This window comes from Nyctereutes procyonoides, unplaced genomic scaffold (genome assembly GCF_905146905.1).
Source record: "Nyctereutes procyonoides isolate TBG_1078 unplaced genomic scaffold, NYPRO_anot_genome, whole genome shotgun sequence".
NCBI lineage: Eukaryota > Metazoa > Chordata > Mammalia > Carnivora > Canidae > Nyctereutes > Nyctereutes procyonoides.
In genome coordinates this window covers 8,404,912-8,689,637 of record NW_026575121.1, presented here as the reverse complement: position 1 = coordinate 8,689,637, position 284,726 = coordinate 8,404,912, and the positions used below count along the sequence as shown (strand labels likewise).

The window sequence follows — 284,726 nt, the reverse complement described above, 5'->3', positions numbered from 1 at the left end:
TTGTCAAGTGTGGGAAGCTCAATTCTTGCAACACCGTAATTTTCATTACATTCAAGGCCTATTCAGGAAAAACGTAATCAACCTATGTACTTCTAGGTAAGGAAATATATATGTGAGGTTCCTTTGATCCCTGATTTCATCCTGCATCTCAAAGGCCAGCAAGGGATAACAGAGTGAGCCTAGGCATCTCCGCTCCACATTTTCCAGCATTCTGGAAACCCATTTCCCCAGCACCATCCTTTGACTCTGAGTTAATACATTATGCCAATTGTTCTTCTACTGAATTTGGTCTGAAAACCACAATCACAAAGCCATTTCACCATGTATGAGCTTATCAAGAAACTAAATCAGAGACCAATCTTCACTGTTTGAAAGGATTATCTATAAGATTCCTTTAAAATTGTCAATCCAGGGATGCCTGGGTGGCTTGGTGGTTTAGCACCTGCCTTCAGCCCAGGGCGTGATCTTGGAGTCCTGGGATTGAGTCCCATTTTGGGCTCCCTGCATGGAGCCTGCTTCTCCCTCTGCCTGTGTCTCTGCCCCCCTCTCTCTCTGTCTCTCTCATGAATAAATAAATAAAATCTTTTTAAAAAATAAAATAAAATTGTCAATCTATAGTGTATACAATTAATTGATAAAAAGCAACATGTACCCATTTTTTCAAGACAATTCTATTTATTTAAGATATATTTTCCTTTGTAAATGATTTATCCTTAAGGTATTTCTTCAAAAGAATCTAGTTATCGCAGAATATTAGCCTCTTATTTTATAGCTGAAAACATTCCATTACTCTGTAACCTTATGGAAGTCCCCTTCATTCAGCACCATTCAAGGTATACAAACATGTATAAGTACCATTTTCATCAGTAGTTCAGGAATTATTGAGCTTTTACTCTTGGTATTCCCTCCATCCAGAATTCTCTTCCACAGCTAGTTCTTTCTCAGTTTCAGGTCTCAACTTAAAATGCTCCTTCTCAGAGAAGCTTCCAGATTCCCTATCAAAGTAGGCCTCCTTCCCTATTTTCAGTCTCATTGCCCTTATCACATGCTGTATGTGCTATCCATGTTTCATTGTCTCTCTCATTCACTGGGCCCTAAGCTACAGGGCAGGGTGGTGGGGGGGGGGGGGGCTGTCTGTTGAGCATTTTCTCCCAAGTGCCTAGCACTCAACCTGGCAAAGTGCTCATTAAGTATTTCTTGAATAAATAGAAATGTTTTTCTACGTTCTTAACAAGTCTCAAAAAATTAGCAAAGACTGGTAATAGCTGCCATTACTCCCACCAATACCAGACTTCATACATAACACAAGCCATGGATAATGAGGTTGGTAAATAACACAGTCACCATTGCTAACTTTGCTGACGTCACGGTTTATATGTATGTTTAATAGTTAAGACTATTAGTTTAAAAAAAAAAACATTTTTCAATTTTTAAAAATCATGGCAAGATGCACATAACATAAAATTTACCACCTTAACCATGTTTAAATAGACAGTTCAGGGGGGTTAAGTACATTCACATCGTTGTGCGACCATTACCACCATCCATCCCCAGAAGTCTTTTCATCTTCCACAATCAAGTCTATACCCATTGAACAAATGACTCCCCATTCATCCCACTCCCAGCCTCTCCCCACCATGGTTCTACCTTCTGTCCCTATGAGTATGACTACACTAAGCACCTTATACGTAGTACCGGGTTCTCCAGAGAAACAGAACTACCAGGTTGCATAGATACATACTTAGACATAGATTTAGATACAAAGAGATTTATTATAAGGAATGAACCCACGCAATTATGGAGGCCAAGAAGTCCCAAGATTTGCAGTCAGCAAGCTGAAGACCCAGGAGAGCTGATGATGTAGTACCAATCTAAGAGCTGGCAGGCTTGCAACCCCAGAAGAGCTGATATTTCCATTGGAGTCCAAAAGCAGAACACTGATGTCTCAGCTCAAAGAATCAGGCAGTTGGAGTTCCCTCTTCTCTTTTATTCTATTTAGACCTTCAACAGAGTGGATGAAGGCTGTTCATACCAAGGAGGACAATTTGCTTTATTCAATCTGCCAACTCAAAGGTTAATCTCATTTGAAAAACATCATCACAGACACACCTACCATCACAAAATGTTTAAGCAAATAACTGGGCATCTCATGACACAGCTATCTGGCTTATTTCTTATTACATAGCATAATGTCCTCAAGATTCATCCATCTTATAGCATATGTCAGAATTTCCTTCTTTAATTTTTTTTGGAAAAAAAAAAACAGTTCTACAGTTTCTTTCTTTCTTTTTTTTTTTTTTTTAACTTTCTAAAATTGAAGTAGAGTTGACACACAATGTTCCATTAGTTTTAGGAGTACAACATAAGGGTTGGACATCTCCATGTGTTACTCTCTGGTATTCGTCTGATTTATTTCAATTATCCTCTAGGTCCATCCATATTGTTGCAAATGGCAAGATCTCATTTTTTTTATCTGAGTAATATTCCATTGAATATATATATATATATATATATATATCACTTTTTCCTTATCCATTCATCTATTGATAGACACTTGTGTTGCAGAACTTCTTTCCTTTTTATTTTTTTAAAAGATTTTATTTATGTATTTATGAGAGAGAGAGAGAGAGAGAGAGAGAGACAGGCAGAGGGAGAAGCAGGCTCCGTGCAGGGATCCTGACATGGGACTCGATCCCGGGTCTCCAGGATCATACCCTGGGCTGAAGGCAGCGCTAAACCGCTGGGCCACTGGGGCTGTCCTTTCTTTCCTTTTTCAGTTTGAAAAAATCCCTTTGTGTGTATATACAGGTCTCCTGAGGGACTCTTTGAACTCCTTCCACCTTTTGGCTATTGTGAGTAATGCTGCTATGAACATGTGTATACAAGTATCTCTTTCAGTCCCTGCTTTCAATTCTTTTGAGATACACTTAGAAGTGGAATTTCTAAATCGCATGGTAATTGTATTTTTTTTTTATTTTGGGGGGATCCACCATACTGTTTTCCACAGTGGCTGCACCATGTTACATTCCCATCAACAGTGTACATCAGTATACACAAGTTTACTAAGTGTTCCAGTTTCTCCACATCCTCCCAACACTTGTTATTTGTTTTTGTTTTTGTTTTTAATATTTTATTTATGTATTTATTTGAGAGAGAAAGAGCGGGGGAGGAGCAGAGGGAGAGAGAGGAAGAGAATCCATGCTGAGCACCAAGCCTAACATGGGCTTCTATCCCACAACTCTGAAATCTTGACCTGAGCCCAAATCAAGAGTCAGATGCTTACCCAGCTGAGCCACCAAGGTACCCCTCTTTATTTTGTTTTTGATAGCAGCCTTCTTAATGGACGTGATTATTAGCTTTTCTATACTTAATTTTAGTCACTTTGTGTCTGTTCCTACCACTTTTACTAGATTCTTTGGCATTACCTTTTGAAGACTGTCAGAGATGATGCCTGATAGAGTAGATGACTAATGACTACTATTTAGTGGTGATTTTAAAAAATAATATGGTAAATGGAGGCTAGAGAAGAAATAGAAATAGTTAGGCTTGGGCAAAACAGTCCCGTATAGGTAGCAAAGAGGAAATAGGCGTGCCTACGGGCAGTATGTTATAGAAAAATTACATTTTTGGAACCAAATGGATATCATAAATATAATAAACATTTATATTTATAGTTGGAGAGGGAGGCAAGAATGGAAGAGAGAGCACTGTTCCTCATTTAGAATGACTCCATGCCAAATACACTGACCATCCTGAAATGATAGAAATATTAACAAGTACATCTACTAATACAATGTAAATTTTATAATAGCTTCATTTGTACACTTAAATATCATACAATATTATTTGTCAGTTATACCTCCCTAATGCTGAAAACAAAAAAGAAAAAAATGTCTCCTAGAACAAGGTGAACCTTGACTTTTTTTAAACTATTAATCTCCACACAACCTAATCCTTTATTTTTATTTTTTTTAAAGATTTTATTTATTTATTCATGAGAAACACAGAGAGAAAGAGGCAGAGACATAAGCAGAGGGAGAAGCAGGCTCCCTGCGAGGAGACTGATGTGGGACTCAATCCCAGGACCCTGGGATCTTTGCCCTTAGCTGAAGACAGATGCTCAACTGCTGAGCCACCCAGGCATCCCAACCTAACCCTTTATATTCTCATTTAAAGAGCCCCAAATTTAATTATGATTATCTGAAATTACCATTGTGCTTTATTTGTGTTATGACCAAATCATGTGTGATATCTATTTTCTTTTATTTTTTTTCTATTTTCTATTAAATGACAATGCCATTTGAAGTAAATAATTCTTTCAGCATCGTGCATTATAATTATTCATAAAGAAAGATTCATTTGTTTAAGTAGCATTTATCACACCCTTAGAATATACAAATGCATCTAGCCTCTAGGAACTTAGACACTAGATATGGAGAAGGGAAAACACATATCAGAGCTTGAAGTAACGAGGCAAAAACGTCAGAGGCAACATATGAATGAGTTTAAGGAAAGTGCCGTGCAACATTACGAAATGTTCACTGTATGCTACTCACCATGTAACTCACTAGAGGAATAGTAGTGAATAAGCCACCTCCCTGCCCTCATGGAATTTATCAACTATTTAGGCTATGTTATATTTAAAAGCTTATAGTTTGCTCTGTTGGTCAGTGGTTTTCAAATTTTGCTTTGAAGCCTGCCCTACACTAAAGAATTTGGTCTTTTTTCAGGTTCCTGGTAGGGATAGAAGTGTCTTTGTTAATTGTGAACCTTTTGGATCACATTTGAGTTATGCTAATGAGGAGACTCATGGTGGGCCCCTACATAGCTTGATGGGGGCTGGTCATGCTTGAAAGACCAATGACATGATTAGAAGGTCAGTGCTTTGAACCACAGGATGTCGGTCCAACTTCCTGACATCTGGGTAGGGGAGAGAGGATAGAGATGGAATTCAGTTATGGAATCAAAAGTCCTCTAAAAACTCTGGGCATCAAATCACATGGCCAAACTTCTAGACAGGGAGCTTCCTGGTTGATGACTACATTGATGTGCTGGGAGGTTGATACATCTTGGTACCATAGTGAGAGAGCATGAAATCTGCTTGGGACCCCCCCAGACCTTGTCCTATGTGTCTCTTCATTTGGCTATTCCTGATTTGTATCCCTTATTTAAAAAAACCTGTAATCTTGGGACACCTGGGTGGGTCAGTGGTTGAGCATCTGCCTTGGGCTCAGGTCCTGGAGTCCCGGGATTGAGTCCCCCACCGGGCTCCCTGCAGGGAGCCTGCTTCTCCCTTTGCCTATGTCTCTGCCTCTCTTTGTGTATCTTGTGAATAAATAAATAAAATCTTTGAGAGAAAAAAATAAGCAAAAATAAGGAACCTGTAATCTTAAATTTAGTGCTTTCCTGAGATCTGTGAGTCATTCTAGCAAATTATCAGACCTCAGAGGAGTCATGCAAACCCTCCAGATTTGTAGGCAGTTGGTCTGAAGTGAGGATAGTCAGGTTGAGGACTGTGTCCTTCAACTTGTGGGGTCTGGGCTAACTCCTGATTGTTGGTGCCAGAGTTGGATTGCAGGACCAGTTAATGTCCAAAGAGAGCGCCTTTGGGGGACTGCAAAGGAAGGGGAGGAGAAGGAGGCACCATCCTAGTTGTAAATCCTGTTTTCCTTATTGGCTTCCTGAGTAAGCTTTATTGAGTGCTGATTTCATTTCAACCCCTGTCATTTTTGTTTCACGAGTGGGAAAACCTAGACTGAGTGGGGATAAATCACTTACCCATATATAAACGTGAAGTGTCCAAGGACTTGACTGTTCCGAAAAACACAGTAAATCCAAGAACAACCGTGGAAGAAAAATTACCAGGTGGCTAATTATCTGTGAAAATCAAAAGAGAAAGAGCCAAAGCTAACTTAAGGTTGTTACCCAAAGGAAACCACTGTTTGGGCATCTCGGCAACCACAAAGGAAGAAGGATGTCACTTTGAGCCGCAGTGATTACTTTGCATAACAGAGAAACAAAAACATCTAAAGTTCAAAGGTGAGTGAAAAGAGGGAGTAAACAGAGAAGGATCACGAGGTCTGGCTGCCTTACTCTTCGTTAAAGCCTTGGGTTCCTCACGGATAAAATGGAGAGCTAGTGATCTGGGGATTCCAGGTTAGTTACCCAGCAGCACCTTGACATGGTTCGGGTTCTCAACAGACAATAATCCCCTTTCCTTCTCCTTAGTGTGCACAGTTAGAGCAGGATTGAAAAACGATCAGGGACCCAAAGCAGAAACTTAACCACCTCAACATGTTCAATGTCTACCCTATTTACTCAGACCCTTTTACAAATCCAGTGAGATGCTGTGATTATAGCAGAAGTACCACAGTTGCTTTCTGTTCCCTAGCTAGAAGTTAGGATTGTTGGAAAAGGGTCATGCTAAATCACAGCCCATAATCATGCATAATAAAATTCGGTGTGTTTTAAAACATTTGAATCTTGGGTTTCGTATTTAATAATTTTACGGTTATATAAACAGTAAAATGAAATTATAAAAATACTTGTATTTAAAACATAGTTGGGTCCTAGGCTCAGATAGTTCTGTATAGGTTTCTGACATGAATGAGCAGAAGAACACTGGATAATTGCATGGGACAGGTTTGTAGCAAGAGAGCATTTGTGCCCCGTAAATCATCTACCATCCCTAGTCCCTGACAATGGTGCCAGGAATGGTTTCTTGTCATTGTGACAACTCCAAAAACCACCTCCACAAATTTCTAAACTGTACCTTGTGAGGTGCTGCTACACCAGGTGAGAACTATTGCCCAGAGCTTCCCAGACAGGAAAGACATTTAGGGCAAAGAACAAAGGTCTCTTTATTTACCCGGTACAATTATAATCCTCTCCTTGTTGCTTATCAACGGTTCTACTAAATTGTGTCATCACTGCCTTGTGCGGCCATTGCTCAAATGTGAGCACTTCAAGGGCTGTCGGCCCAACTTCTTCAGAGGCCCCCCTCTGAAGCACAGTGTCCTGAGGAGACCATCCAGCTCTTGCCAGCTCAGCTCTTGCCACTGTGGCAACTTCCACAGCCTTTGCAGCTGGGATTCCCCTCAGGGGTGGGGAAGCCACATGGCTCTCATTCAGAGGCATGCAATGGTGTCCCTGACTCACAGGAAGCTCCAACACCCTTGCCAAGTAAAGTCATGAGGAAATGGCTGTGCCACGGCCAACTCCTTCCCTTGGACCCTTCTGCTTCACCTGGCTTTGGGGGTGGAAGGGGTAGGATATACAAGCACACTGCCTTGCTCTCCCCGGGATAATAGCAAGGCTTTCATTTCTTCTCCCCATCCCTGTCCTCCCCTTACGTGCTAGGGAGTCAGGCCCAGTGCTTGCTGATAGTGCTAACGCAACTTCTGCTTGCTCTGGGGACGGTGCCCAGCTCCAAATGTTCGTAGGACTCTTGAGAGCGTGGAGTCATTTTGCTTCTGCCCTTAGCTCTGGGCCCTACTTGCCACTTCCAGGGAGAAAGGAAAAATTCTTCTTAATATCCTGTTATTATATACAATTGTCACCTCTGAGGAAGAGGACTGAGTGTCTGGGGTGAGAGGCACACAAATACTTCATTGTATACATTTGTACTGATAGAACTTTGTACAGGTGCATCTATTACTTTATTCAGTTAAAAGTTATCTATTTTTAGGACCCAGAAATAGACTCACGCTGTATGGTCAACTAATCTTCAACAAAGCAGGAAGGAATATCCAATGGAAAAAAGGACAGTCTCTCCAACAAATGGTGTTGGGAAAATTGGACTGCCACACGCAGAGGAGTGAACCTGGACCACTTTCTTACACCCTACACAAAAATAAATTCAAAGTGGATGAAAGACCTAAATGTGAGATAGGAAACCACCAGAATACTGGAGGAGAACACAGGCAGCAACCTGTATGACTTGGGCCATAGCAGCTTCTTACTGAACACACTGCCGGAGGCAAGGAAAACAAAAACAAAAATGAACTATTGGGACTTCATCAAGATAAAAAGCTTCTGCACAGGGAAGGAAAGAGTCGACAAAACTAAAAGGCAGCCTATGGATTAGGAAAGGATATTTGCAAATGATGTCTCTAATAAAGGTTTAATACCCAAAATCTAAAAAGAACTTATCAAACTCAACACCCAAAAAATAGCCCAGTTAAGACATGGGCAGAAGACATGAATAGACATTTCTCCAAAGAAGACACCCAGATGGCTAAGAAACACATGAAGAGATGCTCAACATCACCCCTCATCAGGGAAATACAAATCAAAATCGCAATGAGATACCACCTCACACCTGTCAGAATCGTTAAAATTAACAACACAAGAAACAAAAAATATTGTCGAGGATATGGAGAAAGGGGAACCCTCTTGCACTGTTGGTGGGAGTGCAAACTGGTACAGCCACTCTGGGAAACAATTTGGAGTTTCCTCAAAAAGTTAAAAATAGAACCCCACTATGATCCAGCAATTGCACTACTAGGTATCTACCCAAAGGATACAAAAATACTGAATCGGAGAGGTACATGCACCCTGATGTTTATGGCAGCATTATCAACAATAGCCAGATGATGGAATGAGCCCAAATGTCCATTGACTGATGAATGGATAAAGAAGATATGGTGCATATACACAATGGAATAGTACTCAGCCATCAAAAAATGAAATCTTGCCATTTGCAACAACATGGATGGAGCTGGAGTGTATGATGCTAAGCAAAATAAGTCAGTCAGAGAAAGACAAATACCATATGATCTCACTCATCTGTAGAATTTAAGGAAGAAACAGATGAACATATGGGAATGGGGAGAAGAAAAAAAAAAAGGAGTGTAGGAAATGCCATAAGAGACTCTAAATGATAGAAAACTAACTGAGGGTTGATGGAGGGAGATGGGTGGGGGATATTAAGGATATTAAGGTATTAAGGGTATCACCACTGGGTGATGGGTATTAAGGAGGACATTTGCTGTGATGAGCACTGGGTGTCATAAGCAAGTGATGAACCACTAAATTCTACTCCAGAAACCAATATTGATTGCAGTGTATGTTAACTAACTAAAATTTAAATTTAAAAAAGTAAAAGCTCCCTATTTTTAAAAGGGAGGAGGAGGGCAGCCGGGGTGGCTCAGTGGTTTAGCACCACCTTCAGCCTGGGGCGTGATCCTGGAGACCCAGGGTCAAGTCCCGCCATGGGCTCCCTGCATGGAGCCTGCTTCTCCTTCTGTCTCTCTCTCTCTCTCTCTCTCTCTCTCTCTCTCTCCTCTCTGTGTATTCTCATGAAGAAATAAATAAAATCTTTAAAAATAATAATAAAAAAAATAAAAGGGAGGAGGAGTAAATTAGCCTATATGCCTTGACTTGAAACGATATACATGATGTATTGTTCAGTTAACAGAACAAGCTGCAGAGCAATGGGCATAATAGTAATAATAGCAACAGGCATAATAATAAGAGGCATATTAGTAAAAGGAAAAGAAATGAACAGTCCCCCCACACTCATGTTGGTACGTGTTTTGTATGTGCAGGTAGAGGTGTGGAGGCTTGCATACCAGTCTGTTAACATAATTACCTCAGAGGCATGGCTGAAGGGATAAGAAAAAACTTCTATTTCCTTTGAAATTATTTTAAATTACAAAAATGACACATGCTTGTTGTGACAAATGCAGGTTCAAACAAGTGCATGTTGCTTTGTAATTTGCAAAAGGAAGGAAGGAAGGGAAGAGGGAGTAGGTGAAAGAGAAGAAGGACTATCTCACACCACCATGCCCACAATCCCAAACCCAAAGAGCAAGTCAACAAAACAAGGGAGAGCTCTCTTCTACACGTGACCCTTGGTCAGATCAGTCTCAGGAATCACTACTCAATACCGGCATTGATCTCACTCTCTCAGGACCAGCTCAGTCTTTCAGGAACAGGGATCTTCTCTTAAACCCTCCAAGACTTGTAGATGATATCGACCATCCTTCTCCAGGGTAGAAGAAACATTTCGCTGTGCTTGTAAGTAAAAGAAATAAAATCAAAATTTAAATACCCATCAGTGATTAAGAAATTTAGCCTTCCCCAACCTCAAGTAATTCCTTTTAAGAACAAAATTTGAAAGAGTTAAAAAAGTGTAAAGATGCTGGATGCTCCTAAGACAAGAGAGGTTTTGTGATTTTGTTTTTAGTTTTTGTTAGAAATTTTTATTTTATTTCATTGTTTTATTTTTAAGTATTTTTATTGGAGTTCGATTTGCCAACATATAGCATAACACCCAGTGCTCATCCCATCAAGTGCCCCCCTCATTGCCCAAAACCCAGTCACCCCAACCCACCGCCCACTTCCCCTTCTACCACCCCTTGTTCGTTTCTCAGAGTTAGGAGTCTTTCATGTTTTGTCTCCCTCTCTGATATTTCCCACTCATTTTCTCTCCTTTCCCCTATAATCCCTTTCACTATTTTTTATATTCTCTATATGAATGAAACCATATGATGTTTGTCCTTCTCTGATTGACTTACTTCACTCAGCATAATACCCTCCAGTTCTATCCACGTGGAAGTACATGGTGGGTATTTGTCGTATCTAATGGCTGAGGAATATTCCATCGTATACATGGACCACAGCTTCTTTATCCATCAACTTTCGATGGACACCGAGGCTCCTTCCACAGTTTGGCTATCGTGGACATTGCTGCTGTGAACATTGGGGTGCAGGTGCCCTGCCGTTTCACTGCAACTGTATCTTTGGGGTAAATCCCCAGCAGTGCAATTGCTGGGTCGTAGGAAAGCTCTATTTCTCACTCTTTGAGGACCCTCCACACAGTTTTCCAGAGTGGCTGCACCAAGTCACATTCCCACCAACAGTGCAAGAGGGTTCCCCTTTCTCCACATCCTCTCCAACATTTGTTCGACAAGGGAGGTTATAGGAGGAAACTGTGCATAAGGGGGTTTGGGTGTGCAGATTCACTTCACTTCCCTCCTCACGGTGACCTGGCCTAGCCCAGGCCTCCAAGCAGCAGCTGAGCCTGAATGCTTTTCCTTTCCCACTTGAACAATGAGTGTTGTACCCTTTAGGAAACAACTAGTAACACAAATCTTATAGCCTAATTTAAGGTGGGAAAAAAATGATCATGCACATCAGATAGGCAAAGTTGTTATTGTTTTTAAAGTTTTGGTGATGAAGAAGAGAATGGGGTAAGAGACTCACCTTACACATCACTGGTGGGTGTGTACATAGTACAGTTATTCTGGGATATGACATGACAACATGGATCAGGGACCTAGAAACATTTTATACCCCTCTAAGACTCTACCTTGAGGAGACACACAGGGATGTTATCAGAGATTTGGTCTAAGAATGTTCTGTGGGGGGATCCCTGGGTGGCTCAGTGGTTTAGTGCACCTGCTTTTGGCCCAGGGCGTGATCCTGGAGTCCCGGGATCGGGTCCCACATCACGCTCCTTGCATGTGGCCTACTTCTCCTTCTGCCTGTGTTGTGTCTCTGCCTCTCTCTCTGTGTCTCTCATGAATAAATAAATAAAATCTTTTTTTTTTTTAAAAAGAATGTTCTGTGGGGCATTATTTAAAAGCCTGAAATATGGAAAGTTAATCTCTCAATAAGAATGACTAACTATAGTATAGTCATCAGACCTCCACATTATAATGTTTAAAAAGCTGGGAGATAAAAGCATCTATCCAACTGGATTCCAATTTTTAAAAAATGTATGACAAGGATATAAAATCTAGAATATGTCTGAGTGGTCAGTTCATGAACAATTATACATTTTTTATCCTTTTTCTGTTTTAAACATTTCTATAATAAATATATATTTGTCGTATTATTAGAGAAGATAATAAAATGAAGGGAAAGAATCAGCTTTATTCTCACATAGAATGAATTCTCCTTGACACATTTAAACCCATGAATTTAGGACAACCCTGTTATCTGACAGTGTTAAGTGATTGAACAGTCTGTTTCTGGATTCATAGATTTCCCTAAGGTCCTGAAACATCCACCTATTTAGCTATTAAGGAGCCATTACTCCCAGGCTCCAAAATAAAATTTTTTTTCCTTTCTCATTTTTCTCTTTTTCTAGAGAGGAATTTCTCTATATAGGCGAGAATTTGACAGCAGTGTGTGCCCCCTTAGGCATTTTAAAGAAATGACACCTTGAATGGGATTCTGAACAGAATTTGTGCAGATGGGATTAAATATCATCCTGAATTGAATTGGGCCCTCATCCCGTCCAGCCACTCTGGAAATGTCTAGTAAGCTGTTTATTGTGTGAGTCTAGAACTCAGGAGAAGGTGTGGGCTGAGATGCAAATACGGGTCCATTAGGATATGCAAGGCAATGGAACCCCTGGGAACAGCCTCTATCTAAATCCACGATGCTAGAGCTGAGGGGACCTGGGCCGCTGCCCCGCCATGCCTCCTACCCACCACCGACTCCCTGTCCTAGGACTCACTCTAACAGCCTATTAAAACATGGTGGATTACTATGACGTTCTAGGCGTGCAGAGACATGCCTCAGCTGAGGATATTAAAAAGGCGTACCAGGGGGATCAGTGGGTAGCTCAGCAGTTTAGCACCTACCTTCGGCCCAGGGCATGGTTCTGGAGTCCCGGGATCAAGTCCTGCATCGGGCTCCCTGCATGGAGCCTGCTTCTCCCTCTCTCCCTGCCTGTGTCTTTGCCTTTCTCTCTGTGTCTCTCATGAATAAATAAATAAAACCTTTAAAAAAAATAAAAAGGCATAGTGGAAACTGGCCCTAAAGTGGCATCCAGATAAAAACCCTGAAAATAAAGAAGAAGCAGAGAAGAAAGTAAGTAGCAAGTAGCTGAGGCATATGAAGTGTTATCAGATGCAAAAAAAGGGACATCTATGACAGACACGGCAAAGAAAGGCTAGATGGTGGAGGTGGGGTTCATTTTGACACTCTGTTGGAGTTTGGCTTCACATTCTGTAACCCAGATGACTTCTTCAGGGAATTTTTTGGTGCAAGGGATCCATTTTCCTTTGACTTCTTCAAAGACCCATTTGAGGACTTCTTTGGGAGCAGAAGAGGCCCCCCTGGGAGCAGGAACCAAGGCACGGGGTTGTTTTTCTCTGCCTTCAGTGGATTTCCATCTTTCCAAGGAGGGTTTTCTTCTTTTAATACAGGATTTACTTCCTTCGCATCTCCAGGTCCCGGGGGCCTCACTTCATTCTCTTCCATGACATTTGGTGGTAGTGAGATGGGCAACTTCAAATCTACATCCCCTTCTACTAAAACGGTTAATGGCAGAAAAATCACTACAAAGAGAATTGTGGAGAATGGTGAAGAAAGAGTAGAAGTTGAAGACAACGGCCAGTTAAAGTCCTTGACGATAAATGGTAAGGAGCAGCTGCTACGCTTGGGCCACAAGTAACAATGCATGCGTGTAGCAGACATGTTAGCTGTAACGGGCACCACTGAGGACTGACAGGAACACACTTTTTTGAAGATTTCAAAAAAACTCAACTGTTTTTGGTATATATTTGTATATTTTGTATATATTTTTTTATTGGAGTTCGATTAGTCAACATATAGCATAACACCCCCCACCCACCTCCCCTTCCACTACCCCTTGTTCGTTTCCCAGAGTTAGGAGTCTCTCATGTTCTGTCTCCCTCACTGATATTTCCCACTCATTTTCTCTCCTTTCCCCTATAATCCCTTTCACTATTTCTTATATTCCCTGTATGAATGAGACCGTATAATGTTTGTCCTTCTCCGATTGACTTATTTCACTCAGCATAATACCCTCCAGGTCCATCCACGTCGAAGCAAATGGTGGGTATTTGTCATATCTAATGGCTGAGGAATATTCCATCGTATACATAGACCACAGCCTCTTTATCCATTCATCTTTTGGTGGACACCGAGGCTCCTTCCACAGTGTGGCTATTGTGGACATTGCTGCTAGAAACATCGGGGTACAGGTGTCCCGGCGTTTGACTGTATCTTTGGGGTAAATCCCCAGCAGTGCTGGGTCATAAGGCAGATCTATTTTTAACTCTTTGAGGAACCTCCACACAGTTTTCCAGAGCGGCTGCACCAGGTCACATTCCAACCAACAGCGCAAGAGGGTGCCCCTTTCTCCACATCCTCTCCAACATGTGTTGTTTCCTGTCTTGTTAGTTTTCCCCATTCTCACTGGTGTGAGGTGGGATCTCATTGTGGTTTTGACTTGTATTTCCCTAATGGCCAGTGATGCGGAGCATTTTCTCATGTGCTTGTTGGCCATGTCTACGTCTTCCTCTGTGAAATTTCTTGAACTCAACTTGCAGTACAACTGTACCTAATCTAAAGTATTTATACACAGCTCATCAGAGCCCTATTTGTCAACTCAAACTTTTGAGTTTATTGTTGGGACCGTTGTTTTAGGTTTTTTTTTTTTGTTTGGTTTGGTTTTGGTTTTGTTCTGTTTCGTCTTTTAAAATTGTTGTAAATATTTGTATGCACTTTGCTTTTTTATTAAACATAATCCAAGGTGGCCGTGACTCTTTTGTACACTAACACCAGAATGGACCTGCTTTTCCATTTGAAACGTGAGCCAAGTAGAGTCAGCCTGCTGTGAAGTTCACATTGCCAGGATGAATCTTCCACAAAAATAATCTCAATTTTAATACGTTTCTCGTTTAATATAAATTGTGGATGTGTTTCTAGTTGTGCATGAACACTGGCAACTTAGTAAGATTTGACAGTTGTTTAAATATGTAATGTTAAGCTTAGGTTTAAAAAAAAGTAAAGCCGATAAACTGGGTCTTTGTTATTTGCTTAAAAAAATGTGAATGTGTTTGGTGCATTCAAAAAAAAAGATAAATAAATAAATAAATAAATACCCCACAATTCTCAACAGAGAGAGGTTTTGTACCCCAGAGAACACGTGGCCATGTCTGGAGACATCTCTGATTTTCAGGACTGGGAATAGGGTGGTCCCAGCACCCAGTGGGTCTCAGGCTAGGGATGCTGCTAACCATCCTACAGTAGACAGGACAATGGCTTCCAACGAAGAATTATCTGGCCTACAAATATCTGTGGTGCCCAAATTGAATAATCTTACTCTAAAGAACTCAGGGGTATTTCAGATTCATTTTAGACTTAGATGAACTCATCCCAACTCTCTCAAAACTTGATTCTCCTCTTAGGTCCCTCTCCTAGTCAATAGTAATCTATTTTAATCTTTTAACCAAATTAGAAGCCTTAGGTACCCCTTAAACCTTTTCATACCTTTACTTCTTACATCCAAGCAAATCCTGTCGAATTTACCTCTCTCATAGCCATCTATTCTTCCCTCTTCTCGATCCCCTAAGGTTTAGGCCTTAATGTTAACTTTTCTGTGTGCTTCAGGAACCTCCTGAAGTTTTTCTCTTTTCAATCTTGTCACTCTCTCATCTCTTCCCCACATCCTTTCCAGTATGATCTTTCTAAAATGCAAATCGAATCATGTCACTTTGTTGTATGATATTTTTGACTGATTTCCTTACCCTCTGTGTGTGTGTGTCTGTGTGTATCTCTTATTCATTATTCCCAGACCAACCCCAGACCAACTTCCAATTTCTTAGAGAAGTTTTTCACAACTTTTCAGACAAAGTTAATTTCCTGATCATATTCTTTTATACTGCCATGTATCTCTCTGTCTTTTTAAAAAGATTTTATCTGTTTATTTTAGAGAGAGAGAGAGAGCACAAGAAGGAGGGAGGTCAGAGGGAGAAGCAGACTCGGTACTGAGTGGGACCCTGATGCGGGCTTGATCCAAGGACCCCAGGATCATGACCTGAACTGAAGACAGACGTTTAACTGACTAAGCTACCCAGGTGCCCTATGTATCCCTCTTTTATAGCAATAAGCACCACTGCAACTTTACATTTATTAGTGATTCTTTGATTAATACCTGTCTTTCCACTAAAGTGTGGGCCCCGTGGGAGTAGGAACCATGTCTTTTGTGGTTGTTGTAATTTATTATATTCCCAGCACCTATTATGGTGACTGACACATGGTAGGAACTCAATACATATTTGTTGAATGAGTGAATGCCTGAATAAAATAAATGAGCTAATACTTTGAAAGCTTTTAGCATAGTGCCTGCTTTGTAGTAAACCATCAGCAAATCTTAGCTATTAGTGATAATTAATTAAAATTTCCAAATGCATTTACCCTGAAATTGCTTTGTAATACCATGGACCCAGTATTCCTTGGATGCTTTGGAAAATGCTGGCAGAGACTGTCTTTTGAAGAGTTTGGCTATGAATGAAAGGAAAGAGGTGGGAAGTTGCTAAATGAGGATTCAAGATCAATGAAGAGTTTTGGTTTCTTAATGAGAAAGGCTTGGAGTGTCAGGACAGAGCAGCTCAGAAATATTTTGCCAAATGGTTTCCTTTCTACAGAGATGGTTCTAATGAACATCTTAAAGTCAAATCACAGTCTCTTAAGGCTCCATTGACTTCAGGAGTATTACAATAGTTTCTGTCAAAATCCCCTCCCCTTTGGAGCAAGGTGGGTGCTGTTTGACAGTGAGCTGTAGGCGCAGCTCAGAGTTGCTGCTACATAATGCGGGGGCAGCGTAGAATATATTTGGTGCTCAGGTAATCCACATGAGCATCTCTTGGTTTTCAGTGGCCCCATTTTGATAGTAAATGAACAAATACAGAAACTGCAAGGTCATAGTAACAGGGGCTCGACCCCTCAGGAATAAGAGTCTGGGTGACTGTACTAGGCAAGCCACCGAGGCCAGCATAGCTTCTGACTGAGGTTAAGGGGAAACCAGAGTCGGCAAAGGAAGAGGTTGGCATCAAGTTATCAGTATATTCTCCAGATCAGCTGCAGAAGTGGGGGCTTTCGCTCTTCCCACTGACTTTTTTTTTTTTTTTGTAAATTCTGCAGGAAATGAGACCAACCAGAATCCTGGGTAAGCTGTTTCCAAACAAAGGAACTTACTATGAAAATGCATAGGGGTATGAATGGCATAAAAAAGTGGACTGTAGTGGATACTGTAGTGTTCTGCTTAGAAACCTCTTTGGGGCCCTGAATACCCCTACCTCACAGGCTGGACTATCATCTGCTGATGTTCCACAACTTCTACAACTTACAAGCAATGGCATGACTGATTCAGAAAACTTCCAGAAGAGATTTAAGTTGTTTAGAAAATATCTTTGCTCACCCCAAAACGTGTCAAATAGATTCAGCTCACCATTAAACATAGATCGTTTATGAAGAAGGTTTGTAAGTGTGTTTGACAAGAGCTTCATCTAGAAGGATCTGAATTATAAGGATAAGCATGATCTCCTCAACTCAACAGTTTTGGGGAAAAAAATTACAAGGTCTAAATAGGAGCTCTTAGTTATATTGCAGTATTTCAAAAGAACCATTTAAACTCTTAAACATTCATGTACATAAAAAGCATGTTGTGAAAATGTTCTTTGTTACAATAGCTTAATTTTTTTTTAAATTTTTATTTATTTATGATAGTCACACACACAGAGAGGCAGAGACACAGGCAAAGGGAGAAGCAGGCTCCATGCACCAGGAGCCTGACGTGGGATTTGATCCCGGGTCTCCAGGATCGCACCCTGGGCCAAAGGCAGGCGCCAAACCGCTGCACCACCCAGGGATCCCCTACAATAGCTTAATTTTAAAACTACCTGATTTCCTGGAAAATTTTATTACTTAAAATTATAGTTGCGAAACAGAAATAGTGATGTAAGTAAATATGTCCTCTTTAAAAAAAAAAAAATGCTCTCCACCACAGGAAATTTTTCTTTCTCCTGGAGAGCAGCCTATGGCCAGTGCCTGGCTTCTGCGGATATACAAAAGCCCAACTGGGCTTGCTTCGGTATGGAACAACACTGAAAGGCCAACCCCCCTTCAGGTTTGGCCATAAGATGAGCTAAATTCTTAGCCTTTCCACCTGCTCCATCTGCTTTTCTTACTTCTTTACCAGTATGTCATCTTAGAGCACTCCCCAAAATATCTTAGATCACTCCCCAAATTGTGCTGTGCACAATTCTCCATCTCAACTCTGTTTCCAGGAAACCCACCCTAAGGTAGGGAGGCTTAGAAGACAGCACTTCGTGCCATGGACTTTGACATTCTTGGTATGGCCAGAATAAATTGTGATACAAGGAGTCTCCAGGTGGCTAGAGGAAGCAAAAAGACGTGAAACATCCCTTGTAGATGCTCAGAAATATCTGGAAAATCTCTATCGAGGAAAATGAATGGTAGGGTTAAGGAAAGAAAAATTTTAATGAGACCTCATTTGCTGGAAGACAATGGTGAAGTACCAGGGAGCTTTAGATAATACTTCTAAGGAAACAGTCCAATTACTACATGCGCGTCTCTTCTAAAATTAGATTGTATCGTGCTATATTATAATCACTTTATCTTTAGAAGAGAGATGCTCAAAATGTGGTTTGTGAACCAACTGCATCAAACCACCTGGGGGCTTATTAAAGATGCAGATTCTAGAGTCTCACCGCCCCCCCCCCCCGCCCCACACACCAGGTCAGAGTCTTGGGAACTTGTGAATCTGCATGTTGAACAAGCTTTTTATAAGAAATATTTGCAGACTATTTAATGGGTATGGGGTTTCTTTTGTGAGTAATGAAAATTTCCTGGAATTAGGCAGGGGTGATGGTTGCACAACATTGTGAATATACTACAACCCACTGAGTCATGCACTTTAAAATGGTTTCAAAGGTCAATTTTAAGTTATATGAATTTTATCTCAATTACGGACAGAAATCCACATGAGCTTGCCAGGGGCTGCAACTAGGGGGAAATGATGGACTACAGAGGGTCATGAGATTTGGGGAGGAGTGAGAGAAATTTTCCATATCCTGCCTGTGATGATGTTACATACCACCTAGAACTATCTGCCTAGGGCAGCCGGGTGGCTTAGTGGTTGAGCATCTGCCTTTGGCTCAGGGCATGATCTCGGGGTCCTGGGATCGAGCCCACATCAGGCTCCCCATAGGGAGCCTGCTTCTCCCTCTGCCTATGTCTCTGCCTCTGTCTGCGTCTCTCATGAATAAATAAATAAAATCTTTAAAAAATAAGAACTAACTGCCTAAATTGGTAAATTTTATTATATGTAAACTATTTCTCAATAAATGCACCAAATAAACAAATAAATCACCTCCAAAAGATTCATAGACATGCTAAAGTGTGAGCTCTCCTTCTCTGAAGCAGTGGTCTCCAAAGTGGAGACACTCCCCTTTCCTTGGTTTTGGAAGACAAACCACTGGGGCCTGGGAAGAAAATAACAGTAATCCTATCTACATATTTTTAAATCTACAGACAAGAAGGAAATTATGCTTTCCTCACATTCTGAGATCCACTTTAGAGGCTTTACTAATGTTTATTTACAAAATGACGTGGTTGCCCCCACTCGATCTGTGTCATGTCAGGTACACAAAATGTTCCAGGGAAAAGTAGAACATCTTGCATAAGAGGAAGTTGACCTTTGTGATCTCATTCATTCACTTGCTTTCTCATTCATTCATTACTGCCACAAACTGCTGTTTACGTGGGTTTATGGATTATAATATCTACCTTTTTTTAAATCTACCTTTAAACAAATCCTCAAAATATGGACAAATGGTTTGAAAAAAATCACAGCAAAGTTGCTGCTGATTGAAGGTGGTACTAATATTGTGAGTCAAGGGGACATGAAATGACAGAGCTGACTTTTTTGGGAACTGCTCTTTCATCAGTCACATTGGGAGGGGAAGCAATCATGGTCTCAACAGATCTGAAAGAGTGAGCTAAAGAGTAAGAAATTAATTACTTTTAGAAAGAAACTCGTATTGAGGAGAGACCATTTTGAAGATGGAAGTTTGGCAACGTCTCCACCATTAAATGAATCTGTTGCCTCATCAACGTAAACATAACACCTACTGAAACTGTCATATCTGCACACCTAAAATATTTGGGAAAAAACTTGGAAATAGAATTTTATTTAAATTTAATTTTAAAAAAGTAACTTATTAAAGTTATTTAATAAATTAATATTAAATATTAATAAATATTTAACATTATAAATTTAATAATATTAAATATCAAATATTTATATAGATATAAATTTAATATTTTATATTTATAAATTAAATATTAAATTTATTTATGAATTTATAAAATTTAATTTTATTAAATTTTTAACCAATTTAAGCATCTATCCAATGGAGAATTTCAGTAGGCTTTCAGCCCACTTGTTAAAAATTTTAAAACACACTTCCCAATTACTTTGCAAGAACAACCAATTGGTACCAGGGAAGACGGAAATCGACCATCTGGATTTCAACAAAGGCTGCTGCATAATTAATGTATAGGAGAGAAAAATGAGTATCATTATTTAGTAAGAGCTGCCAATGATGCACTTCTCCCTTTGAGTCTGTGTATCTTTGTGAGATACTTTACCATTAAAACGAGAGTAGCTATCAATCAAATTAGAAATAGGCATTGAGATCAATGAATCACAAAATGTCAAACCCCAATGTTGAAAAATGTTGCAGCATATTCAACCACATGGCTTTCACTGGAAAAAGCTAATATGAGAGTTTGATGAAGTCATTCTGTGGTGTCCACCGTGGACCCCTTCTTCACTCTCTCCCTAGCACTTTCTTCCTTTTGCTTTCACACCATTAGTTGCCGTCTCTAAGGGGACGAACTCCAAATTTAAGTCTGAATTCAAGCTCTGAGTTGTGTCATTCCAACTCTTGAGATATAACCACCTTCTGGTTCTGCGGTAGGTCCTTCAAGCACAGTATGTCTGGGACAGAGCTCAGTATTTGTCCCCACCCCTACCTGGTTCTGCTCTTGGTCTTCCTCAGCTGGGTTAGTGGTACCACCTTCTACCGACATTTGAAACCTCCGTGTCTTCCTCTTTTTACACCCCACATTCCATCGACCACCAAAACTTAATTCGTCTACCTATCTGGCTTTGCTTTTGTCTTTATCTTTCCTTTTGTAGCTTGAGTTCTCTATGCCTATCTGTCTCTCATCTTTTCCTCTCATTCTATTTCTAATTCTACTGCCTTCCTCAGCCTTCCTTCTCCTCTGCCTGTCCTGTCACCCAAAGAGAATACCGAAGCATTTTTTTTGTTTGCTGTATTTATTATTTATTGTACTCAAGCATGAAATGGAACACTTTCTATTTCTCTTTTTAAAACCTACATTTATGTCTGCCTTGACGGATTTTTGTTGTGGTTGCTGTGGGTCAGCAGGTTTGGATAGAGAAGGAAAAAATTTCCACTCCAGAATTAGTAAATTAGTGTTTTCCTTGTAGCCTGACATAGTTAATACAAGGCCACTTGCAACTCCTAAGGAAGAAAAAATTGTTAGGCAAATGTTCGTGTTACCAGGAATCTGGGGCTACTTATGTAGCTCCGGTCAAAAGCGCTATTTTTAAAGACAAGATTTGCCTGGGAGGGAGAAGCTTTGTAGGTTGAAGGAGGGCCTTCTAATGCAAAAAGGGGCCTTAATATTCCTTATTAATAATGTTCATTAAGCACTATTTAGCAGAATTTGTTTCCGAATGCACATTATTAATGTATATGTTATTGGGGACATTATTCAGAATATGTATGATTTAGGAAAGTATCCTAGGAAATGTGTTTCTCGCAAAAATGACTGTGGTTCAAAGAATCTTTAAAACAAGACATATATTTAGCATTCGTTTTCAATGGGGGCATTTGAGCTGTGACACTGATTTTTGACATTTGCTTTTGCTGAGGGCATTTGAGCTGTGACACTGATTTTTGACATTTGCTTTTGCTGATGGCAAGTCAAGGGAGAGTACAGGAATTTCCTGACTTACTTGTGTCCAATTTAGCCCAAGTTCCTTGCCTGTTGTAAAAGTGTCTCTCCCTTACATCAGGTGCTGAGAATCTCCCTCCTTCACTGGGATCCCTTTCTCTCCAGCTAAAGTAGATCCTCCACAGCCCATAATGAAATCAGACTCTCACGTGGACTGCTGTTCCTTAAACCTCACCGCTCCTCATCTTGTCCAGAGCCTCAGTCCACTCGTCACTATGCCTCAAACTGGTAGTAGAATGGATTCAATTCTGTAACAACTGCACTACGGATAGGAGGCTTAGTGTCCACCCTCAAAGTGCTCACCATCTTGTAGGAGAAACAGAAGCAAGCAACTAAAAATGCTAAGTTAAGAGGGGGACCCTAAGGAAGGTTCAAGGGGGTCTGGCCAACCCAGTCTGAGGAGGTGGGAAGGACTCAGTCAAAAGAAATGAGTGGAGGCATGATAAGATGAGGCCCAAAGGGTGGCAGCAGCCAGGTACGAGGAGTTTAGATTTGATCCCCAGAGAATTGGAGCCCTTGAGGAGGAGAGCAGCATGATGAAATTTGTCTTATGTCCAGGATGGAGAACAGACGGGATACATGAGAGTAGAGACAGGGAGAGTCATGCGAGTTGCCAGGGAGAAATGGTGAGAGCTAGATCCAGGCAATGGCCATGGAGGCAAAACAGAGATAAACTAGAGAGGAATTTAAAGGTGGAAATAAGAAAACATAAGGTACGATGGGGCAAGTGGCTCAACCGCGAAGAATTAAAGAAAAGTCTTTTGAGAAAAGGGGAGAGATTGAGGGGGAAATGGAGATGAGAGGTGGAATCTGGAGAAAGAGGGGAGAGGGAAGAGTGAAAGGGGAAGGAATTCCCATCACTGCCCTCACAGCACTCCTCGAAACACAGGTTTGTGTTTGCAAGGTGATGGAGGGACTGACAGACATAGGAGATGGCAAAAGTCAAGACAAATTGAGATTGGCATGGCGGAGGGGGAAAATCCGCCTATCCTTCCTCCTCACATCCACCCTCCAAAGCTTTGACCCTTCCTCCTTTTTGAGTTTCTGTTTCCATTTTTTGAGTTTTCTTTATACTCTAAGTTGCCATGTTGAATTGTATTGCGAAGGAGGTGAATGATCTTTTTAAAGATATCTTGATATGCATAATATCCCTAAGAATATATTGTAGCCTGGGTGCCTGGATGGCTCAGTTGGTTGAGCATTAGGTCTTCATTTTGGCTCAGGTTATGATCTCAGGGTCCTGAGTTCAAGCTTCGTGGTGGGCTCAGCCCTGGGTGTGGAGCCTGCTTAAGACTATCTCCCTCTCCCTCTGCTCTTCCCTCCCTGTTCAAGAAAAAAAAATATATATATATATATATAAAACTGAAGAAGAGGTAAGTTCTTACAGTTCTAGGTACGTTAGCCTTTTGTGGGTTCACCCAGGAAAGTAAATGCAATTTAGGGCATTATTTCAATGGGAAATATGTTCCAAATTCCAAACACATGTCTTACAACTAACTTTTGGGAAAAAAAAAAAAACCTCTATTTGAGCTTGAGACTAACCATATTAAGTATATGCTATGAAGAGGAAAATCAGAAAATGCTTTAAACACTCTCTTCTTAAACTTTGGCATGTTCCTGCTTATTACTCACTATTTGAAAGTGCATGATAGCTATATTTAGAAGGAAAGTGAGAAATTCAGTCAAGAATGTTTTCATACATCCATAAATATTTGGCACTATATGGATAATTTCTTGCGTTTACACAGAAAATGATCCTCAAAGCACTTTTTACATATCTTGTTTTTTTAAAAATAAGGTGTCCCTGGGTACAACTGGATTCCAAGAGTATGGTACCATTGACGAGAAAAGGCTGGTAGGGATCTTTACTGAGGTTGGCAGAGTGCCATTTGGATTAGCTGCTGAAATGCCACATGTGGTGCTTTTCAAGATGGAATAACCCATATTTGGGGAATATACCACTATTAGACATTTGTGTGGTTGTCTATAAACCAGCCACACTCTCGTGGATAGCAGTGGGGTTTCTATGAGGGGAAAGGACTTTCCCTTTGTCAGTCATGTAGGGGAGAAGTCTGTAGGACACGAAGCAGGACATGAGGCTACAGGAGTCGACCTCAGACTTTGTCTCATTTCTGGAGTCAGGGGTCAGTTGGTGAGCATGGGAGGCCAAGTGATGCAAAGGCATTTCTGATGATTTGGAGTGGATACCTAGAGGTGTTGAACTGTGCGCAGACCCAGGAATGTGCAGTGCTCAGAGACCAGAGACCCCTTCAAGGAAGACTCACTGCCCAGCTAGAAGTAGCAAGGCCAGCTGCCAGCCTCCAGCTGTTGACTGCCTCAAGTCCACCTCCGCAAAGACAGTCCTCGCTCTGGTGCTTCCATTGGACAAGATCTGCATCTCGGTCTGATGGCTCTCCTACTCAATCCCAGTCCCTCCTTTTTCTTCCAGTAGGTTTTCTTCCCCAGTAAACCTTTTGCACTGCCAACTCCAAGCCCACATGTGCTTTCCAAAGGCTCTAACTGACACACGCCACAGTGAGGAAGCAGCCAGCAGATGGTTGGGAGTGGTCACTCTAAGCAGCCCAGGAATGGCTCTGGGCCTGCGCAATAGTTATTCTCTGTGTCATACTTTCTTTCTAATAGCCTCTAAATGTCAGAAAATCTCATTAAAAGTCCCACGCTGATGTCCACCATGTGAGGAAGGGAAAACCCTCCACGCCTGCAGAGAGAGAACATCTCAGGAGAGGCTTGATCCCTGCAGCAGCAGCAGCAGCATAGCACCTTGACAAAGAGGATGGAACGGAGGACCCCAGGGCTCAGATTCAGGGCTCCCACCTCGGCAAGCCCCTTGGGGCACCGCAGAGGCAGCTAGGATCACTCTGAGGGTCCTTGTTCCTGGTAATAAGTCCAGGACTGACTTATGCCATTAATCCTGGGTTGCAGTCCACTAGATTCGTACCACGACAATCCAAAAAATAGACCTTATGGTCCCCGTTTTACAGATGAAAAAATTGAGACACCGCTTAGAAGTTTTGTAGGTATTTTCACTATCTCATGACTGCTGGCCACCCCCCCCCCACCCCATCTTCTCAACAGAGTGTAGCTCTTGGTCACCATTTCCTATTACATTATTGAGTCTAATGTCAAAGGCATCATAGTGGTCTGAAACAATTCAGGGCTTTAGGTGTGGGGGGTCAGTCCTCTAAAGAGCGGTACCATAGTACTCTCTCACCTCTAGATGCCTTTAGTGTTACCAGGAAGCTCATTTATTTGTTTAAACAAGAGGGCAGTAAGTTTGATGGAGGTGGGGATGGGGCATATGGAAAGTTTGTGATAGTAAAGTGAAAAACAAAACAAAACAAACTACACATTTCCCCCCCGATTATATTTCTGACTCTCCCCCATCTTATGAACAGGACTTTCTGTTAAAAGTCTTCAATGAGGAGGTATTTTCTAATCTCTTAATTATTTAAAAGAACCGTAAGGTTAGAATCCTTTTTCCTACTCATTCTGAACTTTCTGAGCCCAGAAAGTTCCTTGATCCCCTTTGATCCCCGTGACTCCTCCTGCTGTCTGGGCTTCCCCTGAGAATCTGTTACTTCCTACAACAAACATTTCCTTCTAGGTAAGGAATGCTTGATCCTTTTCCCTTTCTGGTGAATGTGCTGGGAGTAATGCTGCCCTTGTCTCTTATTTTTCATTGCTTTTGCATCACGCTGCTAGCTTTTCTTTACTCTGCTGTCCCTGTTTTGGGGGCTGTTGCTGCATTTTAGTATTTGTGGCAAAGCTCCTTTGTTTAAACCCTGGAATTGGGCTGCGCTCCACTAGTTCCCACTCTGTTCTCTGGTTTTGTATAAAGTTGTAGCTTCTTTTCTTTCTTCGGGTCCTCTGGGAATTTTATTTTTCCTGCCCTCACATCTTTCCTAAGAAAAAATGGAAATAAACGTAAAATATTTACCAATTTCTGATTTTGTTTCGGCTACTCGAGACTTCCCATAAGAGTAAAGTAGTCAGAATTCTTTATTATGTCTTCATCTGGTATAAATTCTCAGCCGCCCTGGGCAAACAACTGAGTGGTTATTGCTAAGCCTGCTTTGTAGGAGTAAAAATAATTATCCTTGGATTTCTTTTTCATGCTCAATTTTCTCCTGGACTTTATTTCTGAGCTTTGTATCTTTTCCAAGGAAAATGAACAATGATTTTACTGACCTTTATTATGCTTCAAGCTCTTAATACTACTCTGCATCTAAAGGAATTTTTCTTTTATTCTCTGGACCATGAGCCAGAAAATATTTTAACCAATATTTTCTGGAAACTTTATTCTCTGGTTGTCATGCTCTGTGGGACAGTTTAGCAATTTCCTTCTACCTGTCATGACTGCAGAAGAAGAATGGAGTAGTTTTGCTCCATAAAGATACTTTGACCTGACCTCTGCAACTGAGAGGTAAAAAAAAAAAAAAAAAAAAAAAAGAAGTTAAATGGGAAAGATTCATGTTTAACTTTGAGTGATTTAACACATGAGAGGCACTATGATACTATGAAATAATTCTTTAATAATTATACAACACTGTTTTTACTGGGATGTTGAAACCCACAAACTTTTTAAGTTTTGTGCCCTGTTTCTGGAATGGTTTCTACTGGATGACTTTTGAAGGGGGAATGGATACTTTTTAATATAACTTTAACATGACCATTCAAGATTCTCACACAGCTTGATCAAGTGAGAAAAACTTTCATGTTGACCAGTTTTATCTCTTGTAATTTGAAAATGTGTACTTTAAAGGAATCATAGAATTGAGACAGGAAGAAAATCAAGAGATCATCTAGTTTAACTTCCCATAGAATGTTTAATTCTCCAATATATCATTGAGGTGTGACCATTAAGCTCTTTCTTGGATGCCTCCATTGTAGAGAACTCCTCCAAAAGCCCATTTTTGTTAAACAAGTCTAAGAGTTAAAATCTTTGAACCTGAATCTGCTCTAGTACTTCCATCTTTGAAACTAGCTTTTCCTGTAGGAATGACTCATATCACTTCTGCTCTTTTTATGGCAGCTCTTTATCTATCTTAAAAATTGAGGTACATATCTCCTTACTTTCCTTCTTTCCATGTTCAGCACCAACACCTCCTTCAGTCATTCTTTATGGTTTACAATTCCTTCTCCACCTTCTTTAATTCGCAAATGATACTCTCAAATGTGATGTGCAAAGTTATGCTCAGTTCTTTTTTGTTTCTGTTTTTTTTTAAAGATTTTATTTATTTATTCATGAGAGACACAGAGAGAGAGAGAGAGAGAGAGAGAGGCAGAGACACAGGTTCCGTGCAAGGAACCTGATGTGGGACTCGATCCTGGGACCCCAGGATCACGCCCTAGGCCGAAGGCAGGCGCCAAACCACTGAGCCACCCAGGGATCCCCCGTTGTTTCTGGTTTTTAAAATTTTTTTATTACTTAAATTTTTAACTGTTTTTTATTATTTAATTTTTTTTAGTAGGTTTTTTTTTTTTTTTTTTTTTTTTTTTTTTTTTTTTTTTTTTATGATAGTCACAGAGAGAGAGAGAGAGGCAGAGACACAGGCAGAGGGAGAAGCAGGCTCCATGCACCGGGAGCCTGACGTGGGATTCGATCCCAGGTCTCCAGGATCGCGCCCTGGGCCAAAGGCAGGCGCCAAACCGCTGCGCCACCCAGGGATCCCTTATTTAATTTTTAAATTATTTTATTTATTTAATTTTAACCTTACAAAAAATAATAATTTTAACCTTACAACATTATATTAGTTTCAGGTGTATAACATAATGACTTCACATATGTATATATTGCAAAGTGATCACTGCAATGTGTCTAGTTAACACCCATCATCACCAACAGTTCTGATTTTTTCTTGTGATGAAAACTTTTAAGGTCTGTTCTCTTAGCAGTTTCCAGGTACACAATACAGTATTATTAACTACAGTCACCACACTGTACATTATTCCCTCATGACTTACTTATTTTATAAATGGAAGTTTGTATCTTTTGACCACATTTACCCATTTGCCCCCCACACCCTACCTACCTCCCTCGCCCCCAGCTGCTACCTATCTGTTCTCTGTGTCTTTGAGTTTTGTTTTGTTTTTTTCATTCCACATGTAAATGGAGTAATATGATATTTGTACTTCTCTGGCTTATTTCACTTATTATGCCTTCAAAGTTCACCCATATTGTCAGAAATGGTAAATTTTTTTTCTTTTTATGGCTGAATAATATTCCATTATATATGTATATATTATGTCTTCTTAATCCATTCATCTAAATGGACACTTAGGTTGTTTCCATGTCTTAGCTATTTTAAATAATGCTGCAATGACCCTTGGGGTGCATTTCATTTCCTTTGGATAAATACTCAGAAATGGAATTGTTGGATTATATGGTAGTTTTATTTTTATCTATTAAGGGAACCTACATATTATTTTTCCACAGTGGCTACACCAATCTACATTTCCACCAATGGAGCACAAGATTTCCCCTTTCTCATGGGGTACTTGGGTGGCTCCGTCAGTTAACTGTCTGATTCTTAATCTCATTCAAGCCCCACATTGGGCTCCATACTAGGTGTGGAACCTACTTAAAAAAAAAAGGGGGGAGTTCCTTTTTCTCCACATTCTTGCCAACATTTGTTTATCTCTTATCTTTTTTATAATAGCCATTCTATCAGGTACAAAGCGATATCTCATTGGGGTTTTGATTTGCATTTTCCATTTTCCTAATGATTAGTGATGTTGAGCACCTTTTCGTGTAGTGAGTGGCCATTTCTATGTCTTCTTTGGAAGAATGTCTATTTGCTTTTTCTGCCCATTTTTAAAAAAGATTTTATGTATTTATTCATGAGATACACAGAGAGAGAGAGCAGCAGAGACAGAGGGAGAAGCAGGCTCCCCGCAGGGAGCCTGATGTGGGACTCCATCCCAGGATCCTGGGATCACAACCTGAGCCAAAGGCAAACACTCAACCACTGAGCCACCCAGGTGTCCTTTCTGTCCATTTTTAAATCAAATTTTTTTTTCCTATTGAGCTGTATGAGTTCTTTATATATTTTGGTGATTCATCCCTTGTCAGATATATGATTTGCAAATATTTTCTTCCATTGAGTTGGTTGCCTTTAATTTTATTGATGGTTACTATCAATTTTAACATTTGACTTTGCTATTATACTCAATTTTTGCTTCAAAAGACATCATCCAGGGATCCCTGGGTGGCGCAGCGGTTTGGCGCCTGCCTTTGGCCCAGGGCACGATCTTGGAGACCCGGGATCGAATCCCATGTCGGGCTCCCGATGCATGGAGCCTGCTTCTCCCTCTGCCTATGTCTCTGCCTCTCTCTCTCTCTCTCTCTGTGTGTGTGTGACTATCATAATTAAATAAAAATTAAAAAAAAAAGACATCATCCAGAAAGTGAAAACAGCCCACAAAGAAGGGAGAACATATTTGCAAAGCATATAACTGATAAAATACTTGTAGCCAGATATTTGAAGAACTCGTATAACTTATAGATAAAAACCACAAAATAATCCAATTTCAAAATATTGGATTTGAATAGGCAAAAGATTTGAATATGTATTTCTCCAAGAGAGATTTTTTTTTAAGTTTTTTATTTACTTATGTTAGTCACACAGACAGAGAGAGAGAGAGAGAGAGAGAGGCAGAGACAGGCAGAGGGAGAAACAGGCTCCATGCACCGGGAGCCCGACGTGGGATTCGATCCCGGGTCCCCAGGATCGGGCCCTGGGCCAAAGGCAGGCGCCAAACCGCTGCGCCACCCAGGGATCCCTCCAAGAGAGATTTTAAAAGTCCATTAAAGCCACAAAAATTTAGTCAACACAACATGCATAGACAATGTGCAACCACAACTTCTCATCTCCAGCTAACGTGGGTGACTACTGCTTCTCCAATGACAACTCTAGCCCTACTCCATTCCTCCTGATTTCTAGATAAAACTATTAAGCTAATCCCTGAATTGCCCCTGCTCTCTGACAGCACTAGAACAGACTCCTGTTTCCTTGGATCCTCCCCCAAATCACATAACAGAAGCCTGAATACTATAATAAGCCCTTTTAACACCCCCATCCTGAGACTCTCTGTGGTTCCCCATGGTGTGAGGTCTCCTTCACCATGGCAGCTAATAACCCTTCATTTGCTTGACTGTAACTATGTAAATACTACTTTCTTACCAGAGTCTTTGCTGGGCATCACCAGTATAAATAAACTTACATTTCAGAGGAAAAAAAGAATTGGGAGGATTTGAATATACATCTCTCCAAAAATGATCTTCAAAGTCCAATAGAGCTTGGAAAATGTACTCAAAATCGTTAGTCATTTAGGGAAATGCAAATCAAACCAAGACATATCACCTCACACTACTAGGATGGTTGTAATAAAAAGAACAACCACAAAAACTCTTGGCAAGGATGTGGAGAAATTAAGACTTTCTAATACTGCAGATGGGAGTGTAAAAAACCTTGGAAAACAGGTTGGCCATTCTTCAGAGATTAAACAGAGCCACCTCCATTGACTGAGCGACTCCTAGGACAATTTTGGGAGAAATACGACTCTTCCCAGTCTTCCAGTTTGGCAAGGCAAGTGTGTCTTCCAAAAGTGGGGGTCATATGTGAGTTCTAGAGAGATGGCAATCAGTCAAAGAAAAATGGAAGGCTATGGACCAGAGAGAAACCAAAAGCCCAGATTCCATTTTATTTCTGAGGAGGAAAAAGGGAACAATACAAATAGACTACTAAATTCATTTCCATTTCCCCACTTGAGTTCTCATCGGCTCCACTTGTCTTCCCATGGCAGAAAAAGGTTTTCTTGACCTACAAGTGTTTTCTGAGTAGAAAAAAAAAAAAAAATCAAGCAGAATGGAAAAAAAAAAATCAAGCAGCCCCATCTGGCAGGGCTGCTGTCATAGCAGAGGTGGGGAACTGTCAAATGTGTGAGCATCCTGTGGTTCAACAAATAGAATCCAAGGCAGGAGATGCACACACACGGGAGGAGGGAGGAATGAAACAATTTCAACGTTGCCTCCCCATTCAGTTTCTGAGTATGTGTTGAGTTTCCCCACTTTAGATGAACCTCAATCCTGCCCATTGTCTATCGCCCTGCTATGATTTACAAGAAATGGAATACAGGAAATTATTCCAGCCCAGGCACATTCTCCTCGAGTTTCTTCCCTGCATCTCTGCCCTTCCTATCCTGGGTTGAACTAGCTGGAGAATACACACACCTCGCACAGTGCATCCTCTTCCTAAACCTGTGGCCAGCTCTACGCAGCCAACTTGTACATTCTACTCTGTGTGGCCTTACCTTGTTTCCTCTTAAAATTCCAGGATCAAAGATACTGCCTCAGATGGCACATTACAGCCCATGCCTTATCCTGCAAGAGAGAAAGGAGAGAGAGAGATGACCTTTGGAATCACTTCTTCTATGTCCAAGTGCTATAGCCTTCTACCCTGAGGACACCCTCCCTGAGGGGGCTGTAATGAAGGGGTAAAGCTGTGCGTGGCTAACACTTCCGCACATTCTGTAACATAAATTGTTTTCGGAGTCACCAGGCTATAGGTATAGATAAGGTTATGTTAATAGCATTTATCAAATTTGTTCGGGTAAATGGACTTTTGCCCATTCAGCTTACCTGTAAGTCCTTCTGCAAAGACTCCTCCAAATACTTCTGGGAGTCCCCAGACAATATCTTATATGCCTTTGCAAACAACTTTCCTCTCACACCTGCCATCTGCCAGCTTACTGGGGCATTAGCACCTCCCGAAACAGCTGAGGACACAGCGGAGCTTTTGAGATGTTAAAGCATCGCAATGTTCTGTTCCAAAGTGGGAGAGTGCCTCTTAGGTGTTACACTCTCAAAGGGGGCGGAAAGCTAAGCTTGTGCTGTGGGGTTATCTCCTTTAGCTTTTCTTTTACAGATCCCCTCCTAATAATCCAATAGAACTCCCAGTGAGCTCCGGGTCAGGAAACAAATTGCATTATCAGTATTGAATATTGGAGATTGATATTTGAGATTCAATGCTATTTCCGTAACATCCCATCCTCCCCCAATAATCGAAGCTTTCTTACCAGAGTCAAGCTCTTACAATGTCTAGCATCTGCTTTCTGCAGGATGCGTTTTCCTCAAGAAGCTTTTCGGAGCTCAGGATGTGCTTCTGGAAGACTCATCCCACTGTTGTGTCGGATATGTTCAGACACATCTGATTTTCAGCTTCCTGTGATGCAGATGTATTATTTCTACAGTAGCCCTTTCTCAGCCAAGACAGAGCATTGGTTTGGTTAAGATGTTCCCAGCGCAGATAACACAAGGCCTGACTAATGATAGCTTAAACAAATAGAATTTCATCTGTGTCTCATAACAAAACATTCAAACGTAGCAGCCCAGGGGCCAGGGCAGTGGCTCAAAGAGAGTGTCAGGGACCCATGCTCGCTCATTCTCTCCTTGCCTTTGCCATCCTTAGCTCATGAGCTGTTATTCTTACATCCCTCATGACCACTGTATGGCTGCTGCATCTCCAGGCCTCAGGTCAGCCCTGCGTGCAGAGGGAGAAGGAGAAAAGGCACACCTACAGACTTACCTCTACCTGCAGCCAGCCTCTGGTGTGGAGTGGAGAGGGCGCTCTCCATTTAGTCCAAGCTGTCCCAGCTGAAAACAGATTCTCCGTTAGATATCACAAGGACATCTACTATGTGGAATCCTTAGACATTCTCCTGGCAGCACTGGACTCTTGTCCACTCACTTTGCGTCCCACCTTCAAAGTGGGCCACACATCTCCATGTCTTGCCTGTCTTGGTGAATGATAACATGAAACTAACTCACTAAATAGACGATTTAGAACCTTAAGATTTTTAATGAAGTTCCTTTAGTGGCTTCTAGAAAGCCATTGAATGTTTTAGGACATTCCTTCAACTAACCATGTACCATGCCAGACTATTTTCTAGGTCAAGAATTCATCTGATATTCCAGAACTTCTCAAAGTATGTTTTATAGAACACCAGTCTTATCAGATGAAACAGGTGCAGAAACAGAAATGCTGCATATTTATATCTGGCTCTTAGAGCTATACAATGCACGTTGGCATTTTAGATGTTCCTTAAAGGTACCATGTAGATAAGCTTGTTTAACTGTTTACCCTACTGCTTCTCAAATTTTCTATATAAAAGAACCCTTTGAGACATAATGGCTATGAACATGTAAAGGAACTAAGGTTCTTTGGAATTCACTTTGGAAAAACCAATGTCCTCTTTTCTAATGTTAAATCCTAGCTATGTTGTCCAACCAAGCTTATCAGTTTGAGTTGTCAAGTGTGAAGTATAAATAATATGATACCTATAAGGCCATTTTCACAGTTTAACATGCTTCCAAGTGGTCACTTTTACCTTATCCCATTTGAAATTTATTAATACAAATCCTCTTTTTAACAGGAAATCCATAATGTAGTTTATTCATATAGATTAATTAAGAAAAAATGTTGGGTGGCTCAGTTGGTTAAGTGTCTGCTTTGAGCTCAGGTCATGATCTCGGGGTCCTGGGAGGGAGGCCCTCATCGGGCTCTGTGCTCAGTGGGGAGTCTGCTTCTCCCTTTCCCTCTATGCTCTCGCTCTCTTTTGCTCTTGCTCTCAAATAAATAAAATCTTTTTAAAAAAGTTTTAGTTTTGGGGATCCCTGGGTGGCGCAGCGGTTTGGTGCCTGCCTTTGGCCCAGGGCGCGATCCTGGAGGCCCGGGATCGAATCCCACGTCGGGCTCCCGGTGCATGGAGCCTGCTTCTCCCTCTGCCTGTGTCTCTGCCTCTCTCTCTCTCTCTCTCTGTGTGTGTGTGTGTGACTATCATAAATAAATAAAAAATTTTAAAAAAGTTTTAGTTTTAATTTGCAGCAAAACTTTTATTTATTTATTTTTAAAGATGTATTTATTTATTCATGAAAGACACAGAGAGAGAGGCAGAGACACAGGCAGAGGGAGAAGCAGGCTCCATGCAGGGAGCCCAATGCAGGACTAGATCCCAGGACCCCAAGATCACAACCTGAGCCAAAGGCCCAAAGGCAGACGCTGAACCACTGAGCCACCCAGATGCCCCTGTAGCAAGGCTTTTTTTTTTTTAATTTTTTTTTATTTATTTATGATAGTCACACAGAGAGAGAGAGGCAGAGACATAGGCAGAGGGAGAAGCAGGCTCCGTGCACTGGGACCCGGACGTGGGATTCGATCCCGGGTCTCCAGGATCGCGCCCTGGGCTAAAGTCAGGTGCTAAACCGCTGCGCCACCCAGGGATCCCTGTAGCAAGGCTTTTAAAATAAAAACTAGACTGATTTCTTTAAAAAGGGAAAGATAACTGCACATACTTCAAGAAAGGAAATAATATAACAAAAATAAGTTAAACCTAGGAACATATAGAGATACTAAAGAGAAGAAAAAAAATTTTTAAGTATGCCACAACTAGGCAGGAAATAAGGAGCCTATGATAGTGTAAGCTACCCAAATGAACTCAAAAGAAATCAGGAGCGTAGGCATAAAGCCGAAGGGGAGAACATAAGGACAAAACTATTGGATCGTAGCTGCTGATGGGTTTCCACAAAGGTAAATAATTTTGAGGAATCAAATAATTGAACAGAACCCAAGTTCAGATTATATGCTTCATTAAAACCTTTGGTCAGTGAGCAGAACACTCTCAAAGTACCTTAAGCCTGTAGTAATTTTATATCATGGACACACAGTCACGAGCAGAGTCATGGTGATGAAACACCAACAAGAGCCAGAGCCAAATACTGCCAGCCTCATGATGATGTTGGAGAAGCAGTGGAGGCCGTGGCCCCGAAGGTCGCAGTGCGGTTTTTGTGGCCGCCAACAGATAGGGCCTTCTGTGAATGCTGTGAGCACATTGCAATTAACCACAATATCATATTTAACTCCTCGAAGGCAATCTCTCTGACTTAAGGGCGAAGAATTGGTACTTCTACAGCACAGCCAAGCATGAGCCAAAATGATTAATCAGAAAATACATAACTCTAAATCCCTGCCGCAGAAACAAACACATGGATGCCATCCTTTACGTAAGTGAGTTTATGTGAATCTTATATTGACTTTTAGTAGCTATTTTACATCTCGTTTCCCTAGGGAAGACTAAAATTTTACTTGTTCTCATGATCAGATTAGTTGCAACAAAATACTGCCCTGTTTTGTTACTCTTATAAAATAACAGAGGCTGTTGTAGAAAACATGCAACCCAATAAGATGAGATTCTTTGTGGAAAAATCTCTTTCTGAGGGTTGGGATGATGAGCAGGGGAAGCAGGTGAAGGGGAATTTCAGGACGTCTCATTATGTATTTGATGGTTTCTGAAAAAATGCAGCCTCAAATACTATGCCAATGTCAAATTTAGCGATCGCTTCAGGGTAGAAAATTTAAAATCTAATATTGTATATGAGAATTCAAGGAAGAAAGGATTTTTTTAGAAGGGGGAGAGGCAGGGGGAGAGTAAGAGAGAGAATCTTAAGCAGACTCCACGCCCAGCGCAGAGCCCAACGCGGGGCTCCATCTCACAACCCTGTAATCATGACCTGAGCCAAAACTAAGGGTTGATGCTTAACCAACTGTGCCACACAGATGCCCTGGGATTTTAAAAAAAAAGAGATTAATGTATAGTTAGGAAATCGACTATAAAATAGGAGTTCTCTTGAAAAAATACTGATTAGCGTTGCAGGTACAACAGCATTTGTTTCAAGGTAGGTCTTGATCATAGTGGACATTTAGCTCCCTGGCTGCAATTATTATTATTATTTTTTTTACTTATTCATGAGAGACACAGAGAGAGAGGCAAAGACATAGGCAGAGGGAGAGGCAGGCTCCCCGTCGGGAGCCCAATGCGAGACTCGATCCCAGGACCCTGAGATCACGACCTGAGCCAAAGGCAGATGCTCAACCACTGAGCCACCCAGGCGCCCCTCTGGCTGTAATTAGAACAAGACAAATTCAGTACCTCAACGTGAATATGGAGGTAGGTGGGATTTGGAACTCTAATATTTATTTAGTTGTACATTTATTTCAGAGGAAGAAGAGGTCCTATTCTATATGACCTCTGCTCACTCTGGGAAGACTTGCCTGTTAAAAATAAGTCCTAAAGGGATCCCTGGGTGGCGCAGCGGTTTGGCGCCTGCCTTTGGCCCAGGGCGCGATCCTGGAGACCCGGGATCGAATCCCACGTCGGGCTCCTGGTGCATGGAGCCTGCTTCTCCCTGTGCCTGTGTCTCTGCCTCTCTCTCTAGCTCTGTCTCTGTGTGACTATCGTAAATAAATAAAAATTTAAAAAAATTTTAAATAAAAAAAAAAATAAGTCCTAAAAAAAAAAGAAAGAAAAAGAAAAAGAAAATAAGTCCTGACATTTGTGTTTCCTTTCTGGACCACACTCAAATTGGGTGCCTATTTGGCAAACTGTCCCACATAAATAAGATGGAATAAACAAATGTATTAACATTTGCTATGTTCAAAGAGCTATGCTCCCTCCAACACATGGCCAACCTGTGACGGAAGTTCTGGATTCTTAAAATCATGAAATAGAGTGGGGAAGTTTTTCCTGTCCAAGTGTTTTAGTTCGATGAGGATACAATAGGAAATCCCAGGGAAAGAAGCTTCTTTTCATTCATTTATTTATTTTTTATTTATTTTTATTCTTTTTTTGGGGGGGGCAGAAAGAAGCTTTTAAGGAACTCTGGCTAGTCTTAATACAGTCTTCCTTAAAGCATTTTTTTTTAATTGTGGTAAAATATACATAACATGCAACGTGTTTAAGTGCACAGCTTAGGGGCAGTTGGTACACTCACGCTCTTGTGCAACCATCACCAGTGTCCATCCCCCAGAAGTCTTCATCTTGCAAGGCTGAAACCCTGCACCCATTACAGCTGAAACTCTGTTTCCCTTTCCCCCAGTCCCTGTCCCTCACCCCTCTGCTTTCTAACTCTATGAATTTAACTCCCCCAGGTACTTCATATAAGTGGAATCAGATAGTATCTGTCCTTTCACGTCAGGCTTATCTCACTTAGGATGATGTCCTCAAGGTTCACCTACGTGGTAGGATGTGTCTATAATCTCCCATTGCAGTGGCTGAGCAGAAAAGAGGCAGCCCCAGGCTCTTGGTCTTTTTATATCCATATAATATTTCATACCAGTTTTCTTCAAAGGGACTTTAGTTAAAGTTTGCCTGGGATGTGATTTGAGTCCCCATTAAGAAGAAACCCAATAATAGTGTGGTGTTGGTGGTGGTGATGGGCGAAGCACAGGGAGAGGCATGAAAGAAGAGGCAATTTCGACCTGAGGTTCAAGTCATCTGCTCCGTTCTCAGAGGTTCTGGAATCCACAGATGTGGGTGAGTTCTCACATCAACATATTTTGAGAGACTTAAAAAAAAAAAGCAAAGAAAAAAATTAAATAAAAATAAAAAAAAAATTAAAAAATGCAAAGAATGCAGAGAATACTGCTGTTTCTTTGTATTGCCCAGTCCCAGGGCTACCTGTGACTTCCACCCACTGCCCGGGGCTGCCAAAGCCGATCCATCCTCTGTGACAGCCTTTTAAAATTTGACGTCTCCTCTTCTTGAGCCAGAACACCTGAGTTTTGCTGAATTAACGGACTTTTTTTTTAATGTGGTTTTCTGCTCTTGTAGAATCCAATCTGCTTCCCTTGAGATGTCTCTTAGGTAGTCACTGTCCATTCGAAATGGGGCGCCCCAACTGCTGCGTTCCCTAAGAGTCTACCCATGGTTGGCACACCTTGAGGACAGCGCATGGGTGAAGGCTAGTAATCCCTTGATGGTAAGAGAGGAAGATGGTCCAGGCTAGTCTAAACTAATTGCACGAGCCCATTGGGGGCAGAGAGATTGCTCCTCCTCGTGGCAGAGGGAGAAGTGGGAGATTCGAGGTGAGAAGGATGCCCCGGGAGGCAGGATTTCCATCGCTGAGATGGAGGGTGCCCGTGGACCTGAGAGTGGCCTCTGGGTGCTGACACTGGTCCTCAGCCAAGAGACAGCCAGAGAACCGGGCCCTCGGTCCTGAGACTGCCAACAACTTGAGAGAGCATGGAGACAGATCTTTCCCCTCGTTGAGCCTCCAGGTGATGCTTCAGCCTCCAAACCCTTGATTGTAGCCTCAGGAAACCCTAAGAGGAGGGTTGTGCCTAAAAGGTGCCCCACTCCTGAATAACAGAAACTGAGCTAATGGGCCAGAGTGGTTTTGAGCCACAGAGTTTGGAGTAGTGTGTAAGGCAGCAACAGGCAACAAACACACTGGCCTTCTCCATCCCGACAATCCTCTGCTTGCAGCTCCTGAACATAGGTTGCTCTCAGGCTTGCATACTTCTGTTCGGGAAATTTCCTGGCCCAGGATATCCTCTCTTCCTTGTTCAGATGGACACAGTTTACTCTTTATGTGCAAGATATGTCTCAGGCATTATTGCCATTAGAAAGTGCCACTCTCTTCCCTTACTGTGCATTAGTCCCTTTGGACTGTAGGAATTTGTGCCTTGAAATCTCCTCTCCCCTCCACCCGGAAGAATTTTCAGTTAGCAATTTTTAAGACTTTATGGAAAAAAAAAATAAGATGGTGAAGGCTGAAATTGTGAGACTAAATGTACAAACGTTCTCATAGGTGTTTTATATTCCTTAAAATAATACAAGTAGTTTACCAGCTAGAGACCGTTAACCATCAGGTTCTACATTTGATATGGTTAGTGACTGGCAGTCTGCTTTCTGTATTTACCACCCTTTGCTAGATAGAAACTTCTATGGGCTTCCTTCCTCTGCAGTTTTAGTGAGGTGCTGGTAAATTTCTCCTATTTTTGTTTCAAGAGGTTGTGTGTGTGTGTGTGTGTGTGTGTGTGTGTGCGCGCGTGCGCATACGTGTGTGTCTATGTGTATGTGTGTGATCGCACCTAAATAATCCTTTTTTTTTTTTTTTTATGACTTTTAACTCTGGGATTTTGACTCTTCCTCCTGCCTCCTATTCTGGAGAATGTGTCACTTGGGTTTCTGGCCCGGGAAATGGTAGGAACAGAGTAAGTGATTCTCAATCCACTGCCCAGTACCATGAGGTTATATAACTTTCCTGATCACTTCACATCAAACCACAGGCCCTCTTATGCTCCCTCCCCACAACCAGCTGAACCCCTCTTTTCCTTTAACTGTGGTACTAAAACCTAAGAGAGGAACACCATCAGTTTCATTTCTCTGGCCCCCAGGATTGCAAAAAATTCTATTTCTGCCCCCCTCTCTACTTCCACTGTGTATCTTAATCCTAAACTCATTTTTTCTAATTGCAGCATATCTTTTATAGTCAGAAGCAGGGGATCCTCTAATCTTTGATACCTCAGATTCACAAGTACATCATAGCATGTAATTGGCCCCTATGATGAGACAGGCCCCAAAGCTACAAAGGGATAATTATGTAATTTTATGCTTTCAAGAAGTTCATTTGCAGGTACAAACAATCCAGTTTAGCAGATAAAGCAGTATCCAGAAATTAAAGCAAAAAAACGGTGGTCACTGTAAATGTCATCAATGGGATACAATATTTAAGAGATATCCCAATAGGCAGACAAAGCAGGGAGAAAAAATTGGGGCATGGAAAATATTTCAAGATTCAAGTAGACATCAGAGAAGTCTGTTAGGAAGTGGCAAGACAGCAAGATGCCTAGAGGTTCCGATGTAGGATTTTAGTTCCCGGTAGGGAACTGACAAAAAACAGAGCAGGGTCTTGGTTCTTTAGGATTGAAGAGCTAGTTAAAAAAAAAAAAAGGCAAGACTCCCAAGTGGAAAATCAAATCTGTGACCCAATTACTGGAAGTAGGCCACAAGGCAGGGGTTGGGTCTGGAATACAGTTTTAAAAACTGGAGCAAACCCCAAATTCTGTCTCATTCTACAAATCTACTTGCATAAGTATGCAAATATATACATGCAAGGCTGTTAGTTGCAGCCACTGGTAATGGTGGAAAACTTAGAAACAGCTAAATGAGGGCACCTGGGTGACCTAGTCAGTTGGGTGTCAGACTCTTCATTTTGGCTCAGATCATGATCTCAGGGTCCTGAGATCCAGCCCTGCATCAGGTTCTGTGCACAGCAGGGAGTCTGCTTGAGATTCTCTCTCTCCCTCTCCTTCTGTTCCTGCTCCCTGTGCTTGCTCACTCGCTCTCTTTCTCCAAAATAAATAAATAAACCCTAAAAAAAAAAAAAAAAAAGAAACAACTAAATGCTCACCAGCAGGGTCCTCCTTATATAAATGACGGTTTATCCAACCAAAGGAATACTTTACAGCTTTTAAATTCAAGGAGGTGTCTAGGTCATATGAGCTGATGTGGAAAAATTTCCAAATGTATTATTAATTGAAAACATTGAAATACAGAGCAACACGAACAGTGTGATATTACCAGTACACAAAAAAGGATATATCATAACCATGCACACACATACACACCCACAGGCACACACACTTACATCTGCGTATGTATATAATTCAGTGTCCTTTTGGGGGTTAAAAAAAAGAACATTTGAGGTATCAAACTGAGGACATTTAATAATACAGTGGGGTGTTAAAAATTGTTGCATAGCCCAACGGAGAAGGTTGGTTTATCCAACTGTGATAACTTTAGGAAACCACTAACACCTGATGGAATAAAAGAAAAAGTTATTTAACCAAAAGTCCATAGTTGCTGTGGTATTGAGGCTGCTAGGATAAATCCTAAACACTACGCATTCTAACCATGATATCTCTTTCACGTGCTTTCTTCGGTTCCCGTTAGGCTGAGGGATGGTCTTAAAATAGCAGTCTACCAGTATTCTTATTATACGTTTAGTGGAATTAATAAATTGTGTCCAGAGGAGGGATCTTAATTTTTGGTTGGATGGTTGGTTTTTAGACACACTCTTCCTGTTTGGTAAATGTTGAATGAGAGCAGGAAAAGCACCTAACTTTCGCGTAACTAGTTAGGACAGTGGGGGTAACGAGAAAGGGGGAAGAGCCTGGTATGTTATTAAAGATAAGATAATTTACAGTGATAATCTACCAATGGTTTTATTTTAATCTATCAAAAAAGAAGATCTATTTACAACTGCATGAGGAATGTATTGGGGTTTCTTGGAGATGTGTCCAAATAGAGATGTGTCATACATCTTTAAGGGACAAGTATGTTACTTCTTTATAATAATTGAGTCTATTTCATCATGAAGATGGAAGGTCTTTGTATCCGATGCTTCTTGGGCATACTTCGGTTCTCCCCGCCACACCCATCTCTTATTCCAGCCCCCACTGTGTTGCACGACCAGTTCTGGGCACATTCCTTTTTCCTGCAAACACAACCAGACAGAGACACAGGCTTCCCACCCTAGGCTTCGCTGTTGATGCTCAGGCAGGGACGTAGTGGGAACCCACAGCACGCAAAAGCCTGCAAAGGCAGGGGCAAACCTTTGATGGATTGGAGCCTATGGAGCAATGATTTTTTTCCCCTGGTTGGGCAACCCTGAGTTCCACAAGGCAAATGACCAGTAAGGGTGAGCGAGCAGCCAGGAGGGCATCTTTCTATTGGGCCTCCCCGCTTCCCTGCTTTGCCTCCCTGTCCTTCATCTCTGCTTTCTAAGTCACATGCCTCAGTAACTTACTTGAACTTCAGTACTCGCTTGAGGTTTTGCTCTACGGGGAGCCCAGGCTAAGAGATCCTTCAACATGCAACACTGTGGTTCTGAGGATGGTCCAATTCAGCGACTGCTGGGAGAAAAATGCATGGGGGATACAGTTAGAGCCAAATGAATAAGGCCATGACCTGACTTGGGGGACTTTGTCAGGATTTTTGTGGAATAGAGCAAAATGGAAAACTCCAGAAGTAGGAGGAATAACTGAACCAGATGCTCTCAGGACTCTCTCTGCAGACTCATCTGCTTTGTTTCTGTCTCTGTGTCTCTCAGTCTCCCTGCTTCTCTGGCTCACCGGGAAAGAAAGGGCCCCATGTAGGTGCCCAGGCTAGTGGCAGGAGGGGTGGGGTACTCTCACTCCTTTTCCGGCTTCCCTGTGGAGGCTCTGCTATTAACTAACACTCCCAGGCTTTTCTGCAGCCTGACTCCCCAGTTTCTCCCCAGAAAATGTGGGATTTATCTGATTTGTGAGTTTGGGGAAAGGGATTGAATTTGGTGACTCAGCTGCATCCTTCCTCCGTTCTTTTTGTGGTCAGCCTGTAGGGAGCAACACAGTTTCTGCTCCTCCAAGCAATAAGTTTTAAAGGATTAGACGCCCATGGAGGGAGCCGACTTGTGTGCAGCTGTGCCTGTGACTGGGTGGGTAATTCTCTTTAATTTAGGGATGGGACATGAGCAGACCTGGGTATTACATACTCTGCTGAGCTCTCCAGGCTGGCTTTGATCAGTAATACATGTATCTTGATCTCCTAGTGTCTGAGTCCTCCGTCTAGCTCCCAAAGGGTTCTGAGCTTGGCTGGATATGTTTTCTATACTGATTCTCTTGGAACCCCACGGTCACCAACATCCCTCGGGCTTTGATATCTTATATCTTCATACTCACAGAAGGTTTCAGAAGGTTAAGTCACATTGTAACATGGCATCTCCATCCCGCCACAGCCGTGCCTCCACCGTGGACACAGCCATGTAGGATCAAGTGTCACCAAGGCTCTGGGCAGGACTGGCTCACAGCCACAGTGTATAAGGTGTGCATGGAATTGGTTGCAGACACGACTGCTCCTTCATCAGAAACATGCATCACCCCGTGTGCGAGGGCAAGAGCTTACCTCATTGGAGTCAGCACTGATCCTGATGCTGGATCCTAACCCATTGGCCTAAGAGGATGACCTGTGACTATTAAGGCATGTGTTTGTGTGGGGTAAAAATCCTAAGATGCTTGATCTAATCGCAGCTGGAAAGATGTTCTCAAAAGCTGAAGGGCTTTGCGCTTCCAGATTTAGCGATGTCTGCTCCTTCCTCAACCAGTTGTCCCAAGGTTTTGTCTCTGTCTGGTCTCCCCACTATTTTCAAGTTGTTCTTCTTTGCTTCAGGACATCTGCATAGAAAGAACAGAGGCTGATGTGAATTACGAAAGCTTACTCCGCTTCCCCATGACAGATCTCTGCCTCTACCCATCCCTTACCTTCTTCCCTCCTGTCTTCACTGGCAAGGGGTCCTTCCTCCAGCTCATGCCATCCATCTACAGGGTGCTGTAACGTTGGGCTTAGGAATCGAATGCCCTAGATGTCCGTCTTGGCTCCACCATCTCCTACCCTTACAACATCATCCTCCTGTGCCCATCTCCCCACAGTTCACCTGCCAAATGCAGCCAAAAATAGTACTAATTTGAAGATTAACTGAAAGAATGGACACGGAGCACCTTCCCCTGGGCCTGGTGTGAAAAAGGAATAGCAGTTTCTCACCACGTTATAACCACACCGACTACCTTGTCATTTCTAGCCCTTACCTCTCCCCTAAGCCCGGAGACAGTTAATGTGTGGCCAGATGTGCCCAGAACTTAGAGACCCGGGAGTGCTTTCATAAATGCAATGAAGGCAAGTATCTAATGGATTCGTATCTTTCAATACCCAGTTATCGGCCTGTATGGTCTACATGCACCTTAGACATTTTATGTGCAAAGCATATTTATCATATTCCTCACCATGCAAAGTGGGTTCCCTGTCCTTCCCCCTGTACCACCTACTTTGTCACCCTAACCAGAAACTTCTTTCTCCCTTTATTTCTACTAAAACACTCATTGTCCTTAACAAGTCTTGTCAGTCCATTGCCTGAAACTCATTGGATTTATCTCTATTCGTTCGCATTATCCCAGCCAAGGGTGCTATCTCCCTCTGTTGTTCCAGCTCCTCTTGTATGTTAGGATGCCCTTTTCTCCTTTGCTTACTTCTACTCTTTCTTTGAGATTTAGCTGAGACCTTGTTTCCACTAGGAAGCCTCCTATTCCTCCCCCAAGATCAAATTAGGAGCCCCTCGATGCTCTCTGCAGCAAATGACCTGTGGCGCACTATGCCATAGCCCGCTGGCCTCCCGGGGGACAGCTCCTGTGCCGGGCCCACTCCTCTCTGAGGTGTCTCTGTGCTTCGCTGCCTTGAGCTTTCATTGAATAGACAGGAAACTGCTCAGCCTGGTGGCAGGAGCATCGTGGAAGCGTGGAAGCGTGGAAGTGTAGCAGAAGCAAATATCTGCTGAGTCAGCTCCCAGTTAATAGCCAATGGGAATCAGTAGATCCTCCAAGGGGTGGCCTGAGGTCCTCCCGACACAGTTCTTCGGAGAGCCTCCAGTGGGAGGGTGGCTCCAGTCATCATAGCCCACTGCTGTTTTTTATTAGCTTTTCTCCTTCTTGCTCACTTTGCACACGTCCTCAGCCCTGCTTCCTGGTGTGACCACCGAATAAACCACCTGTCCCAAATATTTCTCTTAGGGTCTGATTTTAGGAGGGTGGGGGTAGCCAAACTAAGACGTGCTCTAATATTATCCAGTCCATACCTCTGCCATCACATTTATTATATTGAATTATCACTGCTGCTTTACCTTAATCAACCTTTGTATCTTTAATGCCCAGTGCCCTGATATAGGGCCTGGATTAAAATAGACATTCTATAGAATATGTAAATGGATGGGGTGGAGGGCGGAGGAGAGAGTGGGGAGAGAGACAGAGGAGAAAGAAATATGGAAGAAAGGGAGGGAAGCCAGACCTTTGGCCAACCCTGCTTTTCTTAGGGCTGACTTTTCCTACTGTCACACATTTCACTTTGTGAAAGTCCAAAATTTGAATGCACATTGCAGATGTAGGATGTTATTGAAAAATCATCTGAAAAGTAAGATGCAGACACAGGGTAGGCTCTTGGCTTGTTTTTTTTTTTTAATTTTTTTCATTTATGTTAATGTGATTACATGACTAAGCCCCTTCTTGACACCATGATACACTGTCTCAGACTTGCTGTGAACAAAACAGAACAATGGTTCTTTGGGGGCTGCAATTAGAATAAAGTGCCTGTGAGACGGTGATAAAGTTGGAATCAACAGAGGCCCCACCACTGAAGGGTGAACGGTTTTCAACTTCTTGGGGACCTTTGTAAGCAGGATGGAATATGGGAGATGGGAGCCAAAGTAGGCTAGGTTCAGGGGGTATTTAAAATACCCCGATGAATCCTTTACTGGAATTTCACAGATGATTTCTTCAAAACCACTTTAAAGAGAGCAAGCTTCGCCAGTGAATAATGTGATATCCTAGCATATAATTATTTATGAAGCCCTCACAGTGGCACCTAGATGCTTCAGAGATATTGATGCATGGCCTGGATGCATCCAGAGCTTTATGGGACTCAGGGTGCATTTACAGCTGTAATAAAGGCAGATGTTTAATGGAGTCACATTTTTAAAAGAATAACTCACTGCCAAGGCACTCGCAAATGTTCAATAGTTTCTTACTACCCAAATACCAATCTCAGGGGAAATAAGAGTAATAAAGCATAAATAAGTGGGCTTGGGTTTTAAGTTCTTGATCTCTGGAGGGCATTAGGGCCAGGAAACAAAGTGGTCATTTAGGAGAAGTAAGAGTTAGTCATAGCACATGCCTATACTTCTTTTCTGATTTATTTCTTTTTGCCTTTTAATTTTTAATATTTTATAACTTAATTTTCCTTTCTTCCGTTTTAATGTTCATTCCGCTATTCTTTCTCCAGAAATTCTTTCTTTTCTATTCAGAAGATCTAGATAGCGAGGGCTCTTTGGCCCAAATCATTTCCTTTTTGAACAGATCTATGAGGTCAACAGATACCCCTTTTGTAGCTGATTTCACCGAAGCTGATTCTTGTAGAGAGGGATTTTCACACAAAACGAATGTTTTAAAAACTTAAAATACATCTATATTTGGATCTGTGATCTATAAACAGCAGGAAACCTGCAAAGCTCTAAAACCTGCCATTCCCCCCCCCCAAGCCCCCCCCAACATTATCTCCCCTTTACAAAGCTTTGTGTAGCCCATCTTCGGAAGCTATCTCAATTCTCCGTCAAGAAAATTTACCTCCACACAGTGTGCAGCCTTTGGATTTTTCTGACTTTACCCACAGCTGTCACCCCAGAAATGATGCATACCACTCAGCTCAATTTGCATCATTACACAAAAGGGACTCTCCTTGGAAACCTCTTATGTGCTTCTAAAACATAAGAGCATTTCAAAAGAATGTGTTCTTTTTAAGATAATAACGGCTGTTAACTCCCCCACTAGATCTTGCTGAAGTATTTGACAATTAACCCAGCTTACCACTGGCTTGAAATGATTTGACAGTGATTTAACTCTTTGGGGAGATGGCTTTCTTTAACTTACTACTAAGCTTTTTTTTTTTTTTTTTTGCTTCACTTTGCTTTTCAATGCATTTTAGCACATTTAAATTTCATCTCTGTTCGTCTACACTTTGGAGTATAAATCCATTTTTAGTTGTGTGTGTTTGTGGTTCTTGTGTGTGTGTGTGTGTGTGTGTGTGTGGTTCTTAAATTCATAGAAAATTGTTTTGTTATGGGCTGAATTGTGTGACAATCCCCTGCCCCCCCCCCCGCCCCGGAAATTCGTATGTCAACCCTCTAGGACCTCAGAATGTGACTGTATTGAGGGATAAAGTAGGGTGATTCAGTTTAAAGGGGTGATTAGGGGACACTTGGATGGTCAGTTGGTTAAATATCTGCCTTGGGCTCAGGTCACGACCTCAGGGCCTTGAGATCAAGCCCCGAGTCAGGCTCCCCACTCGGTGGTGGGGAGTCTACTTCTCCTTCTGCCCCTCCTCTCTGCTCATACTCTCTCTCTCTCTCTCTCTCTCTTTTAAAAGGTGATTAAGGTTATATGAGGTCATATGGGTGGGTTCTAATCCAATCTGACTGGTGCCCTCACAAGAAAAGGAAATGTGGACACATACCCAGACCTGAGGGGTGCGCACACGGGGAGCAGACTGTGTGAGGACACAGTGGGGAGGCAGCCATCTCTCTTCAACCCAAGTAGAGAGGCCTCAGAGGAAACCAAACCTACCAATACTTGGATTATGGACTTTCAACCTCCAGAACTGTGAGAAAATACATTTCCATTGTTCAAGCTGTCCAGGCTGTGGTATTTTGTCATGGCGGCCCGAGCAGAGCCACACACGTGGATTCCAAGTGGTCACTGTAGCTTTGGCTTGATGCTCTTCAGTATCAGGGAACATATCTCTCCTCACTACCTATTCTATTTAGGGCAACCCTTGGGGAAAGTATTTCCTCCTCTTCTGAGTAACTGTGACTTCCTGCAGTAATTCTACTGCCTGAAACAATATCGTGATGCACAAAGGGCTATCTCTGAATCTCCACAGAAGCCCGGGGCTTTCAAAATACAATTATAATAAATTGATTTAAAATGACCCAAGTGCTTGAATTGTCAGGCCGGGCTTCTGAACTCCTCTAACTGTCTACACAGACTTAGTTGGTGAACTCAGACTCCTCTGTCTCCACTGCATTCCTTAAGGCTATCTGGTCCCTTCCCAGTCCTCTCATTCTGTGCTGCCTTGACCCCCATCTTGCTGGGCTTCCTGCCCGTAGCTTTCCGTCATGACTGCTAGAGGTTATTTCATGAGCACTAGAAGGGTGAAACTCTGTGGGCTAATCATCAACTCCTAGCCCCCTTGACCATTTTTATTTGGTGAAATTAAATTATGATGAATAATGAAGCCTGCCTTGAAGAGACAAATAAGACACCTACCTGAAGGCAGCTTAGGAGCACCAGATGGGAAAGACAAATTCTTTGCCTTGCCTAGAATTTGTGTGTTCCACTAACATCCGAAAGACTGTTTCTACCCCTGCCACTGACAGTCCACTTGGATCATAGCGGCCTGGTGATGATCTTACATTCTAAATTGTATTTGCACAACCATCTCTCCCCTCAGCTTCCCATCTCACTCAGGGTAAAACCTGACTCCCCGTGAGCTCTGTGACCAGAGTAGCCTCCTGCTTTCTTCAGACACCTCAGGCTCCCACATTGTGGCTTTTTGCTCTTGTCATTCCCTCAGCTTAGAATTCATTTCTCCCAGGTATCAGTTTGAATTTTGCTCAGATGACACTTTTCATTTTTTTCACCCTCCCGAGTCCCACCAGTAAGAAGAAGAATATTGACGATAATAGCAATAGCAACAAAACCACAGTCTTTCCCGCCATTGCTTAAAGTTTTACAAATGGTACTTCCACTCAGCACTCTGGGGAGAGGCACGATTTAAACTGTGTAAGTGCAGGGTGATTGGGTGGCTCAGTTGGTTGAGTATGTGACTCTTGATTTGGGCTCAGGTCATGATCTCAGGGTCTTGAGATTGTGCAATGCCTCAGGCTCCGTGCTCGATGGGGAGTCTGCTTGAGATTCTTTCTCCCTCTCCCTCTGCCCCTACCCCCCTGTTGTCTTCCTTTGTGTCTCAAATAAATAAATGAAATCTTTAAACTATGTAAGAGCTGTAGTTAAGGACATGTATTCTCTACTCTCACATGTACCACAACTCATATGATGAAAACTATTTCAAGGATACAGATTAATATTGGGGGCACTTATTTGCAAACCTGGTTCCAATTATATATATATATATATATATATAAAGTATATTTTTATATATATAAAAATATTATATATATATATATAAAATATTATTATATATATATATAAAGTTCCATTTGGTGAAAATACTCTGCATGGTACTGTAACGATGGATACATGTTATTATACAGTTGTCCAAACTCATAGGAAGTACAACAGCAAAAGTAAAACCTAAGCAAACCATGGACTTTGGGTGATGATGATGTGTCCGTGTAAGTTCATCAGTTGTAACCAATGTACCACCCATGGGGGAGGTCAATCATGGGGGTCAATCATGGGGGAGACTATGCATGCATGGGGGCAGTGGGTATATGGGAAATCTTTCTACCTTCTCCTCAAGTATTTTTCCCCTAGAATTAAGTCTAAAAAAATTCTTAAAAAAGAGTTACATTTGAAGGCTTTGCATAGATCAATATAAAGGAATGAATGAAGTGATACAATGGGAGCACTCAAATATCCTTTTCTTTTCTGCCTAGACTTAGGTCAAAAATGTAATTCTTAGTTTACCCTCTTCTCACAGACCAGGTCCTCGGGGAACATCTGAACTAGTCCTAATGGAGGTTGTTCTCAGGGGATGATGTACTTACTACATGTCTTGGGGTCCTCAAAGATTCATCTGAACCTTGCATCGTTACCTTCAAGGAGTCTTTGTCCTGTCTCATTTGTGTTTCTGTGGCTGTTGGAATGGAGCAAGTATCATGCTCTACTGCATGCATGTCTTCATCTGCTTGACTTCGTATACTCCGAGCACTTTAAGGATGAGGTCTTTTTTTTTTTTTTAATTTTTTTGTTTTTATTTATTTATTTATTTATGATAGGCACACAGTGAGAGAGAGAGAGGCAGAGACACAGGCAGAGGGAGAAGCAGGCCCCATGCACCGGGAGCCCGACGTGGGATTCGATCCCGGGTCTCCAGGATCGCGCCCTGGGCCAAAGGCAGGCGCCAAACCGCTGCGCCACCCAGGGATCCCCAAGGATGAGGTCTTTAAGATTTATTATTAAATGAATACATGCTCAAAAACTCAAATAGAAAAAAAAAAAAACAAAAAAAACTCAAATAGTGCAGAATTGAAAATTCCATGATATCCCCATCTTTTCACGTCTTCCCCAAAGGTGTCCCCTGTTAAATTTCTGAAATACCTTCCTGAATTTATAAAAAGCAGATATTTATTCATAGCAGGCAGGATCATTATCAGGACACCACATTTAGGAGTGCAAAAATATAACTTAAAAAAAAAAACTTAAACAACCACAACACAACAACAAAAATATAACATCTTAATCTTTATTTGGAGTACCAGTTCTGTCAAGTGGCAGAAAATATTGTCAATGCAAGGGAAATGCAGGCATTTCAAGGTCTTCTCAGTCAAGTGAGGAGCTTCCTCTCTGCTCGTCTGGACTGTATTGGTGTGCTAGGGTCCAGGCGGGTGGAAGAGAAGCTTGGCAGGGGAGATGGCCAGCCATCAGTCAGCCCTGAACATGAGGCATCTACCATGGAGCCCACCACCACACCTGGCCCTGGGCCGTTGCCATCTGTCAGTCTGCCATATTGTCAATTGGCACCAGACCAGGCCATGTAGTTGAAGCTGCATCTGCTGAGTGGTTGTCTCTTCCTGGCCCAGGGGTCTCAAGCAGCTATTGATTTTTTATGAGAAACCAGAGGCTGCTCCCTGGGCCCAGCCAGTGAGTGAAGCTGTCCCAGGCCCATCTGCCTGCTACCCCTTATACCTGTCTCTACCCTGTGCTGTGACAGCAAAGAAAATTCTGTGGGAGCCCTGGGGCAGGAAACTGGACCCCCCCACACAACGCTCTGGAGCTCAGCCCAAGGTGGGCAACGTGCTGACCTTCATCGCTCTGTGGTTCCCACCAACTCTCCTCTCTGCTTCTCCTTTCTCTCTTGGAATATTTTATCCAATTTCAAGCAGGAAGATTGGCTCTTATATCAATATTCATTTTTTCAAAGCTATTGTTTAACCTATTGTTTCTGCCAAGAGTTTCAGAAGGTCTATTTTGAAACTAAAAAGCTGAGAATTGATTCTTTTGTTTTCTGTTCCATGTAGCCTTGCTCCCCTGAGGCCCGGGCTGCCCCGGTGCTGCCTGACTTGGGTGGAGGGGAATGGCCCTGTGATGATGGTGGGACAGGAGATGAATCACAAACGCTTTAGAGTTATCTCACCACATCTATAGATATCCTTTTTATTCCCCACAAGCGCAGTCCTTCCATTCTTGCTGTCCTATAACTTGCTTTTTCCACTCAATGAAATCTCAGGGATATTTTTCCAAATCAGGATATGTCCGTTTACCTCAAACCTTTCCACATTTGCATAATATGTCATTGTCTCAGTATATGTATTGTCTATTTCACTAGTCCACTCTTGATGGGTATTTAAGTTGTTTCAGGTTTCTGCTTTTCAAACAAAGCAACAATGAGAATACTTATAAGTACATAGTTGATTATTTATATGAGATACCCATAGTGTACTTTGCTAGAAATAGAATTGCTGTAGCACAGAGAATATCCATTTTACAGTTTGGTTCTTATTGCCACACTGTCTCTAAAAATGTGTGCCAATTTACACTCCCACCAAAAGCATTTAAGAACATCAATTTCCTACAACATTCATCAGCACTAGGCATTTGTCAAGCTAGAAATTGGTTTCTTTTTGGATTCTTTTTTTGTGTGTGTAGATTGCTCATTAATTTCCCGAGACTATCTTATCTCTATTGAACATCTTTTTTTTCTTATTCATTTGTACAAGATCTTTATATGTGAAAGAAATTAGGTCTTTGAATAGTTTTCTTGATTTGCTTTGTTTTTAACTCAGTTTATGTCTCTTTTTTTCTGTAAATAGGTTTACATTTGTTAGAGTAACATCTACGAAATCTCTCAAATCTGTACTTTTCTACCTTTCATGACATCAAAGAAGACTCCAATAATAAGTGAATATTCATTTGTATGTCATTATATTCTTTTGTGTTTCTCTATTTTAGACTTTATCGGAATTCATTCAGGCATAAGGTCTAAGGTCTAAGGTGGGGGATATAATGTTATATTTTGCCAGATTTTCAGTACTACTCATTGAGTATCACATGTCTTCTATTGTGTACTTTTCCGGAAGAAGTACTAAATTTGGTTATATAATCTAGTCTCAATAATTTTTGGATTATCTAAAATAATCAGGGTCACGGTGTTCACTTCTTCCTCTTTCCCAATATTTCTGATTATAATTTCTTTCAGCTGGTAGGCAGAAGTAGTGTTTGCTTTTATGTGTGTCTGGCGATGAGAGGCGACCAAAGCCAATGACCCCACCTGCCTCTCCTTCCTCCCAAAAGACCGGCGCTCCTGTGAGTGGATACAGACAGGTGCTCCCCAGAGAGGCCCCGCTAGCTAAAGGCTCACAGTTTCTGTGAGCAGTGTCAGGCTTGTTAAAGCTGTTCCTAGTACCTTAGCAGACTGTTGGAAGGTTGTGAGGCTTCCACACCGTCACAACCTTGAGCAAGTTATAGCCAAAATGCTTGCTCTGAAAATGCAGAAAATTCACCCCTATGGAAGATTGGAGTCTTGAGCCTCACCTATCTTCCCTCCTCGGTGGCTGACACTTTCTGAGCAGAGCAAGCAGGTGATTATGCCTTCTCACCTTTCTCAAGAGTGGGAGTGAGCCTCGAGCTCAGCTCCAAATGCCTGCACAGTGACCGTGAAACCCAGGAAGTGAACATGAAGGTAAATGTTACATGGAATGTATGAAGATGACAAGTGCTATGGAAAAAAGCAAAGCAGAAGAGGGTATGTGGGAGATCCCACGTGCCCAGGGAGGGAGGAGCAGGTTGCAATTCTTAATAGGGCAGTCAGAGTAGGCTTCCTTGAAAAGTGACATTTGAGCAAAGGTGTATAAGAAGCAAGGCTGTGAGTCATAAAGGCTTTGGAGTAAAGAACATTCCAGATAGAGGGAGCAGCCCTTATGAAGGTCCTCAGGGGACATGCCTGAGCAGTTAAGGTATGGCAACGAAGAAGGCACAAGGAGAGAAGGCCAGAGAGGTAAGGAGTGGGGGCGGGTGCAGATCATGTGGGCCTTGAAGGTTCTATCAAGTTATGGTGCCGTCACACCTCATTTTTATTATTTCTTTCATAGTCCAAAAGCCTATTAAAAACCCAACTAGCACTAAAATAATTCAGGTGACATATGGAGAGTCAATTAAATTGGGAATTCACGTTTTTCTCAATACAAAATAGGATGGGTATTTAATGTGAAATAACCCAATGTTATACTATAAGATAAGATAAGTAAGTGTGCTATTGAATAAGCTGAACACATTTAGATGAATACGTTTGGTATATTATAACCTCACTACATTAAACCCATTTAGATGAAAACTACTGTTTCAGAACTAACAATATTAGAGGTGAAGGAGAAAAAGAAATGGGCAAGACAGAAACATGCATGTTGTATATGCCTTTTTCTTAACTCCTTTCTCACAGGGCAAACAAACAAATAAGTAAATTAAAACAGAAACAAGGAAATGACAAGAAAAAAATGCCTGATGGCAGTCTGTCACTTCCTTGGGAACATTTATTTGCTTATTATTTGAAGAGGCACCATTGTCTTGGACTAGAGCTCAGAACCAGGGTTCAGGCTTGTTTAAGTGCTGCTGGATCTTTGATTTTCACTTAATTCGGTAGATGTAAGTGCATGACTTCCCTTCCAGGCCTGGGTTTCCTCTTCAGCAAAGTAAAAATAACTAACTAACCAACTACATAAATAAATGGCCTAATTTTTTTTTTTTTGGTGAAAGATTTGAAAAAATAAAGAAAAACATTTGTTTATATCAAATTATAAATCTTCCTGAAGATCAATGCTGATTTAATCTATTCAGCAAATAGTTATCAAGTTAAAAGGGAGGTGGAAGTAGAAGACCCGGTGAAGAGCCTGAGAGAGTAAGGTTGGACAGGTAAGGGAAGAAAGTATCAGAGAAATAAAGCAAGGGGAGAGTTTTGGGAGGAAGCAGAAGGCCAACGGCTATTGCAAAGAGATCAAGTATGTCAATGCTATAACCTTCTGATAGATTGGCATTTTAAGAGTTCATTCGTGACTTCATTAAGAATGGGGATCCCTGGGTGGTGCAACGGTTTAGCGCCTGCCTTTGGCCCAGGGCGCGATCCTGGAGACCTGGGATCGAACCCCACATCGGGCTCCCAGTGCATGGAGCCTGCTTCTCCCTCTGCCTGTGTCTCTGCCTCTCTCTCTCTCTGTGTGTGTGTGACTATCATAAATAAATAAAAATTAAAAAAAAAAGGAACGGTTCTGCTGCACATGGTGTTTATAAACACCCTGACATGTATTTTATCATTGCCCTATGCTTTGCCTGTTGAAACACCTAGAGTGGTTTCTGTGTTCCTGATTGGCTCCTCATTAGTACCCAAGGCACAGCAGCTAGGTCATGGTTGAGGTTGGCATTCTCGGGCTGGGTGGGGAGAGGTGGTACTTACTATCCCTGCTCACTTCTATGTGCATCACTGACTTGTACGGAAGCCAGCAGACTCCTGGGGAGAAATGAAATCTTGCTGAGTTGTAAACACAGATGTCGACACATGGAGAACTGACGTGTGGGTGAGTCACGAGGGTAGCGGTTGTGATGAGAGGTGATAAATTACTAGAAGAACATGGACCCTGGGGCAGAGAGTCCACCTTGAAAGGAGTCAGGTGCCATGAGGGAGAGAGCTCCAGAGTCAAATGAGTAGAGACCACAACATGAACAAGTCTCAACTAAGCCAGAGAGTTCATGCCCTGAAGGAAAAAAGCTGCATGTAAACCAAAAAAGGGACTGTAACAAACTCTGGAATACTTCTATTCCCAGATAGTTTTCTGTGGGATCCCTTTAACAGACCTCACCCAGGTGGAGGAGAGCTGCCATTTACTCAGATGTGCCGATTTCTCATAACACCATGAGCTTTGAGAAGATAAGCATCTTGGAAGGTCAAGGGCAATGACATCAGCAGAGCCTGACGATAAGCAAAGGTGACAGTTCGGCTTCATCACACCTGCCTAAAAGTACCTCCTGGGGACCCCCAAAACTTTGGGAGAGTCAAGCAGGATTTTATGAGTCCAGAATCAATGTAATTTTTTAAAATATATTTTTTTAAGATTTTATTTATTTATTCATGAGACAGAGAGAGAGAGAGAGAGGCAGAGACACAGGCAGAGGGAGAAGCAGGCTCCATGCAGGGAGCCCAACGTGGGACTAGATCCCGGGTCTTCAGGATCAGGTCCTGGGCTGAAGGCAGTGCTAAACCACTGAGATACCTGGGCTGCCTTTTATAATTTTTTTTAAACAAAGATTTTATTTATTTCAGAGAGAGAGAGAGAGAGAGTGAGAGAGAGCGCGCGAGAGCAAACATGAATGGGAGGAGGGCCAGAAGGAGAAGCAGATTCTCCACTGAGCAGAGAGCCCAATGCGGTACTCGATCCCAGGACCCTGAGATCATGACCTGATCCAAAAGCAGACGACGCTTCACCGACTGAGCCACCCAGGCACCCCCTAGAATCAACGTAATTTAGATTACAAAGAGAAGACAATGTAATCAACTATCTCTCAAACTTCTAGGGAGGTTAAGATTTTTGAAACCTGAAGCAATAGAAGAATTCTCTATTTTATATCATGGAGGTTTTGTATTTGGAATTTTCACCTGTATTTAAAAATTCATGTATGAATTGCAGATGATAGCCTCTAATCACTTTTTACATTAGTTATTATTGATCTTTCCTTCTTTTAGGTCTTTAAATCTGGCTTCTCTCTCATTTGGCCAAATTATGCCAGTGGTTGAATAATTTGGGTAAAGCAAAAAAAAAAAAAAAAAAAAAAAACAAACCAAAAAACAACTCTTGCTTCACTTTATCAATAAAATTGCTTTCCAAATTTCCCAATATGTTTTGTCTTTATTTTTTATAAAAATCAAGCTTTTTTCCCCCACCTCTCCTTTGTTTCTCTGTTTTCCCAAATTCTTTCACTATAAGAAAAGAAGGAAATTAATATTTATTGAGCTCCCTACTATGTGTGAAGTTTTAGTATAGATCAAGATTGTGTTTATCTTTTAGTATTATATTATTTATTTATCTATCTATTTATTTATTTTTAAAGATTTTATCTATTTATTCATGAGACACACACACACACACACACACACACACACAGAGAAGTAAAGACACAGGCAGAGGGAGAAGCAGGCCCCATGCAGGCAGCCCGACGTGGGACTCGATCCCCGGGCCCCAGGATCACACCCTGGGCCAAAGGCAGGCGCCAAACTACTGAGCCACCCAGGGATCCCTTATATTCACATTTTAAATTTGGTTCAGGAACATTGTTCTCTTTTTGTAGATTTTGTAACAATCATACTTTACTTAAGATACTTAATTACTGTTGCTGTGATAGTATCTAAATCACTCATGTTTATTGTCCCTTCCTATAGCCCCAATCTTTTGTGGTTTATTTTGTAGACGCGGATTGTGCTAAAATAGTCATTCAGGCTCTACATTTGCAAAAAATTTCTCCTGCCTTAAACAAAACAAATGACAATCAAAAGCCCAAACAAATTAACTAATATAAAAAAACAATAGCAGCATGATGGCATTATGATGGGTTTGTAGGGAGAATCAAGTGTTTTTAAGAGCTCTATGCTCATTTTATTCTCATGACTTGCTTATGTTCTATTATATATATTTAAAAATCTTTTACTCTGAATCTTTGATTGATAGCTCTCGCTTCCTTTAGCTATTTCCATTAAATATCACATGTCTCTATAGCTTAAGAATTTCACAGGTGGATATCCAGGAATAATTCTCTAGATACTTAAGAGAGATTTCTTGTTCTTCCATAAGAGGACAAGTTAGTTTCAGTAATTTCTCTCAGTATGATCTCTGTGATAATGTTCTTCTCTTTTTCTTTGCAATACTACTCACAGATTGAATTGGAGAGATGTTTCTTTAGGTCAATAGATTTCTTTTGAATTGCTTTAAATTTTAAATCAGCTCTCTTAGGATTTGGTTTTCTATTTCTGCTGAACTTTTAAAGATACCTACTGCTCTCCTAGTGGGCTTAGGATGGAGGAAACCCTGGTGTTCATTTCTTCCTTACAGATTAATTCAGTTCAAGTCCCAATGGCCAGGTGACAGTCTCAACTTCCAGTTCAATAAAAGAAACATTGTTGTAGATTTTAAAGCAAATATTATTTCCTTGAGAACTGTGGCCTTAAGCCAGCAGAACCTAAATTTCAGGGATGGAAAGCAAACATTTATGGGTTCCCCCATGTGCTGGTAAGAGGATAGATCCCTATCACCATGCTTTGGTTCCTGGGCATTCTGGTTATAGGAGAAACACCACTGCATATTGGTCCCTTCGATCAGGTTCAAAACGTGTACTCCATCCTATGAGGCAGTACTCTACCCTGTACCTTGTCAGCATTCCCTAAAGGCCTCTAGATGATGGGAATTTGGGAAGATCAGTGAATTCTGTGGACATGAGGCCATTGAACCACTCTTCTTGCTATAAAATTAGTTCTTCAGTCAGAAGCAAATGCTAAATTGATTATTTTCATTCAACTCCCTAATCAATCCAAGTTCTTTTTGGCATATGTCATAAAGTATAATTGCTTATTTATAGTTTATTGGAGAAAATGACCTCATTTATAGTCAGTCTTTGTTTCCTTTCATCATCATGTCAAAAAACCAAAACAAAAAGATAAAGGGATGACAAAGAAGTGTGAAATGCTGTGATTGATTTCATTATTATGAGAGTATTAGTCCTTGTTTCAATTAGTAATTCAAAATCTACTTATTTGTCTAAAATATATTATTAGCTAAGTAATCCTCAAAGTATTCGAAAGTAAAAACCTTAAAACAAAAAATTCTTTAAAGGAGCTTCAGGGATCCCTGGGTGGCGCAGCAGTTTAGCGCCTGCCTTTGGCCCAGGGCGCGATCCTGGAGACCCGGGATCAAATCCCACGTCGGGCTTCCGGTGCATGGAGCCTGTTTCTCCCTCTGCCTGTGTCTCTGCCTCTCTCTCTCTCTGTGTGTGACTATCATAAATAAATAAAAATTAAAAAAAAAAATAAAGGAGCTTCAACATTTTGGTATATTATGAAATGGATATTTGACTTATTGGGTAAATTGATATTGGTTATATTGATTGATTACATGTGATATATTGATTGATTACATGTGATATAACATATATAAGTTTATAGATTACATATATATAAAAATAGATTTGGTTATATTAATTGGTTGTATTGATGTTGATATTTAGAATTTTTTCTTCAACTAATAAAACCTTGTTAATAGTTTACTGTGCAACTTTCCAAGCTTTTTTATATGCATGTATATATGGATACACACAGTTTTTTTGTTGTTTGTTTTAAATGTGGCATCATACTGTATATATTGTGCTAAAAGATGCTTTGAAATGAATTAGAGACAAAAAAAAAAAAGAAATGAATTAGAGACATCTTTGCATGTTAATGTCTATGGATGGATGGATGTGACCAAATGGTTTTAGGAATTGGTTTTTATAAATCAACTTAAGGAGAATTAACATTATATTTTCTTCATACAAATCCTATATATTTCTATATATCCTAGGTATTTTATATCTTTTGCTACCGTTATAAATAGGATTTTTTAAGAGAACAACTGATTATTGCTATTGATTTTTGTAAAAAAAAAAAAAGTCTGTAGCCATAATAGTGAACATTTCTGTCTTACTCTCTTGGTTTTAAGGGATAAATGTTAAGGGTGATGTTTGCCATTGTTTCTGATTGATGCCATTTTACAAGTTGCAGTTTCCCTCTTTTCGTAGTTTATACAGAGTGTTGCTGGGAATGGGTGTTAAATTTATCAATGGTTTTTAAAGGCATGGACTTTGGTATGATATTTTGAATATTTCAAGAAATTTGATTGTGAAAATCTAACACCCAATTCAATCATTATCTTCTGGATCTTCATATTGGTGTGAAATTGCCAATTGTAAAATTGTTATATTTATTGAAGAAGACCATTAAAATCATTTTGATAAATCTTAAGATTAGAACTAGTTACGTACTAGTAACATCTGACTTGTAAACTGTGTTTACTATTTGAATTGATTCTATTGAATTGATGTATAGAAGCCAATTGAGTCTTATGGAAGTCAAGCTTAGAATAGAAACCATAGTAATATGAGATTAAGAGAGATTGTTTTTTTTTTTAAATTTTTTTATTTATTTACGATAGTCATATATATATATATAGAGAGAGAGGCAGAGACACAGGCAGAGAGAGAAGCAGGCTCCATGCACCGGGAGCCCGACGTGGGACTCGATCCCGGGTCTCCAGGATCGCGCCCCGGGTCAAAGGCAGGCGCCAAACCGCTGCGCCACCCAGGGATCCCAAGAGAGATTGTTTTTATGTTTTTTCAACAAATGGTAAAGCCATTTATAAATTCATGCGCAAACTAAGAACAGCCTTATGATCTTTACGGAGCATCTGTCAAAGTAAATTATAAATACCTCAGTTAAACTTTGAAATTATATTGGAAAATATAGTTATGCACTATGGTGGACAAAGATGAAAAAATCACTAAATATGTTTAAAAACTTCTAAACTAGATATGAATAAAATACAGGCTCCTAACTCAACACCCAGGGAGAATGGAGTGAAAGGAGCATACATAGAGAATAATTAGGGGAACGGACCGAACAAGGCGGTCTGTAAAAGCTTGTCCCCTACTCATGCCAATTCATCCCTTTGTCTTCTGGCCTACCGTATCCCTTGAGATGGATTCCTGACTATTTAGGGCCTTGGGAAGCTTGAGCTGGGCAGCCTCAGGCAGAGAGTCTTCTGCGGTATTTTTCTTGCTGCCCTGGCCAGCCAGGCACCTGGCTTGAGGCTCTGAGGACAAGACAGGCACAGCAGGGAAACTGTGGGGATGATTGTTCCATAGCCTTTCTCAATTCAACCAGAGTATTTTTGGATCATGTGAGACATCCGTTGATCGAAATCCTTTGGTGAGCCTGTTAAAAACCACACTACTGAAACAAGGTGGACATTGAGCTCTTCTTATGGCAATGTCCAATGATATGCCAAAGTCAGCAAACTTGTATCAAAACACAAGCACATAAAATGTGTATTTTAAATGAAGGTATGACTTTTCTACATTTGAAAACATTTTTCTCTTCTCAAAATAAAGGTTGTCTCTTTCTAAATATTTTTATATTAAAGACCTTTCTGTTACGAACTGATGGCAATAGTAGACAGTGCCTTTCTGCATAATTAGTTATTTATTTAAAGTAATGATCAGTGCTAAAATGAAGACATATAAGGTGCCATGTGAGCTTGTAAAGAGGATCAACCGGAGTTCAGGGGTCAGGGAAGGCAGTCTCAAGCAAATGGCACATGTACTAGCTTCATTCAGGTGGGATCTGTGAAATCAGCCTATTTACCACCAAAGTGGTGGGAAGTATTTCAACATGGTACCCTGTGAGCAGTATTTTTGATAGTTTCTTTTCCCAGGTAGTGAACAGAGAGTTCTATCTCCCAGAAGCTGGGGGCAAACATGACATTATGTTAGTTCTGCAAAAAGAAAGGAGAAATTGGTCTGAGATGCTCCCTAGACTTATGTTCTTTCCTTCTTTTTCTTGGTGTTTTTCTCTCCTTACCCCCCTAGTTCTATCTTCTTATGATCTCTCTGCTTCTTTCTTCTTTTTTCCTGTCCTACCTATGACAAGGTCTTAGAGAAAAAGGCATTAATGGGAAACAAATTTCCAAGCCATCAAAGGTAATGAATTCAGACTATTGTAATGATAAACTCCTGTAGCATTTGAACCGATTATGTAGACACTTGGTGGTGACAACTTGTCTTCATCGTGGAGATCTTTGGGAGCTCAGTTACAAAAGTCAGGCTGGGTACTAGTCAGAAGACAGCAGTAAGGGAAAGATAGAGGAAGTGAAATGTCTGTGCTGTTTGCCTTTTCTGAACCTGCCTAGAGGAACCTAATATTGTTCTCTGGTGCCGTGTTCATTAACTCTCCCTGGACTGATAGAGGATGGCATCTCACTTCACTGCATCCACCAACCTACCTATTTCTGAAAAATAATTGCCTTTTGGCCTTTTTATCCCCAGAGAACAAAAGTCGTAAGCAGGCATGAATCTATGATGTCATCAGAATGGTAGGGAAATCGGTTTGTTCTTAAAATACTTTCATTTGTCAAACTGAAATAATAAGAAACTCTTTGAACAGGTTCTGGGTTACAAACAAAAAAATCCACTCTAGCTAATCTAAGTATAAAGGGATTTATTAAGTTATGTAGATAGCTTGTCCTAAAGGCTAACATGATGAACTCTAGGTAGAGCTTCCCAGAACCACATTGCAGAACTGGCCTCCCAAGTGAGCTGCTGCTTCTCTCAGGATCAGAAATCCAGTTAGAAGCCACTGCCATCTCACGCTGCTAACATGGACCACACTGCCTATGGCTAGACCCATCCCTTCCAACGAGGCTGGATCAAAGTCTCTTGTGGTTACATCTTGCTGGCACATCCTCAGTCCCAGGTCTGAATCCTAGAGACCAGAGAGGCTGGGAAATAGAGCTTTATGGACTTTGGGAAGGAAGGTATACAATATGGAGAATTATCACACTGTGGAAAGATCATTCAAAAGATTTGGGGCAGCTATGAATGAGTGCTCTTCTCTTTAACGTCCTCCGATTGGTCTCTCAACCAAAAATTTCCCTTTTTTAGGAGATTCCAGAGTCTGGGAACTCTAGTGAGCCAATAATAACCTAAGAAGAGAGCATGGGTGAAGCTTAATTACTGAAGATCTTGGACACCATGTGAAAGAGCTTGACCTTGATTCGGTAGGCAATAGGGTGTCACTGAAGGAGCAGAGGCATGTTACTAGAATATATATATATATATATATATATATATATATATATGCCTAAAGCTCTTCCCTTTTGAGGGTGTTATGTATTTCCACGGTCAAAATTAAATTAAAATTCTGTCCTCTAGTCAGGTTTTTATCTAATTTTGTCTGTCTTGCTTGCATGTTACCTACTGCTAGTCATCTGCAACAGTAGTAAAATTCCATATGGTCACTGTTGGTCCCTCTCAGATACATGGAGTCTTGGTGTGTGAGAATTTTGACCTTTTAATTGTTAATTCCAAATGCTTCTGGATTGGTTGCTCTGGGTCATGCTCCTTGTTATAAATACTTCCTAATGTTTTTCCTATCTTTGCCAACACCTTAGAGCCGATCGAGGAAGGAGCCAGGGTTGTATTCGACTGTGGGAATACCTGGGGCTTATCACTGGTCTCTCTGAACCTATGAGCTCTCAGGGTGGTTCTAGTTACAGACCTCTGCTCTCTATAATCCCGCAGAGAGGTAGGCAGAGAAGTAAGCAACAAGGCCAGTCTTGGTTGTCCATGTGATTTGATATCAGGACTCATGATGTCCCCATGGATGTTAGATAAACCTAGATTGTAGGAATGAATTTCAGGGTCCCAGTGTGATAAAAATTCATCATTAATTGAATAAAAAAGAATAGGTACATTTGCCACATAGCAAAAGTAATTTCTTCTTGGGTGGAGGCGAGACTAAAAGTAGACCAGGAAAAGACTAACCATCAACAGTATTACTTAAAAAAAAAAACTAACAACCTTGTATTTGAACGTCTTGGCTATGGGGAGCCAGGTTGGTAAAGAAACAGTGGGGTGTCTTTGGCAGAGTGGCACCGGGTGTTACAAATGCCCAGAGGAAACAGTCTTAGCTTCAGACATGACCACAGGAGTCGAAGGAGACAAGGATCTGGAGAGGTGATGGCTCCAGATTTTGGGGTCAGGCTGTTCCCTGTGAAAGGGAGAAAAGAGCACATATGTAGTTCTAACTGCTTTTCAAGATGAGACCTGGAAGAAGCGGGGACATCTAACTTTTCTACAGACAGCGCTGGTGACTGGACTCCATGGAATTTTTAAAGGCAGAGGGAAGATCTCAGAGGGGAAACAGGAATCCCTGCCCAGGAGGCATCTCAGGTCATTTGAAGGATGAAAGGTGCCCTCTGAGCACTGTGGCTAGAGAGTTATAGAATGATCACGTAGGGACCTCAAGGAACTGAGTCCCCTCATCTGTGGGTTCTGGGTGGATAACTGATGGGCAGCAGCTTCTTGAAGTTATAGGTAGACTTCTGCTCTTGTACTGGTCTCCTCCCCTCTGACTTACCATTGCTGTGCCTTAACAAAAGTCAAAGGCATGCTGGCCTGTGTTCTCCTTCTCCCCCATCTCTGCCCTGAGAGTGGGGTGTGGTGGGGGTGAATATTCATACCCATGTACACTCTGCACATTGTATCAAGGCACAGAGTGTTTGGAGCATTCCGCTCTAACAAGAAAAGCCATCAATTCCCAGCCTGGGGTGGCATGTTCTTTCTTTTACTCAGTGTTCAGCAATTACTGCTTTCCCTTAGGATTCTCTCCCCAACACATGTTAGTGTTGACAGGCTGGAGGGTCGTTTCCTGACCTGGGAAGGCTGCAGGTGGACAACCTAAGCCAATCAATGTCATATATAGTATTGATGAGCATGGACTGTCGAGTGAGGCTGCTTGCAGGAAATCCCAGCTCTGCTCCTTACTAGGTATCGTGACCTCCTGGTGCTGCATGTTCCTTAACTGTGAAGTACAGAAATAGTAGTACCTAGCTCTAGGGTTGCTTTGGGTTGAAATGAGAGCATTTGTGTAATTACAGTCTCTGGCTCATAGCAGCTGTTACACAAGTGTTGGCTTGTAGGCATTGGGATAAAGTTTTCACTCAATAATAATTTACTGATGGGCACCTGGTGGCTCAGTGGTTGAGCCTCTGCCTTCGGCTCAGGTCGTGATTCCAGGTTCCTGGGATCGAGTCCCACATCAGCCTCCCTGCAGGAAGCCTGCTTCTTCTTCTGCCTGTGTCTCTGCCTCTCTGTGTCTCTCATGAATAAATAAATAAAATCTTTTAAAAAATAATGTATTGAGCATATACTATGTATCAGGTACTTAAATACTGGGAATAAAGCAGTGAACAAGACCAAGTATGTGCTTTTATGATGCTTACATTCTGGAAGGGAGGCAGTTAGTAAACACATAAATAACATATTTGGCAGTGATAAGTGCTATGAAGAATATAAAACAGGGTGGATGATTGAGAGAGACTGAGACACTACTTTAGTTTGAATGGGAGGGATAGCCTCTTAGGGTAGATGACACTGAATGAAAAGAAGCCAACCATGTGAAAATTGGGGATGGAGCATCACAAAAAGAACAGCATATGCAAAATCTCCAATACATCCAAGAGGGGCTAATATCCAAAATGTATAAAGAATTTATGTTACTTAATATTTTAAAAAAGCAATCCTGTCACAAATGGGCAGAGGACTTGAATAGACATTTTTTCCCAAAGAAGACATACAAATATCCACCAGGCATGTGAAAAGATGTTCAACATCATGAATTATCAGGGAAATATGAATCAAAAATCACGATGACATAAGCACCTCATATCTGTCAGATTGCCTATTATCAAAAAGACAAAAAAACATTCACTGTTGGTAGGAATGTAAGTTGATGCAGCTCCTGTAGATATGGAACTTCCTTAAAAAATTAAAAATAGAACCACCATATGACCTGGCAATTCCACTTCTGGGTATTTATCCAAAGAAAATAAAAACATTAATTCAAAGAGATATATATATACACCCTATGTTCATTGTAGAATTATTTACAATAGCCAAGATATGAAAATATCCTGTGTCCATTGATGGATGCACAGATAAAGATGTGTTATATTATATATATATATATGATATGCGATATGATATATGGTGTGATATGGTGTCACATATATATATATACATATATAATGGAATATTACTCGATCTTAAAAGGAATGAAATCTTGCCATTTGGATCAACATGGATGGACCTAGAGCATATTACGCTAAGTGAAATAAATCAAACAGAGAAAAATAAATACCATATGATTTCATCGAAATGTGAAATTTAAAAAGACAAAACAAATGAACAAACAAAACACAAGCAGACTCGTAGATACGGGAAACAAACTATCAGTTACCAGATATGAGAGACCTTGGGGGGATGGGTGAAATAGGTGAAGGGGATTGAGAGGTACAAACTGCCAGTTATAAAATAAGTGAATCATCAGGATGTAATGTACAGCAGAGGGAATATAGTCAATAATATTGTAATAACTTTGTGTGGTGACAGATGGTAACTAGCCTTATGGTGGGGACTGTTGCATAATGTATAAAAATATCAAGTTCCTATGACATAAACTTGAAACAAAAAGGATATTGTATGTCAATTATACCTCAATTTAAAAAATGACAAGGAGGTGCATGACATGTTTGGGGAATAAAAAAGGACAGTGCAGCTGGAGTACAGAGAATGAACGGAGGGTGGTGTGACATGAGATCAGAGATGTAGGCAGGAGACAGTGAAAATACCTTGAGAATTTTAGAATTTCAAATATCTTCAGAGTAGTGTTCATAATCATCATTAAGGCTAAGCAGATAACTGACATGATTTGATTATGCGTTTAAAAAAAGAGATTTATTTATTTATTTTTGGATGGACAGGGGCAGGGCAGGAAGAGAGAGAGAACCTCAAGCAGATTCCACATGGCGTGCTGAGCCCAGCATGGGGCTTGATCTCATGACCCTGAGATTACGACTTGAGCTGAACAGAGTCAGGAGCCTAAAATGACTTTTCCACCCAGGCACTCTGATTTATACTTTAACAAAACCATTCTGTCTGCCCCATCAAACATGGATTGTGCAGGAGGAGCAATAGTGCAAGCAGGGAGACTTGTAAGGGGACCAGCGTGATAACCAGCAGGAGATCCTGGTGGCTCACACAAGCAGAAAGTAGGAAGAGCTAGAAATGGATAGAGTAATTTTGGAAGAAAAGTTAACAGAACTTGCTGATAGATTGGATATAGGAGTTGAGGGTGGGGGGGGAAGAACTCATTTTTTAGGTCTTTCCCTTGAGCTTCTGTGTGACTATTGATATTTTTTTACCTGTATGGGGGAACTGAGAGGGAAGCAGGTTATAGGTGAAAGCTATTTTGGATATGTTCAGTTTAATATGCTTATAAGATATCTAATTGGAGATGTCAAGTGTGCAGGTGGGTGTATGAGAATGGAACTTGGGGAAGAAGAGTCAGAGTTGGAAATATAAATATAGATGTTCTCTGCATATAATTGAAATGTAAAGGCATGGGACCCAACAAGAGCACCTGGGAAGAAGGTGTAGACAGAGAAGAGAAAGGGCCCTAAAACTGAGCCTTGGGACTCATCAACATTCAGAGTTTGAGCCAAAAAGGAGGAGCCAGCAAAGGTGATTGAGGAGTGCCCACTGAGGTGGGAAGAAAACCAAATGAGTGTAATACCATGGTTCTTCATAAGCATAGAAATGAAGAGAAGGAAGTATTTTAAATAGTTGGTAGTAATCGGGTGTGTTGAAAGGTCAAGTATTGTTGAAAAGCTAAGTGAGGTGAGGACTGAAAAGTTCCAGTTGGATTTGGCAACATGGAGGATGCTGGTGAGCTTGCCGAGACTGGCTTCTGTGGTGGCGGAGGGACAGAGCTGGATTATAAATGAGTGAAGGAGAGGTTGGGAAATGGGGACTATTCTCCATGGACCCCTCTTTCCTCACTATGAGAGTAGTAAGGAAAGAAGGCTTTTGATTCTACGCCTGCCTTAGCCCACCTCGGCTCAGTGAAGGACTGCCTCATGGTTTGGGACAAAGCTTCATAGTAATTCGGAGGCACACTGTCCCTTTCCACGCTTTATCTCTGAAGAAACTTTGAGGGGGCCGGCCACGGAGGGGCAGGATATTTGGTCTGTTTTCCTTTCCGTTCACTGAGAAGCCCAACCTACAGTTATCTCAAACACTGAGAGGAAGACATTAGAATATTAATATTAATTTCATTCAATATGAAATAATGAATGAATATCACCACTTCATTTTTTGGAGGATAAGTGTCTAATGCCAATGACCCTTTGCCTTCATTTCCAGCTTTTGGAAAGCTTTTAATCTCGTTAATGATATGCTTACACAAATTAAACAACGTGACTAATTCTGTGGCCTAGTCACTGACTGATTCCAACTGGAAATTTCTCTTTAGGAAAGTTCATTCTGAGGTACATTCAATTTTTTTTTTTTTTTTTTAGGTACACTCATTTGATGTCTAGTCATAGATAGGGTGTTTTTCAGACTGTGAGGCAAGAATATCATTTTCTAATAATAGGCCGGTCGAACTTGCGATCATTTATTCACTTTCATTTCTTTATTCAAAGCGGTGCTTTAAAATACGAAATTATAAGAATCTTCTGTTTGAAATCGGTTTCCAACCTCATCCTCCATCCACTCTCCAAAGGGTAAGGCCTGTCCCAGCTTGAATTTCTTACTCCACCCTGGAGGTAACTGTTAATTTCTAGATCTTTCAAGATGCCAGACTGGTTAGTCAGATGATTTCTAAGCCTGTTCAAAATGGCTCCCTCCCCTTTCAATCATCATTCCTGTGATTCTCTACTCCTTCAGCCTCTCAAAAAAAAAAAAAAAATTAGAAAAGAGAAGTAGATGTTTTAAAATGGTACCTGTGCTCTCTAGCTTTGAAGACATAATATCAGGGTATTCAAGATGGAAGATAGTAAGTTGTTAAAAATCAAAATTCAGTTGCCTTCTAGGAATTATAAGGATTAATTAATCAATCAGATGATGTGCTCGCTGCTCACTATTATTATGTTAAAGATGTGAACGCAGAAAGTCTTTGCTGCTGTGTTAAGCCCTTCAAAATCCACCATCTGTTCGCTTCTTCAGTCTCATCTCGTGTTCACCACCTCATTCTCTAGTTAACACTAATATCACCATTCTTTTCAGAACTTGAAAGAACCAGCAGAGCTCCCATATGCCTCTTGGCTTTTATAAAGAATCCCTCTTTTCCCCCCTAGGACTGCTTTCTTTCCTCCCAGTCCCTCCCCACCCACCGTGGTCTAGCTAATTCATGAAAGTGAAGTCTCACTGTAGATGTCACCTCCTCCTGGAAGCCTCCCTTAATGACCCAAGATTGTCTGAGGCCTCACTTCTCTGCGCTCTGGCAATCCCTACCTCGTGGCACCTACCAATGCCTTTTTATAAAGGTACAGATGTCTCCCTGGTGCCAAGCCTCAAGTGTAGTAAGTGCCCAACATATATCTGGTGAACAAATGAATGAATGAAGAACTATGATTTCGTAAGTCATACGTCTTAAAAATATTTTCCTTTAACACATTCAAAGACATTAAAATGGTGAATATGACATTAAATGAACTACTCCTTTGACTTCAGTCTGTTTGTAAAGTTCTACAAGTCCCACACCTTGTGACCAGAGATATTTAGCTAAGGACAACTGTGTAACACGATTCCTAAACAAGCCAACGTTAATGATTTGCACGAGGTAGGTGTCCAATAAACTCTTATCGGCAGAGAAATTAAAACGTAAGGTATTGACACACTTTCCTGGTGACACGGAAAGCAGAGGTATCATTCAACGCTTTTCACATGAAAGTTGGCAGCCCTGTGATATCCTCTCTGACTTGCTGCAGGGCCCCCACCCCCGCCCCGTGAAGATGAAATGCAAACAGCCCACACCCCAAGTGATCCCCCTATCCTCTTTGGCCACCGTCCTTGTGATCCCCAGACTGCCACCAGCTGGAGCAGGTGCACTTCTGTGAGTGTCCGCAGGAGTGGGGCTGTGCACGTGTGGAGAAACAGGACTGGACAGACAGGATGGCATGCACTTTGCTCTGGGCTGGGACCCACTTGTGACAGGCGTAAGGCAGTGCCAGCTGGCTCAGGAAGGGTTCCTGAGGTCCTGTCCCATTATTGATCCTCTAGGTCCCTATCGGGGCTAGCAAAGCTAGAGTGGGAAAGGTGGAGGAGAGGAGGGGGACCCTAGGTAGACCGGCCAGGCCCCTAGCTAGGTAGGAAGGTGGTAGAGCTGGAAGCAGAGTCAAAGGAAAGCAAACAAAGGAAAGTATCTAGGAAAGTGGGCATCGTGTGCAAGAGTCTGGGCAAAGGGGGCGCCTGGGGTGGCTCAGCGGTTGAGCTTTTAGGTCAGCTCATGATCCTGGGGGTCCTGGGATCGAGACCTGTGTTGGGCTGTCTGCTCAGCAAGGGAGTCTGCTTCTCCCTCTGCTTGTGCTCCCTCTCTCCCCCTCTCTCTGTCAAAAAAAAAAAAAAAAAAAAAAAACAAAAACAAAACAAAACAAAAAAAAACTCTGGGCAAAGGGAGGCCCAAGAATGGACCAGTCAGTCTAAGACCTTCTGATTGAGGGTAGTTACCATATCCTGGGGTAACAAGAAGGAAAACACACCTTAGACCTAGATGCCAGTCGGGTCATAATGACAGTTAACATTTATGGTGTGTTTTTCTTCCTTGACTCCTTTATTCTTGGCTCTGAAGAAACAAAGTTGTGTGAGCCTTCTTCAACGTGTACATCAGAACTTTCCCCACGAATTAGCCTCTCTCTCTTTGGCCTTCTATAATTTCCCCCTCCACTGGTTTCTTCCCACTCGTCTAAACACATGTTTGCTTCCCTATGCTGTGAAACGACTCTAACTTCCCCCCAACAAAAGTCTGGACGTGTATGTAGTCCATTTTCCTGATTTTTCTTCCACCTGTTGGATGGGACTCTCATGGGGTGAGAACGCCACATGCTGGCTCTCTCTCCATCCCCGACAAGTTCTGTGACTCCAGGCAAATTGTTTAATCCCCGAACCTCAGTCTCCTCATCTGTAAAATGGGGATAATAATAATTTTCTCATATGGCTGTTGTGATGACTAAGACCAAAGTGTTTCAGATCTAAAAGGGAGTTTTAAAAACCTGTTGTGTTAAAGGTTTTGAAAAATGGATGGTATGTATGTATGTATGTATGTATGTATTTATTTATTTAAATGCGTGGCTTTCTAAGTCCAGCAGCTGCTAGTTTCAAAGACAATATGACAGGGGAAAAAAAAAAAACAAAGACTATATGACAGGGAATGAGGGGTGATGTGCCTCATCTAATTTGTGGGACATAAAAGTAATAGTCCCTTCATTTCTTTTCCTTTTCAGAACTTTTATGTTTGTAGAAAACACCTATATGAACAACAACAAAAATGCCTATATGATGCCAGATATGTTTAGTACAGTATTTCACTTGCCCGTCACACAGTACTGAGAAACTGGTATTGTTATGCTCATTTTACAGGGAAGGAAACAACTTGCCCAAGGTCTCCAGGTTAATACGTAGAAGAGCAGGAGTTTGAATACAGTTCTCTTTAATAGCAAATCCGATGTGCTTTCCACTCAATGTTAGCATTCCTCAATGACTAGGTGCCAAACTCCACTCTTCTTGCCTTCATCTCTTCCTTGCATAGTTTTCCAAAAGAAAATACTCTAAACTCACTCTGAGAAAACCACTGTAAAAACATCTGTCCCTTAATCTGGGGTAGTTCTGTCAAATTCACTGGCCCTACTCCCCAGTATTGAAGGCCACCAGTGGCCACTGGCTCCCGTTGCCCCCTCTAGCCTGTTGGCCCCTGATCCATCTTCCTGAGGACCACTGCACTGGGTGCTGGGCTACCTGGTTGGGGCTTTCTTCATGTCCCTTGTCCCAGTTCCCAGCATTTTGCTTTGTCTTGATTCCTGCCACTTGGTTCTTTTGACAGCTTTCTTCCTGGAATCTAGAACTCTGACTTTGAATCCAAAGTGGCTGGGCACCTGCCATCACCCAGATGAAGTCCATTGCATGTATTCTCAGGGATCAGAAAAGCCCCATCCTCAGGTCTGCTCACTTAGTGGGAACCCCACAGTTTGTGAGTTTAGATCACAATGAAATCTGTCACGTTTTATTTGAACTCTAGACCCAATTCTTCACCCTATCTGGTCTAGAAGACATAGCCCTGGGCCCTGGTTATTTTCATTCTTCTCTGCCTTATTCCTCAGTCCGTATATATCTCGATACACTTAAGGATTTCTATTTCCCTAAATATGTTGGTTTTTGTTAATTTAATTATGATCAATCATTAAAATTTTCTCTCAAAAGCAATAAATACTTACTGTGGGAAAACAAGAAAATCAAAGAATATGCATAATCCTACCAGACGTCTAACAAAATAAAGGATAAATACATGAGATTATGGAATCCAACTGCCCACCAATAATCACTAACCACTTCAAGGTATATCCTGCCAAACTTCTTGTTACATAGTTACATAATATTTACATTTTTTCATATGTTGTGTTTTAAAACCTGCCTTTTCACTTAATGGTATTTTTGGCATCCTTATATTCACGGTCAACAAATGATTAATTGTTTTTTAAGTGTTTTTCTCTTGAAATTATGAGGGATGAGGGCAGAAGAGGGAGACAAAATCATCTGTAGAATTCGTATACCTAAGCTGTTGTCTGTAATAACTAGAAAACACCCCCAGCACCCTGCTACATGGAAAACCATGAAGGGTCTCTTTATGGAAGCAGCAGGGATAGCAGCCAACGTGATCTACACAGAGTTGGGTTTGCTATAGCGCTTCTTTTTGTGTGCCCCACATTACTTTTATAAAGTGGGACAAGGTGATTTCTATTTTCTGCTTCAGGTAGGTACATCGTTACTAGGATGCAATCTGTTTGTAAACTTGCTTCAAGTACAAACCTCACGTAGGGAGTGTTTCTCAGATGGTTTCTATGGGAGGTTTTGTCAGACTCCAATATGCTCCGTAAAAGATGTGGCTGGGGCAGTGGGATGCTGCAGCTCTGTGCTTCTTCAGTGTGAAGAAGACTCTAGGCCTGCATTTTAATTGGCTGGATTCTTCATAGATGATAACTCACGGTCTCCAGGTGCTGAGTCAGAGAGAAGGAATAGCCCTCTAAGAATATCATCTAATTTAAGAATGAACCTCTGATGGCTCAGAAACACGACACTGAGATACACCACTGTGGTAGATTGCATGTTCCAAAGAGGACTGCACAAGTATATATATCTCATTCCTAAACGTTCCTCTTAAAATGTTTCTGATACTCCTCCCACTGACAACTCTGAGGTCCATATGTTCCATACCCTTGAAACTGGGCAGGGTTTCGTGATAACTCCATTCAATTCATGTGGTGAAAGTGATGCTATGATGCTATATGATTTCTGAACTGCGTTCATAAAAGAATACAGCATCCATCTGGCTTGCTTTTTCTTGACATACACCTTAGGAGCCCTGAGCCTACATATATAAGGAGTCAATCCAGGTATCTGGAAGCTGTCATACTGAGAAGAGTCTCGGAGAAGCCTCTCAGAAACAGAGAGAGACCTAGGGAGCACTGAACTGTGCCAGCCTTCACGTGTTTGAGTCTTCCAGCACCCACTCCCAGACATGTGAGTGAGCCAGGAAAACCTGGAAGTCCCTGAGTCAAATGTAATATTAACAGACTATGCATAACCATCATGGAAAACAAGTCCCATGAAGAGAAGCTCACAGTAAAACATTATAAAGCACCCAAGGAAGCAAGGTAGCACAATTGTGATTCAGCAAGTGCAACAAATGGGAGAATTTACACTCTGTTAACTATAGATATTAGAACAATTTTTAACTTAAGTTTTCAATTTTAATTCCAGCATGGTTAACGTACAGTGTTATATTGGTTTCGAGTGTACAATATAGCGACTCAATAATTCTACACGTTACTCAGTGCTCGTCATGGTAAGTGTGCTACATTAGAGCAACTTGAAGGATTTTTATTTATTTTATTTTATTTTTTTTTAATTTTTATTTATTTATGATAGTCACACACACACACAGAGAGAGGCAGAGACATAGGCAGAGGGAGAAGCAGGCTCCATGCACACAGGGAGCCTGACGTGGGATTCGATCCCGGGTCTCCAGGATCGCGCCCTGGGCCAAAGGCAGGCGCCAAACCGCTGCGCCACCCAGGGATCCCAACTTGAAGGATTTTTAAATAAATGTGTTTAAAATGTTTAATGGGATAAGGGAAAGAAGAGACTCTAGGACAAAAGTAAGATCCTATAAAAAAAAAAGGACAGGCAAATTTGAAAAGAAAAGAAACGAACATTTTAGAAATGTAAATAAATGTAAAATTCAATGTCCATATTAAAGAGTATATCATATAGTGGCAGAGAGAATCTGTTAGAGACCATCAAAAGGATCTGAGAAAATTAACCATGAGCTGCATGAGAAAAAGAGCAGAAATATGGAAGAAAAATTAAGACATGAGAAAAAGAGAAACTCAAACTCTTATCTAACTGGAGTTCCAAAAAAGATAATATAGAGAAAAAGTGGGAAAAATGCCTGGGGTCAGAATGGGGGGAAGGAATATTTGAAATACTGAAGGGCTGAAATTCTTCAAAACCGAAGAAGGACCTGAGTCTTCAGGCTAAAGATGCATATCGAGTCCAGAACAAGGGATCTAAGCAATAACACCCACCTGGACACACATCACTAATGTAAACATCAACTGGGGGGAAAAAAAAGAAAATATTAAGTTACTACAATGAAACAAAATCTATAAAGGATAACAATGAGACTGGCCAGACTTCTACCACTAAACAGCAGATGCCAGAAGGTAATGAAACATTAACATCGAGGTGTTGGCCTCAGTAGTTGTCAGCTTAAAGAGTTCCTTAGCTGATGAAATTATGAATCAAGAATGTGAGAGAAAATAAAATAAGAGTGACAGACAAAACAGAGAATTTTACTCACAGATACAGTGAAGAAAAATATTGAAGAACATACTTCACCAAGACATAAATTGAGCCCCAGAAGGAAAGAATGGGATACAAAAAGCAAATGCTGATAGAATATGTTAGGAAAAAATAATTAAATAATTAAATAATTATAAAAGTAGTCACGGTGATGACTAATTTAGTGAAGAACCAAAAAATAAATGGGGAATTAAAAAAATACTAGGTAGCAGTACATAGTTTATAGGAAAGGAATCGTGAGCTAAAGTGTTTTATTTATTTTTGTTTATTTAGGATTATCTTTAAAAGAAGGGGTTGAAGATATTGATGGAATCTTGGATGTTCAGTATAAATTTAAATATCTTAAGAGGTAACCGCTGAGAATTGAAATAAAAGGCTTAAATTCCAAAAGAGTAGGAGGGTTTAGGAAGAGGGAGTAAATGAAAGAAAAAATCAGTTAATGGAATAGAAGGCAAGAAAGGAATGAAAAAGAAAGTTAGGTAAATGTGAAATGAGAAGGTGGTAATAAATCCAAAGATGGTATTCCTGGTGTGACAAAAAATGCTAGTTTTCACCAAAATCTGTTTTCTCTCCTCCATAATAATAGAGTTGGGGGTGGATCATGGCTGCCCAGCTAAAGGCTTGATTTTCCTGCCTCTTTGCTGCTGGCTATGACCATGCAACTAAGTTCTGGCCAATGTGATATGAGCAGATGCGAAGTGTGTCACTTCTGGATCTAGGCCTTAAGGAGTTTGGCTTGTGCTCCCTTACACTCTCTTCTTCCTTTCTTGAGCTAGAACTCCCCTAACCAGCTCCCCCCCCCAAACCCCCAGATAAAGGCAATGCCCTAGGGGATGGAATAGCAATATGGAGCAAAGGAGCCACCCTAACAACCCTAACATCCAGGACCACTTATCCTGAGACTGTTTCAGGAGAGAGAAATACACATTGTGTTTGGGAGAGGCCAGAGAAGAAGAATCTCTTTCTTACAATAACTTTTTACCCTAATTAATATACAAGATAAATGAAAACTGATTAAAATAAGACTACTAAGAGGCAGACTCTCAGAATGAGTTAACACTACCGAACTTCAGCTGTTGTTTACAAGACACACTTAACACATAATGACTCAGAATGGTTGGAAATAAGGAGATGAAAAGATATATACCAGGCAACCACTAACAAAAAAGAAAGCTATGGCAGCATGCAAAACAGAATTTAAAGTGAAAAAACAAAAACAAAAACAAAAAAAAAACAAAAAAAACCCCAAAAAAACAAAAAAAAAATAAAGTGAAAAAACAATGTACGGATAAACATGTAGTGAATTTACCTAGGCGACTGGATTATAGTCCTGGCTTTAGGCACCTTGGGCCGATGGCTTTATTCTTTTCTGTTTTCAACTTCCATCAGTGTAAAAGATGATAATATTTTATTTGCAGAGTTGTGAGAATTAAATGAGATAATACCTGGGAAACTGGTTTTCTCCAGCCATAAAAATATGGTCACTCAAATTCTATCACAAAATTTGTTCATTCAACCTTCACTGAGCACCTATGATACACCAGAAACTGTACCGAGAACTAGGAAAATGGGGATAAGTCAGTCATGATACTTGCCAGCAGGGATATTACTAAAAAATGAGTTTAATATAGTCTTCCAAGGCGTTGTGACCGTGTGTGTGTGTGTGTGTGTGTGTGTGTGTGCATTTCCTCTAGAGTGAGTGGCCAGTTGGAACCTGCAGGAGGGTCAAAAGATTTCATAACGAAGGAACTCTTAGGTTCAATCCTGAAAGATGAGATGTTTGGACAGACTGAGTAAGAGGAAGGGCATCCCATGAGAGAGCACAGCATAAAATTAAGTGGCCTTACAGGGAACTGCAGGGGAGGAACTCAAGAGCTGGTTGATGAGCCTGGGGAAACAGATACTGGCTAAGATACTGGGACTTCATCCTACAGGCAATGGGGAGCTGTTGGGAGGGCTTATTCCGGGATTGACTTACTCGATGTTGTATTTTAGAAGGCTGACTTTGGCCACAACGTGAGAGATGGAGGTCCCACCGGCTCTGAGGCGGTGGTGACACCACCAAGGAAAGAAATGCAATGCTTCTGGGATTTGAAACCAGGGACCTGAAATCAGGCAAGAACAGTGAAACGGAGAGAAGGTGATAGACAGGAATGTCTCAGGTGTGGAGAGGGCAAAGGGGAGACAGAAGGAACCAGGGACAATTTTCGGATTTCTCCTTTGAGTGACTAGATGGATTCACGAAGACTTTTCCTGAGAGCATGAGACAAGAGAGAAAAGCCAGCTGGCAGGAAAATTAACTTCTGTTTCAGTCCAGCTGAATTTAAGGCCCATGGGACATCTGGGTAGAAATTTCTGGGAACAAGTTGGCTCTACAGAACTGGGGATCTGGGGTTTACCAGTTATCAGCAGGTGGTTGGTAGCTGAAGTGGTGGGTGGGTGTGGGCAGACCAGGCAGCATTAGAAACAGAGCCAGGGCAGGTTATTTAGGATCTCCCACATGTAAGAGGGCTGACCAGGAAAAGGTTGGAGAACTTGGGAGACTTGGGAGGTGTCAAAGGGGCCCATGGAAGGGATAGTTTCAAGGACAAAAGTCTAGTCCCCAATGCCAAACGCTGCAGGTAGATTAAGTAAGAAGAGGACTGAAAAACAACAATAACAACAACAATCTAATTGTTCAGGGCATTTTTAGAGCCACCAATGGCCTTGGTTAGGGTCGCCTCGGTTGGATGTCCGCCTGCGGGCAAGAAGGGGTAGTGGATGAAGAAATACAAGTGGGAATAATGGGAACGGGCGTTCTGGATCAAGTCAACGTTTTTGATTTTTCAGTTTTTTTTTTTTTTTTTTTTTAAACGTGTGCATGTGCTTGACGTGGTGAAGAGCCGCGGGAAGACGCGGGGAGAAGGGGCCTCGGAGTCCAGGGGAGGGACTAAGCCGTGAAAAGCCCTTCTTGGCTTGGAGCTGGATGGAAGCCGCGTTCCACGCCGGAGAGACGCTCGGCAAGGCCGTCTGTAGCGCTGTTCTCCGCGGGCCGCCGGCGACCTGCCCTGCGCCGAGCGCCCCGCGAGCGCGGCTGCAAGTGGAGGGCGGGTCGGATCCGTTAGTGGCAGCCCCCGGGGCTGGAGGAAGCCCGGGCCGCGGCTGGAGGCCTCCCGCCAGCTGAGCCGCCGGCACTGCCCCGACATCGCAAAGACGCGGCCGCGGCGCGACGGGCTCCCGAGGGGCGCCAGGGCGCAGCGCCCCCCCCCCCGCCCGCCCGCTCCACCCCTGCGCCCTCCAAGCCGGGGACCGTCCAGGGCGCCCGGCGGGCGGAGGGGGGGGCAGCCGAGGAGAGGGGCGCCCGCAGGCGTCTCCTGGTGCCCCCTCCTGGCCCCACCCCTGCGACGCCCAAGTCGGGGACTGTCCAGGGCGCCCGGCGGAGGGGAGCAGGGGAGGGGGGCAGCCGGGGAGAGGGGCGTCCGGAGGCGTCTCCCGGGACCCCCTCCCCGCCTCCCCCCTGCGGCCCCAAGTCTGGGACCGTCCAGGGCGTCCCGCAGAGGGGACGCGCCCGCAGGGTACGGGGCGGCCAGCCGGGGTGAGGGGTGCCCGGAGGCGCCTCCTGGGACCCCCTCACCCCCCTCTGCGCCCTCCAAGTCGGGGACCGTCCAGGGCGCCCGGCGGAGGGGAGCAGGGAAGGGGGGCAGCCGGGGAGAGGGGCGTCTGGAGGCGTCTCCCGGGTCCCCCCAGCCCCCCTGCGCCCCCCAAGTCGGGGGCCGACCAGGGCGCCCGCAGGGGGGGCATCCGGGGAGACGGGCGCCCCGAGGCGCCTCCCGGGACCCCCGCCCCCCTGCGCCGCCGCTCCCCGGGGCGCCCCAGCCCGCCCGGTGCCCGTGACCGCCCGGCGGCCGCTTTCGGTTCCGCGCCTTATAAGGCCTGACGGGGGGGTCACGTGCGTCCCGGGCCGCCCGCGGGGAGGAGGGGGCGGCGGGGGCGGGGGCGGGGGCGGGGAGGGGGAGGGGCGGGCGCGGGGAGGAAAAGGGGAGGGAGCCGGGGGCGGAGGAAGGAGCGAGGGGCGGATTCTGCGGCCGTGGGAGGCGGCGGCAGCGGCGGCGGGGAGCGGAGCGCTCGGAGCTGGACCGGGAGGAGGGGGGGGAGGAGGGGGAGGAGGAGGAGGAGGAGGAAGGGCCCGGCGCGGGGGCGGGAGAGCGCGGCGCGGCGGAAGCCGGAGACGGCGGGAGGGCCGGTCGGTGGCCCCGGGCAGGAGCCGGGCGGCGGCGGCGCCGAGAGCTCCGCGGCGAGGGACGCGCATCCAGCGGCGGCGGCGGCGGCGGCGGCGGCGGCTCCGGGTCCCCGCACACGGGCGGGCGCGGGCGGCGCGATGGAGCCGCAGCACGTGCGCCCCGCGCCCCGCGCCCGCAGCCCGGCCTGGGAGGAACCGGTGGGTACCGCGCCCGCGCCCGCCCCCTCCCAGCTCTCCTCGCCCCCCCCCCTGCCCGGGCCGGGTTCCGTTCAGGAAATGGCCCGGGATGAGGTCCCCAGCTGCTTCCCAGCCGGGGCAGCGCTTCCTCCGCCGCCCGGGCTCCTCCTCGCGCGCCCCCGGAGCGCCTTTGTCCGGCGGCCGGGCCGCCCCCCGGGGCGCCGGCGGACCGCACACCGCGGCCCTCGGGGCGCCGTCCCCCTGCGCTTCGTGGACTCGCCAACTTTGGGATTGGTTTTGGGGGTGGGGGGTGGGGGGGCTGGAGGGAGAGGGGAGCCCCAGCCCGCGGGGTCGGCGTGCGGGCTCGGAGGGGACCGCCCCCCCCCCCCCGGGCCCTCACCTGGGCGCGCAGGTTCGCGGGGAGCAGTGGGGCCACGCCTCCCGCCGGCCGGGGCGGCCCTGCGCGGCCCGGGGTCCAGGCTTTGGCCCGGGGAGAAGCGGGAGGGGCTCACCGCGGCTTCCCCGCACGGGCCACCGGAGCTGGGGCGATTTGCGCGCGCGCGCGTGTGTGTGCGCGTGTGTGTGCGCGAGGATGAAGGAGGAGGAGACCGGGGGGCTTTGGATCCGTTCCCTCCAACTCCTCCAACTTCCTTCTTTCTTCCAACTCAGACAGTCAGAACCGTCTCACATCCCTCCAGGGATTCCACCCCGGAATCCCCGTCTCGCTCAGAGCTCTGTAATCCTGTGTGGGCTGCCTTCTTCCCTGGCATCGAATTTTGGCTTCTGCACGCCCTGCCTCGATGTCTGCTACTCCGTCTTGCTTGAAATTCTTGAACCTGTCTGGAAACCCTCGTCTGCAGTGTCTGGCCTCGCCCCGGCTTCTGTGCAACGTGTTGGGATGCTCTTTTTCCCAGGGACTCGGCGTGGCTGCTCAGGCTGGCCCCCTGCCTGTTGGGAGCTTCTAGGTCAGGTGGCAGGCTCGCTTCTCCTTTTTCTTTTCTAGTACGTCCCTTCTCCGCTCCTTTGCCCAAAAACACTTCTCTGCCTCCCGTTTCCCGACCTTTCAGAAGCGTCCTTGGACTCTGATCCATCTGTATCTGCAGCTGTCTTTGCTTTTGTCGATTTGAACATGTTGTTAGGTTGCCCATCTGCTCACATTTCTTCTATTGTGGTTATCACTGGGGAGTAAATTATTCTTGAAACCAAAACTACAGTCGGTTTTGAAGTTTAAATCAAAGATCATTGGGAACTACATTCAGTGACCTGCTTTTGCTGCTTTTTTACTTTTAAACTTTTCCTGTATGAGATCCCTTTTGAACCTGGATGCTTTAAGCCAACACCGATCACGGTGAGAAATCCCCTGTGAGATGTATTTCACCTTTAGGGTGCCGATGGCAGAGCTACCGCGTGCCTAGGAAAATAGAGGAAAACTTTAATGTTGCTTTACTTCAAGTGACAAAACCGAAAATGGTCATTTATTTACCTTCAAACCTGGCGTCCTAATAGGAATGTGTGAATGAACTGTGACACTTTATCCACACTGCAGAACTCTCCCTAGAATATTGGATTTATTTTCTTTAAACACTGAAGGCCTGTTTACTTACCCAACGGATATTTTATCCGGCACCTACTGTGTTCCAGAACTAATGGATATAGCAGTTAATACAGACACAAATCCTTAAATCCTCATGGAGCCTACATTCATAACAGAATGTCTTGTTTCATACATGTTAGGAGTTGACATTCAGATAGTAAAAAAAAAAACCCCACATAACTTCAGGGATCTCACATATGCGGCACAAAGTGATACTTTGGCAAAGTGATTTTATTTGAAAACCTGTGGTCATACATGTATGACCACAAAGTCTGAGAGTTCTCATTTAAGTTCCTTAAGAAAATGTTTTCCAAATGACTGAGAAGTGGCGTATACAAGAGACAGGGAGGATAAATTAGGGGAAAAAAAAAGAATACTTGAATGTTAATTATTTCAGACCTTTGGCTCTAATGGAGGAAATATCAGCTTAGTCTAAATATGCTTTGAAAGGACACAAAATTCATCGAAATCTTGGCTTCTTGAACTTCTCTTAGGTCAATGATCTCTTTAAGGATCTAACCAAAGCTATAGAGTCTCTCTCCACAATATATCTATGCAACATGCATATAAAAATAATACTAAAATTTCAAGTGAATCAGAATTTCTGAAGCCCTGTGTACCCTCAAAGACTTTGGGCTAAGGAAAGGATGGGCAACATCTGCTTTGATGAGGAGTCCATTTTGCAGTTCTTGAAAAATCTGTTTGATTTCAAATATTGGCAGCTTTAATACTTTACCATAAGAGTATACTCATTTATATTTATAATAAGAATATTCAATATTGAATAGGAAGTATTCACATTACACAGACCCTGGATTATTCCCGGTGTATAACAGCATACCTGTAAGGATTTACTCTCCTTGTTCTTTTTTGATGAAACCTAAAAACATGATGATATGATTCTACATGGAACTCTTGAGACCAAAGAGTTAACGTAATCTCAGGAATTGATGCTGAATAATAGTAAGGAGAGCAGAGCTTCTGGCTCTCAATGTACCCGTGTCTGCAGCTGAGAGTCAGCTACTGGACTTCATGACATTCTTTGTATTTGGAGATAAAATGAAGTTATTTAGTTAAGCGAGGGCATTTAAATAAACAGCCTTATCATTACTCCAGCTAGAGCATTAGGCCTAAAAGAAGATAAATGTTAGCATTCAGGTTTCTGTGTATTTTCTTTAATGCTAGCTTTGGAATGTAACCAAATCAGTGGAAATAGAGGCATTCCCTACATTTCTAATCAATATGAAAATATTTTGGTGGTGGGAATAGGCGGGTGGGAAGACATTTAGCCAAACAATCCTTACTCATAGATGATATCCTGGGGTGGGGGTGGGGAGATGGGTAGCTTGAATTCCCGCCAAAACTCAAAAATTGTGGTAGTATTTACAGAGTAGACCTTAGGCAGTGATACTAGGATACATTTTATTTACTAAAATTTGTGGGTTTTTTTTTTTATTCCCAGGCTCTGATGAAATTAGGAAAACTAATGAAAAACTAGAAAGGGAAGAGTTTCAAAGGAAAAAGGGCCAAAATATAAATGAGGAGTTATAAGCATATTTATGCCTTAGGTCTAGATGATTAAAGGTCTTTGCCTTAGGTGTAGGGATGACCATATGTCCATGCAGTTGCTATCATGATGAATCTAAAATCTTTTTTCATTCAGGTAACAACCAAGGAGATTTTTAATGAAGTTTTGAACGTTGAATTCCAAATATACAACATAGTATATTACGACTATGAGTCCTAGAATGTTACCGTTTGAAAGTCCAACATGGGTTCTTCAGTATGAAAGTGTAGAGTTCTACATGTCTGTGACTTAGTGTTTAACATAATAGCGTAGAACCCCTGGGACTTAAAAGTTGCAAATGGATATTAAACCTCTTTCGTTGTAAGTAATGATCAATAAGAGTATAAAGTATCTATTAGTAAGAATATGCCTAATATTCAAAGTTGGTATCAGAATGAGAATAGGCTCTGATTTATTATCATCTTCAGTGTAATAATTTTTCTTTCTTTAAATGGGGCAGGAAACCCTATCAAGTAGAGACCTAATTTAGTGGTAGGTTCTATTTCCATTTCATCCCGAATGCAATGTCTACATGGCTTATGTCCAAGTTTTTAATAGTGTGTTTGTGATATGTTATGTTCCAAACAAAGATTTCAAAGTAACAATAATAAAAGAAATATGTAAGACACATCTAAGAAATTATTTGAAAATCTAAAGACACCAAGTAAGGAAAAAGTCAAGGGGATCTTATAAATCAAAGAACTAATGTAATATGCCACATACTTGAAATCTGTTTCAGTTGCCATTCTGAGCTACATTAAAATGATTGAAAATATGGAGCTCTTGACATTGCTATTCTATTTTTTTTAAGGGAAATGAAGTGCATTGCAGATATGCGATACACAGATTGGCTATTCATTCTGGAAACTTCTAATTTATGGGTAAGACCCGAGAAGAATCTAATGGACCAAGTACCTTACGTTAGGGATTACTTGGAACAGTCTCCTCAGGAAGAGGTGATTGAAGAAAAGCGGGTTTTCATGAGCTGCCTTTTGTGGGAAATGAAGTGACATCCCTTCATTTGCCTACACAGTATTTTCACTCTGAGCATTCTATGTGCTAGGGAAACTGTAGAGCAGGGATAATTTATTTAGCATGAGTAGGCTAAGACTGGCTATGCTTTCAACGTCACAACCAAGTTTTAGAACTTGTTACAGGAGTGTTTGAAGAGCAAGTACAACTGAGGTCACATTTTTATGGAGTAATAAATAACTTCACCCTGAGGTATTAATTGGCCAGCTCTTGCACATGAAGGTCTCTTAAGGTATCTTTAAGCAATCTGTCTCAATCAGAATGGGAAATGTGCTCAGGCCTCTTCTTCAGATCACAGAATGGGCATGGGTGTTCAACAGTGCGTTTCAGTTTAATCACTCTGCCTAGATTCTGGAACACGTTACTATATAAAACCTGAAAGCCTGAAGTGTGAATACAAACGTGATAACTGACAAACTAACTTTTTGTTAACCTGGCGTGGTAAAGTTAGAATAGAACATTAGAATAGTAACCACATGATCTTGACTTTGGCCCTAGCGCATGATCTGGGGGCCTCAGGAGTTTCATTGCAGGAGGGGTCCGAACGAGGTTTATTCGTTCAAAAGGCCCTTTGCTAGGTGTTCCTGTCTGCCTTGACAAACCACTGGACTCGCCAGTGGCCAAACAGCTAGCTGGGGCTAAAGGCCATTATTTTGATCATTTTTTCTCTTAAAGAATTCCCTTCACAACAGTACGTTCTGTGTAGATCTAGAGTCACTTACGGATAAAACCACAATGCCTCTAGAAGTTTATTTTGCCTGGCTCTGTCTCTTTTCCCTTCCCTAAAGAAGACAGCTGAAGCTGGAGAAGTAGCTTCCATCACTTAGCATTTCAGGGCAGCAGTCTCTGAAGATTCAAACCGGCCCATTTTACGTTTTAATCAGCAATGGGAATAGACAGCGTTGGGCTGGAATCCGGTTTCCTACAACCTCCCAGGACTCTTAGTTGAGACCTAGCGATCCTAATTATTGTTGACCATAAATAAGATGGCAACTGGGGGGGGGAAAAAAAAGAAAAAAAAGAAAAGAAAGCAAAACTCCACTAGAATGCCGGTTTGGAGGACCCTGAAAGGTCATGTCAACTGACAAAACAGGAGCGGATACTTGAGGGACGTGAACACGTTGAAGGGATGATGTGCTTTGCTGGATTGTCAAGAGTCTCTGCAGAGTCTGGCGGGGACTTTTTGCCCTACTTAAAAAATACAGCTAAGTTTAGAGTCGTCTGCGGATGACAAGAGGGATCTGTCATCTCGCATCTTCTCCCCCAGGGCCTCCCACACCCACGCGAAGGGTTCTCGGGCGCCGAGCGCGCACCCCCTGCCGCGAGGCTGCAGGTCCCCGGCGCCCGCTCCTGCGGCCCGCGGGGGACGGACGAGCCGCGAGCGGCGGCTGCAGCCTGTTGATCCCATTTCCTCCCGCCCGGCTCCGGCTTAGGGAGTGGCTCTCCCAGGACCTCCCGTGTTTTCGTGCTCGGGCCCTGGTGCTCACACGGCTTCGGTGCACTGTCTGCCTCCAGGCAGCCTGGCTCGGCGCTTCGGTGCTGAAGACCTTTACTCGGCATCCTGCGGGCTCGGGCTGCGCTGCGCGCTCTTGCTTCTGCGCTCCCTCCACACCCTGCCCAGCTTCCCGCGAGCCGGGGGGATCGCTCTTTCTGAACGAAAAGTTCTCGGAGCCGAGTGGAGCCTCCCGGAAAATGCTCTGCTCTTCCGTGTGCGCCGGATGGAGGTGGGGGTGGGCCGGCAGCTAAGCCCCGCGGTCGGGAGGGCGCCGAGGGCCCGAGCCCGGAGCCCCGAGGCGGGGGCGCGAGAGGTACGGTCCGCCCGGGCTGCGCGGCGGGGTCGCGGGACGGGCGGGGCGGGGGGCCGGGGTCGTCTGGGGCGCGAGGGGCTCGTCCTGTGCGGCCAGGCCCGAGGCTCCGGAGGAATCGTAGGTGTCGGGGGCGGGGGGGGGGGGGAGGCAGGCTGCACCACGGAGGTCGGCGGGAAGCTCGGGGTCCCCGTTCGACTCCGGGGGCCGCTGTCGCTGCAGCTGCGCGGGAGCCGCCCGGCCTGCGGGGCTTGGCTGCGGGGCTTGGCTGCGGAGGCTCGTGGCCTCCCCGCATCCTGCCCCCGCCCCCGCCCCGGGCCCGCCCGTCCGGCCTCAGGACCCTGCCCCTCCGCCGCTCGCACCCCCCGCCCGCGCAGGCCGTGTTCTGGGTCCGGAGCCCGCAGACGGCCCGGCCCGAGGCTGCGCGCGCAGGGGGCCCGAGCGCCCGCTGCGCCCCCCTGCGCCCGCCGCCGGGGCCCGAGCCGCGCCGAGGGGCTGCGCGGCCGCAGCCGGAGCGCGTCTGGCGCCCCCGCGACCCCCTCCCCGGCGGGGGCGGCCGGCGGAGCGGAACATGGCGGCGGCGTCCGGGCGCGGGGCTCCGGGCCCGGCTCCGACCGAGCGCGCCCCCTGACCGCCGCCGCCGCCGCCCCCCCGGGCGGTGCTGTGTCCCCGCAGGAGCCGGAGCGGATGGCCGGGGCCGGCGGCCAGCACCACCCTCCGGGCGCCGCGGGAGGAGCGGGCGCCGCGGTCACCCCCGCCGCTGCGTCGGCGGGGCCCGCAGACGATTCGTCCGACAGCGAAGCGGAGCAGGAGGGACCCCAGAAGCTGATCCGCAAAGTGTCCACCTCCGGGCAGATCCGGACCAAGGTGAGGCGGGCGGACCCGGGAGCGCGCGGGGCGGGGGCGAGGGGCCGGGGCGCGCGGGGAGCGCCGGCGATCCCGGGAGCTCGGGGCGCGGGGCGCGGGGCGCGGGGCGGGGGCGGGGCCTGGCTGGGGGCGGGGCCTGGCCTGTGGGCGGGGCCTGGCCTGTGGGCGGGGCCGCCGTGCGGCTGCAAGGGCTCCCCGGGCCCCGCGCGGGAGGCCGCCGGGGTGGGCTGCGGGGCGGTGGGGAGGCTCGGCGGGAGCGTGGGAAAATGCCGGAGCGCTCTTGAGAGGCCCCACTCCGGGAACTCAGAAGCTCTGTGTTACGTCCTCGGCCTCCCTGCGTGCCCCGGTTGGGCGGAGGACGCGCCTTGCGCGGAGAGCCCAGTGCAGGCCGCCCCGCCGCCGCAGGGGCGAGAAGCCCTGCACCTTCCTGCCCTTGCGCGGGCCGCACCTGCCTCCTCCCCAGGTCCGCTCTGAGAGGGTGGGTGGTGGGTGCGGGTGGGGGAAGCGACCGCGGGCAGCCCCGTAGCCCCCCGCTGCCGTTTGGCCAGGCCAGGCGCTGTGCCTGGGTCAGTGATGCTCCCAGTGACGCTCCCCCCGCCCTCCGCGCGACCCATCAGCAAGCCAGGCTTCTGAGTCGTGGGTTCCCGCCCAGTGCAGGGTTCAGATCTTACCAGCCAAGGTTGTCCTAGTCAAGATGAACTTCTCGGGGCTACGTGGCCACGAGCGTGCTGTGTTACCCTTGTTTATGGAGCAGGTGCTTTTGACCCCCGAGGGCTCAAAGTTGAGCGTTTTTAATTAGACCTTGAGCTTATACATAGCAAGCAGATGCTTCACCACTGGAGGATTCCTCATATTTCAAGATTTTCATCGTACTTTAAGAATCATCCTACTTTAGAAGTCGGTTATCCCTGGGGGCCTTTCCTGAGGTATTTGAAGAGAACCAGGGAAGTCACTGGATTTGTGCGCTCTCTTTAAAAATAAATTTGCAAAAGTTAATTCTGTGGTTGTTTTTAATGAGAATTTGTTTTTTTTTTTTTTTTAAGGTCGGTGGACTCCTAGAGGAGAGTAGAGCTTTTATTTTATGTTTATGAAATCATGCTTTTATTGGCCTGCCTCCTTATTTTCTAAAGTAAATACATGAAAGCACACACAGTGTTAGAAAGATGCACTTAGAGTCATCTAAGAGTCAAAGATTGTTTCGGTTATTTTTTTTTTTAACTGCGCATCTCGTGACTCATTTTAATAGTGATATTTCTTCATCTAATAGAATCTGTGATAACTTAAGGATATGAGGTTTAATGTATTAAGGCTAAATAAGATAGGGGCTTTCTGTGCCTTTAACATTTGATATCTTAATTTTTAAAAAGTTCACAAGGGATCCCTGGGTGGCGCAGCGGTTTGGCCCTGCCTTTGGCCCAGGGCGCGATCCTGGAGACCCGGGATCGAATCCCACGTCGGGCTCCCGGTGCATGGAGCCTGCTTCTCCCTCTGCCTGTGTCTCTGCCTCTCTCTCTCTCTCTCTCTCTCTATCATAAATAAATAAAAATTTAAAAAATAAAAAGTTCACAAAACTGTGTTACTAATGGCAAGTTTAAAAGATGGCATATTTTATAGATACGTATGAAATGGCTAAAATTCCATGCAAACTTACATCAAAATTAACTAGTAAACTTATACTGCTTGAGAGAAAATTTAGAGATGACTTTAATTTGAGTTTAAGTTAAACAATAAATCTGGTCCGGGGGGAGGTACGATTAAAATTTGTAGGTCTCCTGAATTCATGGTGATAGCTAAGCTTAAATTCTTTAAATTTTATTTTATCTATGGTTTGGGGTAAAGCATGTTTTTGCGACTAAGAATAAATTTAAAAAGCACATTTATTATTGGTTTTCCATTTAACTTTGTAATAAAAATATTTAGTGCATTTTCCCCCATGAATAGAATTAGTGATCATTAAATGAAATATTTTTTAAATTTCCCAAGATGTATTGAACTTCAGAAATTCTGCATTTTATGCCAGCTCATACAAATGTGTATAAGTTCATCAGTATTTTCATGTAGAACACCTGAGATCCAGGCCTAGAACTCCTGAGACCAGTGGGCCTCAACCTCTCTGCCTGCCCCTCCCCACCTCAATCCAGACTGTTCATACATGCTGCAAATTTTAGCAGTTACATCTCTTTATCACGCATACTGATTCTCAGGGAAGAGAGCTAGTGCAGTAATGAGATTCATAAAATAAGAACTGCTAAATTTAATACTGGTTCCCAGCCTTCAATTACGATCCAGGTATGAGTTGAGCGAAAAGATCTTTTAGAAAAAGACTGTACTTGCTTGATCATCTCTACAGATATGCAAGATGGTAGAGGCCAGGACTAGCCCAAGGCCTAGTGGTTTTTTAGACAGAAAGCAGTTCTGGGCCACCCGGGTGGCTGGTCTTTTAAGCCTCAGGCTCTTGGTTTCAGCTCAGGTTGTGATCTCAGGGTTGTGAGATTAAGCCCTGCATTGTCCAGCACCTAGTCTGCTTGTCCCTCTCCCTCTGCTCTTCCCCTTCCCCTCACCTCAGATGAATGAATGAATGAATGAATGAATGAGTAAGTAAATAAAATCTTAAAAAAGAAAGAAAGCAGTTCTTGCTTGTACATACTGTAGCTATACCAAGGGACCATTAGATCTGACAGGGTTATGGTTGCTAGTGCCATCTTTGGTCTTGGTTGACTAGCAGCCTGGGATGTTATGTGTGCTATATGTATACGTACGCACACACATATACACATGTATTCACAGGTATGCATTTGTATACTGTGTCATGTCTTTAGAAAGCATTTATATGTAGATATACAGAAGGCCTACTGCGGAGTGAGTTGTGCATAGAAATAAAATATATGGGACACATGGGAGGCTCAGTTGGTTAACAGTAGACTCTTAGTTTTGGCTCAGGTCATAACCATGTCAGGCTCTGCACACAGCATGGAGTCTGCTTGAGATCCTCTCTCTCTCCCTCTCCTGCTACTCCTCCCCCTGGCCCCCCTCCCCCTGCTTCCACACTCTCTCTCAAATTAGATAAATGAATCTTAAGAAATCAAAAATATTTCTTAAATGAATACCTTTTATTCATTATACATTATATACTTATATAGAATGTTTCATGTATATGGATATTATTATTAAAGCATAATACTTATTTTAGTTTCCTTGAAGAGCCTTATGATCATAAAGTTGTTTGGTTAGTTTAGGTTTGGGTTAAAAAAAGGCCACTCAAGTAATTACCTTATTAAAAATGTTCTTTTTTGTAAATACTGGTTAATGTTTTAAATAATTGAATAATCTTAAATTAATTGTGGCATTTGGAAAATATCCAGGTTTTTCTTAATTGAAATAAGTAATGCATGCATATAATATGATATTCAATAGTGTGAGAGGATATTCTGTGACAGGAGAGTATTCTGTGACCAGTGGCAAGTAATCTCCCTCTCACTCCAGACCTTCTAGTCTCCATCCCAGAGGCAATTGTTGACATTTTTCTTGGTACACTTCCAGAAAATGTCTATGAAATTACATATGTTTCTTTAAAAAAGTACAAATGAGAACATTCTGTACACATGCTGTGTCTTGTTTGGAGCTCTAAAATGATCATTTCCCTAATGGCGTGTGCACGTCTACCCCCTTCTTTTTAATGGTGGGAAAGTATTCTGTTATGTTAGGTTGAACTAAATGAATTTGCTAGATCAGTAGGTCAAAAATGGCCAAGAGTAGAATGGTGGTGGCCAGGGGCTGGGAGGTGGGGGGAAATGGGGAGGTGTTGGTGAAAGGGTACAAACTTACAGTTACAGGATGAGTAAGCTCTGGGGATCTAAGGTGCAGCATAGTGACTATAGTTAATACTGTATTGTATCCTTGAAATTTGCTGAGAATAGATCTTAAGAATGCTTAAGATTGCATTCTTAAGATCTATTCTCTTTATTTATTTGAGAGAGAGAGAGAGAGAGAGAGAGAGAGAGAGCCAGGGAAGGGGCCAAGGGAGAGAGAGAGAGAGAGAGAATCTCAAGCAGACTCCCCTCTGAGCACAGAGTCCAACAGGAGGCTGGATCCTACAACCCTGAGATCGTGACCTGAGCTGAAATCAACAGTCAGACACTCAACTGACTGAGCCAACTAGGTGCCCTAGATTTTAAGCATTCTTAATACACACATTTAACTATGTGAGGTGCTGGATATGTTAATTACCTAATTGTTTCACAATATGTATGTCTATCAAATTATCGCATTATATACTTTAAGTATATATAATTTAGTTTGTCAATTATGTCTCAATAAAGCTGGAAAAAAATGGTCAAATTTGGGAAATTTCATATGGTTCAACCTAACATGATGTATCATCATTTAAATACCCAGCTCTCAATGGAAAGGGAAAATGGATTATTTTAGGACAACACTAATCTCAGTTTTTTGCAGTGGATATGATGACTTTTAAAGTCATATATTTTTTTAAGATTTTATTCATTTATTTGACAGAGAGAGAGAGAGAGAGAGAGAGAGAGAGAGAGAGAGAGAGAGAAGCAGGCTCCCCGCTAAGCAGGGACCCTGATGTGGGGTCGATCCCGGGACCCTGGGATCATGACCTGAGCTGAAGGTGGACGCTTAACTGACTAACCCACCCAGGTGCCCCTAAAGTCATCTTTTAAAACAGACTTTTAAAAAATAAGACTGGCAGGTTTTTAAAATTAGTGTGACTTAATAATAAAATTCTCATGTACATTTTAGCACCCTCCTCCTATCCTCATTTTGTATACTCTTTGTTCTCTTTTGCATTTTTTCCCCTTTTTCTTTGTCCTTTCAGTGTATTATTTTTCTCTGTTTTTCACTTTTTTTCCTTTCTCTAGATCAGCTAAGTAGAATTGCAGGTAGTCTCATCTAGCTATCCACAGTAGATAATTTTGCATCTGCCTCTGTTTCCCCAAGGGAAAAAAAAAATCTCTTACTTACAAAAGTGGAAATGTTGCTGATGTGGGAAAGCCGATGGGAGCTGTGATTCATCCTACCTCTTCCTCTCTACTTACCCTTGGCTCTTATTCCTAATTCTTAGTTCTGTCTTAAGGGGGAGGTTGATTTTACATTCACATTTACTGTTGCAGAGAATTTCACAGCTATTTATTGAGAACGAGACATTCTGAAACAGCACTGATATAAACTCAGACCAACTTGGTTTTGAGCATAAATGTCAAAGCTTTGTTTTTTGTTTTTTTTTTTTTTTTTTTTTTTTGTTGGCCAGTGAAGACTGTGGCCAATGAATATAGGGAATGTCTGGAGGAATCTTGCTCAGATTTGTAGACTAAGATTGTTCAACCATCATAAGCCATATGGTATCAACAAATGAGCCATCTAAGCGACTTTTTCTGACAATGACTTATCTCAGCCAAGGTCTTGAAGCTTCATGTGTCAAAAATATCTCCTAATTAGGTTTCTTGTACTCTCATTGATCTGGCATTTCTATGTCTTCTTACAGTTAATTTGGAATATTTATGGGTCTTATTTTTTTTATGGGTCTTTAAATTTAGGTAAAACATACCTAACCCCTGGAAAGATATTCAGAACTTTGTAACGTTATATCTGGATTAAGACGTCTCTTTAAGCACATTAACAAAATAGTCACCACAGTCTTTAATTAGTACTTTGGCTATACTTTCACCTGAAAGATGTGTAAATAAGTTCTTGTACCTTCACAGTGAGACAGTGTTTGAAAATACTGATTTGCATTTTTCACTGTGCATTTAAAACATTATCTTTCACCATAACTGTAGTTGGAGTAGCCTAGGGAAGACGTGCTCAGCATTTTTCAAATTGTAGGTGGCAGCCCATTGGAAACAGAGAATAGATTAGAAAATTTTATTTTAAAATTTAAAGATTATTTAAAACTTTTACCTACAGTTCTGAGTGGAATCAGGAGCTTTTTAAAAATTTTTATATATTTATTCATCAGAGCCACTCAGAGAGAGGCAGAGACACACACAGGCAGAGGGAGAAGCAGGCTTCTTGCAGGAAGCCCGATGCGGGACTCGATCCCAGGACCCCAGGATCACGACCTCAGCCGAAGACAGAGGCTCAACCACTGAGCCACTCAGGCATCCCTGAGTGAAATCAGGAACTTTAGCATTTTGCTAGATGATGAGAAGGAAGATATTTTGAATAATAAGAGTAATTAACTTTCATCTAGGGCAGAACTTGGGGACCTTTCTCTGTAGAGGTTTAGGTAATAAAGTTTTAAACTTTGTGAGCCATAGAGTCTGGGTCAAAATCACTCTACTCTACTGTCATAGTGTAAAAGCAGCCACGGACAATACTTAAATAAGTGGGGTGATGAAACTTTAAAGACACTGAAATGCGAATTTCATAGAATTTTCAGGTATTAAGAAATAGTCTTCATCTTCTTTTTTAAAAAACCATCTAAACATCTAAAAACCTTCTTAGCTGATGAGCTGTGCAAAATCAGGTGGCCGGGACGAAATGGCCCATAGACTTGGCTGGTGGGCCATACTCTTTTCCGACCCCTGTTCTAGGTGATGGAAAATGGTACAGTTAGGTTTGCAGAGCACTCCAGAGTTAAGGTGCTGCTCGATGCGATCAGCATTTAAGGGGACCAAATAAAGCTAGATTTCAATCCATTTAAAAAATCTCATCTTTGTAGAACATTTTATTTTTAGCTTGGTTTGCGTCTTTGCTTCCATTTTAATGTGAACTAAATATAGACTGGAAACTCTGAGTCTTGGTACAGTAATATATGGCATAACAGCTTTCTTTCCATTTTGATCACAAATTAAACATGATATTCCATTATTGAAGATAAGAGACATAATAAATAATTTACCAAACCTTTACATATAACTTAAGATGCCTTATTTGAAAGTATCTAAATTTAGAAAGCTTTCGCTTAGTTTAAGGTTGCATGTTTGCTGTTGTGGTGGGAGTGACAAAAGGTTATATGACACGACCATTGTCAGCCACCCAGGGCTCCTTTCTGTTTCCAGGGCACAGCATTTCACTCATATTGGATTCGTTAGGCTTTACTTATTCAGGAAATGTGTTTATAAGCAAAGGTTTTAATTAAAGAGAGTTTGTTTTAGATCTAAGAATAGACCTTCGAAAAAGGCCCTAACGTGTTAGTGCACTATTTTCCCTTGGCAAATTCGTGTGGTTTTGCTGGCTATGGAGTATATTCCTCTGAAAACAGTTGGTCACTTGAAGCACGTTTGTATTTTTGATTTTGTTAAGTGGCTTAAAATGGTCAATAACCATTATTGATAATAGCCTTAATATAGGATTCAGTGCACGTTGTTTCTACTGCAAGTAGTTGTTTATTTTTCCCAATTGAACATATATGGCAATAATTCCCTCCCCCTTGCTCTTTGTTATGAGAGTATTTGGAAGACTATTAGGCTCTTGTTTTCTACCAAAGAAATATGATTCACTTTATTATGTGTGGAGCTGGAATTTCTAACCTTCTCACTGTGCCATTTAAGTACCACGACTTTTTCAAACCACCAGCATGTGATGGACTATAATAAACCTTTTTGTATAGGCTTGGGGCATCTATGTCAGGAATTTTCAAATACCTTTCTACTTAGCATTTTATTGTTTACAGAGTGGTTTTATTCACGGAATAAACCGAATAAACATGCTCTTGGTTAACGGTTGTGTGAAATTACCTAAATTTTACAAATGAGAAAACTGAGACTCAGTTTAATATCTGCTGAGTAAATGGGAGGCTAGAACTCAAAAGCAAGACTTCTAACTACCGTACATTATTCCCTGGCACAGTGGACCCAGTGGTAGGTTCCAAATTCCTTTATTTTAGGAGTTCCATAAGCTTCTTGGGTTTTGAAGCCTTACCCCTCCGCAGGGTGCAGGCACAGATGGTTGCAGGCAGTCCCCACTTCTCTTACCCCCTTGCCCTTCCCCCCTACATCTCTGCTCTTCCTCCCCTTCCTCCTCCTTCCTGCCTTGCCCTTTATCAATTTTAGTCTGTAAGTATATCTCTAACCTATGTTATAGATTTTACGTCTTTTTGCATTTGAAACCTTTTTTTTAGTGACACGTTTGAGTCTGTGTTTGCAGAGCAAATTTCTGAATAAAAATTTCAGCTGATAGTTCTACTCATTTTAATTACTGTTAGCTAAATCACGGAATCACTTCGAGAACATCTTTAGAAGGACTAATTTAGAAGACATGCTTTTAGGTAGCTAACTCTTCAAATAGGTTTTCAAAGAAAACTGTTACTTTCACTTCCATAAGGTAAGGTGCTATTTTTAAAAGGTCATGATACAGCGTTAAAAAGAGTTATATAAGGTAATTTTCCATGTGGCCCATTAAAATATAGTTGAAGAAAAAATATGAGTAAAATTTATTTTTAGCTTGCTAAGGAATGAAAAGGACATTTAGGGGGCCATTTTCTCTATCTACCTATTTTATTTAGGTGAGAAAGGGTGCTAGGGCATATACCTGAGCAGACATACTATTTTGAGCTGGATTATTTGTACGAACTCATAAAGCATTTTAAGAATTACAACGGGGGTGCCTGGGAGACTCAGTTAAGTGTCCAACTCTTGATTTCGACTCAGATCATAATCTCAGGATCATGAGATGGAGCCCCACTTTGGGCTCAATGCTGAGTGTGGAATCTGCTTAAGCTCCCCCCCCCCTTTGCTCTCTCTCTTTCTCAAAAAAAATTATAACTTTAAAATAATGTAATGTTAGATATCATTAGTATGTAACAAATGCAAATTTTCATTAAGTATGCTAACATATAAACATATATAATGTGTGTTGTATATGTTATATGAACATAATATATAATTATAACATAATGTAGAACATATCTCTGTAGTTTGTCAAGCAGAATAGTAAAATGAGCACCCAAGAATCCAGTGGAGGAACTAGAACGCTTCTAGTACTATGCATCTACCTGTGTGCTTCTCTTTTTCATTCCTTTGTTGCTTCTCAATTCATTCAAAAAGATATTTATGGTGTTCCAAGCACCCTTATAGGTGCCAGGGATTGAACAATAAACCAAATAGACAAAAACCTCTGCTTTCATGGAGTTCACATTTTAATGCAGGGAGCAGTTACGAACTCATAAATATGTAAAATGTGTAGCATGTTAGAAGGTGGAGGTGCTGTAGAGAAAAAGCAAATATCTTGAAGGAATGTTCCATGGATCTCTGAAGGAAAAGCAATGTAGGCAGCAGGAACAGCAGGTGCGAAGACCAAGAGATGAAAGCTGTGATAAGGAGGGGGACCAGTGGGACTGAAGTTGGGGGTGGTGGGAGTCAGGGGGAAGCAGGTAGGAAGTTGGAAGTAGGTTAACAGTGTCAATAGTAAAGGTAATACTATAAAAGAAGGGTTCGTAGCCTGAGGTTCTTGCATTCCATAGCGGGGGGATAGGCTTCAGAGGCCTCCCCCAATTTTATATCTGTGCATACTCCTCAAAAGACTAAAAACCATTGATTTGTAGAGGGGAATTGCAGGATAGACAATAAATGGTAGATGAAAAAAATACACATGCACTATAACCAGCTGTTGTCATGGTCATTTGGAGAAATGCTAAAGTTGGGGGTGGGTTCAAAGAAATGAATCTTACTCAGCAACATAGAATAACAGGGTTCCTTTCAGGAGTTAGTCGTGTTGGGTTTGCATCTCATCTCTTTAGGGTACTATTGGGTGACTTTAGTCATGTTACTTAATGTGACAGAGAGTGCTGTGCTCATCAATTTCTGTTTCTCCTGTTCTTCCTGGATCACCGTTGGGCTTCATTTCCCCCTTGCAGATAGGTGAGGTTATGAATTCAGGCCAGGGGAATATGGATGGGAGTGATGTTTACCATTTGGCTTCTAAAGCCTTTTATGGGACTTTCTGTTTTGTCTCTTCTCTAACCTGCCAGCTAGATGTACATTATCTAGTGGGAGGAGCTCAGATCCCTGAATGACTTCATGGAGCTTCTGCCCCTAAACCTCACTGGTCACATTGGATTGTGACACAAGAAGGAAATAGACCTTTATTGTGTTAACCTCTGAGATTTGGGCATTGTTTGCTATATCAGTTAGCATATTCTGACGAATACACTTCATTTCTGTGAACTCCAGCTTTCTCATTTGCAAAATGGACTTAGTGATTTCTGCCTTATAGGGTGGGTAAGTAATGAAGGATAAAGAAATATGCCATATGCTTCTGTGTCCTTGATTTTTATAATTATTTTTAAAAATTGGTATAAACTCTGGGTAACTCAATTATTCATGATGCATGTATCTCCTACATAACTTAATCAGTAGCGTGTATAGATTATAGTTCTTTGTTGACTTTTCTAAAAAGACTTGATAAAACTCTTATGGTTTTATAGACCATTATTTTGTCATTAAAAATAAAATTTCTGGGACACCTGGGTGGCTCAGCCGTTGAGCATCTGCCTTCAACTCAGGGCATGATCCTGGAGACCCGGGGTCAAGTCCCACGTCAGGCTCCCTGCATGGAGCCTGCGTCTCCCTCTGCCTCTCTCTCTCTCTCTCTGTGTCTCTCATGAATAAATACATTTTTAAAAATCTTAAAAAAAATTTCTTTGCTACCATGAAGGGCCCTTTGGACATGTGAAAACTCATACTGCAAGAGCAATGAAGATAGGTTTACTTGACTTGATGATTTTAGCCAGGGTCAGCCTTGTTCCTAGGTTAATGTATGTTACAAGTGCCTTAAGAAAAAATACTTTACTAGGAAACGGGTGACCACTTAGAGATGGTGGTGGGAATCATTGACCAGGTAGGCTTTTAAGTGCTTTTGTGGCCAAATCTAGTTTATCCTGGAATGATTTTCCTTACATCTGTCAAAATACAGATGTCTGTCTCCTCAAGTCCTATTTACTCCCCAGTCCATGCAATATGGATTTTACCCCAACTGCTTCATGAAAATGTCTTTTGCAAAGGTCACTACAATCTAATTGCTAAAATCCGGTGGTCTCTTTTGTTTTCACTCATTTGTATTTTGTGCCAATTTTGACGCTCTTGACCTTTTTCTTACATCTTTCCCTACTGTTTTCAAGGCTTGAATTTCTCTTATCTTTCTTATTAGCTTTTTACTGCCTGTCTGTCTCCAGCCCTGACTCCTTTGGCTAATGCTAAATGTTTTTGTCTCCTAGGATTCTTATTCTAAGTCTGTTTGCCTCTGTCTTAGTTAATGTGATCGATTAGATTAGATTTCCCCTACCAGCTGTACCAGTCTTCCTCTAGCTCATGCTCTTTCCTGAGACCTGGACCTATATTTTCTTTGCCTACACTGCTGACTCTAGTGGGTCCCCTGGCCATCTCAGCCTTGACATTCTCAAACTGAACAGTTGGGTTCACAGTCTCCCCACCCACTGGGCACATTTTGCTTCACTACTTTTATATCATACAGGATTCGACTTGTAGTTAACTTTGACTTTTTATCTTGCTAATAATCTTCATTAACTCATTCGGAGCCTCTTCCGGCTGGGCAGGGTGCTAGGTCCTGCAGATGATGCAGTGTACAAAGCAGACACAGTCCTGCTCATGGAGTTCAGTCAATAGTCTCACAAAATATGCTCCGTTCTATTTTGCTATACATTGTCTCATTTAATCTTCATAGCAACACTGGTCAGTACGTAGGTGCAACTATTATATTCATTTTAGAAATGGGGAAACCAATAATTAGATGAGTAACTTGCCCAGGGTTACACAGCTTTACAGTGACCAGTTTGATGCCTGGTTTAAAACTATGAAGATATACTGTCCCTTTTTCGACCACTGTATGTGTCTGTTGTGAATTCATCCCTTTCCTTTTATTTCTATTGCTACTTACTCAAACTTCATTTAACCTGCAGAACTTATCATTTCGATGTTTGCAATGGATTTCCTTTCTGGTACACTGCCAGAGTTATCTTTTTATGAGAGGGAAGTATGATCATAACACATTTTGCATCAACTCTTAGACTTTGCCCATTACTGATGGAATAAAGTCTAAATTTCCTAGCATGGCTTAGTGGGTCTTTCTCAGTTTGATAGTAAAACTACCTTTTTATTCCTTTAGCCAGTATTTACTGAGTATTGTTGTAGGTGCTGGAATAGTAAGTTAACATAAAAAATCCTGTGTACTAGATCTTACATCCTATTGAAGGAGAAGTTAATACACATACATACAAATATGTATCAGATGTTCATGAGCATAATGAAGGATATAAGATGAGAAAGGGGAAGGGAATGATGGGGCAGTATGTGTGTGTGTGTGGAAAATATTTTGGTTGACCAGGTCCGGGAAGGACTCTCTTTGGTGAAGTGATTTTGAACAGAGATCTGAATGAAGTGACGTGAGCCATGCAGATATCTGGTGTTGGAACATACCAGGCAGAGTCAGTGCCGTGGTATTCCGGGCGTGTTTTCTGTCACTGTCATCCTGTGGCTGGTCATGCCAGACTCTTGTCCATTCCCAAAGTCAGGCAGGGACCTCCACGTGTTTTCACATGATATTCCATCTACCTGAAATTCTCCTTTTTCCCCCCCTGTTTCTCTGCCTGCTGTATTTTTAGGTACTATTATTTCCCAACATTTCTGAAAATATTTGAAGTAGTTTATATTCAATATGGTGTATCAAGCTTAGGTAAAATATAGATAGGACTATGAGACCAAGAATGTTAGTAGGTTAGTCTCTAAAACCGGGTGTCTGTGTTCTATCTATCTATCTATCTATCTATCTATCTATCTGTCTATCTATCACCATCTATCTATTGTTAAAGATCAGTTGTGAATTTGGCCCCAAGCTTCCTGGCAGCCAAAGCAACAAGATCGTTTACAAAATTTTATTGTCAGGAGAAAAGATTTTTTTTCCTAGGTCCCAAGGGAATGTGTCTGTTAGTCTTTGGTGTGTATGGGTCACTGAGGGATGAGTAGAGGATCCCCTCACCAATATGTGGGGCAGGCTGGGATCTTGTGCAGGCCTGGTCTTTCCTGGGACCAGGATTGTTTATCCAGAGTATGCAGTAGATGCTTTTGGAAGTTCTTTTCTGATTGTTTCAGTTTTCTTCCTGGAATAGGAAGCTAGACCATCAGCTGAGAATAAGATGGGGGAGAGAATCTTCGGGATCTATCTGGGAGAGAGGAAAGGGTGTGAAGTACTTGAATTGGAGTGTAGAAAAGGGAATGGAGTAGAGAAATGCAGTGTGAATATCAGGGGGCATTTCAGGCATGCCTGTAAGTGACCATGCATTTAAGGTAAGCATCATCAGCCTGCCTGTGGGACCACGTTTGGCTGCATGGCTAAAGGCACAGAGTAGATAGAGAGAACTGGGTTAAGCCAGAGTTGTGGTTTGGTTAAGTAAGTGTGGCAGAGCAAGAGGGGGTGGGGAGATTGAGGGTGGGCACAGGGGAGAATTTATGTTGGGTAAAGAATTTATGTTGGGTAAAGAATGAGACATCTTAGAAAGGGACTGTGGGACCGAGTAGCTAAGGAAGGGTAGAAGAGAAAATCATTGCAAAGAATTAAATTTTAGTCACTCAAAGAAGAAGAAGAAAGGAAAAAAAAAAAGAAAGTTAAAAAAGCTATACAGTTCTAATTATTTTATTTAAATTTTTGTAAGAGTGGGAGGGGGATGGGCAGAAGTGGAGGGAGAGAGAGAACCTTAGGCAGGCTCCCACCCAGCATAGAGCATGACTAGGGGCTCTATCTCAAAACTCTGAGATCATGACCTCAGCCAAAATCAAGAGTCAGACACTTACTTGAGTTGCCCAGGCGCCCCCAGTTTTAACCAGTTTAAATATGCTTTACAGATACATTAATAATAGGTTTTGCTGGGAAAAATCTCTGAATCATGTATGCATAGCTGGGATATCATCATTAGTAAAATACAAAGAATATTTTACCTAGAACATGAAAATAGTTCCTCAAAAAAATAAATGGATCTGGGTTAGAATTAAAAACAGCAACAGCAACAACAAAAACAGACAAACAAAACCTTAACTATGCATTAAGTAACTCATGAGCCCTGGCTCTAGCTCTTATTGGTTAGGTCAAGAACCTCTCCAAGTTTTAGTTTCTTCATGTTTAAATTCTCTTAAGGTTCTTTTTTTCTTTTTTTAAATTTTTATTTATTTATGATAGTCACAGAGAGAGAGAGAGAGAGAGAGGCAGAGACACAGGCAGAGGGAGAAGCAGACTCCATGCACCGGGAGCCCGATGTGGGACTCGATCCCGGGTCTCCAGGATCGCGCCCTGGGCCAAAGGCAGGCGCCAAACTGCTGCGCCACCCAGGAAGCCCCTCTCTTAAGGTTCTTGTGAAGATTGAAGAGATAAAGTCCTTAGCTCAGTGCTTGGCACACAGTAAGTGCTAGGAAATGTTAGCTACGTGTTCAAGAATCTTGAGGTGAAGGGTACTCTTTCCAAAGGGTGCCTTTGCTCTTAGAAGGGTGCAAGGGAGTGACATGCTAGTGAAGTCTTCAGGCATAGTGAAAATCCCTGTGTGGATCCAGCCTTTCGCAGGCCAGAGTCAAAGCTGTGTAATTGTAAACCTTTTTGTAGGTTGGTAAGGAACCGGAGATGTTCTCATAGATCTAGCTAAGATTTCACAATAGGAAGGAAAGAATGTTGAAGGAGATTCAACTTTCCCAGGGTAACATGGCTACCTTATCATCGTCATCCATACATATCACGACAATTTTAAATTATTACCGTTCAAGCATTCATGGTCTTTCCCCTCATCATCATCATCATCATCTTTTTTTTTTAATATTTTATTTTTAAGTAATCTCTATACCCTCAATGAGGCTTGAACTCAAAACCCCAAGATCAAGAGTTACATGTTCTACCAACTGAGCCAACCAGGATTCCCTTCCCTCTTCTCAAAGAGGGAGTATTCTAACATATAGGTTCAGCTCCTTCATTCTCCTTGGTTACAGAACAAACACGATAGTGGATATGACAAGGGGACAGGAAAATACTCGTTCTATGGCATTCTTACCTTCAGGGCCCCAGTGTGTGGGGTGTAGTTGAGAAGCTGGGATGAACAAGGGAAGTCATATGTGCTGACTTTCCTGTCAAAGCAAACTGTGAACATACACGAGACATTTCCCGGGAAATATTTAGATGAAGGAGGAGGACTTAAATATGGATTGTTGTCATCACTGTGACCCCATGTATGCCTTTAGGCTGATAAGGCCTAGGAACTTGATGTACACTTTAATAAACCACCTATACAATATAGCACATTTTATAGATGTGCCCCCAAACATTTCATTATAAAGCAGTTGTACACTCATGTCCATAGCAGCATTATTCACAAGAGCTAGAAAGTAGAAGCAACTCAAATGTCTATTGACAAATGAATAAAAAACCAGAACATGGTATACACATACACATGCAATAGGATGTTATTCAAGGCATAAAAGGAAAAGAACTCTGACGCATGCTACGGCATGGTGGAACTTTGAGGACATTTTGCTAAGTGAAATAAACCAACTACAGAAGGACATAGGAGCCTCCTAGAGCAGTAAATTTCAGAAAAACAGTAGGATGGTGTTGCCAGAGGCTGGGGGAAGTTGGGGAGTGGGGAGTTAGTATTTGATGGGTACAGAGCTTTAGTTTTGCAAGATGAAAGAGTTCTGTGGTTGGATGGTGGTGATGGTCATACAACCATGGGAATGCACTTCATGCTACTGAACTGTACACTCAAACATGGTTAAGATAGTTAAGTTTTATGTGAAGTGTATTTTACCATAATTAAAACCAATTATAAAGTAAGATTCATAGGGATGGCTCACTATAAACTCAAATAGGATTACATGATTTTTTTTTAGTGAGATAAAAATGAAAAAAGTTTAAGAAATATGCAAAATATGAGGAAAGCTATGAAAACATCAAGAAAACTATGAAACTTTGCTGAGGTACAAAAAGAATCTGAATGAATGCCATATGTTTTACACATTTTACCTCTAAGTTTTACACAATTACAAATACATTGGCTAAAAGAAACAACAAACAAACAAACAAACAAACAAAAAAACCAAATACATTTGCTATTTGAATTTTGGCTGAGTTACTAAAATGACCTGGAAGGTCATAAAATAATACATATTGAAAAGGAAGAATAACAAGAGGACCTTAGCCAGTCAGATGTAATTAAACACATATATAAGAATATACTTTACAATAACTATAATATTTCAAGTGAGGAAAAATGGGTTACTCAATAATTCCTTCTGAGGCAACTGGCTCAACATTTAGTTAAGAAATTTGGAAGCCCAATCCTTACCTCACACTATGGACTGCATATTTTCCAGATAGGTTAAAGATCAAATTTATAATAAACAAATCATAAAACTACTAGAATAAATATAGATAAGTAATTGCATAGTTTCAGGCTTGGAAAGAATTTTAAAATGTGACTCTAAGGAAGAAAATAGAAAGTAAAAGCTTGTTGAATCCTGACATATTGAAACTCACCATAAACTAAATGACCAGGCAAATAATTTCTCAGACCTCTTCGGTGTTTAGCCAGAAGATTATTTCTCATTCTTTGTATATGATACAAATGTCCAATTATAAAAAATTGGTTAAATTAATTATGCTATATCTATATCAAAAAATCCATCAAGTACATGGTTCCTGGAAGGCAGTAGATGCTCAGGAGATACTAAGAGAGAGTAGATAGATGAACAAATTAACTATTTGCATCATCTTGACATGGAATGTACTTGTGATATATAGGGCACAGAAAGGAGATTTTTTTTTTTTGAAAGGAGATTTTAATACCATGTAGACTCTGAGCCCCAGGAAAGGACATAACAGAGACATAGTGGTTTCTCAGTGTATTATGGAATTATGGATATTTGCTCTTCTTTCTTTCTTTTTTCTTTTTTTTTTAAATTCCAGTTAATTAACATACAGTGTTTTTTTTATTTTTTATTTATTTATTTATTTATTTTTATTTATGATAGAGAGAGAGAGAGAGGCAGAGACACAGGCAGAGGGAGAAGCAGGCTCCATGCACCGGGAGCCTGACGTGGGATTCGATCCCGGGTCTCCAGGATCACGCCCTGGGCCAAAGGCAGGTGCCAAACCACTGCGCCACCCAGGGATCCCAACATACAGTGTTATATTAGTTTCAGGTGTACAGTATAGTAATTCAGCACTTCCTATACAATACCCTGTGCTCATCTTAACAAGTGCACTCCATAATCCCCATCACCAATTTAACCCATCAATTTTTTCTCTGTAATTAAGTCTGTTTCTTGATTTGTCTCTGTCTCTCTTATTTTTTTCCCTTCGCTTGTCTGTTTTGTTTCTTCCACATGAGTGAAATCATATGGTATTTGTCTTTCTCTGATTTATTTTGCTTAGCATAATAATGTCTAGCTCCATCCACATCACTGAAAATGGCAAAATTTTATTCTTTTTTATGGCTGAATGATATTCTATCATATATATCTCACATCTTTTTTTTATCCATTCATCAATCGATGGGCACTTGGACTACTTTTGTATCTTGGCTATTGTAAATAATACCACTATAAACATAGGGGCACATATATCCTTTGAATTAGTATTCTTTGGGTAAATAGTAGTGTGATTGCTGAATCATAAGGCACTTCTATTTTTAACTTTTTGAGGAACCTCCATGCTGTTTTCCACAGTAGCCACAGCAGTGTGCATTCCTATCAACAGTGCACGAGGGTTCCTTTTTTTCCACTTCCTTGCCAACACTTGTTGCTTCTTGTGTTGTTGATTGTAACTGTTCTGACAGGTATGCGGTGTTATCTCATTGTAGTTTTGACTTGTATTTCCCTGATGATGGGTGATGATGAGCATCTTTTCATGTGTCTATTGGCCATTTGGATGTCTTCTTTGCAGAAATGTCTGTTCATGTCTTCTGCCCATTTTTAAATTGAATTATTTGTTTTTTTGGTGTTGAGCTGTATAAGTTCTTTTTTTTTTTTTTAAAGATTTTATTTATTTATTCATGAGAGACACAGAGAGGGAGAGAGAGGCAGAGACACACACAGGCAGAGGGAGAAGCAGGCTCCATGCAGGGAACCCAATGCGGGACTCGATCCCGGGTCTCCAGGATCGTGCCCTGGGCTGAAGGTGGTGCTAAACCACTGAGCCACCCGGGCTGCCCAAGTTCTTTATATATCTTGGATACTAATCTTTTATTGGATATGTCATTTGCCATTCCATAGGTTCTTCTCTTATTCCGTAGGTTGCCTTTTAGTTTTGTTGATTGTTTCCTTTGCTGTACGAAAGCTTTTTATTTTGATGCAGTCCCAATTTATTTTTGCTTTTGTTTCCCTTACCTCAGGAGACATATCTAGAAGTTTCTATGGTCAGTTACTTCCTATGTTCTCTTCTACGATTTTTAAGGTTTCATGTGTCACATTTAGGTCTTTTTTTTTTAAGATTTTATTTATTAATGATAGACATAGAAAGAGAGAGAGGCAGAGACACAGGCAGAGGGAGAAGCAGGATCCATGCAGGGAGCCCGACATGGGACTCGATCCCGGGTGTCCAGGATCAGGCCCTGGGCTGAAGGCAGCACTAAATCGCTGAGGCACTCTGGCCGTCCACATTTATGTCTTTAAAACATTTTGAATTTATTTATGTGTGTGGTCTAAGAAGGTGGTCCAGTTTTATTCTTTCGCATAATCTTATCCAGTTTTCCCAACACCATTTGTTGAAGAGACTGTCTTTTTCTCATTGGTTATGCTTTCCTGCTTTGTCAAAGATTAATTGACCATATAATTGTGGGTTCATTTCTAGGTTTTCTATTCTGTTGTATTGATCTAGTTGTCTATTTTAGTGCCAGTACCCTACTGTTTTGATGACTACAGCTTTGTAATATAACTTTAAGTCCAGCATTACGATGCCTCCAGCTTTGCTTTTCTTTTTCAAGATTGATTTAGCTATTTGGGGTCTTTTGTGGTTCCATACAAATTTTAGGATTGTTTGTTCTAGTTCTGTGAAAAATGCTGTTGGTAATTTGATAGGGATTACATTACATGTGTAGATTGCTTTGGGTAGTGTAGACATTTTATCAATATTTGTTCTTCCAGTCCATGAGCATGGAATGTCTTTCCATTATTTCATGTCATCTTCAATTTCTTTCATCAGTATTTTATAGTTTTCAGAGTATAGATTTTTAACCTCATTGGTTAGGTTTATTACCTAGGTGTCTTATTATTTTTGGTGGTATTGTAAATGGGATTGGTTTCTTAATTTCTCTTTCTGTTGCTTCATTATTGGTGTATAGAAATGCAACAGATTGCTGTATGTTGATTTTGTATCCTGCAACTTTACCGAATTCATTTATTAGTTCTAGCAGGGTTTGTGTGTGTGTGTGTGTGTGTGTGTGTGTGTGTGTGTGTGCATGCACGTGTATAGTCTTATAGGTTTCCTATATAGACTATCAGTCATCTGCAAATAGTGAAAGTTTTACTCCTTTCTTGCCAATTTGGATGCCTTTGATTTCTTTTTGTTGACTGATTGCAGTGGCTAGGATTTCTAGTGCTATGATGAATAAAAGTGGCAAGAGTGGACATCTTGTCTTATTCCTCAATATAGGGGAAAAGCTCTCAGTTTTTCCTCATTAAGGATGCAAACTGTGGATTTTTCATAGATAACCTTTATTATGTTGAGGCATGTTCCTTCTAAATCTACTTTGTTGAGGGTTTTTATTGTTTATTTCTATTTTCAATTCTATTTTACATGTTACACATTTGCTTTTGTTTTTTTTTTTTTTAATTTTTTTATTTATTTATTTATGATAGTCACAGAGGGAGAGAGAGAGAGGCAGAGACACAGGCAGAGGGAGAAGCAGGCTCCATGCACCGGGAGCCCGGCGTGGGATTCGATCCCGGGTCTCCAGGATCGCGCCCTGGGCCAAAGGCAGGCGCCAAACCGCTGCGCCACCCAGGGATCCCGCACATTTGCTTTTGTAATAAGAAAAATCCATTTGTTTTTAAATTTGGATGTATCTCATTACAGAAAAATGTAAAGAGAAATTTTTAATTTTTATACACTGAAGGAATTCAAATACCACTCAGTTTGTATAAATAAAACACTTGAAAATTAGGTGGTATAATACTTCATATTTATAGGGGTGGATTAAACATTTCCATAGGAATAATCAAAGATAGATGGTATAGCCTACCTAGGAGTATGCATTAATTTTTCTGACTTTATATAAAAGAATAATTAAGGGATCCCTGGGTGGCGCAGTGGTTTAGCGCCTGCCTTTGGCCCAGGGCGTGATCCTGGAGATCCGGGATCGAATCCCACGTCGGGCTCCCGGTGCATGGAGCCTGCTTCTCCCTCTGCCTGTGTCTCTGCCTCTCTCTCTCTCTGTGTGACTATCATAAATAAATAAATAAAAATTAAAAAAAAGAATAATTAAGAAATAGTTCAATAATTTATCATTTCTGTAAAAGCAAAAACAAAAAATCCCTACTAGTATGTTCTGTAATTATTGATATGATTCTTATAACCATGTTACTGAGATATTAGAAGCTGAAAGTCTGCATAAGCTAATTTTTATAATAAACAAAAGGTTAAATATTGATAATAAAACCAGTAGCCCCCAAAACAGATGGTTAAAATTTGCCAGGTTTGTAAATAGAGTAATATGGCTTGTAAGCTGAACTTACCTTCAGATTGACTTTGGATTTTAATTTGATTCTGTAGTAAATTAAATATTAACTTAAAAATATTTCATAATAAAAAGCCATGATTATTGGTAGCATTTCTAAAACTTAGTTGAGGGATTCCTGGGTGGCTCAGTGCCTTCGGCCCCTTTGGTGTGATCCTGTAGTCCCAGGATCGAGTCCCAACATCAGGCTCCCTGCATGGAGCCTGCTTCTCCCTCTGCCTGTGTCTCTGCCTCTCTCTCTCTGTATCTCTTATGAATAAATAAAAATCTTTAAAAAAATACTTAGTTGAACAAAAAGTTTTTAGTAAATTGTAATATCCTGATAGAATATTAATAGTAACTTGTTTGATAAAATGTACCAGTTCTGTGAAAGATTCTGTTCTTTCAATCCTGAAACAGTATTAAGCACATCTACCAGAAATTTTTTGCATGTAGAAACCATTGAAATGTATTTTGACATTGTAAGACAAAATATGTGGCCAAGGCCGGTGATGACATACATCCAATGACAGATAATGAAATGCAGCTTTTGCTTAACTGTGAGGGTAGAAGTCATACCCTCACATGTTCAGCAATCTTTAGTGCAACTTGCTGATGCTACTGTGTAACACAGCACAACTTGACTTAGTAGTTTTTCACACAATAAACACCACTGCATGCTTGTATTGAATATTCTATATAGTGGTTCCTCATTATTCATGGGTTCATATTTCCTAATTCACCTACTCGCTAAAACTTATTTGTAACTTTCCAAAATCAATATTTGAAATGCTTCTGTAGTCATTTGTGGTCATGCATAGAGTGGGGGAAAATTTGAGTTGCTGCACGGGCATGTCACCAGCTGGGGTTGATCCAGGGGACAATCTGCCTTCCCATATAGTAAATAAGGGACCTTTTTGTGATCTGTTTAGTGAGGTGTCTTTCACATCTTTGTGCTTTCTGTTGGTGATCTTGCTATTTAAACCTGGCCCCAAGCTTATTGCTGAAATGCTGTCTAGAGTTCCTAAAATCAGGAAGGTTGCACGTGCTTTAAGGAAAAAAAATAGGTGTGTTAGCTAAACTTCCTTAAAGTGTGAGTTAAAGTGCTATTTGCCGTGGGTTCAGTATGAATGGATCAACAGTAAATATTAAACAGGGCATAAAACAGGGCTAACTATTGATCAGTTGATGGAAAGGCTCACAGGAACTTAGCCCTGCATTTCCCCTAGGAGCTATGGCTCAGTATTCACTAATTCAGTGTTCACAGAGACTTTTTAGCTTCCTGAATTTTGAGGTGTCTTTTTGTTGTTCTATTCAAATTTTTTTATTTAAAAAATATTATTGAGGTATAGTGGCATAAAAATGTTAATTTTAAATATACAACATAATGGTTCAGTATTTGTATGTATTGCAGAGTGATCACAATAAGTCTGTTTGGCATCCATCACCTGACATAGTTACATATATTTTATTCTTGTGATGACTTTTGAGATTTACTCTTAGCAACTTTCAAATATGCAATATAGTATTATTATTATTATTTTTAAGATTTTATTTATTTATTCATGACAGACAGAGAGAGAGAGAGAGAGAGGCAGAGACACAGGCAGAGGGAGAAGCAGGCTCCATGCAGGGAGCCTGACGTGGGACTCGATCCCGGGTCTCCAGGATCACACCCCAGGCCAAAGGTGGCACCAAACCGCTGGGCCACCAGGGCTGCCCGCAATGTAGTATTATTAACTACAGTCACCATGCTGTACATTATATCCCCGTGACTTTATTTATTTTATAACTGGAAGTTTATACCTTTTGACCCCTTTTACCCATTTTATAATCCACCCCCTCACCCCAGCCTCTAGCACCCATCTGTCTCTTCTCTGTATCTATGAGCTTGGGATTTTGTTGTTGTTTTTTTAGATTCCACTTATATGGTATTTGTGTTTCTCTGTCTGACATTTCATTTAGCACAGGCCTTCAAGTTCCATCCAGGTTATCGCAAATGGCAAGATGTCTTTCTTTTTTTCTAGCTGAAAAATATTACATGTGGTACATACACCACATCTTCTTTATCTGTTCATCCATGATGGACACTTAGGTTGTGTTCATGTTTTGGCTATTGATAGTAATGCTGACATGGACATAGGTGTGTGTGTATCTTTTTGAGTTAGTGTTTTCATTTTCTTCAGATTAAATACTAAGAAGTGAAATTGCTGGATCATATGGTAGTTCAATTTTTATTTTTTTGAGGAACCTCCATACGGTTTTACATAGTGACTGCATCATGTTTCATTCCCATCACAACTTTGCCAAAAAAATGTTATTTATTTCTGGCCTTTTTGGTGATAGCTGCTCCAAGAGATATGAGATAATATCTCATTGTGGTTTTGATTTTCCCTGATGATTTGTGATGTTGAGTACCTTCTCAGGTACCTGTTGGCCATGTGTATGTCTTATTTGGAAAAATGTGTCTTTTGTTTGTTTTGCTATTGAGTTGTATGAGTTCTTTATATATTTTGGATATGAACCCCTTATCAGATGTATGATTTGCAAATATTTTCCCCTTTTCATTTTTCCTTTCATTTTCATTGTTCCGCCTTTTTATTTTGTTGATGATTTCCTTTGCTGTGTAGAAGTTTTTAGTTTGATGGAGTCCCATTTGGTTATTTTTGCTTCTGTTGCCTTTGTTTTTGGTGTCAGACCCCCAAAAATCATCACCAAGACTGACGTCAAGGATTTTATTGTCAAGGAGTTTTCTTCTAGGAGTTTTATGGCTTAAGGTCTTACATTCAAGTCCTTAATCCATTTTGAGTTGATTTTTATGTACAAGGTAAGAAAATGCTCTGGTTTCATTTTTTCACATGTTTTTCCATCATCATTTATTGAAGAGATTGTCCTTTCCTCATTGGGTTTTCTAACTCCTTTGTTGTAAATTAATTGACCATAGATGTGTGGGTTTATTTCTGGGCTTTCTATTCTGTTCTGTTGATCTGTGTGTCTGTTTTTATTTCAGTACCATACTGTTTTGCTTGCTGTTGCTTTGTAATATATTTTGGAATCAGGGAGCATGATGCCTCCAGCTTTGTTACTCTTTCTCAAGATTGCTTTGGCTTATTGGTTTCATTTGTTGTTCCCATAGAGACTTTACAGGGCATAACTACTGCAAATAACAATAATCAACTGTATTTTAAACCATTTCAAAGGAAAAATAACATTAATTTCTAAGTTTTTCTTTTCAGAGAAGACTAAAATGGTCTATGAATCCAGTATACGAAATGATTCTATAAGAAAACATCTATTTAAAAAGCTTAATTTTGTTGAGTTCTTATTTTTATTCCTCAGGAGAAAAGAGTTATCAGAGACCTTTAAATACTTTTTATTATTCATGAAAGCAGAGTCAATATTTGAGTTGAAACCAATCACTTCGGAACCCATCAAAATCAGAATGGTACACATCAAACTTTGTTCTGTCAGAAGAGAAACTAGTTTATGTTTTGGTTTTCAAATCACTTTAAAAACTAGTTTTGATGGTAGAACACAGAATTACTCATTTCATTAAGATGATCCATTTTTTCTCTACACCAAATGCATATTTGACTTTGAGATAATCTATTCATGTGATAGAAAAATGGCTCTTATCCCAGAAAGATCATAAAAGCTTGAAACGACAAATAGATATCATTGTGTGTGCGAACACTAACGCTTTACATTAGTTCTTAATCTTTGAGTTTAATTATTAATTATTGCTGCAATTGATCCAACAATTAATAATACATTTCTTGCTTCTGTGTTGATTTAATTTAAAAGGAACAACTCTGAGACTGGAGATATTCTTAGAGACAGAAGGATGTGGTTTACTTTTGTTTTTATCAGTTACATTTATTTCCTTTTCCCCGTCGTAATGACTCTTTTGGGATCACCACTCACTGAGTTTATGAAATAGATTCCCAAGTGGTCTTTAAAAATAGGGGCTGTACTTTGCTTCTAGGAGTTCATATTGCTTAATGTCTGACTTATAAGAAAAACTTTTGTTATGAGATTTCTTTCCATATGAAGTTTATATTTGAAGGATTAATAAATTAGCAGATATCTTGAAATGCTCATAGAACACAATTGGTCTTACCTTTGAGGCAGTAGAGCATTGTGGTTAAGAACATGGATTCTTTTTTGAGAAAGGCCTGGTCTTAAATCCCATTTGTCTGACTTAACTGTCTAAGTGATGTTGGGAAAGGTACTTAATATCTCAAAACAGACTTACCTGGACAATTGGGACTATAGGAGTATCTACCTCATAGAGTTGTGGTGAGGATTTAAATGAGATAATACGAATATTTAGAACTGGTTGAAACAGAACTGCTTCTCATAGAGGTCAGTTATTATACTAATATCAAAGCAAATAGATAATGTATCATAGGCCCTCTCATTATCATCAGACAATGGCAACTCATTAATTCTGTTTTAAAATAATTTCTAAATTTACTGGATTGTGAAATCTCAATGTTGGAGTTTTGTTTATTTTAACATCGTATAGAACAGTGCTTTTTAAATTTAAATTCAATTAGCCAACGGGGTACATCATTAGTTTCAGATGTAGAGTTCAGTAATTCATCAGTTGCATATAGCATCCAGTGTTCATGACATCACATGCCCTCCTTAATGCCCAATTACCCTATCCCCATCCACCTTCCCTCCAGCAACCCTTAGTTTGTTTCCTATAGTTAAGACTCTCTCATGGTTTGTCTCCCTCTCTTATTGTGTTTTAAACCAATGACTTTTTAAACAAAGGAAAAGGTATCTTTAATAAGATTCCCTCCCTCCTCTCAGGTGTCCTTTCCAGGAGACTTGCCCTGACAGTGCTTTCCAAAACTGCACTCCCCACCCCCAGCCTGGCTTGTTTCAATTTCTTTCCTTCTTTCCTTTTCCCCTCATCACTGATCACCATCCAATACCTGTATAGTGTATTTATTTCTTTATTGTCCAACTTCTAACAGTAGAATAAAAACCCCAGGGGAGGGATATTTGTTTTTCCCCCTGCTATCTCTCTGGCACGTAGGACACTGCCTGTTGCAAAGCTGTTACCTAAAAAGTCTTTGTTGAATGAATAAGGGAATAGTTCTAATTTGGAGAATTTTTTAAAAATATATTTCAGTTTTATGGTAGCATTCAGCTTTCTCTTTGATATCTGAGTAGCAGGAGTAACTCAATTTTAGACCAATATCCTGCCCCATAGACACTTGGTATTTTATATAGCAAGATATGCAGCAAATTAATACCTTTTTCCTTTGCTATTTATTAAGGGTTCATTCTGTGCTGAGAATATAAAATAGAACATAACAGGGGATGGAAGGGGATGGAAAGGCAAACAGCCTTTTATACAAATATATGGTAATGGATGCATGGTATAGTAGAGGCAGGCCTAGAGGGTTCTCATGGGCAGATGGGAAGACTTCTGGAGAAGGCCATATAGAACTGAGTCTTGAAGATTAAGTAATGGAAATCAGGCCCCAGGGAAGAAGTGCACCCTAGCAAGCTTGAACTGCACAAGGGTTTTTTCTCCTGGCCCTCTGTTATTTTTTTATTTTTTGGCCCTCTGTTATTAAGCATAGTTTGCTACCCTCGCTTTAAAGCACATTTTTGTAAAAAAAAAATAAATAAATAAAGCACATTTTTGCGTGTGTGTCCACTGAATTCATTGAGTTTTTTTTTTCATGCGTTCTCACAGAAATTACCACAATGTTTTTGTTAGACTGTCTACACCAGCAAGGACTAATCAGAAAATTTACAAAGTTCTGTTTATACTCTTACTAGGATCTGATACATGTTTTGGAAGTAACGATCTTTCTTTTCATTATGGTCATCATGGTGTTAAGGTACACAGAAAACAAGCACAGTTGGAGGGTGCTGATTCATTGGCTTTTTTCTGTTTTGGACCTAGGAAAGTATTCCCGAGTTAAGCGTGTTTTTTAGAGTAACGTAGGCATATTAAGTGATTCTTCAGAATCTGATGTTTGTTGTGATTAAACCCTATTATTCTTTTTGTTGTTGTTGTTAAACCCTATTATTCTTACAGGCCTTTGATAAGGTCACCACATTTATCAAAACTGTATCCTGAGGATGGTTAAAGTTCAGGTATCTCACTCAAAAATCAGTTGTGAAAAGCACTAGACTTTATCTTCTCTTTCTTGTTTGAGGAAACTAAACAAAGGAGATATTTGTTAACTCTTTCTTTATCGTGACATATTAAAATAACTATTAAGATGACACTTGAAAACAATCCACATTATGGAAAGGGGGGGGGGACGTCCTTGCCCTACCTGGGTGTATGGACACCGTTGTGTATCTCCTAACTCAGATAACATTTCACAATAAGCTGCTGCCCAGTACCCATCTGTCCACTCTTCCCCTAACACCTTGAATATGGATACTATTTATGTACCAGAATTACAAAGATGAATAAAACACACGTACATTTTAACTATTCACTATTTGGTGTAGCTTTCTAATGTTGAATAATACCTCAAAACTTCCTTCTACTAAATGCATGGTTTGATTTAACAGAACAAGTTTTGGAAAAATAAAATCGAATATTGAAAAGTCTGTGCCACACTGGAAAGGAGTAGTACCTGGTGCTCCGTTTCCCACCGAACAGTAGAGCAGCAATGCGTGGTAATGGATGTGGCCTGAGTTTTTTTTTTTTTTTTTTTTTTTTAAGATTTTATTTATTTATTCATGAAAGACAGAGAGAGAGGCAGAGGGAGAAGCAGGCTCCATGCAGGGAGCCCAACGTGGGACTCGATCCCCGGTCTCCAGGATCACGGCCTGAGCCAAAGGCAGGTGCCAAACTGCTGAGCCACCCATGGATCCCCGTGGCCTGAGTTTTTAAGGCACGTGGACCCTGGCATCACACCCTGAATGGAAGGCAGATGCTCAACCACTGAGCCACCCAGGTGTCTGTCCCAGGTTTTCTAATTTTAAAATTGAGAGCAGTGGATTGCTCTGTTAGGTTGTTACGAGGATTACATGAGATAAGACATAAAAGTGAGCTTCAGGGGACGCCTGGGTGGCTCAGCGGTTGAGCACCTGCCCCTGGCTCAGGGCGTGATCTGTGGTCTCAGGATCGAGTCCCACATTGGGCTCCCTGCCTGGAGCCTGCTTCTCCCTCTGCCTTTGTCTCGGCCCCTCTCTCTTTCTCTCTGTGTCTTTCACGAATAAATAAATAAAATCTTAAAAAAAAAAAAAAGGTGAGCGTCAAGTCGTGGTCTGTCTCTTCTGAACTTTTTCCTGCATTAGGTTGTACATCTGCAATTTGTTAAGCTGACATTAAATTTATTAGCGGTATTTGTGTAACAATCCCTCCAATTTGGCAATACATTTAGAATATTCACTTTCAGGCTGGCAGGTTTGTGTGGTTTTGCTGCTGCATTGTTTCTCACTGTTCTAAAGCGAAAGAACTTTATAACTAAAATATTTACTTGATCATGAAAGTGCATCTCTTGGGCCTAAGGACATCAATGAACATGAGATCTGAGTGTAAAAGCGCAGTAAGTACTTGGCCGAACTTCCACTCTCGCTCTTTCTACACCATTGTTGATCTAGAAATAAAATCCTGCCCATTCTCTTCCCTTAATTTGCAAATCTTTCAAAAGTCCCTTTGAAATTTTGCCCTTAACACATTTGTCAGCTGGTTCACATTGCTTCTGCCTGTTGTGTAGACGACTTACATGTTATTTACGGAGATCTATGGGCTGCTAGAGCCATTAACTGAAATTTAGGGAGGAGGGAAAGTGGGGACTCTCTTAGGCTTCTTGCGGTGCTGGCTCTTCATTTGATTATTGTGGTTGCCACATGGGACTCGTCTCTGCAGCTTCTTTCTACTCTTTTCTATTTTCGGGCTGCAATCCACATTTTACTCATTGTCACCTCAGATCCACTGACGTTAGCTATTTCCATCCTTGGATTTCTATGCTCCTAATTGAAACTCCCTATTTTTCTTTTTGAAGGCTCTAAATCTCTTGAACAATTTTAAACAACGTATAAAATAGTCAGCTTTGAATCTCACACAATAATAGCTTTTTCCTTTTAATACGAGCCCGCGTTTGGTGTGATTCCACTTTCCATTTTGGATCATTGCACATAATCCTCTTATAACCTTTCCCTGGAAATTGCAGATGGTGTTTGTAAATATTGTACAAATGGTTTTTTTTTTTTTATAAATAAACTTTTCAAAATTTAGTCTGTGATTAAAAAGAAGAAGAAAAAGTCTCTAGCCTCCAAGACATAACTTAAAAAAATTGGCTTGGCTAGTAAAATTCATGCCATTGAATAGCCTGTGTAACAGACTGCTGTGTTGGAGAGAAAAGAGGTCAATTCTTTTTTGGGCTGTAGAATAAAAGAATTACTGCTATAGACTGAAAATGTCTCCCTCAAATTCATATATTAAAACTTAATTCCCATCACATTGATGGTATTTGGAGATTGGGTCTTTGAGAAGTGCTTAGGTAGGGAGGGTGGAGCCTTCATGAATGGGATTAGTGCCTTTATAAAAGGGACTCCAAAAAAAAAAAGGGGGGGGGGACTCCAGAGAGCTCCTTGTCCCTGTCCTGTGAGGACACTGTGAAAAGATAGCAATTTATGAACCAGGAAGCTGGCCCTCACCAGGCACAGAATCTACCAATGTTTTGATTTTAGACTTCCCAGCCTCTGGAACTGTGCGAAGTAAATTTCTGTTGCTTATAAGCCACTCAGTTTATGGTGTTTTGTTATAGTAGTACGAACAGACAATTACTATATCGTAAAAAGAATTCAATGTGTAGATTTGGTTGTATATTCTGTGCTAATGTAGTACTTTATTTTCTATTCTGTGTCATGGAAACTTTCTGCACTGGCCTTTTGGACAATGGCCAGTTGTAGGAAGAAGAGAAAAATCAATCTCCAACATAAGGCTGGAAGGGGAAAGACATAATATTTATATCAGTAAAGTGTTTTGTAAGAAAACACTATAACATTTTTTACTGCTCATTTTCTGGAAATCTTACTACTATTCATGTTTAGGGTAACCATGCTTTCTCTGACAGTGACTCTGTTTCTATTTTCTGCGACCATAACATTTTAACATATAATATTAAGAATTTGATTAGTTTTTCCTGAGTTATGACCCTTTTCCAAGAACATGTAAGCAATAGAATATTGGTTTAAAGGATATGCCATTTGGGGGCGCCTGGGTGGCTCCGTCAGTTAAGCATTTGCCTTGGGCTCAGGGCATGATCTCAGGGTCCTGGGATCGAGTCCCACGTCAGGCTGCTGAGCAAGGAGTCAGCTTCTCCCTCTCCTTCTGCCTGCTGCTCCGCCTGCTTGTGATCAATCTCTGTCAAATAAATAAATTAATTAAACCTTAAAAAAAAAAGAATGTGCTATTTGGATGTGACTGTATAATTCATCCAAGGGAAACAGCTAAAGCCTGCTAATTAAAATAAGTTGATAGAATTCCAGTTTCTATAGTATTGACAAAGAAATTGTTGGTTATCAGATTTTTTTTTTTTTTGTATATGTGTCTATGTATGCGTAGGTTTTTCTTTTGGGTGGTTTGTAACTTAAGACTTTTATTCTGTTAAAAGTCCTCAAAAAAAAGAAAAAACAACAAAAACAAAAAAACAAAAAACAAAAACAAAACCAAAAAAAGTCCTCAAAGTTTTTTCTTCCCTAACTTTATACAATGTAGAAATATGCACCACTTTCTCTTTCTCCACAATGTTTATTCACTCCCTGGGGACATTCTTCCTGGTGCTTCTAAATTGCTTATATTTGTAATAATCCCTCCACTTGACCATTTAATAAATTCAGTAACATAGCCCTTGAGAAACTGGATAGTGTGTAGAGAGACGAGATGCTTCAGTATTCTGTGCATATTATGGATTTAACACTTCTAAAAATAACAGACTATTTTTTTCTGGTGTAGTTTAGATCACAACTTTATTAATACTTAAAAAGAGGATGTTACAGACTTCATCTTAGAAATACATCATTAGGGAACACCTATGATTAAGGCCTTAGAAGCTTGCGTGGAACTTTACTACTGATTATTCCTGGTGGCACTTGGCTTAATGTTGCAGTACTAAAAGAGTAGTCATTTACTCAAGAAATAAAAAGGTATTTTAGCATTCATACAAGGAATGACAAATACAAGTTTTTGAAGATTGTTTATTTGAAACAGAATTGAAATTGGAAAGCAACTTTTCACTATCCTTGGCTCTGTCCTTGAACTTTTATCTGACTAATGGAAATGTTATGGTGGTTTAGGTCATCCTTTTTATAAATATCTTGGGGTAGTTGGACTTTTGGTTCAAGACACTCATCTGCTGTTATGGCTAAAGGAAATAGAAAGGCCTCCTGACCATCCAGATTTAAATGTTATTGACTCCCGTTTCAACCAGATACAATTAGGATAAAAATATCTAGCTATAGTGTGGGTTGCAAGGGTAGTTTGGGATTATTGCATCAACATCCTAAGTGGTTTTCCTGATTCCAGCCTTGCTTCCCTATAATCCTATTTCTACTCTACAGCTAAAATGAGCTATTTATTTCTTTAAAAGAGAAGTATTTTTGGAAAAAGGAATTTAAAAAGTAAAAGGGAGTAGTCTTTCATGTGCTACCATCCAGAATTCAACACCATGAACATGTCATGTTTGTTTCCATATTTTTTTTTATTTGCCTGAACTGAAATCGCTGGATTATTTCTGCAAAAATAAATATGATACATGCAATTGTAAAGAATCAAAATGAATGCAGTAAAGTGCTGTATCAGCAAGGTTTCAGTGGAATCAACAAAACATTCTAGGTATTTTAAAGGGAAAGGGATTTAATTCAGGGACTTGGGTGTTTACAAAGTCCTTGAGAGGTTGGGCGAGTACAAATCAGAGGCCACACCAGTGGACTGTCTCCAGGTGTCATCCAGGGGTCGGGAGGCCGATGCTGCACCTGGAAACACCTCCGTTGCTGTCACAACTGTCTCACACCTACAAATACTTTGAAGAATGGCTCATGGGTTTTTTTTTTTTTTTCCATTCTTCGAGGTTTGAGAATGTCCGTCTGTTGTCTTTCTACATGAAGAATTTGGCTGAATATCATATTCTTGAGTTCCATTTTCTTTCCCTCCAAATTTTGTTCCATTGTCTTCTGACTTTTTTATTGTGGAAAAATCTGAGAACAGCCTGATTTTTCCACATTGCTTTTTCTAACTGGATGCCTGAATAACTCTTTCTTTATCCTTGAAGTTAAATTCATGGGTTAGTTTTCCCTATACCCAAATAGAAAAATTTCTGTTTAACACTGTAATTTAGATTTCTTTATCCTCACCTGCTGGTGCCCTCTTTTCTTTATGTTTTTTTTTTTTTTTTTTGACACGGTCCATCCCATACAACAGCTAATGTTTCTCAGATAAAATGTAAGAATTTAACTTTTTAGTTCCAGATTTATCCTACACCTTATGAGATGCTGAGTTTTCCACCGTATAGATGGATGAACATTTGTTTAGTCACCTGAGTTTCTGTCCTCTGGAAGAGAAGGTTCGTATAGGTGACCCCTACATTCCTTCCCGGCTTGGATATTCCTTAATTAGTGCTTTGTAAGTTCCAGTATCAGCCCATAACTGGCAATATTCTGGTGAAATACTCTGGTAATTATGTTTGATGTAAATAAAAACAAATGAACTCTTTCCAGTTCTTGATAATCTTTTAAAAACTAATTTCTGGATCAACTCATCTTTCAGAAATTTCCCTTAAGAGTTTTAGATTCTGGGAAGACTACTAAATTTGACTATTGACATTAACAACAATATTAAGTTATAGCAGAATCTTTTATGACTATTTTTGCCCACCCTACATTGTTTTTTGAAGCCTGAAAGCTCCAGATTTCTGAGCATTTTCCATTAAGTATACACATTTTACTTATTACTTAAATTTTTCTCAGGACATTTTATGCCTAAGCTATTTATCTGAATTTTATAGATTATAGTGTCATGTAAGATTTTATTTGAAAAAAAAAAAGACTTTCTTGAGTTTAAAACCATGAATCTAGTTCATATCCCTTTACCATGAGGACACTAAGATTCAGAGAAGTAGCTAAGGATTAGGCACAGCCTGTGAGCCAGAGCCTAACTCCTAATTTTTATGCTTTGTAAGCTACACAGTGCTGGGAAACAAAAGCTCAGATAATTCTTCATTAAAACTTTGTATTTTATATATGTATCTTTAAATGCTAAAGATAATTTTTTAAAATAACTACTATAGTATTTGCCAAATGGATTTTCTAATTTAATCATTCTTTCTGTACTTATTAGTTGCCATTCTACTAAGGAAGTGCTCTCTCTTCTTTCCATTTATTTTAAAATTTATTTTTGTGTATGTCAATATGGACTCATGACTTCCTATTGTACTCAGTGGGTTATACGCCATTACTGTTACTTATTTCGATTCTTGAATTCTTAGAATTCTCAAACAGTGGGAGCCCTCTCAGGTGAGTTTCTCTGTTCTTCTGATGTGTCCCCATCATTCTGAAGCACTTCTCTACTCTCTGGCATAACGGGATATCCCAGGTTCATCTTGTTCTTTCCTTTCCCTAGCCTTGAAATAAGCCCTTTCTCCAAGAAGGCCTAAGTTCCTTTAAAAGGGGCATAGAATTTAGAAGTAAGGATCTGAGTATCAGGTGTGCTCATTGCTGTTGCAGTGGCAGTGTTCCAGCATCCCTCCGTGACCTGAGTTACAGGGACATCTGCATCATATTTATTTCTGTATCTCTTCATATTGAAAACCATAGTTTCACACGGGTATTCTTCATTTCGTCTTGTTTAGGTGAGTGAGAAACCTGGCTCCCATTATCTTAAATATAATTACTTAACAGATCAATGGCCCTTTTTAAGTGACCAGTCTCCCCTATGCATGATCACTTCCCCTAGTGTTTTTGCTGCTGCCCGGCAGGGGGCGTGTTGGGAAGGGGGTAGGAGTGGGTATCGCCCAGCCCAGGGACTCCCTGGAGAGGTTAGGAGGGGTAATTAATCCACTCCCCTGCAGTGGCCAGGGATACGGATAGTGTCCAGCCCTCTCCCCTATAGGCTCCCCTATAGGCTGTGGTCTCTATGGCTGCCCTTAGCAACCAATTGAGAATCCACCGGCTGGCACATTAACCCATATCCTCCTCTTTTTGCAGATTCCATTTCCTTTCCTCACTTAACCTTTACTCTTGCTGCCTGGGGCTCCCTGTTTTCTAAAGGGTGCTTGAGGTAGGACTCACAGCTTTCTCTGCCTTTAAAAGCTAAGGAAAATACTGAAAATGAAACAAGGGGGGAAAAAAGAGAAAAGAGAGCGAGAGAGTGAAAGAAAGGAAAAACAAACCAGAAACCCATTATATTTTCTCAAGAATTATACCAGGTAAGAAATAAAATCAGAGTTAGCATTACACCCAGCTTTAAGCAGTGTCAGGGACACAGAGAGGAGCAGCCTGGGCATCCACATCGATGCAGTGACCACTGCAGAGGGCCAAATACAGGAGCAGATTAAGGCAAAGCCATATTAGAAACTGATACCCAAACATTAACAACAATCTTCCATAGTGATAGGGCTTCTTGTCACTCATATTTATGCAACTATATTAAAAATTTAATACAAACAACCGGACATTTATACATACATGTACTTTATATGTTTATAAATGTTTGCACCATAAAGTGATTTAAGAAAAAAAAATTTTGGATTATTTATTTGCAGGTATATCTTAGAAGTTCTTTGCTGTTCATTTTATTGCTGTCCAAACAGAAATAGTACAATCTGTTCTTTTTTTTCCTTGCTACCACATTGTAGGAAATGATCCCATCTGCTATTCAGTGTTGTATATAAGAGTGCTTGTATGTTTTTAGTTTAGGTGTAAATATTTAAAACTACCAGGATTTTTTCAGGAAGTTATTCACAATAGCCTCATTCATCTTAAAGAGTTTTACTATTGAAAAAAATTGATACTAAGATTAACTTTGTATAAGCATAATAAGATGTAGTTACTTTGAAAAATATATGTTACTGTATTTGAGCTTTAGCATAGTTAGGGCATTGCCTATATTCTTTACACTTTGAAGAAACATTAAAATAACCTTTATGGTTGTATTTGACCCAACTGATGTATTCTTAGAATATGATTTTATAATTAATAATATCCTGTGTAGGCTGTAGAGGGATAGCTGAGGATTAGATTTTTTTTTCAGACTAGTAGTATAAACATGCTAGATTTCTGTTTTCTGCAATATATAATAATTTGGGTTGGCAATGTTCTCGCAAAATGATAAAGACTTTATATTTGCCAACATTCTGAATATAACAGAGAAGTATGGCAAATTTGGAAAACAGATGTTAGTGGTCAAAATAATCCTGTATCATTAACCCATAAAAATTTTCATAATGCTTGCTTTTTGTTAATATAAAATAACCTCTAATCCCATAAATGGATATTGTGTATGCACTCTGGACTTCTGTTTACTATTTTTGCTCATGGTACTTTATGCTCCTACTTTAACCCTACTTTTAGATATCCTGCAGTCATCCATTTTGAGCTAGTGATCCATTTTATGAATTTCTCATATGATGCAACATAAGAAAAAAAATACAAACTTAGGTTAAATGGAAGTGATAGGATAAAATGATGAAAGTGTTAGCTGAGACAGGCTCTATCACAAACTGAATAATAGCTGGGGTATACTGACCAACATTATATGTATAGGGCATATGCAACCTTTGAGACGACAACTATTTGTAAATCAGTATTACATTTCATATTTGTAAAATGTATATGAACAAAATAATCTCAAGGATTCTCTTCTATCCTCCTCCCCCACAAAATAATGACCATCCTGCCTCCATAAACTTCCCAGGATGGCCATGGCTCCATGGAATACACTTTGAGATATATTGATATAAGGGAAAGTACAGTGATTGTGATTTGAAGTTTTTCGCGATAGTTTGAAAGTTTGGACTGTTCTCTCTCTCTCTCTCTCTCTCTCCTTTTTTGAAAATATTTTATTCGTTTATTCATGAGAAACACACAGAGAGAGGTAGAGACACAGGCAGAGGGAGAAGCAGGCTCCATGCAGGGAGCCTGATGCGGAACTCGATCCTGGGACTCCAGGATCATGCCGTGGACCGAAGGCAGATACTAAACCGCTGAGCCACCCAGGGATCCCTGAAAGTTTGGAGTGTTGTCAAAATAGAAGCAATGAGGTTGTTATGATACAGCAAACATCTTGAAATGTTAAAAGAAATGATCAATGATGGAAGTTTTGCAGCAGAGCAATCTTTTATATGGTTGGAATGGATGTTTTGGAGAAAAATATAAAGTAAACCCAACATTTTCAAAGAAAATAAAACAGTGCAGGACTTAAGACTGTGAAACATAGTTGTATGCTTTTTTTTTTTGAGGCTTGTGTAGCCAGAGTTTTTAAATTGAAATAATAATTTCAATAATAATAATAATAATAATTGATATAATAATAATTGAAATAATAATAATTCAAATAATAATAATTGAAATAATAGCTTTTTCGAAATTGTTTCAACACTTGAAAAATCCAGATAAATCTAAAATCCATAGTCTGAGTTATCCCTTTCCTTTATAAATTTCTGTGACACTTTCAGAAATATCTTTCAAAGACATTGCATACTCTATGTATGTGTGATGTTTATATTTGTATCTCACCTATTAGACTTTCAGCTTCTTATAAGAACAATAAGAACAAGGATATTTCAGGCATCTTTGTATCAACCTTAGTGCCTAAAGCATTGCCTTAGATATACTCAGAAAGTCAATAAATGTTTATTAATGAATAAGTGGGAAAATCTCTCCTGCCATTTTACTTACTTTGCAATCTCCACAGTATTGCAATACAAGGATAGACCTGAAAACTACAATAGCTTTGTTCTTACACAGTCAACAAGAAGATTGTTGTTTTACTTTTTAATGTTTTTCTACACTGAGAAAAAAGTTGTTCTAATATGTATCCTCCCAACTATAATTTTTTTCCTCAGCAAATATTAGTTATGATAGGTTTCTTTCTTTAAAAAAATATTTGTTTATTTGAGAAAGAGGATAAGTGGGGGAGGGGGCAAAGGGAGAGAGAGAAGCAGACTCCCCACTGAGCAGGGAGCCCAATGTGGGGCTTGATCCCAGGATCCTGAGACCATGACCTGAACTGAAATCAAGAGCCAGATGCTTAAATGAGCCACCCAGGTGCCTCTATAGTATGTTCCTTTAAAATCAATTTGATACAAACAGATGTTTAAAGAGATGGAAAATTAAAAAATAAGAAAACAGTTTACCTTCGCCCATGATGGAGTAACAGAGACTATCTGTCTTAAATAACCATTCTAAACAATGGTTTTCAGAAGATGGCACATGACAGTGATCCCTTAGAGAAGGCAGGAAGGGGGCTGTATGGAAACCAAGATGCCCTGTGATTGCCTTAACTTGATGCCTACAGAGAGTTTCAAGGCCACAGTGCTGGGGCGGGGAGCCCAAAGAATGTTCTTTGTTCTTGCCAAGTTGATGAAGCAGAGCTCAGAGTTTGAGGAAGGGTTAGAATTTATGGGGAAAAATACTGAAGAGGTGGGAGCTGCACAAAGAGAAAGCTGTAGAGATCTATTGAATCTGGGATGCCTGGGTGGCTCAGCTGTTGAGCGTCTGCCTTTAGCTTGGGTTGTGATCCCGGTGTCCTGGGAACGAGTCCCGCATCGGGCTCCCTGAATGGAGCCTGCTTCTCTCTCTGTGTCTCTGCCTCTCTCTCTGTGTGTGTGTCTCTCATAAATAAAATCTAAGAAAAAGAGAGAGAGAGAGACCCGTTGAATCCTCTTGAGTCTTTGGCCAAGAATTAGTCAGTACCTGTATAGAAAAATACTATCTGAGGAAAGAAATTCCAGAAAGGAGTAGACAAAACAATCTTCAGAGCTCATACAGAGCTGGAAATAGTTTATTTTCTCACTGGAGAGAGTGGAAAGATGTTACAAGACACAGGACATCAGGTGGAATCTTCAGTAAGATAATGCCTCAGTAATGGAGACCAATTAGCTCGAGGACTGAGGTTGTTCCAAATGTTTCATAATAAAGCTTACAAGTCAACCTCAAAATAATTTAATTGTATTCCACTATAAAACCTAAGGATAGTTAAAGGAAAACAATTAATTCCAGATCCTGGTGAAAAAATTCATAATCTCCAACATCTAATAAAAAATTTCGAGGCATACAAAAGCAGGAAAATGGGACCTTTAAACAAGAGAAAAAGTAATAGAAACTGAATCACAAATCAAATAGTTGATAAAGTTGACTGATACTCATTAAAACTATTATTATAAGTATGCTCCACTTGTTTAAGAAGGTAGAGGAAAACATGAGTATGTTGAGAAGAACGATGGAAAATACAAAAAAAAAAAAAAAGGACTCAAATGTAACTTCTAGCAATAAGAAATACCATACCTGAAATGAAAAAAAAAAATACCCTGTGTGGGATTAACAAATTAGATACTGTAGAAGAAAAGATAAGTGAATTTGAAGACATAGACTTAAATATCTAATATAAATCAGAGTAAAAAGTTGATGCTTTGCTCATATTTTCTTCAATGAGCTGTGGGACAATATCACACTGAAAAAATATGTATGTATAATTGGAATCCCAGTAAAAGAGCAAGAAGGAAGAGAAACAGGGAAAGTATTTGAAGAAACAACAGCCACAGTTTTTCCAAATTTGATGAAAACTTATTGTATAGATCCAGGAAGCCCAATCAACCCCAAGCAGAATAAAAAAGAAAATGACACTCAGACACATCAAAATCAACTTGCTGAAAACCAGTGGCATTGAGGAAATCCTAAAAACAGCCAGAGGAAAAAAGATAAATTATACATGGAACAAAGACAAGTATTACAGCAGACCTGAACAGAAACCATGCTAGCCAGAAGACAGTAGAATGACATCTTTAAATTACTGGAAGGAAAAACTTGTTAATTTAGAATTTTATGCCCAGCAAAAATATCTTTCAAAAATGAAGGTAAAATGAAGACTTTCAGACAAACACAGAAAATTCATCACCAAGGGACCTGCACTGAAAGAAATATTGAAGGAAGCTCTCCAAGCAAAAGAAAAATAGGACCTTGGGATCCCTGGGTGGCGCAGCAGTTTGGCACCTGTCTTTGGCCCGGGGCGCGATCCTGGAGACCCGGGATCGAATCCCACATCGGGCTCCCGGTGCATGGAGCCTGCTTCTCCCTCTGCCTGTGTCTCTGCCTCTCTCTCTCTCTGTGACTATCATAAGTAAATAAATTAAAAAAAAATCTTAAAAAAAAAAAAAAGAAAAATAGGACCTGATGAAAATTTACAAGTACAGAAAGGAATGAAGAGGATCAGAAATAGTATATGGGTAAATACAAAAGGCTTCTGTTTTCATATTATTTTTACCAACTTAAAGGATAATAGTCCTTTAAAAGCAAAACTAATTGTGTGTTGTGGAGCTTAAAACAAATGTGGAAATAAAATGTAAGATAGCAATAGCAGAAAGGAGAGGGGAGGGGGTTGAAGGGAACTGGATGCTTACCATTATGAGATTCTTTTTTTTTTTTAATTAAAGATTTTTACTTATTTATTTTAGAAAGAGAGGGGGGCAGAGGGACAAAAAGAAAGGGAGGCTGCCTCAGCCTGATCCCAGGACCTGAGATGAACTGAGCCGAAATCTAGAGGCAAATGCTCAACTGATTGGCCATCCAGGCACCCCAAGCCATTGTGAGATTCTTACATTGTACATGAAAAGAAAGTAATATCTGAGTGGACACTGTGATAAAGATGTATATGGTGAACAATAAAGAAACTACTTTAAAAAATGGGAAAAGATATACCATGCAAATATTAATCAAAAGAAAGCTAGAGTTGTTGTATTAATATCAGACAAAATAGCCTTCAGAACAGGGACTATTATAAAAGGTAAAAAGGGCAAATTATCTATAATAAAGTGGTCCATTCATCAAGAAGACCTAAAAATCCTAAATGTGTGTGCAGCTAACAACAGCTTTAAAATTTATGAAACAAAAACTGATCTGAATGGAGAAATGGCCAAATTTACAATTCTATTTAGAAATTTCAACACCCCTTTCCCAATAACTACTGGAACAAGTAGAAACTCATTAAGGATGTTAAGACTTGACTACCACTGTTGATCAGCCTGGTCTGACTGAAATTTGCAGAACACTCAATCCAACAACAACAGAATACACATTCTTTATCAAATGTACTTCCCAGGATAGACCATATTCAGCGTTAATAGTCAAGTCACAATAAATGTAATGTCTTGGTTTTTTACTGCTGTAACAAATTACCAAAAATGTAGTGGCTTAAAACAACACAAATTTATTCCCTTACAGTTCTGGAGGTCTGAGGTCCAGAATGAGTCTCACTGGGTTAAAATGAGAACTGATGGCAAGGCTCTGTTCCTTTTAGAGGCTCTAAGGGAGAATCTGTTTCCTTTTCCAACTTCTAGAGGCCATCCACAATGGCAGCAATGTTTGGGTGAGTTTTTACTCACACTACATCTCTTTGGTTCTCTGTTTTCTGCTACCCTCTTATAAGGACTTTTGTGATTATATAAGGCCTACCTGGGTAATCTGGGATACTCTCTCCATTTTTTTTTTTTTTTTTTTTTTTTTTTACTCTCTCCATTTTAAGGTCGGCTGGTAAACAAAACTAATCCCAAATGAAATCTTAATTCCCCTTTGCCACATGAGGTAACATATTCCCAGGTTCTGGCTAGGGATTAGTACGTGAAAATTATTAAAGGGGAGCATTATTCTGCTTACTACATTTAAAATGATTGAGATCATGTTAAGCATATTCTCTGACCACAAGGAAATTAAATTAGAAAAAAATAGCAAGATGATATTTGGGGGAAATCCCCAAATATTTGGAAACTAAACAACACACATCTAAGTAATGCATGAGTCAAAGCAGAATAATAAGCCTAATTTCAAGATATTTGGAACTGCCAGGAAAATCCTGGAGTTTATTGGGAAAAATGTAGAGCTATAACTGGAATTATAAAATATATAATAAATTTATTTATTTATAAATTTATTTTATTATTTAAATTTTATTATTTATAAATTTATAAAATTATAAAATATGTAAAATCAGTGGGGCACACTGGTTTTGTGGAGCAACAGTTGTGGCACCTGGGGAGGGAAATCTTTAGACTCTAGGAGGTTAAGGGAAGGAGAGCGGCAGTTAATTCTTTTTTTTCTCCACCACAACCTGAGAAACAATCATATGATCTACCTGAATCAAGTAGTATCTGCCCCTGGCAATGCGACCTGCTGATATGTTGGTTATTCCCATTTGTGTTCTGTGCAATTAGAAAAACTCATGGGGATGCAGACAGTGTAGAATTACTCTGCTGTGCTTGATGCTCTCAACAGGAGCTCTAGAATTTGGATCTTCTCTTAAATTTATAAGCTCATGGTCTGGCATGGCTTTTGTCTCCATCCGACTGATATGAATTCATTTGTTTTCCTATGACCCAGAAGCTTTGGGTTTCCTGCTTTGCCTTGTATGGCCATTGAGGCTAGAACTTCCTGTTGACACTGCTTATGTGGCTTAAACAAATCAACGTAATGGTGATCCAAATCAAGTTTAGCAACAAATGTCAAACATGTATGTATTTCTAACACACATAATTAAATGGGTTTTTGAATATCGATCTTGTATTGTTAAACATATTTGCTAGTTCTAGTAACTTTTGTAGATGCCTTCACATTTTCATTATATATCATTGTGTTTCTGAATAAAGCTAGTTTTCTTTCTTTCTTTCCAAATTATATTCCTTTTATTTCTTTTTCTTGCCTCACTACATTGGATAGCACCTCCAATGTGATATTGAATAGAAATAATGAGAGTAAACTCAAGTGAAAAAGAAATCATATAGCTAGTGAAATAATTATATATGCTATGTGAATAAAGTTTTATTAAGTAGAAGGTTTAAGTCTTCATTTTAAAAGAGAACTTACAAATATCATACTTAAAATACATTTACATTCTTTAATATAGTAATTCTTATATTAAAAATAACTAATATAGCTTTATGAAAAATTGTATTTTACAGCCTATCAAAATTGTCTTCAACTTTTAGATCAAATGAGAATCCAGTTTGAATCCATTTTTTAAATGATTTTAAATAACTGAGAATACTTTATACTTGATTTGCCCCCACAGGAGTTTGTTTCTCTTACAATTTCTATCTTTACTTTTTCATGAAAACACATTTAGAGGTCCACACTGTATCCTGGCAGCGAGGGCCATTGCTGGTACATAGCTGGAGTTCAACATGTATCTGTTAAAATAATGTTTATTAAGTATTTAGTAAGGTAATAAACTTCCTGAACCCAGTACATTGAACAGCTCTCTTTGTGTGCTTTAGAAAAAATCTGGTTAATTTTTTTAAAGATTTTATTTATTTATTTGAGAGAGAGAGTATGTTTGTGAGTTGGGAGGAGGAACAAAGGGAGAGGGACAGCAGATTCTGCACTGAAAGTGGAGTCCAACACAAGGCCCCATCATGACCTGAGCTAAAATCAAGAGTCTAACTGAGCCACAGGCACTCCTAGAAAAAAAAAATCTGTTGTATTTTATTTTTTATGTATTTACTTATTTTTAAAGATTTTATATATTCATGAGAGACACACAGAGAGAGGCAGAGACACAGGTAGAGGGAGAAGCAGGCTTCTCATCGGGAGCCTGATGTGGGACTCGAAACCAGGACCCTGAGATCATAACTAGAGCTCAACCACTGAGCCACCCAGGTGTCCCAAAAATCTGTTTTAAATCATGTGACTAAGTTAAAGGAAATTAGGGATGCCTGGGTGGCTCAGTGGTTGAGCGCCTGCCGTCGGCCCAGGGTGTGATCCTGGAGACCCAGGATCGAGTCCCACGTTGGGCTCCCTGCATGGAACCTCCTTTTCCCTTTGCCTGTGTCTCTGCCTCTCTCTCTCTCTCTCTCTCTGTGTGTCTCTCATGAATAAATAAATAAAATCTTTTAAAAATCTCTGTAAATATAAAAGAAATATTTAAAAAAATACACTTTATTTGCAAACATGGTATGGAAAAAGATGAACATTTTCAGAAAAGTTTCATGTACATTGCATTGCTGAACTTGAGCATATATGCCATTAAGCAAAACATCCAGAGTTAAGTCCTTAAATATCCATTTCATAGAGTCTCATAGGAAAAATATGAGCATCACAGAGTCAATAAGTCAAGGTTACCTGACCCAGCTATTTCTCTTACATTTCGAAAAAAACTGCAGGGTTCTTACGTTCTTGTCTAATCTTCTCTATCTTCCCACATTTCCACGTGTGGTTCATGATGTTGCAAAATGCTGTAAAACTGCAGTTGCAGTTTTTCTGATTAGTGTCATTTTTTTTCTCTGTTTCTTTCACTAGACAGTGTGGCATAGTGAGAAGATAGTGGGTTTGTTTTTAATTCTGTCACTTATTATGTGCGCACGTTCCTTAAACTGTCAGGCTTCGTTTTGCTCATTAGTAAACTAGGCCAATAATGCATGGTTGATAGAGTTGCCAGTAAAATAAGATACAGGCAGGCACCTAAAAGATATGGTAGGATATCAGTAAATTTCTTCAGTCATAATTACAAATTAATGTTTTATGGTGAAAAAGCACTGGAGTTGAAATTTAGCCTCCTCTGGTTATCAATGGTTTGGTCTTGAGCAGGTGACCTCACTCCTCTGAACTGAATAAATAATACCTGCCTCACGAAGAATTTACCTACCCCATAAATTTTAAGAATTAAAGGTGACATGTAGAAGGCAATCAGTAAAATTCAATTATTAAGTGATTTTAAGGTAGTTATATACATGAAATCAACTCAAAATGGAACAAAGACTTGAATGTAAGATGTGAAACCATAAAACTCCTGGAAAAAAACATAGGTGGTAAGCTCCTTGACGTCAGTCTTGGCTGTAATTTTTTTTTTTTTCATTTGACACTGAAAGCAAGGGTAACAAAAGCAAAAATAAATAGGTGGGACTACATCAGACTTAAAAAGCTTCTGTACAACAGAAGAAACCATCAACACAATAAAAAGGCAATCTGCAAAATGAGAGAAAATATTGGTGAATCCTATATCTAATAAGGGGTTAATATCCAAAACGTATATGGAACTCATACAACTCATTAGAAAAAAGCCCAAACAATGTGATTAAAAAATGGGCAGAGGAAGGACGCCTGGGTGGCTCAGTAGATTAAGCATCTGACTCTTGGTTTTGCCTCAGGTCATGATCTGAGGGTCATGGAACCAGCCCCATGTTGGGCTCTGTGCTCAGCAGGGAGTCTGCTCCTCTCCCTCTTCCTCTGCTCTTTGCCCCTCGTGCTCTCTCTCTTTCTCTCAAATAAATAAATAGATATTTAAAAGAAATGAACAAAGGAATGGAATAATCACTTTCCCAAAGAATACATACAAATGGCCAACATGAATGTGTACTCAATATCACTCATCATCAGGAAAATGCAAATGAAAACCAGCTGTTAGGATGGCTATTATAAAAAAGACAAGAGGTGGGGATCCCTGGGTGGCGCAGTGGTTTAGCGCCTGCCTTTGGCCCAGGGCGCGATCCTGGAGACCTGGGATCGAATCCCACGTCGGGCTCCTGGGGCATGGAGCCTGCTTCTCCCTCTGCCTGTGTCTCTGCCTCTCTCTCTCTCACTGTGTGCCTATCATAAATAAATAAAAATTAAAAAAAAAAAAAAGACAAGAGGTAACCGGTGTTGGTGAGGATGTGGAGAAATTGGAATCCTTGTGCACTGATGGTGGGAATGTAACATGTTGAAGCCATAATGGAAAACAGTATAGTTCCTCAAAAAATTAAGAGTAGAATTACTGTGTGATCCAGTAATTTCACTTCTGGGTATATATCCAAAAGAATCGAAAGCAGGGTCTCAAAAGTATTCATAGCAAAAAGATGGACACATTCCAAATGTCAATCAACAGATGAAGGGATAAGCAAAATGTGATACATATGTATGTATATGTATATTTAATGGAATATTATTCAACCATAATAAGGAAATTTTGACACATGTTACATTGTGGATAAACCTTGAGGACGCTATGTTAAGTGAAATAAGCCAATCACAAAAAGAGAAATACTTTATGATTTTATTTACATGAGCTACCTGGAGTAGTTAAATTCTAGACAATAGAAAGTAAAGTGGTCGCCAGGGGCTGGAGGTAGGAGGAGATGGAGAATTATTTAAAGGATATAGAGTTTCAGTTTTGCAAGCTCGAGAAGAATTCTGGAGACTGGCTGCACGACAGTGTGAGTGTAGTTAACATGACCAAATTGTATACTTAAAAATGACTAAGATGGTAAATTTTGTGGTATGTGTATTTTACCATGATTTTTTTTTAGAAGAGCTTACAGAAATTACATAACAGTGATTGTTAAAACGGGGCTCAGAAACAACTGCTCTGATTTGATTGTACTTCTAGATTTCAAGCAGCTTTAAAAATCAGACTTCGACTCAAAAATGCTCAAAAGAGGAATACCATATTTATCTTTAAATATACATTTTCTAATCATAGATTGGAGTCTGGTTTAGGGAAGTAGAATTTAGTGTGGGTCTGTGAAAAGCACCGCAAAGATCACAGGGATTTGTCCCGATCTCTCTCTAGTAAATGGTTTTTCTCCAAATTACCATGGTCCATAAAGGGTTTATATCTTTCCTTCGTATTTCTCATAGGCCTAGATCTGTGTAATGAGCTGAGTGGCTCTCAGTTGGATAGAGTTGGGCGGTGCATGTACAACGGTGCACCACGTGAGAATTTTATCGAAGAAGGAGATTTAAATTTTTGTACAAACTGCTGCCAGATTTCAAGTTCGGGGCTAACTTGTGGTCCTGTGAAGCCCATATGTTGTGTTAAACAGTGTCATGAAGACAGACTGAAGGACCGATCCCTACCTGTGTGTCTCGTGGATCATAGCTACCACTCCCTTGTGTCCTTATAGGTTTTTAGCAATGGTGTCTTAGCAGAACACCCTAGAAAGGTGGCAGAGAGCAAAGAGGTAATGTGAAGTATGCAGTTGGCTCCCTGACTTACAAAAGCCCTTGACATACACACAGAAGCAGGACATCACTGAAGGATGGGGAGGGGGCATGGAAGGACAAGCCGCTCTCCTAAGACACGTCACCTGCTTCACAGTTGTTCTCTCTGTTGACTGTGGAAGGTGTTAGTACGGTACTTTCTTACATACAGTAGCCGCTCAATAAGTGCTGACTACTTTTACTTAGTGTGTGATACCTGTGGGAAGAACAGATTCAATGTTGGAGTTAGGAATTGTGTTTTTTGCATTATTAGAACACTGATGATTTTCCTGTTACCACCAATTTTCTTCCATATTCTCTCACTTCGGAGAAGAAGTTAGACGCTTATTCTATTTTTCTTAGAGTGAATTTAAAATTTTACTGCATTTCTGATTATATGTGGATGTATATATAAATAGATTTACAGTGCATATGCGACACATGGAAGTACATATATTTATACATCGCACTTCTATAAAACCATATTTGATTTGATACCTATGAATAACCATTGACCTAATATTGTCATGATTAACACAATTTAGTTAAGGTTATAACCTGGCTTATTTCACTAACTGATAGGAACTATGCATTGTTGGTACTCTGGTTTAAAGCCATTATGTTCGATTTACCCAAATTTCTGTCTAAATTTGAGAGCAGAATACTCGCAAATATTCACTTAGAAATCATGTCATTTCCTTGTTGTTTTTTCTTAATAGAGTTTACATTTTTTGTTTTATGAATAATTTTGTTTTGGCTTGTGTAAATCCAGTAGTTTTAGGTTATAGGTAACTTTTGAGAGACTTCGAATTCAGCTTAGATCCCATTTATGTGGTAAACTTTTTAAGTAATTTTAGACTCGCCTAGTCTGTTCCATCAGTGTCTTTCTATAGGCAATGCATTGCACATTCTGTGGGGTTTGGGGGGATTTGCAGGATGAATAAAATTGCTGCCCTGCTGGGAGAGAATGTTATTACCTGACCGGAGACTGTTTCAAAGGGGAGGTGTCATTTGAGGTCAGGTGGAGGGAACCACATGGGAAAGGAGAAAGTGCAAAGATTATTCAGGGATTCGTGATGAGTCTAAGTACACAAGAGAGGATCCTGGGCAGGTGGGTTTTCATGTCTGAAGATGGTTCTGTTTTTCTATCACATAGGTTGGTGGTTTGGCTTGAGTTTTGAACTTTGCTTTGGAAGCCATTTTTCCCTTGGAACACTGAAGACATTGTTCTCCTATCCTGTAGTTTCCAGAAACGAGAAATTCTTTACAACTTGGATCTTTGATGCTTTGTATGCCTTTTATCCCCTTTATTTTTGGAAGCTTCTGGGAAGTTCACTTTTCCTCAGGAATCTGAAACTTCACAGCGATATTCACATGGGTTTATTTTCATCCATTGTGTGGGTTTTTTGTATGCCCTTTCAGTTCTGAGAAATTGGCTTGAATGATCTCTTCTCTTTTGTTTTCTCTGTTCTTTTTTTTGGGGGGTGGGTGGATTATTATCAAGTTGATGTTGGACCATTTCCACTCATCCCATTTCCCTGTTTCCCTCGCCCTCTTCATTTCCCATCTTTTGGTCCCTTCATTCTGCTTTCTGGGATATCTTCTCAACTTCATTTTCCAACTCTTCCACTGAATTTTCTATTTCCTTAGATAGATAGATAGACGGACAGACACATATGCATATAATTCAGTGACACATTTTATACTAGTCTTATGTGCTGTGGAAGTTCACAGTAGAGGGAAATCCATCTTGGCTAAGACCCAGTAGATGGATGCTTCATCTCTGCGTGGATATCCTTTTGTAACAAATGCTTGTTTAAAACTCCTCATCTTCTGGTCCACACTGATTCGTATAGCCACAGATTTGTGAGTAACTATAAAGGTGCCCAGTTCACCAGTGCTTTCCTGGCTGATTCCAACACACAGCTTCCTCACTAAATCCTGCCTCTGCTTGCACATCACAATCCTTAGGCAGCCCACTCATGTCTCTGCCTGTGGTAACGGCAATACCGATTTTTCCATTCTCCTTTCTCTCTACTCTTTATTACAATTATCAAATCTTGTTGATTCTTCCTTTGCCATATGTCTCCAGTTCATCTACTCAATTCTAACATCTTAGCATGTTTATTTAAGCACCTAATAGGTGCCAGGGAGTGTGCAAAATGGTGGGGCTCATTAAAGGCCCCTCAAAGCACTGTACCCCCTCACAGGCGCAATAGATATGGATTGAAAATTTCAAGAGAAAAGCAAACATGTAAGAAAGTGTTCTGCAGAGGATCCTACTGGCACCATGGAGGTTGATGCTGAATCCATAGGGGAGAAGGCTTGCCACCCCACAGGGGTTGTGAGATTGAGCCCTGCTTTGGGCTCTGCACTGGGCATGGAGCCTGCTTAAGATTCTCTCTCTCTCTGCACCACCCCCTCAAAAAGATATTTTATCCATTCATTCAACAGGTATTTTTTGAACACCAACCATGTGCCAGGCAATCGTTTTGCAACTGGGTGCAACAGTGAACAAAACCTTCAAAACTCAGAAGTATAAATTATGTAATCCTATAAAATAGAAGTATAATAAATAAGTAGGTTGTGTAATCTATTCAGAGGGGACAACTATGATGGAAAAACAAAACAAAGCAGGATGATGGAGATGGGGATCTTGAACCCTAACTGTAGTTGAGTGATTTTCACACTGTATTTCATAAACGCTGGGGGCTGCAGAGGTGCTTCAGGTGGTCAGTAAGCACTAGGGGATCAATAAGCATTAGGAGATCAATAAGCATTAAGTACAACATTTTACGTGTTAGATTCCACAAACACATATATTTCTGCCACTGCAGTAGCTCCTGCTTGGAAAAAGACTTGAATTTCAAACAGTTTCTGTTCAGATTGATTATCTTCATAATATATAATTTTACCCACTTAACCCTCAAGATGAATTTACTTTAGTAAAACATTTCACCTACGTATTTCATGTATTGAGAATCCACTGCTAATATTATTTGAAAACCACCTCATAGGAATTCAATTTGCCTTACTCTTGGGTTATCATAGTTGCCTTCAGCACCTTCAGGCTTTCTCTTTCTAATCACTCTTGCGTACCATTGCCAGAATTAGTTTTCTTAAAACACTGAAGTTCTTAATTAAATGCTTGAAACTAAACTCTGCTGTGGGGGAGAGCAAACCCAGATAGTAGCTGTAGCTCTGCCATCAAAATGCTCTGTGACCCTAAGCAAATCTTTGTTTTTCTCATCTGTGTCTTCTCTACTCTAAATATTACCTCCATGATATTTTTCCCCAGCTGTCAGCCTTTATGATCCATGTCTAGCTTATCCACCCAGTTCCCATCCTGCCCTTGACCTCTCTGCTCTAGAATGCTCTTCCTTTTCACGCCTGTCTTTTCTTTTCTCCAGTGTATACAATATTTGCTGATTAATTACTCTCTGCATATATTCACACTATTTCCCCAAGCCAGACTGGGCTCTTTAGCCCATTGAATTAAATTAGGCACATTCTTTAAAAATAGTCTTCTAGAATTGATGGTCAAAGCAAAGTTCCTGGAAGAACACTGGTAGTACCAAATGATGCAACTTTAACACAGATTGAGAATTGGGAACAGACAATTTGATTTGTCTAGAACTGTGCTCTTCAATACAATAGCCACTATCCACATGTGGCTATTTCAATTAGAATCAACTAAAATTAAATACAATAAGAAATTTAGTTTTTCAGTGCATTTCAGGGCTCAGTAGCCACTTTAAATTAATGGCTAATGGCTACTCTGTTAGTGTGGATTTAGAACATTTCCACCACTCCAGAAAGTTCTATTGGTCAGCAGTGTTCTAAAGGCTCATAGATGACTTGAGAAAGTTGTTTCAGGGACTTGTGGAGGAGAATATATTGGCAGATGGTCAAAGGAAATGTTTGGTAAAGAAACAAAAGTGATGAGTTTAGTTGGTTCTAGAGATTTGACAGTGGCAAGAGGGAGAGATATAGGAGAAAAGATAATGGCCAAGTAAAAAAAGGTGTGTGGAATACATTGTGTAAAGACAGACTAACTCTGTTCTGGACATCGGAGGAAGAGTCAGTAGGAAGAGGCAGATATATTGGATATTGTGAAGAACAATTGAAACAGGATGTTGACATAAGTTTCACTGTTTCAGTTTTGGCTGAAGTTCCCAAAGGTTACATATAACATAATAGGTGGTGATGATATCCACACTCCTAAGTAAGGTTTACACCCTTCAGCCCAGCACCTTGAAGGTGTGCTTGAAGTTGAAGAGGCCTGGGTGGACTGAGAGGACAGGAAGGAAAGGGATCCCTCCATGTCCCCTCAAGCTGAGTGCATGGGTTGGAAGGAGAGGAGACCACTTGGCTCTTGCGACATGATCTGTGCCCTCCTGAGGCTGTGATGTCAAGCCATAGAGGTCAAATGGTGGGGCTGTACCTGCCTGCCTGGTCTTAGAAGAGGAAGAGGGCTACCCTGGGAGCCAGCTGTGCTTTCACTAGCAACAATGTAGAGGGTCTGTCTTCCAGGACCTTGGTGGTTCTGGTGGTCTTTTAAAGAGTGGCTCCACCCAAGAGCCTTTCATGCCGGCATTAGTGTGACCTTCACAGTAGAGGCTGGAGGTGTGCCTATCAGAGGCGGAGGTTGGAGAGTGTGCAGGCATTCTGAGTGATCAAGGCTTAGCTTGAGCCTTGGGAGCTGCAGAAGAATGTTCCCAGAGGGAAAATCTCTGCAGAACCCACAAAGAGGCCCCATCAGAGGAGTTAGACAGTGTGGGTAGTGAATTGAAGAAAGGAGAGGACAGATTCAAGAGAAGCCTGCTCTGTCTGCAACAGCCTGGGTTGGGGTTGGGGGAGAAACTATAACTTTGAATCAAGTCTGCAGTTTGGGCTGGACATTTTACCCACTGAAATGTAGCTGGTTTTGTGACTAAGGGTCACCAGAGGACTTTACATTTTTATAAATGAGTGGGACAGCTTTGGAATAGATTTCCTCACGACAATTAACAGGCCCCTGAAAGGATTAAAAGCACAGGGGAGAAAGAATGTGGTTTTTGCTCTTGCACTCAATAGAGCACTGCCTATTTGGAGCAAATGGCTATACTAATTTGGAGTTTGATGAGAGTACAGAATGTTTAGAAAAGCTTCTAGGAGATTGTGTTGCGAATTAATAAGAAGTAAGTGTTAGGATAATAACCTTGCAAAATGACCAGTTGAAGAGAAACGACAGGAATTAACTGGATCAGGCAAATGAAATTTTTGGTTCTGTTTCCTGGAGTACTTGGTTGTCTGGGATAAGGAAGGGATCATTATGAATTTATTTTAGGGCTTATAGTTTTGGTCATTTTGAGCCTTATAGTTTTGCGAGTTGTCATTTTGGAATAAGAGGAAAGTAAATGGAGAAAGCTGTTTACCAGACAGTTTCCTTCTGTGGGTGGTGGTGCCTTGTGCCCTGTGATGCTGTTAGGGTGATAGAAATTGAGGATGTTTTCCTCAGCTCAGGACTGGGCTGGAAGGGTGTCTTATGTCTATTTTTAGCATTGGTTCATTTACTATGTCTATTCGACGACAACTCTTGGCTACACTTTACCAGTCAGGATGCCATGAGCTGCAGGTAACAGAAACACCCTAAACCATATTGGCTTAAGCATCTGGGGGAGCGGCAGGCTCTGACTTCTTTCTCTCTGTGATACTCCAGGTTTTGCTCTCCCCTCTGTGTCAGCCATATCCTTAATAAATGCCTGAATGGCTTCTAGATGTCAACAGAATTTCTAAGTCTACCAAAGGTAGCTCCTCCACCCTCAGAAGACCCCCACTCACATCCCATTGGCAAGAATTGGGTCACATCCTCCCTCTGAGCTATTTCCTGCTGGTAAGGGAAAAGGAATCCTTCTAGCAATTTTTAAAACTATTTAATAGGTGTTTGCTAAAACTAGGAATAAGGTCAGCATCCCCTAAGCATATGACTTGCAGAGAAAGAGTAGATGTCTAAACCAAATCAGAGTTCTGTTAGGAAGGAGGAACAGAGAGATGGACATTGGGTAGAGTCTTGTATCTATTCCTAGGATTGTATATAATGACTAATTATAGATTAGATGGAGGAACATAGTATATGTAGACTAGCAAATCTGCTGGGACGAAACCCCAGAAATTTCTCTCACCATTAATAGTACAGAGGCATGTGGTCCAGAGCTGGTGGGGTGGCTCCAGCATAGTTTGAATATTAGAGCTGCCAAGTTGGGAGAGCAAAGAAACCACCCAAAATCAGAGATGGGGAAAACAAAGATGTTTCACTCATAGATCACAGTGTAAGGCAAGCTTCTGAGGTAAGAGGATACCTCTGCTGCCCTGAGCCATTCACGATCCTTGTTTCTTCCATGTTGTTTGTTTGGTTTTTAAGATTAATTGATCATTCATTCATTCATTCATTCATTCTTTTGACAGAGAGAGGGAGGAGAGGGAGCACAAGCAAGGGGCAGGACAGAAGGAGAGGGAGAAGCAGACTCCCCACTGAGCAGGGAGCTCAATACAGGGCTCAGTCCCAGGACTCCTGGATCATGACCCGAGCTGAAGGCAGACGCTTAACTGACTGAGCCACTCAGGCTCCCCACTTCCATGTTGTTTCTTTGGCGTCTCCCCAGGGGGATTATCCTTGCTTGTGCGGTCAAAACTATGTCACCACTTCCAGGTTCTGGCCAGAAAAATGGCTAAAGAGAGCATAGAGGAGGTAGGCCCTGTATAAAGGCCTGGGCCAAAGTGACATCCATAACTTTTCTGCTTGCATTCAGTTGGCAAGATCTTATCCACGTGGGGACATGAAGTTGCAAAAAGCTTCATGTCTTTGTTCATTCAGGCTGCTGACCACAGACTGGATGGCTTATGCACAACACATTTATTTCTCGTAGTTCTGGAGGCTGGGAAGCCCAAGATCAGGTGCTGGCAGATGCAGTGTCTGGTGAGGGCCAGTTTCCTAGTTCACAAGTGGGCATCTTCTCCTTGAGCCCTCACATGGAAGAAGGGGTAAGGGAGCTCTCTGGAGTCTCTTTCTTGAGGACACTAAAGCCCGTTCATCAGGGCTCTGCCTTCATGACCCAATCCCCTCCCAACATCTCCACCTTCAATTACCATCACATTGGGGATTAGCCTTCAACATAGGGATTTGGGGGGGGACACAGCTATTTTTCCTATCACACCTGACAAATGTAGTGTTACCAGGCAGCTTCCAAGGTTGCTCATGGCATCACCATTGCTAACCAGCAGAAAGTGAGTTCAAACCCAGGCGAAACATCCATAAGGGGATGACAAGAGCCACCTATCACTTCTACTCACACCCTATTGGCCGAAACTTGGTCACATGGCCACATGCAAGGGAGGCCAGGAAATGGAGTGGTGCTACAAGGCCAAGATTCAGGACGGGAAGAATGGATCACCATAGGCTGCTAGAGGTTTCCTCACACAAAGGTTTCTCTCTGTTCTGCATAGGGTCATTGCATCCGGAGACTTGTCTATTTACTAAACAAAGTTCTATTTAGTGCCTAAGGCCAGTAGTCACACATCATAACATTTCTGAGGTTGGTTACTTGCCATTCTCCTATTATAGGAAAAACCAATATTAGTAGTAAAGTGTATTGGTGGAGTCATTGTGAATAGAAACATTTCCAGAGGTGCTTTTTATTAAATATGCATGATCTTGACCTTCTGAAACAATTTGTGAGGCTGTGTGTAAGTGTATGCGTATGCATGTAGTTTTAAACTCAATAACCTAAGGTTGTACATTTGATATCTAAAATAAAAAAGAAAACAACAGGCATTTCTTTGCAAGTGAGTGGTATAGTTTTTTTTTTTTTTTTAACTTTGATTTTGTACTTTGCCCATTTGTACTTTGATTATGCTACCCTGGGGCAGCTGCTTGTTTTTTCGTGTAGCAAACTATTTTTTGAGTATTCATTGGATGTCCTAAAACTTTTATATTTACCCTTTTATGTGATATTTTCAGATTTTTATTTTTTAGGGGGGTCCTACTTATGAACTAGTTTAGTAAGGTTTATAAGTTGATGACTAAATTATACCTTTTATATGTAGACAAATTAAAATGAAATCAGATGTTATTAAAAATCCTTCGTAGAATCTTAAGCATGATCTTTATTATATTATTAGCTCCATGAAGGCAGGCATTGTTATCTGTTTTGCAGTAGACAGTAAGCATGTGTTAATGAATGAAAAGGTATATAAAATACAACATATTCCATCAAACCTGAAATTTACCCTTGCACTTCAGGAATTTGAATTCTTTGGCATCTGAGTCAACTAGTCTTTATTTTCCTCACCCTCTAAGGGGAGAGTCTCCCCTGGCTCTGTATAATCTCAGCAGATGGATTCTGTGTGTATTCAGAGAATCATATATAATAAAGGTAACACGTGTAATATGGCCTGACATAGGCATCCAAGATACTGGGATTTGTGAATTGAAAAGAGTGAAAGGAAATGTTTCCTTCCATCCTGACAATAACAAAAAACATTCACATTTTTTTTCAACGGTTTTCTCAAGTGAGTGGGAGTGTGAATAAGATGCGGAAGAAATAAAATAATGTGGATTCTAGAAGGACTTTTGAGGGTTAGGGAGATAGAGTTAAACAGTCTCCTAAAAGACTGAGTGGGTAACTTGACCTGTTTTATGATTTATTTTCTTTTCATACTGTAATATATTTTTCAGAATTCATGTGTCACTGACAATATTGAAAATAGAAGAGATAAGCTTTTTAGAGTAAACATCATCTTAGCACATTGCTCTCCTCTGTGAATCCATTACCTTTTACAAATAGGGCCCAGTGAGGACTGAGCACATGGTAGTGCCAATGAGTGAACTCTCCTTGGGAGACACATTTGGAAAGGAGTGTGTTAAGCCCCACATTGAAGGGTGAGTCGATGAGGGGAAAGATCCTGGGGACGAGCATTCTGGGTCTGCGGAAAGATTTATAGAAAGGCCTCAAGATGGGAGGATGTGCGTTTTGTTCAGGCAGTGGCAGGTAGACCGGTGTACCAGGACCATCAGCTGTAGGGCAGTGAGGGGGGAATCTGTGCCTGGGTTGGAGGCACAGATTTATATTATACATATATAAATATATATTTATATATATATAATAAATATAAATAAATATATATTATATATAAATATATAAATATATTTATAATATATTATTAAATATATATATTTAGGGCCCTAAATATAGCCAAGGGCCCTAAATATAGAGGTTCTGCTTTATTCTGTGGTTATGAGCAACCAACAAAGACTTCAGATGGGGAAATGATAGGATGAGAGCCGTAGCTTAAGGAAACAATTCTGGAGGAGAAGATGGAAGGAGTATGGTTAATTAATTAGAATGAAGGAGCAGTTTAGGTCATATGATTTTCTTTTATGAACAATAGGAAACATGGGTTGGCTTGTAATGTTCAGTTGAGGCCACACACAGTCAGTTAGCATCCCCCATTCCTGTACTCAGAGGAGTAAGAGCTATGAGAAGGAGCCCTGGCCAGGCCAGCAGGAGGGTTTGGCTTCTTGGTTTTGGTTTGGACACCTTGAGTGTGGTGTTTCTCTCAGCTTGTGTTTCTTGATGTGGTGTTTCTCTCAGCTTGTGTTTCTTGATGGTAAGAGAATACTTGGTCTGCACTTGCTGGGGAGACCAGGACAGAAATGTCCCAGGGTCCCTGTTTGGTCTCACAGATCTGGTGGTCACAGGTATTTTGTTCATATTGTGTACCAGGGCCCTCTGGGTTTTGTCTCTTTTGTTTCTGCCAACCTTTGGCCAAGTCTCGAGTGATCTGTCTTCCTCTGTGATGAGTTATTAAGAGTAGAGTTCTTTTCCACCCTTCCAAACTCAAACTGGAGCAGCAGTAACTTCTGAATGAAGGGTTGGCCTGGGTGGTAGTGGGGCCAGCTGATGCAGCTCCTGTCTCCAGCAGTTCTTCCCCCAGGGCTAGTCCTGATGGCTTCGTAGGAGTTCATGGTTCTTGTCTGGGTGACAAGTAACAAAGTGACTAGCATTGGGGCAGTGGTGGTTGGAGGAGAAAGGAAACCAGATTTTTAAAAAATAGTTTATTTATTCATGAGAGACACAAAGAGAGAGGAAGAGACATAGGCAGAGGGATAGGCAGGCTCCCTGCGGGGTGGCTCTATCCCAGGACCCCAAGATCATGCCCTGAGCCAAAGGCAGACCCTCAACCCCTGAGCCACCCAGGTGCCCTGAAGACCAGATTTCAAAAATATTTCGATGGCACCCTAAAGGTTTTAGGAGCAAGGGAGAATGGAGGATAGCTTGGCAGTTTGTGGATTGTGTGCTTCTAGGGAAATGCTGCTGCTGCTAACAGATGGGGTCACAGGAAGAGGAGCAGAGTTGCCGTGGGAAGGTGCAGCATTCAGTTTGAATTCCGGATGGGTGACTTTTACCCAGTGTTGTGTAGTTATTACCTGGAAGTTTCAAAATTAGAATCTAGGTTTCCTGAACCGGAGCAATGTTTTTTTTCCCATTGTACTAAAACACACGTTACATGAAATAAAATGTACTTGTTGGGTTTCAGGTGGTGATAGTGTCTCCATGTAGGGATGTCAGTTAGCAGCTATAAAAGGAGCTGGAGTAAAAAAACTTGAGAATTGGGACCCCTGGTGGCTCGGCGACTGAGCATCTGACTTTGGCTTAGGGCGTGATTCTGGAGTCCCAGGATCGAGTCCCACATTGGGCTTCCTGCATGGAGCCTGCTTCTCTGCTTGCTTATGTCTCTGCCTCTCATGAATAAATTTTTAAAAAATCTTAAAAAAATTAAAAAACTTGAGAATAAATGTAGAAATTTGTTTGAGGAGTTATCTGTATACTTAGAGGACATAATTGGAGCTATGCAAGGGGTAAGTTCACCCAGAGAGATTTGGCATATAGGGTATTATTGGAAATAGCCGTAGGGCTGTTTTCTTGAAGAAAAAGGGAGATTATCTGTTGAGGCTGAAGAAAAGTGAAAGAGACAGCAAGAATATTCTTTTTTTTTTTTTTTTTTTTTTTTTCAAAAGAAGGTTTGTAGTAATGGGGAGGAAGGCAGAGATTGTGACCTCGGATGTAATGACTAGGTGAAAAAAAGTTTTTTACTTTTTCAGATCAGACATGCCAAGGGAGCAGTGGATGAGGGGGAATAATTAGGTATGGAGGGAGAGAATAGTTGATGAACAAACTGATCACAATTGGGTAGCATAGGGACGAGGGGCATGGGGCTGGCTACTAGCCCCACAGAGATGAAGTCAACATGGTCCTGCCTTTGGGCAGCCTACTGACACTAAAGGAGTAGCGGACAGAATCAAGAACAACATGAGAACCACTGATCTACTGAGCACTGTGTCAGGCAACACACTTTACACATATTGAATCATACAGTCCAAACGACACCCCGATGAATTGGTTGTCATCGTCGTCATCCACCTTGGGAAGGAGAGGAAATGTAGGTGCAGTGATTTGCCCCACATCTTTAACAGCCAGTCAGCTGTGGAGTCAGGATTTGCAACGAGGCCATAGCGCTGCACCACTACCCATTGTGTGAACCAATTTTTAGACTAGTGTAGAGAGAGACAGAAGAACAATGTACTAGAGAGCACAGAAGAGGGAAGAGTTAAATTTTTCTGACAAGGGAGAGAGTAGGGCAGGGAAGATCTCAGAGGGAGATGGATCCCAATGAAGGAACCGACTGTTATGGCCAAAGCGTAGAACCCACGTTTCACCTAGTAGCTTACACAGCCTACATCTCTGCCCCATCCTGATCACAGAGGGCACCCACATTTGATTTTATCCATTTCTGTGAACAGTTAAGATGTTTTAAAAAAATATGATAGAACTGAGGGGCTTCTGGGTGGCTCAGTCAGTTGAGTCTGACTCTGGGTTTTGGCTCAGGTCATGATCTCAGGATCGTGAGATCAAGCCCCGAGTGGGGCTCCAAACTCAGTGGGGAGTCTGCTTGAGATTCTCTCTCTCTCTCCCCCTCTGTCCCTCCCCTGCTCATTCTCTCTCTCTCATAAATAAATAAATCTTTAAAAAAAGTCTGATAGAACTAGATTATTCTTTTAGGGGTATGAGTCCTGCTTATTGAAACCATCATTAAAATAGTTTATCTTTTGAAAATAGCATATATGTAATTTATGTTACATATTTACCTATCAGTTCAGAGAATGGGCAGAGATCTGAGAATTTCTTATGCTTTAGGGAGCCATGTTATCTCTGAAGAAGAACCAGAGAATTTGAGAGGCAGGTTATCTAAGATGTAATCAAAACTCCAGAAAATAAGCAGATATTTTTGCAGAGAATGGTTAATAGCCCTTTCTGAGATAAGTATATGTAGTAAATATATGACTCCTGGTTATATGTGGTCAGGCTACCAGACCTGAGCTTCACCTTATTTCCCATCTCATTGCTGGCCGCACCACTGACTCTAAGCTTCTCCCTCAGCCGAACAGCAGTCTAAGATTGGGAATGCCAGAGAGAGCAGCAGACTTGTGAGACTCAGGCCTGGCGTGAGGTTGTCTATTTTGTACATTAGTTACTAGTTTAAAAAATTAACATAGCATTTTAGTGGTTTATTTTAGGCCACATCAAAATGCTTGTACATCAAAATAGTTGTGTCATTGTGGCCTTGTGGGAAAGTGGTTACATCAGAACATCATGTGTGGGCAAAGGATTATTCTTGGAAGTGAGTAGAGGCGTTTGATAAGGGAAGAAGTAAATTCAGAATTGGAAAAATAGATTTTTCTTTTTAAAACCCCTTTACAATGCAGTTATGTGCCGCTCTCAGGTATAGGCAAGGAACTCTGACAGGAGGCCTACCCGTGTTCTGTCTCTGGAAGAAAACCTGAGCATTAGGCATGACACCACTACCACCCAGTGGTAATCCGTTGTAGTTCATTGTATTTTATGAAAGTATGTCTGACGTTGACTCGGTGTGTGCATGTTGTATGTTCTCCTTTAAATAAAAGTGTAAGAGCACTTTATAAAATCACATATTTTAATTTTTTAAATATTATTTGGAAAACTGCATTCAGAAACTCCTAAAGAAGGAACATATTGAAAGTAGAGGTAGAACTTAATTTTAGGAATGAACAAATAAAACTTCACAGAATAACTACAATCTCAGGAAGGTAATTTACATACATATAGGTCTTCTCAAGAAAATTACAAACCAATATAAGGGACAAAGTCCTTTAATATGAACTGGATGGTTCATTGGCAAAGAGGGTAATTAGAATATGTTGTGTAACCTCCATGACTTTGCTTTAGAATATATTCATTTGCATTTAAATATCAATGTCCCAAATATTCGGGTTCATGGTCTATCAAATAAAATAACAAAGATATTTGGAATATATGTAAAATTTTCAGAATACCTCAGTAGGCCTCAGGGAAATATGGGTTCTTCATTTTGTGTCCTGGTGCGTGTGTTCTCTCGGTTTCTTGAGGAGCAGACCTAGTAATCACTTCTCAGGGTTTGTGCATGCTGCAGCATAACTGGCCTTTGTCTGCCACATTAGATTTTTTTCCTTTTTAGACAGGAGTTGTGACGGAAAGCCTTTTCCATCATTGGATTGACATGGCAGGATGAAAAACTGCAGAACCAAAGACCCGTTTTAGAGTTTTATGCCTCACTTGACTTGACAGCCACTTGTATGCACAGCACTAGAGGGTGTATGCTTCCAGTGTATGATGGATGACCACACTACATTTTTGTCTCAACCTATATATCCTAGACAAACTGAGCCAGTGTTATATGTAAAAGTAACAATTCTGGTAAAATCAACAGAAACCAATAGAAGTTGTATATTTTTCTAAGAATGCAAATAAATAAAACTATTTCCTTACCTTCTAAGATATTAAATGCCAAAGTTTTATTGTATGAACATTAAATATCATTGTATTGAAACACATGTAATCCTCTTGCCTCACAATTTTCGAACTGGATTTCATGGAACTGTAGAAATTCCTGTGAGGTACCCCAGAATGAGGAGGCTGAGCTGGTCAGGTTGGGTCACTTCTTCAAAGCACCTGGTCATATCTCCTCAGATTCTTCTAGTGCACAAAACTGCTGGAGGACAGCTGCTCCAAGTGGCATCTTATAAAAGGGGTATTGTTTTGTGATGTAAATGGCAAAGCACCTGCATCACCCTCTTCCATTGTCATTAAACACTGGCTTCAGAAAAACACCGTGTGTCCATTCCTCTGTAGGCTGGACTACCACTGTATTAGTGCATTATCACCTGGCTCCTCACTGAAACATCCATCCCCTTCTTGTAATCACTGCAGTTCCTCTACTGGCATTTGCTTTCTTGGCAGGGTCAGGCTGGTGCTGGCCCTGGCTTTGGGTGCTGGTGCAGGCTGGAGACATATTAGGGAAAGGGCAGGATAAACAGCTGGATGACTCTTCTCTGTCCCCCCATTACCCAGCACATGGTGGTATCCAGTGCAGATCCCAGCTCTTCATTCCTTACCTTCTTCTGCGAATCAAATCTCTGTTTTCTCTGAATGATAATTGAGTAGAACCTGGTTTTTTGTGAGTAGCTGGCTCTCAGGAGAAGGAAGGGGAAAATAGGAGTGGGCCTGGTCTGTTATTAAACCCAAATTACTGCCCCCCACCTCTACTGGAGCAGAGCCAATGGGGGGTGCAGAGAGGGCAGGAGAGACATGTTAATGGAGAAAGACACATTTTAAGTGTAGAGTTTCTACAAATTATTACTTAAATATTGTTTATGTGAGGGTTTATTAAGCCTGACTGATGATTACAATCACCAAGAGAGCTTTTAATATGTGTAGGTTTCTATGCCCTATCCCAGATCGATTGAATCAAAACCTCCCAGATGAACAGAGGTTCTTAATGTCCATAAAGTTTTCCATGTCATTCAGATGACCGACCAGATTTCAGAACAACTGTGTATTTAATAGAGCTTAATGTAATATAGTATAGTCCTTTTATTATTTTTAGGTTGATTTATTTATTTGAGAGAGAGAGAGAGCGAGCGAGAGTGAGAGCATGAGTGGGAGGGGCAGAGGCAGAGGGAGAGAAAATCTGAAGTGGTCTCTTGACCTGGGGCTGGATCTCAGGACCCTGAAATCATGACCTGATCGGAAACCAAGAGTCGGACACTTAATCAACTATACTACCCAGAGGCCCCCTATATGTATAGTCCTATTAATAAAGAGGTCCAAGTTTGTTTTTAAGGAAGTAGGAAGTTTATGGTTGGATAAAATTCAGAAGGGGAAAGGACACAAAGCAGGAAACCCAAAAAGGTCTGGAATCTAGAGCACCTGAGGGAAATTTTGGAGGCTCATAGAAAAGCCAGGCTTGAAGCATTTGAACCCGTGGCTGATAAAAGAGGTAGACAGACGGACTCAGAATGAGATCCAATGACTGACCTTCCAAAGCTGTGAGAAGAGAGGCAGTAATCATTCAGCATAGCTTCTGGCATGTTTGTGGAGAAAAATAGTTCTTGTTTTATAATCACACAAAGGATATTTAGAAGGGCTAATAAAAGAAAAAAAAAGCAATGTTATGATAGGAGACACAATACATTGAGACTTGTGATAAGGATAGACTTGTAGTTTCAGAGACATTGGATCAGATGAGTGACGTGTTTGGCCACCTTTCAAGCCAAATTATGTAAGTTCGACTGTTGGATAAAATATGGAAGGATAGAAAATCTGTTCAGAATAATAATTGATTTATACATTCTCCAGATATATCTGCCTCGTATGCCATCCAAAGCCAATATTAATGCTGACAAGGGAGATGGCCTCCGTTAAGAATGATGAAAACATGCTAGTGGATAAAAACAGAATGGCTTTTAATTTTGGGGGGAAAAAAGGTAGGATAGTCAACAACTAAATGCTTATATTTGCTCCAAGGGCCTTTGCCAAGGAGAAGATGGCCACCAAGGAAGTTCCTCTGGATCCAACTCTCAGAATGCTGGCAAGGCCCCTGCCCAGGCTCTCCCTTTAAGAGCTCTTAAGATAATGTACAGTTCAAATTTCCTTACATCATTCATTCAAGTGTTTCCTTAATATAATGATTAAGGGCTATTTTCTGTGCAAAGAACTGTGATAAGTGCTGGGCCACAGTGGTGACTGCAGTGGATTCCATCCTTCTCTCATTTCACTCACAGGCTAGTTGGGAAGGTAGATCCATCAGTTCAATTATTCCAGCTAATTGAATTTTGAAGTGCCAGTGGGACCCAAGGCACTTTCTATCCTTGCTGGACTATTTTTAGGCCAACGTTCTAAGACGTGAGATAGTGATGTATAGTAGTTGTAAACCTTGCTCCATTATTAAATGCTAGTTCGTGATTGCACTGTGTTCTTATGTTTAATGTTTAGAGAATTATGCATTTTGGGGACTGAATACTTGATGTGATTAAAATTGGTCTTCGTGGAAGTGGTTCCAAATCCACAACTTGCCAGATATATCACCAAAATGACATCATCATTGCTCCAAAAAAAATGGCTCAGATAAAGATTAGGAGTACAGATAGATCTGGAGCCCTTACAACAGTGATTCTCAGTAGAGGTGTTTTGGAAATTTATGGATTCATTTTTTTTTTTTTAATCATCCCAGTGATTTTGGCATAGTGAGCCTTCCAAGCCAGCAACCCTACAACATACCTGGCAGGTGAAAACTTCAAAGAATTGTCCTCTATCATTGATGACCTTCAAATGTCCTACAGGATATCATGGGCAAACATTGTTTATAATTACCTGAGCTTAAAACCTAACTTCATAGAATACAAAATCATAAAGTATTGTTACAAGGTATTAATTTTCCAGGTATATAACTGCTGTGTGTAAAAAGAGAAGCTTATAGTTTGTTTTGAGAGGAGGGAGAGGGACAGGGAGGGAGGGAGGAGTAGAAGGGGAGGGAGACAGAGAGTCTTAAGCAGGCTTCATGCCCAGTGCAGAGCCCAATGCAAGGCTCCATCTCACGATCCTTAAAATCATGACTCGAGTTGAAATCAAGAGTCAGATGCTTAACCAACCGGGCCACCCAGATGCCTGTATACTTTGGTTTATGGTCAGAACTTTACCAGGAGCTCTTTACAACTTCAGAAAATTATTATGTCACTGATGGCCATACTAGTCCTGCATCTGGCATTTTTTTTTTAATTTTTTTTTTTTTTTTTTGCATCTGGCATTTGAGGTTGGTATATGAATGGAGATTTTATGGTAGATGTAATCACCTCTTTCCTTTGTTATGTCTGCCATTGTAGTCATTTGCATATTGAAGTACACATTATCTTACTATTATATGTTACTCTTTAAAAATGTCTCATTTATGTAACACTTAGAATATTAATTTTTTTACTATCTTTAGAATTCATTTCATTAAGGTTTTCAGAAAATATAAAACTCAAATGTAATTGTCTATGTCCACCACAACATAGAATAAAATAAATGGTTCATGCATGTGCACACACACACACACACACACACACAGTTTTTGTGTGATAATCTCCCTTTATATGAGCATTGGGCCCTTGTTCAAGAGTGTTATCTCTTTATTTAACCACTTAAATGGTTAGTAGTATGACTTGCTAAAATAATACCTTACTTACGCCTCTTGTTATTTAATATGGCCTTTGGGGTTTATGAAAGATATTTACACATTCTGTTTCATCTCCACAACTCTGAGGAATACAGGGCAGGTGATCTTTATCCTCACTTTACACATGGGGAATTTTGGTTCACAGATGTTGTTACTTCAATTTCTTACTTTCTGTTTCCTGATTACTCAATAAATTTTTTTATAAATTTATTTTTTATTGATGTTCAATTTGCCAACATATAGAATAACACCCAGTGCTCATCCCATCAAGTGCCCACCTCAGTGCCCGTCACCCAGTCACCCCCACCCCCCACCCACCTCCCCTTCTACCACCCCTAGTTCGTTTTCCAGAGTTAGGAGTCTCTCATGTTCTGTCTCCCTCCCTGATATTTCCCACTCATTTTTTCTCCTTTCCCCTTTATTCCCTTTCACTATTTTTTATATTCCCCAAATGAATGAGACCATATAATGTTTGTCCTTCTCTGATTGACTTATTTCACTCAACATAATACCCCCCAGTCCCATCCCTGTAGAAGCAAATGGTGGGTATTTGTCGTTTCTAATGGCTGAGGAATATTCCATTGTATACATAGACCACATCTTCTTTATCCATTCATCCTTCGATGGACACCGAGGCTCCTTCCACAGTTTGGCTATTGTGGACATGGCTGCTATAAACATTGGGGTGCAGGTGTCCCGTCGTTTCACTGCATCTGTATCTTTGGGGTAAATCCCCAGCAGTGCAATTGCTGGGTCATAGGGCAGGTCTGTTTTTAACTCTGAGGAACCTCCACACAGTTTTCCAGAGTGGCTGCACCAGGTCACATTCCCACCAACAGTGCAAGAGGGTTCCCCTTTCTCCACATCCTCTCCAATATTTGTGGTTTCCTGCCTTGTTAATTTTCCCCATTCTCACTGGTGTGAGGTGGGATCTCATTGTGGTTTTGATTTGTATTTCCCTGATGGCCAGTGATGCGCGGAGCATTTTCTCATGTGCTTGTTGGCCATATCTATGTCTTCCTCTGTGAAATTTCTGTTCATGTCTTTTGCCCATTTCATGATTAGATTGTTTGTTTCTTGGCTGTTGAGTTTAATAAGTTCTTTCTAGATCTTGGATGCTAGCCCTTTATCTGATATGTCATTTGCAAATATCTTCTCCCATTCTGTAGGTTGTCTTTTAGTTTTGTTGACTGTATTTTTGCTGTGCAAAAGCTTCTTATCTTGATGAAGTCCCAATAGTTCATTTTTGCTTTTGTTTCTTTTGCTTTTGTGGATGTATCTTGCAAGAAGTTACTGTGGCCAAGTTCAAAAAGGGTGTCGCCTGTGTTCTCTTCTAGGATTTTGATAGATTCTTGTCTCACATTTAGATCTTTCATCCATTTTGAGTTTATCTTTGTGTATGGTGCAAGAGAGTGGTCTAGGTTCATTCTTCTGCATGTGGATGTCCAGTTTTTCCAGCACCATTTATTGAAGAGACTTTTTTTTCCAGTGGATAGTCTTTCCTCCTTTGTCGAATATTAGATGACCATAAAATTGAGGGTCTACTTCTGGATTCTTTAGTCTATTCTTCCTGGGGCCTCACAGGATAAACAGTCCCCACTGAGCTTCACAGTGGCCTCATAGGATAAACAGGTTAAACAACCTTCACTGATTACTCAATAAATTGATTCACATGTATTAATTGTATAGGCTATATGGAGGATGGAAAAGTAAATAAGATATAGGAGAGGCACACAATTAAAAAATTTTTTTTAAAGTCCATTAATTAACATATAATGTATTATTGGTCTCAAAGGTAGAAGTCCAGTGATTCACCAGTCTTATATAACACCCAGTGCTCATTACATCACATGCCTTCCTTAATGCCCATAACCCAGTTACCTTGTTCCCCCAAACCCCTTCCCCTCCAGCAGCCCTTAGTTTGTTTCCTATGATTAAGAGAGACACAAATTTTTAAAAATCTCTATATAATAAGACTAATGCTCTAAATTATGTATGAGCATAGTGCTGTGGCTATACCTAGGATGTACTGGTGGCCCGAGCCTTGAAGGATGATAGAATGGGGTAGGGGTTACAAGAAGAAGCAAAGGACCGTGTTGTAAGCAGAAGGAAGAACTCATGAAAGAGACTGGACATGGGGAAGCGTAGAGGGTTTGAGGATTAGCAAGTGCTTCTCTTCTACTCTGCTATTAGGTGAATTTAGGACTCTTGAAGATGAACCCGCACAAGAAGATGGGTCACTTGTGGAAGGGGGATCTGCATGCCCAATTCATAAGGCTAGAATTATTCTGTGGGTAAGAGGAAACCACTGAACATATTAAACCAGAGTTTGACGGGATCAAATCTCTTGTTGGGGAATAATTCTGTCCATGGTGGAAAGAATGGACTAGTGGTGGGAAAATGGATGGCATGGAGGACATTTAGGAAACTGTTGGGTCCAAGGGAGTTGGAGGAGCTTGGAGGTCCAAGGCAATGACAGGAGGAGTGGAAAGGGATGGACTGAAGAAATGAAACCTTGCTATAATAAATAATACTTATGCTAGGGACTAAGATTAGTCAAGATAATATCTTGTCATACTACATTTTTAAAGAATTATGTATTCTTTTGTATCCACTCCCTTGTATGTCATCATAGCACATATTGATATACAGGTATTAATTCCAATTTAGAGATTAAAGTCTATAAAACCAAAGGGACTTAACATTAAAGAAAGTCAAATAGGCTCAACGATATTATAGGTTCTATACAGGCACCCAAGAAGGCACAGACAGCGTTCAGGAGCTTATATAACAAAAACAGATAAGGAAATGTATGTGCCAAAGAAAAATTTCCTATTCGAGGGGATAGAATTGACAATAGTTAAGAGAGATGGGTGCGAGGAGTGCCTGGGTGGCTTAGTCAGTGGAGCATGTTGCTCTTGATCTCTCTCGGTTGTAGGTTCAAGTCCCACGTCGGGTGTAGAGATTACTTAAAAAATAAAATCTTTAAAAAGGGAGAGAGAGATGAGAAGGAAGTGGTGTGAAAACTCTCTCGACCCACGTCTCAGTCTGTTCAGGCTCCTATAAGAAAAATACCGTACACTGGAGGGCCTCCCCAACAAATTCATTTTTCACAGTTCTGGAGACTAGGAAGTCCCAATTGGGGCACTGGCAGATTTAGTGTCTGGTGAGGGCTTGTTTTCTGGTTCATAGATGTCAATCATCTTGCTGTGTCCTCATGTGGCAGAAGGAACTCTCTGGGGTCTGTTTTATAAGGTCACAAATCCTAAAAAGCCCTACCTCCTAATACCAACAAATTCGGGGTTAGAATTTCACTTTTGGGAGGACACACAAACATTCAGTCCATAATAACTAGTTTCATTCCCATTCCTTAGAAGAGAAGTTACGGGGTCATATTGGGACAAGATGAGGAGAAGCTATGGATTCTTCTGGAATTTTTGAAGACATCTGTAAAAGATGAGTCATCACTGACATTTCCATTTCACTATATGAAGCGTTTCACCACACCTATTTGATGGCCAAAAAAAGTCAGCATACGAAAATGTACATTTATCAGATAATCGGGCAGTAACTGATTTTTCAAAAATTCTTTGCTTTATAAAATGGCTCACTGAGTGACTATTAAAATTGTGCTCTCCCTGGGACAGTAAAGTAGTATTCCACCCAAGGAGCTTCAACTTGTGGCACACAGGTGTTTCTGAAATTATAGGTGAAACCTTAGAGCACCCATGTGCTCTAAATTTTTTTTAAAGATCTAAATGATTTAAACATTTTTAAAAAGAGAGGGATGACTGGGTGGCTCAGTGGTTTAGCACCTGCCTTTGGGCCAGGGTGTGATCCAGGAGTCCCGGGATCGAGTCCCACATCAGGCTCCCTGTGTGGAGCCTGCTTCTCCTTCTGCTTGTGTCTCTGCCTCTCTCTCTCTCTCTCTCTCTCTCTCTCTCTCTGTCTCTCTCTGTGTCTCTCATGAATAAATAAATAAAATCTTTAAAAAAATAAAAGAGAAATTACTTTTTTTTGGAGCTAGAGAGGGAACATGAAATAAGCAATTCCACAGCTTTAGGGCATGAGACTACAGACTTCTTTGGAAAGCCAGCTAGATAAGAGAGTTTTCGACTTTAAGTTTATTTTATTGAAATTATTTTTTCCAAGGCCAAGTTCATTGAACTTTTTGCTTTTAACATCTGGAAACTGGGTTATTGGATTACAGCGAAGTCTACATGGCTTTACTGACTTTTCATAAGTGTTGGATAGCACTGAACTAATATCTGCCAGATTATATGACTGAATGTCAGTTAAATGTAAATGTTTCTAAGCTCTTTTTTGAGGGAAGGAACGGTATATCCCTTGTCCTGGAGATTGTGAGCAAAATGAAAATAAAATTTAATACTTAATTTTAACAGGTTCTTAATTATAATTCTCTGATCATAAACTGTCTTTCATCTGCTACTAACTTCAAATTGTTATTCTAGTTGAACATGAACACTGGACATAATAAACATGATTTTAAGGAACGATTTCTTGTTTATTCACTTAGTATATGCAGTGTTTTGGGATTTTTGGACCAACACATGTTTTTCTCTGAACCACACTTGATAATATGATTATATTTTCTAGAGCTGTTGCAAATTAATCATTTTTTGTTATACTTCTTCTTTTATAAGAAGTGTTTGTTTAACTAGCCATATATAAACAGAAGTTTATTTTGAGGATTGACTTTCATGTGAATAAGTACTTTCTAGTTAAATATTTTAGATCCCATCTTTTAGAAGAAAGTAAGCTAGCCTCAGAATGTCTTTTCTTTCTTCTTCTTCTTTTTTTAAGAACTTAAAATTAACTGTGGAACATAAAGAAGTTTGTAAATGCATGAAGATAAGGTCTGTGTCTTACACATCTTCATATTCCCCCTACAGCCTCACACATTGCCGATTAATCCATGCTTATGCAACATTTAAAGAACATAAAGTGATACAGAAAAAAAAAACAGATAAACTATTTGCTTTGAAAGGGACTATGTAAGGATCATCTCCAAATTAGCAATCAGGATAGATGGACATTTTCCTGTCCTCTTCCCATCTGTCCCCAACCCCTCAGTCAGGGGTCCATATACCTTTGTGCATTGCAGCTGCTGGTTTTATATGCATGAAAAGAAGTGGGCTCAGGCCCGCTGAATGCTGGAAAACCTAGTATCATATCCAGCCACTGTGCCCTGTTTTCTAATTCTTTCATTCTTTAAAAATACAAAGTTATCTACATACTATTTTACTTTAGCTAAAAGCTGTTCACGGCAACATTTACAGAGCCCTAAAGTGTTAGCCAGTGTGTTAGATGGTGTAGGATGCTGTCTTTGCTCTTAGGAAGGTCACATTGTGGCTGGACCACACACAAGTAAGCCCGTGCCATCTGGTGCCATAGATGCTGTTATACACATAGGGTATGGCACTTCAGAGGGACGAAGGTGGGGTTAGTGACTTCCTCCTAAGGGTCAGGGAAGCCATCACAGGGGCAGTGGCACTGGATCAGAGTTGAGATGGAGAAGAGTTTTAAAGATGGGCCAATTGAGGAGAAGCCATTTAGGGCAGAGGGAGGAGCGTGGGCAGGAGTAGGTGACGAGGTTGGAGAGATGCTGCAGGGTGTTCTATGGTACGTACGCAAGTTTGGGCTTTATGCTGTGGGCAAAATAGAATTAAGCTGTGGTATAACATAACCAGATTTTCATTTTAGCAAATCACTCCGGGGGAGGTGCTGGGTGGCTTAGTTGGTTAAGTGGCCAGCTCTTGAATTTTGGCTCAGGTCATGATCTCAGGGTCCTGGGATCGAGCCCCGCATCAAGCTCTGGGCTCAGCGGTGGAGTCTGCTTAGGATTCTCTCTCTCGTCTCCCTCTGCCCCACCTCCTGCTTGTGCTCTCATTCTCTCTTTCTCTCTCTCAAAATAAATTAATAATAAGTAAATAAATAAGTAAATCTTAAAAAAAAAAAAGAAAATCACTCTGATAACTATGTGGAGAATGAAGTAGGTTATTGATGCTTTCCTTAGTGCTTATAGAACATAAATAGGCCAAACTTGGCCTCATTGCCTTAAACAAAACTTTACAAAAATCCCGATACATTCACTTCTAGAACAACTGATTTGTTCTTCACGTGAGTTATATTTTCATGGTATTTCAGTACTTTGTGTTTGAGTGTAAGGGTTAGGACTCTCCCCTGGGTGCCACCAGATGCTCCAGCAGTGCAGCAACACCGCTCACTGCATCACTCTTCCTACACCCCTTTCTCTCGGTCTTTCACATCTGGTTGCCCAAGCCAAAGGCTTAGACTTTTCCTTGATTCTTCTCATTTCTCTTGCCCTTTATGGCTATCAGTAGACCCAGTGGATTCAGCCTCCAAAATCACATCTCAAATAGCTCCACTTCTCTCCATCTCAGTGATGCGACAACTTGCACTCAAGTCCCTAGTGTCTCCCCCTTGGACACTTCCCCATTCTCGCTCTCCGGCTTCAAACATCTCACTAGCTTTTTGCACGTACAATAAAAAGTGAGTTCCCCACTGTGGCCTCATCTGGCTTTTATCTCCTTTGACCTCATCTCTTGACGCTCTCCCCTTCTGCTCCAGCTGTTATTTGCCCTTACCGTGGCCTGCAGACACTTGTTCTCTTTCTTCTTCCAAGAAGCTCTTAGAATTTGGTGCCTGGCAAATACTCCCCGAACTTAATAGCATAATGATATCATAATAATAACACTTTCTGCCATTTATTGAATGTTTTCTGTAACCCAGACAGTGTGCTAAGTGCTCTCCGGCCATTATCGTATAATTAACTTAGATGCAACAAGCTTGTGAAGCTGGTCTTATTATTATTCCTGTATTTCAGGAGAGGAGACTGGGACAGATTGCTAAGGCAACTTGCCCAGCTTCCTATTTTCGGTGTGTGGTGGAGCCCGGCTTGAAGTCTGTCTGTCTGACTCCAAATCGAGCTCTGTGGTACGAAGTTTCAAAAATATTTTGTTATCACCAAAGTTTACAATTCCTGGAAGACAATCTCAGAGCAAGCTATCGAGAAAAATCTCTCCTTGACATTGAAAGTAAACACTAATAGAACTAGGCTATCTTACTGGTGATAACACATTTTTCTCAATAGTTTATGTCTTGTGGATAATAAAAAACAATGTAGTGTCGAGATTGGGAATAAACTCTGGAGTCAGACATGAGTTTTACTTCAGTACCTGCTATTCATTCATAGAGATCTGCATATTGTGTGTGCCGGATAATATTTTTGGCACTTGAGATGCATCACTGGGCACTCCAGGGGATGGGTTTAAAATTTTGGTTCTATGAGCTGTTTTTGTCCTGGAGGCTCAGTATCTCATTACTGCTCTTTTTTTTTTTTTAATTTTTTTTTATTTATTTACGATAGTCATACAGAGAGAGAGAGAGAGGCAGAGACACAGGCAGAGGGAGAAGCAGGCTCCATGCACCGGGAGCCCGACATGGGATTCGATCCTGGGTCTCCAGGATCGCGCCCTGGGCCAAAGGCAGGCGCCAAACCGCTGCGCCACCCAGGGATCCCTCATTACTGCTCTTTTATGAATTTGGTATAAACGTGACCCCCTCTTGGACCCCATCCCAATGGGGGGCTATTGAGTCAGTCCCATGACATGTTTCCCAAGGACACTCTCAGAGGAGGACTGTAAGTTTAGTTTGCTATAAGTGTACTTTCCTTCTTCTTTCCTTTCTTCTTTCCTTCCAATTAAAATGAAGCATTGAATTTACCTTTATTCAATATAATAAACTCAGGTAAATTCTATTCTAAAAGGGGTAGCACAATAAACATAATCAATCGGCAAATTGCATCATATATTAGAAGAGGATAGTAAGGGCTTTGTGTGAGGGAGTAAGTAAGATGAGGGAAAATATGGAGATGACATTGTGGTATTGATAAGAAGTCAGGGTTGTGGGTCTCACTGAGAAGGTCAGAGACTTGAAGGAGGTGAGGAGTTGGTCAGATGTATATCTGAGGGAAGAGCAGCCTAGGAGAGAGTGCGTGGTGTCCAGACCCAAGAGGAACATGCATGGCCACTGAAAAGCAAAACATCATTGTGGACAAAGGGAGGGAGCGGTACTAGAGGATGCCAGAGGGTTCTAAGTATCTTGTTGGTGATAATGAAATGAACTTCATACATGAAGTATGGGGTCAGACTCAGCACAGGGTCTGGCTCAGAGCCACAGAGCCCCTACCTGCCTTCTCCAGCCACGTCTCCTGTTGCTCCCTCACCGCCAACCCTACTCTGTCTTTATAAACGAAAATTCTTTGAAGATTCCCCAAATATGCATGCTGTTTTAAGTCTTTCTACTTTTGTACACACTTAAAATAGGCTTCTCCGTCCCTTGTCATTCTGATCAACTCCTTTAAGACATACCCTGGGCTCTCCTCTGGAAAGACTTCTTCGACTCCCTCTGAAGGAGCTGATGCTTCCACTGTGCCAGACCACCACGCATAGTGCTTTGACTCTGTTTGTTACAATAATACATAGTTAATGATAACATTTAATGAGCACTTACTACATGCCATGCAGTAAGTCCTTTATATGTTTTTAACGTATTCCTCACAACAACCCTGTAAGGTATGTCATGGTGTTGTCCCATTTTCCAGATGAATAATAAAGGCGTGAAGAAGTTCAATAACTTTCCTAAGATCATCCAGTCACTAAGTGTTGGCATCGGGAGGTAAATAGAAAGTTTCTGGCTCTAGCGTCCATGCTCTTAATCATTACATGAAATTGCCCCTCTACGTTTTCCACCATTATTGAACACTTACTATATACGAGGCAGTGTGCACATCACACTGAAGGGGGGTATTAGTTTGGTGCTTGTGTCTCCTCTATTATCTGTGACTACTTGGAGGACAGGGAACCATGTCAGATTTACCTTTGCTCTTTGGGGCTTTACACATGGCCTCCCTTGGTTGGTCAGAAAGAAGAAACTACTCTCTCCTTTAATTTATAGGACCTGGGAAATAATATTTGAAATATCAGTGATAGTGTGTCATTAATTCTGAACTTTATTTGGTTTGGAATTTCATTTTAATCATATTGTTGTGCTTCTGTCTCTCCCCAGACCAGTATTAAAGAGGGACAACTGTTGAAGCAAACCAGTTCCTTCCAAAGGTGGAAAAAGCGTTACTTCAAGCTTCGAGGCCGTACGCTTTATTACGCAAAGGACTCCAAGGTAATTTGGAAAAATATTACTTGCAAGCACCTGAGGTTATGGGTGGATTAAAAATGTTGGTTCTATGAACTTTTTGTCTTGGTGCTCACTAGAGCCTTACTGTTCTTCTGTGAATTCAGTATGAGTGTGATCAGTCTTGGACCAAATCCCAAGGGAGTCTATTGAAGTCAAGTTTCATGGCGTGTCTATGGAGGACAGCCTTATGGGAAGGTTCTAGTATAGTTTACTTTCTTCCTTTCCTCTTTCCTTAAATGAAAGTAAAACATTAAATGTAACCTTGTTAAAGGTAATAGGCTCAAAATTTTGGGTCCCCCCTGCCTCCGTTGCTACCTTTGACCAGAAGGGAGAAAATTGCTATAATTGCTAAGAAACCATTCTCTGGTTTTAGACAAGAGTTTGTGTCCCACTTCCAGCACATTCCAGTAGAGTGGCTGCGAGCTGCATGCCTTGTTTTGAGGAAGCTTAAATGAGATAATATATGTGGTGCCTGATACAAAACAATCCCTCAATTATGCTAGCAGTTAAGAATAAAAACCATAGTGAAATGAAATCTAGGCTTTACATAATTTTTTTTTTTTATTTTTTTTTTTATTTTATTTTTTTTTTTTTTAATTTTTTTTTTTTTATTTATTTATGATAGTCACAGAGAGAGAAAGAGAGAGAGGCAGAGACATAGGCAGAGGGAGAAGCAGGCTCCATGCACTGGGAGCCCGATGTGGGATTCGATCCCGGGTCTCCAGGATCGCGCCCTGGGCCAAAGGCAGGCGCCAAACCGCTGCGCCACCTAGGGATCCCGCTTTACATAATTTTTATATGACAGTCCAAGAAAATAAGAATGATGTGGTTTGGGAAGAGAAAACTTAGTAATGAGGAGTTTCCATTTAAAGCTGATCTTTTAGTGTTCCTTGAAAATATGGAGATTTCTTGCTACTGTGTCAGTTGAACAATTGATAATTTCCATAGTAAAAAAAATAATGTTCCTGATATAATTAGTAGAGTTATACCCTGGGAGGTAAAATCAAATATGCAAACAAATGTAATTCTTAGTCTATACAGCTGTACAAGTAATAACCAAATAAAGTAATCTTATTTTAAAAGTCGTTATGTTCGAGGTTGTCCCTGACTTGGCTCCATGCTGCCTTTCCACATTCATCTCTAGGCGGCACTGAGCACTTGATAGCCTTTGGCCCTGCCCCATGTTTACCACCCACAGATGACTTTCCCTCTGTCTCCACTTGATGAAATTCCCTATTTTCTCTAAGATCCCCTCAAATAGTCTTTATTCCACCATTCACAAGAGCAAGAGTTTAAATGTTTTCTTCTGGAGAAATGACCTGTGACCTTCCATAGCATTCTGTACTATTTCTTCTCTTGCATTTTCAATAGGCCATCTTATATTACAATTAGTTGTGTCTGTTTCTTCTCCTGTGCTAGATTATAAATTCTTTCTGGTCAAGGAACAAGTCTAATAGATTGGTTGGAGTGAAGTGGACTTGCGTACCCTTTAGGGATCTTGGAATGATGGTGGAAGCTATCAGATGAGGGGCTTCTTTCCTTTCTTTCTTCTTTCTTTCTTCTTCTTCTCTTTCTTTCTTTCTTTCTTTCTTCTTCTTTCTTTCTTCTTCTCTTCTTTCTTTCTTTCTTCTAAATGTAATTTTATTTTTTTGAAATTTTTTTCGAATTTTTTTTATTTTTTTGAATTTTTAATTTAAATTCAGTTCAGTTAACACATACTGTGTTATTAGTTTCAGGGGTAGAATTTAGTGATTCATCAGTTGCATATAATACCCAGTGCTCATTCCATCCAGTGCCCTCCTTAATGCCCATCACCCAATTACCCCATCCACTACCCACCTCCCCTCCAGCAACTCTGTTTGTTTCCTAGAGTTAAGAGTCTCTTAGGGTTTGTCTCCCTCTCTGTTTTCAACTTTTTTCACCCCTTCCCCTATGATCCTCTGTTTTGTTTCTTAAATTCCACATAGGAGTGAAATCATGTATGTGATAATTGTTTTTCTCTGACTTATTTCACTTAGCATAATACCCTCTTGTTCCATCCACGTCATTACAAACGGCAAGATTTCATTCTTTTTGATGGCTAAGTAGTATTCCATGTATATATATCCCACATCTTTATCCATTCAACTGTCGATGGACATCTGGGCTCTTTCCATAGCTTGACTCTTGTGGGTAATGCTGCTATCAACATTGGGGTGCAGGTGGAAGGGGCCCTTTTTCTGCCATTCTGGAGGTGCTCTGTTATACTTGCCTTGCTGCAAGAACATTGAATGAGTATGAACAATGACCAGCTGACTGAAAGTCAGAAGGATATGTTTATTTCACAGAATTTCCTAATCTCTAAATTGAACATTATTAAAGATTCCATTTCTGTGGAGTTTTTATCATTGAAACTTTCTGATTAAAACCACTTTTGAAAGTGCAAAAGAAAGGTCACTTTATTTTTGCAGAGCACATTCACCTTCTCATTCAAACCCATTTTTGGATGAGGAAAATAAGTTTCTGAAAGTTCAGTAACTCACCATGATCCAAGCCAGGACTAGTTCTCACCTCACTTAGCAAATGTGGGAATGATAATGCTGCCTCTGCCTTCCTGGCAAAGTTGTTTCAGGCTGTTACCTGTCAAGAGGCATTTCTGTGTGTGTGTGTGTGTGTGTGTGTGTGTGTGTGTGAGAGAGAGAGAGAGAGAGAGAGAGAGAGAGAGACAGTACACGCACATGTGTGAGCGAGTGCATGACACACTGAGTTCCCCATAAATTATACTTCTAGAAAACACAGAACATTTTGCATAGAAACTCTGTGCCACAGGGTTCTTTAAAGACCTTTTCAGTTTGGGATTTATGAGTTAGTTTTACTTGGTGGCTTTACTCTAAGAAGAAATTGCAAAGAACCACTAATGACTTTTTTTTTTCATTTTCTATTCCTAATCCTTAACATAGCTTCGTAGTCATGACCTGATAGCAAAAAATAATAAATAAATAAATAAATAAATAAATAAATAAATAAATAAATAAATAAAATTATTGACGAGTATTGAGTTAGGTTTTCATTGAATGTGTTTGTGTTTTTTTTCATTAACAGTCTCTGATATTCGATGAAGTTGACCTCTCGGATGCCAGTGTAGCTGAAGCAAGCACAAAAAATGCTAACAACAGTTTCACGGTATGGCTATATTCTGCTGACTTCCTTCTCAAAAGTTATAGAATGACTTTCCTGAGCATGTACAGAATGTCCTCTTCCGTTACCAACTGTGTGTCAACTTACCCGTGTTGGAGTTCCTGCCAACCCAATAAAGTTGAAAGTACGTTGTGTACCCAGTACTATTCATGATTGTTTGGGTCAATAAACCAATGTATTAAATGTGTTTTTTGAAAGTATTTACAATGTTTTCCATTTTAGGCCTTCTAATTTTAGTGCTTTAAATTTTTCACTCCTTTTAAATTTAATACTTCGGCTAATTCCATTGTTTTGGAATATTCAGAAAATCTGTTTCTTTCCTTTGATATTAAAAATAGTATTTTTCCCTTCTCTTCTGCGTTTCACTCTATTTCTGTCGTTCAGGCAGCTGCTATAGGTCAGGTCTTCATTTATTCTCATGTAAGTAATTCGTTTGATAGCTACTTACGAGGTATCCTCTGTTCCAGTGAATTCTTTTCCAGTTACAAATCACATTGCTTGAAAGAACTCACTGGCTCACTCTTGCCTGTCAGGTTTCATCTGCAGCTCCATCCTCAAGCTTTGTAAAATCATACCTCTGCATTCTAGCGTTACTGAGACTCTGTCCTCCTGCACCCCACCGGTCCGGCATTTCTGTCTGTGCCTGGACTTTTCCCATTCCTCCTGGCTTGAATGAGTTCTCCTCCATCTGTAGCTGTTAAAATTCTACCAGTTTATCTCAGAGATCTCCTCCTTCTACTTCTTTCATGCAAAAAACATGACTTGAATACGCACCACATGTTAGGCACTTGGGCTAAGCAACAGAGATTCAGAGATGAATACATATATTGTTACATCCCTCACAATATTCACAGAAGAGCTCAGTGATGCTCCTCCGGGGTGGTTTTTATAACTATATATTCCTGGGTCCTGTGAGATGCATTGCTCTTGCTGTGGTGTTGCCCCCATCCACACTCCCAGCCCCTGCTCAGGAAGCTACCGCTACTGACAGTATTGTGCTGTGTCCATCTCCCGGGTTTGCCAGGGCAGGGAAGACAGACAGATGGACAAATAGAGAGCAGTGCCATGATGGAGGTAGGCACTGGTGGGGGCAGGGGTGGGGGAGGAAGCAAATGCATTCAGATTCAGCCATATGGATTTACGGGCACGTGGGATAATCTGTGGTGTAAAATATTCCTGCCCCCCTTCCCACCTCCCCAGGGAGAGTTGAGTTTGACGAGAGGAAAGCCAAGAATAGAATCCTGGGAAAATGTTAAAATTTAAAGTTTGACCAATGAAGACAGAGCGTTCTGAAGTATGGAAGGAGTCTTAGGAGGTGATGATGTTAGGAAAAGCCTGGGGAAGATCGTTTTAGGATGGAAGTTGTTAAACATCCAGTACTGTAGGGAGGTCAAGTCAGAGACGAAATGAGAAGTGTCTGTGGAATTTGTTAACTTGGAGGTCATTGGGTCACATTAATGGGAATGACTTCTGGGAGAGGGTGGCTTGCATCAGGCTGCACTGTGGAACAGGTGGCAAGGCCAAGAAGCCCGGATGGATTGCTTTTTTGAAAAGCTCGGCTGTAAGAAGGAGATCAAAGATAACTAGAAGACTGTTCAGGCTTAAAGAGTTTTGTTGTTCTTGTTCTTTTGCTTCGTTTTTAAAATGGGTTTTGAGTGTGTCTGAATGAAGAGAGGAGAGAATTGTTGGACTTGAAAGTTGAAGCATCAGGAGAGAGAGGGGAGAATGGATGGAAGGATGCCTGCTGAGTGCATGGAAGGGCATGGGAGCCAGAGCCCACTTAGAGACTAGCGTTGACTGGGAGACAGAAAGCTTATGGAGGTAGGTGTGTGCAGGAAGTTCGTTTATTCCAGACCCCGATACTACTGTTCTCTCAATAAAATTGAAGACGAGGTCATCTGCTGTGAGTCAGGGTTTACGTGGGTTTGGAGAAGCTTCTGTAGAAAATGAGAGTTGAAAATTGAACGGGGACCTGGAGAAGACTCTGAGGTAGTAAATAGTGTCTAACAAAGACAGAGATCAAGTTAAGTAATGTACCTACATCCTATGCCTGTCACATTTTCTTCAAGGTGGGGAGAGAGAGCAGCAAGGTTCGTCCAGGGTTGATGTTTATAGGCATATTGGACAGAAAGATAAAGGCATTGTTGGATACTTGAGGGATCAATAACTCATCCATCTTCCCCTGTGTTCTTAGTTCCTGAGAATAAAACATAGGGAGTGAGGGACAGCTTATTCATGGCCAAACAGGATCCAACAACCACTAAATTCAGAGCTTCTGATAAATTGTTGCTTCTTTTTCCTTCCTCTCAAATAAAGGTGGGATAAGGTGATGAACCACTTGCCTTCCCTAGGGAGTGAACGGTAGTCTTCTTCCCTCTGTGGATACTCATGGGGGAGTGGGCAGTAAGGGTTTTCCCTCAACAGGGATCTAGAGTTTAGTCTGAAAGAAGGTCCCAAAACTTAATATTTGAAGAATGGAACAATCTCAGGTAAAGACAAGGTGTCTAGAATGTTGATTTAGATAAGGGTAAAAGGAAGTAAAAAGCTTTGATTTGAGAGAGGTTATCTTTCGTAGAACTCTTTCTTGAACCTCTAAGTCTCTCCTCTAGTGCCTTTCTTACTATGGAACTCACTGTATTCTGCTTTATATTTAATTAGGTGCTTATGTTTATTATAATCTCCCCAGGGACAGGCTGTCATATCATTTTACCTCATGGTATCTTCTCCGTTAAGTCTTTGTTGATTTAATTAATAAGATGAAAGTTGATTTTACACATGAGAAGACGTTTTGTTGAAATATTTTCAAGGGATTTATCCACTCGACCAAATGCTATTTCTGAAGTTTGTTGGGCTAGAAATGTGGACACTTAATGGTTAGAGTTTTACGGCAAATGAGTTTGGTAGAACTTTCTAGAGCATAAAATAGAATAAGGGATAGATTTCTAACCAGTAATTGACAGTCTTCCCTATCTTTAAATATTTAAATATCCTACCTTTCTGGATTGCATGGATTGGTATTGATGATGTTATTTTGGCTAGTTCATGTCAAAGGTTAATGTGTAGTTTGGTGGTGCTACGGCTGGAGAATGCAGGAATGGCCAAATTCAGCTTCACTACAGCAATGCTTTGAAGTCCCTAAGAATGATATATGGACAAGGGATAATAGGAAATGGAAAATCTGTGATCAGCAAATGGAAAATGGAAAAGCTGTGCTTTGCCTGAAAACCTAATGCCAGACTCTCTAGTACAATGGGTTTGAGAGCAACTGTTCTAGAGAGCTCCACAGAAACTGACCTCACGTAGGAAGTTACTCAGCATTGCTTCTGCAGCATTTTGTCGGTTATGAGTGAGTCACTGAGGTTGGCCGAGCTTCGTTGGATGGGGACATAGACACTGTGAGAGTGAGAAGATATGTAGACATAGTTCAGACCTACCTCCTCGATGGTTACTTTTCCCTTTTCCATCCTTGCACAGACCTGTGCTTCCGTCCCCAGAGTTAACAATTGTCTTTTTTTTTTTTTTTTTGGTTGTCTAAATCACCTCAGGCACACATTGGTTTTCTATTGCTTTGTGACAAATGACCACAAACTTAGTGGCTTAATGCAATATCCATTTATCTGTTTCTCAGCATAGCCAGATGCCTCTCCTCCAGATCTCACAATGTTGAAATTAAGAGATTTTTAGATATATATATAGATACGTACACACACACACACACACACACACACATATTTAATTACATTAAATTGGATCATTTTGACCTTGGTTGGAGTTTTGGGTTTCACAGGTGTCTTTGCAATAGACACCACTGATGGTGACAATAAAACCCTAAAAGCATTTTTCACAACGTTAGGTGTCAGTGATGTGATCAGGGAATGGAAAAGGACAGCCCCTGACAGCCTTATTCGCCTTTCATAGGCCTTCAGGATTCATTAATATTCATCATTAATTTATGTGTAGTTTAAATTCTACAATAGCATTTTCTCTCTCTCTCTCTCTCTCTCTTTTTTTTAAGATTTTGTTTATTTGAGAGAGAGCATGAAAGAGAGAGAGAAAGAGAGAAAGAGAGAGCACGCAAGCAGGGGGAAGGGATAGAGGGAGAAGCCGACTCCCCACAGAGCAGGGAGCCTGATGCATGGCTCGATCCCAGAACCCCTGAGCCGGAGGCAGAGGCTCAAATCGACTGAGCCACCCATGTGCCCTCCCATAGCCCTTCTATGACTATGGCATCTATAACACATTCCCAATTTTTTCGTTCATTTTTTTAATTATTAATTTCCTCTTTGATTTTATTGACTTCTGCATGGCGTTCCGGAGTTTTATTTTCATTTGAACATTTTTATGTTTCACACACTTCTGTACTGTAGCAAATGTGTTCTTCTACTAGACTGGGGAGAAGAATTGACTCCCCTGCCAACCCTGGGTCACACTGGTGCATCCCTAGAAAGGGTCCCAGCCCTCCCGAGCTTTAATCCAGGACTCTCCACATAGGGTTCTTTCCATCTGGTTAGTCTTTGCCTCTGTTTTCTCTCTTCTCACACCCGCTGCTCTCTGTCTCTTTCTCACTAGTCATGATGTGTATATCCCAGCTTATGGTGGCTTACTCAGTGGCAGACCTTAGACTGTGAAGTCAGACAACATGGTTTTGTGTCCTGGCTTGGCCCTCTCCCGTTATGTGACTTTGGACAAATTACTTAACCCCTGTGAATCTGTATTCTCACCTGTAACGGAGGATAGCACTGGGGTTATGAGAATTAAATGAAATGTGATAATGCCCTACAATCCCCGCAGAGCGATGAGCACATACAGTATACTAAGTGCTAGTCGCTGTTATTATCCTGGAGTTACGATCCCACCTGTTCCTTTCACAAGTGATAGTGTGTTGCCAATTCCTAACAAGTTTGGGAATTGTGAAGGAGAACATGGATGAACTTTATCTGGAGAAAAATTTCCACCTGCCTCTCTTTCGGAGGTGTGGTGAAGATTTAATTCCACTTTTTTCTTATATTAATAGATGTTATTGGGAAAAGCAACCATTCTGTAATGAATGAAATCTCAACCATTCCTTGTTAGCTGTATGGATATGCTAAAGAAGAGCTTCTTAATGATTTGAGAGTCATTGCGATCACATGGAAGACATTAGACTTTATTTTTTTTTAAGATTTTATTTATTTACTCCTGAGAGACACACAGAGAGAGGCAGAGACATAGGCAGAGGGAGAAGCAGGCTCCCCGCAGGGAGCCCTATGCAAGACTCAATCCCAGGACCCCGGGATCACAACCTGGGCCAAAGGCAGAGGCTCAACTACTGAGCCACCAAGGCGTCTGTACATTAGACTTTCAAAATGTGCAATTCAAATGACCATTTTCTTTCAATTTTAATGACAGGCTAAATGTTAAATACATGAATCATCATTTTAAAAGAAATTATTGTATTGACATTGTTAAAACTTATTTTGGAAGTTTATGAAGAAAACATTTTTTTTTTAACTAGAAAGAAATGCAGAGGTAATTTATTTGATTTATTTAATACTCTTAACATTTCTAGTGAGTGATCTATGAGTGTGCTTGGAATGTCAGGGTGACTGCACATCCATGCTGGCTTACCCGGTTGTGTGAACCACGGATACCATGTGGTAGCACTTATTTTTAGAACTAACCAAGCCCTGGAACAGAGTCCTATTAGTTTAGGGGTCACTTGCCACAGCCAACATGACTGAAGGTTGATTAGCGCTAGAGTTGATGCCTCCAAAGAAGTTTTAGAAAGTATGCGTGAAAAACAAGCCAATACTGAGAATATACGGCACGTAAAATGCCAAAAATTATACATTCGTGATGTAGTTGAAATGAGCAGGCTGTGTTTTAATGGGAGGGGGAAAATGTGTTTCTTTAATGTGTACTTTGTTTATTTTGTTTTTCCCTTAGCTTCCTCTGTTATTATAATCCAGTTCATCTTCTCTCTTAAGAGAGATACCACGTCCTTTGAACCTAAGTATCAGTTTACTTTTATCCATTAGTATCTCAATCTTTAGTTACAAAGGAAGGGATGAAATGTTATTTTTATGTCATTTGTGAATACACATCACAAAACAGGTGTTTAAATAATCATTTAAGCAATCACTTAGACAAATAAGTTGCCTACTCTGATGATGATATTTATTGTAACTATTATGTGCCTCTTCTAAATGCTGATAATCCTTTCAATTCTTTACATAAATCCTGTAAGGTAGATGCCATTGTGCTCTCCGTTTTAGATGAGACACCTGAAACAGAGAAGTGAGCACCTAACACATAACTAGAATCTGAACCCATTTGGGTCACCTGACGTCACTCTGTACTCTTGACCTCTCTGCTATCTTTATTGTGGAACTTTCAAGAAGTATGGTTCAGATAGTATTCCTCTAATTGTTTTTTATGTTTCAGTTGTCTTTTCTCCTCCAGGTCAATCATAGAGTCTTATATTGCATTACCAGCTATATAGCTAGCGCTTGCTGGTCCTACTGCCAATTTAGAATACTACGTTTTATTTTGGGCACTGTATTTTAAATAGAAATGTTGATAAAGAGCTCACAGAGGAAGGTGACCAATTTTATACAAAGGTCTGGGAAATCATGGGATTGCCATTAGAGGCCACTCTTTATCTTAAAGATTAGGGAACATGTGACATCTTTTTAATGTTCGAGGGATTATCATGCATAAGAGGCAGTTGACAGGTTTTGTGTTACTGCAGTGTGCAGGACAAAGATTCACAGTTGAATTCACAGAGGGACAATTTTAACTCTACTTAAAAGAGAACTTTCTAACTTGAGTCATCTGATAGAACAGGCCTCTTGTGATGTAATGGCTCTGTCCATTATTAGAAATCTCTAGTCCTCTCATCCCCTGTGAACTGGAAGGGGTCTTCAAGAACAGAGTTCTCAGAGCAGACTCAGGTTCAGAGAGCTGAAATGAATTTCTCAAGGTTGGATGACTAATAGCTATGCACAGCTAGTGTGGAATTCAGAGCTCCCAGCTCCTGGAGTTTGTTGAGAGTGGGCGAGGAGGAGTGGATTTAGAGATTGCCGGGCACTTGACACACACTGTCTCATTATACCACCCAGCAAGAGCTGAGTGACCATCCTTCAAGAGCGCTGTTGGAGAGATCTTTGCATGGCATGTGTATGTGGGAGGGAGTGAGAGGGGATGGTAGACACTGAAATTTCCTTGCAGCAACAAAGACTGTCTTCCTCACCACTGGATCCCCAGGGCTAACACCAGACCTGGCACAGAGGGGAAAGACAATAAATACTTGCCAAAGGAATGAAAGAATGTGTCTTGTTGAATGAATGTTGAATGATACTTGTAAACTCTAGTTTTCCTTTGGGAGAAATGTGTCATTTCAAGATTTAGCTAGAGAGCAAAGTTCCCTGATTTCCCCAGTGAGGTTGGATTATAATATGCCCACAAGTATTTGTATTCTAGTTGAACTCTACATCGTGACTCAGATGATTTTTTATCAACAATAAGTCTTATAAACATGATTCTTGCTATGATTAATGATTGCGGTGGTCTCCTGATTATTCGATGCATGATAGTGGCAAACCACATGTTTTTTATACCTATATTGGCTAAATCCATTTTATAGCACTCTAAAATGATACCACATTAATGCAATTTGAGTGGTTGTTTTGCCTCTTAACATGGACTTATACGTAGTGTAGAGGGCTTTATTCTATGAAAGCTGAATATTTACAAGTGGAGTTTGATATTTGCATTCTTTTTTCCTCTAACTTGGACATCAGACTTTTAGAAATGAATTATCTTATCATTGTTTCTGTAGGGGTATCATGTTTATCTTTTCATTTAATGATACAGAATCTTTTCCAAGAGTCTCACCCAGAGAAATACTTCTTAATGTTATCATGAGCTTCCTCAGACCAGAGTCCTAGAAAACAAGAAACCGTTGGTCCTTTTGTAGCTAGACTAAAAAGATCTTGGAGTGCTCTATTTGCTAGCTCATAATGTAAGAAAAGGTATGAGAACAAATCAGCTAATCCTTCTCCCTTTGGAAACCCTTTTTTTTTTTTGAGAGAGAGAGAGAGAGAGAGAGAGAGAGAGAGGCAGAGACATACATAGGCAGAGGGAGAAGCAGGGTCCATGCAGGGAGCCTGATGTGAGGACCCTGGGATCATGCCCTGTGCCAAAGGCAGGTGCTAAACCACTGAGCCACCCAGGTGTCCCCTTTTGGGAACGTTCGTAGGAATTTAGAGTTGCTGTTTTGTACAAGTAAAGTGTTGTTTATGTGAGTATGTTTTAGGTTGGATGGATAAAAGCATGTACCCCAGCAAGGACTGACAGGACTATACTCAAAAGTGCTGCTGAAAAACTTCTAAAAGATTTTAACCTAAGGTTAAATATAATAGGACCAAGATTCACACTTTACAGCATAGGTGGTAAAGAAAGTTTTTTTTTTTTTTTTTTTTAAGTCCTTGGGTTCATCAGTGCCTTCACTGCCCATATTATCCAGAATTAGCAGAGGTAGAGAAAAGTACGGTTTATGTGTGCCAAGGCATACGTACCAGGCTACTCACCCATTGTAATAGCACGAGATTGGAAATAACCCAAATGTGCCAGTTAGACTGGTTGAAATGAATTTTATGACATATTTCACATAGTACAATGTTTGCAACCACGAGAAGGAAGGAATCAGTTCTGTATGTAATAAAAATACTCACTGAGCTCCAAGTATTATTCAGTGTGAAAAGCCAGATGTGGAACAATGTGCGTGTATAAAATGTTACGCTGTGTTTGTTACTCTGTGCAGGTGGGGTTTGTGTGTATGGCCCACAGCCATGTATTTAAACCTTGAAAGAGCACATATTTGTTGTCTATGCAGAGAATCTCTCTGGAGAGATACATAGAAGCTGACATACTTGCCTTTTGGAAGGAGACATGGTGTCTGGGGGGCAGATTTGGGAGAGAGATGGGCTTTTCATCCTCAATACGTTTTGAATTTTTTTGTTTCACAAATGCTTATTACTTATTCAGAGGAAATTCTAAATGCTTCATGGAAGCCCTTTCTGGCAGCTTCCTATCAGATGCCTTTGACAAGAGTGATGGGCTTTGCAGGAAGCTCAATTTGGACGCTGCTACAGTGTCCAAGGAAACATGATAAGGGTACATATCAGACCATCTGTAACGGGAGGGAAGGAAGCAATGTATGAGCGATCTTGTGGGAAAGACTGGAGAGCTGTGGCCAGCAGGAAGGGGGACAAGAGAGGAGGAAACTAATGCAGAGTTTGGAAGAATTGCTCTATAAATGATGCCTTTAATTAAGGGTAGAAAATGAGAACACAAGTAGGTTTATTGGTTGTAAAAAGAAGACATTGTGAATTAGATACTATGAATTTGAAATGATGGGAAGACATCCTGGTGATGCTAGTAGGCAATTGAGAGATGCTTTGAAATGGCTTTAAAGTGCTCCTTTGGTATCATTGGCATGGTTCTTTTTTTAAGTTTCTAGCATATTCAAATGTCTTCTCTATTCCTTAAGTATGATTATGGTGCAATGGAAAATTTAGGCTTTAGAAATGTTTTAGTTTTGTGGTGACTGGTACAAACAAGATAATTATTTTGCTTTGAAGTTTCCCATCACATATGTGTTCCGTACAAAGCAATTTACGGTTATAAACCAATAGAGCTTGTGCCAAGGGAATGGGGCTAATGCTCTGTTCCAATCTCTGGTACATTCTGAAAATATTAAATGAGTGATAAAACTTTTACTGTGTCCATTAACTAATACTCACTGGTAATTTGCAGTAGAAGTGTATGTGACAGCCTACATAAATAATTTCTAAAATCATCGTGACCCTTGTTATTGCAATTAATACTAAAAAAACCCCTCTCAAATAAGATGCTATATATGATTATATATCCTGTTAATATTTTTTTTTTCTAGAGGTGCCTGGTTTGCAGAGACCTATCTATGCTAGCACATTTACTATTGTTGTTGTTGTTATTATTATTATTATTCATTTACCAGCTCATCTTAGTAATTTTCTTGCTCATCTTTAAAGTATGTGCAAGTATGTATAGGATTAAAATATAACTGTACAGTTTCCCTGATTATTTTTAAGAGGAGAAAAAGTGAGCAGCACGTCAAGTCTTTTCTGCTTATTCTTCTAGGGTACCATCAGTAAATTTTTTGCTATCCTTTCATTCTCTAGTAGATGGCTAGGAAGGCAGACGGAATTTTGTTTCAAATCCTAAATGTACTTGTGACCTCGGGCAAGTGACAAGCCTCCTTTCTGAGGTTCCTCAAATGCTAGTTTTGGGGTTGTGTAGATGAGATAAGTATCTTATCTAAATCTTATTTATCTTATATAAATAATGTTTTATATTTAGCACACACGGGTCCTGGCCTGTTTGAATTACTCCGTAAGTGTTAACTCTGATTATTTTGGACTTGCAAGCTATTTCCTTTTCATATGTGGAAGCTGGAATCATCTAAGCTGCTCCGTCATTGTCACACCTCACGACCTGCTAATCACCAAGTCCCATTCATTCTGTCTCCGAAAAAGCTGTTAACTCTTTTGCCTGTCTCCTATGTGCTCACATCTTCATGGCATGCTCCCCTACACCGCAGCCCACTGCCACCCTGACCTCATGTCCCATCAGGCCTTTTCCAAAGGTTAATGAGTCTTCTCCAGGGCACCAGTCAGTTAAGTGTTGGACTCTTGATTTCAGCCCAGGTCGTCATCTGAGGGCCCTTGGGATCTAGCCCCTCGAAAGTTTCTACGCTCAGTGGGGAGTCGGCTTGGGGATTCTCTCCCTCCCCCTCCTCTTCTGCCCCTCCCCTTACTTGAGCTTGCTCTCTCTCTCAAATAAATTAACCAATCTAAAAAAAAAAAAAAAAAGAATCTTCTCCCCTGTGACCAACCACCAAGCTGACCCTCTCTATGGCTGCCAGCCATCTTTCTAGAACATGTTTCCTGGTTCCTCCTGGCTTCAAATCCACACCCCTTAGTACCGTAAAAGGTTTTTCGTGATGACCTCTCTAACTTTGCCTTTTCTTCTACCCATGGTTGCCATCTTACACTATTCATCATACCCAACCCTTATCTTGACCTTTCTTCATTACGTGTTTGTATGCCCCTTGGTCTGCAGCATGCCCCCCTTCCTTCCCCTGGTTCCCTCCCCACAGAAATATGCTCCCAGGCTTACCTGCCTCTCACCCTTACTTGCTTGACTAACACTCCCCTCAACCAAGAAAGCTTTGCCTGAGTCTTTGGTCTTGGTCAGCTGCCTTCCACTGTATTCTAGTTGCACCCTGGGTGCTCACAGCACACATAGGGTCTGGATCTTGAAGGATCTTGGAAGCTAAGCTGAGTGGTTTGGAAGCTGGCAGGAACCCACTGTATTGGAATTCGGTTTCCTTATCTGTGCTCCTCAGTGAGCGACAAGCTCCAGGAGTCCAGGGACCAGGTCTTTCTGTCCCTGAGCTGCGACGTCACCTGACATAAAACAAGGCACTCTATGTTTTCTAGTGAATGAATGAAAATTTGGCGTTGGAGTCAAAGAGTGTGAGTCTTAATCTACCACAGTAGGTATCCTTCTGCACCTTCCTCACGACGTGATAGCTCATGTACCCCATCATCCTTGCCCATCACCTAACATGCTCTGGGCGAGCATCCCACTTGCCCTTTACAATGTGGTTGTGAAGCACACATGAAGCAGGTGGAGTCAGGAAAGGACCCAGTGCTAATGTGTAAGTGGACAAAAGTACTGTCGAGGTACGAATAGCATGTTGCAGTGGAAAGTGGCAAGCTTCGGTGAGGTAATTGGGGAAGGGCAGTAGACGGGTTTTCAAATAGGTGAGCGCTGAACCTGAAGAGAAGCTTGCAAACTTGTGAACACGGAGTGCACTGCGTAGAGTAATGCAGGTGCTTTGTGCAGCCTGCCTTTCAGTTTTGAATTCTTTTATGTACCTTCAGTTGTGAAACATACTTGCTTTATATTGGAATTCTAAATATGCATGGGTTTTTGGTCTGCTCTTAGAGTGATGATCAGTAATTTTTAGGCTCTTTTTAAATACCAATTTTGGTGACTCAAGTATGTGTTTAGTAATAAGGGATAGAAGGGATAGGTGTAACTATTATTACATATATAGCGAAAGGAAGTTACAGCTTAATTATGTTAAAATTTTTTATAGAAAATATTATTTTGCTATTGCTAATTTGAAACTTTGTATATCTTAATGCATTTGTTTTATCTTGACAGAATTGTTTTGATGCCAATTGATTTCTTAGAGTTTCACATATCAAATGATATAGCACAATCGATTTCATTTTTGACAGGGTCCTGTGACCCACATAAAGGCAGCTGAGAAACAGTTTGTCTGGGACAACTGGGAAGATAGGTGTGATTTGCATCCAAAAGACCTGACTGTATACTTCCATTCTCCTGCTTAATGACTTTGCAATTTTAAACAAGTTAAATTTCTTTTTACATATCAAGTAGGCCAGTTATCTGGAAGATTAAATGAGATAATATATGTGACCTTATTGACAGCAAAGCACTTTAAAAGCATGAGATGCCACTGGAGCAATCATTCTGCTTATTTATCAACATTAGAGCCTCCTAAGTATCTATCCTATTTTTCAAGACCTTAACTATTCATTCTTTTGAAGAAAAGTCGTTTGTATCCATGGATATTAATTGAAATTATGAGTATAATAAAATAGATGACAGTATCATTGATTTACCTGTTCACTATTACAATATTGGAAGTTCTAATTTTGTATTATTTATTATATGGGTGTGGTAGGCTGAATGATTAACCACAAAGACATTTTCATCCTAATGTCTCTAAGCTGTGAATGTTACTTTATGTGGCAAAAGGGACCCTATTGTTTTGATTATGTTAAGGATCTTGGGATGAGATTATCCTGGGTTATCGAATGGGCCCAGTGTAATCACAGGGGCCCTTATAAGAAGGAGGCAGGAGGAATCAGGAAAGATGTGACTGTGGCAGCAGAAGGTTGGCTTGATGCAAGGAAGGGACCATGAGCCCCAGGGCATGCCGGCAGTGTCTAGTAGTGGGGAAAAGCAAGCAAATAGATTCTCCCCTATAGCCTCCAAAACGAATTCAGCCCTTTGGACACCTTGATCCTAAACTTTTGACTGCCACAACTATGAGAGAATGATTTGTAGCAGTAATAGGAAACTAATACTATAGAGACTTGACCAAACATTAATAACTACAGTTTGTTTGAATTTTAAGAAACTTTTATTTATTTTTTTAAAAAAGATTATTTATTTATTTATTCATGAGAGACACACACACACACAGAGGTAGAGACATAGGCAGAGGGAGAAGCAGGCTCCTTGCAGGGAGCCCACTGTGGGACTCGAGGATCACACCCTGGGCCCAAGGCAGGCACTCAAACTGCTGAGCCAGCCAGACATCCCCTTAGAAACTTTTAATACTGAGTTGAGTCCAAACTTCATTAGTCTTCAGAGAAACAGTGGTTTATTATTATCATACATGTAATTTATCTATACAAATGGCATAATAAGATACCCCAGTAAGCAACACAGAAAGCCATTCCTGGTAGACTGCCTGAGGCCTCTGCTGGGTCCTTTTCCCAGTGAGAGCAGGTTTGGGGAGCACACCTTTGAGAGGGATGGTCTTTACCTTCTATGGTTTCACCGTATGCTCCTACCTTATGTTCTCCAGTAAACCAGAGACTCTGGGAAGTCACATTTAGGCCCATTACTCTGAAACAAAGTCTCAAAGACAAAATAGTTTCAGAAGATGTTAAATCGATTGCTTTCTTTAACATTTTTTGTGTAGGTTCTAAGACGATATGAATTATACGATGTTGAATTCGGTTGCTTCTTTGAAAACTGGATTCTGCTAGCTTACATGCATCTATTTTATTTTGTTAATATTTCATTAAATGCTTTTTCAGTAAAATTTTGATTTTAGAGTATTTTGGATTTTTACATTGAAATAAAGGCAAAATTTACTTTTCAGAATGTGAGATCCTATGGAAATACTGTGTATGTAGTGAGAGGATTGGTACTCGACAGCATTGAAATCTGTGGTTCCTTTTTTCATGGAAATATATCAGAATTTATGTTTTATTTATATTTAATACTCTAAGGCAATAAAAAAACCAACATTAGGTTATAGAGGGAAATCGAATTAACTTGGAAAATGACTTTGTTATGAAGCCATTATTCCTTAGTCAAGAAGTAGGTTTTGTGGCCTGCCAACTTAATCTTAAGCAGAGTCATTGAAGCTCAAGAATTCTGGAAGTAAGATTTGCAAAGTTCTCTTCAGCTCAGACCATCCCACCCCACCTCACCCAGGGACAGAAGACAGACTTTATTAGTTTCTTTGGACATTTTAGGCCATTTGAGTGAAGGGACCACATTACTCATCTAATTTGAACTTGATACAGGAGAAGACAGTTATAGGTCAGAAACTTGGGTCCAGATAGGTGTGGTGTGGTCTGTAAGCTGAGTTCAGGGCCAAGCATTTAATAGTGTCTGTACATAAGACTAAGACACCCAGGTCCCTCACCTCTGTCCTTAGCTCCTTGAAGAGTTTTGCTTATTCCCAGTGCTTGGGTATAGGTTTATTTTATTTTATTTTTATTTTTTTTATTGTGAAACATTTCAAAAACACACAAACTCAGGGTTGTTGTGAAGCCCTACATCCCCATTGCCCAGCTCCTACTATTACCTAGATGTTGCCAACACTTGCTTCATCTAGTCTCTTTTTTCCCTATTTCATCCAGAGTACTTTAAAGAAAATCTTTCGCCTCATTTTACTTGACCCCTCATTCTTCAGTGGGCTTCCCTAAAATTATCATTGCCAGTTTTTAACTCTACTTCTTTTCCATTGTTCTTCCTAAACAAAGCTGGTGAACGAGAAAGATTTCTTGAGTTGCTTGTAGTTATTCAATTCGGTATTTTACAGTGAAGGAATAATCTTTTATTTTTATTTTACTTGCTATAATAGTGCTGTTACTACTTTAGTAACTCCTCTTATAAGAAATATATTAACTTATTGTAGGCAACTCATTTAACTTCTACATTTGTTTTTTTTCCCCTTCAATGTGTTGTAACAAAATTAATTCTGTAATTTACAGAGATGACTGAAGAATCAATGAGATACTGCCTTTTTGCCATAAACTTGTAGTCAAGTATTCCTGTAGATAAGAAGACAGACGTCCTCTTGGCAAAGAGGTTCTGCTCTTGTCCAGAGGTCTTTTTCGTTTCTATAATGAGTACATTTCTCAGAACAATAGCTTACATTTTTACAAAAAAACTTCCATCAGTATCTATTTTGTCAATACTTGCGCTTCTTTTGTAGAATCTTGTCACAAGTAAGTTATATTTCATATTATAGTACAGAATTCTCAATCATTTATAGGAAAGTTTAGGTAATTACTGGATTTCTAGTTTGATTTTTGAAATCAATATTATCTCTACAGATGACAACTTCTCTTTTGATAGGAAAATAAGCAGCACTGGGGTGGACTTCCCTGTGTTCATAAGTAATGCCTCCCTCTTTATTCTGAGAGCCTATGGAGATGTTTGATACTTCCTAGCCTACGTTATAGGGATGCCCACAAAGATCAGTAAGTTGTTATTCAGCTAGAATGACTCCTTGGAAAGATGATCAGCCAGCCAAAACCAGAGGGGTGGAATAACTTTCAAAGATCCTCTAACTCTCAGTAATAGTGTTTAGCGTGTTTGTGCACAAATCTAAACATGGCTGTAAGTAGACATCTGAAAAGATGTGTAGATCTTTCTGAAAGGAAAGAGGAAGACCTTAGCTCAATTCCCAAGCAATATGATGTAGGAGCCTGTTGACATGGCGCATTGACTACAAAGCAGAATGTCTTTATAAATTCTAGCAGTAGGTTACTAATGAGGCTCTTGAGTGTATGGCAATTACCCATCAACCTCAGTCTTATCGTTAGTCCATTACATCTTTATATGTTATTTTACATCATTCGAGATATTGTTAAATCTGTGCTCCAAGATTTTATGGAACTACTCTCTTCATGGGCACTTAATGCAGATTCCACAGTGTTTATAGCTATTTAATGAATGTTTATGGCATTACATCAGTATGATAGTGTCCCTTTTTAATCTAAAATTCTGTTATTTTGTTGACTTAAATTGTGCTTTCTGGCTCTCTCGTTGGTCTTGGTGCCAAAAATGCATTTGTTGTGACATTGTACTTTTCTTAGTCTTCCATTAAAATTCAAGCACCACTGGGAGAAAATATGCACTGAACCTTTATCATCTATAACAACCTCAGAAAAAAATTATTTTTAGGTCAGCAGTTGTCATCTTAGAAAACAGATGGGACTTGAGGCAACTGGATGATGAAATAGGGAAGTATTAACCCCAGAAGGAAGAGGAGTCCATCTCTGCAAGACTTGCAAACTCAAATGCCTCCAGGGGCTACTTGGTAATATAAGTGTATGAAGTGGCCAGCTGAAGAAAATAGGTTTAAGCTGCTCTTACTGTGAAGAGCAAAGTACATGTCTAAAATGATAGATTTTAACTTCTTGTCATTGTTGTTGTTTTACAACACAGCCCTTCAGGGTTCAAACAGAATGGCCGGAAAAAAGCATCAGAGATCACTGTTTTGGGACCTTTTGTTATGTCACATGGGTGCTGTAGGTGGTAGGCTATTTCAGATTGATCCCATACAAAGGAATGCAATTAGGGACAGATGAGAACACTGGAAATTTGGGAGCAGGAGGGTACTGAAAAGGGATATTGGGAGCCATAGATTAAGAGCACTTTCTTTACATTCCTTAGATCAGATTCTGACTTGATTAATGGAAAAGTTGGTTGCTTCTACTGCCCTTCACGGCTGATAAACAGTGGTGTGCATCAAAATCACCTGTATAGCTTTGTCAAACTACAGATTACATCTGAAATTATCCATACCTCCCACCAAAATAAGATTTTGATTTACCTGGTGTGGTTTGGGGTGTGGTTGGATATCTTTTGGAAAAACTCTTTGCTTGATTCAGGTGCACACATGTAGTTGAGGATCTATGCTCTTGGATATAGAGGTTCCCAGGTTACTGTCTGAAATGTGGGAGTATCTTTACGATCATAATAGTCACTTAAGATGAAGGACTACACTATAGTTTGGCACATTTAAGTTGTCAGAGTGAATTATTTCGTTTCATAAAAGAAGAATGAAAAAAATGCAACATACATAATTTAAAAGTTAGTTATAGACATTTGAGGGAGGATGAAGAGGTAGGTATATTAAGACTGAGCAGTTGGCAACTTCCAAGTATAGCAAACTAGTGTTGAAGAGACATAATTACCCCTGATCTGGCTTTGACAAAAGTCAAATTCTATCCTGTAAGTCACAGGCAATAAAAAACTGTTATGAGTTCAATTAAACTTTCTCTTTGTTCTGCTGTCCAAGAAAGGTTTCTTACTGCATATGAATTATTTCAATCAGACAGTTCAGGATTAATCACTAAAGATAAAAGAAAATAAACACTGCATTTCATGTAGATGGAATCACACAATATGGGGTCTTTTGGCTCCTCTCATTTAATGTAATGTTTTCAAAGTTCATCCATGTTGCAGTGCTGTCAGTCTTTTTTTATTCTGTGTATTTATTTAAATTTTTCCTTTTTTACTTTTGCAGTTACATCTCTAGAAAGTGATACTGGTTTTGAATATCAAATTGGGATATCAGGTTAACTTTATAAATGAATTTGGGTTAAGAAACTGATTTGATTTAAAGAATTTAATTATGTAGTTATCAAACATGGCATCAATTTTTTTATGTCAGACCTTATTTTATTTTAATTAAATTGTTTGAATGAATTTTTTTTAATCTAGGTGTAGTTGACACACAATGTTACAATAGTTTCAAATGTACAGCCTAGTGATTGGACAAGTTTAAACATTATGCTGTGCTCACCACAAGTGTAGCTACCATCTGCCACCATACAGCACGATTACAGTATCATTGACTATATTCCTTATGCTGCGCCTTTTATTCCCATGATTTGCTCATTCCATAACTAGAGATAAAGTAGATTTGTTGTTGCCTAGGCCTGGGGGTGGGGCCAGCTTTGGAGGAAATGGGAGTTACTGTTAATACCTTAAATACACTAAGAACCATCGAATTGTACCATTTAAGCAGATGAATTGAATGGTATTGTGAATCATATCTCAATAAATATCAATAATATATCTGGTATTAAAAGATAAACAAGTGAAACAAAACGTATATAGTTTTTTTTTTTTTAAAGGACTGCAATAGGGCCACTATGATCAGTTTGTTGTAAAGAGCTTTAGATTAGAAATACGAATTTCCTAATGAAAAAAGTTGTTGGACATTTAAAATTGCCACAGAAGTTTGCAGAGTTTCCTTCATCATGGAATCAAAAATCTGAGTTAAAAGGAGAAACTCTGCTAAAATAGTTTAAGTCCCTAGAGATGGCATGTCGAACTCTTATAGTATCGTACAGAGAGGAATCTGATGAGCCTCCCTTTGGTAAGCCTTTTGCCATCTGCTATTTCTGCTGTGGGTAAGGTGAGATGCAGTGCAGTTAAGGGGGGGACCGTTTTTTCCTGATCGTTTGTTACTATTTTCCCAATATCTTCTAAGGAGCAGCTCATTGTCATTATTCTCATTTTGGTGGTTTCTAGTCAGTGACTGTTTTGTTGGCAAAATGCCTCCAGTTCCTGTTATTTTTGACTGTGGACACAAAAGAAATATATATATATGTAATATATATATATTTATGTAAAATAGAAGAAATCTGCACCTGTATACATAATTTCTCTCCACGCCAAGAACTGGGATGCTAATATTGACTGAGCTTTGGCTTCCTCACAGACACTGTGCTGAATGCTTTACTTGGATTGTCTCACTAACACCCCCCACACTCTGTAGAGCTGGGAGTTAATGCTTTACCCTCACTTAGCAGGTACCACACCAAAGCTCATAGAGTGGAGGAAACATTGTTCACAGCCACAGAAGTAAGAAAGGTTGCTGTTGGTCTTTATTCAAAGTGGGCCACACTCCAGAATGTAGGCACTGAATCACTTTGCTGTTACATGAGTGGCTTCCAGGTGGGAATTTGCAGATTAGCAATTCCCTGTAATTCACTTGTCTACACAAACTTCTATCATTTTTTACGTTCTGACAATGTTGTGGGGATAGTAAAATATCTCTAGGGCACTGGTTCTCACACATACCTGAACTTTGCAAATATTTGGAAGTTAAAAAAAAAAAACACAAACAAACGGTGGCTGGGCCTCACCCTCAATACGTTCTCAGTTAATTAGTATGGAGTGTGGCCTGGACATTGGGATTTTAAAAATTCTCCCAGGTGATTCTAATGGGCAGCCAACTTTAAGAACTCCTCCTTTAAGAACCCCAGCCAACTTTAAGAACAATGCAGAGTTTTAAATTCTGAATTCCCATCCTTCCGTTAGTAAAAAAAAAAAAAGAAAGAAAGAAAGAAAGAAAGAAAGAAAAATTAAATAATACTTTTATTATAAAAGTCCAAAATATTTGCTTTGGAAACCATAGACAAGCCAAAAAAATTACAATTAAATCATCTGTAATCCCTTCACTGAAAGATGACCAGTACAGTATTTGTGGGGTTTATTTCCTGTGCAATTTATGTATTTAAAGTCTTAACTAAAATGTTACTCGTCTATAGAATTTTACATATTTAATGCTAGAGTGTCTCCTGTTTTATGTATCTATATGCCTTATTGGACTGACAAATTCTCAGTTCTTATACACCTGTAATAGTGTTGTTGGATTAATACCTATAGGCCACTGACTCTCCAAATGGAGCAATATCTCTATTAATGGAGAATTTGTATATTATTTGAGGCAGCATTTAGGAAACTGATTTTTTAAAAAGATTTTTATTTATTTATTCATGAGTGACACACAGAGAGAGGTAGAGACACAGGCAGAGGGACAAGCAGGCTCCCTGGTGTGGGACTTGATCCCAGGACCCCGGGATCAAACGCTCAACCACTGAGCTGCCCAGGTGCCCTAGGAGACTGATTTAGATGTCTCTCCTTTGTGTCCATCTTATACAGCTATTTTTCAGACAAGTAGCCCTTGACTTACTTCATTGTCTCCTTTCTAGATTATTAAGGCAAAGCCCCTGGTCTCTGGCATGCAGTACATGCTCAGTAAATGCTGGGGTGGATGAACAGGCAAAGTGTTCTGAGGCAGGTGTTGTGGTTATAGTCAGAAAGCCAATTAGTGAAATAAGTTCAGATGTGCCTGAAAAGAATTATTTGGGGATATTGGGGTGGTGAGGAGAGCGGGTAAAGAGTAAGGTTGAGATAAGGACAGGGCTAGAGGACAATTTAGGAGAGGTAAGCTGCAGGTCCTTCAAGAACAGTAAAAAAGTCCTCTAGATTTCCTGGCCTGGGGTACCCTCCATGCCCTCCCAGTCTCAAACAGACCTCCCTGGGTTAGCCCCCTCCCCACACCTCTACCTTTCCATCTCCACACGCTGTCATAATAAAAAGGCTGAGTATGTTGACTTTCCGAGTAAGAACCAAATACTTTTCAGAGTTTGCTGCTTCCTAAATATTTTCCTAGTGAAGATTTAGAGGGGAAACCACTATAGTGTGATGAGGTTCAGTTAGGATATGACCAAAGCCTGTCAGACAACTGTGACTGTCCCATTTCTTTCCTACAGGGGTGGAGGATGAGGAAGAATGTAGATAAAAGGTGGGGGGAGGACTCAGCTTTGGTGGGCTGGTGAGAGGTTACAGCAGAGGAGGAAGGGCCAATCTGGGGGACCTTACAGGTTTGCTTGGGAAGCCAGGCTGGTCATGAGTTAGGCCCAGGCAACTCCAGGCTGCTTGAGGAGGTGTTTGGTTTTTTTTTTTTAATTTTTTAATTTTTAATTTTTTTTGAGGAGATGTTTTTGATACAGAAGGCACAAAGCCAGACATCTCTGCATGACACATGATTTACAAAGGATTTTCTTTTCCATACAGACATCTTATAATGTAACTATAATCAGTAGATTTCTTAATCACAAGGGCTATAAATCAAAATTGCATAAGTTCTTTTTGGCACTTGAAAACAACTTTTGTGTTATGATCTTTATTTGCTTTTTTTGACCATTTTTAAACATATTTTTGTTAAAAAGGAGAAATTGCCCAAGTACACATTTTGCTCCATTAGCATGTAAGGTACATGTATGATTTATGTTGCTGAATTTTTTTTTTTTTTTTAAAGATTGAGGCCTCTATACAGTTACAAAAGCTATAAGAAAAATTTGAAGCTAGGGCACCTGGGTGGCTCAGCAGTTGAGCCTTTGGCGCAGGGGGTGATCCCAGGGTTCTGGGATCAATTCCCACATTGGGCTCCTCGTAGGGAGCCTGCTTCTTTTTCTGCCTGTGTCTCTGCCTCTCTCTCTGTGTCTCTCATGAATAAATAAATAAAATCTTTAAAAAAGAGAAAAATTTGAAGCTATTTCTCTATTCTTTTTTCTTCCCTTTTTATTGAATTCACAGTGACTTTTAAAGAATTCAAAGGCATTAAAGATAGTTAAAACCATCAGACATCCTGCTTACTTCGACTTCAGCAAAAAATAAAAAGGATAAAATAACAAGCCAGATTTATTTATCTGAATAATATTTGTCTCACTATAAGATCATAACGAAAGTGAGGGAATCCTTAGAGTTACATCGCATAGTATAGCAAATAAATAAACAAATACGCTAGCAGTGATATTTATTCAGATAAATCAGATTTATTCAGTCAGTCCAGTGAAACTGGGAGATTTCTGGACTGCTGGGCCAATCGTCGGAGCCAGGAGAATATTATGATTTAATGGTATCTTTTCTGCTGCATTTGATGAGCTGCCCTAGAAAAACATTTTGAAGCAATAAAGCATCCATTTGGCTCCTAAGTAATGAGGGAGGCAGTGCTCTTTCATTAACTATTTATTCAGGAAGACAAGTGACCAACTGCTAATAAGCTTTATCCATAGAGGGTGGTGGAAAACAGAAGAAAATGCAGAAGTGAGGTTCTGTTCAATTTTATATGCAATTAACAAATACCCAAAGCTGAATGGTTGGTGCTCCTCCTCCATGTGACTTCTGGAAGGCTGTATTTAAGCGTGAGTGCCTGTGAGATGCATGAAAGGGCCTTTGGTTTAAGGAAGGATCGTGCACTCTAAAGACGAAAGAAAGGAAGCAATGAGTGGTGAGTAGCTAAGATTGGGCTCGTCTCTACAGTTTTGAATAATGGACTTATTTCCTGAGATGAACAGTAGTGACCGAGGCTTGCTGTTTTACTCCGTGGGGGAAGGGTTTCTTTTGTTTTTAGATGATTATTGCTTTTTCATGACTTCAGAAAATCTGCTTCTTAATGCAATATGCAGATTATCACTTGATCAAATGGCTTCTAACTTGAGAAAATTTCTCATTGGCCATCTAAGTATATACCTTGTTATTTGGAGGTAGTTTCGAGGAATGCGTGTGAAGTTTGCTCTTCTTTCACAAGTAAGTAAATGGTCCCCTCTTTGCAGTGACCGCTTAGGACTTAGCAACTTCAAGATTACAACTAGAATGCTGTATTCACACATAAATAGGGGCTTCTTTCAGGTCATTTCAGAATCTTACTTTGAATCGCTTTTGGTGCTGTAACAGCACAAAGTCTTCATTTCACTTGCCTTAAGACTCTTAATATAATTTGCGTTCCTTAGTGACATGAAAAAAAGATAAAAGTCACAATTATTTCCTTCCCTTAAAGCCAGTTAAAGGACTTCTATGTTAATTCTTCTGTCCTGCTCTCACTAAAAAGTAGTATAGTTGAATTCTGTACAAAGGGGAAAGTACCCTTCATACTGTAATCATATTAAAATAGACAATGAAAATGATATGTAAATCCAATATTATTTAATAACAGAATATTCCTGATGTTTTCATGAGCCAATAACGAATCATTCAATATTGCATTCCTTTGGTTTTTAACTTTCTAAATTTCCATATTGAAAACTATGTATTATTTCTAAGCTTACGATAAATTATTCTTAAGTATATTTAAAATCAACTTTCAAGAAACGTTCCAAGATACAGGAATACGTTGTTTATTTGGGTTAGCCTTTGGTAAGGGGCTAAAAAAGACCCAAGTAAGTAGCAATGAGATTAAAGACAAGAAACACCTCCTTAGAATTTTTCTTTCCGAGACCCCATTGTATCGTACTCAGAGAACTAAACTCATTTATGTTACAGAGACTCCTACTGTCTTCATCAGGGAAGTAAAGACTACAAGGCTAAAAAATGGAATTTCCTTGTACAATTGCTAGGTTTTGCAATAATCTGTCTTGTTGGTTATTAACAATCATTAGATTGAATTACCCCTTTCAGATAATCACTCCATTCAGAAGACTAATGCTGTGTGCTGAGAACAGGAAGGAGATGGAGGATTGGATGAGCTCACTGAAGTCTGTACAGACCAGAGAACCTTACGAGGTACAGTAGCATCTTTCCCGGCACCTCCTGTCCTTTAGAGAACTGTCATCCGAAAAGCTAGAGCTGTATTCTGCCAAGAAAAGTAGGTATAGTTTCATTAAGCAAGTTGCTTAAATCAGATATGGGCTTTTTGTTTTGTTTTGTTTTGTTTTTTACTTAAAGTGTTTTCATTTTAAAAATTACAGATTTGAAATTTTAATCCTAACTGCATGCATTCCCCGGGTTAATAAGTCCCTGTAGTCTTGTTCTCTTGTTCAGCCCATCTGTGCTCACCTCTCGTTTCTAGGTGGCCCAGTTTAACGTGGAACATTTCTCAGGGATGCATAACTGGTACGCCTGCTCCCATGCCCGCCCCACTTTCTGTAACGTGTGCAGAGAAAGTCTTTCTGGAGTCACCTCCCATGGCCTGTCCTGCGAAGGTACTGTAGCACTCAGCCCGCATCCTCCCCCGGCACTGAGCTGCAAACCCGCTGCCCTCAGTGCTTCTGTGCAGGGAACAGACGAAGGAACGTCAGCACAGGAGAGCACGTCCCTTGGGTGGGGAAGCTCCTCAGTGACAGTGGGGATGCGGGGGTTAAGTTCTACCGCAGCTTGGAGTGGAGCTCTGCACACATAGGACTAGCTTGGAAAACGTTTTTGCAAAGGGAAGATGATGCAAATCATTGGGGAGGAAGTATAAATCAAAATGTAGCACGTTCACCCCTGAGGAAGGAGCCCCTACTGTTTAAAGAACATCTTTAGACCTCGTCTGCCTCTCTGGTTTGCCAGTATTCTTTTTCTGTCCTGACTGATTACCGAGAACAAAACTTGCAGTGAGGACAGCACTGGGCTCTTCTGCAGAATCTCTAATTGCTATTTATATTTCATTGTTTTAAGGGCTTTCTTTTCCTTCACTCTGCTTAATTTAAATGGATGCCATCCTTTGTCATTTCTTTAAGGTTTTCTCAACACAAGGGCAATGCTGTTGTTTTCATTATGGGATTGTTTTGTTTTTGTTTTTGTTTTTTTAATAAAAAAACATGGGCAGCCCGGGTGGCCCAGCGGTTTGGCACTGCCTTCAGCCTGGGGTGTGATCCTGGAGACCCGGGATCGAGTCCCACGTCAGGCTCCCAGCATGGAGCCTGCTTCTCTCCCTCTGCCTGTGTCTCTGCCTCTCTCTGTCTGTCTTGAATAAATAAATAAAATCTTTAAAAAATAAAATAAAATAAAAAAGCAGTGATCAGTAGAAGCAGATACACTAGTTATTACCAAGAGAAAATTCATAACTTCTTCAGATTTGTTTAATTCCATGCCTCAGTGATCACACTACTGTGTACTACTTTCTGAACTATGTCTAAGATTAATACAAAAAAGTCTTAATTTTGAACATAACTTTATTTTACTTAAATAATGAAGTAGTAAAATAGAATTACAGTTTTCATTCATTTTAAGATATCAAATCTGTGCTATGTCATAATTTCAGCTATCTATTTATTTATTTATTTTTAAAAGATTTTATTTATTCATGAGAGACACAGACAGAGAGAGGCAGAGACACAGGCAGAGGGAGAAGCAGGCACCATGCAGGCTGCTGGACATGGGACTCGATCCCGGGGCTCCAGGATCACACCCTGGGCTAAAGGCAGCCGCTCAACCACTGAGCCACCCAGGTGTCCCAGTTTCAGCTATTTAATATGATATAGCACAGAGGTGAAGAAGAGAGTTCCTCAGTTACCACCGCCCCTACCCCCACTCGGCACTGGGTTCGAGTCCCACTCCCAGCATTATAAATGGTGACCAAGGGAAGTAGCTCTACTCTTTTTTTTTTTTTTAAGATTTTATTTATTTATTCCTGAGAGACACAGAGAGAGAGAGAGAGAGAGAGAGAGAGAGAGAGGCAGAGACACAGGCAGAGGGAGAAGCAGGCTCCATGCAGGGAGCTGGACATGGGACTCGACCCCGGGTCTCCAGGATCACACCCTGGGCCAAAGGCAGCCGCTCAACCACTGAGCCACCCAGGTGTCCCAGTTTCAGCTATTTAATATGATATAGCACAGAGGTGAAGAAGAGAGTTCCTCAGTTACCACCACCCCTACCCCCACTCGGCACTGGGTTCGAGTCCCACTCCCAGCATTATAAATGGTGACCAAGGGAAGTAGCTCTACTCTTTTTTTTTTTTAAGATTTTATTTATTTATTCCTGAGAGACACACACACACACACAGAGAGAGAGAGAGAGAGAGAGAGAGAGAGGCAGAGACACAGGCAGAGGGAGAAGCAGGCTCCATGCAGGGAGCCTGACGTGAGACTCGATCCCAGGTCTCCAGGATCACACCCCGGGCTGCAGGCGGCGCCAAACCGCTGAGCCACCTGGACTGCCCAGCTCTACTCTTTTTTGACTTTGGTTTCCTCATCTGCAAAACGGGGATAATAGTCATTTATATCTTCCAGACACTATGAAAATTAAATGCAAAAATATACACAAGAAAGTGGATTTTCTAGTCAAATAAATTGTGGAAATTTGTAACTGTTCTTTGTAAGAAACCCACCACCAAGTAAATGATTGCAGATTGCATCATGGCCTGAGGCACTAAAGTTCATGAAAACGAACATTTGGAAGAGGCGTTACACATTTTTTCTTTTTTAAGATTTAAAGAATGGTTGCAAACAAGGTGTGATTGCTCTTTATGACTTTAGTCATCTACAAGGGTTTCTGTTGCTCTGAGTTACTCTTACCAGGTCAGTAACATTCTGGGGTTTTGTGTGTGTGTGTGTGTGTGTGTGTGTGTGTGTGTGTGTTTTGTTTTGTTTTTTTTTTTAAAGATCTTCTTTATTCATTTGAGAGAGAGATCACAAGCAGCGGGTAGGGGCAGAGGGAGAAGCAGACCCCTTACTGAGCACGAAGACTGATGCAGGGGCCCTGGGATCATGACCTGAGCCAGACAGACACTTAACCAACTGTGCCACCCAGGCACCCCTGAGGAGTTATTTTGAAGATCATTAACCTGTTGCCTCCTAGCATCTCATCCCCAAAATGCTAAAAGATGTCAGGTCTGAGATACTCTGTGGTACCCTTCTGAGTTGAGCATTATGTGGGATTAAATATATTTAATTGTTTGTGTATTGAATTTAAACTGGGATGACTATTTTTCCAATACTTTTAAAAGAAAAGTGATAAAAATTTTATCACTTTCTCTGCTAATAAAAATTTTAAATCTGTGGCGTCTTGCCCATTGGTATTGTTAGAACTGTAGCAGAAGGTTTTAAAAATCCCAAGGGTTTTATGAATGTATAAACAAGTGACTTTTTTACTTTAGGAGAATGTGGTTATTTAGGATCATTTTCTTGTAATCCAAGTTAGACTTAAACTTTAGAACCCCCCCCCCCGCCCAAATCTGAATAAACTGCTTGCTTGATAAAAACAAAAGACACAGGATGCAAAAGGCTTTAAAAGATAAAACAGAGATGCAAATACAAGAAAAATTTGTTCAACAGTGACAATGAGTAACTTGGTATTGGAATGGAATTCAGTTTCGTGTGTGAAGCCATCACTAAATTAATCTTTCTGCCCTAATTTTTCACAGTAAAACAAGCCTGTACTGATTTGTCTTCTGGGTTTGTGTTGAAGAATTACTAAAATTGTTATTTTAAAGCCTTGCATAGTAAAATATATGAATGGAGAAGATGGAAAATACTTTTCATAAATAATTCCCTAAATCGGTCGAGAATGTTAATTTTAATATCAGAGCATAATTGTTCTTCACAGTTTTTTAAACAGTAACTAAACAAAAAAAGTTAAATGGTGATTTTTTTTCTTTTGAATCAACAGCATTAAATATGTTAGCATAGGTACCTATGAATTTTTATCTTAGCCACTGTTGAACATTTACAAAGATTCAATGTGGTAGGCTGAAAAATTGCAATAAAAAAACCATAATTTTGTGACATGTCAGTATATATTTTTTTAAATTCTGTGGTTTTAAAATAATGGCTTTATAGGTCAGGGAAAAGTGCTTTATTTCAGAATAACTCATTTGGAGAAATCTAATTGTCGCCTAACAAAATTAAGGTGCCTATTAATAATTTCCATTCCTTAGTGACTATAATCTCAGTTTGGTTTATTTTATTACTATTGTGTACTACATGAAGCAACTTTCCAATTTTCAGGGCTCATTGCATGAAGTTCTTTATTGTTACAAGTGTGATTTTTGTTTTTAATGAGCTGTTTGATTTTTAATAGAAAAATTTTCAAAAAGCCACGAAATCATTTGCTGTTGCTCTCTTTTACTTCCTTCTTTGCCTCTTAAAAAACAGTTATTGACTGTCAATATCAAATACTTAGTTGTACTTAAAAAGCAGCCTGGGAATTATGTTGCAGATAAAACTAAAACTGAGACCACACTTTTGAGAAATACCGTAAGAGACGAAAAACCTGGAGTTACTAATTAACCTCAATTTTAAAATAGTCACTTGCATGGGAGCAAAAGGGAGCAGGTCATGCTAAAATTGTTACTCAAATTCAGCTTACTTCCTACGGTGCTCTTTCCTTACACTATTGTTTATCAGACACCATTGAAAAACTGGTTTATTCTCTAGGAAGTCTGTGCTCGAGTCACAAAGTCCTTTATAACAAAAATAGTATGATTTCCGGGAAAGTGTTTGTCAATGTCCACAAAAGACCAGATAAATGAAACATTTCAATGTCTAGACTAATATTTTTCAAGGAAAAACCAGCTCAGCTGAAGTGACCTTTTATATATGGTCTATGTATGACATCCTGAAGCATTTTGAACATTTGGTTATAGACGCTCAGTGACTTTACCAGACCCTTTCATTTGCATGCTATGCTAAATTAGGAATTTTTTAAAACAATGGCATCCAACCCATCATTTCCAAATTGTTAATGGTTTACAGTTAGAAATTCAAAAATCACGTGAAAAGGAGCCCCTTTTCATATAGCATTTAGCAACAGTTACCTAATTACATTTCCACTGAAGTGATCTCTGCTTTTAAGTATTTATCTGAAAAGTCAGAAACTGGTATAACATCCTTATCCACTAATACTTGGAGAATTTGTATCCTTAAAAGGATAAATAATGTTTAGTAGTACTCAAGTTCTGATTTTCATAAGTCAGGGTTATTTTCTCAAATAATCTGTGGTATACTTGTTCTTCATATATGAACTGCTTCTTCCCTGGGTATTTCCTCTTTTTTTTCTCTCTCTCTTGTGTTTTTGACTTGATATTTGTATATATTGTAAAATGATTACTCAAATAAGTCTAGAGAACATCTGTCACCAGCTGTAGTTACAGACTTTTTTTCCTTTTGATGAGAACTTTTAAGATTTACTCCCACAGCAACTTTCAAATATTCAGTACAGTATATCTAAGTATGTTCACCATGGTGTACATTCATTACATCCCCATGACTTGCTTATTTTATAACTGAAGATTTGTACCTTTTTGACTCCCTTCACCCACTTAGTCTACCTCCCTTCTCCTACCTCTGGCAACCACTAGTGTGTTCTGTTTCTGTGAGCTTGGTTTTTTGTGGATTTGTTGTTGTCGTTTTTAGCATCCGCATATAAGTCATAAGGTATCTGTCTTTCACTGGGTGTTATTCTGTATGTTGGTAAATTGAACACCAATAAAAATTAATTTATAAAAAAAAAAGTATCTGTCTTTCTCTGACTTATTACAACTTAGCAAAATATCCGTTAAGTCCTTTCATTTTTGTCTCAAATGGCAAGATTTGATTCATTTATGTGGCTGAATGATAGTCCACTGTGGAAATACTCATATAGATACCGCATTTTCTTTATTCATTTATCCATTGAGGGACACTTCGATTGTTTCATATCTTGGATATTATGGATAATACTATAATGAACATGAGGGTGCAAATACCTTTTCAAATTAGTGATTTTGTTTTCTTTGGATTAATACCCAGAAGTGGAAATGCTGGATCATATGATAGTTCTAGTTTTAATCTCTTGAGGATATTTGATAATGTTTTCCACAGTGGCTGCACCAATTTGCATTCCTACCAACAGTGCACAAGGGTTCCCTTTTCTTCAGATCACTTGTACTTTCTTGTCTTTTTGATAATAGCCATCCTAACAGGTGTGAGGTGATATCTCATTCTGGGTTTGATTTGCATTCTCCTGATAATTAGTGACGCTGATGATCTTCTCATGTGTCTGTTGGCTCTCTGTATGTCTTACTTAGAAAAATGTCTACTCAGATCCACTGCCCAGTTTTTAAGCAGATTATTTGGTTTTTGCTATTGACTTATAGAACTTCTTTATAAAATTTGAATGTTAACCCCTTATCAGATATATGATTTATAAATATTTTCTCCTGTTCAGTATGTTGCCTTTCATTTTGTTGATGGCATCCTTTGCTGCATAGTAACATTTTAGTTTAATGTAGTCCTGTTTGTTTATTTTTGCTTTGTCGCCTTTGCTTTTGGTGTCAGACACCCCCCCCCCCAAAAAAAAAAATCATCACCAAGATTGATGTCAAGGAATTAGCTGTTAGGGAGTTTTCTTCTAAGAATCTTATGGTTTCAGGTCTTACATTCAAGTCTTTAATCCATTTTGAGTCAACTTTTGTGTATGATGTAAGAGATGCACCAGGTTTATCCTTTTGTATGTAACTGTGCAGTTTTCCCAGCACCATTTATTGAAGAGACTTCTTTCCTCATTATGTGTTCTTGGGCTCTTTGTCATAAATTAATTGGCCATATATGTGTGGATTTATTTCTGGGCTCTCTCTTCTGTTCCTTTGATCTATGTGTCTGTTTCGATGCCAGCACCATACTGTTTTGATTACTATAGCTTTATAATGTAGTTTCAAATCAGAGAGTAGGATACCTTCCACTTTGTTCTTTCTCAAGACTGCGTTGGCTGTTCACAGTCTTTTGTGGTTCCATGAAAACTTTAGAATGATTTGTTTTAGTTCTTTGAAAAATGCCATTGGAATTTTGACAGGGATTGCATTGAATCTGTATATTGTTTTGGGTACTATGGGCATTTTCACAATATTAATTCTTGCAATACATGAGCATGGGATATTTTTCCCATTTATTTGTGTCTTTTTTTTTATTAATGTCTTGTAAGTTTCAGTGTCTCATGTCTCTTGTATAGGCTCCTTTTTGATAATAGGGCTGGACAGAATGAGTGATGGGCTTCTGATGAAGTAGTGCACTTCATCATTATTTTCTTCTACGTTATAATGTAGTAATCCCAACAATAATACTTTTATTTTTTTTAAAGATTTTATTTATTTGACAGAGAGAGAGAGAGCACAAGCAGGGGGAGCGGCCGGCAGAGGGAGAGGGAGGGAGAGGGAGAAGCAGACTCCCTGCTGAAAAGGGAACCCGATGTGGGGCTCTATCCCAGGACCCTGGGATCATGACCTGAGCTAAAGGCAGACACTTAACCAGCTGAGCCACCCAGATGCCCCCCCACAATGATACTTTTAAAAGACGGTGTTGTCTTTGTGATCTTTATCAACCTATTTCCCGTGACTGGAAATTTTCTTAACATACTTGCTCTTTAAAACTCCTCTGAATTATCCTGTTCTTTATCTTACTGATATTTTCAAACTTTTAATTTTACATATATGTACAGAAAAATACAAATGCCGGAGGAGTACAACCCAAAGAATTTTTCACAAATTTAACACATTTATGTAATCAATATCCAGATTAAGAAATAGGGTGTTTCCAGCATTTCTGTATTACTGAATTTTATTTCATTCTGTGTGTTTGTATGTGTTGCCTCCTTTCTCCTAAAAAAAACTAGTTCTTTTGTATTTATTGCCTTTCTGTTTTATTTTTGAGTGGAATCTAAGTAGCAATCTATGGATTGATAAAAGTGCTTCCTAAATACATAGTCATATGTATCATAAATAAATTAATGTCTTCTGAAAAGGTATTTTCAGAATACCTTTCCTATTGTTAAAGAATATTTTAAACTTTTTATCTTTTTAAAAGATTTTATTTATTTATTTGACAGAGAGAAAGAGAGAGCACCAGCAGGGGGAGCGGGAGAGGGAGAAGCAGACTCCCCGCTGTGCAGGGAGCTGACGCAGGGCCTGATCCCAGGACTTCCCAGGACCCTGGGATCATGATCTGAGCTGAAGGCAGATGCTTAACCGACTGAGCCCACCCAAGCACCCCAATTTAAGCTTTTAAAGTTATTGTGTTTCTTCTACTTCTCTTTGAGATTTCATGCTGTGATTTCTTCTAATCATTGTTCCAAAAGTATATATTCATCTAGAAATGGTTGACTTTTTTTTTTTTTTTTTTTTAGTGTGTAAATTCAAGGCTCACAAAAGATGTGCAGTGAGGGCGACAAATAATTGCAAATGGACAACTCTGGCCTCCATCGGGAAGGACATCATAGAGGACGAAGATGGAGTAAGTTCAGTTCTGTCTCTGATTTCTTCCTAGCACAACCTCCCTTTTATTGTTTGCCCTGTGGGAAATGGCAGAGTTGAGTGCAAGTATTTTCTAGTAGGATTAAATGGAAGGCTTTGATTAATTATGAGTTTTATTTCCAGTTAGATCCTTCATAATTTCCTTCAGCTCTTAAATTTTTTTTTAAAGATTTTATTTATTTATTCATGAGAGAGACAGACAGGAGAGAGAGAGAGGAAGAGAGAGGAAGAGGGAGAAGCAGGCTCCATGCAGGGAGCATGACGTGGGACTTGATCCTGGGTCTCCAGGATCACGCCCTGAGCCAAAGGTGGCGCTGAACTGCTGAGCCACCCGGGCTGCCCTCAGCTCTTAAATTTTGAGGGAAATTAGAAGCGGTTGCTGTGCTAGGCTGGGGTTGTGGACCCTTTCCTGACAAGTAAGATGTTCTTTAAGGCTTAGCTCAGGTGTCTAATCAGATGTTCACTCCTTAGACATCGGGGCCTCCTTTCAACAGTGTCTGACCACCTTTGAAACCTTGTCTCCATTGCACCTTCCATACGAATCTCTGATAGCACTTTGTAATCATTTAATAATAATGCCTTTGCATTCATTGCCCCTCAATTAGACTACCAATCCTGACTGTCAGGGATTTAGTCTTATTCATTTTGTATCCCTACGGTGCTCAGGGCATAATAGATGCTCAATAACTGTGGACTAAATGAAAGGGTGCCACGAGTGATACATGTATTGATTCCATAGAGTGAGAAATAATTATAGATCTTCCCTGGGGTAAGAATGGTGTCCTCCAGTCTTTAATTTGACTGCCCTTTCTTCTTGCTGCACAGGTAGCTATGCCTCACCAGTGGCTCGAGGGCAACTTGCCGGTGAGTGCTAAATGTGCTGTCTGTGACAAAACGTGTGGGAGTGTTCTACGTCTACAAGATTGGAAATGCCTTTGGTGTAAAACAATGGTGAGAGTCCTCTTTAATTCTTTTCATAATGTTTTTTATCTATGTGATTTAGGGGCAAAGAATTTACAGTATAACAGCGTGTGGTAACATGCATGCCCATTGTAACATTCATCTTTTTCAAGATATATTCCTTCCAGTCTGGTTCCTTTTTAAATATCCTTTTTGTCATGCTATTGTATATTTTCTTTGTCCAAAGACTTCTTTCCCACAGTTTTGTTGTTTTTCATTATGCTTTAGCCACATTTAATGGTTTGCTATTTTCACTCCTGTTGTACCACGTATTACACATAGAAAGCCACCAAATTCTGATTGACATGTGAAGTATAATTCTAGTACAACCCTGTGCATGTTCTCGGACGGAACACCAAGTTCAGTCAGCCATGCACTGGTTTAATTTAAGTTATATATGTTTATATTATATCAATAAATATTTGAAAACTTTCTCACACAAATAAGAAAGCAATGAAAAGTACGCATGGCATAACGTGGAGCCAACAGCAAGGAAGGTCCTTCCATGCCAGACTGCATGAGGACTGGTGGACATGCATCACCTCGTTACCTCCTCCTTGGTCTTGTACTTCCTATACACTGTCATTTGCCTCTTTACATATTATTTTGTGTTCAAAATAATGAGTTTCTGACGGAATATCTAGTTTGTAAAACAGTCATGTAGTTTAAACAAAATAAAGTAAGACCACAGTTCCACAGCTCTGAGTCAACTGCTAATTTTTTCAGTTGTCCAGTCTCTGGACACAATTTTACCTTTTTTGTAAAAATAGTGAAGATGCTACTTTATCTTCTGCTCTTTTCATTTAACATTGGCATAAATATTTTTATGTTTTGGTCTATGATTGTCATACTTTGAAAAATTCCTTCTAAAACTATCTGTGCATGCTTGTTTTTCTCTGAAATCCACTGGAGACATTAATTATTATAAATAATAATAGGGAACTATCCAAAATTAGGTCATCAGCAAACAAGAATCACTATTTAATTTCAGTTATTTTCTCAAAAGTCTTGATAAATATGTGTTTAATTAATATACCAGTCTTCTAAAAGGACTAATGAAATAAACTTTATTAAATGAATACTCTATGAAGTGTCTGCTCTTACTGCTCAAAATGGTTCAAGGCTCTCTAGGTGAGTACGTAAATTATTGTAAATTCCCTGGGTTCGTCTTAACAAATTAGCCCTGCTCTTGTTCACAATAATATCTTGACTGACCTTGAAACTTTTTGTTTCTCCAGGGTTTACACGTTTACTGAGCACCTATGATATGTATCACTTTCCAAGATAAGTGTGCAATATTAGCACATTTTCCTTTTCTTTACAGAGCCAGAAGTCTAGCTGAGAAAATAGGTGCAGATGTACTTATACCTATAATAACATGAAAATGTTATATAGAAAAAAAACCCCATGTCAATAGAAAATTATAGGACCACTGTAGAAAGAGCAGACACATTACAGATTTTATTTATTTTCATTAAATTCTCTTAGAATGTTACAGTAGAGGTCACAGGTTTTTTATGGACGATGATAGTGACAGATAGTTAGCTTTCCTCCTTTCTCTCCCTCCCTCTTTCCATTTATTCCTGCTTTCTTCTCTCCCCTCTCTTCCCCTGTACTCTGTTCTCTTCTCTTCCTCTCTTCTTGCCTTCCCCAGACAGACATTTCTTTTCTTTCTTTTTTTTTTTTTTAAGTTAATATCTACACCCAATGTAGGGCTCGAACTTACAGCCCCAAGATCAAGAGTCGCATGCTCTACCAACTGAGCCAGCCAGTTTCCACTCACCAGGAATTTCTTGTTATACGCTTTTTGCCCGAGACAATCACAAAAGTAGGCTACACAGACCAAATCAAATTCCCATCTCTAAGATAATTAGCCCATTCCTTAGAATTATAAATACTGTGCCATGAAAGTAATTCACATACTTGATCCTCAATGACTAGTTCCTTAGATGTAATTTATGCCATAATAAAACATAGATATATTTTTATGATTCTTGAAGGTTTATTTGTTTGTTATTAGGTACACACTGCCTGCAAAGATTTATACCATCCTGTGTGTCCCCTTGGCCAATGTAAAGTGTCCGTCATACCTCCAATTGCACTGAATAGCACTGATTCTGATGGTATGTATCAGTAGTGTAAATATGTATGTTCCTGGTATATTAGATGTTGATATGTACATTTACTTTCCTAGAATAAAGGGAACTGTAATTGGTTATTCTGGTCAGTTTTTATAGGAGTCCAGTAAAATTGCTGAACAGTACATCTCACTTTTAAAATAACATTTTAAAATTAAAATTTAACATAGCTATTAATACACTGGTGAAATTATTACATATAAGACTTGTAGATTTGACATTTCAGCAAATAAAATAAGATCATTATTCTGTAACAAAATGAGATCCAAAAAGGTTAATTTTTATGTGCTTTCTTCCCTTCCATTATTGAAATTGCCAGCATGACTCTTACTGAAATTTGTTTTCCTGTAATTTCCTTGGAGGAACTTAGATTCCTATAAGTTTTTCCAGAATCTTTCAACTTTGTTGTAAGTGCTAGACAACCTGTCTTCCTTCTAAGCAAACCATACTACAAAAGGCTTTTACCATATACTGTTATTAATATTTTGCATTGATAAAGTGCTTTATGATTTTCCTACTTTTTGCATAAATTATGCCAATAGATATTATACATATAAGGCTGTAACCTGCAAAAGATGTGATTTAAACCTTTGCTGCTAACAACTCTCCCCCCAAGCCTTGATAAATCAAGTTTCTATTATTTATGGTAAATTTTAAAGTATTTTCTAATGCCTCATTAAAGAGAAGTTAAAACATTTTGTAATACTGAATATGAACATGAATTCTTTGACTAATGTGAATTTATAGATTGTCATCGTTGTCTTATAATTAAGTGTTGTTAAGGTAGATAGTGTATCTTCAATTATCTCTAATACTTTTACTTTCTTTGGTATGATTTTTCATTGTAGACCATATTTTGAAAGATAAGTTCTATAGTCTTAGTATGTAAATAATCTATCTCCATTTGGGGGGTTAAATGATCATTTATTGTTCATGTAGTAAACAAGGTTCTTTATGAATTTATGTTCTTTTCTCTGAAGTTTCATCAGTAGTTTAAAAGAGACATCTGTTCATATTGATCCTGTACTGTGTTTTTTTACAGGTTTCTGTAGAGCGACATTTTCATTCTGTGTTAGTCCTCTATTGGTTTTTGTCAATTCTAAGAGTGGAGATAATCAGGGAGTAAAGTTCCTTCGTCGATTTAAACAGTTGCTAAATCCGGCTCAGGTGTTTGATTTAATGAACGGAGGTCCTCATTTAGGGTAATCGATTATTGATAAATCTCATTAGAATGAAATATAGCACTGAGCATGAAATATGTTTGATTTTTTCAGTTCGTGAAGATTGTCGATTCATCTAGACATCTCTGTGTAATCTTCCCACTCTTCCCCTTTTTAAAGCTCTCATTCTAAGTTTTACTTTCACCTTTCTGATACTTATATAACTTCCTTATGTGCTGAAAATCCCCAAATTTGTTTAGAAAATATTTTAGAATATGTCTTGCAACAAACAATATTAACGGTTTCCTTCGTTCTAAGAGAGATCAACTTGTGTAAATATAGAAATACACTGACTCTAGAAAATGATCTGCATGGGTGGCTAGCATTGGTTTTTATGCAATACAGATCATCAATTATTTTTTTTTAATTTTTATTTATTTATTTATGATAGAGAGAGAGAGAGAGACAGAGACAGAGACAGAGAGGCAGAGACATAGGCAGAGGGAGAAGCAGGCTCCATGCACCGGGAGCCCGATGTGGGATTCGATCCCGGGTCTCCAGGATCGCACCCTGGGCCAAAGGCAGGCGCCAAACCGCTGCGCCACCCAGGGATCCCAGATCATGAGTTATTTAACCAGTGCACTACTGTGGGTCACAAGGACAGCTTTTTGAGGATTTGAGACTCCATTCCTATGTAAATGACACAAAAGAACGCTATTGTTGATGGTTCTTCTCCACTTTCTGGAATGTCCTCTCACAATCTGAAAACAAAACTAAATGTATTTTCAGTGAGGGAAAATATGCCTTGGGATACTTTTAATACATTTATATAGCAGGTGTATGTGATTTTGTTGAAGAGGTGATATTGTATCACCTGAAACAGGGTTCCAGAAACCTCTTCGTGACTTATTTCTGCCAACTCCACGTTTCTCCTGGCTTCCACTGTCACCTTAAAGCATGAACATGGACGTAGCAATGGAGATCTTAGCCTGACAAGGCCCTCTGTTTTTAATGTAACATTTTCCCGCCTTTTCTCTCTCCTGCCTTAGTCTTTGTATGTGCCTCTGTTCACTTCCCTCTTCAGGTTTCTTTCTCCTTGTTTCTATTGCCGTCTTGCCAAGTCTCAGGCCCTCTGGTCCCATAGGTGTTGGTCTTCATCATCTGTCCCCAGCCACCACCACCACCCCCACCACCACCACCCACCACCACCGTCTCTTTGTATGTTCCTTCCACCCATTTGGGTCCTGGCATTTCCTCAACTGGCTTCTCTGCTCGCCTGTCTCCCTTCCATTGCTGGTTGGGTGTGTCTCGTTTTCTAGCACATCTGTTTTATAATCCTTCATCTTTCCAATATGTTATATTCTTAACATTTACTCTTCCCACCTATCCTTTATGATTCCAAGGAAGGCCCTTTGTGAAACTTCTTGAGATTGTCTCTATCACATATATTTGAGAGTTTCCACAGTACTTGAGGGGTACATAGGTCCATTCGGGAGGTGGGGGTGGGTCAAAAGTTAACGTGAAGGAAGACAAGTAAAAAGACTGACCCCAGACTAGGGGGAGAGAGAGAGGAAGAGCAAGTGGGTGTCCGAAAAGTGATATGTCTTTAAGGTTTGGTGGGTCCCTTTAGGAGCTGACTCGAGTGTCAGTAACATCAGTGTCCTAGAGTCACCGCCACTGATTTGTAATATGCTATTCTTAAGGAAGTAACATATCCTTGTAATGGGGAAAAAAAATCACTAATTTTACCATGTTGTACCACTTACCTTTCATTCTCTTTCCTGGATTCTGCTTTTTTATTTTCTCATTTCTCACTCCTTTTTCCTCCTCATTATATCTACATTTGTACTTATAATCCCCTTTCCTCTGTATGATTAAGAAGTTTTCTTGAGTTAAAAATTGCACCTTAATTTTTGTAGTATAATTAATATGTAAGAGTTCTTATATTTGATCTGAACATGAATATATATATATATATATATATACACAGAATAACAAAAAATTGGGGAATGTGATTTTTACTTATTTATATTAAAATAAAATACTTTTTGCTTTCAGTTTAAGATTATTCCAGAAGTTTGACAATTTCCGAATTCTTGTGTGTGGAGGAGATGGAAGTGTAGGTTGGGTTTTGTCAGAAATTGATAAGCTCAACTTGAATAAACAGGCAAGTACCCAATCTTTTCATGAGTCATTAACATGCATGTAGTGTCTGCTGACCAGAGACGTGCAGAAGTATCAGAGCTCCTGTTTCTCAGCTTGCTTGAGGTCTCCCTGTTGTGCTCTCTTTCAGTGTCAGCTGGGAGTATTGCCTTTGGGTACAGGAAATGATCTTGCCCGGGTTCTAGGCTGGGGAGGTTCATATGATGATGACACCCAACTTCCGCAGATTCTAGAGAAGCTGGAACGAGCCAGTACCAAAATGCTAGACAGGTAAAAGTGAATTTTCTTCTGAAACTAAACTAAAAATGGCACACTGAAATCATTTTTGGCAGTTTAAGTTTTACAAACTACAAGCCCCATGAGGACAGAAACTTCCTGGTCTTACCCACCCTTTTCACACCTCAGGTCTAGAACAGAGCCCAGTGTAGAGTAGGCACTCAGTATATCTATTTTTTGAGTAAATGAATGAATTGTAGCAAAAACTGAGAAAACTAGTCTAATGAACCTGCTATTTTAAAAATAGAACGCTATGTTGGTACAGCAATTATGTTTCATCATTGTTCAGGTCAGAAAGCTTAAGTAGTTCATTTTGTTTGGGCCCCATCCTCGTGTGGCTTCATTAAAGCTAAGGAAGACATATAATCTTGAGATTTGTTATAATATCTCTTCTTAATTATGCATATCAAGAATGAATTGAACCAACAAAAAGCCAAATACGAAAAAAGATAATGCTTTCCCAGTCACTGGGAAAGATTAGGAAGACCACATCAAGGAATTTTTACTGGGTTTATAGTATCCTTGATCACATCTCAGCTTCTTTCTCTCTGAATGCCCCATGTACCAAAAAAGGAATCACAGTGTATGTACCCTGAGTATTATAGAGGAGGTGGGTAGGATTGGGTTGTATTTAGGAACAACAGGACTCAGGAAGCAGTAACCACCCCTCCCCACCCTAAGTAGAAGACAAATGTCAAAATATCATTATAAACTTAAGCTAGCATGAATCAAAACAACTTTGATAGGATTAGCCATCTGTGGAACTGTTCCCGAAAATAACAAAATCTCATCAGGGAGCCACCAATCTAAAATGTAATTACTCTAAAATGAGCTATAACCTAATTAATTGTAACCTCGCCTGTCATAAGGTAATGTAATGGTTGATTCTTTTGCTGACAGGATATTTAAAAAGAGAGCTGGGCTGTAGAGCATTTGTCTATGGGTATCCAAAACTATTCACGAGAGGGATGCCCCCGTAGTTTGGGTGCGTAAAGTGGATTCCGTCTCCAGTCCTTAAAAGAACCTGGAGGTGATTTCCCAATTCTGTGCTTACCACACCACACAAGGTATTTTAAATACCTTTTTGCTGCAAATTTAAACACCATTCTCGCTGCATCCCAGGAAATGCTCCTAGACATTTCCTCTACCCTAGGTGTGTGCTTTTCCTTCGTATGTTAGAAAAATTAGCTTCTCCAGGTCGTTTGCAGAGAAACAGTGGCCCCGTGGTGGAAGTCTTTGATACAGACCTGCAGACAACAAAAGAAGAGAGACATCGAAAGGGACTCAAGAACCTTCAACCATTATTAGAAATTTAAGAATATTTCATTCCATTTTCTTTTAAAGATTTTATTTATTTATTTATTTATTATTATTTATTTATTCATTCATTCATTCATTCATTCATTCATTCATTCATTCTTGAGAGACAGAGAGAGAGAGGCAGAGGCAGAGGCAGAGGGAAAAGCAGGCTCCATGCAGGGAGCCCAACATGGGACTTGATCCCGGGACTCCAGGATCACGCCCTGGGCCAAAGGCAGGCACTAAACCGCCGAGCCACCCGGGCTGCCCCCATTTTCTTTACTAATTTAAGAATACTGTTGGTGAAGAACAGGTGGAAAAAGCCACTGTTTGAGAAATATTCGAATTACACAAGCTTTTTGTTTTTCTCAATCAATTTGATCCTCAAAACAACACTGTGAGGTGGCTAAGGGCTGTTTTGCAAATTTGAAAGTCGAGGTGTGTGGAGACAGAAGAATTTTTTTTTTTTTTTTTTTGTCTGCCTGGTACTTCTAGTTGCTTTACTTGATAAAGTATTATCTCATTTAATCATCACTACACACCTAAAGAAGACTCACATTATAATCTCCATCTTACTAGTGAAATGGCTCAGGAGGTTTTCATAGTATCAGTGTCACATAGATAGCAAGTAGTAGAAGTGGCATTCTATTTTTTTTTTTAAGATTTTATTTATTCGTGAGAGACACAGAGAGGCAGAAACATAGGCAGAGGGAGAAGAAGGCTACATGCACAGAGCCCAATGTGGGACTTGATCCGGAGACTCCAGGATCATGCCCTGAGCCAAAGGCGGACACTCAACTGCTAAGCCACCCAGGCGTCCCTAGAAGTGGCATTCTAAACTGGAACCCAGACTCTAGTTCTCAAGATCTTTCCTCAGCATCACACTCTGTCCTCTCTAATGCATGTATGCACCAGATAGGGCCTGACCTGGCCTCTAACTGATTAGCTTGTCCCAGTATGCATCCTTCCCTGACTTTACCGTCACTTTCTCCTGTTTCTTCAGCTCCAACCATTTTCTATCAAGGGAGAAGGTACAGCATGGAAGGTGCAGCAAACTTCAGACATTTAGGTGGATTTCTTTCCCATTTCTTTAACTGCCCTTTGACCAGAGGAGTATTTCCAACTATAGGGAACTTGACTTTCATGTTTCCAATTGTGGTTTTCCCTCTTTGGATATCCACTGAATTTAATTATTTTATGTGTTCTCTGCACCTGAATTTAAACTTCATTTGGAAAGTCTTAATCAGCATTGTGTTTCCAGACCAAGGAATGCTGTCATTTTGAAATGTTCAATAAATGTCAGTTGCATGGATGAATGAATGAATGGCTTTTTGTGCCCAAATATATATTCCTTGATAGTATATTCATGTCAAGAGATGAAGAGTAGCTACAAGTATGTGGTTTATATATCCTAACATACAAACTATGTCTTTGGGTGGGGGGTGGATTATCTGGGAATTTGGATTTTTATGCCAAGACTTGTTAGTTTGAATGATGTATTAGGCTCTGTTTAAATACTGATGCTAATCTTGGAATTTTCCTCTACATTCTATTACTAGCTTCAGCCATGATATGCTTCTCTTAAGATTCATGCTTTTACAGTGCTTTGTGTCTTTGTAAAGTCTTGATTTCACACCCTGTTACTGACAACAGTAATGTGCCTACCCTACTTTTCTTCCCACATTAAAAAAAAAATGTTTATTTAAATCCAATTTGCCAACATATAGTATAACACACCCCAAATTTTGAAATTATTTAGATGATGACTGGATTTATCTGGAGTTGATTGCTTTTCATTAATACCAAACGATTCAGTGTTGAGCTTGAAATTAATATTTACAGCTCATGAAGTAAATTTGCTTCAAGTATTAAGAAATTATTATTTCTATTAATATTTTCTTCTCAACCCCATGCTTTCTTTCTTAATTTAAGAAAGGATATTTAGTTACTTTTCATTTCATGTATGTATAAGCAGATGTGGCAAGACTGGTTGGCACACAGAGAATGATTTATTTTTCATTGCTCTATGCACTTATTTAATCTGGGACATTGTTTTAGAACTTTGGGTTGTGACCCATTACTAATTTGTGTGATCCAGTTAGTAAATTGCAGCAAACATTATTTAAAAAGTGAAACAGAAAAGAAGAGAAAAGTCAGAATGCATTGCACTAGTAAAGAAGAGGAAGTTTTGTTACATATGTGCATTTCTTACTGTGGGTCATGGCCTTTAAAAAGTTCGGAAGTCACTCATCAGAGATTTGGTAAGATATGGAAATCATAAAGTATGAATTCAGCATTTTATGAGATTACCAAATTTCTAATATTTGGTTGTTTCATTTTTTTAAATAATAAATTTATTTTTTATTGGTGTTCAATTTGCCAACATACAGAACAACACCCAGTGCTCATCCTGTCAAGTGCCCCCCTAAGTGCCCGCCACCCAGTCACCCCCATCCCCCGCCCTCCTCCCCTTCCACCACCCCTAGTTCGTTTCCCAGAGTTAGGAGTCTCTCATGTTCTGTCTCCCGTTCTGATATTTCCTACCCATTTCTTCTCCCTTCCCCTCTATTCCCTTTCACTATTATTTATATTCTCCAAATGGATGAGACCATATGATGTTTGTCCTTCTCCGATTGACTTATTTCATTATATGGTCTCGGAGAAATATTTGGTTGTTTCAGAGACAATAGTTCGCACATATATGTGCATATGTATACATATGAGGTGAGAACAAAGTCAGTTTATGAAATTTTAAATGAATTTTAGACCAAAGATTTTTCTGTCTTCAGGTGGAGTATAATGACCTATGAACTCAAATTGCCACCAAAGGCTTCTCTACTTCCAGAACCTCCAGAAGCATCCGAAGAATTTTATGTAAGACTTTAACCCTTTGCCTATTTATCATTTGGAGATACGGGTAAATATCTTGAACAAAATAGAAAACTGTATAAGATATAGTAGCACATTTACTTGATTTTATTTTTTATTGTTTTGGGCGTGGGTTCATTGACTACTTCTTGTCCCCCCTGCCCCAGAAGAAGGAATCCTTATGATCTAGGATCGAATCCTTCCATGACCACTATCCTGGGACTGTGAACTTAGCCACATCACTCACTGTCATGGGCTGCCACTACTTTATCTGTAGAGCAAGGTCCCAGTGTTGGGATGAGGAAAACTAAGGAATGTGTGTAGAGCACCAGGCATGCAAGTTCCCTTTCCACACCCCGATAGTTTTCCCTGAGTATTTATTCCACCTGCCTGCCTCCTTTTACCAGCAGGGCTCCCGGGAAGACCAGCCAATGACAGGTTCCCATTTAGCTTTTACACATCTGCTGCTTTGGCCATGGGCACCTATCTGACTAGAAGGTGTTAACTCAGCAATTTTCAAACACACCGATACTTGCGGGCAGGGTATTATATAATTTCTCTCTTCCTTCTTTGCCTGCCTCATTGAGGGTTCACCATTACAAGTTTCCAGGTTAAGCCTGTTGATCAAGATAAAACAGAAGAAGAAAGACAGCTCCCTTCATTCCATGTCTGCTACAGATCAGTAATAACTATAGTTTTAGATGTTATTAAAGATTCAGGGTTCTGATTAAACCTCAAAGTGCTGGAGAATTGAAACAGATCTCAATTTTCAAAGGATTATTTTCTGACTGACAAGACCATTTAATCCATAATAATTTACTTTTCCTCCTAGGAAAATTCATCTGTTTATTTTACAGTTGAAGTTTTTGTTTCTTCATTAAGAAAATTATGAACTTGTCAAAACAAAGGAAAGGAATGATAACTAGACACATGGAGCTGTTCCTTAAAGGAGCTAGTTGTAATTTAACACCTTTTTCTGATCTAAAGGTAGCAAAAATTGCCTCTAAAAAATACAGAAAGACAAAAATATATGAAAAAATAACCTTACTTATAGCCCTGACACTCAAAGATAATTACCATTAAAGATTAATATGTTTACTATTTTATTTTCAGCAGCATTTTTACTTAGAGTATTATTTTATCTAACTATAAAATGATCGTGTTTTTATAGAAACCAGTCTTTTTTCTTTAGTATTTTTGTAAATCTTATTAATTTTCTCCCCAAAGGGACAAAAGGAAAAATTATTTCGTTCTATTTAGAGTTGTCTATTTCCTAGCACATAAAATAAAGGTACACAGTTTATTTTTATTACATGTATATAGTTGCTAAATATGCAATATGGTTGTTAACTACATGGAAAAAATCTTTTTTTAGTATAAAAAGGTTTTAATTGAAACTTAATTTATTTTGTTTTTTTATTAAAATATTTCATAACAAAAGGATAGCATGCCTTAAGATTAAAGTTAAATGAGTGTTCTATATCACCCCCGACTAGTCACCATGTGACTTTTTTCCCTTAAAACTGTAATAAAAGCAAGCTGAACCTTCCTTCTTAGGCTTAACCTAATTTCCCAGCTTATATTTTTTTAAGTATTCATTTTAAATTCCTTTATGCATGATTGTGAAATTATTATTTTTCCAGTTTTCCTAAAAAGGGCACGAATGTGGTTGAACTTCCTAATTATCTTATTAACTCAGCATTCTGCTGGCATCGTAGAATTGCAGAGCTTAAAGAATTGTGACAGTTTTATTGATTAATTCCTTATGGCCATAATTAAGTAATTCTGTTTGCTGTTGTATTTTTAAACATAGCAAAAACAACAATTCCATGATTTCCTTTAATAACAATGATTCTGTTAATACTCCATGTTGGAAAACATATTATTTACATTTAACGTGAAGTCCCCTTGCTATCATGTTCTTTTCTCCTCTACCCCTTTGCGAATGAGTATGTATCCCCCCAGTGACATTAGGCTCAGTTCATGTCTATCCTCACCTCAGGTATCACTTGCTCTAAGAAGCCATCCCTCATCCTCTATGCCCTCATACCACCTCCTTCCTCACGAGTTCCAAAGCCCCCTTCCATTGTCACCTTCCATTATCTTGGTGCTGTTGTACTGTCAAGACCAGGCAATGTGTTATTCATTCACCATTGTATTGTCATCTGGTGTCGTGACTGGCACAAAGTGGACAGTTAATAAAGAAATTCTTATTGTTAATTTTTGGTCTAAATACCAAACACTTTTGGAACTATGGTCATCTTGGCATCAAAGCCCTCTGGCTTCATCTATTTCTTGGAAACCAGATTCTTATTGCTTTCCAGTTGGATTAAAACCTTTTTTGAGGGAACCCTGGGTGGCGCAGCGGTTTAGCGCCTGCCTTTGGCCCAGGGCGCGATCCTGGAGACCCGGGATCGAATCCCACGTCGGGCTCCCAGTGCATGGAGCCTGCTCCTCCCTCTGCCTGTGTCTCTGCCTTGCCTCTCTCTATCTCTGTGTGTGACTATCATAAATAAAAAAAAAAAAAAAAAAAAGTAAAAAAATTAAAAAAAAAAACCTTTTTTGATACAGAAGTCATAGTTTTAATGTGTTTTGTATCATACCCCAATCACACTAGTCAATAGATGCTTATTTATTAATGATAAGTCATCAAAAAGAAGGTGTGAGCTGCTGTAGCTCTACCAACTACCCTAAAACAGGAGAGAGTTTCCTCAACTCTCTGGAAATGAAATTCTTCCTATTAATTTGTTTTTAAATTTACTCTTATTGAAAGCTTCTCTCCCCCAGTTCTTTCTGTTTCTTCGCTGCTTTGTAACAGCATGGTAAGATATTGTAACTTTATTTTTTCATTAATTTAACAATATTAAATGCCCGTGGGTATCTGGGAGTGGACATAGAAGACTTGCCCTCTTGCTTCAGTTAGTTTAGAAATGGTAATTCCCAAACTGTGTGCACCATGGTGGCCTCAGGGCACCGCGGTGAGCTCAGAGGGCTCCCGTGAGATAGTTTTAAATTTCAAAGAAAATTTAATTGTAATACTCAACATCTGTCAGACACCATACAGACTACTAACTTGAAGTACTGGACAGTTTAAACATTAGGTTGCACTCCTTTTCTTCTGATGACAGCATAGTTTTGTGAAGCTTGGGTTTTTAGTAGTCACTGTGATAAAAAGCAAACACCACACAAATTAGTGTTGAGTAGGAAATGAGGTTGTTACTGTCCAATCTGATTTTAAGGCTTGAGGTGTATACAGTGCCCCCAGGCTCACAGCTAGTTGTTTAAGAATGCAATGAGATACTGTTGTTTCTTTTAAATTATACTTACTGTTTTTTCAAATGGCTAGTAAGTTGTTAGGACATCAGGACTTATTAAGTTGTTTGTATTTACCTACTGTTAGGGATTCCTCTTGGCCTAGGGGTATTGTGACAAAATCGTTCAGACGTTTAAAGATGCTGTGAGGCCAGAAAGTTGGAGAATCTCGGTTCCAGTGGGAGGGACAGACAATAAAGGATTAGCTATGTTTAAGTTATTTTCAGGGTATAATGGTTGCACATAAGAGAGGATTCTTAGTCTGGCAAGTTCAGGGAAGTCTCTACAGAGGAGGTTGTACCTATACTGGATTTTCAGCACAAAAGAAGAGAAGTGGGAATTAGCCAGTTGAAAAAGAGCATGACGTAAAACCTGATAGTAAGGACCTTGGTACATTTGGGACACTGCAAGTGATACCATTGAGTTAGAGCATGTTGTGCAAGGGAAGAACATCAAAAGACATAGCAAAGGAAAGAAGGAGGGTTTGGATCATGGAGAATCCGGGGAATTATGGAAGGTCTTGCATGTTTTTTTTTTCTTTTTTTTTTATTTATTTATGATAGTCACACACAGAGAGAGAGAGAGGCAGAGACATAGGCAGAGGGAGAAGCAGGCTCCATGCACCAGGAGCCCGACGTGGGATTCGATCCCGGGTCTCCAGGATCGCGCCCTGGGCCAGAGGCAGGCGCCAAACCGCTGCGCCACCCAGGGATCCCTCTTGCATGTTTTTTTAAAAAAAGATTTTATTTATTTATTTGAGGAGAGAGAGACTGAGTGAGCGAACGAGAGAGAAAACACAAGAGAAGGGAGGGGCAGAGGGACAGGGAGAAGCAGACTCCCCTCTGAGCAGGGATCCCAATACTGGGCTCAATCCCAGGACTCTAGGACCTTGACCTGAGCTGAAGGCAGACGCCCAACAGATTGAGTCACCCAGGTGCCTCTGGAAGGTCTTGCATGTTAGCTGAAGAGTTTTGACTAATCCCCTCAAACGTGTCAAGGAGAAATGTAGCATGATCAGATTTGTGCTTTAGAAAAAAATCACTGTGTCATGAAGTAGAGAATGGTTTGAAAGGAGTAGGAGAGATATAGAGATCCCAACTATGTTGTTAACAATACACTTAAGAAATGACAAAATTTATGTTCAGTAAATGCCGTCAAATAAAGACCAAGGCTTGCTTGGAGGGGGGTGGGCAATATGGTAGGTAAGCCATGGACATGGTCCCGTAGTTGGTTTTTTCTTCATTAGCTATAGGTCTTGGGCAAATTGCTCAACTCATCAGAGCCTGAAGCTCCTTGGCTGTAAAACAGGATAATTAATGGGATAAATACATACAGAATACTTAATCACAGTGCCTGATATAGAATAAAAATAATAATTATTATTATTACCTTAACTTCCTGACTCTAAGTGACTACACAGTAGGTTAATAAGTGACATCAATAATTTTATCTTTGGACAAAGAGGTTGTTTCGTTTTCCTCTGGAAGTGGTTGTCTTTTTTGCCTTTGATTATTTTTGACAGACAAAAGCTTGGGTTTTTACATGTCCATTCAAATGGAATTAATGAGAGTTTAAAATATTTCCTTTACATTCTTAGGCTTTATGATAATCTGTCCTGTAGGGAAAAGAAATTAAAACTAATCTTTTTTGAAAAATATTTCCCCTCATTGCTTTTTAAAACGTCGTATTTTCATTTTTCTGATCTTGACTATCAAAGTTGCAGCTTTTTATGTTTAGACTGGAAGATGAGTGAAGTGGATTTGCCAGTGAACACAATATTGTGTGAGACTTTGAGGCTCCTCCCCTCCCATCTTTCTGCCTGTCAAAAAAGTAAGGTGGAAATTCAAAAGAGTAACATACTGATTAGCCACTGGTGGAACTGAATGGAAATCGGGAATGAGATCTGTTTGGGAAGATGCTAGTCAGGAAGGCTTTGTGGGGGGTGGTGGGTAATTGGATCTTCCTTTAAGTCTAAGTCAACTGGTACTGATGGGTAAGAAGCAATGGAACGATATTTGAGTAGAGCAGAAGAGCATAGGAGACCAACTGGAACACAGCATGTGATTTACACTGGGAATTTTTTTAAAAAGATTTTATTTATTTATTCATGAGAGAGAGAGAGAGGCAGAGACACAAGCAGAGGGAGAAGCAGGCTCCATGCAGGGAGCCCGACGTGGGACTCGATCTGGGGTCTCCTGGATCACTCCCTGGGCTGAAGGCAGGAGCTAAACCGCCGAGCCACCCAGGCTGCCCTACACTGGAAATTTTTGAACCATATGAGGTGGTATATATTTGAGGCAAAAATTTGTATGGAAGGTTCTCAATTGAAGCTATTTAAATATTGTGCACATTTTTATTTATTGGGAAGGTATGTTCTTTCAATAGAATGTTAAATTTTGAGTCAAACAGAAAGGGGGATATAGGGCTCCCTGAGCATTTTGATTATGTCCGAGAGATGTTTATATACATGGTTGTATGACAGTGCACTCAGCATTCTAAAAAACTTTTTATTGAACTACACATACAGGAGAGTGCACAGATCATAAATGTACCATTGGTAAGTTTCCACAAGCTAAATGAACCCAGATCACGAGACAAGGCAACATCACCAGCACCCCTTCCATTCATCCTCCACCTCCCACCCCAAGAGCTTCTCTCCTGGCTTCTAAAAGCATAGATTATTTTTGTCTGTTTCTGTGTTTATAAAATGAATCATTTTGTAAGCAGCCTTTCTCTGAATCTTTCCATTCAACATCATGTCTAACGTTCATCCATATTGCAGCAGAGCTGTAAATCACGCATTCTCATTGCCCCCTGGTATCCCATTGCCCAGATGTGCTACAATCTGTTATCCATGCTACTATCGAATGAATGTTCTGTGAATGTTTTCTATCACGTGTCTTTTGCTGAATGCACATCACATATCTTTGGGGCATATACATATGTAGAAATTGAATTGCTGGGTCCTATGGTATATGCACATGTTCAGCTTTGATAGACACGCAGCAGTTTTCTGGAGTGTTTGTATCAACTCCTGCTCTCTCACCAACAGCGACTGAGGGTTCTCTTGCTCCACAACCATGCCAATACTTGGCACTTTCCAGGTGTGGTTGCTGCTTCTGTTTTCATTTTAGCTCTGCTGGCAGATACAGTGGAACCGCATGGTGGTTTTAGTTTGTGTTCGCCTGATGCCCGATGAGGTTGATCACCTGTCATCGGTTGTGGACCATTGGCATACCTTCCTCTTTAAGCTTCTAGTCTTTTGCCCATTTTTCATCGGGTCATCTGGTGCTTGCTTTTTTGTGCCGACTCGGAGGAGTTCTTTATGTATTCAGCTATTCAACATTTTTTTAATTTAATGGATTTTATGGATTTTTTTAAGACTACTTAATTCAGATTAAGGAATTTCAGAAACTAAAAGCCTTATACTGAAAGGAAGTATTTATTTCATATGATGACTCTTTTATATATTTCATTATAGTCATTGCCTTGTGTCATGTGTGTCCTGAGTGGTCCCATTTTGGAAGAAATAGTAACTGAGCTGTATGAATGTCAGCAATGATAATACAGTGTAGGTTTTTTATGTTTTCAGATGACAATTTATGAGGACTCAGTTGCAGCTCATCTTACAAAAATCCTCAATTCTGATGAACATGCAGTGATCATATCATCTGCCAAGTGAGTGATGAAGCCATGAAATAGTTGTATGGTGAAAACGCTCATTCCTACCATTTATGTCACTTTGTAATTTTTTTCCCCAAAAAAACCTATGAAGTAGCTTACAGAATTAGATATACTAAACTTGCATTTGGTTTTTTAAAAAATCACTTTAGCATCTTATTTGCACTAGAGTATATATTTAGAGGGATTTTTTCGGCTGCCTAGGCTGAAACATTTTTTTATCAGAATGGTGTGGTAAGTGTTTAGAGTTTAATTAGCCCAAGCTCGTACTTAAAGAACACTCATATGTAAACTAAATAGAATTTCCATTAAAAAAATTAAATAAATAAAATAAAAAATAAGAAAATAAAGAAGCATTGATGATTAAATATACTATGGCAAACACATTTCACTACAGTTTATTATTTCCATAAACACTACTCTTTAGGAACTGTTTACATCAGGAAAGGGAAGATATTGAAGAGATTTTTCAAAATGACATTTATCAGCATGTTTAAATTACATAATTATATTTTAATTCAAAGTTATCAGATTTTAGTTAAGTTGATTCTGTACATGGAGCCAGAGCTACTTGATTTTATTATCCCAAATGCTGCCTGCCTGGAATTTAGAATTCAGTTTTGAAGCATCCTATACTGATGTCCTGAAATTAAGAAAGTCAACTAGAGGAAAGGGTGAAACCCACTGAAATTTTCAACCGATAAGCCAAAGGTAAAAGTATGCTTTAGGATTCTGGCTGGGCTAGGAAATACTACTATTACACAGAGAGAGGAGAAAAAGAAGAAGAAGGAGAGTGAGGGATTAGGGAATTGGTGGAGGCAAAATACACCAACTTTAGTGTATGTTATATACTTCCTTTGCACAGAATCAAGGGAAGATAAGATAAATCATTTCAAACAAATTTGCGTGTGACAGTATAAGTGCAGTGACAGTTACTGTGGATGCCATAAACCCCAGGAATAGGAAACAGGGCTGAGTGATAGAAGAGGAGTTGAGCAGGTTAAGGCAGGAGAGCACACTGGTTGTGCAGAGAGGTGGGCTGCAGACTCTTGTGTTTGATGCCCAGTGCTACTGCTGGATTTCTGTCGCTATCATTTGGTTGGGCGTTTTCTGATGAAGTGGATTGCCTTATGGTGAAATGTAGATATGTCATGTTTGCCCCAGGCCTCAGCACTCCCTATTGTCTTCCCCCTCTTGGGACAAATTTATATACCAAAGTCGTTCCTTAAGTGCTTCTTAAGTTATTTCTATGAGGAAGACATTTGCATTTGCCACCCTTGGTCTATGAACCAAATGCTTTTTTTTTTAATAGGACATTTAGAAGATATAGCTAGAGAAGATGGAAAGCTGAAATAGAAACTTTGAAAAAGTATAACAAGTTATAAAAGGATTATTCTTTGATGCAGTCAAGTAAATATTTTATCTGGCCACCTTTCATAGTTTAGATGGCCATCTTTCATAGTTAGCAATCATTAATTTTAGTCTTCATGTGTTTGATGTGTTTAATTAGTGCCTTCTATACATCTTACATATTTTTAATTGAGACATGATTTATTATAGCATTGTCTTTTGTTAAATAAAGTCTTACATAGAATTCCAGTATTTAAAAAAGTAAAATTCTATTTTTATCATTAATAAATTGGACAGGATTAAATTATTAATCATTTATGAGAAAAATTAAGCAATAAGATTATAGATGACAGTTATAATTTTGTATTTGATCCAGTTTCTAGTTATTTCTGTATCTTATTTTGACTATTAAAGACAATTTCCTTATTACCATGTTACTGAAATAAAACATAGGAATAACTGGAAACTGTATCAAATATAGTCTAAGATTTGCACAAAAAAAGAATTCTAATGTTGAAGCTAGCATATTATTTGTCTAAGATCTCCAATGACTGAACATGTAAAAAAATATATTTTATATTTCTAAATGAAATCTGAATGAAGTATTTGCAGAATCTTTGAAGTATTTTTGGGAAACAGCTTGAAAACCACTGTAAATCACAGGGTTGGACCAAGTAGAAGTAAATCTAAGGTCCTAGCTGAGATTTGACCATTTGGTAGCTTTGTGGCCTATGTCTGTTTTATTAAGCATAAGAATGGAAAGAGTGCCTGCCCTGTCTCCGTCATGAAACTGTTGGGAGAATTAAATTGAGTAATGAAATAAATATAGAGCTTGTAAACTACAGAGTGCTATATTAAATTATAGTATCGTCATCTCATGTTTTAATCAATTACATTCAAATTTTTTCTTTGACCTAAGGCTGGCTCTTTGTCTAGGCTCTACTATTAGCTTTAGCTTTGGATTTCTCTCTGACTAGCTCATTTGCCTCTAAACAGATTTTGTTCCAACCCTGGCCCCCTCTTGTCACTCATCTGTGCTCCCTGGCTGCCCAGCAACCTGCCTTTATAACCCCAGATTAAAATTTTACAGGATTTTCCATAAAGAGGTTCAAGAGAGAAAAGAAAGTACAAAATGTAGTAAATTTTTATCAGTGATATATTTTAAATTTAATTTTTGTTATGAACATCGTCAAACAAACATAAAAGTGGAGAGACTGGTATAATGGTTTCCCACCATACCCATCACATGGCTTCAGTATTATCAAAATTTTGTCATCTACTCCCACTTTCTTTTGCTACAATCTCTAAGCAAATCCCAGAAATTATTTTATTCTGCTTTCACTGTATATACCTAATGATCTTATTAAAAAGTCTAATAAAATTAGTCATACTTCTCTAAGAGCATATATATTCCTCAACCCATATACCATTTCCCCTAATTATTTCAAAGTTATTTTAAAATAACTTTTCAAAGTTATTTTGAGTTGTTCAAATCAAAATCCAAACATGATTCACATATTGCATTTGGGTTGTATGTCCCTTTAAGACTTGTAAAGTCTATAATAGTTTTCCCTTCTTAAAAAAATTTTTTTTGTTGTTATCAAGGTATGACATGTACACAGTAAAGTGCCCAAATCATAAGGGTATAATTTAGTGATGAGAAAGAGGAATAAACGTACGTATGTTCACATACACATTCTTGTAACCATCACCTAGATAACATGGAATTCCCTTCCTTTGTTAATGCCATCTACTTGTTAAATGATACAATATTAAGGCAGGATGTTTTAACAATCTTGTGCATATTTATATTTGTTTTATGAAATGGTAATTCCCAGGAGCCCAAGCTGTTTGAACTATTTTTAAAATGCTGAAAATACTGATGGAAAAGCTATAATCCATTAACATAGCTAGTGTGTAGGTTAACTAATGTAGTTACTATGGGTTAACCAACAAAATGTTGACATTTCTTTGATTTTGAAATTTTGTCAGTTTGGTATGGTAACATGAGTTACCTTCAGAGAATCAGAAGGATTAATTAGCAATTATGGGTGTTATTAATAAAAAATAATAAAAATAATAATCCAATTTTCTCTGTAGACAAAACTTCTTAGAAAATGGGATCAAAAAAAAAAAAAAAAAAAGAAAAGAAAAAAGAAAATGGGATCATCAGCCAGAAAAAATAATAAGGTTGGAACTATTGCCATAGAACCACAGAATTTCAGATCTGGTATCTATTTAGAGATAATTTAGGCAACCTCTGTCATTGAATAGATGAGGTAAGATACACAGTTGTTAGAATCTTTCCTCGGAACACAGAGATAACTAAGGGTTTTTATAGATTATGCACTGATACTTGTAAATCATCTTTAATTTCTGATTGGAACTTTTTTACAAAAGATGGAAAATTAATTTTTCAGATTCTCGGAGGATGACCCCTGCCTGCCAATATGTGCATCTGTTTGGGCATCATTGCCATATTTTTCTTACTGTAGTGTTTGCATAATGTCATTTATCCCTATTAAAAAAAATAAGTGGTAAAATGATAAATGATGATATTGACACTGGTAATAAAAAGTATAGATCTCATGAATAATATAGTTGTGATGATAGTGGAAATCATCCAGCATGCTAAATATGGACTGTTGTTAGCTTCAACTGACTATTTGGTGCAATAGCAACTGCGTATTTGTGCTCAACTTGGAAGGAAGAGAACAAAACTAAAAGAATTAAAATGCTTGGAAATTATCTTGTCAAAATTATGACTAACAATGATTTAAGATATAATTTTATAGTTCTATGGGAAAATCCACATTCCACTTTCACTTATTTGATTTTTGCACGTTTTCCAGAAATCTTTATGCATCAAAATAGAAAACTGTATCATGTGGAGAATGTCTTTCCTGTTACTATGGCAAATACATCTTAAAATTGTTTTTCTCCAATTTGCCGGTTCACAGGTGGTATGATTTTGAATCATGCCGTGTTTAGGTGTCCATTTTATTTCAGTTTTAAGAATTCTACATTATTTAGGTGTAATAGCAAGTTAATTTTTATTACAAGTTTAAATATTTTATGTCTCTGGAATATGAAACTTATTGGATCCTAAGATAGACCACAACTTACTTGACAAGTATTTTCTAACACAGTCATACTCTCTTCCTTCCGCCTCCATCTGCCTGAGCAACATGACCCTATTGTTGCCCCTTTCATTCCTAGGCTGATGGACCAACAGGCTCTGTCCCTAAGAGTTAGCAAAATACCAGCAAAAGTAGCTATGGTAATGTTATGACATATGCAATTTCACACATTTAACAGGAGAAAATTTTATTAAGACAGTGTTGTAATAACAGCAATGAAAACCTCTATTTCGGAGTTAAATAAAGAGGGAGAACTGTCAGTGTCTCCTCTCCTTAGGGATGGGACATCTTGGAGAAACTTTCAGTAAGGTTCATAGAAGGAATTTAATGACAGCGTGCCTTAACATTCCAAAATATTCCATAAAAGTACTGTACATGAACAAAGAAGACCAAAATTGAGGTGAAGCACATGAATGCATCTCTAATAATAAGGTAGAGTCTCTGAATATATGTGAATTTAAAAAGCCAACAAAGAGATGTAAGGTTAGGAAATACTACTTTTTGTCCAAGTAAAAGCTAGAAATGGTTGCCAAAAAAACAAAGAAAACAAAAATTATTAGGAATAATGCAATTATTTTTGAGATGATAAATGTGAAGGTTTGGAGTGGGTGTGGGTGTACTATATCCATGGAATGGCTTGATGTCATGATACTTAAATATCTGGAAACATAATCATTATGCCACTCACATACCAGAGAAAATTGTTGAGTGTAATAGAAAAAAATAATTGCCAGAGCCCACTTTTTTCCCTTCAAATTTTTCAATCTATATCCATAATAAAGGGAAATATTATTATTTTAAAATAGTCTGATTTTATTTTCAGAATCACTATTAGTTCTTGCTACAAAAAGCTAGTCACATACTGTTCTGTTGGGTTGTTCTTAATCCAGCACCAGTCCCAAAGACTTTTGAAAGACGTATTTTAGTTAGTGTTAAGGTTTCATATTATTTTTTTCTTTTAATCTACTTCTATTGCAAAGAAATTGAATGTAATTAAGAGCGACAAACAAGTAAACCATATATTGTGACATTAACAAGCTCTAAATTAAATTAGTCTTGCATGTGACTGCAGGTTATCTTAAGGGAATAAAACAAATGGATTTAAGGAGAATATAACTCAATTCAAGTGCCAGGTTGGTTACACAATCTCTTCTTCAGGAACAATATACTTTTGAGATAACAGATCATGAATAGGAGAGTGAGAGTAACAACATTAAGTGACAAATTAATCCTCTTTTTTTTTTAACATCGCAAGTTCTATTATGAAAATATGTAAGGTGCTGGAGATAATGCTAATTTATTAAAATGAGATCTATAAATACTCTTCTCAATAATTTAATTTAAATATTTGAGAAAGGCTTGTTATGACCTTACTACAAGGTATACACTTTATTCGTGTGCATTTCCACTTATCACTCAGTATGTCTTGAACTTACCTAGTTATGTGTTACACAGCAGATAGAAGTATGGGTTTTATATACAAATGGTCCCTGTGCTTTGGCAATTTACCTGTTTGTGCTTGTTGTTAAATATGTTTGTACATCAAACTGAATCCACCTACAGGGTTTACTGAATTGCACAATTTCTCTTCCTTAAAGGATACTATGTGAAACTGTAAAGGACTTTGTTGCTAAAGTAGAGAAGTCATATGAGAAAACGTTGGAAAACACCGTTGCAGCCGATGCCATGGCCAGTAAAGTAAGCGGGTCACCTCAGGGCATGAAAGTTTTTTGCTGACAACATTAACATTGAACTGTGTTTCACAGCTAAATTGATTAAGTGGCTTTCTTGCCAAAACATCTTAAATCAAGAGAAAAACTACTTTTGAATCAGATTTGAGGGACGAAAACATATTCTATTTTATGGTTACCCTTGAATATGTGGGAAACCTACATTGCTGAAGACCATCCGACATCCTGAATTTTGTAACTCAGCTCTCTTTGCCCCACAGATTGGCATCCCCAAGGATAAATGCCCCACAGTGGGGTCACAGAGGGGATAATGCTGGGCAGGTGGTGTTCCAGTAGGGGGAGAGGGATGGCTTTCTGATTCCAGGCCAACTGATCATCAGGCTCACTCTTAGCATGGTTCCTTAGAATCCCCAGACATTATGGTCCTTGGCCTCTTTGCGGGTTCTTTTTCTTGCTTTGCCTTTTTCTTTATAGATTTTCCCCCCTTTATAAGCTTTCTGAGGCTAAAGTAAGAAGCTTAAAAGCTACTCTCTTTGCTTTCATATGTTCAAGGCCGGGCATTCTTACAAAAGGTTTGGCTTTCTTGGGCTTGCAAAGGAATGATCTCCAGATTTATGCTGTAGATGGTAATTCCATGGAGTGAAAGGAAAAGGAAATAGAAAGAAGCATAACATTTGATATTTTCAGCCTCTTTCTTGTTTTTCTATTCAATGGAGAGCTTCAGAAAATGGAATACCTCTCTGGCTGTATTTTTTTTCTCTCTCTCTTTTTGAAAGATTTTATTTATTTATTCATGAGAGACACGAGAAAGAGAGGCAGATAAATAAGCAGAGGGGAAAAAAAATAAGCAGAGGGAGAAGGTGGCTCTCTGCAGGGAGCCTGATGTGGGACTCGATCCCAGGACTCCGGGATCATGACCTGAGCCAAAGACAGATGCTCAACCGCTGAGCCATCTAGGTGCCTCCATATTTTTTTCTCTTAACAGTTTCTGCCGTAGCTTGTCTTAGCATGACATCAAAGACAAATAAATGGAGAAGGAAAGGACAGGAATCTGTGTGGTGAGAAAAGCTATAGTAGGGCAGTTGTAGCAACATCTCAGGCCTTCATGTTTCTTTACCCTTCGTCACTCGAGAGAAGCAGACAGAAACAAGGGCAGAGTGCTGGTTTTTGCTTTCTCCATCTTCTTTTTCTTCTTTATCCTTATGCATTTTCCTTTTTGCTCTTTTTTTTTTTTTGAGCCAGTAATCCCATAGGCACCTTTCACCCCTTTCACAAGCAAAGCTTTGAAGGAGAGCTTACCAAGACTCAGCCAGACCTGCAGTTTGTGATGATCAAAATGGTACCATTCATCAATCACTTTTAAAAAAGCTTACACAGTGTTTTGTAAGATGCATAATTTTTTTTTTTTTGTGGAATGTGTCACTTTGTAGTGAAGTGTTTGTTCTTTTCAAGGAAAAATACCTGTATAATGATGATAGAGATTTTCTTATAAGGAAAACTACTGATACAAAGACGGTAGAGTTGGGATATTCCAGAAGCACACCTAAAAATTTACATAATTGTGCTCTTGTTTTTAAATGATAAATTATTTCATCTATAAGCTGTATCATGTATAATGGATAGCCAATTAATTGGTAAATATTAATATAGGCATCTTTCCTCTAAAATCAGAACTGATTCACTCAAATTGTCCTTTTCCATTTCCACCAAATGAAAATTCATTACCGTATTTTTGTTTTCATAGTGTTCAGTCCTAAATGAAAAGCTTGAACAGCTGCTTCAAGCCTTGCACACAGATTCCCAGGCCGCCCCCGTTGTCCCAGGCATCCGCTCTGTCATTGTAGAAGAAGATACCGTGGAATCTTCTAGTGAAGAATCCTTGTGTGAAAGCAAAGAACAACTCGTGGATGACCCTGCGAAACCTCCATCCCAGAAAGCTGTCAAACCAAAGGAAATAATGTTGCGGGCAAACAGTTTAAAGAAAGCAGTGAGGCAAGTCATTGAAGAAGCCAGCAAAGGTACCATGAACAAAATTAGCTTTTGAAGTTAGCACCATCCCTATATTGTAAGCACAATGGAATTTCCATGTTGGTCAGACTGTACACACACACACACACACACACACACAATTTTTAGGCAGGACAGAAGATGAAACCATTAGAATGAAATTTATACTATTTCTTGTTTTAGTGGGATCAGTACAGTAATGATATAGAAACTAACATCTCAAGGATAAAAATACACTGGAAACATTGAAAATTACTTTAATAATTAAAAAATTTTAAATATCTTTCACCTAATTGGAATCTTTTTTTTTTTTTTTAAGATTTTATTTATTTATTTATGAGAGACACAGGCAGAGGGAGAAGCAGACCCCAAGCAGGGAGCCTGACATGGGACTCAATCCCAGGACTCCAGGATCATGCCCTGGGCTGAAGGCGGCGCTAAACTGCTAAGCCACCTGGGCTGCCCACCTCATTGGAATCTGTTGTGTTCTTAAAGAAAAATCAAACCTGTAATTACTTTGAAAATACTTTCTTAAATTCATTTCCTAAATGTTTATGTTGCTTTTTAAAAGTCTATAAAGAGGGCAGCCCGGGTGGCCCAGCGGTTTAGTGCCACCTTCAGCCCAGGGTGGGATCCTGGAGACCTGGGATTGAGTCCCGCGTTGGGCTTCCTGCATGGAACCTGCTTCTGCCTGTGTCTCTTTCTCTTTCTCTCTCTCTCTCTCTCTCTCTGTGTCTCTCATGAATAAATAAATAAAATCTTAAAAAAAAAAGCCTATAAAGATTCTGCCTATATTTTAATTTTTTTTATTGATATATTGTATATACTTCTCTTAGAATTTTAGTAGTGGGCTCAAGTTAACTTTAATATAAAAAATTAATATTTGAAAACACTACAGGTTGTAACTTATAGTTGGATTTATTAGTGTTTATTTGTGAATATGGAATTTCTTTTGCTTTATGTTTCATTTTACTTTTTAAGCGTATATTAATATTTATGGATTTTATTTTTACTTGTGCAAACATATTTCCCTACTTACTACTTAAAGTTATGGATGACCAGACCATTCATCCCTGTGAACCAGTTAACCAGTCATTTGATAACGATAGTACAGAAACAGATGAATCTAAAGAAGAATCTAAAGATGATGATGCAAAAGAGTCATTAACTGGTAAGAAAACTATAATTATTTCGCAATTAAATAGAATCCCATTCTGCTTTTAGTTTTCAAAAGGCTTATTGGTTTGAAATAAGCTTTGTATTTTTAACAAGGATTTTCAGATGTTAAAGCTTAGATATTCACGAATACTAAAATTATAAAGGTAAAATTTTGGTGATTGTCAAGTACACTCTCATCCCTTTTTATCTTATAACCTGGAGATTGTCATAATAAACTAAGGATTATGGTACCAAAATGGCTAAATATCTTAATTTTGCTGAGGAAAAAGGAAGAAACACCTAAATCAACAGATTTTAACCTGTTTTTAGCCCACAGATGCCTTTGAGAATTACGTGAAAGCTGCAGGTTGCACATGCACAAAATTTGCCACTTAAATAATTTTAGCAGTCCCTTGGATCCCATTGATCAGCCTGGACAGTTTGCTAATTCTTAATTGCTAAATTAATCTACAATATCACTGGACATCTAATTACAGCCCTGTCTCTACTGAAATTATTTTTGCCAGGAAATTAACATGTAGTCACTTGAAGATTAATTATGCCTCTACCTTTTAAGTTTGAAGATAAATTTATACTTTTAATATTGCACATGGTATAATGGAATACTTATTAATTGACTAGAATAGAGCAAAGCAGAAATTAAAATATTAATGAGGCCGAGAAGATAATATGAAAATAATTGCATAGTCCTAGTGAAAAGTCAACACTGTTAAATAAGAACAGCAATCATTAAACTTTTACTTTACTTTCGTTACAAATGCAATTGGGCAGATTGCTTAATTTCTCTGTAGTTTCGTCGTTTGTAAAATAGTGATAATGACGTGCCCACTGGTTGTGAAGGTTAGAGAAGTTGATGTATGTGGAGCACCTAGAATAGTGTGTGGTGCATAGTGCTGTGAAGGAGTGTTTGCTGTCTTTCTCACTATTATTAACTACTCCCTCCACTGCTGCTGCTATAATTACATTAGCTTTGAAAGAGTACTCCTTACTGTATGTGAAACTCTTAGAAACTTTGGAAGTAGACCTTATAGACCTCACCTGTCTGGCATACAACCAATGCATGCATATTCTAAACCCTGAGCCCTTTTAGGCTTCATATGTGCCTTTTCCTGCACACAACCTAGCTCTCTAACCTTACACCTCATAGACCTTAAAGGTCCCTGTTGCAGCATATAATCCAGTACAGACATACTTGATAATCGTCTTGACAGATGGGCATTGAGCCTTTGGACTACTCACTTTCTTTTTTTCGGTTTGTTTTAAATATTTTATTTTTCTTTTTTAAGTAATCTCTACATCCAACGTGGAGCTCGAACCCACGACCCCAGGATCAACAGTCGCAAGCTCTACGGACTGAGCCAGCCAGGCACCCCACCACTCACTTTCAATACATCCCATTCTTAAGATCAGCTTTTATTTGTTATAAAGCTTTTCTTTATATTTGGCTTTATATTTTCTTCCTTAAATTTCTACCCATCAGCACACTAATTGATAATATTTCATGTATGGTAATGTTAACAGTAACAACTGCTGACATTTGGTGCTTTATGGGTAGCTTCAAAGCAATTTCATATATCTCTTCACAGTATTGAAGATAAATCTGCCACATGACAGCCCTTAAATGATTCTGAAAACAGCTTTCATGGCATCATCTCCTCTTCCCACACCTTCTATCTTTTTCACATTATCTCCTAAATTCTTTTACCAATTTTTAACTTGATTTCAAACTTTTTAGTTTTTCTGGTTGCATTCAATTGGTCAATATGATCCCCCATTTTGAACACAATCCTCCAAATATTTCTGTAGTGTATAACAAATTGATAGCCATACACTACTCTTTCTGCACATTTTTTTATGTTATAAGGACTACCCAAGATTTCTTCTTGGCATGAAGTATTGTACTGTAATACTATATAAACCTGGTCTCCTCCTATTTTGTGCGAGTGACTTTTTAAACCTGATAGAGTCATACATGCTCATCCTTATGAATTTTTATCTTTTCAATTTGGATCTATCATTGCATCCCGTCAAAATCTTTCGAAGCTTGATTATATCATCTCAAATTTACTTTATCTAGAGTTTAATAAGTAGGACTTGTATGCCTTCATCCATTAATAAAGCTGACTTAGTAGAGCTGACAATGGCATTCTTACAGTATGCTGCTTAATAATTTCCCTTAAGATAAGGAATGATCTCTTTGGAGGATTGGTTTTCTAGTGCTCATTGCTAATGGTTTTCCAACCAGCTACCATCCATCTTAGTATATTTTCATGAACTGAACACTTCCATTGTAGTCTGCAAAGAAAACTAAAAAAGAAAGGTATGCAGCTATAAATATCGATATTGAAATAGACATAAACTTACACGTGTTACAACATTTGATACCTTAATGTTGCAATATTTGATCTTATTTTCTAGCTAGTAATCCAATTTAGTGGGAATCAGTAGCAATAGAAGTACTTCTGTATTAAATAATCATTACTTTTTGAAGAGCATTCGTAATATTATTAAATTATGCAATAATTCATATGCCTGAGATGTACAATACAGTATATTAATATGATCAATGAGATGTTATGTTTAAAAAAGAACCATGAAACATTAATTTAGTTACCTACAATGTTACATCAATCTTAGTCACTAGGACGCTCTCTGGTTTTTATCAGAGATGAATATCAAATGTTGTTTTTATTAGAAATTAGCCCCAGGTCTCCCATCTGTCCAAAAAAAAAAAAAAAAGGCTGTTCTGCTGCTTTTCTTTAGTGCAACTGGACTGTTTTGAAGAGAGAGAAGAGAGTGTAAGATTAATAAGATTAGTTTGTAATTAGTCTTAGGGAGAGTAAAGATAATTAAATTTTTTAGTATTTTTAAATTGAGTTTGAGGAATACTTTTTTTAAACACCTGCCAATAGTTCCTAAATTAGTTAATGATACTATTTGCTCTCCATTAAATTGCCCTAGTTTAGACAAAATTAAATCTCTTTTTTTGTTGTTTGCTTTGAAAGTAATTTTGTTTTGGAATAATTTTTTAAATGTACTGAACATTTACAAGAATATGATAGAACTGTTTTGGGCAAATCTTTGTTTTGAATATATAATTAATTGAGAAGTGCAGGAAACATTGGCTTCATTCAGGAAAAAAAAAACTTTTCCTCTCATGTATGGAAGACAATGTTTCACATATTAGCTCTGGGAATTACATTAATTAAATTCGATCATTCACCCAACATTTATGACGAAAGGATTGCATTGGTGGTATACATTATAACACATACGTGCCAAGTTAAAAAATCCATCAGGTTTTAGCATTTCTTTTTATCCTTGAATGTGAGTTAGCCACATTCAAATTAGGAGTATTACTGACCTTTAATTATGCTAGGCCTGTATTTTCTACTGATCTCCGTCTGTTTGAAATGAGTTATCAGGACATCTACCTGTGGCCAAATCCCTCCATACAGTAAATCTCAACGAAGTGAAAACAATGGTAAAAAAAAAAATAGGTAAACACAACATAATATTTTCAGTTCTGTTAATTGACCTAAATGTGTATTAAATTATTTTGTGTCCTGAATTTATGAGGGCTTGCTTATTTTTATAACTTTATCATTACTTTTTTTTTTTTTTATAATTGGGACATTTTGCTAACAGTTAAAACTGCACCTGCCCCTCGGTCTCCAGATGGCCGGACAACTCGTTTCCAGACTGACTCTGGCCCTGGTCCAGCTGTGGCAGCCGGCAAAGAAAACCTCCCTGTGCTCAACACCAGAATAATCTGCCCAGGTAGTATAGATTCTGAAACATGGTGTATTTGTAAGTATTTCTGTGAACACGAATTAAGTACTCATTTCCATGAACTATAGAAATATGTTCTTAGAGATAAATATCCCTTTGGGAAAATGTACTTATCACTCTTATCAACCAGACTCCTCATCTTTAGACTTCTCTGTGTGTGTGTGTGTGTGTGTGTAAGAATTGTCTAGAAAGCACTCAAATACATGTTTTGGGGGCCTGCTCTGAGAAATTTTAATTCTCTAGTACTTGAGCAGTACTAGGATGCAGCCCAGGAATCTGCATTTATTAAGCACCCAGGGTAAAACTGATCCTCTATTTCACTGCCTGTTAAGTGTCTCCACAGCTTTTCTCTTAGTTGAAAGCCACAAGTCTTTCATTTTTTGGATTGTAACATTGCTTCATTTTGGAACATCTGAGGCATCTGTTCCAGCTCTGCTGAGATGCGTTGCCCTTGGGATTTGGTTAGTACTAGTGGAAACCAAAGAACATGTGCAGCAGGGAAAGAGGAAAATATAGATGTCTCAGATGTCTCAAGCACCGGTTGTTTGACTTAGTGAAAACTCTCCAGATCTATTCCAGAGTAGATTGAATCCCAGATTATACCCTGAAAACCAGTTTGTTCTACAAGCTCTTTTTAAAGGTAAATCACAATTCAATAATAATAGTTGGAGACTTTATTATTGCTCTTTCAATAGTGGGTAGAACAACTAGACAGAAATCAACAAGGAAATAAAAAATTTGAAAAACATATAAAACAAGTAGACCTAACAGGTGTCTATAGAACATTCCACCTCACAACAGTAGAATATACGTTCTTGTCTAATGCACATGGAATGTTTTCCAGGATAGATCATATATTAGGCCATAAAATAATTCTCAGTAAATTTAAAAGGATTGAAATTATACAAAGGAATATGACCACAATGGAATGAATTTAGAAATCCATAGCAAAAGGAAATTTTGGAAGTGTACAAATATTTGGAAATATGTGGGTCAAAAAAAAAATCACAAGAGAATTTCTAAATCCTTTGGTATGAATGAAAACAAAGATACACCATACTGGAACTTACTTGATGCAGCTAAGGAAGTGTTGGAGCGAAATCTATAGTTGTAAATGCCTATATTAAAGAGGTAGAAAGATCTCAAAACCTAGTTCTCCACCTTAATAAGCTGGAAAAAGAAGAGCAAATATACCCAAAGCAATCAGAAATAAATGACATAGAGAATAGAAAACAATACAGTAAATCAATGAAACCAAAAGTTTGTTCTGTGGACAGTTTAACAAATTGACAAGCCTTTAGCTAGAGTGACTGAGAAAATAAAAGAGAAGATTTGAATTACTGAAATCAGGAATGAAAGAAGACAGACATCACTAACCACCTTACAGATACAGAAGGGATTATAAGGGGAAACTATCAAATATTACATGCCAACAAATTAGATGACTTCAACGAAATGGACTAACTCCTAGAAACATTGGAGTTTGAAACTGATTCAAGAATAGAAAATCCAACTAGACCTATAACAAAACTTTGTACAAAGAAAAGGCCAGTTCCGATTTGCTTCACTAATGAATTCTGCCAGTTGTTTAAAGAAGAATTAGCATTAATGCTTCAGAAACTCTCCCAAAAACTAGAAGAGAAAGGAAAACTTCCCACCTCACTTATGAGGCCAGTATTACCCTGACACCAAACTAGTTAAAAGTGTTCAATGTCACTAATCATCAAGGAAATACCAATTAAAAACTATAATGAGCTGTCACTTTACACCACTCAGGATGATTATTATAAAAAAAAATCAAAAGACAAGTGTTGGAGAGGATGTGAGAAATTGGAAAACTTGTATACTGCTGGTAGGAATGCAAAATGGTGTATCTGCCATGGAAAACAGTACAGAGGTTCCTCAAAACTAAAACTAGGACTACTGTATCATCCTGCAATCCCACTCTGGGTATTTATCAAAAGAATTGAAATCAGAATTTTGAAGAGATACTAGCACTCCCACTCCCATGTTTACTGCAGCATTATTCACAATAGCCAAGACATGTTAGCAACCTAAATGTCCTAAATGTCCATTGAGGGATGAATGGATATGGAAAATATGGTATATACATACAATGGAATATTATTCAGCTTTAAAAAAAATCTGCAATTTATCATAACGTGGATGAACCTGGAGGACATTATAAGAGAAATAATCCAGTTGCAAAAGAACAAGTACTAGACGATTTTGCTTATATGACGTATCTAAAATAGTCAAATTCATAAAATCATAGAGTGGAATGGTGGTTTCCAGCATCTGGAGGGAGGAGGAAATGGAGAATTGCTAGTCAACATGCATAAATTTTCAGTTAAGGAAGGGGAATAAGTTCTAAAGATCTGTTGTCCAACATTGTTCCCATAGTTAACATACTGCCTTGTACACTTAAAAATTTGTTAAAAGGGTAGATCTCATGTTAAGTGTTCTGAAGTTTTCACAGTAAAATAAAGAAAAAGTTAAAAAAACAAAACAAAAAACCCTACCCCAAAAGTCCTGGGCTCACCTAAGTCATTTTCCTTTTCTAATAGTTGGCTGGTAAGCTCCTGTCATTGGTCTACCCCTTTAATGATCTTTAAATGAATTCATTTTACATTTTGCTTAGCTTTTCTATTTGCCCTCAAAGTGAGGTGAGGTAGTTGGTCTGATGAACTAATAATCTGCCATCATCCAAAATACATTTAGTTTTTTGGAAATTGTGGGTTGTTGTGGCTTCCTGTAAAACTTTGTTTTTGGTGCCTGTTTTGGGGTGCCTAGGTGGCTCAGTTGAATGTCCTACTCTTAATTTTGGCTTAGGTCATGATCTTAGGGTTGTGAGATGGAGCCTTGCATTGGGCTCCATAGATGGGCCCTCCCCCCCTACATGTTCTCTCTAGTCTAAACATACAAAAAAACAAAAACTTTGTTCTCTGAAAAATCAAAACGAGAGAGAGAGAGAGAGAGAAGAAGAAGAAAGAAAGAAAGAAGAAAAAGAAAGAAAGAAAGAAAGAAAGAAAGAAAGAAAGAAAGAAGAAGAAAGAAAGAAAGAAAGAAAGAAAGAAAGAAAGAAAGAAAGAAAAAGACAATGCACAGGACAGGAGAAAATAGTTGTAAATAGTTACCTGATAAGGAACTAGTATTCAGAATATATAAAGAACTCTTAAAATTCAACAATGAAAAGACGAATACCTCAATTTAAAAATGGGCAAAGGATCTGAGTAGACACTTCTCCAGAAAGATATACAAATGGCCAATAAGCGCAGGAAAAGATGCTCACTATCATTCGTCATCAGAGTAATGCAAATCAAAACCACAATGAGATAACACTTTACCTTACCAGAATGGCTATGATCAAAAAAGACAGATAATAACAAATATTGTCAAGGGCATGGAAAAATTGCAACTTTCATACATTGCTGATCAGAATATAAAATGGTATAGCCATTTTGAAGAAGTTTGGCAGTTCTCAAAGAATTAAACACAGGGTTAACATATAACCCAGAAACCAACTGCTAGTTTATAGATCCATGAGAATTAAAAATATATGTCTACACAAAACCTTGTACGTGACTTTATAGCCACATTCATAATAGCAAAATAGAAGAAACAACCCAAATAATCACCAGTTGATGAATGGAAAAACAAAATGTGCAATATCCATACAGTGGACTATTATTTAGCCATTAAAAAGAGCAAAGTGCCGATAACTGCTACAACATGATTACCTCTGAACATGTTATGCCAAGTGAAAGAAGCTTGAGAAAACAGCCACATATTATGTGATTAGATTTATATGAAATGTACAGAGTAGTCATATCTGTAAAGAAAGAAAGTAGGTTAGTGGTTTCCAGGGTCTGGGGATGTGGGGAATGGAGGGAAAGGAAAATGATTACTAACGGGAATGGGATTTCTCTTGGGGCTAATAAAAAAAAAAAATGTCCTAAATTAGGTGATAGTGATCATTGCACACTTTGTGTATATGCTACAAACAACTGAATTATACACTCACTTAAAAGGTGAATCTTATGTGAATTGTATCTTAATGAAATACTAAAATAATAAAGGATAAATCCAGAACAGGTCTGGAGGACTCCATGTCTAGAGGTTATATCTCTATTTAAACCTGGAATAGTGGGTTGACCTTCTTGGGTTAAACCTGTGAATGTGGCTAACCTTAAAACATTTTAGAAAATATACTTTTGGGAGACCTGGGTGGAGCAGTGAGGCATCCAACTCTTGGTTTTGGTTCAGGGCGTGATCTTAGGGTTGTGGGATCGAGCCCCAGGATAGGCTCCATGCCTAGGGCAGAGTCTCCTTGGGACTCTTTCTCCCTCTCCCCTGCCCCTTCCCCATGTGCTCTCTCTCTTTCTAAAATAAATGAAAATAAAAGCTTTTAAAACAGAAAATATTATACTTTTCCATAGGGCAGCTGGAGTCTGATTCTTCACTTCTGCAAACTGTTCTTTTTATTCTCACCAGAATGATTGTTTTGTGTGTTTTTGTTTTTAAGATTTTATTTATTTATTCATGAGAGACACACAGAGAGGCAGAGACATAGGCAGAGGGAGAAGCAGGCTTCCTGCAGGGACCCTGATACAGGACTCGATCCCAGGACCCCCGGGATCATGCCCTGAGCCAAAGGCAGACACGCTCAACCGCTGAGCCACCCAGGTGTCCCCAGAATGGTGGTTTTGTTAGCCATTAAAAAGAGCTGTTTTGTTTACTTATTCAGACATAAAAGAAACTGGCATAACTAAGTATGCCATAGCCTATTTCAACACTATGAAACTAAATGAAGGAATAAAATTCATCTTGATGACTTGATACCCAGCTAAACTTTGTAGCTAAAATAATAAATAATAATCTTCTAAGAAGAGCACACAGTTGAGGAAAGGAATGTTTGCTCAAGAAGGACTTTTTTCCTAATTTCCTAGTGTTTCTCAATTCCATGACACATTTTTCTTCACTCTTCTTTCCTTTTTTGTTTGTTCCCGTAGGCCCCTATTACTTTGTCTTCTTTCCAGAATTTAATGCTTCTAGCCTCAATAATCGGTTGGGTAGATCATAAAATTAATTAACTTTGAATATTGTAACTACTTAGTAGAAAGCTAACTAGTTGTTGAAATAAATTTGAAGTTTTACATTTTTAGAGGTAAGATAATGCGACACTGAGTTTTCACCTAGTATACCCATTAAATTTTTTTCCAAAGATTTTGTTTATCATTTGAGAGAGAGACAGAGAGAGCATGAGGGGGAGACCAGAGAAAAAGGGAGAGGGACCAGCAGACTCCCCGCTGAGCAGGGAGCCCAATGTAGGGCTGGATCCCAGGACCTTGAGATCATGACCTGAGTGAAAGTCAGATGCTTAACCAACTGAGCTACTTAGACACCCTTCTGTTAATATTTTGTTGTTTTTTTTTTGTTGTTTTTTTCTGTTAATATTTTTAATTGTTATTATCTATGCTTCAAGAGTTTGGAAGTGGTAACTCCATGACATTCTTGGTAATCAGGCTTTATTATAAATTCCTTACAGACTTACCACCTTATTTGCTTAAAAAAGGAAGTAATATTTACTTGTTTAAGTTATAGAATCATCAGAATGGTAAATGAGAAACTGTCACAAAGAGACTCTTATTTGGGTCTTAATCTGCTGCATTTTTTATAACAACATATAGATCCTAAGAAGCATCAAAACTCTTGTAATTACCAATGACATAGTTCTTAGTTTTGACTAATGGAAAGAGCAGACACTGAAAACCATGCTTTGGGGCAAAGTGTCTGAGATTGGGGCTGAAAACAATGCACTGGCTCTTTCTCTGTCTTTTTTCTTAATATGTGATCCTCTGTGTATTTATTTTTCTGGCCAGGTTTAAGAGCAGGACTTGCTGCCTCGATTGCTGGGAGTTCTATTATCAACAAAATGTTGCTAGCAAATATTGATCCTTTTGGTGCAACGCCATTTATTGACCCAGACCCAGATTCAGTGTAAGAAAATACTTTTGTAAATACCTTGTTTTGGCTTTTCTAGTTTCTATTTTATACTAATGGTAACATTGTCAATACCTTATGAGAAATATGGTTCCCCATACAAAAAGCATCATCAGAAAATTCCAAAAGTTGGTAACGATGAGTACATTGGTGCACTTGAAACCCAGTGGTTTTCAGGATCTGTTCCTGAGCTAGGCCCTGTCCAGCCCATTGTGTGTGATAACAACCCTCTGGTAAAATGAGGCATAGCTGTGTTCACTCTCCCCTGGAATGCTGTATTCATCGGCACCTTCATAGCCATACTTTTGCTCTTCCTTTTCCCCCCTTTCTTCTCAGGCTTGCCAAATCTCTCATCTTTCCCCATCCAGTTTCTAGGTTTACTTATTTCAGGAAGCTTCTGGCCCACATTGATCTCTTCCCTTCTTAAAACTACAGGGTTTTTTTTTTTTTTTTTTTTTTGGCAGTTCCATATGAACTCTTACTTACATATTTAATTTTGCTTTTGTTATATCTCGTATCTCATTTCTCTGATGACACTCCTCAGAGACAGTACCATATTTTTAACTTCTTTGTACTTTCCAAAGCACCCAGAGGAGTGGACTGGACCTAGTCATTTTCTGCGCGATAAATATTTATCCATTGATAAGAGTACAAGTGAAGACGACTTTCTAGTGATCAGAAAAAGAGCATTGGCACCTGACTGTAAGGCCTTCCCATTTGTGTGTGTAGTGAGGGGCTTATGTAGGAAGTAGGACTGAGGTTTTATTACAATTAATAGAAAAGCATTACCATGACTCTGTCTCCACTTTGCCTTACTGACTATCCCTTTATATCATATGTACCAAAAATGACATATATGTACTGGGCTTGTGCGCATGGTATATGAACAGGAATATATTTTATCTCATCTATAAGGCATAGAAGCTTAAATGCTTTTAAGTGCCATTTTGTGTGCAAATAGTAATTGTTGTTATGAATATGAAGTTGACTTTTATATACTTTTCTTTATTATCACAGAGATGGATATTCAGAAAAATGTGTCATGAACAATTACTTTGGGATTGGATTAGATGCAAAAATTTCATTAGAATTTAATAATAAGAGAGAAGAGCACCCTGAAAAATGCAGGTAATTTTGGTAATAGTAATAATGTTATTACATGAAGGTAATTTCACTTTAATTTCATTTATTAGCTCTTTTGCTCGCTCTGCCTTTAAAGAGTAAATCAATAATAGCTATTGATTGAATTGTCTGCCAATATTTATTTCAGGAGCCGAACTAAAAACTTGATGTGGTATGGAGTCCTTGGAACCCGGGAGTTATTACAGAGATCGTATAAGAACTTAGAACAGAGGGTTCAACTTGAGGTAAGTTCATCTCGAAGTCAAGATATTTCAGATGATATATATATTTTTTAATTTCAGATGATCTTAGAAAAATAATTTTTCATATGTAGAGCTAATTTGTAGAGCCTCAATGCCTCTTTAAGTGTTTAAACACTCAGTGGTGGTAATTATCAACTTTATATGAATGATGGCATAGACATTGGATATGAACAACACACTTAATTAGCAGTATCATTAGCTCCAGAAATTTGGTTGGTTCTGTGGTATCATGGTGCTCTATGAGAAGGTAGAGCTATGGGAGAAAATTTATAGGAGAACATTAGGGACGAATTCTCACAGATTCTTTCATTTAAGTGTACAAATTCTGACCCAATTTTATAATGCCTGAGGTTTCACAAATCCCTGAAAACATTCATAGTAAACAGACTCTTAATTTAGATGTATATTTGTTCCAATTATTTCCAACAATAGTAAAATTAAAAGAGATTTACATTTTTAGTAGCTTTTACTAACTTAAAGGGGAAATTAAGGACACCAAAAGGTATTTAATCTCTTCCACTAACCAGAAAAAGAAGGTTGGGGACATGGCTCTGAAAAGTCTGCTAACTTCTGTGAATTTTATTTTCTTTCACCCTTGGTCCAGTATTCACAGTTTATGCTAATACACATGTCTTTCTATCTTGTATATTTTTATAACCAGATATTTTAAATTAAGGTGTGGCCTATGTTCAGAAAAGTGTGCAAATCTTAAGTCTATAGCTCATAGAATTAAACAGAACATTATTATTTTAGGTGTTATCTTAACACTGGAATGTGGGCTACAGAAGTGCCTGGCTCATTCATTATCAACTAAATGGCCTAGTAAAAATAAACTCATTATACCTTCCACTCTAGAGCACAGCCACATGATCAGCTGGTTTCATTTATCATAGCTATGAAATTAAGATGGATGTTACTGGCATTTTTTCCATCTCCTTTAAGTTAGTTATATGACTTAAACAGCTTGTTCTAAAGCACACAAAGATACCCATTCAATTTATTGGATTCAGAAAAAGTTTATTATTCTACTAAAAATGTTTGTTCATTTTATTTATTTATTTAAAAATGATTTTATTTATTTGAGAGAGAGCATGAGTGGGAGGGGGAATGAGAGAAGCAGACTTCCCACTAACAGGGAGTTCAACATGGGGCTCGATTGATCCTAGGACCCTGGGATCATGACCCAAGTCGAAGGCAGATCTCAACCAACTGAGCCACCCCGGGACTCCGTGTTTGCTCATTTTAACAAATAGACATTGAGCACTAACTGTGTACCAGAAATGGCCCTAGATGCTGGGATACTCTATCTATACTCTTGAATGTATTTCTATGAAAAAGAAAATAAAATATAAAAAAATGCATGTAGGAATACAATAAAGTATAAAATATTCTCAGTTATTTAAAATGTTTGAAAAGTGGATTGAAATTGGATTTTCATTTGTTCTAAAAATTGGAGATCATTTCGATTGGGCAGTAAATGCAAGTTTTATAAAGTTTTATTAATTCCTTTTATTGTAAGAATTAATGAAAATATAGTATCTATCATAAGTATGACATCTGCAAGCTCTTCTCTTTTAAAACAAAGGACTAAACCTTCTATTCAGTAAGAATTTACTTACATGTCATGTATAATTACTCAGCAGCCATATGATATTTTTCCCTATTTAAAAGTTAATTTTAATTTCCATTTAAGTGATTAAGTAGAAGACACAGAGTATAAGAAGTATCTTCCTGATATTCCTGACATGCATGGTTTTTCTTTCTTTGGTTTTGGTTCTGACTACTTGAGAAACTTAGCTTTGACTCTGACCAGCCACTGGTAGATGAGGTGGCTAGGACCCAGAGGCCCTCCCTGAACCTGTTTTCAAAAAAAATGCTTAACATAAGCACTAAGATGACTATAATACAAGTGAGAATAGCGGGACGCCTGGGTGGCTCAGTTGTTGAGCATCTGCCTTTGGCTCGGGATGAGATCCTGAGGTCCTGGGATCGAGTCCCACACCAGGCTCCCCGTAGGGAGCCTGCTTCTCCCTCTGCCTATGTCTCTGCCTCTCTCTGTGTGTCTCTTACGAATAGATAAATAAAACCTTAAAAAAAAAAAACAAAAAAGCAAGTGAGAATAGTATAAGTGACCTGGAAAAGACTCCAGAAAAGTACTGCCTGATTTTGGCAGGAAGAAGAGATAAAACATATTTTAAGTTAGTTTTCTGTAACAACTTCTGCTATAGTGATTTATATTTTATAAGATAAAGGTAATCTGTAGGAATATATTTACAGGAGAGCAAACATGACCACTTCCCTCCAGCACCCTCTGTCTTTGGTATATTGTGGTGGCTTCCCAACTAGCAGGTTTGCTCTTTAAAAAAAAAAAAAAAAATTTTTTTTTTTTTTTTATTCATTCATGAGAGACAGAGAGAGAGAGAGGAAGAGAGAAGGCTCCATCCAGGGAGGCCAATGTGGGACTCGATCCTGGGTCTCCAGGATCCCACCCTGGGCCGAAGGTGGCGCTAAACCGCTGAGCCACGGGGGCTGCCCAAGTTTGCTCTTTTTATCTAACCTCTAAGCTTTTACCTTACAGTGTGATGGGCAGTATATTCCTCTCCCCAGTCTGCAAGGAATAGCAGTGTTGAACATTCCCAGCTATGCAGGAGGCACTAACTTTTGGGGTGGAACTAAAGAGGATGATGTAAGTATTTTCTTGCGCCTTCCAGATTCCAGAGGCTGCCCACATTCCTTGGCTCGTGGCCCCTTCCTTGGTTGCCAAAGCCCACAAGAGCAGGCTGAGAGTCTGCCCTTTCTGATCTCCTACTGCCTTTCTCTTCCACTTTCAATGACTTTTGTGATTACATTGAAGAGTATGTATCATCCCACTGCATTATCCAGGATAATCTTCCCTTCTCAAGGTCCCTCCTATAAAAGTCTGTTTTGCCATGTAAAGTAACATTCACAACTTCCCCAGGTTAGAACATGGACATTCTGGGGATGAGAAGGTGGACGGACCTTATTCCGCTTACCAAAATACCTTTTCTACTTTTAACTTTCTAAATTTATGTGGCTATTATTTTTATTTTTAGAAATGTTATGAGGGTCCATTTGGCCTTTGATGTTTAGGGCTATGTTTCCGCAGGAGAGTCTAAAAAGAAGAAAACACACCTAACTAATGTAATTAATTAATGTTTTAAAAATAATAAAATGAAAGAGAAAGAACAATTATTAAGATATACATCACAATAAAGAGGGGTCATCACAGTCTTTGAAGAATCACACGTATGGAACGATAGCCCCTTTTATTTGAGGTTTATAATATAAGAGTTCTCACTGACCCATTTTTGCACGGCTCTGAAATGAGCTGACAGGGATTAAAATATAAAATAAATTGGAATGTACTTGTGATCTTCATTATATGATTATATTCCAATCCTATTGAACAATAAAATTTACATTAGCTGTTAATTTTTTTGTCAGCCTGTAACTATTCTTAAATATTTTAAAGGGAAGAAATCAGTGAGATAAAGATAAATAAAGCTCACGACGCCCACTAGGTAATCAGATAGTGTTCTGAGAACTTCACATTCATTATTAACAACCACAATTTTTATCTAAATTTTACCAATGAAGAAACTGACACTAAATTCACACAGGAAGTAGCAGAGACAGGATTTGAAACCATGCAGCCTGCTAACAAAAATGATAAGGAATCATCAAGGTTTGGAAATTCATATCCTGATATTTTCAACGGAAGTTTTGCTTAGGATACTACTTTATGCTGAATAAATTTTTTTCAGAGACATAATTGTGTATCCTATACTCAAAGGGAGAATAAAAGGAACAAAGTATTACAGCCAGAATTTCAATTGTTTGATTAAATTAACTTTGTGAAAATGCATTTGACATCAAAACAAAGTAAGCCTGTGTTATTTTTATTCTTTGAGATGTCTGTCACCATCTTCTCAAATCCCCTAAAAAAGTTGTTGTATTAAGATACAAAGGACATTATACATACATATTGCTTGTAACACATTGGAAGATTCCCCTTAGAACATACCAAGGGAACTGGGTATTTTAGGTTTCCTAAAATCACATGCACCATTTTTTCAAGACACCTGAGTTATGTGTGAACAGATATTTAATACATTTTATATCAAGATGGATTATGTATTTATTTATTTTTCCATGATGGATTATTTAGAAATATAATAGTTCACTGGTTCAAAGAGTGCTTTATGAGAGACATGAACATTTATCCATGTGGATTTTAAACCTTTCTTATGAGGTTTGTTTACATTAAATCATCTTCAGTGGAGTTTTTTTGTCCTTAGATTATCATTTCCTAATAATCTTTTTTTTTTTAATTTTTATTTACTTAGGATAGTCACAGAGAGAGAGAGAGAGAGAGAGGCAGAGACACAGGCAGAGGGAGAAGCAGGCTCCATGCACCGGGAGCCCGATGTGGGATTCGATCCCGGGTCTCCAGGATCGCGCCCCGGGCCAAAGGCAGGCGCCAAACTGCTGCGCCACCCAGGGATCCCCTAATAATCTTTACATACTTTTCTTCTTACTATTTTCATAAGTTTTTTTTTTAATATGTATACTGCTGAGTTTTACGTTGCTGATGTATCACTACATCTAAACCTTAACCTTATCGGGGAACTGTAATAATGTAGTTTTTCCTTTCAGATATTTGCCGCACCATCATTTGATGACAAGATCCTGGAAGTCGTTGCAATATTTGATAGCATGCAAATGGCAGTTTCAAGGGTCATTAAACTGCAGCATCATCGAATAGCTCAGGTTGGTTTTCTCTGAGCAAACCTGACCTCATGACTTGGGCCACTGGGGAAGCTATTCCAAATGACTCCTATGCTGTCTGTTCATCTATAAGATGTTAACTTTCTTGTCACGTCAGCTGTTACTGTGTCACGAGAAGTGGAAAAACATACATTCCATTCCACGGAATGAAGGCTGAATGCAGATTGAGTATCAGTTTCTCAAGACAATTTGTTCTCTAAAATAACTTGTTTTATTTCAGTGCCGTACAGTAAAAATCACTATATTTGGTGATGAGGGCGTCCCAGTGCAGGTGGATGGTGAAGCATGGGTTCAGCCTCCAGGAATTATCAAAATTGTGCACAAAAACAGAGCTCAGATGCTAACAAGGGACAGGGTATGTAAAAAAAAAATTCTTCTAGATTTTTATCAAGCCTTTTAACAATATTAAATTGTGCGGGGTGCCTGGCTGGGTGGCTCTGTCGATTAAGTGTCTGACTCTTGATCTCAGCTCAGGTCTTGATCTCAGGGTCATGAGTTCAAACCTGGAGCTGGGCTCCATGCTGGATGTGGAGTCTACTTGAAGAAAGTTGTTAGGAAGAATAGAAACCAAGGAAAAATATTTAAATTGTCTCTGTCTCTCTCTCTTTTTTTTTAAAGATTTTATTTATTCATTCATGAGAGACACAGAGAGAGAGGCAGAGACATAGACAGTGGGAGAAGCAGGCTCCTCACAGGGAGCCTGATGTGGGACTTGATCCCCAGACCCGGGATAATGCCCTGAGCTGAAGGCAGACACTCAACAGCTGAGCCACCCAGGCTTCCCCTAAATTGTCTCTTAATCTGACATTTAGGTCATTGTGGTTTTAAATATGAATAAGTATTTAGTTTTTTAAAAAAGTGAATAGAGGGGTGCCTGGGTGGCTCAGTTGTTTAAGCATCTACCTTCAGCTCAGGTCATGGTCCCAGGATCCTGAGATCGAGCCCCACATGGGGGCTCCCAGCTCAGCGGGGAGTCTGCTTCTCCCTCTCCCTCTGCACCCACCCTCTCCCCTCTTGTGTGCATGCTCGATCTCTCTCAAATAAATACAATGTTAAAAAAAAAAGTTAATAGATGACTAGGGGCACCTGGGTGACTTAATTGGTTAAGCAACTGACTCTTGATTTTGGCCTAAGTCATGATCTCAGGGTTGTGAGATCAAGCTTCCCATACGGCTCCCTGCTCAGCCTCCTAGGATTCTCTCTCTTTCTCTCCCTCTCCTTCTCCCCCAACCCTGCCTCATATGTGCATATGTGTGCATTCTCTCTGTCCCAAAAAAAGAGTTAACAAACTATATTTTTATTACTTTTTTAGATTCACAGAGAAATTGAGCAGAAAATATAGAGAATTCTAATTGTATTCCCACATATCTCCTTACCTCACTGACATACAGTCCCTTATTATTAACATCTTGTATCGGTGTGGTACATTTATTATAGTTGATCAGCCAATATTGATTATTAAAGTTCATAATTTACTCTTCATGTTGTACATTTTATGGTTTTTGAGAAATATATGATCACTTCTATCCACCATCATAGTATCGTACAGGATAGTTTCACTATCCTAAAAGTTCCTTGTGCTCAAACTATCCATCACTCCCTCCCTTATCTCAGCCTGTCTTCATAGTTTTACCTTTTCCAGAATATGTTTTAATTAAGGTCATACTTGTAACAAATAAGACTGCCAAAATCCAGCCCGTGTCTTTTATGCACATAAAGTACAGATTGAAGCCTAAATTGGAAGTCCTTTTTGAAACTCTTCAGTGATACACTCCTCACCGCAGATTACATTACTTATCTGTTATGATAACACTGAAAAAGTTTAAAACATCTATTTTGTAATTTACAATTCCTTTAATGAAACTCTAGATTGGGAAAAAAGCAATAGTTTCAAAGTCATTCGTGTGACACCTAAATACACACTTGTGTGGGTCTCAGAGCTCCAAACTAACAATTCCTTTCAATATTGATCTTAAATAGGCTTTTGAAAGCACTCTGAAATCTTGGGAAGATAAACAGAAGTGTGATTCCGGTAAGCCAGTTCTTCGAACCCATTTGTACATCCAGCATGCCGTTGACCTGGCAACAGAAGAGGTGTCCCAGATGCAGCTGTGCTCCCAGGCTGCAGAGGAGCTCATTACTAGGTATGGTGGTCCTGCATGCTCTAGGTGAGGAGAACCCTGGCTTGGCCAATTTTGTTTTTTAGTTTTGATACATAATTTTAGCTGTTTGGGAGTATCTAAAAGAGATGCATTTACCCTCCTTTCTCATTTGCTGCCTCATTTTTGCCTCAAGTAAACCCTCTCCAACACACACACACACACACACACACACACACACACACACACACATGCACGCACGCACACACCCCGCTACTTGTGTTCTCTGCAGAACAGACCTTGGACTTCCTGAAACACAGTGGAAAGCTGGCCTAACTTACCCTACCACACGGTGCTCTTTCTGTTATTGTTGATTTCCCCAGTTTTACACAATCTTTACACTCTACTACTTAACTGATATATTACTTTACAATTATTGAATAAATGCTTATGGAATGTAGAAGGAAACATAAACATTAACCCTGCTTCCATAGAAATTCGGGTGGGGGGTGGGGGAGTGGGGAAAAGCCTGAGAATCAGTTTCCAAAGACGTATCCAGACATTGGGAGACCACCTAGGAATTAATTTTAGTAGACGAAAGGGAAGAGATGAAAACACAAGTTCCGGGAGTGTAAAACAGATAAAAATCACTATGACCAGGAGTGAATTTTATTGGGGGAAGGGAAGGGAACCATGGAAAAATTTCTTATCCCCTCTTCTCTACCAAATGGGGATAATATGAGCTAACTTTGCAGGTCAATGTGAAGGCTGAGACCCACCAAGTAAAGAGCTTATTAGCACATCATATCTGGCATATTTGCTGTTCTGTGAATGGTAGCTATTATATTCTTACCACATCTTCATCTGGTCACTGATAAAAATGTTGTGAAAAAAAAGAAGGAAAACAAAGCTCTTTAAATATTTGTGGGAAAGCTAGAATGCACTAGCTGCTAGAGATATGAGAGAAAAGATACGAACTCCCTACTGCTAGAGACCAACATTCAGAATTAGAATAAAGTATGATAACTGCAAGATGTTGAGTAGCTTAGAAGCAAGGTAAGAGAAAATGAGTATTTAGTTAGCCAAATGCACAGAGAACTTCGTTATTCTATATCTCAGTTTCTTACCCACAAAGAGCTTCGTTTTAGGGTATTACAAACCACTTCTGTGGAGTCCAATTTACAGTAGGGTTTTTTTTTGCTTCTTTTCCAGATTTACTGAGGAATAATTGACAAGTAAAATCATTTATATATAAAAGGTGTACACATAATTTGATACATGTATACATTGTAAAGCAATTACCATAATCAAGCTAATTAACAAATTATGGCTAATAGTATGGAGGTCTTTCAGAAAATTAAAAATAGAACTGAAACAATTTCTTGAAACCAAAATATACTTTCTGTATTATCTCCTTTGAAATCAAATATACTTTCTGAAATAACTTCCTGTCAACTAACCAAATAACCTTATCAGAAAAAGGAAAGTGAAGGAAGGTTGGCCAGACTTGCTTTTGGTCAACCTAATTTGGTTCCCCATATTTTTTTTTTAAATTTTGCAAAAGATGAAAATCAGGCCCACTCATCTATTTTCAGAACTTGATCATTCAGTGTTCAACAAATAGTTTTGAGTCTGTTCTTCTGCATGCCAACCACCATATTAAGCAGTAGGGATGCCAAAATGGCTGTGTTGTGGTCCTCTCTTCTTAATTTGCTGGCAGGGGAGCAGGAGGGGAAAAGTGTGGCCAAAGTGCTATCACAGGCTCAGTGGGGCACTGTGGATACACACAGGAGGCCAAGAAAGTAAGGGAGGGTTGCCTGGAAGAAGTGATCTTCTGCCAAGTCTTGATGGAAGAGGAAGAGAAGGAACATTCGAAACATGGGAACAAGCCTGGGCAGAGGCCCAGAGGAGTGTGAGGGAACAAGTACTTTTAGGAAATTTCAGGGAATGGAGGGTGACATGGTATATGTGAGAGAATAGGAAATGTGGATGAGTGAAAAGAGGCCAGGTCTTATCAGGAAGTTTCTGGAAACAATGTGTAGCATCGTTTGCAAGACAGCAAAGCAAGAGCAAGGTGAACACTCTTAGAATGGTCCTGACAGGGATCCCTGGGTGGCGCAGCGGTTTAGCGCTTGCCTTTGGCCCAGGGCGCGATCCTGGAGACCCGGGATCGAGTCCCACATCAGGCTCCCTGCATCCCTGCATGGAGCCTGCTTCTCCCTCTGCCTATGTCTCTGCCTCTCTCTCTCTCTCTCTCTCTCTCTCTTCTCTCTCTCTCTCTCTCTCTCTCTCTCTGTGTGACTATCATAAATAAATAAAAATTAAAAAAAAAAAGAATGGTCCTGACAGGAAACAATGGATTGAGGTATTAGAGATGGAAAGAAGTAGAGAGACTTAAGATAGATTATGATCTAAAATTGCTGTATGGCCTGAATTAGGAGAGAGGACGAATGGCTGGATGGATTGTGGAACCTTTGATGGAACCATAGGATTCAGGAGGGAAAGTAGATTTGAGAGGGAAAAATGACAGAATTTAAACTATATTAGAAATATCCAGAAGGAGTGGCGCTTGGATGGCTCAGTCAGTTAAGCATCTGTCTCCTGATTTGGGCTCAGGTCATGATCTCCGGGTTGTGAGATGGTGCCCCATGTCCAGCTCCATGCGCAACGGGGAGTCTGCTTAAAGATTCTCTCTCTCCCTCTGCCCCATCACCCCGCACTCGCTCATACATGCTCTCTTGGGTGCTCTCTCTGTCAAATAAATAAAATAAATTTTTTTAAAGAAATATCTAGGAGGAAATTTGAGTAGGCAGTTGGAAATATTGATCTGAAATTGATTCATCTCTTCCTTTTTTCGAAAATTAGAATAACATTTACCCACTTCTATGCTTCTGATAAAGAACCCATTCTTCATGATTTCTCAAGGTGATGGGTAGAAATATTGAGATGACATTTGCAAATTCCTTTGTGGCATGGATATTGATAGTCTGATCTTTAAGAATTAAGCTCTTTTCCTTTACTCTTGACTCAACTCTATTAACCCAGTCTCTTCTCTTGTTTTACCCGTTCTAGTGTCTTCTCTTGTTTTAGCCTTTCTAGTGTGAAGGTCATTCTCCTCATAGTTGCCAGAAGCAAAAGATTTGCGTAGTTTTGCTTTCTTGCTCATCTGCAAACTTTATATGGCTTTCTAGCCCTTGACTGAACTTTTCCTCTTTTTTCTTTGGCCTTAATACCCTCCAGGATCTTGTCTGTTCAGGATATTCTTGAAGGTTTAGATTCCAGAGGACTGTGGTACAACAGGCTTTGGAACTAATAGACTTTTTAGCTTTGTATACACACTGACTCTCTGCACGCCCTCAAAGTCTTCATCTATAAAGTGGAGAAAATTAATCACAGCTACTTTTTAAGTTGTGAATATTAAATTAGATAATGCATGTAGGGCACTTAGTGTATAGATGATAAATATGGCAATGTTCTTTCCCTAATCTGTTTTACATGTTCCTGGTTGAAGTTGCAATGAATAAAAGATGAAATTTTTGCTCCCTACATTTGGGACCTATCTCACTTGCCAGGGATACTTCAAAACGAAATGTTACTATATTTTGTTCTTCTAAATTATACCTCAGTGTGTTTGTCTGTGAGTCTAAGCCTAACTTTTCCCATAAAGATTTTTGGTTTCATATTCCTTGTTGCGGTAGGGTTTGAATTTTGTTAAGTCTACCGTTTGTTATTCATAGTTGAGCTGAACTCACTTTTTAAAAAATTCCCTAATTCTTTCTTTTGACTTGGCTTAATCTACCATTTCTGTAACTTCAAAGAAATCAGCAATGCTCAAATTTCTTTTTGTTCACCTACCTCGTTTTTGCTTTCAGGATCTGTGACGCAGCCACGATCCATTGTCTTTTGGAGCAAGAACTGGCCCATGCCGTAAATGCGTGCTCCCATGCACTGAATAAAGCCAACCCACGGTTCCCAGAGGTGAGGAGCTAATGGTAAATTCTCATTCCCTAGATTGTTATGTATTACACATATATTTCGATGCCAGAAAATGGGCCGTGCCCTTTGAAAAAGCATTAGCCGGTCTATAGGATTGTCTGCCAGAAGCTTATGGTAAATGTGTGGCCATGTTTTTTTATTCTTCTTTTCCTGGCGTTTTTTCCATTCCTGCTCTTAAATTTTCTTCACTTTCCCCCCATTTCTCTTTCAATCACTTGTCCTTGCCATCTTCCTTGCACTCGTTCTTCTTTGAGCTACAGTCATTCCTCCCTGTTCGTTCTTTCACCTTCTCCCTGCACTTTGACGTAGGACAAACCTACATACTACGCATTTTTATTAAAGATGTTCATTCATTGTCAAAGTTCTGTGCAGAAGTTGTCCTCACCTCATGTTGTTCCATTAAACTGGTAAAGTTGGTAAACTTTTTCATGTGGATGCTGGAATCTGTAACTTTTTTTTTTTATTTGTAACTTCTATAATTTTTTTAACATAGAAGTTAGAGAAGGAAAAGAATACTGTGCTCTTGAAATGCCATACATGGTACAAGTTGTAGCATAGAGAAAATTGATAGCATTATTATATTCTTTTAATTATTCTGTGGAAGTTACCTAAATTGATGTACAGATAAATGCTAGTCCTCAAGGTAAAAGCCTAAAAAACAACCTGATTCCTACTTCTAAGATTGAAAGTCAGGGGATAAAACTGATTATGATCTGATAATGACCTCTTTAAGGCATCATTTTCTTTGACTTAACTTTTTTTGTGGGAAGAGGTATATGTTGCAAGCAGACGCATGTTTGTACACAGGAGATGTGGTCCTAAGTGTAACCATAGTCAGTGCATTCATTTGGTTCTGCGAGGTAAGGATTAGAAGAAGTAATCATACGAACAAATACGAGGGTGAAATTGTTCAATTGTAATAGAATTTGGGTAGGTTTTTCCAAATATTTGTGATGTGAATTTATGGGAAGAATAAAATTTGAAGTATTTGCTGATGATTGAATCCCACCTTCATATAGAACTACTTGTGTTTGATGTGTTGTTTTTTCTTCTAGAGTCTTACGAGAGACACTGCCACTGAAATAGCCATCAATGTGAAGGCACTATATAATGAAACAGAATCTTTGCTAGTGGGCAGGGTTCCTTTGGTAAGGAAGAGATGACTGGTAATACAAGAATGATGATCAATGTGTGGGCCTCACCTTTATTAGGGAACATGCATTCATCAAATTCTAATGCCGAACCTGCCTCTGGCCTCCATCCTTAGAGCTTCCCTTTTACCTGGCTTTTGCCTTCAAGGAAATATATGGCTGCCTCGGGGGGTTATGATTCAGGCTAACAGGAGTAGAAGTTTCCATTCACATGTGCCAACATGTTTTTATACAGCACTGCTCTCCCCAGTCAGTTTTGAAGAGACTTGAGCCCTTATAAAACGTAGCAGGCATTTCTTGGTACTCATGAATTCATTATTGCAGTAAAATAGAGGAAACCATTGGTTTTGTTCCCGAAATTAACGTCTGCGATATGATTGGTTTGGTTTTTAGATTTGCTGAAAGGGTAACACTTTATAGACTCGATGCTTCGAGAACTAATTTCAGGAACTAGCCCTGTCTCTAGATTCGCTTAGATTGGTGCTGGAAACCAAGGTTAGGGCAGGTCTGAATCTGCCCACGGTCCCTGGACCTCAAGCATAAGTGCTGAAAGCCCACAGATGTCCTGTTGGATTTCCCCAGAGTCGACCTTGTCAGCCTTTTATTTACTCTCACCATTTTCAAATATTCTAGAATATTGGGTCTTCTCGCCCCCTAGTGTTTGACTGTGGGTTATTCACACATGCTGTTGTAACTGTAGCTAGCCTAATGCATTGGCTCATTTTTTCTTCCTTGGAACAATTCTGATGAACTGTTCTGTGATGATCTTAAAACATTTCTCTTGACGGTAGTTTTACCTCTTGCTCTGGAAAATGTATACCTAAAGGAAAGTGGTAGTAAAAGTCAAAGTATCTGGCATAGTGGGAAAATGGAAGGTGTGTCACAGTCTAGCTAACTATGTGACTGTGGTTAGGATTTCCGTTTGATTGGGGTCCAGAAGAGTACCGTCCTTGGAGCGTCTTTTACTGTGAGAAGAGAAGCTTCAAGGATGAATGACATCCGCTGCTCTTCCCCACCTCTAGAGGAAGGGATACATACACCTTCCTTGGGGCCAGACATGGCTCCCTATGCAGTGGCCGTGAAGAAAGACTTTTAGGAAGACACATTGGTTATCTTTTTTGATAAAACCAATGGAACATTTTGCCAATTCTTGGCACTTCTGTTATTAACCAGAGGTGTCTTGCTCCTCTTCTAAAATGATCCCAGTGAAATCCAGGGAGCTGTGACTTTGGTCCCAATTTTTAGGTGAAGGACATGTATTTTTCTGTCTTATTTCAAATAGAAAAGAAAACTCTTGACTGACAACCTCCAGAAGCAGAACTTATTCTATGTTTTAGCTCTCTCTACTGCAAGCACCCACTGAGTGTTAGTTGGTTAATATTTATCAATTATATTATGTTAATATGGAAGCACTAACCCCGCAGACTTTTAATCATTTCGATCTACCTCTGTCATTGTCAAATATGGGTGTTTGGTTTAAAACATATGCCAGTGAATTTTTTTAAAACCTTCGCCAATATTGATGTCAAAATACAGAATCAATCATATTTGAGTTCAGCTAAGGTTTACACTTTATTTTGCTTCTGGAATGAATATGCAATACCATTTTATCAATTTTATAAGGCGTTCATTCTTCGAAAGTGGTACATCTTACATGGCAAGGTGGAGAATCTCCATATTTTTACGAACTACTAGAAAGGGTAGATGCCTTAAATAACCGAGAGGAAAAAAGAATGACTGTAATAAATAACAGGAACAATTTCGCTGAACTTTCAGTTTAAAATTCTGGGAACCTATATGTGTATCCTCTACAGTTTTAAAGTAATTTATGAAAGGATTGGTTAGCGGGAATAGACCTTAGAAATAATTGAGTCATTTTCTACTAATTATTAAGGAAGAAACTAAGACTCTTACCATCAGTCAGCCTCCCCTTGGTTGCATAGTTAGTAACAAAGCCAGGACCAGAAGGCAGTCACCTCCCTTCCTGTTCTACACATAACAGTGTTTATTTCACCTTTACTATTGAATTTCTAAGTGATTTTTAATAGTTGCTTCAAATAGGTGGATAAGTGACCAGTTAAATTCTCTTTAAAGTTTCTAAACCCTCTTCCAGATTGCAAACCATTTTAGCATTTTGCTTTTCCCTGATTTTTGTAACAGCTTTTCATCACAAAATTTTCTGAGATTCGTGGAGGGTTTTTTTTTTTTCTTTTTTCCTTAAACTTACTATTTTAATTCTCCAGGAGATTTCTGTGCCAAGCAGTTCTTATTATGTGACATGTTTTTGACCAATTTTTAAGAATAGTATTATTTGCTTACTGGAAATCAGAAGGATTTTTGCTGGAAATCAGAAGGATTTTTGCCACAAATAAGTAGAGCAGTGAGATTACTTATTAGCAAGCGAGCTAGTGGAGTGGGTGGATGAATGCATGGATTGGGAGGGAGGGAGAGAGGAAAGAATTTTCAGAAAAAAATAAAAAGAAAACCACCAAAAGCGATAATTTTTTCCTGTGACATTATTAAATTCACACTAACTGTATTATCTTTGGGAAGTACAGATATATCTATCCAGATTTTTAAAAAATGAACTCAATATAGAATAATTGGCTCCTTTTTTCCTATATTCCTTTTTATTACCAACAACAATAACTGTGCCTACCCTAATAAGAGATGAGGATGTTCGTTGTCAAAATAAAATGAATTTATTCTGTTTGAGATGGGTCATTGAGACTTGTTTTATTTTGTTTTTTTTAATCTGCTGGTAAATAGCAGTTAGAATCCCCACACGAAGAACGGGTATCCAACGCCTTACATTCTGTGGAGGTGGAGCTGCAGAAATTAACTGAGATTCCTTGGCTTTATTATATCCTACACCCAAATGAAGATGAGGTATGTAAAATTTGGCCTGTTTCTTTATCAAGGTAGACTTTATGACAATAGTTTGGAGTCGTCTTTTGAAAAAGAGATGGTCAAGGGATAATAAATTTTGAATACTACTTTCACATGTGCGCTCTTAAATGAGCAAGAAAAGGCTTCTATGTGAAGAAAAGGAATCGGCACATTTTCAGGAGTACGTAACATCACACACTTTTAAGAAGCCATCACTTCAACAGTGTTTTGTGTTTATAATCTATTCCTGCGTTGTCTTTGATACTGGAGTGAGTTCTTCTCCTCTTAATGTCCTGAGAAAATTCTCTTCTTGCTCGATTCGAACAGGAGCCCCCCATGGACTGCACCAAGAGAAACAGCAGAAGCACGGTATTTCGTATCGTGCCAAAATTTAAAAAGGAGAAAGTTCAGAAGCAGAAGACAAGTTCACAGCCTGGTAGGTGATCCGCACCGGAAGGAAAAGTGTAACGTTATGGAAAAGATAGATTATTACAGAAATGCCATCCAGGTGATAAAGATGTTCTGGAACTATTTGTGGTGACCATTGCACATTATGAATGTATTAAATGCCACCTAATTGTACACCAATAGTATGGTAAAAATGGTGAATTTTATTTTATGTTCCTTTTACCGCAATACAGTAAATCATATCACACCTAAAGTAAGTTCCCAAAACAGTAGGAGTCTGTAGCTATGAAGCACACGAGAAAACGAGGTGGTCGCTAATATGCTCTGTTCAGTGGATGTCAGTGCATCCGTTTAGATGGCCCTTTGTCTTGCATGACAACAATTCAAGGCATCGGTGTATGATTTGTTTTTCTTCTTCAAAGTTCAAAATTTAGATATTTTGATTAATGGAATGTAAGAAACTTCCATTCACTCCTTTAACTTGCTAAATCTATTTTCCATCTAAAGTTATGTATTCTCTTTCTCCTGTTTCAAGAACTTACTACACCATTTCCATCCCTCGGTGATGACGGTCTACCGTGACACTCACATTCTCAAGTGAAGATTAAACTGTCTTTGATGTTGTCTGTCTGGTTCCCTCCTTTTCATCTTCCCCTAGAAATTAATTTTAATGCTGCATTAGTGCTGAAGCACCTTCAAGTTCTGTGTATATGGCAGTAGGTGCCTTTCACAGTCAAATCATTTAATAATTCTTCCAAGTGAGCTATCTCCTTTTAAAAAATGATATACGGCCTTATTTTTTGACAATTGGAGAGCAGCTATTGAAGAGCATTTTAAAACCAAATATGGCAAATAGATACACTTGAATTAAGCTAATCGCTGTTGAATAACATGCACAAAATAATGGTAATACGTGTTGAAAAATAACAATACAACTAAGCTTAGCAGTATTGACAGTTTTCAGAGGACGTTAAGCGATCTAACAACACATTTAGTGCTATCATTGTCAATAATTAGAATTATGAATAGAGAATTACTAAAAGCAATACTTGAATTCAGCAAGACGTGGAGCAGAAGTCTGTTGTAAAAATCAGAACCCCGTGTCAGATTTTCAATTTTAATTGAAAATTAAAATTGCTTATAGCTAATTAAATTCTGACTAGTTTCATATATGGCTTTAAGGAGAGTCATCAGAGTTTATTTGGATCTTGTACTATTGATCCTAATCATGAGAAAGACAGCTTTTATTTAGAATGTGTAATTTGGACGACTTTGAGAGGAAATCGAGCTAAAGCTAAAGGCATCGGTGCACAGCCATGAATGTCTTTGCATAGTCAGATCTTTGCATTCGTTGACAGTCTGTAACCTGCATGGGGGAGAAACAAAATGGGAGTTTTGTCGAAACACGACACCTTTGCCCTTTCCCTTTGCTAGCACTGCCGCTGTACTCTGTCTTGCATCTTCTTTGGCCAACCTTTGCTTTGTACTGCATTAAGCATGTAGAAATTAAGGGGGTTTTGCTCTTAACTTTGGTAGTTCAAAAATGGGGCACAGAGGAAGTTGCTGCTTGGCTGGATCTGCTCAATTTGGGAGAGTACAAAGAAATCTTCATCCGTCATGACATCAGAGGGGCTGAACTTTTGCATCTGGAAAGGCGAGATCTGAAGGTATTTCCTTTGTGCTTCTTTTCTGCTTTTGAATATTTCCCCTGCAAAACAGAATCCTTTCCCCTGCACCTCTTTCGTTCTGTGCTTCTAGCTTGGCTTATGTCATGCAAATGTGCAGTAATCTAATATGCATTGTCCTGTGGTTGGAGTTCCTTGTATGCTTTTTAAATAAGAATGTCAGCAATATTGTCCTATCAGGTATCATTCTCTGGTTGTTGTAGCTAAAGCTTAGCATGAAGTTAATGATTTTTTTTTTCTCTGCATCCATTCATATGGCTGTTCCTGTGCTAATATTTCCAAATAGCTCATGTTTCCATCAGTTCATTTTATTGGATCAGCATCCAAGGTGGTAATTATTGCTGAAAATAACCCTTAAAACTCTTAATAAAAGGTTAACAACTAAAAAATGATTCAAAATACCAAAAACAAAGTCTTCCTAATATCTGGAACTAGGTAAGACACAGCAGTGGCTACTTAAAGTCCTATGATTTTGTTGTGTTTCTGACCGTCCTTTCAGTGCACACATGAACAACTAGACCAATAAATTCAAATATCCTTTCTGTGACTTACTGTTATGATTGTATTATTCTCAAAAATAAATTTATTAGCTTCTTCAGTAAATGAAGTAAAAATTATGCTTCACTTTTCCGAGAATGCAGCTTAAAGTCTGTTTGTCATTTATTTCAGAGAAAAGAAAATCATTACTTCATGGTCTCCAGCAATTCCCTTTTATTTTTTGGGGTGGAGACTCAAAGTGGCCAAAGTAGACTGTTGTATCTTAAGGTTAGGAGGAGAATTTTGTCATGTTAGATTTTCTTACCAAACACCGCCATTTTAAAATTCCAAGATTGAAAAAAATAAAAACAAAAAATAAAATTCCAAGATTGAATAATAAACAAGTGATAAAGCTTTTAACATATGTTTCAGTGATCCCTTTCCTGTAGAACAAGTTCTGAATTGCATAGAATTATGATACAGGGAATTCCTAATAAATTCATGAACTGTCGTGCCTTTATCTGCAAACATGTTAGCAGAGACCTTTGAACGATTAATGGGTAGCATATAGGATTTTATAAAGCAGCTTTAATGCATTAAAAGTGAATGCCACATATACTTAAACATTTTTAACCATAATAATAATAAAATAATAGATTAATTACCACAGTCGAGAGTCCCAAATACGGAAAATAGCAAAATATATGAAGCTAGAGTCCATAGAGTAAAGGTTGACTGCAAAACGTGGAATGAGTGCATAAAAAAATAAACATAGGGGGATCCCTGGGTGGCGCAGCGGTTTAGCGCCTGCCTTTGGCCCAGAGCGCGATCCTGGAGATCCGGGATCGAATCCCACGTCAGGCTCCCGGTGCATGGAGCCTGCTTCTCCCTCTGCCTGTGTCTCTGCCTCTCTCTCTCTATCTGTGTGATTGTCATAAATAAATAAAAATAAATAAATAAAAAATATTAAAAAAAAAATAAACATAGGGGATCATTATATCCAACATATTTATGTAGTTTCTTATATTCTTGGCAGGCAGCAATATTTATCGAATAGCTACTGATTGATATATTATGCCAGCCTCTCCAGGAGTTTACATTTCATTTGCCATGAATAAGCATATATTTAAAGAAAAGACTGTATATATAATTATATATGTATATGTTATATATATGTACATGTGTCCATAACATTACAAATACATCTATACACACACAGTAAAGCAGATATTTGCAGAATGGAAAAACAGAACTCATACACATACAAAGTCAAATTTAGAATGATAGGACCTGGCTGGAAGAAGGAATATGAGAAAAAAGGAAATGATTAAGAATTATTTTTATGAACTCTCTTTAGCTTTTCATGGGACTTTTTGTTCTGTTGTGTTTTTATTTTTAATGCAAATTACATTCTTTCCCGCATAACACTTCTTTCAGAAATTTGTACTGTTATAGTCCTTTTTACCTCTTTTGGTTCTAAAACAGGGTAGGGGGGAATAAAAAAAGGAAAATAATTTTTTGGAAAGAGCCTACTATAGTACAAAGCCATGATGGTAGAAATTGAGCTCCCCATGCTCTCTGGTCGTAGCTGTAAGAGGGAGCAGACTCTTCAAAGTAAAGCCGTTGAATGTCGGTAATGGATTACCCACTTATCCACTCCCATTGCTTCAGATATGGTCCATGAATATGTAAGTGGTTCATGGGTTTGTAGCTCCAGCCCTGACGTCATTTATGAGCTTTAAGATTATATTGCCGACTTGACCTGATACTTGCCTATCACACAGGGGGCTCAGTCTTAACACGTCAAAAACCAAACATCTACTCTGCTGTGCTGCTCTATGACTCTACATCTTAGTGAATCACCCCTTTCTCCCTCCAGGTGCTCAAGCAGGAGAAACCCACTGCCATTCTCAGCACCTTCCTCTTCTTTATCATTTCCCCCTTACTCATGAAGGCCATCACCCAGTCAGGTTTCTAAACTCGGCCCATTTATCTTCCTGCTTCCCCCACTCCAACTCCATGCCACCTCACCACTGGCCTGTGTGAGGCCAGAGTTCTTAGCAACTCTGAGTGATAGCTTAACATCAGATGGGTCACCTTTCAATGACTTCCCACTTCTCTTGGAATAAAGCCTCACATCTTTGTGAGGCCTACACGATTCTGCCCATTTATTTAACCTGCTGGTGAATCACTGGCCTTGCTGGTCTATGCCCCATCCAGCCTGGCCATATTCCATTCACTTAAAAATACTAAACTCTTTGTCACCTTTCGGGTGCACCCTGCTACGGTATGCTTCTGCTACCCGTCACATGGCTAACTCCCACTCAGATCTTGGCTCAGGTGTTACTTTCTTATCAGCAAGACAACAAGAGAAAGCAATGTGTCATTGTAAAGATGAGAAAAGAAAAATATTTCTGGGGTGCTTTAGCAGATAAATAAACTGATCCAGGGGATCCCTGGGTGGCGCAGCGGTTTGGCGCCTGCCTTTGGCCCAGGGCGCCATCCTGAAGACCCAGGATCGAATCCCACGTCGGACTCCTGGTGCATGGAGCCTGCTTCTCCCTCTGCCTGTGTCTCTGCCTTTCTCTCTCTCTCTCTCTCTCTCTCTCTCTCTCTCTCTCTCTCTCTATCATAAATAAAAAAATAAAAATAAAAAAAAATAAACTGATCCATTATTCTCCCTCCAGGAAGACAGTAGGCAAAAGTGAGGGGCACTAAAGACCATGGTAAAGACGCAATGGTTTTATTCGTATGGTTGGTTTTTATTATTTTCCATTTGGAAAGTTTGCATACGTGTGGCTAGAAAGATCACTAGAGAGATCACTGAATATATACAAAGCATATTTCTGCAAAATTAGGACTATTCATCCAGAGAAAGAAAAGGCCCATAATAAAGAATATGATAAAATAAATTAAGAAAGATATAACAGATGTCATGGCACAACTTTATCATAGCCTAACTCCTAGAAGACATGAAAGTATTGAACTCAAAGAAAATTTAGCTATAAGTTAGTGTAACTCTGTGGGAAACATTCATCTCATTATACCCAAATGGTAATTCTGGGCAGAGCCTGCCTCTCTCAAAGAAGTTTTTATTCTGGAGGATACAATGTGCCTATGGCCTGAGATAAAATATTTAATATTATTATTTTTTAAAGATTTTATTTATTTATTCATGAGAAACAGAGAGAGAGGCAGAGGGAGAAGCAGGATCCTCACAGGGAGCCTGATGTGGGACTCGACCCCCGGACTGAGGATCACGCCCTGAGCCAAAGGCAGACACTCAACCACTGAGCCACCCAGGCGTCCCAAAATATTTAATATTAAATTATTTCTTAATCAGATAATTATGTTATCACAAAGCAGAAAGAGTATTTAAATATCCCACCCAAAGAATCTCAACACAACTGTAAATACATTTATATTTCAGAGTTAGGTAGCAGACACTATCTACCTTTAGGATTTGGCCTTGCTTTTAAGTTTGCTATTTTAGCACACACTCAGAAAACATATAGTTTCTTAAGACTGGTTGTGAATGACCTGGCGTCTTATGAGAAAGTCTTTTTCAGGGTTGGTTACATACTGTAAAAATGTGACCCAGAAATTATCTCAAGCTTGAAATGAGCACTTGCTGTAAAAAGAGTATTTTCCAGAAAGATTCAAAATTATCCATAGATAAAAAAATTGTCAGTAGCATTGCTGCTATGCAATTCAAAGAGCCCAGAAAGTAAATGGAAGAGAGAGCACGTGTGTGTGCGTGTTTACAGTAGTCTGATCTATTTCGTTTAAAGCTTAAAAATAAATAGTGCTCTTACCCTACAAAATAGAATGGATATTTGGAATCTTTATCATCTCAGACACAAAATTTTGTGGTCCCTCATAATCCTGTTTTCTAGGCTGCTTTGGAAGCCACTTTTTTGCTAATTTTCAAATATTTCTAAGTCTTCTGTTTTTTATACAGAATGGGTTTGACTTCACATTCATTGTGCCCAGTATACTTAGAGAAACCAGAGGGTTTGGAGGCCATTAGTCTTTTTTTTTTTTTTTTTTTTAGCTTTTCAGGTAGTGAATATCACGGCTGTCTTGTATGCATCTCCTTCATTCGTGCAACAAGTATTTATTTGTCAAGTGCCTGCTGTGCACTGCACACTCTGGAATCATCCTCCATTTCTGAAAGCTAAATATTGAATTCTTGACTCTTTAAAGAAAGACAGTTTTGTAAGAAACAAGGAAAGTTCTGAGGGAAGGGAGCCACAAGTGTTGTGAGGAGAAGCATCAACCCACAGATAGCTAAGTTTAAGCAATTTTTTATACTTCCACATTACAAAGTAGAATATTTAAACAATCCATTCAAATCAAAGGCTCTAAAGGTGACTGTAAATACATTTACATTCTAAATTTAGGCTGGTGGCCCCTGATATCTTTCTTTAGGATTAGGCTTTACTTTCCAGTCCCCTGTTCTAGGAAGGAAGTGTATGGCTGCTTAAGACCGCTTGTGGCTGCCCAGATGTCACATGTAACTTTAATCAGAGATACCAAAAGGACCTGTGTTTTAAAAAAGAGGAAGAAAAAGGAGAAACTAATTTTGACTCTTGAATTACTGCCATTGTGTATAATTTCTGAGAACGTTACATTTAAGAGTTTGTGTAGGATGTGATATTTTTTCTACTGGTTGGTAATTTTTCAATATCAGGTTTGTCTTGCTTTATAAAGTTTATAAACTGATTTCATAGCTTTTACTTCCTAAATCATTGAGTATAAACTAAAGTAAATGAATTAAATGCTAATTATACTATACGCTAGTAAAATATTTAATCCCCAGTTTTCTCTTGTCAATAAACTTGTTTTCCTTCTCTTTTTTTCTATTTATTTATTTATTTATTTATTTATTTATTTATTTATTTATTTATTTATTTATTTTTAGGACCTGGGGATAACGAAAGTGGGTCATATGAAGCGAATTCTCCAGGGAATTAAAGAGTTTGGAAGGAGCACTCCCCAGTCTGAGGTGTAATCATATTGGTGCTATTCCTTGGAAGGGAAGTAATTGCTACGTAATACAAAGCTCTTAGAAGCAATTGTCTGTTTCTGTACTTTTCTGCCTAGAAAAGCAAGCACCATGGAAGCACCTCTATGGCTTGATATGTTGCTGTGGGTAAAAATTTTGATTTGAGGTATTAGAAAATATTTTTGTGCCAAAAAATACATTCCACAAAGCCATTTTCTTATTGTGCAAACTTGACACGTTCAAATATGCTCATATTAGTAAGAAGGTAGGAGGAATTTGAGACAATTGCATTGTCAAAAAGGTGGAAATGTTTACTTTCCTCAAACCTGGTCAGATGGAATGTTCTTACTATGTGACTGCATAACAATATGTGGCTAAAACTTCTTAGGTTTCGTTATTGGAGGCATTGGCTTCTTCCTTAAAATCATTGGTTAGGAGACTAAGATATAAATTAAGTTGTGTTTTGAATGTTAGATTGGGTATGACCTCAGATTCCTAGCATTCAGTGGTGGTAGAATATGGTTGAAACCCTTCAAATGTTATGAATGAATGCAAATCTTAATGCACGACATTGCTGCCTGAATTGTTTTTCTTTTTCTTGCATGTCACATGTAATATCGTAAAACTTAGCTTTAATGTCAGTTTTAATGTAATTTAATTTATTACTACCGAAGAACCTTTTGTTGGTTCAAGGCACTTTTCTGTTCTTTGATGTGGGATTTTGGATAAATATTCTGTATCTAAGATTTTGTGAACATATGTGTCTGTGCCATAATCAACAAATGATACACATTTTATGCAAGCCAATTTGATGTCACTCTATTATCAACAGTAGATATGCACATTAAGAAAATCTCTGGATATTTTCATAAAATTACATGTTCTGTTGCTGAACAAAACTTATTATAGCTTCCCAAACCAAAATTCCCACATTTTGTTATTTTTTGTTTTAATTTAGTATTTATTTAATACTCTTTGCCTTTATAAATGTAGTGGGCTGTTGACATCCAGGAGTTTCCCCAAGATCTCAAGTGGGATTTGTATACTGATGGGTCACGCAGACTTGCCCACTGACTAGAGTGACTACTGACACAACAAGAGATCTCTTCTCAACAAGAGATTTAAATTTTAAATTTTTTCTTAAGGGCTTTATATTATTAATTATTATTATCTCACTTAATTCTTATATCAGGTAGATATTATTTTCCTTTTTCTAACCCACTAGACTTCAGTGTAGCTTATTAGGAGTCAACATTGCAAATTATCAAATCTTTGAAAGCCAAAAGCATAAGTGTCAAAAAGTCACAAAAATATCCTTAAACTATCTTTCTTTAGACATTATATACCAAAAATTAATTATAATATTTAAAAATCTTCTATATAAGAGAAGTAAACAGGGTATTGACCCAGTGGTGACAATTTTCATGAAGTAGCCTTCTAAGTAGGTGCTCAATAAATTTACCTACACACATATATACATCTACACATGTATGTTTCTATACACATATACATTTATATGTAAATTCAACTTACATATGCATAATCTTGAAATATACTCTCATTGATATTTTCTAGACAATTATTTGCCAAATGCCTAATGAGAGAAATTAATGGGAAAGCATTTAAAATGAACACTGTCAGACATACAATTTAATGATAGCCAAGAATTTTAAATATCTGACACTTTATTCTTATTTATAAATCGGGTATTTAACTACTAGTGAAATCACAAAATTTGGATATCTTAAAAATAAATGAGCCTGATGGGCTCCTGACCAAATGTGTCTGACTATATATTTTACCTAAGTTGTGAATAAATATTAATTTTCCAAAGGGAATTATATCAAGTAGTGTGAAAGAATCAAAAGCTGCTCAATATTGTCATGTTACCCACTCTTATGAAATCCAAGGGCTTCTCTTCCAGTTCCTTTATAGTGCTCATCTCCCCATCCCCTTGCAAGGTGTCCTGCTTTTCCAGGCATTTCCCTGTGAAATTAAAAGAGAGATGCCAGAGTCTCTGAACTCAGCTGTGAGATCACAGATCCCTGTCCAGCTCCACCAAAAAAAGAAAGGTAGAGGCAAAGAGGCAAGGAACCCTAGAGAAGAATGAATTGATATAAACATCTTTATTGATTTTCTCTCACCCAAAATACCCATTTGCCAATAGAAGAGATTTAAGCTATATTACATGTTCAAATTCTAGAGTAAGATATAAATGATTAAATTTTTTTGTTTGATGGTGATCTTCTTACTCTTAGGTGATAACTCTTATCTATGCCATAAAACCTCAATTATGGGCTCTTTAGTCTTTTATCAGCTGAGGTGAGAAGCTTAAACCTGCTCCCAATTGCCAGCTGTAATCGCCACCTATCCTCCCTGCCAGGCTCTCCCATGCCTGGATAATATGGGAGGGGTGAAGGGAAATCACAGCCCAGCCGGCACCCATTCCCTGCCAGTTTCATTTTCCTGAAGAGCTTGCTTTTATATGTACATTTTTTATTTTATTTTTAAGCAATCTCCATACCCAGAGTGGGGCTTGAACTTACAACCCCAAGACCAAGAGTCCCATGCTCTACTGACTGAGCCAGCCAGGCCCCCCAGAACTTGCTTCTCAAGAAGGGAGGCGACAGACCTAAGTAAAATTTTTAAGTACTCCATTTTCCCCTTCAGTGTTAATTCCACCTCTCTTTCTGAGTTCCCTTCCCACCTCCCGGCTTCCTATCTCCCACATGCCCATTACTGTCACCATTGCTCAATTCCTCACTGCCATGTACCCTCTCTACATCAACTCTCCCACTACAGAATGACTCCTTTCACCTCTCCCCACTTAAGTGTCCATTGTGGGTCATCTAAGCAAAGTGTCAGGAGGAAAACAATTTAAAGAAACTAATTTTACAGTTTGTGTTTTATAAGAGGAAACTTGCTCATCTAAATGAATTGATGAGTTCGATGATTTGGAGACCATGATATAGATCGCTCTGGCTAAGAAGAGATGACCTGTGAACGTCTAGACCCGTGCTGTCCAATGTTGTAGGCACTAGCCACATGTGGCTGTTTAGATTTCCATTGAATTAATTATAAAGTTAGTTTCCCAAGGGCACTAGCCACATTTCAAGTGTTCAGTAACTATAGTAGAAACTACAGGTGTTGAACATTTCCATCATGGCAAAAATTCTACCGGACAGCATTGGTCTAGATCGTCATGAATCAAATGTGGTCCATGGACCAACAGCATCCATGCCACCTGAGAGTTTATAGAAATGCAGACTCTCAGGTCCCGTCCAGACCTACCAAATCTCAATCTTCCCCTTAAACAAGATTTGTCAGTGGTTCACACTGGCCTAGCCACATTTTTATCCCTCCCAGACATTGAGGATTTGAGTTCTCAAAAAAAAAAAAACAAAAAAAAACCCTCAGAGTAGCTTACCCAACCCACTACTTCCTTGAACCAGAAATGAGCTTTAACCCGATCCATCACTCTCACAATTTCTTCTCAATGCTTATCCCTAATTCTAGTTCTGGATATGCCCTGCCTACCCAGGAGTTATATTTTGGTAGCGAAGATAAAGCAAGATTGGCTGACGAATGCAGCTGGCCTCTCCCAGCTCCCACGTCATGTCCAAGTCACTAACAATCCACCTTTGCTGAGTTTCTCGCTCATGTGGCATTCTCATTTGTTCACAACTTAAGTCACAGGGAACATTTCAGAAGAATATGTACTGAGATAAGTAAAGGCTGGGCCAGTCTCCTACAACTTGTACTTTTCACTTTCTCTTATCACTAGATTATCTTGTTGACATAGTTCATGCTTGAGGATACAAACAGTGCAAGCACACGAAATGAATCACTAGGCATGGAAAAAAAAAAAAAAAGAACCAAAATGACTCCAAGTAAACCGAATGTGTCGTTAAAGCCCTCAAAGAAGGCATGTTTTGCTGGACTTTGTTTTTCTTGTTATGCTAACTTATCTTGATTTTTCAGATAGTTAATAATTTCTTAAAGTAGTTCCTGAGATATATCATATTTTTGATCCTTAAAATACAAATTATTTAATTCTATATTAAGATTAAGCCAATAATCCTTCACTTAATAATTTTTACATATTGCTTTCATTAACTAAAACATTACTGCCTAGAGATTCTTTAGCTAATTTTAAGAAATAAAGAGGGCACCGCTTTAGTCCTAATAGAAGTTATTTTTAACAGGATTTGAGAAAGAAAATATTCATGCAGAGCTATGGCTTAGAAAATTACAGTGGAAACCTCTATAAACATCATTTTTAAAGTAAATTATCTATTCTCTCAGACTAGGATGACAACACAATGGACTTTCGTGTCATATAGATGCAAATTCTTCGAGGGTATAGTTTTTCACTAAGCTCCATAAATGATACATCTCTCAGCTTTGATGTTTAAGATCTCTCCTGCCCTCTCCCCTCAGAATGAACTCATCCTGCATTTTTCAGATGCAAGTTGGGTAGAACACTGGGTTCAGAGTTTGATAATAATACAAGTGGCAGTTTTAAAACACCCAGGTTTTAAAAATCAGTTGGAAAGAGTGAACAGTGAAGGTTCTTCAAATACTATCTATTGGTCAATGGAATAACCTCCCCAGGCAGTTCCCATGGTGCTTGGCAGCCTTGCCTCTTCCTCTCTGGCCTCCCCTCACAGAGTGCCGTGGGGGCCTGGGATTTGTTCATCTCTGCTATGGCATCTTTCCGGTGACTTTTGTATAGCAATCTCTGTGTCAGATGGTAAGACGATGCCTTTGCAGTAGCAGGCCTTCCTGAAGAAACAACCAAAATTTTAAAAAGGCAATGATTATTGGTTTTTATAATACCCAAAGCATTCTTTACCTTTATTATTGCTTCTTTTTATTATTGTCTCCAAATTTCGTTTAGAGACATTTCTGTTAGCAGAAAAAACTATAAAAGTTTATCCTTACAGAGAACAGAGAGATAAAAGACAGCTGGACTGTACCTATTTGTATACTTTTTCCGTTACTTTCGGGAATATAAGTTTAATGGTAACTGAAACTGCACTAAACTCAGTAACAGTGTTGAAGATAAAAACCCATATTACTACTGTAGATGAACAGATCGATCCCCTCATGTAACTCAGATAGTCTATTTACACATATTTATATATCTTCTCTCTTCATTTTTGATGCACATCCATGTTTAAGTTGGAAAAACAGAAACCAAGCCACTACTTAAAAGCTATAAAAGCTCCACATAAAATATTTCGTTTTAGCTACAAGTTACTCATTGCATAGGAATTTATAAATAGTCTGGGTATTTCATAGGAGCTGCATTTCAAGAGTAAATTAACCGTATCTAAAAGAACATAGGGATACTTTTTAAATGCATTAAGATAAGTTCCATATTCAGTTGATGATGCTATTGAAGTAGGATAATGCAATTAGATAAACAAGCTAAAGAGAAAAAAGAATATATTTTGTGGTCCTTACTGTTTGCACTATTGTTTACCACAGCTTAGCCATATCTATTTGTATATTCTAAGTATTAAGCTGATATGTAGCTAATGATTTCTTACAGTTCTGGTAACTGGTAATTAGTGCTGTGAAAGATTTTGGTATTGTAACCTTCCCAGTTTTGTGAGTTATATATTGTATATTGAAGATGACTAATAAATTGGAGTAATATATTTATCTAGAGCTGGGAAAATATGATAATTATTTTCAAATCTTCAAGTAAGTTGTATGGAATTTGTTTCTTCCTCTCCAGTGAGATAAAAGTCTCACTTTTATGTTAAAATGTCTATTTATACAACAAGTTTCTCCTTTTACTGGTTTTATTAATTTTCATATTAAAATTTTTCTTATCTTTTGATACCAAAATAATTATCATGCTGGTAATTCAAACTGCCAAGATGTATTTTAGTTTGCAGGAATTTTGGCAGACAAAATATTTAATAACAAACCAGCTTTGTATATTTTGTGGCTTTGGGGGCAAGAATTTTACCTTTGAATCTCTATGTGAGGCAGTGCTGATATCAACAAAGTCAATGATAAGACAGTATTATTTGTGATCATCAGTAGAAGGTTTTCTCAAGTTGTATAAATCAGTGCATTTATTTATTATGTTGTGAAATTTAATCTTTATACAAAACGCATATTCTAGCTTTGTTACTGCTGTTGCTTAGAGCGTAATAGGTCTGTTAATGATTTACTTATGTACTTGAAGTACTCATTTCTGTCAAACAGATGCCCGTTTTTTTTCTCGTTAAAAAAATGGTATTTTTTTTTTACCATTATTGGTAAACAGTACTAGAAATTTGTTAAAAAATAACTTGCCTATTTAAAATAAATATGGAAAAAGGCATAAAGCCAAAATGAAATCATCAATATTAAGAATTTAATGTAACCAAGGGATTCACTGTGCTGTCTTTTCTCAATATGTATTTTATCTTCAAGTTAGGACTTCTTTTCTGTGATAAACTTTCTGCTTTTCTTATAAAAGAGATCTCAGCGCTTGTATGTCAGTATAGCACTCAGCTGAACATTGACATTCTTGAACCCAAAAAATATCACATACTTCCGGGGGGCCAGCTTTAGATTCAAGGGTGTGTATTTTTAACACAAGTTTGCATTTGACTGGCCTGCTTTACAAATAGTAACCTTGATGGATAGTGCTCTATTTGTTTCTGTCAATTAAGTCAGTGGGATTTTAATTGAGTTTTGAGTTACCTTTGTTTAAAAAAGTATTCTTTGTTCAACTCTTTAAAAAACTAGAAATTTAAAACATAATGGCATAACCTACCACAGAGAACAAAATTAGGTGTTTTTGAGGAAGAAAAAAAAAAATGTTCTGACTTAATGTGAGCCAATGTTGTATGCCGAAGAAACCGATTTAACAAGTCCAACATTCAACCGTTTTATTGTTTTGCAGTGTGAGCTGTAGGTGAATTGTGAACTGTTTAAGAAGTATAGTAGGAGATGAGAATTAATTTACTAAAATTTTAAAGAGAGTTTTGTATTAATTTCACTGTTGCACAAGCGATTATGGAAGGCAGGAAAAATATATGAGAAATATATTGAAATATATGGAAACAGTAGAAAGAAAAAGGAGCTCGAGCTGGTAATTAGGCGAAGATTTGGAGATGAATAGTTAGAACATAGATAACACAAAACATGTGTGAGATGTTCAATACCACAAAAACCCAAGAAAGTCACACTGGTGACGTCTGAGACTGGATCTGTTTGGTATCAGAATAGCCAGTGAATTCAGGGAGCTCATTCTACTGTTGCAATTTCGAAGTCAGGTAAGCAGGTAGTTGGGATGACCTCGTTTGTGTTTTTTACATGAGCAGATGTCTGTGTTTTGTCAACTTAGTGATTGACTGAGGGAGAACGAGACACGAGGACTTAGCCAGTTCCTACAGAAGAATCCTCATAGGGTCACCTGCGTGGCTCAGTGGTTGAGCGTCTGCCTTTGGCTCAGGTCATGATCCCAGGGTCCTGGGATCAAGTTCTGCATTGAGTTCCCCGCCGGGAGCCTGCTCCTCCCTCTGCCTCTGTCTCTGCCTCTCTCTGTGTGTTTCTCATGAATAAATAACACGTTAAAAAAAAAAAATCCTTGTAAAGGTGGATCAGCCTGTACCATGCAGACTAAAGAGATTTTCATGAACTTGGCTAAGCTTTGAGATTTGTTAGCAGTGATAGATTTTCCTTTCATTTGCAACAATGAAAGATTGTCAAAATTTACAATATTGTATATAGCTGAATTACATGATTCTGGAGTTGGAAATGTGGTTTAGATTTATTTGGTTCTATAACTGACTCTGGCACTGGCTCACTGTGTGTTTTCTACAGACTGTGGATGTTTTGGTGTTTCTGTTTTCCCATTTGGAAGTGGCACACAGTATTACCAATTATAAGTACTTGGTAATTTTTCTTTTACAGCAGAAATTATGTAAGTGTGAATCATACTGAGATTGACCAATTCTTTCCCATTGCCATTTGATATACAGAGAAAGACTTCCAAAACTATAGCATGAAAATTAAAAGTCCAAATCAAGAGCCCTGATGTTCAGTTTGACATGAGAGTGAAGCTGCAGGACTACTATCTGTACCCGAGTAGGTTATGGATATTTTCACCTGTGTATTACAGGTCCATATTTTCATTTACTCTCACTTCAGAATCTTTAGAAATTTAATAATTTTATTTTTTTCTACACTCCCCCTAAACAGTCACATCCTAGTAGTATATAGATAGATACTTTTTAAAAAAATTAATATCTTCATGTCTTTTCTTAAATTAACTCCCCAGGGGCACCTGGGTGGCTCAGTCAGTTAAGTGTCTGCCTTTGGCTCAGGTCAAGATCTTAGGGTCCTGGGATCGAGTACCGTGTGCATCAGGCTCTCTGTTACATGGGGAGTCAGCTTCTCTCTCTCTCTCTCTCTCTGTGTTCTCTCGTTCTCTCTCAAATAAATAAATAAAATCTAAAAAAAAGGATTAACTCCCCAAAGAGGAAACTGTCTCTTTAAATCAGTGGTTAGAAAAATACAAGTTTTGTTGGGGACTTTTCCTATCTTGTTTTATCCTGTGGTGTCACTTACTCGGAAGCTGGAGCACTAGCTACATTCTCTGGCTGTGGGATGGTGCTCCGTCATGCGAAGTACCTTAGAAACTTCCTATAAAGAAACGAAATTAGAGATTGTTACCAGTGTTACCATAATGGAAATCTGAGTTCAGTTGTTGTTAAAATCATTAAATGAAAGTGAGGGTAAATTAATATTGACTTCTATCTTCACCAGACATTTGAATTCAGTCACTAACTGATACTTAAAATTTTGTTCCTAAATCTGGTATTTATTGTAGCATAATATGATGACTTGAAGCTCCCGTTACTTCCCCTCCTCCTGAAAATGTTGAAATTACAAGAGGGTGAAAGCTACAGGAAAGAGGGAAAAGGTAGAATCAGAATTCTGCGTGAGATTTTAATCTGTGTAGTGACACAACCCAGTTGTCAAGAAGACGGGTCTTTAGATGGTGATTCCAGAATGATTTGGTACAGTGACAGGAAGGAATTATTTTTCTGGGTATTTGCCTCTCACAATACCTGGTATACAGATGACCCTAGGATAATTAACGGTAATTGTAAATTTTTTTAGAACCTACCCTGTTTGCACATCTCCGTTGTGCAGCAACTTTTTAATATTTGTAATGATGAGGATGGAAGAGTTGCAAACTGGAGCAGTTCTTTTGTTTCCTCTCCTCCTTCTACTTAAAAGCTTTTGAGAGATGACACCGTTTTCATAGCAACATGACGTGATTTTGTGCTTCTGCCAAGAAATTCACAAACTAAAATATGGAACAAAACCATTGCTTCACCCCAACCTTGGTTTTGGATTGTATAAGAAAAAGCCTTTCAAACATCAAAGCTTTCTCGGTGTTTATTTGGTGGCGTATTTCAGTTTTTATCCACCTCAAAAGTTGAATTGGCATTTTCTGTTCTATTTCTGGTTGCAGTAAAGCAATAGTTCCATCGCATTAGTCAGCCTTCTATCAGTACAAACCTTCGTGATTCTTCTCTCCTGTGCTCTTACCATTGTTTTCCAGCAACCAGTTTTCCTACATCCATTCTCTCCTACCTCTATATGACCCTCTTGTGTATGGTCAACGGAGTGATCTTTCTAAAATGCACATTTGCTTTGTCATTCCTTTGCGAAAAGTTCTTACGTAGGTTCTCCTTTTTGTAGAGCAACCTAACTTCTTGGTGTGACAGGTAAGGGGCTCTGTGGCTTTGCCTCGGCCTACCTTTTGTAGCATCCTCAGCCACTGATTCCTCTAGAGACCTTTTGTAATTCAGGAATTTGGAGCTACTTGCAGTTCACTGCCTTGGCATAACCACTTGCTAGAGATCCATGCTTTTCAAGACTCAGTTCAGATTTTAACTTTCTGTGAAGCTCTACCTGGCTTTCCCAGCCAGAGTTAAGTATTTCATCCATGCTCCAAAGCATCTTTAAACTTTCTCTGTTAAAATAACATCACGTTTCAATATAGCTCCCCCCACCCCTGGAATTTCTCTGTCTTTGTAGTCTGTGGAGCTAGCACGTAATAGGGGTTGAATAATTGTTTTTGAAGGAGCGAAGGTTATATAGAACCCAAACTTCTCTCTATTCTTATACTTTGACAAATGAAAGCTTAGACTTCCTGAGTCACGTGAGGGGTGCCTTTACTCATGAGCAGGTGAGCACGCACGCATGCTGGGCAAGCCAACAGAAGATAAACATGAAGGGAGAGGGATTATTTTGAAAAAGGGTAATCATTTGTTAGCTTTAAATCAGAAAGATTTACCAAATCTGAATTCTTGTTTCTAAAAACGAGGCTTACAGAATTTTCCCGTAACTGTCCATTTCTTGCTTGTAATTCCTAAATATGCCCTAAAGATGACCTTTCTCCTTTGCAGACACAGTGTACAATCTGTATGAACACATATATTGCTCATCTAAGCAAAATTATAAGATTTAAGGAAGAATCAAAACCAGTAGTGAAGGGGAAATTTTCTCAAAAGGAATAGTCTGCTAGAGATATAGGCTGAATTTGTGTGATTTCAGGTCATTTATAGCTGTCTGTTGCTATTATCACCCCTTCTAGAACACAGAGACTAACATCTGTTACCTAATGGCTTGTTTATCTTTTATGATCCTATAAAACCTTTCTACCATGTTCCCAAATCATGATAAAGGTCAACACAAAAAAGTTCCTTATAGTTAACAATTTCTAAAATTAAATAGTAATTAAAAATTAAAAATGCGTGTCTTTAAATTAAATGCTTTCTTCCTTTACTCGAGAGACATTTTTTGTACCTGCTGTATACTTGGCCCTCGATTAGATGCTGGGAATACAATAAAATAGTTTGTCTTCACAATTATTTTCTACAGCCTAAGAATATGGGAGGACAGGTTTTTCACTGAATATTTCTCAGGCGATTTCAGAGTAGTCTTGTTCCACCCCCCCAAAAAAATAACCAAATTCTATGTCATAAAGAATTAATCCCATTTTTATGTCCAGTTTTTGTACAGCCACAAACAACGTTTGGCCATCACTTGTCAAGTAAGTCTTCCATCAGTCCTATAGAGCCCCAGTTCTGCAACTGTAGATGCCATGTGTGATCCAAGAGACTAATAGATTTGTCAAACAAGGGTTAAATTTCAAGTCCTTTTGAGGAAGGTGTATATCCCTATTCATGGCACATACACCAAAATATATGAGGTATGCATTGTAAACCCACAGCAAAGGGGAAAAATTATGAAGTCGTGCTTTCTGGTATACTTCAAAGACTCCAAGTTTGAAGTAATAGGTTGATATTTCCACCTCAGTTATTTTTAATGGGGAATAGTAATATTTAACAGGTAGCATTATATCTGAGCATATAGCAAATATACTGCTAGTATTTGTATGCCACAATGCACTGGTGTAGAGGAAAGAAAACAAAACATTTGAGTTATAAACAAATTCTCTGAATATTTATTGATGGTTAGGCAATAGGGTTCCTTTATAGGAAGGGAAAAAAGTCTTTACTGTAAGTAAGTATGGAAAAAACCTTACTTGTATGTTTATTTACATTTTGGTAGGCATATTTCGGAGTCCTTCTTTCCCATCAGTATAAAGTCATCAACCATTTCTTCGTTCTCTAGCAGCAGGAAATTCTTAGTTTGATGCAACTTCACTCTCTGTTCCGTAAAAGGGCCACAAAAGGAGGCTCAGAAGACTCGGCCCTTATTATTTTACCTTTCAGTGAAGATAATCAATAATTATTTGTCTCCTGTTTACCATCGTGTTGAGAACCTAACAACATAGTCCCTGTCGTCCCTTACATTGCAAAAGATAGTTTTAATCTAGCCTTTGCCATATTATTTATAGTTGAGGATTTACTACATTTTGGTAGTCTGTTTTGAAATTTTTGCTTGTATCTGAAAGATGCAGATCATGTCTATTTATTACACAATGGGCTCTGTTTGCTGCAGAAAAGAGTGGAACTTTTAACTGCTTAGCACACTTGCCAGTGAAATACACCCGACAGAGCAGAGGTTGTAACTTTGGCTCTAGTTCGAACCTTTTAATAATGGTAAGAAAATGTGTTTTGTTTGTTTACATGCTGTTTACAATGGCATAATTTTTTAAATATATACGATTGAGATATTTATTGCATACTATTTTAAAGATGTTTTATGTGTTTTCACCTTTGGAATATATTGTTACAGTTACTTATACAGATAATTTGGGTGGCTTTGTTAATGTAGCTAGTAATTTTTATGACTACTAAGTGACCAGTTTTCCGTGCCTTTTATTGTGGGATGCATGATTATGTATTTATTGTACGGAAGTCACTGATGTGTGTATTTTTGTACTTTGCCGAGAGTAACGGTTGATCTCGATGTACACGATGATGAGAGATGCCTTTCCTAAAGGCCACTGCCTTGAGATCGTCCTTCTCAAATAAAAAGAATGCATTTGGAAAAATGTGTGCAGCCTACTTTCTTTGTGGTGGGAAATCTTTTTTTGTTTTTTTTTTAATTGAACTTTCTATTTTGAGATCAGCGTAGATTCACGTACAGTTGTACGAAATAATACAGAAGGAGATCATGGGCACCTTTTACCCCTTTCCTCCCCATGGTGACATCCAGCAAACATGAAGTACAATATCACAGCCAAGATGTTGACCTTGACACGGCGCAGATGCTGGACAGTTCTCTCCCCTAAAGCCACACAAGGATCCATCACATTGCCCTTTACAGCCACGCCTACTTCCTCCCAGCCTTCATCCTCTCCTTAACCCCAGCAACCCCTCATTTACCTCCACTTCTATAATTTTGTCATTTCATTTCATAGTAGTGGAATCATGCAGTATAGGACTGTTTTTTCACTCAGCCTAATTCCCTGGAGAGTCATCCAAAGAGTTGCATGTAACAGTAGTTCATTTCTCTCGTTGTTGAGTAATATCCATGCGGTGTGGGAATCCTTAATGGCAAAACACAATTTAATGTACCCTTAGGGTTGTTATACTATATGTTGGCAAATCAAATTCCAATAAAAAATATACATATAAAAGAATAAAAATAAATAAAAAAAATAAATACATACTCCTCATAAAAACTTAATTAATTAATTAATTAATTAATTTAAAAAAATTGCTCTTAGGGCAAATGAGTCCTTGAAGGTAACCCATAAGCACTTGTTAACCAAATGCATGACGGGTGTTGTCTCCAGTGGTAATGATCTCTGAATAGCCCTTTGAGATTTCGGGCTAGTGAAGAAGAAGGTTTATGATAACAAAGTGATGTGCATGGATAAAAAATAAAAATACACCACCAAGGATGTGGGGAGCACGGAGGAAGGGAACGTGCCTCGGGGCACCTTCTTGAAAAGGTGGCATTGAGTTGGGTTTTAACTATAGCAAGAGACAAAAGATGAAACTTGAGCAGGAAGGGAGGGGGGTGATGCTGCTGGATTTGTGCCCTGGACAGATGAGCGACCTCTGTGGGTGGGACCGGCTTGCCGAGGGCTGAGGATGGAGAGGAGTGAGAGGTTGGAGCAAAGGGCTGGGCAAGATGTGGTGAGGGATTCTTTAGGGCAGCTTTAGTGGAGCTGGAGAGGAGGGAACAGATCTGGACACCTGGGTGGCTCAGGCGTTGAGCGTCTGCCTTCAGCTCAGGTCATGATCCCAGGGTCCTGGGATCCAGTCCTGCATCGGGCTCCCCATGGGGAGCCTCCTTCTCCCTCTGCCTGTGGCTCTGTGTTTCTCATGAATAAATAAATAAAAATCTTTCTAAAAGAAAAAAAAAAAGGGAAGGAACATATCAGAAATGCAAATGCGTCAGTGGCCTGCCCTCGGAGCCTGGCTGTGGATGAAGGAGAAGGAGGGAAGGAACCCAGGTTTCTACTAATGGGACAGGAAAGTACCAAGGCCAGATTCAGACTTGGACATCATGGGTTTGAGACGCCTGGAGGTTGGCTATCACGACGCATGACAATGTTAGAGAGGAGTGTGGGAGGCAAATACAGACCCGGAGCCCTCATCAGGTAGGTGGAAGTTGTTGGAGAAGATGATGTCCTGCAAGATCCTCAGGAACTCAGAGGCCTCCCCATCCGGTGTGGGACTCAGGCCTCCGAGGAGGGAGCTCTGTGCTTCAGATGGTGCCTCTCGAAAATGGGTTTGGTGGAACTGGCCCTGGGAAGGCCAGAAGAGGAAGCTGGAGAATGTGGCCAGCCACCTCCACCTGGCAGACGGCCAGTGTCCAGGCCACAGCAGCAGCAACAGTGAGTCAAACAAGAAGAGGGGGTCCTTCCTCCTGCCTTCAGTTGCCCTCCTGCAACCTCCATTGGCAGAATGGGTAGGAAACTAGCTGACAAATGTGCCATCTGTATTGTGGGCCCCAAACCCAGCATCACAGGGCATGGCATCAAAGGTACATTCGGAGCTGCGAGGTGACAGCCCAGAGTGGCCACTAGAGCTTATTAGGGACTCTTCTTCAGGAACAACACTCTTGGGACACCTGGGTGGCTCAGTCGGTCAAGCAGCTGCCTTCAGCTCAGGTCGTGGTTCTGGGGTCCTGGGATCAAGCCCCATCTCGGGCTCCCTGCTCAGCAAGGGGGCCTATTTCTCCCCTTCCCCCTGCTCATGCTCTCTCTTGCTCATTCTCTCTCAAATGAATAAATAAAACCTTAAAAAAAAAAACAACTCTTACCACATTTGGTGGGGCAAGAAGCTGGAGGATTCTTAGTATGAAAAAGGGAAAATTCAGGGGTGGGGAGCAGGGTAGACGTAGGCGGATGTGAGGTGGGATGTAAGAACTGTCTTCAAATCTTTGAAGGCCCGGCAGGAGAGATGGGATTTGCCTTCATCCTAAATGAGAGAAGCAAGTGAGATTGAGGAAAACCTGCCACGTCTAGAGGGGCACTGGACTGTCTCACAGAACATGTGCCCTTTTGACGGAAGCGTTCAAACATCAGGCCCCAGGAGTGTGGACTCCACTTAGGGAGAAAATGTTTTCCCTAGTGTGAGGCCGTGCATGGAACAGCCCTTGGCACGTGGTGTGCGCACAACAGCTACTGGTTAACTAAGAAGTAATTCAAACAGCAGCTCAGAAGACTGGGACACCGTGGGGGCCCCTTCAGTCCTGCAAGTGACTCTACAGAAAGGGAAATATCAATCCCGCAAGTGATTATGCAGAAAGGGGTCCTGACCAAATTAGGAAACCAAGGAACCAGAGGCTAAACCCCATAAAAGCGTGTCATCTAGCACCCCTTTCAAAGCAGCCCAAATTTGTATGCATCTCCATGGTGACCCTGAGGCATAGCTAGATCCTAAGAACGGGCTTTCTGAATCATCAGACTAAATTGCTTTCACTTTAAAATGCAAATTATGGATCCGTGCGGGTGGCTCAGCGGGTTGGCGCCTGCCTTTGGCCCAGGGCGTGATCCTGGAGACCTGGGATCGAGTCCCACATTGGGATCCCTGCAGGGAGCCTGCTTCTCCCTCTGCCTGTGTGTCTGCCTCTCTCTCTCTCTCTCTTTCTCTCTCTCCATGTCTCTCATGAATAAATAAATAATATCTTAAAAAAAATAAAATGCAAATTATATTTTACTATATACTCATTCTCTCTTTTTTAACAATTTGTCTTATGTATTTATTTATTTGACAGAGAGGGCACAAGCCAGGGTACTAGCAAGGGAGAGGGAGAAGCAGGCTCCCCGCTGAGCAGGGAGCTCAAGGTGGGGCTCCATCCCAGGACCCTGGGATCATGACCTGAGCCAAAGGCAGACGCTTAGCTGACTAAGCCACCCAGGCGCCCCTATACTAATGCTTTTTAAAGAAGTGATGTGTTACATACCTATAATTCTTGATTAATCAGAAAGCCTGTTTTCTACTCTTGGCAGCCAATGGTTTATAGTCCGTCTTAGTCCCTCCAGGCTGCTATAACAGAGTGCTTGGACTTTAAACAACAGAAATGTATTTCTTACTGTTCTGGAGGCCAGGAAGTGCCAAGACTGAGGCCCTGGGGAATCTGTGTCTGGGGAAAGCCCACTTTCTGGCCACATGGCAGGTAGGGCCAGAGAGCTCTGGTGTCTCTTTTCTAAGAGCTCTAATCCCATTCATGAGGGCTGTGCCCTCATGACCTAGTCACCTCCAAAAGTCCCCACCTCCTAATACTATTGGGGGTTAGGATTTCAACGCTCAGGCCACAGCATAGTGCCAGCAAATTAGAATTTCCGCCAGGAAATCTAAACAATATATTTTTCTGTATTATCATTAACTTCAGAAATGGAAGTTGTCCTGGTAGTCCAAGAATTTGAACCCCATCTTTCCGTTCCCTAGCTCTGGCCCTGGTGTTCGTCTCCCTAAGTCCCCCTGCCACCCCTGGTGCCTTCACAAAATGTGGCAATCAGTGCTATGGTTGGTAATGTTGAGGAGCTAGTCTTACAGCTGGGATGTGGGTACCAACCACAGGAATGAGAGGCTGCAGATAAAAAATACTAACATCCTAGCACTGGATAGTACCTCCTAGTTTGAGGGACTCTATGTACATTTAATCCTCACAGCAACCCCATAAATTTAGTATTCACCCCACTGGGATGAATACCTACACACTGCACACAACTCCAGTTGGTTCTACTTCTAGCAATGACGTTTTGGACAAAGGTGGACCTTGAGCACTCTCCCCTTCCTCAAAGGGGTGACGCTGACTTACCAAGTAGGAAGCAGGCCCCAGAAGCACAGGGAGGCGGGCAAAGCATGTTCTGTACACATCTCCTGTCCCACCCAGAACCCCCCCACACACACTCACATCCATGTGGCCAAAGCCCCCTGGCCACTGAGAGAAAGTCTGCAGATGAAAGCAACCTCACATTATACAGTTTAATTTTTTCAAATTTTTGGGGTTGCTGCCTACAGTAAGAAATACATATTCCCCCTTATGCATAAAGATATGTTTACATATATACACACATGCATATACACAGACACATATAAACTTATGCATATACATGAGTAAACTTAATGTAACAGCACTTATCTTCCTGCAAGGCACTTGAATATTTTCTGTTTTGTTTTTTAAAATACTGATTGCCACCTATTGAAATGATTTTGCAACCCATGAGTGAAAGGACAAGCAAAGTTTTTCTGTTAAGGGTCAGGCAGTAAGTATTTTTGGCTTTGTGGGGCATGTGGTCTCGGTCAGGTCTACTCGAGTCTGCCCCCATAGTGGGAAAGCAGCCATAGGTGACGCATAAATGATGAGCACGGCTGTGTCCCAATAAAATCTTATTTACAGAAACAGCAGCCCAACCCCTGCCCTACTGGGGCAGACTGAGCCCATGGCTCCAGAGTTTTAAAATGCAGCACTAGTTCAGCTGTTTCTGATGCTCAGCTGCCCTGAGAATCATCTGGAAGACATGTTACACCATGTCCAGACCTCCCCCAGCCCTACAGCCCTACAGTCTCTGAGGAAGGGGTCAGGGCACCCCTCTGATCACCCTCCATGGGTGATTCTTACCTGCACCCAGTTTAGGAATCACCGATCTGATCCCACCTCTCTGTTCACCACGGTGCCCATCTAACAAAAGTAAACTGGAGCTGGGAAGGCCAAGTTCTGGGCTCCAAGCAATTGTCAACAAATTTCAAGAACCCAGGTCCTATAAATCCGGGACCCACCCCCTGCAGTTAAGTGGGAAATTAATAAGAAATCTGAAACAGGACATAAAGTGTATCTCTTATAGTTTGTTCAGTGCATATCCCTGCAGAAATCCAACCACACTAATAACCAATTAAAGGATAAAAGCCAATGTTCATTAAACTGATAATAAGAATATCAGACATCTCAAGGCTGCCATAAAAGTTTATTCAGCCCGAAAGCATACATGGCTAAAAGCACATTACTCCATGATGACAGTTTTTCAACCAATAAGAAACACTAATATGTAACATTCTAATTAGCCTAATTATAATTTGATGAGCTACACAATTTCAGCTGGAAATCGAATTACTAAAGCACATCAGCTGATTTGAAAGGGATTATAGCATGCTGGGAATGTTTTACATTTTTTGGCCTGAAGCAATTTTTTTTAAGATTTTATTTATTTATTCATGAGAGATACAGAGAGAGAGAGAGAGAGAGAGAGGCAGAGACACAGGCAGAGGGAGGAGCAGGCTCCATGCAGGGAGCCCGATGTGGGACTCCATCCCGGGTCTCCAGGATCACGCCCTGGGCTGAAGGAGGCGTTAAACCGCTGAGCCACCCGGGCTGCCCGGCCTGAAGCAATTCTTATATTTAAAAGTAAAATTCAGTTTCTCTTTGCATCAGGATAAATTATCTTGACATAGACTTATATACAATCACTTATTTTCTAAAGTCAGGTTTATTGAGACACAATCCATGAGCAGGGAAATTCATCTCTTTTAGTACAGTTCTATACATTTAGATAACTGCATAGAGCTGTGCAATCAGCACTGCAATTAGGATATAGAATATCCACTTTATCTAAGAAAAGTTCTGTAGAGCCTCTCTCTAATTAACCCCTCTCTCCACGACAACCCAGCTCTTGACAATCATCAATCTCTTTTCTCTATTTTTGCCTTTTCCAAAATGTCATTAAAATGGATTATACATATACAGATGTTTAAGTCTGGCTTCTTTTTTTCTTTAAGATTTTATTTATTTATTTATGAGAGACACGCACAGAGAGAGAGAGAGAGAGAGGTAGAGACACAGGCAGAGGGAGAGAAGCAGACTCTCTGTGGGGAGCCTGATGCAGGACTTGATCCCAGGACTCCAGGATCATCCCCAGGGCCAAAGGCAGACACTCAACCACTGAACTACCCGGACATCCCTTAAGTCTGACTTCTTTCACTTACCATTAAAAAATGTGAAACTATCCATCCCATTGCTTATATCACTAGTTTTTCCTCTTTGTTGCTGCGAAGAATTCCACTATATGGATATTCCAGTTCGTTTATACTTTTGCCAGTTGAAGGACATTGGGATGTTTTCAGTTTGGAGTATTATGAATACAACTATTATAAAAATTTGCATATAGGTCTTAATATAAATATGTGTTTTCTTTTCAGGTAAACACCACAAGATTGCTGGGTCATATGGTAGATATACGCTTATATATTTACTTTATAAGAAACTGCCAAACTAAAAAACAAAAAACAAAACAAAACAAAAAACTGCCAAACTCCTTTCCAAACTCCTGTGGCATTTTCATTACCATCATTGATGTATGAGTATTTGTTCCTGTTGCTCCCACCCTTGCCATACTTGGTATTGTCAGTTTTTAAGGCAATTCTAATAGATAAGTTCTAGTAGGTCAAGTTATCTTACTATGGTTTTACTTAGCATTTCCTTAATGACTAATGATATTAAGGATCTTTTCGTGTGCTTCTTGGCCATCTGTATAAATTCATACAAATCAATTTTGAAAAACCAAACAATCATCAGAAAAATAGGCAAATTAAATGAACAGGCAATTTCCATCACAGGACTTCAGAATAATCAGTGTCAATAAATGCCTAAAAATGTGTGTTCTGCAGTAGGGTAGCCAGAAAAATTCAGGGGAAGAAAATATCATTTTGATCTCTCAGATTGGCAAAACTGTGTGATGAGATAGTTTTTAGCAAGGCTGAAAGGAAATGGGAATTTGTGCCCACTACAGTTGGGGGTATAAATCAGTACAACCGCTTGGATACCTATTTGTTAATACCCAATAAGTTGAAGATATATCTGATGTATGATCTAACAGTTCCACTCCTGATATATACATATGGGCCCAAAGAGGTATATATGGGAATATTTGTTGCAAAATTATAGCAATAAAAAATAGAGACATTTAATAGTAGGAAAGTGGACAAATAAGCTCATTTATTAATACAATTGACTGGATCATATGAATGCATCAGTCAGAATGTTGGATTTTCAATGTTGAATGAAAGAATAAGCAAGTTGCCAAATGTATACACCACATGATACCATTTATGTAAAAATTTTAAACACTCAGTATATATTATTTATGGATTCATATATACATAGCTAAAATTCATTTTATACATAGTATAAAAATGCTAATAGTAATGACATGCATCAATTTCAAGATGGTGGTTTCCTATGGAGAGAAAGGAAGGAGAAAAGATAAAGCTTTAGCTGTAACTGGAACATTTTGCTTCTTCAAAAACAATCTGTTATATTCTTTTCGGTTTGTTTTATATGTTTTGTAGTTTAAAACTCTATTCCACTTAGTTCCCACATTGTGCCTGTCTGCAGAACTTCCCTGAACCAGACTCTCATACTGATCCTTACTTCAAAACTTCCTAGTGTTGACTCTGATCTTATTCCCCAAATCTAAAAACTTGGTTTTCTTATTCATATGGCATAATTCTCCTTTCTTGGACCTGAGGTACTTGGTAACTAAGGTATTGATTGAGGCTTGGAGGTCTCCCTTGTTTTGGCCATTTTTCTTCCCCAACTGATGTCCCATTTCTGCATCCATATGGATAGAGGCCATTTCATTTGTTAGATACATTTGCTTAGTGCTTGCCAGTTGTCAGCTTGGATTGTTGAGTGTCTCTTGAGCCTGCATTCCCTGATGCTGTATTTTGTCTGCTTTTTGGATCACCTCTTCTACTTGGCATTGGATTTATTGACACCTGCTGAATTCATGAACTATTTTTTTGGCTATGAAACTGAGCTCCAGGCTGGATTTCCACCCAGCTCTGCCACCTAAAACCTGCCCCAATCCAGTGGACAAGTGTAATGGATAGCACAGCTAAGAGTGATGAAAATTTACAGCTCTCAGCACCTGCTAAGCTTTCAGACTTCCTTCCTAACCTGTGTCAGATGGATCAAATTAAACACTCGTGAGATCCAGACCCTCAAAATAGTAACCCATTTATTAGAGCACAGCTGTCTCTCTTCCCTTTCCCTCACTCCTCAGGCTAGAGATAAAGTACTTCTTGGAAATATAACCTTCTACCTTAGAGATGACTGGGGCATCGTGAGTCCTTTAAGTGTGCACCAGGAAGGCGTTCTTCCAAGCTACTTACCTTGTAAAATATAATATCTGTAAGCACTGCTTTGCCTTAGGTGTCCTGAATAGCTCTGCCTTGAACAGCTTGGCTGTTCTGTTAGATTTCTCTCTGGTTTTACTTAGGTGGGCTTCTTGTTCCACCCCCACCCAAAGACCCCTCTGCTTACTGTCCTTTTAGAGACAACTACAGCTCATATCTCTTTTAGCTTCTTTAGCAAATGGACCACACCCAACCTGAAGCCCCATTATCTTCACATATATGGACTCTGATCCCAGATCTCTACTACTATTGTGTCCCTATTTTCAGGCAGGCTTATGAAAAGATAGAGTGTTTTGTTTTGTTTTGTTTTTTGAAAAGAGAGAGTTAAAAGATATAGTGGAGCAGTAGAGACGTGTTTGTTGCCCAGTTGATGCTTATTGCCCAATTCTGTGACAGACTCTCTCTGTGACAGATGGGAAAAGGCAGCAATAAACAAGAGGTCGTACCTGCAGGTCTGCAAGTGGCACAGCTGTCAAATTGGTTGTATAGAAGCAAAAATGATAGGTGAGGCAGGAGCCAGGCAGAGTCAGTCTAGAGAATTTATCTTATGTGGGCTTCCTGCCAAATGGTGTTTCAAGAATTCTCAGGGGGAGTCAGATCCTTGGGGATAGGAGATGACGCCTCCTCTTTTAAGTGGACTGAAGTTTTCCAGGGACCAGATGGCTGTAGAAATCCCAGCATTATCAGTCTCTGCATCATCTCTGTTGGGTAGTGGCCGTGACCTCCAGATGTCAAGCAGGGGTGAGGTGGCAGGTTCTTCTGTTTGTATTTCATTGTTTTGAAGTACTGTTGCCAGTTTTTTTTCCAGCACATCCATGAATTTAGTGTGACATGAACTATATATTTCTAAGTATCCTTTGTTAGTATGAAGGGTAGGAGTCGAACTGGGCAAAATGAAGGAGAGTTTTATGAATTTGAGAGCAGTAGAATCTGAGAACATTTAGGACCTATAGTTATAGGTCACCAATAGGATAGCTGTAATGCTGAATAGGTAAGAAGGGTGCTATGCAGCTTGGTGAAAGTTGTAAGGAGAGAAGTTACTAAGGTGTTATTGAGACTAATAACATGCTATAGGGTTTTCCTGGGGTTTTCCAGGGCTGACACGTCTTTCCGAGGTCACTTTGGCTTCTTCCTTGAGAAAGCCTGTCAGCTATCCTTTGTGACTTAGAATTCCTTCACATATTCTGCAACCACAAACACTGGTGAAGAGAAATAACCCAAGAAAACTCCTTGGGTTCCTCAGAAAATGTAGCTCATGCCCATTTGGTGTTCTGAGATAAGGATGGGTGACATTTAAAGAAATGAGTTAGATGGTGGGAAAGAGAAACAACCAACTGGTTATCTTGGTAGTGGGAAGAGTGGAGCCCAAGATATAGCTTTAGGGTTTGGTTGGTTATTTCTGTCCAACTAACAGTCTGGGAGGTATGTAGGCCCAGGTCCATTTTGACCCGGCAGATGAAGAAGAAATTCTGTCTAAGGCAGGTTATAAGTAAGGTGTCATTGTAATTTATTTTCCAAACATATTTTTGAGAAAGAAAAGAGGTGCTAATAATAGGCAAAAGCCTGAGTGTACCAGAATTGTATGAGTATACCAGGTAAAAATAGGATATAAAGTCACCCTGAATATAAATACAGGGGAATCTCCAGTCCAGAACAATCTTGTTGATGCATTTGTGGAGGTAAAAGATGACCAACTTGAATATCCCAGGGGCTCCTGGCATAGGTGGAAATGAGCCAGCCACTTGTTGTTGGAACTACCATGAAGTTGTTTCTATATTACTGAAAGGCAGGGAGCTTAGTGAGGAAATCCATTATGAAAGTGGCCAGGGAAACTGAATGCTTGGCAGGGGGCACAGAAAGCCTTTGGTTCTGACAAGTAGCAGGTATTTGTTCTGCATGTACTTGTATATCATTATATTCCATTACTTTCCATTTTTGACCTACAGTTATCAAAAGTCATGAGTCAAGGAATGGGGGGCACCTGGGTCACTCAGTTGGTTGAATGTCTGACGCTTGATTTGAGCTTGGATTTTGTTCTCAAAGTTGTAGGATCAAGTCCCATGTCAGGCTCCCGACTCAGTTGGGAGTCTGCTTGGGATTCTCTCCCTCCCTCTCCTTCTGCACTCCCTCCCCACCTCTCTCTCTTTCTAAAATAAATAAATCTTAAAAAAAAAAAGTCGCGAGTCAAGGAAAATAGAACCTTAAGTTGGCCAAAGTGAAAAAATGAACAGAGAGCAAAGTTCATGATAATCTTCTATGACATGCAGGTGATTTGAGAAAAGACTTTTCTCTCTGAGGGCAAGTAGAGTATTTACTTAGTCTTTTCTTATATTATTTGCCATTTCAGGATGAGGGACAAGCGGTCCAATACAAGCTGGAACAGGATGGAACCTTGTGGTGTCACAGAACCTTGGCCCCGACAGAGGTGCTGAATCAGATTATTGAAAACAAGCAGAGGAAGCATTTGCCATGTCCTAGCAGATGGGACTGATATATGGATTCTGAATAGTATCTAAGAAGCAAGTGTTATTCTGCAGAAAGAATGGTCTGTTTGCAAAATGGCATTGTCCAGTCATGTTTCAATGAGAGGCTGCTGTAGCAGGAAGCAGCAGTGACCTTATGGAGACCAGGTAAAAATGCAGACACTTGACTGATGTGTGAAGTAAGGATGATTAAGAATCAGTTGAATGGGGTGCCTGACTGGCTCAGTTGGAAGAGCATGCAACTCTTGATCTTGCTGTCACAAGTTTGAGTCCCAAGTTGAGTGTAGAGATTACTAAATAATAATAATAATAATAAACTTTAAAAATTGGATAGCATAATGGGCATTTCAGCAGCCTTCAACTGAGGACTTTAGTTCCTCCTGGAACTTAGTTGAGAGTCTTAAGAATTACATAAAGGGTACAGTGGAACAAGAAATGTTCATGATAATTTTAAAAGTTATGAAAAAGTGCAGGCAAATATTAAAGTTTGAATGACACAGGGTTTGAAACTAAAGCCCAAGCAGCACCTTGTAAAATGTTGACTTCTGTTTCCCATAAAAGAATGACATTTCCTCAAGCCATACACAAAAAATTTATCAGACTTCATTTTATCGCACACCTATTTTCATCAGGAGTTTATATGGCAATTTCAAAATAGCTACTGAGCAGCTGAAAGAAAGAGAAAATTATAGGCCATCAAACCATTAAACAGGAGCTCTGTAGGAATCTTGTTACACCCATTATACCCTGCCTCTAGGCGTGATGTTTCAAGATAACAAGATCTTTGTAAGAATCTTATTACAGCAACTGATAAGGATAGCAACCTGTATAATCAAATGTGAGATAAGGACACACTTTCAAAAGAAGAATTTCAAAATCAATTGAGAGGTAAGCAGAGAATATGAAAAAGTAAGATATTAGGACCTTATAAATTTGGGCTCTCAGAAGGGTATTTTAAAAATAAATTGTATAGATGCCAAGCAATTTGATACCCACAGTTTATAAAGATAATCTTTTCCATTTTAAGACAGTGCTGACTATTTCCTCCCTTATACTCGAACCCAAATCCATACCCTTCCCTCTGGAAGAACGGAAGAGTCTAAGATTTTTTTTTTTTTTTTTGTAGCCTTTCAACTTGAGTTTATTATAGCCCTGTGAGTTTTCCCTTCTCTGGGGGAAATCGGACAGGTTAAATTTTACATATTGTATATTTTCTAGTCCTGTCACCCTCTGATCACATTTCACTCGGTTAATGCAGACGTGGACTAAACAAGCTTTAGAGTAGGGCCACCACCTAGTTCATTCCACGTATCGTCCTCGCTTCCATGTGGCATAAGGTTGCATTTGCTATACTTTGATAGCCACATCCTACAGAGGAAGAGGATGGTTCTAACTGGGAAATGATGTAGGCCAGGAAAGCAGCAACCAGAGTGAGTCAGAGTTCATGAGGACCAGCTCTGAGGAATCCTAGTCTGTCCTGCAGAAGGTTGCCTGCTGGTGTCACAAGTTCCATTGTGGGGAAGGGGAGCCAATTTGTTCAAAGATGATCCCAGGAAATACAAAACAAATAGGAATCAACATTAGTCTGAGGCCAGACTAGACATCTCTAGGGTAGCTTAATCAAGACTTTGCTGAAGATTCCTAGTGTTAAACAACAACAAAAAAAGATTAAACAATTTAGGTGATACAAATTAAAATCCCAAAAGGAAGAGTGATTTCCTAAAGCCTAGGCAGAAAGGTATCTTCAAAGTTCTGCTACTTCATAGCCTAGATTTTTACCACAATGTTTAATCAGATGGACCATAAGTAGGCATGCAATAGTCATGCTTGAGTATGACTTACTTTTAAAGATCTAATCACATAAGGACATTTCTGTTGAATTTCATGTGAGTTAACTAACAAATAAAGGTGTTTTTATCTGCACGTTAATGTTTCATTTGAAAAGCAAAGCAGCCAAGCAACAAGGAACGATAGACCTGGAAACAACTTGTTCTAGGATCTGTTTTACTGGTCATAAATTTACGACAATATTCAAAGGACTTCCCTTGTCCTTTAGATACCTAATCCAGGGGAAGTTATCTAATATCTTTTTTTAAGTAGTAAGCATGCATGCTATTGGCTCACACAAAAAGGAAGTGTCTTTCACCTTTGCAAAAGACACTTCTGAAAAGTTGTGTAAAATATTTCTTTTGTAAGTTAAAGCATTTTTCCATTTACTTATACTAAGTGCTTTTGAAATGTTCAATTACATTTGTGCTTCTCTGAATTAGAAATGTCTGTAACATAAGGTTTTTAAGCTTATTTAAGTGATCTCGACATTTAATGTGGGGTTGGAACTCATGACCCCAAGATCAAGAGTCACATGCCCCTCTTACTGACTCAGCCAGGTACCTCTATAAACATAAGTTTTTTTTTTTAAATTTTATTTATTTATTCATGATAGTCACACAGAGAGAGACAGAGAGGCAGAGACACAGGCAGAGGGAGAAGCAGGCTCCATGCATGGAGCCCGACGTGGGATTCGACCCTGGGTCTCCAGGATCGCGCCCCGGGCCAAAAGCAGGCGCCAAACCGCTGCGCCACCCAGGGATCCCAAACATAAGCTTTTTATAAAACTTTGTGCTTCTTTTTTATAATTAACTCTGTACCAACCATTTAAAACCTGGAGGGCAATGGTATCATTAAGAATGTCTTATGGATACATTTATGAATGATTGTTTTTGAATTTCAGACAATTATATATTACATTTTCCTTAAATACATCTGTATTTTGCTTATTGTAAGTTAAGTCAGTAATTTTAGCTATGGTGATTATGATTTAAATCAAAAGACTCAGGGTGGCTGGGTAGCTCAGTCAGTTCAGCATCTGCCTCGGGCTCAGGTCATGGTCCCGGGGTCCTGGGATAGAGCCCCATGTGGGGCTCTCTGTTCATCGAGGAGTCTGCTTCTCCCTCTGCCTGCCACTCCCCCTGCTTGTGCACGGGCTCTCTGTGTGTCAAATAAATACAATAAAATCTTTTTTAAAAAATCAGAAGATCAAAAAAAAAATCAGAAGATCATTGTATTTATGATATATAATAGCCCTCAAATGTATTTTGCTAATTCAGGAGCCTTTAATTTGGAGTGGCACTTCTGAATTATCATCTGTCCTATTTGTTAATAATTACAGTCATGAGTTTGGAAGTCATTGAGCATTTAATGAAAGCCTACAATTTATGAAGCCATGACTTGGTATCATGTTACAATGGTTGAGATGTGTTTCTGTCCTTCAAGAGATTCACTACAACAGAATTTGGTAAAGTGTGTAAGTTAGGAAGTATATCACACTGTGGTATAATATACGTACTTTTAAGAGAAAGACATGATGAGATGCTTTATCTTTTAAATTAAAAGAGCACTTTTACCTGTTTAAATGGCTTAATTTAAATGTTTAAATGGCTAATGAAATTATAATGCCCCCCACTTTTCCACTTCCAGAATGTTTTACATTGACTTATTAAATAATGAATGTAAAGCATCCACCTGGAGGTGACCTGCTCCATTACCTTTTCCTGTATTTTCCGGTGTTCTACATAAGGAGTGTGTAATTTATCATCAAAAAAACAAAATCCCAAAACTGAGCAATGTGAAAAAAAGGACTCCCGTCTCTTACAAGAACTGCCAGCTGGGGCCATCACTCAGGCAGGAAACAGGAATTCAGCAAGTGGGCCAAAGGGAGACTCAAGTTTTCAAACAGGAAGCGACATGGAATCTGCTTCTGGCTGTCAGAGATTGCTAGGGTAAAGCTCCCGGGGAAAGATGATGCCTGCCTTTGTAGTCCAAAGGTCATTAGGGGGATTAAGTTGAGAGGCTAGCTTTGTGTAGTATGCTTAGTTCCATTGATAGGTAGAACCAGGCGACCAGCTAAATTTAGTCTGAACTATGGTATTTAGTGCCCCTTTGTGATCTAGAACAAATCATTCCAACTTGCTTGGCTTATAATTCTTTCATGTGCATAGAACCTAAATGTCTTGGCTCCATTAGACTATGTAAACAAATGAAAGTTAACATTTCCATTAAATCGCAAAATTACATCAGAGGAGACTCAACCAACCTGATTCCTGGAAATTAGCTCACTAAAATGTTCCCTGGGGACATGTGAGACATTCCTCAGTTCAATTTTAGGTGCACCTAGAGCTTGTGTTCTCTGACTTATCACACTGCTGCCTTGGCTCCTTAGGTCTTACACCACTGGTCTTCCCCTCTCCACACCCCTTTCTATAGGGAGGACGGACAGGGGATACTTGTGTCCCCTCCTACACCCTCTCAGGCATAGAATGGGCCTTCCATTAATTCCCCTTACCACAGGGCAGATTTGGTTTATAATGCTTATCAAGCCTTTACTGAAGATTCCTAGTGTTAAAGAAATGATTAAACAATTTAGGGGATACAAATGAACTTTATTTTGTATTTCATTAAGTGGAAAGTCTCCTTTGGAGAATCGCAAAGTGGGGCAGCAATCAGGAGGCTTTTGTAGAATAAAGAAAAAAAGAACAAGGAAAAGAAAAATAGAAAATATCTGATTGGCTGGGGCCACATAGTCAACTTTGTTTGGAGGGAGAAAGAACAAAGAAATAAGTATAGAGCCCCCAGCTGGCTTGGTTTTGGGGGGCTGGCTGACTGGATATACTGCAGTTTTGATCTAGTGGAACATTTACACAGACAGGAAAGTTATTTATTTAAGTTTTGGTTTGCTGAGGTGGCACCTTGTGCAGGAGCAGTTTCATCTTGGGCCTAGAAATTTATTTCAACACTACAAGGGAGAGAAAAATAGAACACAGAATAAGCTGTGACGATACCTTCCTTCCCCCATTCCCTTGTCTTTTTTTCCTGTCTTCCTTCCTACTCCCCTTCCTTCCAATTAATAGGTATTGAGTAACTAATAACACTATGTGCCAGGCATACGTAATTAATAACAGATGTGGTTCCTACTTATACATTCTATGTCTATTAGAGGAGAAAGACCAAATAATCAAATAAAAATCATATGTTGCCAAATGCATTGGGAAAAAAAAAAAAGAGTCCAGATAGGGAGGAGCTTACCTCATCTGGGGAGTTAGGACAAGGGTTCTTTTTTTTTTTTTTTTTTTTTTTTAGGACAAGGGTTCTTAAGGAAATGAGAGTACAGCTGAATGCTGAAGGATTCATGGGCATTCAGAGGCTAAGGGGGCGGATAGAGAAAAAACACCTGATGCTGAAGGAAGTCTGCAGTGTGTGGGAAGTCTCCAAAGCGTGGAGGATCTGGCCCTACTTTAAGGAACTGTAAGAAAGACTTTCTGAGAGGGAGAAATAATAGCAGAAGAGAGTAAGGTAGATCATGGGTGGAATCATACGAAGCCACTGTAGGCTTTTTAAGCAGAGGAGTGAGCTGCCTCAGTAGAAGTGCCAGCCCTGTGGGGAGAAGAGCACTTACTTCAAACAGCAGGCGAGAAGGGCAAAGGTAGGAGCAAAGTAACTGCGCTACGGCAAGGAAATATGGACTTTGTAAACAGGATAAATTGTATTGGGTATTGAAAGAGAATGATCAACATCTACAGAAAACCGGGCCACAAATGCTCAAAGCATTATTTTCATAAGAGCCAGAAAGTGGAAACAATCCACATGTCTACTAAGTGATAAAATGAGAAATAAACTGTGCTATGTCTATACAGTGGAATCATCATCTGGCAATAAAACGAAATGAAATGCTGACAGAAGCTACAACACAAAGGATGGGTTTGTACAAACCCTTGAAACACAAGGGTTTCAAAGGATGACCCTTGAAAACATTATAAGTGAATGGAGATACCAATGACCGCATATTGTATAATTCCATTTATATGAAATACCCAGAATAGGCAAATGTAGAGACATAAAGTAGATTAGTGGTTGCTTAGGGCTGGGGATGAGGTGGGGGACTGACTGCTAATGGGTATGGAGTTTCTTTTGCGGGGGGGGGGGGGGCCAAACCGGCCTAAAATTAAGTCTTGGTGACGATTGCGCCTCCGGGAATATACCAAAACGGATTTAACTGTACACTTTAAAACGGGTGAATTGTATGGTATGTGGATCATATTTAAATAAAACTGTTAAGACAGAAAATAATTTTAAAAAGAATCCAGAACTAGGGACATCCACAGAAATGGATCTCGATCTTCAATTTTTTTCTCACTTCACATTCGTTGTACTCCAAATAATTGTAGCTAGCAAAAGAGACCAAGGTCTGTCTTGCTAGGGTGAGTTGGGAGGATTTATGGCTCTATTAATATATGTAAGAGTGGTGGAGTGGAGTCCATTGTTCAACTACATTAGCAGTGCCAAGCAGCTGTTTCAGTTAATCATTACGAGGACTGCAAACAGCACGCAAAGGAGAGCGTTCCATTTTTTTCAGCATTTTAAAAGAGTAGTCTTAATTTGCTAAAATAATGCCTTTTCTCTTTTTAGCATTTTTTCCCCTTTAAAAAGTAATGCTTATTTGAAATCTTATTTTCATTAACATTAAAGTGTTAGCTCAACTTTAAAATATAGCCTCGGATCTTTTAAAGATTTTCTATTTCTTAAATCTTGATCAGGAACATGTGAACCATTATTAAATACTACGTGGGTTCAAAATAGCTACAGGGAATATGAAGTTGAACAGGTGGCAATGCTTCCGTTTTCACACTCTGAGAAGGCCAAGGTTTCTTAGGGAAGCATTCCTGGTATCTGTATGAACCAGTTTCATAGTTCCTCAGCTGGTGTGTCTGTGTGTGTGTGTGTGTGTGTGTGTGTGTGTGTGCGCGCGCACACACACGCAAGAGTAGGGGCATCCAGTTTCATTTGGCTTGAGCTGCTGACTCTTAGATTTTACAAAAATTTCATTTCCCTTTCCAGCTTCTGTCTTACTGATGCGTGCATGCCAAAGTGTAATTCAGGCTTAACCTAACCTACTCTGTGTGTAAGCTAGTTAAATTGTCTTGTTTTATGTATGAAGGAAGCTGACACTCAGTAATGATAAGGAACCTTGATTTGGTCGCTTTACCAGTTAGTGAGAGATCTTCCGGTGGCAATACTGTCTCCTGATTTCTGCATCTTTTAGTGAAATGTTTTCATATCCTAAGCCTTCAACCTCTATCTTTTCACATCTTATAATTAGGAAATAAATATCTGCACTGAACATGACTTTATGTTGTTGTTGTTGTTTTTCATAGAACTGACTTTAGGAATAGATAGAAGAGGTAGTTATCTGTGTGGTGTCCATAGAGAAAAATCAATCAATCAATCATGACTTTCCTTTTGGGACATTCATTTTCCCAAGTAACAAAAAAGTCTCCACTCATTTCTCTTATTAAACAGCAGTAACTGAAGATGTATCCAGATGTTTTTAACAAAAGGCAGCAGCCGGGCACCATGGCTCTGACCTAATGGATTCTAAGAAAAGGAATGTCAAGGTCATTGGAAAATTAGGCCTTTCAGGATTGTGTCCGTGTTGGGACTACTAGTCTCAATTTCCTTGCTTCCTCTGTGACCTCCTTAAAAAAAAAAAAAAAAAAATCCATTCTCTGCAGGGAAGAGCTTTAGAGACAAAAAGGGTAGAGCATAGGTGCCTCTCCCCTCTTTAGAATTCCAGGGCCTGGTCCTGGAGTCCCCGTCGGGCTCCCTGCATGGAGCCTGCTTCTCCCTCTGCCTGTGTCTCATGAATAAATAAATAAAATCTTAAAAAAAAAAAAAAGGATTCTCCATCGCTTTCTGTTGCATTTAAATCCCCAACAATTCCTTCCTCAGCTTACAAAGCCTTACAGGATGCGGCCCATGTTTGCTTACTTCTTCTTACTTTCTCCTATTCCCCCACCCCCCACCCCCCATCAAACCCAATGCAAGGCCTTTGAATTCGCTCTTCACTTTGCCTG

At 39.6% G+C, this 284,726-nt stretch overlaps 1 protein-coding gene and 1 pseudogene across 5 annotated transcripts; both read left to right on the top strand.

Moving 5' to 3' along the window:
• The first annotated feature begins 12,488 nt into the window (after nucleotides 1–12,488).
• Nucleotides 12,489–16,978, top strand: LOC129516634 (dnaJ homolog subfamily B member 6-like; annotated as a pseudogene).
• A 66,069-nt stretch (nucleotides 16,979–83,047) lies between these two features.
• DGKH (diacylglycerol kinase eta) lies at nucleotides 83,048–265,736 on the top strand. 5 transcript variants are annotated; one of them, XM_055335822.1, is made up of 31 exons: nucleotides 83,048–83,671; nucleotides 84,344–84,535; nucleotides 157,074–157,184; nucleotides 160,281–160,361; nucleotides 183,792–183,896; nucleotides 184,183–184,315; nucleotides 192,192–192,298; nucleotides 193,144–193,269; nucleotides 195,299–195,401; nucleotides 196,459–196,618; nucleotides 198,635–198,743; nucleotides 198,870–199,009; nucleotides 203,104–203,188; nucleotides 210,087–210,172; nucleotides 216,264–216,363; nucleotides 218,101–218,374; nucleotides 219,412–219,534; nucleotides 223,221–223,322; nucleotides 229,217–229,334; nucleotides 230,355–230,465; nucleotides 230,608–230,704; nucleotides 233,301–233,408; nucleotides 235,400–235,513; nucleotides 235,752–235,886; nucleotides 237,512–237,699; nucleotides 241,503–241,608; nucleotides 242,682–242,774; nucleotides 245,547–245,666; nucleotides 245,994–246,102; nucleotides 247,611–247,741; nucleotides 253,161–265,736. In XM_055335822.1, the coding sequence occupies exons 1-31, from the start codon at nucleotides 83,582–83,584 to the stop codon at nucleotides 253,248–253,250; spliced, it is 3,747 nt and encodes a 1,248-aa protein (XP_055191797.1). In that variant the 5' UTR covers nucleotides 83,048–83,581; the 3' UTR covers nucleotides 253,251–265,736. The 5 variants fall into 5 exon arrangements, with proteins under 5 accessions (XP_055191797.1, XP_055191796.1, XP_055191799.1 ...); XM_055335821.1 differs by having other exon boundaries at nucleotides 223,191–223,322; nucleotides 237,512–237,675; XM_055335820.1 differs by having other exon boundaries at nucleotides 83,554–83,671; nucleotides 223,191–223,322.
• Nucleotides 265,737–284,726: the final 18,990 nt, after the last annotated feature.

Excerpts from the sequence above, each read along its gene's own strand:
- DGKH (XM_055335820.1), top strand. The coding sequence starts at position 83,582 with ATGGAGGTGGGGGTGGGCCGGCAGCTAAGCCCCGCGGTCGGGAGGGCG. Across the intron at positions 203,189-210,086 it reads AAGCATCCGAAGAATTTTAT|ATGACAATTTATGAGGACTC; the intron begins GTAAGACTTTAA and ends TTATGTTTTCAG. Across the intron at positions 245,667-245,993 it reads TACACCCAAATGAAGATGAG|GAGCCCCCCATGGACTGCAC; the intron begins GTATGTAAAATT and ends CGATTCGAACAG.